At 40.5% G+C, this 288172-nt stretch overlaps 10 protein-coding genes, 2 long non-coding RNA genes and 1 pseudogene across 22 annotated transcripts; 8 read left to right on the forward strand and 5 right to left on the reverse strand.

The window, feature by feature from the left end:
- Positions 1 to 396: 396 nt before the first annotated feature.
- On the forward strand, positions 397 to 31518 carry LOC117261541 (RNA polymerase II elongation factor ELL2-like). Its single transcript, XM_033633950.2, has 12 exons — positions 397 to 574; positions 1123 to 1170; positions 16784 to 16911; positions 18086 to 18249; positions 21467 to 21711; positions 23467 to 23591; positions 23923 to 24037; positions 24329 to 24812; positions 26442 to 26493; positions 26988 to 27159; positions 27290 to 27334; positions 28617 to 31518. The coding sequence occupies exons 1-12, from the start codon at positions 437 to 439 to the stop codon at positions 28728 to 28730; spliced, it is 1830 nt and encodes a 609-aa protein (XP_033489841.1). The 5' UTR covers positions 397 to 436; the 3' UTR covers positions 28731 to 31518.
- A 4402-nt stretch (positions 31519 to 35920) lies between these two features.
- LOC117251199 (uncharacterized) lies at positions 35921 to 39500 on the forward strand. Of its 2 annotated transcripts, XM_033617266.2 has the most exons (7): positions 35921 to 36024; positions 37230 to 37352; positions 37439 to 37555; positions 37787 to 37843; positions 38109 to 38267; positions 38459 to 38572; positions 38717 to 39500. In XM_033617266.2, the coding sequence occupies exons 2-7, from the start codon at positions 37230 to 37232 to the stop codon at positions 38804 to 38806; spliced, it is 660 nt and encodes a 219-aa protein (XP_033473157.2). In that variant the 5' UTR covers positions 35921 to 36024; the 3' UTR covers positions 38807 to 39500. The 2 variants fall into 2 exon arrangements, with proteins under 2 accessions (XP_033473157.2, XP_078017133.1); XM_078161007.1 differs by lacking the exon at positions 35921 to 36024 and having other exon boundaries at positions 37101 to 37352.
- A 1704-nt stretch (positions 39501 to 41204) lies between these two features.
- Positions 41205 to 53919, forward strand: wdr93 (WD repeat domain 93). The gene is made up of 15 exons (XM_078161010.1): positions 41205 to 41285; positions 43592 to 43793; positions 44070 to 44134; positions 48477 to 48555; positions 48646 to 48731; positions 48902 to 48986; positions 49210 to 49366; positions 49657 to 49727; positions 50027 to 50113; positions 50274 to 50405; positions 50818 to 51028; positions 51119 to 51179; positions 51308 to 51464; positions 51642 to 51828; positions 51932 to 53919. The coding sequence occupies exons 2-15, from the start codon at positions 43742 to 43744 to the stop codon at positions 52005 to 52007; spliced, it is 1506 nt and encodes a 501-aa protein (XP_078017136.1). The 5' UTR covers positions 41205 to 41285; positions 43592 to 43741; the 3' UTR covers positions 52008 to 53919.
- A 661-nt stretch (positions 53920 to 54580) lies between these two features.
- On the reverse strand, positions 54581 to 60647 carry LOC117251572 (putative gonadotropin-releasing hormone II receptor). Its single transcript, XM_033618023.2, has 4 exons — positions 60448 to 60647; positions 57441 to 58044; positions 55707 to 55911; positions 54581 to 55405 (listed from the first exon to the last, which is right to left on the reverse strand). Exons 2-4 carry the CDS (start codon positions 57987 to 57989, stop codon positions 54882 to 54884), a joined length of 1278 nt encoding a protein of 425 aa, XP_033473914.1. The 5' UTR covers positions 57990 to 58044; positions 60448 to 60647; the 3' UTR covers positions 54581 to 54881.
- A 12280-nt stretch (positions 60648 to 72927) lies between these two features.
- sppl2a (signal peptide peptidase like 2A) lies at positions 72928 to 87618 on the forward strand. 4 transcript variants are annotated; one of them, XM_033626546.2, is made up of 17 exons: positions 72928 to 73134; positions 74271 to 74381; positions 74704 to 74886; positions 75261 to 75350; positions 75477 to 75610; positions 77337 to 77491; positions 77589 to 77685; positions 78101 to 78202; positions 79278 to 79359; positions 79723 to 79797; positions 80228 to 80284; positions 81472 to 81525; positions 82820 to 82919; positions 83537 to 83617; positions 83965 to 84125; positions 86420 to 86453; positions 87150 to 87618. In XM_033626546.2, exons 1-17 carry the CDS (start codon positions 73081 to 73083, stop codon positions 87188 to 87190), a joined length of 1611 nt encoding a protein of 536 aa, XP_033482437.1. In that variant the 5' UTR covers positions 72928 to 73080; the 3' UTR covers positions 87191 to 87618. The 4 variants fall into 4 exon arrangements, with proteins under 4 accessions (XP_033482437.1, XP_033482447.1, XP_033482456.1 ...); XM_033626556.2 differs by lacking the exon at positions 86420 to 86453; XM_033626565.2 differs by lacking the exon at positions 81472 to 81525.
- Positions 87619 to 90906: 3288 nt separating this feature from the next.
- Positions 90907 to 154820, forward strand: trpm7 (transient receptor potential cation channel, subfamily M, member 7). 6 transcript variants are annotated; one of them, XM_078161022.1, is made up of 41 exons: positions 100526 to 100686; positions 101655 to 101734; positions 105613 to 105651; positions 106903 to 107110; positions 110161 to 110374; positions 114233 to 114357; positions 114584 to 114755; positions 116349 to 116523; positions 119008 to 119131; positions 119481 to 119553; positions 121877 to 121977; positions 122422 to 122556; positions 122666 to 122719; positions 122933 to 123073; positions 124112 to 124246; positions 127072 to 127349; positions 127456 to 127684; positions 129647 to 129802; positions 130220 to 130363; positions 134985 to 135113; positions 135254 to 135505; positions 136929 to 137103; positions 138615 to 138747; positions 138882 to 139060; positions 139235 to 139367; positions 140022 to 140824; positions 141917 to 142011; positions 143123 to 143219; positions 143411 to 143487; positions 143624 to 143661; positions 143899 to 143927; positions 144497 to 144550; positions 145374 to 145418; positions 145662 to 145727; positions 148868 to 149151; positions 150664 to 150746; positions 151296 to 151501; positions 151734 to 151785; positions 152122 to 152228; positions 153814 to 153946; positions 154371 to 154820. In XM_078161022.1, exons 1-40 carry the CDS (start codon positions 100636 to 100638, stop codon positions 153924 to 153926), a joined length of 5784 nt encoding a protein of 1927 aa, XP_078017148.1. In that variant the 5' UTR covers positions 100526 to 100635; the 3' UTR covers positions 153927 to 153946; positions 154371 to 154820. The 6 variants fall into 6 exon arrangements, with proteins under 6 accessions (XP_033471094.1, XP_078017151.1, XP_078017148.1 ...); XM_078161023.1 differs by having other exon boundaries at positions 154374 to 154820; XM_033615203.2 differs by lacking the exon at positions 100526 to 100686 and adding an exon at positions 90907 to 91088 and having other exon boundaries at positions 153814 to 154820.
- A 1470-nt stretch (positions 154821 to 156290) lies between these two features.
- LOC117260514 (uncharacterized) lies at positions 156291 to 163720 on the forward strand. The gene is made up of 4 exons (XR_004501927.2): positions 156291 to 156429; positions 158641 to 158741; positions 158995 to 159071; positions 161209 to 163720. It is a non-coding gene; the product is annotated as an uncharacterized LOC117260514 (long non-coding RNA).
- A 955-nt stretch (positions 163721 to 164675) lies between these two features.
- Positions 164676 to 169165, forward strand: LOC117251328 (uncharacterized). The gene is made up of 4 exons (XR_004501222.2): positions 164676 to 164829; positions 165696 to 165793; positions 166853 to 166929; positions 167375 to 169165. It is a non-coding gene; the product is annotated as an uncharacterized LOC117251328 (long non-coding RNA).
- A 3659-nt stretch (positions 169166 to 172824) lies between these two features.
- On the reverse strand, positions 172825 to 177488 carry bcl2l10 (BCL2 like 10). The gene is made up of 3 exons (XM_033647543.2): positions 177329 to 177488; positions 175309 to 175773; positions 172825 to 173835 (listed from the first exon to the last, which is right to left on the reverse strand). Exons 1-3 carry the CDS (start codon positions 177359 to 177361, stop codon positions 173713 to 173715), a joined length of 621 nt encoding a protein of 206 aa, XP_033503434.1. The 5' UTR covers positions 177362 to 177488; the 3' UTR covers positions 172825 to 173712.
- Positions 177489 to 180456: 2968 nt separating this feature from the next.
- On the reverse strand, positions 180457 to 195063 carry gnb5b (guanine nucleotide binding protein (G protein), beta 5b). The gene is made up of 13 exons (XM_033642701.2): positions 194941 to 195063; positions 194027 to 194177; positions 190310 to 190421; positions 189156 to 189292; positions 188945 to 188986; positions 186893 to 186969; positions 186394 to 186526; positions 183166 to 183309; positions 182903 to 182994; positions 182342 to 182390; positions 181871 to 181967; positions 181455 to 181621; positions 180457 to 181010 (listed from the first exon to the last, which is right to left on the reverse strand). Exons 2-13 carry the CDS (start codon positions 194150 to 194152, stop codon positions 180999 to 181001), a joined length of 1188 nt encoding a protein of 395 aa, XP_033498592.1. The 5' UTR covers positions 194153 to 194177; positions 194941 to 195063; the 3' UTR covers positions 180457 to 180998.
- Positions 195064 to 200746: 5683 nt separating this feature from the next.
- Positions 200747 to 272618, reverse strand: myo5aa (myosin VAa). 2 transcript variants are annotated; one of them, XM_078161026.1, is made up of 40 exons: positions 272343 to 272618; positions 250809 to 250919; positions 246979 to 247150; positions 244921 to 245065; positions 242749 to 242905; positions 238557 to 238700; positions 233015 to 233096; positions 231733 to 231840; positions 231385 to 231491; positions 229673 to 229938; positions 229359 to 229440; positions 229096 to 229236; positions 227503 to 227628; positions 225757 to 225840; positions 221328 to 221483; positions 220357 to 220454; positions 220077 to 220163; positions 219372 to 219480; positions 218953 to 219164; positions 218555 to 218711; positions 218061 to 218300; positions 217713 to 217961; positions 216545 to 216638; positions 216274 to 216419; positions 215940 to 216053; positions 215657 to 215791; positions 214914 to 214970; positions 214488 to 214715; positions 211231 to 211331; positions 206932 to 207130; positions 205504 to 205569; positions 204969 to 205062; positions 204709 to 204858; positions 204282 to 204436; positions 204026 to 204115; positions 203264 to 203414; positions 202883 to 203165; positions 202613 to 202787; positions 202368 to 202448; positions 200747 to 201038 (listed from the first exon to the last, which is right to left on the reverse strand). In XM_078161026.1, exons 1-40 carry the CDS (start codon positions 272367 to 272369, stop codon positions 200886 to 200888), a joined length of 5532 nt encoding a protein of 1843 aa, XP_078017152.1. In that variant the 5' UTR covers positions 272370 to 272618; the 3' UTR covers positions 200747 to 200885. The 2 variants fall into 2 exon arrangements, with proteins under 2 accessions (XP_078017152.1, XP_078017153.1); XM_078161027.1 differs by lacking the exon at positions 205504 to 205569.
- A 3646-nt stretch (positions 272619 to 276264) lies between these two features.
- On the reverse strand, positions 276265 to 282026 carry arpp19a (cAMP-regulated phosphoprotein 19a). Its single transcript, XM_033632604.2, has 3 exons — positions 281838 to 282026; positions 280748 to 280870; positions 276265 to 277998 (listed from the first exon to the last, which is right to left on the reverse strand). Exons 1-3 carry the CDS (start codon positions 281892 to 281894, stop codon positions 277828 to 277830), a joined length of 351 nt encoding a protein of 116 aa, XP_033488495.1. The 5' UTR covers positions 281895 to 282026; the 3' UTR covers positions 276265 to 277827.
- A 2606-nt stretch (positions 282027 to 284632) lies between these two features.
- LOC144458943 (uncharacterized) lies at positions 284633 to 285393 on the forward strand (annotated as a pseudogene).
- Positions 285394 to 288172: the final 2779 nt, after the last annotated feature.

A 288172-nucleotide genomic window follows, 5' to 3' on the forward strand; every position in this document is an offset into this window, starting at 1 on the left:
ACTTTAAGCCTACAACAATGACAAAGGAAAATCTGAATGTTAAAAAAAATCCGTTATTCATTCCCATATAATTTTATGTCAAAGCCACAGGGAGCCACTGAGGAGGGTCTAAAGAGTCACATGCGGCTTTAGAGCTGCAGGTTGCCTACCCCTGCTTTACAGAAATCCTACAGGTGATTTGTCTTTTGACTTGATTTTGATTTTGTCTGGGACCAAATATGAAAATCCCATAAACAAATCATTTTAATAAGTAAGAATGAATTCTCCAGATATTTTATGTGCTATAATATTAAAAAGAGTACATACAGTGTAGACACAGAGCCTTGCAGCGCTCACAGAGCCCTCAGCTCTCCGCCCACACCGTGACGTTTCAGGGAGAGTGTTGAGCCGACAGAGGAAAGCAGCTTTAATTGCAGGGCAGAGAGAAAAGCCAGCGATGGCTTCGCTCAGGCAGGAGCACCACTACGGGCTCTCCTGTGGAAAAAATAACAAAAACAGCCCCAACAGGACCCTGTACCATGTCAAGCTCACGGACACGGCTATCAGAGCTCTGGAGGCTTACCAGAACCTCAAGGTACCCTTTCCTCGTGTGTTTGTGTGTGTGCGCGTGCGGATGGATTCACTCTTTTTAAAGTTGTAGGCTGGGCTGTTGTGTTTTCTAAATTGTTTCACTGTCCCGTGTTGTTAAATTACTTTTTTTTCTGTCGTATTTTATTCTTAAAATAACGTGTCTTTGTAGTATCATTAAAAGAAAATAAATGAGAGTGGCACAAACCAGTGTCCAGTCACCTCTGAATCACTTGGCTCCATCGCAGAGTCGCACGCACAGGCAGGACTGAGCCCTGTGGTTGTCGGGAAAGACGAGCCCGTCAGCTGTTTGCTGGGAAACCTTCCCTGTGCTTCAAAGTGAAGCACACACAGCCCGCAGTCTGCCAACTTATCTAACTGACAAGTAGCCGAGGTTCATAATTAGCTGCTGAGGAGACCATTAACAGCACGCAGGCATTATTGATTGTGTAACTTAAGTTTACATGTAAACACATTACAACATCAGTTTGTTTACTGGACTAGATTTTTCTGAATATGTTCAACTATGTAACAGTAGTCTTTCTCTCACTTCAGGTATCTTTACCAAGTGAACCCTCCATTTGTTTCAAGGGAAACCAAGGGGTAAGTTTTTAACTGTGTTTATAAGTATTTTATCCTGTTATAAATAAAATCAAGCAGATAAAACTTCCAAGTGATGTCTACATGCATAAACCAGCTTAGCTCAGCTGATTTTGTCAGTAAAGCAACATATCACTCTGACTTATAAGAGACAAGAATGTATGCAACATCACATCTTAAATTCTGCCACCTCAAAGGAGCTTTTGTTTGTCACACAACTCGCACGTCCCACCATACTGCAGCAGTGGGAGCGCTCAGATGGGAGCTTATAGTTGGACGTCTCCAGCAGATAGGAGGCATGCAGGTTACTGGGTCAGGCTGGTGACTGTGGAGAGGCTTTGTTAGGTCAGCAAGCGGCGCTGGGAAAAAGGACGGGAGGGAGGCAGGGAGGGAGGGAGAAGTTTGCACACACACTGTCAGAGTTAGTCTTTGGGAAAATATATGTTATTACTACATATGTGTGAATGTGTTTTCAGTGTGTGTGATACACGTAGACACTCGTGAATCAGTAATACTCTTGTGTTCTTGAAACAGAACCATAATCTGCAGTATGCAGCCTGAGCTATGTGTGTTTTGACTAAAGTTAGGAGCAGCTGTGTCCTTGGGGAATACTTCGCAATTGATTCTAATTGCACGGGCTGCTTGGAAAGAGTTGCAGCCCCCTTCCTGTCATGACAAGATGAGCTGAGCAGTAGAGGGCTGAGTACGGAGGCTTGTGAGGTTAACAGACTGGATTAAACCTGTAAGACTGTGCTCGGTGTTGGAGCGTGTGTTGCTCCTTCTTAGTCGGCACCGAGGTAGATCTTAACAGTTAGTTTTAACTGAAAGGTGGTTGTAACAGAAATCTTTTTTCTTTCCTTGAGGGGTTGAAGTCAAATTAATTTTTACTTCCTGCCCATCGTTACTTTTATGTGGTGGGTGGGGCTTTCTAATGAATTCAGGTAGTTTCTGTCGTCTCCAAAGTGGCTCCTGCACAGACTGACAGGATACCTCAGGGCTGTCTGCCCCAAGAGGCAGGTCTCTGCTCAGGGTCAAGTGTTGGAGGTCAGAGATCAGTCGGTCAGCTTTTTTCTGGCTCTGCAGATCCCAACTGCTAAGGCACGAGGCTTTGACAGGAATATGTGTGGCGTTAAATTAGAAGAAAAGCTGCAAATCTAATCCACAGCTTCACAGCTCACACACTAAACTGTGGGACTGAGTGTGTGCTAAGAAGTCGTCAGCCATAAAACTTGGCTGTATGACTGAATTCAGTCCATTTTTATCGGAGAAACTAACATACCTGTAAAACAAAGTGTTTTAAATGGACACACTTGCTTTGTCCTGCACCCCATGCAAAGTAAATGCCACCTGTTAGAATGAAAGAAAAGCCATTAAACTGATCACACTGATGATATGGTTGTATTTTCTCAACAAGGATTCATGCTAGTCAAATATAGCACAGTGCCATATTAAATACTGTCTCAAAACATGTTTGGAGACCAGAGCGAGGCCTTGGCCTGTTATCTGAGGTTTTACACCATAACAGTTCATCTTCGCACCGCTGCTGTCAGTGTCATAACTGAGGGATCGCAGGGAATTTCACACTGCTCCCTGTATGTGGCACCGAGAGCCAAAGTTATTAGCCAAATGAATGTTTAGAGGTAATTACAGGAGCTATAATGCTCCTGATTACAGCGTGAGGCATCATGACTTCAGTTTGCAGAAGCTTTCCCCGTCTGCCTGACTCAGACGCTCATGAATGTGTGTTTTTGTACGTGTGTAGCTTTGGCACACTTTTGCTGCAGTAATAGCGAGGCAGATGACATGAACTCTCTGCCCTGCTAATTTTCCTGTCCCATTCCCAGGTTGGAGACCCACTTTTTCTGTGTGTGTGTGTGTGTGTGTGTGTGTTACGAAAGAGAGAGCACACCTTGTATGCCACAGTGGTGTGTGTGTGGATTGCATGCTGTTCATGTATGCACGCATCTTAATGTATTAAATACTTGCATTTGTTTGCTATGATGCGGGTGTGGCTGTTTTTTTAACGTGTGTGTTTATGCTGTGCCCTGTGTGGCCTAAAGGCATGATTTATTCATGTCCCACCTCCCTTTTTCCTGTCCTGCCCCCTCTGCTCATTGTGCAGCAGTCTTTTGCTCGACCAGACCAGAGTGGATCCCCTGAGGACCCTCTGTGTGTGGTGTGTGTGTGTGTGTGTGTGTGTGTTTGTTTTTTGGTTTGCCTGTGTGTATGAAAGAGAGAGGGAATTTTTGGCACTTACTTTTCCATGAGTATCTGTGTAGGATTTTTCATCTGTGTGTGTGTGTGTGTGTGTGTGTGTTTACGCTGCCTGTGCTGAGATCCCCAGAGTCCCCCTCTGATTGTGTGTTGTCTCCTCTGATTTGAATAACAATGAATAGGGGAATGCAGGCTGTGTGTTGTCACCCTCTTTGGATCACCCAAATTGAATTGAGTACAGTCAGTCCTGATGTGTTGTGGCCTGCCTTCAGGGTTTGTTTGTACCCAACATGATAGAAACTTCCCTGCTGTGGATCTAATGCAGTGGAGACTCAAATGGAGAACACCACAAACATCCTCCATCATAAACATTAAGTTACTTACCTGTGACCAAAGTTTGATGTCAGACTTTTGACATCTTTAGGTTTTTAACACGGGAAACACTGATGTCTCTTTGATTGCAGCAGAGGCTGAATTATTCAAGACATAGGTATAAAAAACTGTCTAATTATATATAACTACAATGTAAATCAATGTAAAAATGCACTCTGAAGTCATACATAAATCATCTTGAAACTTTAAACTAAAAAAGTACTTAACCCATGGATGAAATGTAGGGCAATTAACAATTTAAGAATTTACTTTCACATTGCAAACAAGCTTTCACTTTCTTCAGTGTATTGAACATGCCATTTGTTATAAGTGTGTGTTGTTTTCTCATAGATCACGTTAATCACTGTGTGCCCATGAAGGGAGAAATTGTTGAGGGATTATGGTGTTTTAAACACTGGTGGTTATAGCTTGCTACTTTGTCTAAAAAGCCAAGAATGAAAATCTTGTGCATGGACTCGGATTACATATTTATTTAGCGAGCATGTGTGTGTGTGTGTGTGTGTGTGTGTGTGTGCAAGATGAAGACAAGCAGCCCTCTGAGATCCAGAGGCAGCGGCTCCAGAAAAATGCACTCTCTGTCCGATTAAGAAGCTTGGAGATATGGAGCACATCTTGGCTCGCTGAGGAACGTGTCCCGTCTAATTCCCTCATGTGAAAATCCACACCGTGAGCTAATGAGGCATAAAAGGGCACTTGTTTCTTTCCCCCCACACACGTGTGTCATGGTATGGCCCTGCAATGTGTGGAAGCATTCTGTGGAAGATCCCACCTAGCTTCGGAGAGGAGAAGGAGGGGCTTTTGTCAGACACAGTGACCCACAATTTGTTAAAGTTGACAGTTTGGCCCTCAGGCACCTGCCAGAGACATATCGTTCTTGGCATTGGAGGGAGAGACCTCGGGGGATGCTTGCGCCACAACATCCTTAATATCCTCCCTCCTCCTCCTTCATGCCCAACCTCCTCTCCCCCAAATACTGGAGCTTGCAGTTCTGGCAGCAGCTCTGTCCCTCTGTGAAATTGCAAATGAAAAGGAATGGAAGGCGATTACAGGCTTGGGCTTGATTACATGCACTGTCTCCCACTCAAGGCGGCCACATTAATCACTCAGTGCCAGCATGTGGAGCTCAGCTAGAGAGACGACACTGCGGAGCTTCAAGCATTGACTGATTGACTTTGGGATCGTAAACACACACGAAAACATGCAAAATCCATAGTTTGTCTCTTTGTATGTCCTTCTCTGCTGCCCCCCGTCCCTTGTTCCTCCACTCGGCCGGAGACACAGACGCACATTGTGTTTTGTATCTCTGCCCTCTATTGTGGAGGGGACTCTTCTTAAATGGCATGTGTCAACTTGTGGCCCTGGGAACAATTCATCTCTTTTGTTTGTAATGAGATGATGAGACATAGTGTTTAGTGAGGATGAGGGTGGCTGGCTGGCTAAGCGTGTGTGTGTGTGTGTGTGTGTGTGTGTGTGTGTGTGTGTGTCTTTTTGTGTCTCTAAGCCAGTGGCGGAGATGTTTGGCTGATAGCTAGACTTTGGCCTTTCTCCCTCCTCAGCCTTATGAGTGGCAGTAATGCTGATTACACCCTGGTGAGAGGAGCTGGAGCTGAGCCTGTCTTTGCTCACGCTGGATTAACACAGACACACACACACATGCACACACACACACACACACACAGTTTGCATTAGCACCAGGGCCCAGAGTGACTTGCCTCCTGCTGATAACAGACAGCGGTGGTGGCGACAGGTTTCACTCCCTCCTCCGTCTCCTCCTCCTCCTGCACCTCCTCCCTCTCCTCCTATCAACCAGAAAGGGGAAGCAGTGCCATGGCATCCCACTCTGGAGCCGAGGAGGCCAGAACAAAAGACGGCCTGTTTTCAGAAGGCCATTACTCAGGCTGCAGAGGATGTGGAAACAATAGCCTGCATGAGATCTACACCCAGACCCCACATTCAACCAAAAGCTAGCAGGAAACATAAGCCCTGCGCACCGACAGCAGTCTCTCACAGTTTTTGTTCAATCGACTTTATAGTTTGTTAAAGCCAGGAAAATGAGCCTCTCCCGTCCTGCGTCTTCAATGTGTGGAGACATTTATGACAGCCGAGAGTGAACTGTGGCTCATTAAGATAATGTCGCCACACATAGTGACAGTCTTGACTTGTGTCAAAATTTTAGCTGCTGATGGTTTTTCAGAAATGGCAGTATGGTTTTCTGTATTTGTCAAGTGGAAATTTCAAATCTGATGCAGGTCAATGGAATAGTCCTCAACCACTAAAAAGTCATAGGTTATCTCAACAGGCTTGTGTGTGCCATAAAACGTTAATATTAAAATGAGAAATGATAATTAAAAAAGAACCAGAAAAGAAACAGTGAACCAAAATATGTGAAGAGTTAAAAAATATAATATGAAGAGGTTTTTTTTTTTTTTCAAAAGTAATTGTACAGACTTCTGTTGATTATGACGTGGTAGTGTATGTACATTGAAAATACTAATTAGATTTAAACCATATTAAGGCAAAACCCCAGTTTTCAAAAGGTTTTCAAAACTGAAGTAAACAAAACCCAGTTAACAATTGCCAATTTAATCTGAGCTCTCCAAGCCCCCAGGAATGGTGCGGGGCTTTGAAGCCAATTTGATATAGTAGCCAAACAGTGGAATTACAATTTACAGGCCTGTCACATGACATTGGGCCCAAAAAGACTTTTTCCCTTAGACTTATATTATGAAAGAGATGACTGTAATCAGTGGATTTTTTTGAGTATTGCAACATCTGCGAAATGACAGGGATGTGATCCATTTGGTCAGATAACATTTAGAGAGCCTAGAAGAGCTGAACATTTAAATAATATTATCCGCATTCAAGTTAGCAGAGAGCTAAACCAGATGTTAGCCACTGGGCAGATGTCTGTAGTGCACTTGCTCTACTGACCCCATCATGTGGAAGAACGGAGCTTTATACTCGGAAGTCAAACTTTTTTGGCTCTCTGTGCTCAGTGGCACATGGAGCCATAAATGAACAGGACCCCACCTCCAACACTATATCCACTTCTCTTCACACATGCTGCTCTCAGCATCTCTGCACCATCATTGCAGCTGCGGAGATGACTGTAACAAACCTCAGCAGCTTCTAAACCAAAATCTTTGCAACCGGACGTGTTCCAATAGGAATATGATCCAAAATCAGAAAAAAAAACACATCGGCAACCAAGACTACCTGTTTCCCTGACTTTAGCATGCAGCTACATGTAGCAGTGTACTTGAAGCGAGGGAATGACTGTATTGGAGTATAGCGACACTTTCTACTGTGAAAAATCACCAGTAAAAGCTTCTAATCCAAAACCTTTGCAAGCGACAATGCTCCTGTAGGAATCGAGAAAAAATAAACAACATCAGCAGCCAAGATTACATGTTTCCCTGGTGTTAGCATGTGGCTACATGTAGCAGCGTAGGTTACGTCATGTAAACACTTGCAGTAGTTTGCCTGGAGCAGATGACCATGTATAGAAATCTGTCTACTTTGTAGCCAAAGTGAGAAAAAAGTTGGAAACAAAGTATTCTGAACAATCTGAAGCCTGAAGGTGTCACCCAGAGGGATTACTTCTGCATATGTGTACCCTAATTATTTGAAACTTTAGCCTTATTTTATATAAACATCCGACATTGTGACATTTGGAAAAACATAATAGGGCCCCTTTTGTTTTTATCTTCAAACTGATTCCATTATTGTGTTGGGTACATCTGTAGTGTCATGAAAGCCACAGAAATCTTTTTGAAATTCAAGTCTTGACATGATCAGACAAATACAAATGCATTCACCACACCACAGACACACACCCACAGTTGCAGAATTAAGTGTAAACACACAGTCACAGATATCAGTGCATACTAGTATTTCTGGTTTTTGCACAGAGGTGTCGTTAAGAACTGCAGGTTACGACTCACCAAACCTTAAACTGCTGCTGCTGCTATGCTGTCTTACATAAGCTGCTGGTGGGATGAAAAGTTTAAATTTCTTCACATTTGTTCCCATTTATATAAAATTGTTAATATTGCAAGATTATGACCAAAAATGTCAGCTAGTTTAGAGAGATATAGAAGTTCAGAAAATAGCAGCCTGTTTGTTATGGCAGTGTGATTTTGTTTTGTGTCCATTTTCCTCTGTGGACTGTGGATGGTGGCTAAACAGGCCTCCTCACAGGACTGTTTTATTAATTGACATCTCTCTCCTGCTAGTTTGGTTGCACCGGCACCACCAACATCTTTGTTTACAATAAGCCTTCAAACAATTTTCCTTTGCTCTTAAGGCTGATGTTGATGGAAATTCCGAAACTTTAAAGACATCTGTCAGACACACAGAAATAAGTAAACAGCTGTATTAAAGCAAAAAGTTGTGAAGCTCGCAGATGGAGAAAACAGATGGACACACAGGCATACGCCAAGAGTAACGCCTTTGAGAGAGATTGATGGCACAGAACAAAAATGGGAAAGGCTCAATATTTTCTGTTGACGAAGGCAAAGGAAGAAATATTGAAAAGACAGACCAACCAGGACGAGACTGTCCTAGCTGCATCAATTAGAATGAGAATGGGGAATGTGAGGAGTGACAGAGGCAGGTTCAGGGATAAGACTGGCCTGTCTGGGGGTGAATATGTGACGTTAGCAGGCACCAGGGGCCATGGTTTGGGTTAAAAGAATGTATTGTATGTTGAAACACTTGTCAGATTCAGGCTTCTCTAGGTTGGCCTCTTTGTCTTTTGGGTCACTGAGCATTACTGAGGTCATAAGTCATTCCCAAGTGTAGGGCAATTTTTATATGCATTTCCTGAGCATGGACCCATGCTACAAAGTGCCTTTGCTATTAACCATCATGGTAACTTTATTTATGCTTGTTTTGTTGCTCCAGTTTTCTTTTTGCTCCATTCAAGAATTGCAAAGATCAGAAGCAACCCACGGATTCCCTGAATATTTTACTTGAAAGGAAGACAATAAATATTTCATTATTCATGGTCAGTTGAATTCTTTAAGTGCCAAGTCCTTTTGTAAGAGCGCCTCTCTGTGTTTGAATTGCCATGTGTGCCTCTCAGGAGAATGCACCAGGCCTTGGTGCGGCCCCCAGCGGCTGGGAACAAGAGTGCTCGTTGTAGTTTGCACAGCAGGGGTCTTAAAGTCTGCCCGTGGAGGTCATCCAAGCAACCACCACTAGATTAATGCCAGCCAGTGCTCCTGGGTGCGATGCATGACTGGGCATTTGCAACAGCTGGAATCCTGTGACGGTACAATCCAATGAAAACAGGAGTCCATAAATTATTAATTATTGTTACTGTGGAGGAAGATTAAAGGATGATCTCACAGAGTGGCACGGGCTTTACATCAATAAAATGGATTTTGCCCTGATTAGCACAAAATTTCAGTTCAAAAATGATTTCAAACATTTAATTTTAACCTAGAAGTGCTTTACATCTGCAGCTCCTCCAGGCATCCTCAAACAGGGATGTGTGAACTCACAGGCTCTCAAGCTCTGACAGAAACTGATGCTGCTAAAAAAAAACTTTGTTGAATTTCTTACATTTTACTGATTGGCTCCCAAACTATGTTCCTGTGAAATGGCAAGTGCCCAGATTACTCAGCCCTACTTAACCTTTCTGCTGTCCCATTAATACCTCCCAGGAAATGCTAATCACACCTAAACTGAAAGTTGGATTTCACTGGAAGTGGAATTCAAAACAAGTAACAAGGCTCTCCACCATCTGTCTGGTATGTTTCAAGTAAGCCATGTAAGTACCATTTGCCAGGTGAACCTTTTTCATTTAGGAAATTGTACTTTCTCAGTAGAACAGCCAAATGGACTTCAGCCCTGCTTCTCTTCATGAGACGCTGTGTTCTTTCTGCAATGGAGATGAGAGCTGCAACTAATGATTAAGATCTCTTTAGGCAGGATAAAGGTGCTTTCAATTTGACCTCTTCAAATCGCTTGTATGACCAGCAGTCTAAAACCTAGAGACATTCAATTTAAAATCACTTAAAACAAGTTGGAGTGAGCAATGGTTTGACATTTGATAGTAAACCTACAATAAAAAATGTTTAGCTACCTTGGGACAGTGCAACAAACTGTAAACAGCTGACATATAGAATGGAACACTTTTGTCAAACAGTATACATCAAGCAATATTAGCATTTATATGGAGTCAGACTGAAGTTCGTCCAATGCATGTGAGTTCAATATTCACTCTCCTTTTCAGCTTTGTTTTTGGTCTCCACCATTTGTCTAGCAAATACTCCACTATGTTCACAAGCTAGTCGCTAATTTTGTCCGTGTATCTGTGTGCTGTTGAGCGTACAGTGGGTGTGTAAAACATTTTAGATGAAAACAACTGCCTGCTGCTGCTGAAAACATTGATTAGAGTAGTGACACTGAACTGCAAAAATCATCTGTAAGGGGCTATTCACATGTTGCATCTTTGGTGTGCACAAATTCATTGTTTTAAAATCAATTTTAGGGCTTATAAGGATTCGATTATCTCAAACCTCAGTTTGCACAGAGCTAAAACTCTTGGTTTTATAAAGTTCTGACAACCCGCTGTTTCTCTGTTTTCACAAGTTTTTCAAGTTTCCCAATCAGAGGGAGATAACTTAAACAGGTTTGTTGGTGTAAGATGGCTTGTATATATCACCATCTTTATTTGTATCACCACACTGGCTGTTGAAATAACACGGCTTTACACTTTATTGCTATTTAGTTAATGGGTATGTCTAAGTGGTCATTAAGTACTTTTATCATCTTGTAAAAAATGTTAACAAAACTGTCTCATGGTGAGAAATAATCCCTCTGCTGAGCTCTCCAGTGTGATCACAACATGTTTTCTGACCGCTGTCTCCTACAAACAATGAGACACCCAGTGTTAGCTCACAGGATTTAAGTGTTTATCATTGAAGAGATACCCACAGGCAGATAATACTCCCAAACCAGGCACATTGAAAGATAAGTTATGTGAAACTTGCTGGAAGAAAGCTGATCTATGTCATTCAGTGCTATCAGAGGTCAGTCTTATATAGTTTGTATAAATTCCTGTGGTGAAAGCGTGCGTGTTTAGACATGTGCATCAGGCTGATAAGAGAACAGCCAACGTCTGTGTTGCTTTGTTGCAACCTTGCATCAACACATCTGCGTCAACACATCTGATGTGACAGCACAGAAGCAGTGGGCTGCCCGGCTGAATGTGGGCTGCACAGTGTATGCACTAAATTTATAGTTCAGTTCACAACCTTTTAAAATGTTGGCCTCATATTGCCGTGTTCAGTGTACATTAAAGTGACCGCCTGTTTACTTGTTGATTTGCAAGTTAAACATGGAATCGAATTCATCATTAATCATGCAAATCTGGCCTACCCAAATTTGTAAAAAATCTTAATTGCCAGTTGGTGTAGATATTCAGCGTGCACACACATATAAACAAACCTGTAGAAAACATTGCGAAATCTGAATTACTGGCAAATACCCAGTTTTGTTATCATAAAAGTGTGTAGACCTGCCAGCTCTGACTGAAAATGCAGCTTGACTCATGCACATTATAATTTGAAAAAAATGTCAGTTAAATCAGATCTCATATAATTTTCCCATAAAAATACACCGTAATTACTTTAATAGCCCAAGATGAGAATTGTTTCCTGTAGGGGTGGTCTTAACACCAGGACACTGATACACTGGTAGAGATACAGTATGAGCCAGTGTTATAGTCAGGACCACCAGAAGTGAGACCAAGTCATGACCAAGACTTCAGTGTATCAAGACCAAGACTTTGAGGGGATGAGATCGAGTCAAGACCAGGATCATTCCCATCAAAACACCAAAAACAAGTTTAAAATTTCTTTTCATTCACCTCTGTTAATTCCATATATACACAAACCAGCCAAAACATTATTGAACAGCATAGATCTTCTCGTTACAGCACATTGTTCTGCCGGGAACCCTTTGGTCCTGTTAGTAATGTGGATGCCACTTGACACGCATCACCCACACAAACACTGTTGCAGTGACACCCCCAGCAGGACATTGCACCACACCACACTGTAAAAACTGTTTAGCAATGGCCTGAGTAACGTGACAAAGAGCTCAAGGCATCGACCTGGCCTCCAGGTTCTCCAGACCCAAATCTGAATCGAGCATTCCTGCGACAGGCTGGTACCCCCGATCCACAGTGGAGCTTCCTTGGGTCGAACTTGGCTCTGACATATCAAGGCAAGGACACAGGACTTCTGGGGGTGTCCTGTGGTGTCTGGCACTGGGTTGTTGGCGGCAGATCCTTTGAGACCTGACGGTTGTGAGGTGGGGTACCAGCACTTCCTACAGATGCTCAAACATGGTTGGGTGGAGTGTTTCAAGTAGCAGTCAAATGAATGCCAGGATCAAAGGTTTCCCAGGAGAACATTTCAGAATAATGAGATGATTGTTTTATTTATTATTGGTTATCAAATAACAACACAAATTATAGAAATTGTCATGAAAAATGACTCCATTTTATCCGCCTTGCTCTCAAACTTGCGTCAAAATGGGCAATTGGTTGGAGTTCTGCCCATATTCTTGAATGGCACCCAGCTAAACTCTTGTTTCTAGAATAATTGAAATGCTCGCTTGCACTTCAGCTCATATACTTTGTCTCTACCAGCTGCCATTTTCTCCCTAGTGTCTAATTGGTACTGTGCACGTGCAACTCTAAACAGACATGAGGAGGAAGCAAGATGGCTCACTCCTTAGCTACTTCCCTCATTAGCCCCGGGTAAAAATTATGTATTTCATTCTTTTATACCACTTGCCAGATCAGGCAATTGAGTGGCAAGATTTACCAGCCCTTCGTGGCATTTTACTTGCCCTGGGCAATGGGGCAGTCCTTATTGTTGAGTCCTAAAGTCAACTTTAGATCATGCGGCCCAGCGCCTGTAGATTCTGTGGAAGTCAGTATCACATGCACAGGTGGGAAAACCAGAGCAGAAACCGAGTGTTTTTTGAAAAACGAGGAGACCAGAGGGATACACGTGGAGAAAGTAGTGGAAATCCCTCATGATCCTAACACTTAAAGCTGCTCCCCACCCTGAAAAAGATGGCACAGCTGCCTGCAGCATGAAGAATGGGATTGCTGGGAAACTGCTGACCTCGCCGCCAGAGTTGGAAGGCAGTGAAGAATACTTGTGATGACAGTGTGTATCTCCTCTGCAGGGGGACCTTTCACTCTGAGATTTAACTAACTTTATTTACTGTAGCTCATGACTTGTCTCTCACTGTATCCATTTCTCCCTTCTGTGCCCCCCAAAAGCTCCTGTAGTGCCTCTGTAGTGCGGTGCTGCGAATTTCACATGAGCTAAATGAAAATACCAGTCAAGTTGTAAGGAAGTATTTCAGAATTCTGCTTTTACAAACGTGCAATTACATCTTTTTCAGTGGTCAAATCAGGGAAGATTCTGATCCTCATTTCTCCTCATCTGTTATTACATGTCTGCGTGTGTGTTCGTGTGTGCGTTTGTCTGCCCTGGAGGTTGCAGCCTTGGCTCTGATGCGCTCCACTGAGTCTGCCAGGAGATCTCATGGACGCCTCAGTGGAGCGGACTCTTAAAAACAGTTTACCCAAGGAGATTTATTTAAAGTTACAGAGCGGCACAAAGTCTCACTCTAGATCCTTTATGTGTGTGTGTGTGTGTGTGTGTGTGTGTGTGTGTGTGTGTGTATTACTCATACATGCGAGTCTGCGTTGAAGATGCGATAAAAACAAGATACGCAAGTAGTGGTTTGCTGTTAGTGTTTTCCAGAAACATATATGACATTTAATTGGATTGTTTATCCACAAATCATCCGTTGTAAACCAAGTGCTTTGTAGTCAAACAGCTGCACTACATGTTCATAAGTTTGAGTTATCTCCCAGATTTTCCCCAGTGACGATGATCAGGTCATGCATGTACTGTCTTCCAGTACTCTGATGGAAGACTCAGATGTGTTTCATCTGGATTCAATACACTTTTCCCAGTCTCTGAGGAGAAGCATTTATCAGACAGTACTGTCTTTGATGAACAAACAATAGGAGGATTTTATTTTTTATGTATCATACTTTTTAAATGACACAACATCATGAATTCTTCTGTGGATATTCAAGTTCCCTGAGTAGCAGGACGTGAATGTTTTTGGTGACAGCCTGACCTTTCGTCTGGTGTTAGCATTAGACCAAACTTCCCACTCAAGAAACCTCTAAATCTGAACCTCAGTTTGCCAAAATAAAGAGAGCACGTCCATACTCCCCAAATCATGAATCCTCTTGTGTCTGGAAACTCTATGAGCTGTGGGGCGGCAGTAGCTCAGTCCATAGGGACTTGGGTTGGGAACCGGAGGGTCGCCTGTTGGAGTCCCCGTCATATGGAGCGTGGACTGGTGGCTGGAGAGGTGCCAGTTCACCTCCTGGGCACTGCCGAGGTGCCCTTGAGCAAGGCACCGAACCCCTCAACCGCTCGGGGCGCCTCACCAAGGGCAGCCCACTCTGACATCTCTCCACTTTGTACATGTATAGGTCCTGTTTGTGCATGTGTGTGTCTTTCGGACCTGTGTGTAATTGACAAGCAAGAGTGAAAACATTGAATTTCCCCTCGGGGATTAATAAAGTAAATAAACTTAAACTTAACTTAACTATTTTTCCTGTGCCATTATCAGGCTAGAATATAAAACCAGCACGCAAGATATCTCATAAATTTATTACCAACACCGATCAAATGGGACCTTTAATACTTTTGCTTATTTTCTGTCATAACATTAAAAAGATGGATGTTCATGTTAAAGGTGACCAAAGTAATCCCTATGAACGAAACATTCAGGTTTCAGAAAGTTCCGAATAGTCGGTTTCAGGTGTTTGTTTGTATATTATCTATACTGGCCATATGTCATCAGATTATGACATGGTCACCTGCTTCCAGAACGCTACTGCAAGTGTACATTAAGTAACCTATACTGCTAAGTGAAGCTACATTATTATTCCTGCTGGAGCATGTCCAATTGTATTCACAAACTGTTATTGGTGATATTTAATGGGAGAAAGTGCCTCTATACAAAATCATTCCCTGGTTGCAAGTACACTGCTACATATAGCTACATGCTAACACCAGGAAAACATATGACCTTGGTTGCTGAAGTTGTAAATATCTGTCCGGTTTGTGATTATATTCCTGCTGAAAAATGTGAAAAGATCCGGTTGTGAAGATTTTGGTTTAGAAGCTTTTACTGGTGATATCTCACAACAGAAAGTGCCGCTATACTTTGTTACAGTCATTTCCCTGGCTGCACTTGTGGTGCAGAGACGCAGACAGCACCATGGATGTATAATGAGAACTGGATACAGCATTGGAGGAGGGCCCCAGATCATTCCCATTAAAGTTGCTCAGTGGCATATGAAGCCAAAAGAGTTCGACTTCGAATAGGTATAAATTTCCGGGGATGGGGCCCATAGAGGAAGTGCACCAGAGACTTTCAGTGGCTAACTTCGGGTTAAGCTCTCTGCTAACCGGAATAGGGATAAAATGATTTAAGTGTGTGGCTCTTCTAGACTTTCTAAATGTTATCCAACCAAATGGATCACATCCCTGTTATTTTGCAGAGGTTGCAACATTCCCCCCCAAAAAATCTACTGATTTACAGTTGTCTCTTTCACAGTGTAAGTCTATGGAAAAAAAGTCTTTTTTGGCTCTATGGCATCATGTGATGGGATGTTTGACTACTATGTCAAATTGGCTTTGAAGCCTGGTGCCATTCCTCGGGGCTTGGAGAGAGCAGATGCAGAGGACCCAGAAACTCTGACCAATCACAGCAGCCTAGGGTTTTTTTTTTTTTTTTTTTAAAGTTTCACTTAAAGACGTGCTAGCCGATCGCTTCAGACCGACAGTGAATACAAATTTATTCAGGCACAAGCGGACATTCAGGCATGTTTGGTGGTGAAGATTTTGCTTTTAAAGATTTTACTGGCGATTTTTCACAATGGATAGTGCTGCTATACTCCAGTACAGTCAGTCCTTAGGCTGCAATTGCAGTGCAGAGATGATGAGATGTGCAGTACCCAGAAACTCTGACCAATCAGAGCAGACTAGGCTTTTTCGGGAGGGTCTCAGACAAAGGGTGAATACAGGTGTTTCAGTGCACACAGTATGAGAAAAATAAAGTCGCACATGAGCGCATATAAGCATGTGTCTAGTAGAAACCCAAATTACAAGTATTAACCCTGAAAATGAGTATAATAGTTTCCCTTTAAATTTGTTAAGTACATTCGTGCTCCCAAGAGGATAAATCAGTTAAATTTCAACAGCTATGTAACCCTTTCTTTTTTATCACCTACGTATGTGTACATTTTTAGCCCCGCTACTGGTATGGCTCTAGAAGACTCTTAATTGTCAGTATGGTGTTTGTTCTGTTCAACAGTGCAGCCTCTGGTAGCAGGCTTTCAGACTTTCTGTGTCATTTTGGAGTAAACTATTTATGTAGGACCGTTTTAAGTATACTTGTCAGAGCCTGGTGTTTGCAATGGGCTGTTAAGTTGTGAAAAAAGAAACTTTACTGATTTATGTTGATTGCAAAAAACCCAAAGTTTGGATGGCCCTGTGTTCTTGGCTGCAACACATTTGGCAGCAGAGTTTGTCTCTGAAATTCTGCTGAGTAGATCATTTCTTTTCCCTACAAAAAGTTGACAGTTTGAAAGATAACAAAAGATGCATGAACTCAAGAGGTCTTATGAAAACACTGACAAGTTAAAATAACTAGCTGTTATCAGGTCTGTGAAACAATAAAACCATTATATTTGCTTGTGCTTACATACAGTGTATTCCAAATCTGTTTATGAAGACAAAAGCCTTTTAAAAACAGACAGGAAGACCTGGCATATGAGTGACTGAACTGTTTTCTGTGTCATTTGTTTGTCTATATGCCAGTCACCTATGTTTGTTGGACTGTATGTTTAAGTCAGATCTGACTGTGCTGTTTTTCTTTGTAGTACATCAAGATCCCAGCTCCCACACCAGAGTCACCCTCTGCTCTTCGCGTCTTCTCCTTCTACCTATCCAGCGACAGCAAAGACCAACCTCAAGCGAGCTTTGACTGCATCCATCAATATGTTTCAAGGTAGAGAGTCAATCAGCCGAAACCTCATATCTCTGCACACTGTATGTCCTTGGATTAATGCATTAAACTATTTTATTTTCTTTAAAAATTGCACTCTAAACCGTTTTGTTCCTGATTCACAATTCCATCTTATGCTCCAGGGAAAACCACCCAGAAATCTTTTTTTTCTTTTTCATATAGATCAGCAAAGGCAAATATGTAGTTTAAACAATCTAAGAAGTGTGCCTGAATTAGCTGAGGTTCCAGATCTGTCTGTCGCAACAACTTTAGATGCAATTGTTGGATGTGATAGAGTGGTTGTGGCTCATGTGACCCCAGATGATACCCTTTTGTCCCCTTCATAGGTCAGCAGTCAGCTCTCTGTGAGCCCTCGTGTCAGGGCATCGTGAGAAACAGTTAGCTCACTGCTTGCTGTACACAGGATGGGGCAGTTGTAATTTCCTGTATATTTCTGGGCTGACCCTCTCATTACCGAGACCTGTGATGCCTTGTTTACGGAGTGGATATGCTCGGAAACTAAGGGTTTTGCTCTGTTGCTGCCTCCTGCTGCCAGATGGCTAACTGTGGTCTGAGCTCAAACTCGCTGTGGCTCCAGTCAGCTGCTGGAGCCAAGACAAACAGCGCAACAGCATGAGGGCAAGATCCTGCTCTCTCCGCCCTTACATTTGTTTCGATATTTAGAGGAATAAGAGGAGAAATGAGCTGTGGTCACGTAAATAATTGTGTTGTGAAAATTAAAATTGGAGCAGGGAAAAGGCTCCTGTTTTATGAATGTGAAAAAAAAGGCATCACAGTAAATCTTTGATTTATTTACAGCCTTAATGCAGCCCAGGTTCATGTATTAAACTTTTTAACATTTGTCCAAGATGAACTTTGTTTTGCAAGTGTGCTGGCAGGAGCCACACTAATCCTGGTGGTTTTCCACAGGCTCTATCCTGCTTTGAACCAGGATATCTGGCTTTCTCACACGTAGCAGGCTGCAGAGCTATATCTAGCGTCTGACATAACATACAGTAACCATAGACCTGTCTGAGCCAGCTCCCACCACAAAGCCACTTTATGCCGCATGGCGTCTATGTTGGTATGCTGCTATAAGACAGCTTATAGGCCTGTGTCTTTACAGTGCTCACTGTACAGCCAGTGGTTTCAGTGGCCCTATGCTTTTGTTTTGCAGTGATGGCCGCGAACAGCTGGAAGGTCAAGGTGTCATCCAGGACAAGATCACAGTGTGTGCCACCGACGACTCCTACCAGATGACCCGTGAGAGGATGTCTCAGGTGGAGAAGGACAGCTGGAGCCGCTCCGCCATTGAGATCAAACCTGGAGCCACACATCCAAGTAAGAATAGACCAGAGGTCTCTGTGGAGCAAGAAAAGAGGGACAGAGGATGATGCATCTGCAGAGTTTCATGGCGAAAGACCAAACGGCTTAAAGCTTGGAGGGGGAACAGCAAATTGAATGTGATGGCATATAAAAACAGAAAATAGAAATATAATAGCACCAATAAAAGTAATAGAAATATTTACCTCACATGAAAAAAATATTGCCATATTCATTGCCTTAAGCTGAAAACCAGATATTTTCCTATTTTAATGTGTAATGAAACCAGATGTGTTGGCCATAATTCAGGTTATACAGAGCAGACTTAAAGCTAACTCTTGTCTCTTATGTTTATTATTTTATACCATTTTTTGGCTTTTGGTTGTCACTTTGTTGTCAAGTCCTATTCTGTCTTTCCTCTCACATCTGGCTTTGAAGAGTGCTGGACCAAATGAAAGTTTGGTGATGGTCAAAGTCAGCAGCTTCTGTCTTTAACCATCATTTCAGAGGTACAAGGCCAATTCAAAGATTCAAAGCTAGGTTCTTCCTGTTTGTTCTGTTCAAGAGTGTAGTTTCTTTGGAAGAAGTGATGGGGGTGTATCTCTAAAACTTGGCTTACGAAGATGAAATATTATCTCCACAAGGCTGTAAGTAGTTCATTTTCTTCAGCAACAGCTTAATTCTCCTGCAGCGTGGTGCCGCAAGCTTGTGCTGAAATGTCTCACTGTTGTTGCAAACAATGCTGCGGTCTCCAATGTTTAAATTTTGGCAGACACGCAGTTTGTGTGTGTGTTTTCTCAGATCTTGACCATCAATTACACTTTACAACACATTCATGTTATGAAAAGAGACTTTCTTTTTCTTTTTTTTTCTCCAACCTTTTTCGTTGTTATGCAATTTTGCTTCTTGGCATGATTTAGACCCCTGTGTCAGTGCTGGAGCTCTTGGGAAGCTGGAGCTCTTGGTGGTTTAGACCAAATTTAGACTGTGAGGATTGTGTAACATCAGACCTTAAGTTGAAGGTGACTAAGCAACATATATTCCTGTAGGGAAACATTTAATAACTGCAGTCTGCATTCCCATTTCAGCCCCAGGAGGTAGTTGTGAACACAGTGCATATTATCAGGCATGTCAAAGCCTATGGAGCATGCATCTGACACCCCGTGCATCCCATAATATATAACACATGACATAATTATTACATATTTCTGTGTATTTGTTTTTTTTTTCAGGATGAATGACTGCTGGTAGATTAAAATTATTATCACTTGGCAGGACATAATTTTGTGGTTGAAAGAAAAGCCCTCCCTTCCTGTACCTCTGCCCCACTCTGACCTTCAAAGCACAGATTAACCTGTAATGGGATTAGCACAGAGAGATAGCTTTCACTGCCCTGTCTGTCTGCAGCAGAGATGTAAGCAATGATCTATGGGGGGTTTACATCTGGCGACAAATAGCTGCAGGCCAACATGCACATGGGAGCCAGAGATAAAGGTTACTAGAGGGTATTTTAATGCATGTTGCCTCATTGGTCAACCAGCAGAACAGGTAGAAGTGGTGAGAGTTTTTAAAAATCTGGCTGCCTTGAACCTTGTCTGTCACATTTTTGCGGTTGTTCTACTATGTAAAAGTATGAAATGCCTTTTGTTTTAATGTTTGCATGGTACATTTCACTGAGGTCCTGTTGCAGATCTTCCTTCCTCCAGGCTCACAAATTAGTTCCAATGAGCTTAAGTCTCGCTAAATGTCAGGGAATTCCTAAAATTAGATTTCTTGTGACTGAGACCGATTTAAAGGCAACAAGTTATTTTTATTTATTTGCTAGGTACGATACAATTTAACACAGTTCCAACACAGGGTATAAGACTGATGTGTTGCACAGACTTGGATAGCCATTGCTAATTTTCAACTCTCGTCCCTAGTTGGGCTTTTACATGTTGGCCTACAGTGTTATTACAATAAACAGTTTTAAACATCATAAAACCACAACACACTGAAAAAAAAGAAGGCACAATGAAATACAAATACCACAATACACACACTATAATTTACATACCACTGTATATATACCATAACACATACATCATCAACATATACCACAATACACATACTAAAAGACACATACCACAGTACACCAATACACTTATACTAACACCCCTTAGAAAGATGTAAAATAAATTTCCTTATATTGTGTAAACTTTGGGGGAAATGTGATACAAATACAACTTAAAGGAGTAATGTGCAACATTCAGAGCACATCTATAGGCTAGCCTCTTTCCAGCTGGACAAAAAAAACCACTTACACCCACTAACATCTGGCTTTTGTATTTAATGGGAAAGCTTTACAAATGGCATTAACTCAAGGGACAAATAACTTTGCAGTAGTCACTGGTTTTTATCAGCTCCAGCTCCCATCGGCTCTGATGGGCAGTGATGGAAATAAGACACCCTGGTGGACGCACTAATTTTAACCCCTTTGCCTGCGTAATGCAATGACAAACTGCCAAAAAATACTGTCCATCTCCGTCCAAATAACGCTCGCACATTCTTTCTGGCCTGTCTGTGATGTCGAATGTAACACACCAGAAAGAAAATGCCACAAAATAAAAGGCATGTTTGTCTACTGCCGATCAGAAAAGAGTCTATCGCCTAATTTTAACAGATTTTCCTGCATTTAAAAACCCGCATAGACACGCTAATTTTGGTGGGAAAAGGAGTGTATGATTCAGAGTCTGGGGCGACATTGTCTGCATATGGTTCTCAACATGGAGGTGTCTGATCCAGCAGCTAGTAGCTAACTCCTTAAACAGCACTCACAATGGCAACAGTGCCAGCAGAGTTAACCTTGTTACCTGGCGGGGACTAGAGGGTGGGTGCTATGCTTCCACAGCAACGCCATCCTGATTTTAGCGGTAACCACTGTATGAGCACAGTGCAGAGAAGCAACAATTTGCTATCTAGTGGGACACACTCACAGGGACTCACCTGCACGTGATAGAACAGTCTGCCACAACAGAGAAAAGAGAAGCTTGGATTACAACGCACACAGAGGGAGCGTGACTTTACTCTCTGCTCAGGATGCCTTTACCCCACTATATCTTTACATAGCAAATAGTGGTTTGCTGTTATATTATTGTTCTGAACGTCACATACAGCTCCTTTAAGAATTCCAATGTATGACTGAGTATCACTTAGACATGAATCTTGTTCTCCTTATCTACTTCTGTGTCATAAGGTAAATGTGTGAAGTACCAAAAGAGGCCGGCTCCTCTGTCTGCGTCAGACAGCAGCTTCCATAAGCAGTTCACCAACAACCGGAGGAACGGCGGTATGTCCACACCGACCCAGAAGCCCTTGAGGGAGCGCATCATCCACCTCCTAGCTCTCAAGCCCTACAGGAAACCGGAGCTGCTGCTGTGGCTGGAAAGAGAAAGAGCAGGCCCCAAGGACAAGGCCGAGCTGGGTGCCATACTGGAGGAGGTATGCAGAAATAGTGCGTGTATGTGTGTGTGTGTGTGTGTGTGTGTGTATGTACACATATCACTTACATGTGTGCATAATTGGTTTGCACACAGAGGTTTTAAACATTTATATGACTTGTATAATCCTGAACACATCTAAAAAAAACATTGTGGACATTGTCACGTGTGTTTTTGCCTAAACACATTTGGCCTATACATTTACACACTCCCTACAAGTATCATGCATAGAAACGCTACAGTATTGCTACAGCCAGCTATTGTCACATCGTAAAATGCACCTAACACCATTAATAAACCCTTTCCACTCAACAGCAGAGCAAAAAAACCATTCGCTTGGCAGTGTTTAATATCATGTTTCTGAAATGTATGTGACCCAGACTGTGAACAATCGAGATCTACGTTTCAGCTTGCAAATACATAATTGTGTATTGAAAGAAACCAGGGGCCAGCTGTGCTTTAATTCAACCTGTGATCTAATTTAGAAACATTTACTTTATGTGAGTCTCCTGTATACATTTTTTTTGTTATTCCTAAATGATGTTTGTGTGTTTGTGCTGTCAGCACTGGTGTGCGTGTGTGTGCATGTGTGTGTATTTATTGCCCTTGTGCTTGTCGATGCCTGTGCATGCATGTGGTTTTTGTGTCCGTGCATGTGTGTAATTAGGTTGATGCTGTAATTGTCTCTGCAGAGATTGTGTTTGCACAGGGGCGGGCCACTCTGTCAGGAGGACCCAGAAAGACAGATGTCCTCTGAGAAAGTCAGTCTGATGAGATTAGAGAGGAGGTTAAAGCCTGAGACTCTCAGATGGGAACAAAATGGCAGAAAAAGGGTTTTGATTTTCAGGAATGTGGAAGTGCCGCTTTCAGCACGTTCAGGGCTCCAGTTAGGGACCGTGTTTGGTGGTACCTCTCACCGCTCTCATGTAGGGCTTTTCTATTGGCTCTTTTGGCCGCACAGAGTCAAATCATACCCCGTTGATATGCATTTCCATAACTCAAGCTCAAAATTGACCACTTCCAGAGTCGGGCCAAAGTGTGCCCGACTGCCTCCAAGCAGCTTGACATAATGATCGAATGGGCTTCATCATTATTAAGTGACGATACAGCAGCATGTTTAAATAGCCTCAGCTGCTGTTTTCAAACATTGCAGATACTTCATCAGTTTAAAATGCAATTGCACAGACCAATTGTAAACAGCACTAGGCAGAGTATTGCTTTTATACATCATCGACTCAAGACATGCAGCTCAACAGTTAAAGACACATCTTTCAGCAGATATCCCTGTGGTATGGAGATACAAATCCCTGTCGCGCTGGGCTGATGCACCGTGTCAAACCAAGTCATACCAAGTTAGCACACGTGCATGAAGAGGTGTTGTTTTCGTTCACAGCAGGCAGCTGTTCTCAGGGAAGAAGCTCTAATTTCCCTCTGTGCACCAACAGCAGACAGACACAGCAAATAGCTGGGGCCCAATACATTCCCTGTTAGGAAAAAAGTATTGTCTCTTTCTTGTTTATGTGTATGACTGGAATTTTAATTCTAGATGCTGATAAATCCCAGGACATTACTTTACATAATCGAACATCAAAGAAGCAGATTTTAATTTTTTGTGACTCCAGTGGAGTGTATTATTTCAGAGAAGATTACAGATTTCTTTAATATACGTTGGAGCTGTGTGCTCAGGTGTGATAAAAGTCAGACATTCAAGACTTTAATGGGTGAAAGTAACATCCTGTGCTATATTGTGTTTTAGGTGGCTAAAGTGAATCCCAAAGACAGCAGCTACCTGCTGAGGGATGACTTCTACAAGCACGTGCAGAGAGACTGGCCAGGCTACAGCGAGGAGGAGAGACAGCTCATCAGCAGGCTGCTGGCCAGGTGAGTCACAGGCACAAGCTAAACCTCAGCAAACTGATAATTACACCTGTTTCTCATTACACAGCCCATTTCACTTTGATTCAGTCTGTGTTTTTTGTTTTTTTATTGTCAGCAGAATACTAATTGGACATGAAAAATGTCTTTTTTACAGCCACAGTTGTTTCTCACAGCTCCCCGCTGTAATCTGTTTCATTATCATGCTCAGTTTTGTTAGTTCTCCTGTAGATCCACATAAACTTTGCTTGTTGAATGTCTGCAAATACCACATTGGTAATATTTTTGGTATATTTTGTCTTCAACTGCAAAGTCTCTTGTTGTTTCTGTTTAACAGGAAGTTGCAGCCACACATCAGCCACCAATCAAGGAATCTTCAAGCAAATGTGTCGATGCTGAAGACCTCAGACGATACAACACTACATCACAGTACAGCCAAAAATGCTGCAGTGGTAAATAGCTGTTATATTTTTCAGTACAATTTTAACATATGTGAAAGTGACCAATCTGTTTTTAACAATGCTTATGTGTAAATAAGTTTGTATTATATATTGTCTTTGGCTTGTTGGTTTTAGATGACAGCTGACAGGTGAAGTATAAAAGAAAAGGTTGTAAATGGTATTTTCTATGTAGACTAACAGTCAGAGTTTGACATCATATTGACAAGCTGTGTTGCAGATTGTTTATGGCTCTGTACAGAAATATAAAGGTTGATTTCTGTCTGTGTTTTCTTCCTTTCCCAGAAACGTCCCATGCCTTCTGACCCAGTGGACAGTCTTGCTGTTAAGAGACAAAAACTTGTGGACCAGAGGTTGCAGCAGCAGCCCGCAGTAAACGGACTCTTAAACAGTAAAGGGCACGACATTGCAGCTCCCACCCTCAACCCCAGTTTCCACACAAAGACTGAGTTTCAACGGACAAGTAACCACACTGGCAACCAAAATGGCTTACCAGGGGGCCACAGTGGCTTTCCTCTAATGCACAAACTGTCTAACACCTCTGACACATGCGTCTCAGAGAGCAGAGAGAAAGAACCCAAAGTAAGCAGCCACCAGCCACCGCAGGGTGACTCTGACTGCTCGTATCAGCAGCACACCAGCAGCCAGCACAGGAAGAAGAAATCTAAAAAGCACAAAGACAAGGAGCGGGAGTGGATCAAAGATAACAAGGGCAGTGAGTGGTTGGAGACGAGTCCTGATCTCAAGCAGAACCCAGACAAACTTGACAGTAAGACCTGTTTTTCTTTTTTACGTAGACTTTTCTTGTGACTGATTAAAGCATTTCTCTTATAATGTTTGATTACAACTTGAAACCAACACATTGATGAAGAGAAGTGTTGATAGAACCACATTTTTGTATATCAAGATAAACTTACTCCATTTTGACTTCCATGTGACAGTCAGACTCAGAGAAAGTTTGGACATATCACCCCAAATTCAACAATAACAGTGCTATTTATCAATCTAGATTGCTTTGCTGTGAGTTGCAGAATGTTGGAGATATATTTGTCTTCTCTCAAATGTAATGGAACGAGATGGCACTCAGCTTGTGGTGTTCAAAGTGCCAAAAAATACATTTAACAAACTCAACAGCAATGTCTTCTTCCAGAAATCATGACCTGGTTACTCAAGGTAATCCACAGACCTTGTGAGCAGTTTAATGTTGGAACTATTTTATTTTTACTGAACTACACCTGCCAACCGTATCTCCCAACATTTATTTATTTATTTATTTATCTTCCAACAAATCTTCACACCTTTTTTTCTCTTTTCCTCATCACAACCTGGCACTGCACAGTGTATAAGCCCCACGAATCTGAGACTCCAATGTTTCCGCCTGTACGACAATACAGTTACACAACACAGTGACATGCAAGAGAGCTGCTCACTCCTCGCCATCCTCAGTGAGTGAGACTGAGAGTGAAATACAGCATACAGAGTGCAAACAGAAAGAAATACTCAAGCAAATTTCAGACATTTTGGAAAGACGAATTGTTGAAATTTCTGTCAAGCACCTGTGTTGCACGGTGTGATGAATTCAATGAATGAAAACTGATGAGTTAATGCCAGAGGGCCAAATTATTCTTCATTCTTTCCTGGGAATTATTACAAGTGTTAAACACAAAACTTCTGTTGCAGTGAACTTATTTCTTTGTTATTTTCAATCTTTAGAAGTCACCAGAATTCAGGAAACAAAGTCTGAGTCGGAGTCAGAGTTTGCTTTGGTTTTGAAATCCTCCTTATTTTTGAGGTCTAAAGTGTTCAAGTACGCTCACACCAAAACTATCTGGATTGATATATAGCTGATAAGTTTAGATTTTTGGGGTGAACTGTCCCTTTTAATTGCTTCTCTGACTTTTTGCTTTATATATTGCGTCTATTATCAGGCAATGGCCCTGTCCCCAAAACACTGCTGAACTGTCGTTTCTGCTCCACACTTGCCTACAAAACAACAGGTTAATCACACGGACTTTGAGCTGATGACCGGTGGTGTGAGGTCTCTCTGAGCAGCTGTTTGTCTGACAGCCCACTGCTGCATTTATACAGTATTATCTCATAAGCGTGACTGTGCCTGCTCCCTTAAGCTCATTCTCTTGAGTCCTCAGTGTGTTATGTGGCTGATATACTCAACAACAGCCCGAGCAGTGCTTTGTGTCTCTAAGCTGACATGTCTCCTGATACCCACAAGCTCTCAGCTAGTCTGCACACAGCCGGGCACACACACACACTCTCACACTGCCTTTTCCAAATCAAAAACACATTGCTTAACATTTAGACAATGACAAAGTATCATGTAGATGAGTGTATTGACTCAGCTGGAGCTAATGTCATTTTCTTTATCCTGTGCTTATTCCAGATCCTGACATCACAAACGCTGTGGCCTCTGAAGAGAAGCCAGATTATGTGCTGTGAGTGTAAACATGTTTTAAAATCATTTTGTAGTGTTTGTTCCATGTGGTATCACTTGGCGTAGTTTCCTTTTAACACATTTGAGATATATTATGTGTTAAAATATGTGTGGAGAACAAACAGCGGGTGTAAACATCCACATCTAACAATTAACGATCCCATTTTAACTGCATGTTTGCAGTTTTTTTCTCCATCCACAAGAGGAATTCATTTCAGCTACCAGACTTACTGTGGTTGGTCTTGTTACAAAACAGTAGACAGACTTTTTTCTTTGTATTTACTGCTAGTACTTTCGTATAAAACCAGTTCTACTGTAGCAGCCAATAAAGGGTTTTCTCCGATGGTGAGGTACACCTGAATCTTTAGTGGTATCTGTATCCCTATGCTGCTCTCTTGTGCCCAAAAGAGGTACTGCACATAATGAAACGTTAGGAAAAAGCCTTTTGTAGAATACTATGAGGTATTTAAATTGTAATTGTGTGTCCCCTTTTAGCACATACGGCACCATCATGAGTTTGGAGCAGCGCGAGAGGTACCAGAAGGATTTCTGTGCAGAGTATGATGAATACAAAGACCTCCACTCACGGATCGCCACCATAACTCACATGTTTGTTCAGCTGGGATCCAAGATCAAAAGCTTGTCCCCCGGCACTCAAGAATATAAGGTACATACTACATACTACCAGATCTGATCTGATACAATAAATGCAAAGGTTTTGTTTTATACCATTAAAGTAACACTATGTGTACAGTGTATATCACACAATTTAATGATTTGTGTTTTGTACCATCTAGATAATGGAAGACCAAATACTAGAAAAGTACAACAAGTATAGAAAGGTAAGTTATTTTGTTGGATTGGCTTTGTCTCCTTAAATAAATCACACAGGAATCTTGTTTTATGCAATACAATACATGTTTAGAGACCTACATGTCATTAAAGGGAGACTTCGCCATTATTCAACCAGTTCTGTATCAAAACAATGTGGGTAGTATGTGTAAATGAACTGTGGAAAACTTCCCTCCATCTAACCAGTGCCTAGATATCCCTCCCCCTGCAAAACTCCGCAAGATGACACAAATTAATGCAAACCACGTCATGTGGTGGAGTTTTGCTGGCTCTCAGGCTGTTGATGGAACTACAGGCTGTACTTCAGCCTTTTCATGTTGCTCACCACACATGTTGCCACCAAGAGAATAGAAGCAGATCAAGAGACGGACCCGCCCCTCTCTCTGTTTCTCAAACTCAGACCAAAACCTGATCAAATTTAACTGTAATATGGCATTGTTTCTTGCCAGCAGGCTGCCATTGTTTGAAACAGATGAACTTGCATTATGTCACCCAGTGCAGTGCATTCTGCTACTTGTAGGTTTTCTCACTCTTTTTCTCTGTTTTCAATGATCATGTAGCACCAGTTTCAAAATTGTTTGTGCCTTTCCTGCATAGACAGCTTAGTTTTATTAAAAGGCCAGCATTCCAGCAGTGAAATACTTCTTTAAGCAGAAATCTTGAATGATTACTGGATGTAAATTGTTGATGCGCAAATGCCCCAAGGGTTTTCATCGCAGCCTGTTTTGTGGCTGCTGGCTGCAACGTTCTTACTCAGTACTGAACCAATTTCATAAATTGTTGTCCGTTTGTCACCTAGACTCAAAATCATCTATAAGTAGGGTCCAAGTTAAATTTACAGAAGTTACCCTTTAAAGTGGGCAACTCAATCAAACTATCAAATAATTAGCTATGCAGTCACGTTAGATATAAGATAATCACAACATTACTGACTTAATATGTGAAGTCAGAACTCTGGGATTAGCATTGTGTGGTGATGATAATGATCAGTACCAAGTGCAAACGGCAGAAAACTGTGGAGATATCGACTAAAAAGTCAGCAGTGAAGTGATGAGCATGCTTTATTTGAAGTGTTTCTGGAAGTAGACAAGCATGCAAGGAGATGTAGACCTTTTGCAATTGCCCTGCATATTATTCCATTTATTTCCACCTCTTTATTATTATATTTCTTATCCTTGGGTATTATCATCATTTGGCTGAGGAAAAAACTGTTTATTAGATGGTTGAGAATAGTGTGAAAACCTTTGTTAAACAGTGTCTTTCTCTCCACAGAAGTTCCCAGGCTACCGGGAAGAGAAGAAACGCTGCGAGTATCTCCATGAGAAACTGTCCTACATCAAACAGCTCATCATAGACTATGATGTCTCTCAGGCTTCTTCTTCATAGCATTGGCTCTCCCCTTTATCAGATTTTTTTTTTTTTTTTTTTTTTTTTTTTTTCAAATGGAGCCCCCTTCTTTGCATAAAAGGTGTCAAAGTGGTCCTACCTGAGATCAGAATTACAGATTCTGGATGACACTGCATACAACGGGGACTGCCTCTGCTGGGACCACAGATGATGCTGCAAGCACCAATAATATAAATCAGTAGCAGATTTCACTCTGGTGTTTGTAAGTCTATTTGTTTTTGAAGATTTTATTTCTTATGAGATATCTTGTTAATGTGAAAAATCCAAGGAAGAGGCAAAAAAAAAATCTTGGAAAGCGTCTGTGCACATCAAGTTGCCATGACAGACCAATAGTTTTTGCCAGCCTTGTTAAAACCAGTGTCAGCGTGAGTCATTTTGATGGGAATATGTAAAAGGTAGCAAATATGACTTTAACTTATTCTCTTTGTTTTTGACACTGGAGTCAGACATCGCTCCAGGCAGGTTTCCAATTTATTTTTTTATGAATTTAAAGATTTCAATATGCAGTGTACTTTTCAATTCCATATCAAAGTGGCCTCTTGATACATGATCGAAGTAGCCCAGTGCAAAAAAACTGAAATATTTAAAGTCATTTTATCTCAGATTCAGCCTTCATGTCTTATTATGTAAATGGTGTGAGATGATTCCACTTGTTCCCAGTGCAGTTTCCTTTAATGATTCAGGCATTTCTCTTTGCGTAAGACTAGTTTAAAGCAGTCGCTGTGAGATATTGAAACATGATTTTAAAAAGTGGAAACAAGTGAAATAATCTCATGCCTTGGTAAAAATGACTCAATTATATATAAAGTCATGTATTAAAATGAAGATGTGTTTGTAAGACAGTTGGTAAGGGGTCGTACTGTTGACCTGGATTCATCTGATAGCTTGTTTCATGAGTGGAGCATGTGGTCCACACTAAATTCAGATTCCTAAAACACTTGCCAACATTTTGAAAGCAGCTGATTCCAATGAGAGAAACTGGGGAATATTGAAATGGATCAACATGTTAAGATTGAGGTATATGTTTTCTCCCAAATGCACTTGTGTTTGAAGTATTTATTAACCACGCCACTTTGCTTTTGAGTCACTGGGAAAGGGACCAAAATGCTTGGCCTTGATAGCTGTTGCAATAATCTGGTGAGGAAGGACCATTTTCCTCCCCAGAGCCATTATTGACATTATGAATCAGGCACAAAGTCTAGTTTAAAGTATTCTAACTCACTGGGAAGAAGTGTCTCTGTCTCTCTGTTTTCTTCCTTTGAACTACTGATGTATTTATTTCGAGACTCCTTCCTGCGTCCTGTGTTGTTGGTCTCCTTGGCTCGAAGCGTCAGGTTTTGTTAGATCAAAGTGTTTGTTTATTCCAAGTAGCTAGGAGAGGTTGTGAGCAGATCAAAGGTTAGCATAGCATAATGTTACGTCTCCGTCTGACCCGATGGAGAATGAATGGGTTGCCCCGAAGTCCTCCAGATATTTATGCTGAAACCTGGAGGTTAGCGGCCACGTCAACCAACACTTGAGCTGTGTCTCAAATTGTTCACGTATGAAGAAGAAAGTCATGCTTGTTGGATTATTTACGAACTCAAGACAGCACTACAAAATGGGGGACAATGCTAAATTTGGAAATTTGTAGTGTACAGTGAAGGATTTCAGAGTCGTCCCCAGATATTTGGTCTTCAGGGAAATATGGAGCCATATTAGATTTTTTAAAAAGTGCACGTTTGCTATTTCGTAACCAGTTGTGGTACTATTTTAAGCGCTAGCCTGGAAGCTTTTATATCCTTCAGTTCCCAGTGAATAATCAGAGCCTATTCAGTTTTTTTGCACTAAACCCAGTCTGATTAAAGGGGGCGGCAGGCTAATCAAATGTCCATTCAGATTGTAATTGTTCTCCGTGGTTACAGTTTTTGTACTGAATGTTACCGCACAGTCACTGACGTAGAAGCCTTAAGATTACACTTTTATAGAACAAAAATCTTCAAACTGCCAATATCAGACAGGAGTTATGATCCACACACATCTGTTGTCTGCCTTATGTTACTGCTAGCTGTTACATTTAAACATGTCTTAGCTGTTTCACTGTTCATACGAATGCCAATGGTGGTTTTTACACACATATGAAATATTACTTTCTGGATGAAATGTTTGATAATGTAGTTAAAAATGTTGTTTAATGCACAGTTTGGTTGGCTCTGGAGGCGTAGCTTACTCATCAGTTGCATTTGTTATCTTTCCGGTACTCTATTTTTCATAATCATCGTTCAGATATGAGGTCAGGTATTTATCATTATACTGCGGCTGATGCTTCTGTTGACATCCCATCTGACTGTGAGCACATGGAGCAGTTTGATTGGAAGACAGTGGTTTCTGTTATGTCAAAAAGTCATTGTTAAATTCAATAATCACTTTCAGGTGAATGGTGTCGAATGGTTGATTAAAGACCATAATTATCTGTGGGTTATTGAGTATGATGAGAGAATCACTGGTCTTAAGGTCAGAACATTTCTTACAAAATCACTAAATGAATTTTATTTATCTGTGCAAGTTTTGCTTTTTGGACAGGTGCTGAATATTTACAAGGCACCAGTGTGTACTGCACAAGAGGTGTTTTTATGTTCATATCTGCTGAAGGGAAGGCCTCGTCTTATTCACAGAGGAGTCGGAGGAGAGGATGCATTATGAACTGCATTATACAAATGTATGCTTTCTCTTTCCTTTTGTGCAAAGTTCAAAAGAATAAAAACATCAAAGTGACTTTATGGTGTTACAAGAGCCTTGCTCTTTGAGTTTTCTGTGCAGGTAATCTGCATCATTTATTGATCATTATCATCATTCATGTTTTCTTTACAGCGTTGCTCAGCTGCAGTCGTCTGCAAACCTACGAGACTGTGATATTTGTCTGCATTCATTGGTGGATTTATTAATTTCATCACATGAAAGCCAAGCCCATGAGACCCCAAAAATACACAATAGAACATAAATTATGACATAAAACTTCACTTTGAAAACAAAATGGCACTATTTTCTAACAAGTCACCATTTTTAAAGGCTTTATAAACTGTAAATAATTACTTAAGTAAAGGCTGAGAAATGATTTACTCTTAGGCTATAAATCATGAATCATGGATTGCCAGTTTCTGAGGAAGACAACCACAATGTGATGAAGTATGAGAAACCCTGAAACACAATTTTTACAGGCTTTAAGTCATTACCCAACAGAATGAATAAGGCAAGGGCAAGAGAAACCTGGCAACCCAGAGTTTGTTCGTATGGAAAATGACAATAATACAAACACCAATACTTTTGGGGAAATAAACAAGGGGGAAAATACAAAGCGAAGTTAATGAATAATATTTTTTTTAAAAAAAAAGATAAATTTGAAATAAAATAAATATGAAAAATATGAAAAGCAAAACTAAGTAAGAAAGTAAATAAATAGGGGACGTTGCAAAAAGGTAAATTATGTCACAATTTATCAATTATCAATTAATGCCTACATTTGACTATAATATTATTTTTGGTACATTTATAGTTTTTTTACCGAGTCATTTATTTATTAATTTATCTGTTGTCAGTGTCCGTCGGGGATGTAAATATAGACAGTGCAGGCAGTGCGGCTGCACTGGGGCCTATGAGCTGGGAGGCCCATAGAGAGAATGGGCCCTCCAACAATGTGTTGGGTGAAGAATGGGCCCTTATGAGTGATGGCCACCTTGAAAATATGCCTGTGTTTAATTGTTTATTTAAAATTAAATAGTGTTGTTTGCTATGTATGCCCTTGAAAAGACAAACCCTTTTCCCTCATGTTTTTAGTTTTTTGTAAAATAGTCTATAACATCTATAACAAAATATTGTATAACTATAAATCAACAATTCTACAAATCAAACAAATAAAATTGCTAAATTAAATTAAAGATTTCTTGATTTCTTATTTTCCTTGGTATTTTTTATACAGATGTGCAGTGATGATTGCGGGGTAATATGTATGCTGATGATACCCAGTGTCAAGTCTCTGATCATGTGATGAGACGATATGTGCACATTAGCATGCACTGGGGCCCAACGTAACTACCTTATGCCACTGGTGTCCATCCTCCATGTTTACACACAGTTTCACTAACCATTAATAAAACCAATACTCTTTCTAAAAGGGCTACACAGTCAGAATGGTACCCTACCCATGCAAAATACTATTAGGCTGATCCTGTCTCCTTTCCTGTTTGAAAGATAATCCACTAAAGATGAATGAGCTTCAGAGCTTTTCAGTGTTTTTATTAAAACCACTGAGAGTTCATAAAAAACACCATCTTGTGCCATTTGTCACTATTGATTCTGCTGGGCTTTGAAGGCTCTAAGATGACCGAAAGAAGCCTCAGACTGTGCATATTGATCTTGCAAGACTATCCAAAGAAGCTGGGGTTTGACAGATATCAGAAGCCCTTGTCCGTGACATCATCCTACCATGACAAATTAGACTTAATCGATCATGTGAAAAAATAAATAACACCATGCAGAAAATGAAGAATTGATGTCACTGACATTCATTACCTTGTGTTCACAAGATAAAAAATATCAAAATATGGGACTGTAGTGTCTCCACAGCTTTGACTGCCTGACAGCTTCAAGAAAAGGAAAACGCTTTCGTGGTTACTGGTGATTTTAAATCACCAGATTATAGTCAGAAATGACAAAGGATATGTATAGTCAGATATTGATATGTCCCATATTGAAAAAAAAGTGAAATGAAAATACCAGAATACTGATTGATCCTCTATCCACTCTTTGTGCAATTGACCCTGCCTAAAAGAAAACTAATGAGGAATTAAACTTTAATCCAAAACTGATGTCTACATGCCTTTGGGGATTCCAGTGTAACTTCTGTAAGAGGAAAAGAAGCAGAGGACACATGCTGCTATAATACTAAGATGCATATTTACATGGACGTAATGATCACTGTCTTCTCACCTGTTCTTTGTAAGTACATGGTTATTAGTATGTCAACTCAAAGGTGATTGCCACTCTGCATAATGAGCATTTTTACTTTGGATACATGTGAGACTTTGTTGCCAATGTGTTTGTACTTGCACTTATTGCAAGTTTGAATGCAAAACTTTTACTTGTAATGTTGTAAGTGATACTGCTTAAGTAAGGGAATACTTCTTTCCCCACTGGGAGGAAAGAGATGTATGTAAATGACATGAGGGAAGAAAGGAAACACTAAATCTTAACTGTGTTTTTTGCTAAAAAAAAAATTCCCACACTCCTTTTTTTTCCCCCTCTCTGCCATTTTTACTCTGCTTTAAAATTCTACTTCATGGGTGGAGCAGAACAAAAGCACACAGCTGTGTCAGATCTGGAGGTCCAGGAAACCTTAACTTACAAAGTGACCCCATGTGAATGGAGCTAAGCCAGAACACATGCACAGGCACACAGAGCTCATCCTTCCTCACCCCTCCCAATGAGTGACGGAAAGTCCGGCTCTCTTTTAGGAGTTGACCATTTTGGACTGTTAAAGCAAGAGTTCCTCATGTCACTGGTTCTTTCTTTCTATAAGAAACCAGACGAGCTGGAGGCCACTTCAATTAAAGGTGTTTCTCGTGATCTCTTTTCTATCACTGGGTATTATTAATAGTTAATGATGCATTACATGCCACTTTAGGTTGTGTGTAAATGTAAGGGGACAGCTTTGATTGACACAAGTGCTGATTCACAGAGACTGCTCTCCCAAAAAAAACCAACAGCATCAGAAAGTTCAGCAAAGAATGGCACGTTTACCCATCAGTAAAAAAGGCATCTATTGGCTGTGAGAAGCGTAAGTTTTCATCCAGTGATCTGTTTACTCACATTTTGATCTGCATTTGAATAATAATGCAGTAGGATCAATACATTCTCACTTCGACTACGTCACATATTGACAATCGGTCATGGACTTTCCACGTCCAAATACGACGTGCAAGGTACCCTGGGTGTAGGAGCCATTATTTGTTTGCTTATTTTCAGCCTGTCTGTTTGTTTATTTTCAAGTTGTCACTGGGTGGCAGTGCAGATTAGGGTGGTGGTTTGGGTCCACCTCATGATGGGTGCAATTAGTACATAGGCTCAGGTGTACTGGGTGGCCATTTTATACACACACACATGTGATTGGGTTTAAGCAACAAAAGCACATGGTTAGGTTTAGGGAAAGAAGTGAACATCCTTCCGTCCCACCCTACTCAGACTTTTGCTGCCTTAGCTTTCGTTCTTGTCCCTTCCTTGTTCTTTAATGTTACGCCCTGATGCTGTCGGGCACTGTTAAACTATAATGGCACGATCGGCATGATCCATGACTGGCCGCGTGTCAAACCGATGTGAAAGGATGGCTTTTTTCGTCTCTGTCTGATGCCAGAAGTCACTGCCTAAACTCTGGATTTTCACGACTATGGAGTGAGACAGGGTTGGTAGCTTAGCTTAGAGAAAACTGAAGGGACTACGCAGTCATTGACTACAAACTTTTTAGCTGGAGTGAGCTGAGGGGCGGCATGGTGGTGTAGTGGTTAGCACTATCGCCTCACAGCAAGAGGGTTCCTGGCTCAATCCCAGGAGGGGGCCCTTCTGTGCAGAGGTTGCATGTTCTCCTCATGTCAACGTGGGTTTTCTCCAGATACTCCAGTTTGCTCCCACAGTCCAAAGACATGCAGGTTAATTGGTGACTCTACATTGTCCGTAGGTATGAATGTGAATGTGAATGGTTGTCTGTCTCTATGTGTCAGCCCTGTGATAGTCTGGCGACCTGTCCAGGGTGTACCCCGCAGTTCTTTCATTGTTGGAGTCTCAGGACTGAACCATGACTGTATCATGGTCTTCTTGGTGGCACTTAACCCTGCAAATATGATTTACCCAAGGGTTAACCTGGAGATTTGTAATTTTCACCTTCACACACTTCAATCATTTGCAGTGAATCACTCTGCCAGGCTAAATAGCTTCAAACAGTAAGGTTTTTTTATATAGCTATCATCACTTCAGTTATGTCCACCATCTCAATACATGTCAGTAAAGGAAGTTAATATACAATAGAAAATATAGAATAATAGATATAATAGAAAACAAAGACAGAATCACAATAATAAAATGTTGTACATCAGTTCAAGCTCATATGACAGAGTCCTGTGTGTGTTCAAAATGAACCGATCGTCCACTGATGCCCCATCAGGCTGCTCCAGATATGAGCCTGATGTGAGCGTTTACAGGAGCACACACAGACCCACAGCACTGACCACAGACAAGACGACACAAGGTATCTGACTCTCTTCTTGTTCTGTAACATTTATAATAGCTTTGTTTGGGATTTCACTCTTACATAAAACTCTTTAACACGTAAGCCTTCATTAATTAGTCGGTTCATAGCCATGTCGTATCACTTAACACTAAAACTTTTCAGTCTATGCAGAGTGGAGGACACACTGGATGTTTATCCTCCGAGATTTAAGTGTAGCCTAGTATCTTGTCAGTTTTGCTGTAAATATCAGGGTTTAACCGACAGGCTGAAGATATCTAAAACATATCTAAAACATTTTCCAGCCTAGACAACGTTAACTTTAGCTTGTTTAGCACTTTCTACATCTGTAACGTCAACCTTACAACATTTCTGCGGTATTTTGTCCTTGTTGTAAGATAAATGGGTATCTGCTGCTGTTATATTTCAACAACTTGTTATTTCTGAGTTTTGTTTTTTAAGTTAGAAATGACGGATATTTTGTTAACAGAGACCCTTTTACACGGCAGACATTTTGACATGCCATGGTAGGGAAAGCACAGCTGTGTTTAATAACATCAGTGGTGGCTGCATTCCACTTCGGGGAGGCGCTGACATTGTTCATGCTGGTTCGCTGGAACAACTCACTGGGACACTAAATGGAACCAAGCCATCATTAATGTTATCAGCTTCCCCTGTGCTCTTCCTGCTTTGACAATTAAAAGTGTCTGCTGTGGAAGAAGTCTATTAAATGACAACATATCTCATGAGTATGTCTCAATCATTGGCCTGCTGTCAGAGCTTCACTTCAGCTGCAGTCATTTTTTTTAAATTAATAACATGTGTGAGTACTTTTGTGATGTTGACACTGTTGTGTAGGCTATATATTGCACAAATGCATTGGCTTTGGCTTTTTTGTGGACTTTTTAAGCATAAAGACATGAAAACTGATTTTAAACTAAACATGCTGATGTATTTATGACATGTAAACTTAGTTTAGCCATATTGATTTAGGATTGAGAGCTAGTTTTGCAGGTCCAAATGAGAAATAAAAACAGAATCTGTCAATTTGCCAAGAAACATGCCTTTTCAGTTCTGCTTATGGATTCCTGATACTCAAACAATGTGACAAGAATCAAAACCAGGATTCAATATGAAACAGGACTGATCGGCAGACTCAGAATCAATACATTAATTGGACTTAACTCCCTCCAGTGTAACAGTTTTAACCTATTTCTGTCCACAAGATGTCTGCTGAGCTGTACTGTGCAAGTGAAATAGGCGAAAATAATGCAGGTCTTCAAGGCACCACGCTGGGGGGCAGCAAACCTTTACACCGCTTCATGAAGGGGCAACCCAAGATTACTGGTGTAAGACACACACACACTCCTACACACACACACACACGCACACCAGTGCTCAAATATCTATTTATCATGTACTTATTTTCTCTTAGATCGTCGTGCTGGTCTTGGGTTCGTCCCTCTTGATTGTTACCATCGCAATCAGGCCAGATGACTATTTTCAGTTTGTATCGACAGCCATGCAATCTGAACTCGTGCTGGGAGCAATGGTTGGTAACACAACAAGAGAGTTATTTATCAGCGGCTTGTGGATTCAATCAAGGAACCAAGGATAATTCAAATGTGTACAGGATTTGATTGAGGGATAGAAAGTCACTTTAATAGTTGAGCCCCAACACTAGGCTGTGTTTTTCTATCCTTTTCACTAACTACAAGCTAATGCAGCACCCTGGTACATTGAAGGGATACATAATAAAACTGTTATTTCCTCCTTCTCGTAGTTGATCGCATGTGGGATTCTGTATATTCTGACAGAGCACAACACAACCAAGAAAACCGTAAGTTATATTGTCATATTTTGAAGCAGTACTAAAAACATTTTATTAAGATGCCCTCTAGAAATGTTTTAAGATCATATACAAATCATGCTGGGAATAATAATTTGTGTCTGACATGTTTTTTCTTTCTTTTTACTGACTGATTAATCATGATGGCTGTTTGCAGGGCTCTCCAAGTTGTCCATATACCGTATGAACTTTTACCGACATTTGTAAGTCACTGTCTGCCTCTCCTTCATCTCTCTCTGTTGGTGTCCACATGCAGGTGACCATATCGTTGGCTCTGAGCATTGTGACCGTACTGGTGACATGCTTGACTCTCATGTACATGGTGCCCAGCATTATTGGCCACCACTTCTTCGGTGACGTTGAACTTGTTATGGACAATGTGACAGCGGCTGATTTACCTCAGGAATCATATCAGGTGATTATTATTTTTGCTGCAGTTATTTTCTTCACTTGCTAAAACCTACCCTAATTGGCATCCAGGTTTGGCATCACATCTCAAAATATATATGAATTTTCCAATGCCTGTTTTATTTAAAGTTAACCGTTTTTATCAAACCATCTTTGGCGGAGACATGGTCTTGTATATTTGTTTATGTGTTTCTCCAGGTCATGGGAATAACATTAGAACACATCATTCTGGTCTACGCAGTTGCAGCTGGACACATTGTCCTTGTAATGTCGTGTCTGGCTGGGGCTGCCCTGCGTTCTTCAACAAATAGGGTAAAAAAAAAACTTGACCTCTTTCATACACACTACAGACTAAGAGAGTGTCTCACAATATTTCATAAGCTTAAACAAAGTTGCAACATAAGCAAGGACCAGCTAAGTTAAGCACTGGGGTTGTCTTCTTTCTCTTCTCCTTAGACCGTTGTAGTGATGACTGCTACACCTGCTGAACCACCAGTTGAACAAAGAGCACAAGAGGAAGGCGTGAAGTGCGATACTGTAAATTGAGCAGAGAGAAGAAATATGAAGCATACAAGGACGTCCATGTATCTGGATGTGGGTACAACAGGATGCATCATTCCCAAACACAGACTATTTACAACCAGCATTTTTGGGTTGTTGAATACTATACAATACAGATAATATGTATGTATGTATTGCCTTGTAATATTTCTATGATATATTACTACTGCCGGTCTCACGTGAGCACTGTATTTCCCTCTCTTGAACACCAGGCTCAATTGGATGTTGGCGACGAATATGATAGGCAGTTAACTGCTACTTACTCTGCAGTCTGGCGTTGGCTGACCTGTCAGCACGTTGTATTTGCACCACAGGACAAAGGTCTGAGTAAAACCAGTGTTCCTCTGAGATAGTTTAAGAAAACTTGTGTGGGCTCAAAAACATCCAGATTAATCAAAGGCAGACTTAAACAGAGATAAGCTGACAGGTGCTGTTGTTACACTACCACGTTTGATAATGCACCCTGTAGTGAGGGCTCATAAGTTGTTTTATAAAAGATTTGTAGATTATTTACTTATACCTGATTGTGCTGTTACATACCATTAATAAGAAAAACTTTTGTTATCCTTCACCAGCATGGCATTATTTGCTTTGTATTTTTATCTGTAATTCACCAGTAAACGACTCTAATGGACGGTTTGTATTTACTTCTGAATTACATAAACAGTTTTTTTCAGCAGTTTGTCTACTTACCTTTGGAAAAGTGTTGCAAAACATCTGGACCAGAATCCAGTATAAGTGCAAAGTTATTGTTTGTTATATAAAACTTAATCACTAATCATTAATTACGTATTAACATTTATAACTCCAGATGAGTTACAAGCTTGTGCTTATATGAGTGAGAAATGTTGATTCTGTATTGAAACATATTCATTTTTAGAACTACAGGCATGTCGACTTAGTAGAAAGTGAGCATTTATTTTGTTTGGCATTTAGAAGTGCATTACTACCAAATGGAAACACACAAAGCCGTGTTAATCCTGAAACATTTAATGAGTGTTTTTTTATTCCGACAACAGAGTGGCAACATCTGAACATGAAGATGTAATGTTAACAACTCCAACCATAAACATGTCACCTCCTGTAACCTGTTCTCTGCTTTTACTATCTGAAGTGTTAAGCACAGAATCCTGTTGAGCACTGATCCTTTTCCACCTTCCTGTCCCTTTACAGAAGAAGTGTGGCATAAACAAGACTTGCACAGTTAACATTTAATAGCTAGACTGGGCTTTCCATTTTAGATATCCACAATGTCTTTGCAGATATCTAGAATAAATATTCTGGGTGTTTGTCGTAGAATTCGAACTAGGAGAGTCACCTACTTCAGATGCCTACAGTCCAGTTGTTACTGATACTATTTTTATTTCAGATATCTAACATGAAAAACCATTCCAGATATCCATAATGTAATTTTGAATATCCAAAATATATTCTGACTGGTGAAAGATGTCATAATGGATATCCACAGTTGGTATTAAGACTAGTAAATATTCAATTTCAGATACCTACAATTTGAATTATGACTAGGAACAATGCAATTTTTTATCCTGAACATCTGAAATGAAAATAAGGACTAGTAGCCCAGCAATCAGATTGAGGATATTGGAAATTGAAGTTTTTCCTATTAAGAATTTTACTGCAGCTATTACTGTTAATTGTGGGTGTTGTGGATATCTGAATTTAAAGGCCCAAGACACATGAATAGCAAAAAGTCATATTGACCAGGAAGAATTTAATTACAGATATCTGCAATGCCTATTCACTCTAGTTACCAAATGTTAAGTTGGCCACTTCTACTTTTTAAGGATTTAAAGATATCTTGAATTGAATTTTTATTAGAAGAAATACAGTTTTAGATATTCTGAAATACATTTTCTATGAGTGAGAGTGTCATTGTAGATATCTGAGGGCCTAATTGCTGTTCTGACTAATACAAACATATATATCTGTAGTTGCATTGTTCCTAGTCATTACTCTAATTGTAGATATCTATTATTGAATTTTTACTATAGTCATAATAACAACTGTGGAAACCCACAATGGCATTTTTGCTAGTCAGAATGTATTCTGGATGTTCAAAATTACATTATAGACTCTACACTGTACATGTCTGGGACAACATAATTTTGTAATATAAAGCTTCAGAGTGTAATAGCATACTTGGAAAACATCATGGAGTTTAACTGGGACGATGCACGCTCTGAGCAACAAAAGACAACACATCTTATATCAACATTACAATTTAAAGCTCATGAACGCACCGAAGTCAGATTAAACACTTCTCAGATGGAGAAACGTGACCTCCGAGGGACACGCGAATGCAACATCACTGAGTGCTCCGCAGAGGGGACTTAGCAACAGTTGTCATGACGACCGTGATACACTTAGCACCCTTGGGTCTAAGGCTGCTTCATAGGACAAATGAAGATAAGACAGCTGCTGTGAAATTAAATGACATTTCGAGGTGAGATATTTTTCAATTCACAGCTAACAAAAGGTCATTGTGAGTTCTCCTTGTTCACTGTGGGTGTAGTAGCTAATTAGCACTAGCTGTAACTTTATCTTGTGTTAGCACCTCTGCAGTGTTAGCGCTAGATTAGCTAACATGCTGTTTTAGCTAATAGCTAACATGTCTCCTCCTGAGACCCAGATATTAGCCTACATGTAACGTTATTTATAGTTATATACCGACATGGATTAATTACTTGTGTCTGTGTTACCCTACATTAGTGTAGGGTAAGTGTGAGTGTAGTATAAGTATGACTGTGTAGTTTTTTTGTATGCGAGCTGTATTTACAATAGTGCTGTGTAACTGAGTACTTTTGGTCAAGTAGAGACAGGCCTGCTGTACTCTTTGTAAAGTTCTGTACAGTTTTAACAGGAGTTACCTAGGTAAAGTTAATTCTGTTTCATGTTACTTATACTTAAACTACATTTCAGAGGCAACTGTTGCACCTTTCTCCCACTACATTCAGGTAACAACTACTATGCAGATTGTCTCTTTATAAAATATATGATCATCTTAGAAAATATGATGCATTTTCCAGATTAAACTATCCAGTAGCATATCAATCGTATCATATAGAATGAGCTCAGAAATAACACTACAATACCAGCTCCTACATATTAATGTATCAGTAATAATTCAATACACTCACTGGCCACTTTATTAGGACACCTTACCAGTACCAGGTTTGACCACCTTTTGCCTTCAGAATTATCTTAATTCTTTGTGGCATAGATTCAACAAGGTGCTGGAAACATTCCTCAGAGATTTTGGTCCATATTGACATGATAGCATCACACAGTTGCTGCAGATTTGTCAGCTGCACATCCATGATGTGAATCTCCCCTTCCACCACATCCCAAAGGTGCTCTATTGGATTGAGATCTGGTGACTGTGGAGGCCATTGGAGTACAGTGAACTTATTGTCACGTTCAAGAAACCAGTTTGAGATCATTTGAGCTTTGTGACATGGTGTGTTATCCTGCTGGAAGTAGCCATCAGAAGATGGGCACACTGTGGTCATAAAGGGATGGACACGGTCAGCAACAATACTCAGATAGGCTGTGGTGTTTAAACCATGTTCAGTTGAATTTAAGGGCCCCAAAGTGTGCCAAGAAAATATCCCCCACACCATTACACCGCCAGCAGCCTGAACCGCTGATACAAGGCAGGATGGATCCATGCTTTCATGTTGTTTACACCAAATCCTGACCCTATCATCTGAATGTTGCAGCAGAAATCAAGACTCGTCAGACCAGGCAACATTTTACCAATTTTCTATTGTCCAGTCTTGGTGAGCCTGTGTGAACTGTAGCCTCAGTTTCCTGTTGTTAGCTGACAGGAGTGGCACCTGGTGTGGTGTGGTCTTGTGCTGCTGTAGCCCATCTGCTCAGTTGTAACAAGTGGTTATTTGAGTTACTGTTGCCTTTCTATCATTTTTAACCAGTCTGGCCATTTTCAACAATCCATTTTCACCCAGAGAACTGCTGCTCACTTTGTCTTTTTCAGACCATCCTCTATAAGCAGGTTCAGCAGGTTGTCTTGACTGTGTCTACTGTCTACATGCCTAAATACATTGACTTGCTGCTGCATGATTGGTTGATTCGCTATTTCTGTTAACGAGCAGTTTAACAGGTGTATCTAATAAAGTCACTAGTGAGTGTAAGTATATGAGCATTTTAATTTGATACTTTAAAAAGTGTTTTGATGGTAATAGCTACTTCTGTCCATAGTATATATGCTGGGCATTTAATTGTGATGGGCTATTTTTACAATGTAAAATGTTGTTACTTTTTTCCATCAGCATGACAAAAACAAAAATGAAAAAAAAAAATTACAGAGAACAAAATACTTTGTATAATTTTTTTTATATATATAATTAATAGGCTATCCAAGTGCACATAAGAAAGTACCCCAGACTCAGATATGGCTGCAGCTTGCCAAACAGAGGCATCCAGACAGAAAACACCTACTTTGGAACTATCCGGTGAAACACAGGTACAGATGTGGAGTTTAAATTTATTAGGTTGTTTCTGGCTTCTGGGTTAAGCTTCACATACTTGACAAATCATCGGTCAAAACCCTGCATAAACTGTGTATTATATTGACCTCTAGCCCAATATCAAATATGTCCAGAGGGCTCTATGGGCAAACAAAGCCCTTGCTTTTTATTCTAGTAAAGAAAGTAAATAGGTTATTGAATAAAAAGATTCATGTTTTCCAAAAGAAATGTCAATGCTCATTTTTCATGACTTATCTGTCAGCTTCCAGAGAGCACCAACTGCCTGACGTGTTCAGATGATGACAGGTACCTCAGCCTAGGTCACTCCCACGGCTTGTCTGTGTGGTGTGCATCTTCTCTGATCTGCGCTGCAGAGTGGCTGCAGGACACACTGGAAATTACATCTATTCAAATGACCAGAATGGCTGAGACAGCCTATCTGCTCGGCACTGTTGATGATATGGGTGGGTAGCACGCCTCTCTCATACCTCTCCTGCATAAAGCATGTAGATAGTCGGATTTTCACAAATAAAATATGATATAGATTGACATTTATTTATACACTTGAAATGCTCTAGCTTGATTCTGAAGTCATGAATTATTACTGCACTGAACGGAGACAATAACACCTGTGATTCAGAGGAACGAAAGGTTAAAACTGGAGACCCCCAAGAAGTTTTCAGAAAGAGTTCAGAATGTATCGTAATACTGACATCAGCTGCTTTTATCTTTCACTGCAGGTGTTGCCAGAGTCTTTGCATATCACTGTCAAAGTATTTACCTCCTCAGTGTTATAAACATCATGGTACGTATTGTCAGTGTTATTTACATATGTATTTGCTGTGATATTTTGTTTATCCACTTCCATTTTTATGTATTTGTAGAAGAAAAAAATACAGGAGAAATCTTAATTTTGTCTTTCACCACAGAAAATACTTCATATTAAACATAAAAAGGAGACAAAAAAGGCACACCTAAACAAAACACATAAAGGCACTTTGAATATAATGAAAGTAAAAGTCATAACTGTGACAACAAAGCCCTTTAAAAGTCAAATAGAAATTTATATTAACAGTACTTCACTACAAGGGTTTAGCAAAATCTTCCCTCTCCAGAAATTTCATGAATGAACCCCAAGTCTTATCAAAACTGGTGTATTTCCCTTTTACTACATATATAGGTTTCTTCACAACCAGTATGGATGCACGATAACTTTTCTTTTAAACAGATACCAATAACCGATAACTTTCAGCTCCTAAAGGCCAATACCAATAACCGATAACACACACACATATACAGTGCATATATATATATATATATATATATATATATATATACAGTACAGGCCAAAAGTTTGGACACACCTTCTCATTCAATGTGTTTTCTTTATTTTCATGACTATTTACATTGTAGATTCTCACTGAAGGCATCAAAACTATGAATGAACACATGTGGAGTTATGTACTTAACAAAAAAAGGTGAAATAACTGAAAACATGTTTTATATTCTAGTTTCTTCAAAATAGCCACCCTTTGCTCTGATTACTGCTTTGCACACTCTTGGCATTCTCTCCATGAGCTTCAAGAGGTAGTCACCTGAAATGGTTTTCCAACAGTCTTGAAGGAGTTCCCAGAGGTGTTTAGCACTTGTTGGCCCCTTTGCCTTCACTCTGCGGTCCAGCTCACCCCAAACCACCTCGATTGGGTTCAGATCCGGTGACTGTGGAGGCCAGGTCATCTGCCGCAGCACTCCATCAGTCTCCTTCTTGGTCAAATAGCCCTTACACAGCCTGGAGGTGTGTTTGGGGTCATTGTCCTGTTGAAAAATAAATGATCGTCCAACTAAACGCAAACCGGATGGGATGGCATGTCGCTGCAGGATGCTGTGGTAGCCATGCTGGTTCAGTGTGCCTTCAATTTTGAATAAATCCCCAACAGTGTCACCAGCAAAACACCCCCACACCATCACACCTCCTCCTCCATGCTTCACAGTGGGAACCAGGCATGTGGAATCCATCCGTTCACCTTTTCTGCGTCTCACAAAGACACGGCGGTTGGAACCAAAGATCTCAAATTTGGACTCATCAGACCAAAGCACAGATTTCCACTGGTCTAATGTCCATTCCTTGTGTTTCTTGGCCCAAACAAATCTCTTCTGCTTGTTGCCTCTCCTTAGCAGTGGTTTCCTAGCAGCTATTCGACCATGAAGGCCTGATTCGCGCAGTCTCCTCTTAACAGTTGTTCTAGAGATGGGTCTGCTGCTAGAACTCTGTGTGGCATTCATCTGGTCTCTGATCTGAGCTGCTGTTAACTTGCCATTTCTGAGGCTGGTGACTCGGATGAACTTATCCTCAGAAGCAGAGGTGACTCTTGGTCTTCCTTTCCTGGGTCGGTCCTCATGTGTGCCAGTTTCGTTGTAGCGCTTGATGGTTTTTGCGACTCCACTTGGGGACACATTTAAAGTTTTTGCAATTTTCCGGACTGACTGACCTTCATTTCTTAAAGTAATGATGGCCACTGGTTTTTCTTTAGTTAGCTGATTGGTTCTTGCCATAATATGAATTTTAACAGTTGTCCAATAGGGCTGTCGGCTGTGTATTAACCTGACTTCTGCACAACACAACTGATGGTCCCAACCCCATTGGTAAAGCAAGAAATTCCACTAATTAACCCTGATAAGGCACACCTGTGAAGTGGAAACCATTTCAGGTGACTACCTCTTGAAGCTCATGGAGAGAATGCCAAGAGTGTGCAAAGCAGTAATCAGAGCAAAGGGTTGCTATTTTGAAGAAACTAGAATATAAAACATGTTTTCAGTTTTTTCACCTTTTTTTGTTAAGTACATAACTCCACATGTGTTCATTCATAGTTTTGATGCCTTCAGTGAGAATCTACAATGTAAATAGTCATGAAAATAAAGAAAACGCATTGAATGAGAAGGTGTGTCCAAACTTTTGGCCTGTACTGTATATATATATGTACCTAAGATCATGACATCAATAATATGAACAAAACCAAAACAGTTCTGACCCTTTAAATGAAGAGATATTTATTTTTTCCAATGAAAAACTATTGGCAAGCATCTCAAACATTTTCGAAAAGATATCAAACAAAAAAACTATTTGATATCTCAAATGAACATCAGTTTAAATAAGGTGCATTACTTACTGATATAAAAATAAAGGCCCCTTGAACTGATGCAAATACATGCATCGGGATTACAAACTGAAAAAGTTCATTACTGAAGTTCAAAAAAATAAATATATATAGAAAATGATTGCACTGAAAAAGTTAGACTTGTCTATGTAAACAAACTGAAAAAGTGCATTCCATAGTAAAAAATAAGTTTAAAGAATTTTGGCTTATGGTTCCATTCAAATGAATACATTTTCACTAAGGTAAATGAGGTTCAGTTGTTCTTTTATCTCATATTAGAAGAGAGAGAGAGAGCGCGCGTCTGTGTGTGTGTGTGAGAGATAGTGTTGTCATGGTACCAAAATTGGGACCCACGGTACAATACCAGTGACAGTATCACGGTTCTGAGTAGTATCACGATACCACAGCAAAAATGAGGCAGATTTGCCTTTTGTCATTTATAAAAAGATAAATCACTTTTCTATAATACATCAATGATATTTCAATGGAATAAATTACTTATTGACTTATTCATACTTCAAAAACAGCATGAATAAGTGATTAACATAGGGGGGATCAAAATAAAATAAATAAATAAAATAAAAATCAACCAGCCTCCCTCCTCCCCTGACAAGTAAAGAACAGTCCCTTCATAAGTAAACAGTCCCTAAAGTGCGGTGAGGTTTGTGGGCCGTTACCTGCCACAAAGAGAAATGTGAACGGCTCGTTTCTCTCCTCTGACACACCACATACCTGTGTGCCGCCATGGCTTGGCTGTTCAGGTACTTCTGGGCAGTCATGACGCCAACAAGAGGACATTATTGGACCTGGAGCCAGGCTTCTCCGTCGCCGGTAAGCCGTTATCTTGCTCTGCGGAGCACTATGGCATCTGTATTTGACAGGAATACATATTCTTGTCTGTGTCTGTGACCCCCGTTCGCCGTTATTGGACACTCACCCTCTTGCGACTGGACTTTGAACTTATCCCACAGTAGTGGTACCGTGAGGTACCGTAGTACTATACGGTACTCCAACATTATGGTATCATATGTACTGTGGAGTTTTAGTGCCGTGGTCTACCGTTGGTACCAGTATACCGTGCAACACTAGTGTGAGAGAGAATGTGCGCGTCTGTGTGTGTGTGTGTGTGTGTGTGATAGAGAGAGCGTGTGCGCGTCTGTGTGAAATTATGACCGAGTTAACGAGTTGTTTTCCGACATGAGGGGATATTCTTGAATTTTCCCAGTCAGAAAGAATTTTTCTGATTATGCCCACGTCACTTGAAGGCAGCATTCACTGCAGGCCATTCAGGTCTCATAGTGGGAGCAGGGCAGTGCCGTGCTGACAAAATTATATATGTTATCGGGGCTATTCGTCATGATATCGGATTTATCGGAATGACGTAATAATTTCCTGTTATCGGCCCAATAGTTATCATGCATCCCTAATAACCAGACATTGCAACAGTCCATCTAATCCAACTCTGCTTGCATGATCTGTTAATGGATTTCCATGATAGAGCAATTTTATGTTGAGTTTCAAGTACACAGAGTATAACCATCTTAGTATCACTTACAGCCCACTAGAAATGTGTGATGGTGTATTTTCTGCAGAGACTCTGCCCTCTACCTGTACTTATTTATTTTCTGTGTTGGGGACATTTGTGGGTGTGTGTCCCCACAGTGCTCAGGTGAGGTCTGGGCTTTATTAAAAGGTAGCAACCAGGTACCAGACCATAAGCAGCAGGCATGCAAGACACATGGCACCAAAAATACTGCAAATATAGTGAGGTGAAGTGCCAAATGAGAGTGTGGTTGTCTGTGGTTGGCTTTTACTTTTACTTTTATTTCCCTGGCGATCGGTTTACAAGCAGTAACCGACAATCCTGCCTTGAAGTATACCTTTAAATTTACAGTTTACTGGGAAGCTTTAAAAACAGTTTAATTGATGTAAATCCTTTTAGGAATAGACAAAATAAAAAATAACAGATTCAAAAACTCCTTTCAATATCAGAAAGATGTCAACAAAAGGAGCATTTGCTTGGCATTTGAACTGTCTGAAGGGGGAGAGTATGGAGCTGCATCAATCAGCTGTAAGTAAGAACTTTCTGTTTGAGCTGTTTTTATTGTAGGAGTTTGAAAACTTGACATTCAAATACTGAGTCACGTCACATCTTTGTCAGGTAACAGTGCCACTTGTCTCGAGGTCTATCACTTCCCCTCAGAAGCATGGCTGAAAGAGTTAGAGACGGCACGATCACATCAGCAGGTATTGTACTGAAATTTGATTGGCAGGCTGTGTACCCACTGGCTTTTGTGCATTCCTAGCTTTAAATGTCAGTTCAACTACTCAGATACTACTATATGTTATTGAATTACAACTTCAGTAGTTTTATTTTTAGGGGAAAAAAATGTAATTTATATGGTTATTATCGTCAGGATCAAGACTCATCTGAAGATGTGGGTGTGGAATGGTCACCAGTTGCACTTGTCTGTAAAATCAAGCCACCCAAAGTTCCAGCAGGTATATTTTTATCTACTGCAAGCATGTATCACAACAACTATGGTATAACTTTTCTATTTATTATATATTTATAATTTGTTGCTGTGTGTAAATGTAGGTGATGGTGTACATGCAGAGGTGTGTGTGTGTGTGTGTGTGTGTGTGTTAGTGATCATACACTGTATCTCTTTAAATGACTGAAGTGTTCAAACTGTTAACTGTTTGTGTAACTGCTGTTTTTCAGGGACAGTATTGGATGGTTCCCTCGAGGCTTTGCAGATCACAGACTTTTTTACACACTGTTTGGCTCTGGACATAGAAACCAGCAGCAGCTGTCAACAGAAGAAACAGTCTTTTGATACAGACGCAGGAAAAACAAAGGAAACAAATGAAAGCCCGAGGTACAGTTTACACAAACATAAGCAGAATTTGACAGCTGAGCTTCTATGATGATAGCTCTTTTGTAAATTTAATACATAAAATACATACAGGGTCTTTAACTGAAGTCTTTGCATGTAATATTTTTTAACCTTTGAAGTTTTTTTTATTTTTTTTTAATTTGGTCGTGTTGAGACCTCTCCCACTCCATCCCCACTTCTGACACCAAAATTGTGCCGCTAGTGATATAAAGCCTTGAATGTAAATGCTCAGCCCTCTTCCTGTCTCACATTAATTACGTGAAATCTTTCAGACGTTGCACCCAGCACTTTCTTCTGCCTTGTGGTCAGTTTCCTGGCGACACTATAGCAAAGTCTCAGCCAGGTTAGTAATGGAGGGGGATGGGGGCTTTGTTGAATGTGTGATCTTTTATGATTGGCCAGTGTTTCAGAGCACTTCCACTAAAAACATCTGTCAGTTTTCAGGATAAAGGATCAAAGGTGTGTTAATGAATAGTCTTACATGAGTAGCAAAGTGGGGAAAATGGTATGGCCAAGATAATTATTTCTTATGGATTACATCCCTCATAATTATTCAATCCCTTATTAAGGCATTTTCAAGCCTATAGTGGCAGAGCATGCCCCTATTAATGTCTTCTTTAATCTCTGACCTTTACTCAGCAGGATTGCCTGTTGCTGTGTGTGTGTGGTGGAGTGGCAGCCACAATCTTCTTCAGTATTTTCTGCAAAAAGCTCCAAAGAACAAACAAGGTGAGATACTTATTTGTTCAGAGATGAATCTGCTGGGTGCTCACATCTTTAAAATATGTTGCCTGTTGTTAACAGCTCACGTCTGCTGTGCTTCTTTCTTTATACTCGAGTTTGCACTGGGCACATGTTTCTGTTTTTGATCCTTCTCTTTGTGAAACAGATGTGGATCCCATGCCAGATGTATTATGGCCAAATTCAAAGGAAATCCTCTGCTCTGCTGTTAGTACATGCACCCGTTACATAGCTCTTGGGCTCAATAATGCTCTGGTATGTGTGTGGGACAGGCTATCTGGTAAGCAGCTCTTAGTGAAGTATCTCTGAAATGTGATCAAATCTGACCCTGGTTTAGTTTAGCTACGGCAGTACAGTTTATTAAATCTATCTTATTGAAAACTCTTGATGGTTACGTGGTAGAAAAAGCCACTTTTACACAATTTTGAGTTTTATCTGCAAACATCGTAGTCTTTAGTCTTTAGTATAGTATCTAGTTTCAGTGAATTCTAGTTTGTTTTGTCTTAGTGAGTTGTGATATATATATTTAGGATTTCCCTGAAAGAAGCTTCACTGAAAAGCAATAATGCCGAATCAGTTTGTGGACAGATACAACACACTCACAAGCTAACCGCATTTTTGCTTTTTAGATGTTTGTTACGCAAACAAGGCTATGGCACGTTGGGATCTAATTTTTCTTCTCTGTCCCTCAGGGTCTCCTCTGTCTGTTGTCTGTGTGACAGCAGCAACAGACAGCGCTTTCTTCAGGATGCAGTTTGTGGATTCCTGGCCTCGGACTGCTGATGATATCCAGACTTTTACCCCAGCAAAAGTCCATCTTTTGGTGTTGTATAAAAGTGGAGCAATTCATACAGTCACCACAGGACGAGGGGCACAAGCCTGCACAGAACAGCTCACTGGAAGGTTACCAGAGTTTTATATGTTTCCTTATTCAATGTGTGCTTCATACGGTGCAATCATGGAATCCACACATTATTATCTATATCTCTGCAGGCCTAAAGACAGCGGGGACCTTCCAACTGCCACTGCACCAGTGCCATTCCTGCAGAGTTTGGTAGAAACACTGAAGTTGCTAATAAAAAGTTTCAAGCTTATAATACAAAAGGGATTTCTATAGAACTTACAGTGTTGTAATTTCTGACTCTTTGGGTCCTACTGTCTTATTTTTCTTGCCTAAACTAGTCGCTTGTGGTGCAAAGAAATGGGAAAGTGTTGCTCCAGGATGTCATCAACAAAACCACTGTGTGCTTCTTGATTCCTCCCACAACTCATGTGACTGCCACTCCGTGCAATCCTGTTTATGCTCTGAACTCCAGACAGCAGACTCTGTTCATTCAAGGTAAACCCAAAGCCACATTTTTGTTTTGTTTTGTATTACACCATAGCAAAAGAAAATATTGATGAAGGTGATGAATATTGATGACTGGTGACATTTCAGAGGAGTAACCAAAAAAGCTGCAGAAACAAGGTTATATCAAATTTAAATACTCTCAGTAAAGGTGTTTGTTTTATGCAGGTGACCTGGACCCCAGCCGCAGTGCGTCTTCTACAGATGGAAACCAAAGTAAGCTTTTCATCTTCCGATTTGGAGAGCCTGGCATCATCAAGCAGTATATCCTTCCACTTCCAGACTCTCCACGAGAACAAAACACACAGAGCTGTGTCACTCTAGAGGAATCCTGCAATCTCTACCTCCAGCAAAGGTAGCAGTCTTTGTGTCCTCATGTAGCTGTAATCTGAAGAACAAAGCACAAACAGTTCATAGTTGAATGTCTTGTCATGTGTTTCCTGTGTTTTCATGTGAAGAGTGCTGACTATGGGTGAAAGGAACAAAGCCATAACAGAGACATGGAAGCAGCTACAGGAAACTGCGGTGATATAACAGCGGGGACACAGCAGAGCTGCAGCCAACTGAAGAACAGCAACAAATCTTTTTTACACAGAGGTACTATTGTATGTAGTGTTTGTGTGCATGTTCATTTCATGTCAGTTTGAAGCTTCTTTACTGCACTATTTTCCTCGATACACAATGCTCACTTACACAGATGTAATTTTTCCATATAAAATTGCTGCAATTAGTGCAGTGTAATATATCTGCTGTATTTTTGTTCCTTTTTCTCACAAAAGAATAAAGTAAGTGGGAAAAATTTACATAAATGCGTCTGAATCATCTTAAGACATTGTGTAGTGGTATTTTCTCCAGGGCTTTAAATAACAAGAGCTGTGCTCATTGCAACAAATGAGAGAATTCACTTTGAATAGTTTTGAATAAGCAGTAAATGCCTGCTGGTCCATTCCTTTAGGTAAATCTTGATAGGGTTTATGGTTTAGAATAAATGTTATTGTATGTTTTTGATTATTGGCAGTTGAGACAGTCTGCTTTTAAGACAAATCATACAGATTTGAGGCTCTTATCTGGAATTAGTCTTAGCACACAAAAATGGATGACATTTGTTCTTGTGCTGATATAGGCAAGAACATTATATCTGTAGTGCTGGAAGGCCGTCTCGTATATGAATTTTAAAAAGATGAGTGTATTCAGGCTGATTATGACTCGGCCGTATTTAGTCATGGCACGTTGACATTTTGTTGCCTTTGGGGTCTTCGGATGTTTCATTTGTCCTGTTTTTAATGTCAGAAGACGCAAAAAACAGGACAGGGTGCAGAGCTTTTACTCAGTTTGATTGAAATTTTAGAATCTGTCATGCAAGTCTTAAAAATACCCATTCGGACTGTGTATACTATGAAAGTTTAGGTTTAGTTTTGGTTTGAGTTTGGGCAGTAACAAAAGAAGAAGTATCTTATATTGTGCAGCTAAACAGCCTCATGCCACTGATACAGATTTTAATTTAATGGAAAGAAAAACAAGCGTTGTATTGAATTATTTGACCCCTCGACCCTCCTGAAACGTTAGCCTGAAATGTAGCATAATGTAAAGTGAAAATAGTGACTCAATTTAGGTTTTGAATGCAGACGCCTGCTTTTCAGGTTCATGCACACAGATGGAAAATGGATACTGGTGGGCAGCATTAGTAGCTGAGTGCTCTAGTTTTATGTGTGGCCACCCATCACATTCAAATTCAAAGGGTGCATAATCAACTACTCAGTATTGAGCACCAGAGTATCAGCGGACCAAATGAAAACAGGTGAGATGGGCTCACAGATTCAGGAGATCTCAGTCTATCAGAGTGCTTATTTTTCATCTATAACCAATCGGCATGTGTGGCTGTTGAATTATTCCTGATTTGCTCTCTGTATTATTTTATATTGGCAGCAAAACAATATGGGAATGCTTGTGACAAAATGTACTCATGTTCATTTCATTGAAAGCTTTCTGGATCATTTGTGTGGCATCTATCCTTTTGTTGTCATACAAAAATGTATCCACATTGTTGCATCTTTTGTGCTCAACCTTCGCCAGTCAAAGGAACTGGTACTGATACAGATTTTAATATGCACCTGGAAGCCTTATTTGAATTTCTAAAAAGCTTTACTGATGCCAAAGGGCCAAACGTCACGGAAAGCATAATGGAAGCACAGGTGCTCTGTTTATAGAGCCAGGCGTGCATTATGTTCAATATCAGATTTGACAGTAAAAACAATACAGCAATGGCCTATGAATTTTAATCATTGTCACTGTTTGCTGTTGCGGTTTGCGGGGACTTGAACAGGCGACCCACTGGTTCCCAACCCAAGTCCCTATGGACTGAGCTACTGCCGCTACTTTACTGCCACTTTGGGGTTGCATTTTTGATGTATGAAAGGCGCTATATAAATAAAGTTTGATTGATTGATTGATTGATTGATAAAATTATTATTACTTGTAGCCATGTTAGAAAATGACGTAAAAAATCTTGCGGCTAATGCCTGAAGGGTGAAATACACTACTGTGCTGGGAATAGATACTTAAAGATGCATAATTTATTTGTAAAACTTGCAAGAAGCACAAGTTGCTGCCATTTTCAGTGATGCAGATTTCCCTTTAGAGTTATATGTACAATAAATCTTGGTTAATAAATCATATTTATTAGAAAATTGCATGTTTTAATACACTACTTCTAAAATTATGCTTGTCTCCCACATTGAGGTTAGGTGAGTCACTGAACATGTACCTGTCTCAGTCTTTTTTTTCTCTGAACAAAAGAAGACAAATGCATCTTTATTCCCCACAGAGCTGAGGAGGATTATTTAAGTTATTAGCTATCTCTGCCACATATCAAGTTGTCACAATTAAAGGGTAGAAATGGCCTTTTCATTTCGCCTCCGTGACTCATCACTAATTAGCAGCAGCAGTCCCCTCAGGCATCCTGCTGCTACACATCACCACAGACATAGAAGTCTGTTTGCATAAGACATCTGCACAGACACTGCATGCCAGTGCTGTGCCACGTGAACGCATGCTTACAGTTTCAGCTATATTTTAGAATTATTACAATAGAAACTCCAGGTCCCAGTGAAAACATTTAATTCAAGATGAGCACAAGTTACAATGTACAGAGCACCAAACATTCCTTTATAACATAAGGTTGTTATGTTCTAGGTATTTATTTTACAAAACTTCCCCTCTTCAAGAAAATACAAAGTTCTGTGTTTTCCAACCAACAGCAGTTAGGATTTTTGGCCTTTGCGTTTTATACAGAGGCATGTTAGTCAAATTGACATAGAAATGTCAAGGAATTCTGGACCCCACACAAGACAGACACTGAATAAATTGAATTAGTAAAAACGGTCAGAGAGTCTCCATCACGTACTCTCCTCACATGATGCTCTCAGGGCTGGACTGGTTTGGATCTCTCTCTGTATCGTTGTCTGCTGTTAAAAAGCTGCTCCTTGGTGACATGGACTCTGCTTTGCTGTGGTTATCACCACACAGGATGAACCTCTCCTGGCTGGCACGGCTCAGCTCTCTTTTCATTGGCAAAGAATTGGCAGCACAAGTGAAAGATCCAGTTAAAACCGTGTTGTCCAGATCGGATGCCACAGTGGCATTGCAGTAAAACCTCCGCAGCCCCTTTCGGAAGTGAATGGTGAACAGGCCGTAGATGACTGGGTCCAGGCAGGCGTTGAGGAGCCCAAAGATGAACAGGATGTGGGTCAGTGAGTGGGAGACCTTCCCCTCCAGGTCGCTGGGGAAGAACCAGTACCACAGGCCCAGGAGGTAATATGGAGTCCAGCAGATAATGAAAGACGAGACGATCACAATACTCATTTTCAGCGTTCTCATCCGGGCTCTGGGGATGTTGTTCTTCGAACACCGCAAATGCACTTCATTGGAGCGCACTGGGAGAAGAGCAGATGACAGACACAAAACATAGTTCACGTTACATGGCTCAATACTGACTTTTAAAAGTGGTTACTATTGGTTGCCGAAACGGAATATATGGGGTGAACTGTCCTGTTGAAGCCCCACAGCCCTGTGTGGGTTAAAGAATAAAAAACATTAATCATCTACCAAACACAGCTCAGCTTTTATCAGTGTCCCTCCATGAATAAAAGGGTCAGTCAAACTGCAGCAGGGGTTATGTGAAATAAGAGCTCATCACTTTATTAAAGTGATCCACAGGGCTTCATCTGAACTCACAGTTGTCCTTTTTCAGTCGTTTGGAAATCTCACAGAAGATCCTGGTGTAGCAGGTGATCATGATGACCAGAGGCAGCAGGAACAGGCAGGAGAACGTGAACATGTTGTAGGCTGTTTCATGCCAGTGAGTGACAAAACTTCCACGTGTGGTGCACTGAGTGAAGTCCTCAGGATGGATGATGGTCACATTGTGGAACAGGAACAGCTGAGGATGGGAAAGACAATAATAAGATAGGCATGGAGATAACATCTATGACTATACTGCCATGTGTTTGGTGGTCGTATCATCATCCAGTGGTAACTCTCCACGCTCTGGTTGACCTCCTGTTATCCATAGAGACTGTCTCAGGACAAACACATTTTACCACTCACACACCATAATGCTGTTTAAACATGCAGATAGTTTTAGTTTTATGTGGCCAGGTTTGGAGATATCTGTCTCTGAGGTTGCTTGGGATTGTTAAGTTGTCGGCCTGTTTGTTGGCTGCACTACAAAATACAAACAAAAATATAGAATAAATATAGAATACACCTGTGCTTTCCTTACCATGGCAAGTCAAAACGTCTGCTGTGAAAAAGGTCTATACAGTAGGGGAAAGTGTGGTCAATTGGGACAAGAGGACAGTGGGGACAGTGCCTTCTTAGCAAGTTGGAAAACCACTATGCCTGTCCCATTCACCATGCTCATACCCAACCAAATCCTCTTCACTTTCAATCCCAGAGTGGAGATCTTCTAACTATTCCTCACATTTTACTCACAGTTTCGAAAACCACAGCATGTAAGTACAGTCTTGGGTCTTTTGTTATTTTTTATTGACAGTACTGTTTTAGTTGTGCCACATACAAAAAAACAAAATGTTGGAAAGCTGATTTTCTAGCACATCAGTTGACGCTAGTGTTGGCTGTCTGAATTTTGTCCTACCATATGGCACAGGAGTGTCTCTGCTCTTCCTGGAATGGTTGGGATAATATTGTGTCAAATTCCATATCTCAGTAATTTATAGTGTTTTCTGTTCTCAAAGCAATGTGTGAACAAGAGACATTGTAAAGCCTAGATCAAGGTGTCCCAACCAATCCTACAGTGGTTAGAGTCAGTTGGGACACCATGTTCTTTTCTACAAAATGCACTGCTTGTACACTTAGCAACACTGTGCCTGTCACGTTTGGGTTGGGATTTAAAAAACCTGATAACTGTTTAGCAGACACTGTTATTTTAAGTTAAGTTAGTTATTTTCACTACTGTTTAAAGTTATTTCATGGTAATACAAAAGTATCCCAACCGACCCCACTAATAATTTGGTCATTTCATGGGATTTGACGACAATAAACAGATTCTGTAACGTTTGGATGGACCTGTATGCTCACAGGATACCCTGTTCCACAGGCTGAGGACATGTCTCGATTGGTTTCACTTATCTGTCTAAATTTCCTCTTAATATTGTTCACATTAGTCCTCACCTGCACAACCTCTCTCATGGTGATGAATACATTTTCATGCTAGCAAAAACATGGTGAGGAACTCTTCTTGCTGATGGGATCATCATTTATTTCAGACTCAGGTTGGGAGGGCAGCTGGCAGCCACATATTTTATACTTTTTCCATTTGCAGTTTTACTTGAAAAGAAGTGGGTATTTTCCTCTGTGCAAGTTAACATAGCCACTTTGTGGACAGGACATGTGTAATGAAAACTGTTTATACCCTAAAACAATGACAACCAGTCCTGACCTTCTTACCTGAGGGACAGACAGCAGGACACTCATGCCCCATGCCACGGTCAGCATAACCCTGTTCCTCTTTCTGGCTTTACTGATAGCCAGAGGGTTGAGGATGGCTGACTGCCTATCCAGGCTGATCACCATGGTGACAAAGGCGCAGGAGTACATCGCCTGCAGCTTCAGAAACATCAGCAGCCTGCAGGCAAAGTCCCCCGCGAGCCACTGGACCGTGATGTTCCACACGGCGTCCACAGGCATCACGATGAAGGTCACCAGCAGATCGGCCACCGTCAGGTTAATTATCAGCACCCTGACGTGGGATTTGCGTTTCCCATCGCTGTGCGCCGCCCATAGCACAGCCAGGTTGCAAAAGGCCGATATGCCGCAGAGGATGCAGGTAATAATCACCCTGACTTTGGCTGCTGTGGTGAACGTGGGCAGCTGTGGGGCTTCATCCACCACTGTCCAGTTGGAGGAGGGCGGGGAGCAGTTGCAGCTGGCGTTAAGTTGGTGGTCTGTTGTCAGGTGATGCATGGTCTCTGTAGAGTCACACAGAGTGGCATTCATTTTCTGAGGCTCGCAGAGGAAGCAACATTCTGCTCATTCACCATGAAGATCAGTGCTGGGGATGAGATGATGGAGATGAATGAGTCAGGGGCCATTAAGTGGGTGAAGGTCATCCAAACACCTTTGTGTTACAGAATAAACACAAACAACTCATGAATGAACTGTAAGAGGTGTTCAGAGAGCACAGACCTCTGCCAAGGCCGGTAGTCCAGTCTTCTACAATATGCACATCTGCAGGCTCACCCACTACAAAACTATTAGAAATATGTAAAGGTTGTGCCTCACTGAAGCCTCATCACCTCAGCTGTGCATTTATGTACTTCTAAATTAAATATTTCACATACTTAACACATTATTATGCACATATTTACAAATATCAGATGTTTAGACTGAAATAAAAGCATGCAGGGCACCTTGTCATCAAAAACAGTTGTTATGAAAAACTGTTCACAAGGAAGACAATTTATTCATTCATTTGTGTAATAGAGAATAACTATTACACAAACCAGTATAATGTGTATATATAAATGTATTTATTAATACTAGTATTTAAATACATGGTGTTAAAACTGTACTTGAAGAATCCTGAAGAATATCAGGATTAGCCTGCCAATCAGAGCCAGAGTAGGGACAGTAATGACTTCGCCAGCCTAGGAAAATAATATTGCATCCCTGAGGCCAAATTTTTTTTTGCTCATTGCCTTCCTTGGTTGGTTTGTTTAGGTTTCAGCATGAGGGGTGAGACTGGTCAGGGTTAGGGTAAGAATATCGCAGTAAGCCAATCAGAGTAAGGCAAAATAGGGCAGGTTATGCCTTCGCCATCAAAAAATCAATGTCCCTGAGTGCTATGTAACGACTGCTCTCTGGATGACGTTTGAGTGAGTTGGTGTAGGCAACCCCAGAGGATTACTGGTACACATGAGTGTGGATTGTGATATGCAGTCATTGCATTTCTACAATATTGTCTATGTTGTATCATCCCTGAACTTTACAATCTACAGGATTTTAGGATGTATGGCAAGACCATGCCTTGTCTCACAATGCCAGCGAAAGTAAATGTAAATGTGATTCAGATCCACTACAAAATTGACCAAGTTCATGAAAATCGGGCCATTAGTTTATCTGTAATCTTGCTGACAAACAGACAAACAAACCAATAAGAATAAACACATCAAATAGAAAACAACCTCCTAGGCAGAGGTTATGACACATCTCTCTGATACATCTCATGAAGAGGAAGTAATATGCATATATAGACGTGTCATTCACATTGCAAATCAGTGAGGTGGAGCTATAATGCTCACAAACTGTGAGGAACATAATGTGAAAACAATGTATTTGGCGAATATTACATTGTACAAAACTCACAAGCCCATGTTTTCCTTGAGTGCATGTCGTCATACTAATATGCAGCTACAATTTACAAATGGTGTATGCTGTTGAGAATTACAACAACATAACAGGGGTGATAAAAAATATTTTATGGATTAATTCCAAGATGTAATAAATAAAGATTATTATTATATTATAACAACAATATTTGTTTCTCTATCAACAACAAATTGTTACCCAATAAACAGCATCAAGAAAAAAAATCTTAATGTGTTTCACTTGTGATTTTAAATGGATTTCATCCCGCTGGCTCTTCTTCAGTGTCCTGGTGCATTTACTAAGTGCCTGGCAGCCTCTGTGTTATCAGTGTGGTGTCCACACCTGCAGAGCAACACAGCTGCATCACTGACTGATGCAGACTGACACTGTGAAATACAAACACCACATCATGGACTGTGTGGACATGATTTAGAGTGATTCCTCCTATATTTTAAAGTCCATTGATTGAAAAATAATGTCTTGACATAATGTCAAATAATCATCATGTGAACGTATTGAGCGTGATGCATGATGCAAATCACTGGTCAATTAAGCAAAATTACGCACAAGCGCTGCGTGCACCTATCCAGCCTCGCTCTCTCTTCTCTTTGAGAAATTTCCTGTTTCGATTGAGGGGGAAATGAGCAAAGATTGATTTAAGAAATTAATGAACCCAACACTTTCGGTTCAATCAATATATTCTTAAACTCGTACAGACATTTAAATGTCACGTTATGGAGAGCTTGTGTCAGACAGACGGATCCTAACATGAATCATTAAAGACAGATCATATTACATATAGCTACAATTAAAAAAGTGTTACTTGTATTGATATCATCCACACAGAAAGAACTTACAGACACCCTCCAATTTTTAATGATTTGAAATACACCCTAATTCAATAAAATATGTTAGTGTCTGCAAAAAAGACAAGAAAATTTCAGTTCAGGTGTGAGGATATTGCGCACAGTTTTTTATAGCTCCAAATCACATCAAAAACGAAACTGTAATGCATCCTCAGTATCATGTTCCATCTCTGTGTGATCTCAAACTACAGGACGCTTAACACGCGAAGAAGCAAACTTACCTTCTTGTGCAGCGGAGAGGACTGTAGGTTCAGCCTTGTGCGCACCTCTGGGACCCCAAATATTTAAACATGACAGCAGCACAGAAGCCTCGTCTGTGTGAGTGCCCGTTTGTTCTACATCTAAAGGTTGCACAAGTTTTCAAAGCAGCTGGATTAGCCTACCGACACCTACCCCAGCTGCTCAGCTCTGATATCCTGTGCGTCCAGCCGCTCCACCTTTATCCATCATCAGTGCCGTGCAACAGAAACCCCAGGGTGGGGCCCCTTAACGCCACATTCACTGACATAGACTATCTATTAGAAAAGAAAATAATCAGTCTACGTGTGAGGATGAATAAACAAGCTGATGATAACTACAAGATAAAATAATAATAGGATGATAATAATAATGCAAGAAGTCATAAGTTGTAAGAGACCATACATATTTCCATAATTATAAAGATCACAGCTCAGACTGTGTCTGTGTGGTGTAACATCTTCCAGAAAAAGCTGCTACAGTGTTACAGAAGACATGATTCATGAGATATAGGGCACAGGCAGCTGAGACTCTACTGCTGGAAAATCAATATTCTCTTTGACCATGAGGAACATGTCTGCAACCAACAAGAAGACCCAAGTCTGTCTGCTGAATCTGAAGATTATAGAGACTGTGGTACTATAAGTTACAAAGAGCATAAAGCTAAGCAAAACAAATGTTAATATTTCAGAATTCCTAAAGGTGTCTTGATGTGAAGAAATTAAGTGTGTATGATATTGATTTATAAGGCATGACTCAGCATTTATTTATTTATCTATCTGTAGTTGACACAAAACAATATTTCAGTCACATTTTTAGTAATTAGCACACACACACTTTCCAAGCCAGCCCAACTTATAAAAAAAATATAATTTTAATTGGTTTGCTGTGTTTCTTATTCTTAAAAATGTGTCCAGTGTTGCTTGATATAGTGTAATAGCGTGTTATTTTTCCACTCTCCCTCAGCTCAATTCAATTCGATTCAATATAATTTTATTCATTCATTTATTTATTTCTTGTTCCAGAGAATACTTCAAATTACAGTAACACTAAGTACAGTAACCACAATTTTAACGATACACAACCACACAACCAGTGGGTTCCCTAAGTCAGGGTCACTTACTAGGCCAATTTTAGACAATAGAGTATTAAATATCTGGCAAAATATACAAATATGCCAGACAAAAGTGTTTTCAAGGAGCTAAAGCAAAACCAGTGCCCAATAGAGTAACAACAGGAGTAAGATAAGTTCAAGAGTTACTAAAAAATAAACTAAAATGATTTGAAAAAACAAACTGCTTGATAATGAATGTTATATTGAATATGAAATAACAATGAGAAGTAGTATTGCACATGATTGAGAAAATGATATTGCACTTTTGCTTCTGCTTCCTGTTTCCTGGGTGCCATCATGGATGGGGGTTAATGGAAGGTGATCAAGGGTTCTGTCAGCTCCATCTGCATCAGCAGGCACCAACATGGCTGCTTGATCGGACTTAGTCTTTGTTATAATTCCAATACTTGCAAACTAAACACAGGCCTACTCAATTTAGTTTATGGTGTATTGTTCACATTGTCAGAGAAAATTATGAAGTCCACTCATAAATCATTAAAAAAGTCTTTCCCTATATCCTGCTTAAATGTTGACTGTATAGGCTACAAATTTTACATATTCTGTGTTGACATATTTGAGGTCCCTCTTTTTATCAGGTTATATGAATACACTGTTGGAATAGCCTTTTCACATTGTCTCAATTTTGTGTTGAGAGTGTGTGCAAAATCGTGAACATAATACATCATTAATATACTATGTTTATTTTGGTTCACTATTACGTTGTGTCTTACCATTCCTCTTATCTCTGGCTTTTTATGGTCAGATTCCACACCTTGTATGGTAGCCTCGGCCACCAGTGTGTGAATGAGTGACTGTGACTCATAGTGTAAAAACCACATTGAGTGGTTGGATGACTAGAAAGGTGCTATACAAGGTCCAATTACCCCATTATATCTTGTTTGGTTTTGTCCACAAAAACCAAAGTGCAAAAATGTCTACTCACGGTTTTACAGGGGTTATTTGCTGGACTATGTCTTGGACTGGAGCAGTTGCAGGCAACCAGTTTAGACTCCAGGAGATTACTGGTCTTGGCCAAAAAATAGTCCGGACAATTGTTGTCACACTTTGGTTTTTGTACCGAATTAACAAATGAGATATAGCATGTTAAAGTAAGCTTTGGAGGTGCTGGTAGGTGGGATTTGGTGAGTTTGGACAGAGCCAGGTTGTCTGTTTCTCCCAGTTTCCAGTCTTTATGCTGTACTAAGCTAATCGGCTGGTTGCTGTACAAATATAACAGTGGTATGAATCTTCTTTATAACTTGAGGCAAGTAAGTTTATTTCCCAAAATGCTGAACTATTGCTTTAACAATGTCAAACTACAGACCAGAGCTCTGACTGGAAAAATCCTCAAATCTAGTCTTTCATGTGGTGACATGCTACTGTAGTTAACTTATTCATGGCGTAGACAGTAGAGGATCAGCCATGATGGCTAATGACCAAGTGCACCGCTGACTGATCACTGTCATAAAGTAAAATGCTCAGTTAGTGAACATTTTGAGCATGGTGTTTTATTTAAACCTCATATAAAATAAATTGAGACAGTAAAAAAGGAATTACCTTGAAGCATTTAAAATATGTCATGTTCACGTGGATCTTATGTATCATTACAAATGTGTTTCACAGGCAGAGATTTGTCCTCTGACAGCCATCTACTTTCTGTAATTAAATGGTTACAGGGACTCAGTAAATATATCAGAGTTCATCAAAGTGCTGGGCTCTGTTTCCATGGTAATGTGTCACTGAAAGTTAAATGCAGGGTCAAGCCAAGAAAGAGAGGTGGCAGGGATTAATTACTGTACATAGCACATTCCTCCTCCTTATACAGTCTCCTTTAAACACTGTAAATATACAAAAGGAGAAGAGTGACGGCCACAATCAGGCTGTAATTACACAACCAAACCACAAAAGTGTGTGTGAGAAACTGAAATAAAGTGAGGAATCTATGGCCTAGCAAAGGTGAGGTTATTGTTTGATGAATTTCTTAAAGTTATCAGTGTCAGGTTTTGTCTCTTATTCTTATCTTTCTTATTTAAATTCCATTCTACATCTCTGCTTTTAACTTGGAAGCTTCATTTATTCAAAGTAAGGGTAGCTGTTGTCGTTTGTGTGTGTGTGTGTGTGTGTGTGTGTGTGTGTGTGGACGGTGATTTGATTTGGATAAGTAACTGCTTATTTTCCCAAAGGCTGGGTGGTTTGTATGTTTACGTTGGATTTTTTTCTTATTTAAGTATAAAGTAAAACTGCCAGGTGAGGTCATCACTCTTTCCAATCAGTAACACATTTTTGTAGGACCCTGCAAGGACCTGCCACTGTTCTTTTGAAAGCGCAGAAATTGAACAATGATTTAATAAACTTCTGTAAAAACATTGTGAAATTGCAATCAGTGGGACCTGAGATATGCCCTCGATGATTTCATTTTGAGGGACAATTATCCACATTGTTCATGCAAACAAATGTGTTGTTATCACTGATTGGTTTTGTGCCATTGTGATTTTAATGTGCTGTTTGCAGCACTTGAGAAATTAGGACAAGAGACCTTTAAGATGCATGAATGTTATTTTTCTGCTTTCCACACCCCATATATCATCTCATGACCCCTCAAGAACTATCTTGTGACAGGTATTATACAACATGACAGTTTACTATATGTACCCTATGATTATACTGTTTTCTCAACCTTAAATGTTGCCTGAGTTATTGCATTTTTTTCGCAATTAGAGACTGTGTGATTTCAAGGTTTTCTGTATAAACACCAGGATGAGCCACTAAGAGTTATCCTTGGTTATCAGCATCAGTCAGTCGCGAACATTTTTTTTTTTTGTCATAAAGTAAAGTAAAGATGTTGGACGTGTGAAACCCTGGCAAACATCATTTTATTTCACATACCTTCTAACAGGCTATACAGGCAACATTTTTCACTACTTCATAAGAATGTGTGATCGTGGATTTAGTGTTTGTTGGCTTATGAGTTCATTAACTTATAATTTTGTTATTTTAATACTTGGTCCTCTTATTTTGTCTTTTATTTTGCAGAATTTATTTTCATTTCTACGTATTAATGTAATTTGTACACCTCTATATCTGATACGTACACTTGACTTCTAGTTATACTTCTATTTGTATGAACCCTTATGTAAACTACCTTATGAAATGTGCTGTATAAAGTATGACTACTAGTTTGTTTTTACCTGCTGATGTCCGTCTTGTACAAATTTACAATATGATCAGAAATTAAAAATTAAATCCAGTGACATTTTCTCAATGAAAGGGCAAAAAAACAACATTCAACATTTGGATAATAAGAAACTCTGACATTTCTAGACGTATAATGGGGGCGGCAGTAGCTCAGTCCATAGGGACTTGGGTTGGGAACCAGAGGGTCACCTGTTCAAGTCCCCGTCCGGACCAAAATATGGAGTGTGGACTGGTGGCTGGAGAGGTGCCACTTCACCTCCTGGGCACTGCCGAGGTGCCCCTGAGCAAGGCACCGAACCCCCCAACCACTCAGAGCGCCTGTCATGGGCAGCCCACTCTGACATCTCTCCACTTAGTGCATGTATAGGTCCAGTTTGTGCATGTGTGTGTTCGGACCTGTGTGTAATTGACAACAGAGTGAAAAATTGAATTTCCCCTCGGGGATTAATAAAATTAAAAAAATTAAAAAAAAAAAAAAATCTCCCACAATGGACTGACAACTCAGTATATGGTCCTCTTTGATGACCTTGTATGCTTGTTGCAGGATTTGTTTTGATGGGATGGATTAATTTCCCTTGTTCCAATTTAAAAAAGATATTTATGTGGTGTTAAATTCACCGCCAGGAAGGAAGGGAACATGCTGACCCAAAACATGTTGTTACTTGTCACACTGGTCTTCCTGCTTCATTCATCACAAGCCCTTGAAACGAAGTCGTGTCACACAACACGACTCTGTGTTCTCAGTTCACAATTGTGTTTATAAGCTTTAAAAAATACAGGAGAGCTGCTGCTGCTGCTGCTGTTGTTGCTGCTGCTGTTAAATGGTCATATGTCAGTTTGTTTTAGGATGTGATCATATTACCCAAATGCAGTTGTTGCTAATGGTAACATGACCATCACCGTATATACCCACATAACTATATTCCCCACAATCTACTGGCCAGCCACAATTCTGCACACAATTGAAAAACTAAATCCCTCACAGCAGAGCAGCTGTCCTTTTGTGTCATCATCCTAAATTCAGCATGTCTTTCATAATATACGACACAGACAGAGACAAAATGATGATAAAAGGATCACACTTTAGTGTCTCATTCAGTTTAACGTGACTGAAATGCGACAGACATCATTTCAAAGTACACATTCAAGCTTTTCAGTTAATTATTATTATGTCTATGTGGTGACTTGTTGTGCCTCTGTACCAGTGCACCACATTTTGGTGGTAATGAAATTCAGTCTCAAGTGGAAACAGCTTTCAGTCTCAAGAGCCTTGATGTTGGTTGATTGGGTACTGGAAAGTTTGTTTCCTCTTGCTCTGTGTCTGCTAATAAGCACACAAAGTTTGAGTGAGTTGTGTGAATCCGTTGAAAGTTGACTGTATGTGAATGGCTCAAATTTTTCTGCAATGCAATGTACACAAAAACGATTGGCAGATTACCTTGTATCATGACCAGCTTAGTTTTAGCCTCACATGTGTAGAGATGGATGGAGAGAGAATTTCCACAGTGTCTTAGAGTATTTAAAACCACTGTGGATTTATGATGAACCTTTAAAGTCATACATGTTACACAGATGCTGACACCATGTCCCCTTTTGGGAGTCTGGCCTCTTCACGGTCTGCATTTCAAGACTGACGTCATAATGGTTCAAGACGATAACCCCTTTGTAAATGTGCCAAGGTGTGCTTTACGTTCTTTTAATTTACAACTCTATCATCAATATACCAAAATCAGCTGAGTCCATGATCTTTGTCACTTTGCTTGATAATCACTTGACATTCAAACAGTTCTGATTTACTGCTGATACCTAATTTAAATTTTTTTAATACTACCATGCCCCTGAGGCTCCAACATAGTGGTGAACAGGCCTTTCTCACAGCAGACATTTTGGCTTGTTATCGTGGGAAAAGCACAGGTGTTACTAATAATGCTCGCTCTGCTCTATTCAAGTGTCCCAGTGAGAGTAACAATGAGAAAGCTTACAGGATACAAGGATCCAGAATTAAAAGCAGCTAAATGGAATTCAGCCATCATTAATGTCTTTATGTGCACCTGTGTTGTTCCTACTGTGACATGTCAGAATGTCTTTGGTGAAAAAGGCCTATTATCTGAGTTGACTCACAGGAAGCTCTGTTTCCTGTGAGCCTCTCGGTTTTTAATTACCTGTCAGAGATAAGATATGAATTAAGAACACAAACACAAAAATCATTTATTTGACCCTTTAATGTTGTTTATTCACTTTTACTTTTACTTATTCACTTTTACATTTTCCAAAATCTTTGAGGGAGTTCCGGGAGGTCGCCAAAAAAATGGTTTATAGTTTATTTTCATTATTTAATTCACTAGTGAGCCCAATGTGAGTAAGAGTCATAAGACTGACTATTCAATAAGTTTCACTTAATCCGTGGTTATCTCCTCAACTGTAGCTGAAAAATATAGAATTCTGGTCTAAATCATTTAACAACCAAATGGAGGTCCCTGAAGCAAAATCTCATCTGATCTGTGACCTCATCCATCCATCCATTTTCATCCTCTCTTCCGGGGCTGGGTCATGGGGGCAGCAGGCCAAGCAAAGCATCCCAGACGTTCCTCTCCCCAGCAATGCTTTCCAGCTCCTCCTGGGGGACTTCAAAGCATTCCCAGGCCAGATGAGATATGTAATCCCTCTTGGGTGTTCTGGGTCTGCCCCGGGGCCTCCTACCAGTTGGACGTACCTGGAAAACCTCTAATGAGAGGTGCCCATGAGGCATCCTGATCAGATGCCCAAACCACCTCAACAGAACCCTCTCAGCACGAAGGAGCCACAGCTCTACTCTGAGCTCCCTCTGGATGTCTGAGCTACCCACCCTATCTCTAAGGCTGAGCCCAGCCACCCCACGGAGGAAACTCATTTGGCTGTTTGTATCTGTGATGTCATTCTTTCAGTCTCTACCCAGAGCTCATGACCATAGGTCAGGGCTGGGACGTAGATGGACCAGTAAATCAAAAGCCTCCCCTTCCAGCTCAGCTCCCTCTTCTTCATGACAGTCCAGCACAGTGCCCACATCACTGCAGATGCCGCACCCAACCAGCGATCCATATCACGCTCCATTTTACCCTCACACGCGAACAAGACCCTAAGATATTTGAACTCCCTCTCTTGATCTCTGTGACCTCATCTGTATCAATTTAGGGGTCCTTAACATTAAAAAAGGTTGAGAACCACTGAAGCAGTATGTCATCTCTTCAACTGGAACCTTCATTATAGTCCCCTCAGCTTGAAATGTCTGTCCTTTCCTATTATGTGAAAAGCACACAGCAGAGAACGGTTGTGCCATTAGCCTAAAAGGAACATGTTGTTTTCTCTCAGCGGAGAGTTCGACATGAGGGAGAAAACTCTGGCAAGCTTCGATTCTTGGCAAGCAGGGGCATAATGTTCCCTGTGGGGGTAATAAGCATCTGGGGACTTCACCACTTGATTGTCACTGGTTACACTGCTTATACTAATATTTTTTTCTCTATGTGACACACTGAGAATTCAAGCACTTAAAGGAGACTGATCTTTTCTGTTTTCTTCTGTTATCACCACTCCATCATACCACAATCAGGAGCCTCATTTCAGGAGATTCAGGTGCCTCTGTGTTGACAACAATTGAAGAAATCATTAAAAACGTTCTCTCTCAACCTTTCATATATTCAGCATTTTACAGTGAGTCATGTCCAATAAATAGTCAGCCAAATCACATCCCATTTTGTTGTTCTTACATTTCTGTTTTCGTAGTGATTACACAAATAAGATTACAATTATTGAGCTTTACAGGTGCCGGTCGGTGGATTCAGATGCCTTTGGACTCGTCTGTCTTACTAGATGTAGACTGAGGGTATAAGCCTGGATTTTTCAGATGGCATTCTCCTCCCTTTCAGCAATCTGTGTGCTACAAAGATGATTGTGATTGGTTTAGAGAAATACAAACAACCCACAGTTTTTCCCCTCTATACCAGAATGATAGTAATTGCTTCCAGACTTTTCTCTAATGCTGACACAGTGCTGTGGAGATAAGTTCAGCAAGACAATACCTTTGGACAGAGTCAGGCTCTCTGTTTCCCCCTGTTTCTAGTCTTTGTGCTAAGCTAAGCTAAACTAGCTTAGATTAGATAAACTGAGCGGCTGCTGGCCACTATTCTCATCTAGTTTTCTCTGGGAAAGAAAGCGAATGAGCATATTATATGTTTTCACTGATGAAGTTTGTGTTTAATCAGAAGACTTTTCTCTCTGCTCAAGTTTGGTTTTAGTTTTTGTTTACTTGTTTTTGTGTGTGTGGATGTTTTCAAGTTGGTTCGGCAAGTGTTCTGTAGTATTATCTCTGTAGGTTATTTATATGGCTGGAGTACTTTAAATTTCAAGTTGCTTACAAGTCACACAGATGGGCTTTCACAGAATATCATTTTGGAAAAAATGCTAAAGGAATTAATATGATAACAGCAACATTTCTCTGTAACAACTGGTTGTCTTCAGTATAAATTTCAGGTGTTTGTTCTATCTGCTCATTATGTGAACAATTAGGCGAACAGAAGCATGGTGAATAATCTGTTCATCATTGCAACATATTTTTTTTCATTTTTCTGTAGAGGTTTTTTTTTTCTTTGACACTCTGAAACTGCACCCAGAGGGAATCAGCATAAATCAATCTGCCCCACATGGCACCCAAAGATTTCCGCTGGATGTGTGTGAGTGTATGTGTGATTTCTCTACAAATAGACTTGTGCAAATAGACAACATAAAATGCACTGTGATAAATTCCAGCAACATAGATATTCATGTTGTAGTTTCTTAAATCTGAAACAATGTACACTCAAAATGCATTGAAAGCGTCATGACTGTCATCATCTAGCAGCAGTTGTCATGCAGTTAGAGTGTGCCTTGACAGCTTTAGCAAGACAGCAGATTTGAAAGTGGCACATTTAAAGCAAAAAGCCCAGCAGCAGCAGCCGGGTGCTCAGGTCAGGGTCACACAAGGCGAGGCAGCTGCAGTGTTTATCTCAAGTCTTGATGCTGTGAAGCTCCGGGAGTGAGCCAGGAAGTCTCCATGTACGCTTGAAAATCCATTACCATATGGTTAGTTTTAGCTTCTTAATCATGCAGTGACGGCTGTTCAGATCACATTACAGATGGCGTATTGCTAATTAATTTGTATAATGGTGTGGGAGAATTGAAACAGACACAGGTAAGATTCAAATTATTCTGCACGTGCAAGTGGAATTGTAAATTTCTGCAGCCTACTGATATGGGAAATCTACTTTAAATATTGTTTTACACCTAGCCACATATACATACTCGTTGGCATGGTTACTGTGATAGCATGTTTACCCAAATAAACCTTACCATAACATACATCCTGACCCAAATGATGCTTCAAAAAAATCACCGCACTGATAGAAATGGTCTGTGTGTGTGTGTGTGTGTGTGTGTGTGTGTGTGTGTGTGTGTGTGTGTGTGTGCGTGCACATGCGAAACTGATGAATTTGAAATAACAGGTTCAACCGTTAAGATTACATCTTGGACGAGTGAGCAGACTGGCTATTAGCTAATTGGTACTGAGGAGAGTATGGGATGGAAACTAAGGGTAGATCACCATTTAAAGCATTTCCGCTTTTTCACCCATGGTCATGTTGAACTGAATGGGTGATTTGCAAGAGTCATACATTAACAGGCTACTCATGCAAAGCTAAAGAGGCAAAGGGCAGAATATGGAGTATTCAGTTAGAAATCATAAGCAGTGGCATGAGTGCACAGTGTGTGGAAAAACAAACCATTCAAATAATACTCAACACTGCAACCCCTCGAGTACCATCAAGTGATTCTTGATTCTGATGGCTTACTAAACGGGTCTACCAAGCACAGGCCCCAGGGCCTAAAGTTTTATGGTCCCATCCGGCCTTCATCTGCAAAATGTCACTCAAATTAAAACATACTGACCAGCAAGAGACTCAAATTGACTGCAAAGAGATGCAAAGGAACTGTGAAGACCCACAAAAATACCTAAAGAGATGCAAATGAACTTTAAACTGACCCAAAAGAACTACAAAAATGGGCAAAACCTCAACTAAGACACACAAAATGACTACAAACATACTTAAAACAGCCACAAAGAGACACAAAATGACTATGAAGGGAATCAAAACAACAACAAAAAAGACAAGATTACTTCAAAGAGACACAAAATGATCTGTTGTTTTCAGATTTGGCTTTGGGGCGGGACATTCAACTTTAAATGGTCATATTCTGTGTCTATTTTGAATACCCTCAGAACCCCAAAACTTGCAAGTGGGTGTTAAAGCCATGTTTTCTTTGAAAATCTCCAAAATCACACCATTAATCAAAGAAACTGTGAAATATGGTTATTTATGGTGGAGTGTTACGGCTGTGTATTTGTTCTGTGCTGCTGTCCCTTTTTCCCTCCCTTGTAGATCTGCTCAGTGCTGCTCAGGCAGCTGTATGGGGTGAACAAAACTCCAAACACTGACCCATAATGATCACATGAACACTATTAAAACAATCAAATCCATGGGATTTATTAGAATGGAAAACAAGTAGACAAGACAACAAAAATCCCACGGTGAGAGGCAGCAGGACCAGCAGTCCCTACACCAGAGCCTCTCCCCTCTGCTGCTGGCACAGGAGCTCTTAAGCACCTCCTCTATGTCAGGTAATGCAGCACACCTGAGCAGATCTACAAGGGAGGGAAAAAGGGAAAGCAGCACAGAACACATACACAGCCGTAACATGGAGGGAGGGTCATGCATTTTACCCCAGTCACTCAGGGAGGCTCAAAGAAATATATGTGAAGCTCTGGGGACTAGAGCTGGGCGATATAATGACTATGTAGTACGATCAATATACTTTCAAGCATAATATAGGCCAGATTTTGACAATACCTTTGATATCAATATAGGGTCAAGTTGCGTTACACAACACCAGTCCTCCAGAAAGTTATGCCAATGTGCATCTCTGCTCTCACATGCTCAGCTATGCACAGCTACTCTGTTTAATCTGTCTGTTAATTAGTCTACAGTGCCACATTGGACTACATGTTGCATGAACTATGCTAAATCAGTTTGTGAGATGAATTAAATTAGCGCAATAGCACATGTGCAACCCAGTGCTGCGCTGCATGTGTGGGAGACAGAGCAGCTTTATTGTGTCAGGTGAGCATTTGTTTGCTAGTTTGTGTGTGAGGTGGATCATAGCACACCGCTGTTCTTCTTGGTAGTTGTAGTCTATTGTGTGACACTGAGACAGCACCTGGATGAAGGCAACAGATGTGTGTTGTTTTTTTGTTTCTTTTTTAAATGCAGTAAGAGCACAGACATTTCATATACAAGACGTATATAATGCAGACAAAATGTCTCTTGTTCCTTCCCTCCCTCTGTTGATGCTGTGTGCATAAATAAGATTAATAGCCTAAATAAATAAAACTATTTGAATTATTTTCCAGTGCTGGATTCATTTGAAAGGCCAGGGAAAATGACTTTCTACTCCCCCCTCAAAAATTTTTACATGTGTTAAACTACAATAGATTTAGGCCTACTTGATACTTTATAGGCCTACTCATGCTATAGTTTTGCTTTTAAACCTCTGCAGCTCCAGTGCTATGTGCAAAGCATTAATATATAGGCCTTATATAAATTTTCATTTACATGTTGTGCAGCTGCGCATTTTCAAACAGGGAAACCAATTTCCTGACTTTGCATTTTATTTTAATCACAGTCTGTTTTTATAAAAGTGTTGTGACATCTCAGATGTGGCTTGCAAGATGTGGCATGTTGCCCATTGCTTAGGAAACACTGAAATACATATCATGTGTTGCCATTCATCCTGAAAATACAGAGATATGAATTTCTGTCCATATCGTCCAGCTTTACTGGGGACAGCCATGATATTAAAAAAACACCCCTGCTCTGAGAAGTAAATAACAGTCCCTTATATTGAGGCTGTGATACTTAAAGCCGGTTGTGCTAAAAAATATTAATTTAATTTTACATGTGAGTGTATGACTTGTGTTGCTGCTTTCACCTCTGTATTATTTTAAGTCGTTTAATGGAGAGTGTATCTGTTGCTGCTGTAGACGCTGTTGGGTGAAACAGAAACCAATGGGTCAGCGTGTCATGTGTCACGAGCCAATACAGGAAGTACCTGGCAGCTACTGGCAAGCTAAACAATAGCAATGAAGATACGAGTAACTTAGCGAATAAAAAAGTGTCTCCGTACCATATACAAGTCAATTAATGCGGATGCCACCGAACTACGTAAGAAAACGAATGTTACCAAAATGGAGAGAGCTGTCGGGATCATCATTTTGTCGCTCATTTTCTTGGCATCGCAGGTAAGTTGATGGACGATAGTAACAGAAACTAAACTGGGTATGCGTCAGCATCAAACGGGCCTGATAGTTGAACTTGTATCGTCGAAAAACAAGTCAGCTATCCCTGCTGTTGACTGTCCAAACTATATTCTTATGATGTAGTCAACACACTGTGCTAATATGTGTAGCAGAAGCGCCGTGTTGTCCGGTACACAACGAGACAAATGACTGCTGTCAGTGAGCTAGCGTTAGCTTCAGCGCTAGCATCAGCTAGTGTGGTTCAAGCTTGGAAAATGAATGTATGTGTTGAATTAATGTGAAATGTTGGGGAAGACGTTAACGTGGGGAACAGTTTCCAGAACTATAGTTAAATTACGCTGTTAAAATCTAATTTAGCTAATTTAACGTTACACAGAAGTGAAACTCGTGGGCAGGCTGAGGGTGATTTCCCTGACGTCCCTGAACGTCACCAACAAGGAAGTGTTTATATCAGGAATGAGGACAGATTTATTGATCACTGAGAAATTTAATGATCACAGTACAGTCTTTGGACAGTGTTTGGTTACCACTTGGGATACAAACTATCATGGGAAAAGAACTGATAAAGGAAAACAAAAGTCTTCTGCAAGCTTTAAATGACTTCAAGTCAGGCTGGTCTATATAACATTTCAGTTTGCATGGATTTGTTGTTTTAAAAGTGAAATGACAGCATATAAAGGAATATGTGGCAGTGTTAGGGCTGGATCTAACTTTACATAAAATATAGCCATGGAAACGATTATGAAACAATGTCTCAGAACACTACAATGTTTTAAATACATTAGATTTAACCCAGTATCAATTTAGAGCAATTTGTTTGACTCCTAAAATATAAGCATTATATATTTGAGACAAATCGTCTCATGTTGTGGACTTGTGGACATGAGTTGTAAGCAGGTTAACAATCAACAGGTTTTTTTTTTCTTTTTCACATATGGTTTAATTTGAATGATTTTTAGTGGTGCCGTTAATCTGCTGTTTTCTGTCCACTCCTTTGCCCAACACAGTGTCTTAGTTTGATTCATTAATTTCATCTTACATTGTTTGGTCCGGTTAAGATATTTTCTTCACTTTTGAGTTTATGTGGAGCTTAAGAGATTAATATTTCTTCCCAACAGATAAACTGCCAAGAGGCGATCTTGCACATCTCAAATGGAAGTACAGAAAAGGAGTACTGCATCGTCTACAACCATTCCTGGACCCCCCTGTCACAAACCCTTGATGCTGCTGTAAGTTTTTCAAACCTTTTTAGTTTCTGATTTGGACTTATTAGTATCAGAACAGTAAAGTACAAGTAACCCTGACTTTTATTGATATCTTAAGTCATTTGTTCTATTTTCTGTCTTTTTTTGTCTATTTTTAAATGTTTTTTTCTATGTTTCTGACATCAGGACAGAAATGGACGATGCCAATGTGTGCCATAGTTGAACTTAAAAATGTCACTTGATCCTGTATTTACAACCTGGTGGCTGCCTGGTTTACCACTCTGGTTAATGCAGAACTGCACTTTAACATTTGCAGTTTAATCACTTATTGTCTTCACTTTTCCAGTTGCAGTATCCACTGGTGAATCTGACATCCACTCTGCTGTGTAATAGCTCTGGGGTCAGTCCAGATGTGGTGAAGGACAAAGCAATCGTGGTGATGAGGGGGGACTGTGATTTCAGCCAGAAAGCTATGGTTGCTCAAAGCCTTGGAGCGACAACTTTGCTCATTGCTAGCACCAAATTATTGGTAGGACATTTACATCAATCTGTGTTTTGTTTGTAGACATACAGGGATGTGATTTGACATTTAACTGATCATGATAACAGTGTCAGGATTTCCTAATGTCACTTATAAGACACACATGCAGAAGTGATTCATAAAAAAGGGAAGTGATCCACCAGTGGTGCAGATGTGGGGACTTCCATCGAAATATATATTTTCCATGGAAAACAAATTTTCTTGTTTCCCGTCATCATGATCGGTTTCATGCATCATCTTTTCTATGCCTACTTGACAATATATTACACAATAAGTTACTCACTGAAGGCCAGATAAGACACTTCCTTAAGTCTTATCAACTGTATTTGTAAAAATCTCTTGTGTACTTCTTGTTTCTTCAGATCACGCCATCAGCCAATGACTCTGAATATGCAAAGGTCCATATTCCTCTGGCTCTTATGAGGCACAGGGACTTTCTTGAAGCAAAGCAGGTCAGCTGGTCTTTACTTTTTCTGCTGATACTGAATTTGGTCTTGCCACCCCTTTTATAAAGTTCATTTTGATGAAAGTCAAACTTGATGCAACATTAAATGTTTATGCTATTTGTTTGTCCTCAGGTGTTTGGTGAAGACATGCAGGTGAAGCTCTATGCTCCACCTCACTCAAAGATTGATGCAAGCATCGGAGTCATGCTGCTGATTGCCATCATCACGGTCGCCTTGGGCGGCTACTGGAGCGGGGCCTGTGAGAGGTGTGATATTACAGCATCAGCTTCACATACAGAGCAGTATCTGTTAGGGGTGTAACGGTACACAAAAATCTCGGTTCGGTATGTACCTCGGTACACAAGTCATGGTTCGGTTTTTTCGGTACAGTAATGAAAAAATAGACAACTATTAAATATCTTTTACTTATTGGTAACCTTAATAAAACATACCACCACAGCAGTTAACTCTTTTTACACAATTTTTGAATGAAACAAATATATATATAAAATCCTGCTTTTTCACATTGTTTGAATGAAAATAGAAATATAAAAGTGAAAAATAAAATCCTGCTGTTTTTTTAACACATTTTTTGAATGAAAAATATAAAAATAAATTTCTGCTTTAACAGTTTTACTCAATTAAAATAAAAAGTATAGTGCAGCTGGTCAGCTTTAAAGCCTGCTCAGATTCAGTTTTACTAGGAACTTACTTAGCTTTCCCACTTTGTTAAAGTGCAGTAAACAAAACATGCTTATATCTAAAGTGCAGCTTAAACAATTTTACTCAACTCCAATGGCGTTGATTATTTCTTTAGCGTGATGGTCAGGGAAACGCTCTCTCTTTTTAAATGACGACGATATCGTAGTTTGCACCAGATTGCTTTTTCTAGTTGTGCCGGTTAATGTTCAAACTCGGGTGGTGTCGCTTTAGATGCGTTAGCATGTTAGACGTGTTTCCAAGTACATACCGACCGCTGTTCTGCAGTGTTGGCACACTGCTTTTGTCTTGTCCACTTGTTTATTTCCATCTTCGTATTTTACCCTGAAACCAAAGTGTTCCCAAACGGAGGACTTAAGGTTTGCGGGTGGGTCTTCAGATTCGTCAGGCTCACTTGCCATGTTGTCAAAATGTGAGAATGCGCTGCACAAAGTGAAAGCGGAGATTTACGGTCGGACTCGGTCCGTCACTCAATTATGACCGTCGGGGAACTAGATATTTTAAATGGTTCGGCTCGCAAAAACGGAATTAAAATAAAACAAAATAAAATAAAATAATATCCTGCGCCCAATAATTCGGTACAGGGTCGTGCCGAACCGAAAGTTGCGTACCGAACGGTTCGACACAAATACATGTACCGTTACGGCCCTAGTATCTGTAAATTTTGATTAAATCAAACTAGAGAACATATTAGATTAATGTATAATTCCGGCGTAGCAGTCCCTCCAGGATTTTGCAGGGTTTTTTTGGGATTGTTGTGGCCTAAAATTTAACAGCAGCTTTTCTAAAAAAAAAAAAAAATTCTCAGACTGTTTTGCAGTAGAAAAGTGTTCCATCACAACATTGCATGCGGTGCAAAGCTGTTGACTTCAGCTTTCGGGCAGAATATTGGGGAATTTCCTTGCACGCTCATTAGCAGTAATTTTTTGTTGGTATATGCGAGTGTGTTATTGTCCACATGTCTGCATCTTTACCACCAGAAACATGAAGTGAGTTTGATGATGCGAGAGACTACAGTAGTTGCAATCGTGACATTGCAGCATTCTGAAGGGGCTGATTGTTAGAATATGTTTTTAACATACAGTTGATGGCATTGTCAACAAGCAATACATACAGTACTTAACCAAAGGTTATATTTATCGTGGTGCTATTATATCAGATTGCATTCAGTTGTACGGTCCACCCCCTGTTTTTTCCAAGAACCACCAGTTTTATAAACAATGAGCCTAAAATACATACAAAAATAGTTAAATGTTTTTCTGTTTGTGGCAGAGACCGGTTGAATGGTGGTGCGGCGGGGGGAGGAGGGGGAGAGAGCAAAGCAGACAGCGGAGAGCTCTCCCTGTACTCTCCTCTCAAAGTGGTCATCTTTGTTGCCCTGATGTGTGGGATGCTGGTCCTCATGTACTTCTTCTACAACATCCTTGGTGAGTGAGTGAGACAAAAAACAGGTCTTGTGTTCTCCAAAGTAGTAATTATATCTTGATTTATGTTAATGTGATTTGTGTTTCGTTTTCCCCCAAGTTTACGTCATCATTGCTATATTCTGCCTGGCGTCTGCCTCTGCACTGTTCAGCTGTCTAGATGCAGTGTTGGAAAAAATTGGTTGTGCCGCTGGGAGGTATGGGCATTACTCTTTCAAAAAAAGTTTACACACACACGCACACACATTCCACCATTGTTGGGCAAGTATATAAGCGATAATGGTGTTATTTAAGACCAGCAGACAGTGTTATTTCTTTACAAAAATTGGTAACATAGCAATAACAATGTCAGCCTGAACAGATGTGTGCCAATACTACCTGAAAACAGCTCAGTATATGTGAATATGTGTGAATGTTTTACCATTTTCTTGGTTTCTCCATAAATACTGTAACTTTTTCCCAGTCTAAACAAGACAGAGGTTGTGGTCACAGTGGGAGGATGTGAAACAGATCTGTTTGTGTTAACATGTCTGTCTCTGAATCACTCCCTACCAGACAAGCCTCAAGTGCCAAAAGTCTCTGTTTATTATTATTGTCTGTGTCTTTTTCTAGATTCTCTATCCGAAATTGCAACCTCTCAGTGAGGTCTCTCATTCTGGCTAGTGTGTGCATAGGCATTGCCGTGGTCTGGGGGGTCTACAGGAATGAAGACAGGTACTGTGAGGGCAAACAAGCACACAAAACACACAACCATAATCCTGTTTGTTTCACTCTCACACTCAGACATGGCTGCGCTCCCACCACAGGGTACTGTTTGGGTGGTGAAGCAGGAAAAGCTTATTGGTCAGAAAAATCTCTACTAAACACAGCAGCAGCAGTGTTTCAAACATTACATTACCCCAGCCAGTGTTATTTGTTAAAGCTTTGTATATTTAAAGCCAAATGTGAACTCGCCAGAAAGACTGCAGGGCTTTTTATTCCTGTCCATCACCATGGAAGCAGGTATGAAGGACATTATGTCTCAATGGTGACACATACTTTTGACTGCAGTAATAAACGTAGGAGCATGGTGCTGTGTGAATATTGATGAAAACATATTTTAAGATACAGAATAAATATGTCTTCTATGAAATTTGAAGGATGACTTATGTTTCGGTAAGCAAACATCTAAATTATATATTAATAATAAATGATAATGTAATCAGTGATGTTCAATGTGTTGTGTTAACAGGATTATTGCAACTCAAGTACCTTATGTGTGTCAGTGTTACTAGAATTTACACAATATGACAGCTTAGTCTGAGTTTGTGAATGTAAAAGTCAACAACATTATAAATTAAAGTTTCATGGTAAGTCATCAAACATATGGCTGCAAAATCAGTCGTCGTCCATTTATGTTGCTCTCGACTTTGTGTCATGAGTCATAGCAGAAATTATTTGTAATTGGGGTGCTGGTGGCTTGGTGGATAGAGCAGGCGCCCCATGTACAAGGCTCTTGCCGCAGCGGCCCGGGCTCGAGTCCAGCCTGTGGCCCTTTGCTGCATGTCATCCCCTTTCTCTCTCCCCCTTTCACACTTAGCTGTGCTGTCCATTAACGGCAAAAAAGGCCCCAAAAAATATCTTAAAAAAAAAAGAAAGAACGAAAGAAAGTATTTGTAATAGTGTGTAACTTCATGCGTTTCCCTTGTGTGCTGTATCCTTATATAGAGCTAGACTGCTCTTGTTGAAGTTAAAAATGCAAATGCTGAGGTTAAAACACAAGGTAAAAGAGCTTTTCATGTCCCTGTAGATGGATATGGATCTTGCAGGACCTCCTTGGCATTGCTTTCTGCCTCAACTTCATGAAGACCATTTCACTGTCCAACTTCAAGGTAACTCTTAACAGCCCTTCGTCTCTGAGAATCACACTCTCTTCTTTCATTATTCTATCTTTACTTACTCCAGGGGATGTTTTGTTTGTACTTTGTTAGGCATAATGACTACTTGTACTCTCAATTTTATACCTATTGAAATGTATTTTTATATTCATTGTCCTCTGCCAGTAGTATGTTACGCACTGTCCCATTGGCCGAGATCTTGTTATCTTTGCATCTGCAACAGACGACAGACTTCTACACATTTACCATCACAAGCAATGCATGCAATCCTGATAAAGCAGTGGAATGTTAAAATATATATTTCCCCAATTTTATCAGTGCTGGAATCAGTCTGTGATTTTCCTCATATTTGCACAGATCTGTGTGATTCTACTGAGCCTCCTGCTTGTGTATGACGTCTTCTTCGTTTTCATCACTCCTTTCTTCACCAAGGTACGAGTACATTTATTTATTTTGTCATTATTTGTTTTTTTTTCTCAGGCCTGGAATGGTAGGGTTTTTCGCATACTTAACTGCTACTGATTTACCCCATGATTCCCAAGCGCGGCACCGCTGCTGCTCACCGCTCCCTCAGGGGATGGGTCAAATGCGGAGAACAAATTTCACACACTCATGTGTGTGACAATCAGTGGGACTTGAACTTAAAGTGTGTTGGCACTGAGTTAACATTTTACCCATGTACACAAGCTTAATTTAAGTGAAGAAGTGATGATTTGCAAGGGAAACATGCACACGACTACATACAGATGCTAGTATCATGTGATATTTTTGCAGCGTTGGTGTTTCAGTGTGATGCATGATGGTTTTACAAATGGATAAGTAACATGATATGAATGCTCAGCATCTCTTTCTCTATCTACAGAATGGAGTCAGCATTATGGTGCAGGTTGCCCTGGGCCCAGATGCATCTGGAGAGAAGGTAAGTCTCACTGCATCACCTCCTACCTTGAAGGGGAACTCCACCAATTGTAAAAAATCTCAAAGTCCACATTAATTCTTTGATTAATTCATTTACTAGTTTGAATATCTAGATTTACAACAGAAATGAATGAATGCTTTATGTTTGTTCGCATCATTGTTAAAACATTTTTTGAAACCAGCTCAGGCACTTTGTACTGACCTAGAATTGTTTTTGAGTGCTGATTGCCCAAACTTGTTTGCTTAGGCCCCGTTTATACGACAACGATTTCAACTGAAAACGGTAAATTTTAGTTGCGTTTGGCTGATCGTTGACACGACAGCGGCGTTTTGGGTGCCTGAAAATGCAACGTTTTGAAAACGGGTTCCAGAGTGCAACTTTTTGGAAACGGCAGCGTCTCCGTTGTCATGTCAACTTGAAATATGCAGTTCCTCTGAAAACGGAGACTTTTCGCACATGCGTATTACGGTTCCAGTCACTAGGCATGCTGGCGGTCACAACAACAATGCTAAGCTCTGTTTGTGCTGCTCACCCTGTTGATTTGAAGTGAAGTGTAGATCTGTTACTGTAGCAAATCCACCTCGTCGTCCATCCAGATAAATTTATCTGTACATGCTTTCCCCAGTGTGTCTTCTTTGTTTTGGTATGTAATCACCGCGTTGTAGAGGAAGGCACTTCAGCGCAGGCACATGGCGTTATGCCGTGGTGTTGCTTTGCAAATTTACACTGCCACCCATCGGCCTGGCGTGCATACTACAGCGTTTCCAGTAGATTGTGCGGCTCCGTGTGAACGGGGATCGTTTCAATAACGTCTTCATATAAACGCAGAAGTTTTAAATGCAAAGGACAGACTTTTCCGTTTTTAGAGAAACCGTTGTCATCTAAACAGGGCCTTAATTGGGGGACTAAATACTGAAACATTGTTCTGTGAATAAATAAATTGGTGGAGTACATTTATGTTTAAGAAGAGCAGTGTGTAGGAGTTTGTGAATGTAGGAGTGCTGGAGCCTTATCACCTAAGTCCTGAACAACAAACTAAAAGCTGTGCTTGGTGGAATTCCCCTTCATGTTTGCGCTGGCTTTATTAACATCCTGGCTGATCTGCACTGCTTGTTGTTGATGCCCTACAGGGGAATGATAGACTGATTGACTAACTGTGCGTTGGGGTTGGGTGGGCTCTGTCGTAGACGCAAGGTAACATGGTGGAGGTCCCTGCTGAACCCCAGGCTCCCTCTGAGAAAGTAAGGCTTGACTTGTTAACCTCCCACTCCTTTTCTTAATGCTACAGCTTGAGGTGCGTGGGAAGGGATTGGGGTTGTAGATGTTTAGTCTGACGTAGATTCTCATTTGCAGAATTCCCCTTTTTATAAAGGCTTTCCAGCTATGTGATAAAAATCTGATGAGGAAAGTATCAACCAGATACTCCCACACTGACTATTAAAATGTGGTTAACAGGAGAGATTAAAGAAAGCAAGCAAGTAATAAAAATGCCGTACTTAAGCGGTGACTCAAACGCATTCTTTCAGCCAAATTTAAAAAAATAAATAAATTATATACCGTATGTAGATATAATAAAGTTCTGGATCAATTGTGTTTCATTTTCTCTATTGTGGTCAGCCGCCATATGAAAGCAAGGTACTTGCAGGATACACATATGCTTTTACTGAAACCCCACGCAAAAGGGAAATGTGATGCAAGGGAAAGAAACACCCATGCAGACTCTCATGACGGTCAGGTGATGTGTGCTGATAAGTTACTTGAGTTTGTATTTTGAACTCAGTATTTCTACTCAGGCTGAATCCGTTTAGGAGCAGTGTTCCCATGTTGTTTGTGATTTAATATTCAGGGGGATCAGTTTTTTGTTTGTTTATAGAAAACTTTCTGTACTTATATTTCATCTGAGTAAAACATAGTTTTAGTGTGACCAATGTCAGTGTTTTTGCTCCTCAGTTAGAGGTACCCGGAGGTTTCAGTGAGGAATGTTAAGCCATTAGTGAATAGCTGAAGCAGGGTCTCTCCCAGGATTCCTCCTGGATTTTCTTTTTTCCTGGGAAATGTTACACGAGCAGCATTCCTGTGTACTCACAGCAAAATTGTATTTAGCAGGTTATTGTGTAAAAAGTTCCCATTATATGTTTGTGTGAATTTCTGGAAACAGCAGGTTGTTAATGTCTTGGAGGTTACTTTAAACAAAAAGGTATGTGTTTGCTAACACTTAGCCACTTAAATGAAATCAAAGCAAACGGTCTCAGGTGAAGTTCAAAAACATTCAAAGTAAACTGTTAATTTCCAACACCTGTGGCAAAAAAATTCAAATTAAAATCTGTTGGCATCATATTAATTATATGAACATCAAGACAGAGCATTATGTCAAATTGGGAAAGCCAACAGAAATTAAGTGAATGTAAACAGATGGAGTTAGTACAATACAATGTACAGCGTGCTGTATTAGGTTACATACAGCGTAATAATTCTGCTGTCACACTTGATATCATTGTAAACATATAACGTCATTTTAATGTTTTATTTTCTCAGCTGCCAGTGGTGATGCGTGTCCCGCGGTTCTCAGCTTGGGCTCAGAACCTGTGTGGAATGCAGTTCTCCATTCTGGGTTATGGAGACATTATTGTTCCAGGTGAGGTTAAAGTGTCGCTGTCAGTGTTTAAACTGTTCCTGGTGCATATTTTAAATACAGAAAACAATGGCTGCTGATTACCAGTCAGTTTAGCTACATTATATCAACTCATAGAAACCATAGAGGAAAAGAGGGAAAACCTAAACACATGATGTGCACTGTTCAGTACTTACTTATTTAGTTAAAAAAAAACACACTCCTCTACTTTTCATGGTTGTGGAGTTATTAGTCAGAACATTGTAGGAGGTGGTGGATGCAAGCACAATAGTTGCTCTGTACATTTAACAAACTGTTGTCTGTATCTTAATGACACTCATCCTATCCCACCCTTGTATGACAATATGATATTGCTACACAAAAATATTGCTGTATCAATTTTTCTCCCGCTGCTAATAGAGAAAAATGCAGTCTGGATAAGGTGTGTTATTGAAGTTACTTGCTCGTCTGAATGTCATATGTGTTGCTTTCTTGTTGCTTTAAAAGTACCAAAACCAGCTACATTTAAAAAGCAGAAATACAAATGTCAGCTCTGCCTCTGAGCTAAGAAAGAATAAATAAAGACAAGCATTTGCAGTGTGATGTTTTACTCAACCTCTGCATCCTCATTGGTCCAACAGGTCTCTTGGTGGCCTACTGCAGCAGATTTGATGTTTGGATCAACAGCAGCAAGAAGATTTACTTTGTCTGCTGCTGCATAGGTACATCACAACTCAAATACAATTATGTTATTCATATGTTGTAATTGTAAAGTAACTGAAATTAATCAAAACTAAATATACATCTTATCCCATTTAATGTTAATAGATGTGTAATAGATATGCATATGTCAGAAGATAAATTGTGAGTCTTTTTATACTTAAATGCTGACATGTTTTTGTTTACCACTAGGTGTCTCTAGTCTTTTCTTTTCCCATATTAAGCAGTTTGCTGATAGATTTTCAGTAGATACAAGATGTGATTGTATCTTTGTGTAGTGCAAGTTTTAGGTTTACCTTTTCTGTCTCCCTCTGTGTTTGTTTTTGTCCGTCTCTCCCTCTCCCTGTAGCCTACCTGCTGGGAATGATAGTGACATTTGCTGTGATGCTGCTGACAGGGATGGGCCAGCCCGCCCTACTCTACCTGGTGCCCTTCACCCTGATAACCTCCGCCATAGTGGCTGGGTGCAGGGGAGAGATGAGGCAGTTCTGGAAAGGAACTACCTATGAGGTGAGAGTTCAAAGCACATTAGTGGTACTTCCTGTTGGAGCTTTCCACATTCAGACAGGTTCAGTGTGTTTCTGAGGAACTTCACCGCTCATGTATCTGTGACATAAGATTTTTTTTACCACCAGTTCATGAAGACAAAGTCAACACAGCACTTTTGTAAAGACTGAAGTGCACAGCAAGGCTTACTGCCAAGATGTATGCTCACAATATTTACTAATACGAACAAGGCTTGTGTGCTTCAGTGCCGAGCTGCCTGTGCATAACATAATAAAAGAAGCATCTTACCTGTTCAGCCATGTCCTCGTCAGCCCCGAGGATTTGCTTCCTCATTATTGCAGCCTGTCTGCAGAGCAAGTTTTTTCTTGGTCTGCCATTGTTTTAAACAAAACAGTAAAGAAAAATTTGCCCTTACAAATGCAGCTACATTGTTTGCATCGTTTCCAGTTTGCTGAGCAACTTCCTTTGTCATGCAAGTAAACTTAAAGGAAGCCGGTCGCACCCGACCACCTGTGGCTCTTGCAAGATAAGTTAGTCCACTTACTGAATGGCAGCCTCAAGGGAAATGATCCTAGGCAGTTTTTACCCTGTTCCTTTTAGTGTTTCTTTGCCTGATGTTGAAAATCATGTGAACTAAGTTTTGACTGTGAGTGGTAGTTTGTGTTAATGTTTAAATCTTAGATGCTGCTGCCTTTATTAACTGCATGGTCCACAGCATGAATCAGATATTTATAATCTTATGAGTCAATATAAGAAGAAGTGAAAAATAGAATCTGCAGTTTTTAATTTAGTGATTTTTCTGTTGTTAGGCCTTAGGTTGTGTTTCAAACCTCTTTTGAATCTAACCTTCATTTTACATCACTCGGCTCTCTGCAGTAAGAGGCACTGAGTAAACACTACAGTATGACTACACTGTCATTGCAGGCGTGCTCTTCAGAAATCGCTATTATTCACCCAGTTGTAGTATAGTGACTGACTCCATTCCAGGATGTTCTGTCTTTCAAGAACTCAATGCACAGCAATGAAAGACAGCTGTTATTTACACACTTAGTAGCCTGACATGTGACAGTGTGTGTTACACCCAGTCATTACTATTTGGTGGCATCTCCCACAGTGAGCTAAGGACAGGTTGTGTTATCTGTATTTAAATGCGTCTCAGCTCATATCCAAATATACTGATAAGCCAAACATTAAAACCACTGGCTGGTTAGGTGAATAACATTGATCATCTTGTTACAATGCAATGTTCTCCTGGGAAGCCTTTGGTCCTGGCATTCATGTGGATGCCACTTGACCCACACCACCTATCCAAAGACCATTGCAGAACAAATACATCTTCCCATGGCAACGGCACTCCCTGATTACAGTGGCCTCACCAGCAGGACAATGCACCATGTCACAGTGCGAAACCTCCTCAGGAATGGCCTGGGGAAAGTTACGAAGAGCTCGAGGCGTCAAGCTGGCCTCCACATTCCCCACATCCCAGTCTGATCAAGCATCTGTGAGACATGTCGGTACCACAAAGGTACCCCAGATTGGACTTGGCTCTAACCTGTTGAGGCAGCGACACAGGATCTCAGGGAGGGTGTCTTGTTGTGTCTGGCACCAGGGTGTTGGCGGAGGATCCTTTGAGTGCTGTGGGTCGCGAGGTGAGGTAATAGCACGTCACACAGATGCTCGATCAGATTGGGATCTGGGGAATTTCGAGGCCAGGTCAACGCCCTTCGTATCATTCCCTAGGCCATTCGTGAGCAGTTTTTGCGGTGTGACATGGTGCGTTTTCCTGCTGCAGGGGCCACTGCCATTGGGGAGTGGTGTTGCCATGAGAGGAGTGTGCTTGGTCTGCAACGGTGTTTAGGTGGGTGGAGCACATGAGATGGCATCCACATAAATGTCAGGACTCAAGGTTTCCCAGCAGAACATTGCATTATAACAAAATAATCAATGTTTTGCCAATATTTTGGCTGGTCGGTGTACATAGGTATGTGCATAAGGTTGCATTTAGGATATGGGCCCGATTCACATCCACAACTGGCATGAATTGAATCAAAGGCTGCCTGGAAGTTATGAAATTGACCTACTAACTGTGGTATGTTTGTAGTTAATATACAAAAAAATCCAAAAGTACCTTGCCGGTCCTTATATTTGTCACCCTGAGGTCCTAGTTTCATTGAGGAGTTCTGAGAGAAGGTTGGATGGATGTGTATGGATGTGTGAATATGGTTGTCTTTGTATGTAAGAGACAAAAAAAGGTGTAGGAAAGAGATACACTTCTGACCTGGCTTCATCTTCACCAGGTCTTGGACTCATCCAGGGAACCTTTGTTGTCAGGTGTGCTTCCCTCCAACCCAGATCTCTCCCCTGCATCCCTCCTGCCATGCCATGTTATAGTGTTGCTTACTGCAGTGCCTTATCTTTTCTTGCCAGCTTCTTTTGGACCCCTTCTTTTGACATTTTAACCCCAGATTTCCAGGGTCAATGTGATATTCAAAGAAACAATAGATGTTCTATCTTTTAAAAGACAAAAGAACTTGGAGGACCTGTTTGGACAGTACAGTGTTTTGCATTAACTGACCACTAGGTGTCTCTAGTTGATTGAAAATAATCTATGTCCGATGAGCTTGTCAGTCACACTCCTTGTGTTAAATTCAAGGCCCTGGAATACCATTAACTTCATCTCTTTATTTTTCTGCAGTTTGTTTTATCATTCTCTTTCTCCATTCATCCGTCTTTTCCAACCAGCAGGAATTAATACTTGCATCATTCCATCCTTCATGCAGTCACCAACATGTTCATGTTGCCCTCTGCATGTTGTTGCTTGCAGTAATTGGGATTGGGATGCATTATATCTGTGGTTTGGTGGTATATGGAGAAGGTACCGCTTGTCTGCTGTTGTATATGCAGTACGCATTACAAATTAAAATCCCATCTAAGTGACTGTCTTTCTTTGTCTACCATTTGGTATTTGTTGAACCAAAACATGAAATTAAAAAAATGATTAACTTTTTTCTTTCCTCTTTTCTTTAGAGGGAAGAACTGACTGTTCCGTAGAAGGAGAAAGATGCTGACTTACAATGTTGAAAATGGACCCTACTGCTGGATGCATTTTTTTTTAAATATGACAGTTGCAAAGCAAGGGAAATCATGTAATTGAAGAGATTCTTAAAACAGTATGGGTTCATTTGACTGCTGCGAATAGTTAGAAGGCTAATAAATATTGTGTAGGCTTGTTTAGTGCCTGAGAGGTCAGTTAGGTACATGTTCAGAAAACTGTAATGACTTTGCCTTTGTGATGATTGCATACAACAAAATAATGAGAAAGCACTTTATAATATTCAGCTTGACAAGTTGTTGCATCAGGGGTGGGCTGGGTTTTAAATTACTCATAGCCACAATATGATATACTTTTGATAACTGTTTTTGGGGGTTTCTGTGTAACCTGTTTGTATGACGTGATTTCTTTCATTGCCTTATATTAAAATTATCTTATATTTAATGTTCTTGGATATGTATTACATTCCTTGTTGAAGCTTCAGGGAATAACATCCTCCTGTAGATAAACCACGCATCTCTAGTCAAGCAGTAACTCAGTGTTCTGTTTGGGGGGAAAAAATCAATACAGCTTTTATTAAGTGTATGAACTGAGAGGAAAGACAAGTTTTTTTAAAGGACTTATTGGGGCTTTTATGTTCGGTGAGGTAGCCAGGGGCCAGACAGTGCCAAGCATCAATCAATAAGCTCTTAAAATTAATTCTGCAGCAAAGGAGACTGTGAATGTGAAGAGGAGGAGACAGCTGGCATGATGCCATCTCTGAGAGAGTTAAGAATCATGAAGCAGTCATATGCAGGGTGTCACATCAATGTTTGTGTCTTATAGACTTTAAATAAATGTGATGTGGAATGTAAATTGGTAAAATGCCTTTATCATCCTGAGGAGCACAACCCTACAACCAGCACTCATAAATATCTGACCTCTAAAGTCTTTGACATATACAGTCCCTATTAGTGGGTTTATAATGCACATACTATGCTTGTATTTTTAAATCTTGTTTCAGGCACTCGGTGGCTTTACTGATGGTTAATAAATTTGCTACTGCCATATGAACCAGTAAGAATACACTCATAATAAGGTTAAAGAATGTTGCTAGGTGCTTAGCTGGTTATCTGTTTGATAATAATGCAGTTATAAATGTGGGTAAACATTAATAAATGTTCATGGGTTGCTCAGTTTCTAACAAATCCCCAAATCTGTAGGTATAAATGTTAATAAGCCGTTAATAAAGCATGTGCATAATAATCCACTCTGTAAATGTAAAATTTGATATGTTTTACATGTAATTTGGTCTAGGTGCTCTGCAAATGTACTATCAGGGAGTAGGAGTTCATACTGTAGGAGGGTTCTTTATGATGAAGTCATAAAGACAGAAAATGTGGTTGAGGATTAACAGTGAAACTGTCAAAAATCCCTGTGGGTGCACAGGGACTTTTCACAATATGGTAACTCCACACCCTGAAAATAATTGGAGTCCAACGTTAGTGTCTTTAAGAGGCCATGAGACACTTTTTTTGAAAGCTGGTGCAAAGGTAGCACTGGGAAACTAGACAACACCAGGCATCCAGTAATAATGCATCAACCATGTGGACATTGCTTGGTGGAAAAGATACTGAATGAGGGTCCAAAATTAGGCTACACCTTCCTTGGCAAGGGAACAACTATTATGGCCTTTTTTAAAAGGGTCCCTTGAAAACTTACCTAAAGATATCTGAATGAAAATGATTTCTATGGGGACCCACAAATCTCCCCTAAACTTGAGAAGGCCTGTTCCCAGTAAATGCCATGTTCCTTACAATCAACGTTCTCCCTTTTTAAGGAAAATGACACCTATTTGAAGAACAATGAATCACATTACATACATAGATAGATAACACATTAAAACAGGAGTGTTGTGGTACTCAAAAAATGTTAACTGCACAGATGTCAGTCCATGTATATAATAATAATAAATTTATTTGTAAAGCACTTTCAATCAGTGCTGTACATCATTAAAAACAGAAAGGCTACTAAAAACAGTCTACAATAAATAAAACACAATAAAACAATGACAGACAACAATAAATGGACAAATCAAGACTTATACACAACAGTGAACAAATGGGTCTTTAGCTTTGCTTTAAATACATCAACTGAACATGCCTGCCTAATACCAATAGATTGTTCCACAAGGTTGGTGCACGAAATAAAAAAGAACGCTCACCAATCGTCTTTCTGCAGACCTTGGGGACACTTAGAAGATGAGTCCCCTGGGAGCGCAAGTCACGTGTCGGCGTGTATGGTTTAACCAGGTCTGACAAGTACTGTGGTGCAATGGCATTCACAATTCTATATGTGAGCAACAGCACTTTAAAGTCTGATCTAACCTCTGCGGGAAGCCAGTGGAGCGAGGCCAACACATGAGTAACATGCTCATAGAACATGAGATGCTGCGTTCTGTACCATCTGAAGACCTCAAACACTCTTCTTTGGCAAACCTGACAGAAGGGCAGTGCAATAATCTAGCTGTGACATAACAAAAGCATGAATAAGGATCTCAGCATCATTTAATGAAAGGTTAGGTCGAATCTTAGTAATGTTTGTTAGGTGAAAAAAGGCCACTCTGGCCACCTCCTTTATATCAGATAATTAGTAACCGCTTATCCTCTTGGGGGCTGCGGGGGGCTGGAGCCTATTCCAGCTGACATTGGGCGAGCGGCAGGGTACATTCTGGACAGGTCACCAGACTATTGCAGGGCTGACACATAGAGACAGACAACCATTCACATTCACAATTTAGAGTCACCAATTAATCTATCCCCAACCTGCATGTCTTTGGACTGTGGGAGGAAGCAGGAGTACCCGGAGAAAACCCATGCTGACATGAGGAGAACATGCAAACTCCACACAGATTGACAGATTCCTGGGATTGATCCAGGAACACTCTTAATGTGAAGTGACAATGCTAACCACTACACCACTGTGCCGCCATAATTAATAATGTTAACTACAAAATAAGAAGGGGCCACCCTAGTTTAGTGATTAGCGCATCTGTAATCCATGTGGAAGGTCCAGGGCTTGAATCCCGCTGGGGTATACGTCAACAAAGGCATGTGGCCGCTGGGTTCCCATCGCCGAATCAACCCAGATCAGATTAATCTGAGCCAAGTCCTCAATGTGGACGCACCTCAAGCCTGTCATAGCCAGGAGGTTCCAGACATAAAAGGAGATTCAACTGTAAAATAAGAAACTAAAGTACAGCAATGTGTGATTCCTGAACTCTCCATATTGACATAGTTTAGCCTATTGCTTCAACATCATCATCAAACTCCTGAAATTCAGTTATGGTTTTGGTTTTGGTGCGCCACCCCAAGATTTTCAGTGGCCCCCTCTGGCCACAAAAAGTGTGGGGGCGCCACTGCTTATAAATAGCTTCTGACTAATTTGTAAAGCATTAGCAAGCCTTTATGATTTATGAACTATGAAGGTACTGAGGAAAGGGTGCCTTATTAAAGAGAATAATTTTTTATGGGGTATTTTAGGGCAATTCAGAGTCTTTTAATGACTGTGTGAGCACCATTAACAGTCAGCCATGCTAAATAAGTGCGACAGGACGTGGGAAGTTAGAATAATGTATGGTTTTGTTGGCTGTTGGTTCAGTATAGTTTGTGTAGGAACTAAAACAAAGCGCACATGTGGCCGCTGGCTCCGCCTCAGCCATGTGACAGTGTGCTGGCTGAGTCAGCCGGCTCGTCATGCAGCGTCAGTCTGGAGTCGCACAATTATGAAAAAGCAACCTTCCGTTGGAGCTGCAGCCGAAGCGGATCTCTCCAACGTCCACCGGGCTTTCCTTCCAAGGCTAACCGAGAGCACCGCCGATAGATGGATAAAAGCCACGACACAGCTCTTCCTGAGTCTCAACGGTGAAGAGAATGGTATGTGACCCTATCTCAGTAGTCATCTGTCGTCCTCTGGGTTTAATAGTGTTGTCAAATTGGCGCTGAGGATCGTCGTGACTGATCGGAGGTTTTGAGTGGCAGGTCCCCCCATGCATGCTGCCTCCTGCCTGTCAGGTACCCAGTCGAGACCCCGATGGCATTTGCTGTGTTTGCCGACTGCCTGGCTTCACTGCTAACACACTGTGACACACACGTAATGAGTAAAGTGTACACGGTGACACACCGTCTAGCGAGAAAACCCCCAAATCACACACGGGCGTAACGTTAGCAGGCTAAATAGCTAGCTCGCTAGCGCTAAATGCTAGGTACTTAACCTAAGCTAACTAGCTGCGGTAGCTGGCTGATGTTAGCAGCGGTTTCTGTGCCGTGAGACAACACAGACAGAGCCTCTCTCTTCACCAGACAAAGACAGATAAAAGAGTGCTCTTCACAGCAGCTGGCACTTGTTTGAGACACATTTCTAGCAGCTGTCTCAGATGTCGGACAAGACACGCTGTCATTGCCAGTAACAAGTCAATGCCACCTTGAGTGGCTGCCAAGTCCGGTGAATGCCTTTAGTCCTACAGCGCCGGGGAAAGTTAAGTGATGTTGAAACAGTGCATTTATTATCACAGACCTTTGTTAGACCTCTGTGCGCCCACTCACGGCTGTGGGCTGTCTGGAGACAGTTACATGATGTAGGCCTGCTGCAGACATTGCTGAAGACAACACTGGTATTTGTGGAGTTGTAACTTTTCCTCTTCCTCCTCGGGACGAGCTCGGCCTCCTCTTCTCACAAGGATTTCCTGTCTAGCCCTCTCTGGTCTATTAGCTCAGAGTCAATGGAGAGAGTGGAGGACGTGTAGCCAAGGTTGTGAGTCATTATTGACCATACAGTGTTACTTTTACATAGTGTGCAGAGCTGGGTAACACTGACAATATCTACTGTCATAACACAGCCAGTGCTTAGATATCAACACTGTGATGATGGTTCATATGAGGTGTGAGTGACCTGTATGATCCTGTGTCAGGGTACTGCTATTTTAGATTATGGCACTGATAATGTAGTACATTTCTTTTAGAAAATAAGTAGTGAGAAGACCTGTCAAATAACAGTTAATCATCACTGGATGCAAAAATCATACTATCTCTGTCTTAACAGTTGTGCTCATTAGTGTACAGCATTTCCTACAATGGCCTCATACAACCTGAGATATTAAAGTGAGAGTTATCAAGGTATAAAGAGAGTCTCTGACAGTAGACACATTTTGAAAGTTATATTACCTGACCATATTTTAGATGTGATTATTGGCAGTCCAAACAGGTCATTAATGATGTGGATGTGATGCTACGGCTGCAACTAACAATTATTTTTATTAGCGACTGATTAGCTCATTATTTTCTCGATCAATCGATTCGTCAATACAATAACAAAAATAGGGATACATGCCTATGTGATTTCCCAGAGCCTGACTTGATGTCTTCAGATAGTCTGTTTAATCCAACCAGCTATCCAAAAATCCAAAGCTGTGCAAATTTCAAAGAAAAGCATTGGATTGTCACGTTTAAGAACCATAAAACCAGAAAATGTTTGAGCTTTTTGCTTAAAAATGTACTAAAACGACTACGATTATGTACAGGCGGCAAGTGTGGTGTGGTGGTTAGCACTGTCGCCTCACAGCAAAAGGTTTCCTGGTTTGATCCCAGGAGGGAGCTCTTCTGTGCAGAGTTTGCATGTTCTTCTCATGTCAGCGTGGGTTTTCTCTGGGTACTCCAGCTTCCTCCCATGGTCCAAACACATGCAGGTTAACTGGTGACTCTAAATTGTCCGTAGGTGTGAATGTGAGTGTGAATGGTTGTCTGTCTCTATGTGTCAGCCTTAATCGATTAATCGACTCATCGATGCAGCTCTAGTGATGGCCATGGAGCTGCACATATTTGTTGTTCATTGAACTCATATTGAACAGTCACATGCATTTGCCAGAAGTTGTCCTATGTTGATGACGTCACAGTATGGTATGATATAGCATGTCCTTTATTCGATGAGACGCCGGCGCAGCAGGTGCCTGTCCTTTGCCTCAGTGTAAAAATGTCTTATTTCCCACAGTGCTGACCTGAGCCGGTCACATGCCCCAGCTTACTTGGGAGACACTCCTGTGCTACTGCTCTGAGCAGTGTGATAGTCTGATAGCAGCGCTGATAAATGTTGATCAACCAATGTCAGTCTGGTTCATCAGAGTAGTCGGCGTGATTTGATCTATATCGCCAATCTGTAATACAGCTTTATGATTGCAGGTCACAGTGTCTTACATAACCATGGATCGTTGAACTGGTCATCAGCTTTAGCGCTCTGTGAGCTGGTCGAAAATGGTCTTGCATCACTTTGTTGTGCTCCAGAATAGCTTCTAGCACAACTAGTGTGTGTGACTGTTTGTGTGTGTATTGTGTTAGAGTGCTTGCGTGTTTCAGCCTGCAGAGTGACCGTGACATGCTTCTCTGAGCGGGGTTATCTCACGCGCTAATCCATTTGCACCACACACACAAGCCCATTTGAAGATGGCTGATAAAGTTTTTCCAGCAGCCCTGGATTGGGGTTTCAAAAAAAAAAATTGGTCACAGAGTCTCAGTTTGTTGATTTTATGAATGGAGTGCTCCCCTGCAGATCTTATCCAGCTGATCCCCCCCCCACCACAAACACACACACACACACACACACACACACACACACACACACACACATACTGCTTCCCCTCACTGTGCAGAGCTGTAGCTCCTGGTCGGACACGCAGCTGACTTGCATGCGCTCACCCAAAGAGCACTGGAGGGAATACCAGCTTAGTATATCTCTTGTGTTGCAGTTATTGTGTAATATGTGTAGGAGAAGTATGCTATTTTATTTAGTTCCTCTCTTTGTTATTGGTCAGGAACTTGGCACTGTTCCTGTCTACTATCCTGAGACTGATTTAACCCTGGTTTTCATAGGCTAACATAACCATGAGCACCAGATGCTGACATGAATAGCCATCACATGCTTAACATTACTAGGTTATACATCTGCTTGGAGGCAGGACTCAGGGTGGCATGCCAGCATGGTGTCAGCTCATGCTGTGTAGTGTTTCAGAGCTATGTCCAGGGGGCACAAGGGTGAGAGCTGAAGAGCTGTCACACTTTGGTCTCATGACTGTAGGAACTGACTTAACAACCTTCCAGGAATCTTATCTGGAGGTTAAAATGGGAAAACAGGAATATGTTGTTTGTATGTACATTCAGTGTTTATTAATTTAGTATATACATAGAAATGGATATAATTAAGAATGTAGTAGTATATTTGACAGAAAAATAGTGTTAATTATACTTTTCTGATTGTATTATCATTTGGTTGTTTTGTCTGTAAGTGTCTTATCTGTTGGCTAAAGGGAATCCTTAATCCTAAACACCTAACATGTGGCAAGGATTGCAAATTGATGAGGTGTTTCTGTGTTAAAATGTCTCATAGTGTGATACATATTCTATTTTAATGAAGCCAATACAAAGGCCTATTTTGATTCGGCCTTGGCTCTGTCAGAAAGATTTACTTGTACTAGTTGTGTTGGCTCGAGCTGCAAACTTGAGGTTTGGATATAAGCCAGGTCACCAAAATCAGGCCTTGAGATCTGACTTGGACTTTCATGTTGTGAGGCATATTGTGACTTTTTATTTGAATTATTATGATTAAATTTATGATGGTCCTCCTGACATTGTGTCCTTAGAGGCACATGAGACCACTTAAAAACTTGTACTGGGCTCTCCTGACCTTTGTGTTTGAATGTCAAGTATGCAAAATAAACTAGGAACACTCATTCATTTCTTTTTCGTAGCATGAATTTATAGCACAGCCTCTTTATCAAATAAAGGTTCCATTAAAGCACAGCTTCGGCCATTGGAAAACATTTGAGAAACAGGAAAATGTTCAAATCTGGTAAAACTACTGCACTGTTATGAATGTGTAATGTGCCATTATACAGACACATGACATGAAAGACTTAAGATTTCCAAAGGAAAACTTAGTTTGAGACTTGCTCTGGCAGAAGAAAGACTTGACTTTGGATTGGTTAGATGACTTGAGAAACAGGTCTGATATCAGCACATTTGTTGGCACTCTTTGCTTTTGTGATTGTAGGGCTGCACCTATCGATTATCTGCCTCTTACTTTCTCGATTAATCGTTTGGTCCATAAAAGGAGAGAAAATAATGAACCCTTTCATCACAGTTTCCTACTTGTTTTGTCCAACCAACATTTGAAAACCCCAAATATTCAATTTACTGTTATTTAAACCTAAAAAAGAAATCATATAAAAAGAAACCATCAGATATTCACAAAAACAAAACAAACAAACAAATAAAACTAAAGAATTCTCTGCATTTTTGCTTAAAAATCACTTAAATGAATAAATTGTTGCAGATTAATTTTCTGTCTGTTGGCTTATTGATAAATCTACTAATCGTTCCAGATCTACCAAAGCTGAACGATTACTCAAATATTAATCTAGATCACGATTTTGGCCTCCGGCAGTTAAATTAAACATGATTAACTGCAATATTGATGTTTAAAATGCATGCACTGCTTATAGTAAACTCAGCTGTATATTAAATAAAGCGCTTCCCAAACTAACAGCCATTACACCTGTCATGCTGCTGTGCTCACACATCCCGCAGTGACAGACTGTGAAAACTTTCCTGAATGTTGCAGCTTCAGTCTAGACTAGAGGATGATACGAAGTGGATTTTCACTCCTGTCTGATCCCACTCCCACAAAGAAACTCCTGTCTGGTCCCAATCCCATGACAGAACCCAATCCCAAAAGAATGACTCCCATCGCATCCCATTCCTATGTTGTTTTTTCAATAATAAAGACGATAGCATTTATTCATTTTAGAGCTGCATATTTATATATAAAAAGTAGTGACCAACAGGATTTCCGAAACTGTGTCAGCCTCTTGTCCAAAGTAGACAAGAAGAGTAATATAAAACAGACAGCAGCTAGGAAATGAAAAGGCAAAATGAAAATCAAGTGTCTGGAGCAGAGAGTGAAGAGCTAGTCCCTTGAAAAGGATCTTCATCCGATGTTCGGAAGTATTTTGGATTTAGACCGAATAAGACAAGCAAAGCAACACAACTTGGTCAATCACCCAATAAAACACCATAAACTGCAGTACAATGACGGCTAAGAATGATAACGTCGCTAATGTTACCTCACTGAATCCCCGTCCTTGTCCAGCATCAACTCAGGCATCCATAACAGCAACACTGCACTGAACGCCACTGTATCCATCCAGCTCCCAGAGATGGACTGAAATAACCGATGCAGTTACACGCCATTTGCCTAACGATGTGTGTCCAATAAACACTCATTTTTTAAATGTAGCTTCAAGAGATGCACTGAATTCAGGTGAAGAAGAATCTTATTTTAAGTCTTATTTTGATGCAAAGATTTGTACATTATCATCCATTAAATAATCAAGATGAATAATTGTGATTTCAGTATTGATCAGAATAACTGTGATTATCATATCATTATCATATCACTGTGATGTGACTTGATGCAAAGAGAAACAGCGGTGAGGAATTAAGGTTATGGCGTGGAAAAAAACTCACGACAGGAGCCTCAGCTCACTGTACCGTGGAGGATGCCCTAGTTCTGCGCCCATGCTTACAGCCATAGACCAGTGCTTCAATTGTAATCATTGTTGTACCAGGATGGTGAGGCAGTTGGGTTAATTTGCTGCTCAGCGTAATTTAATTTTTCTGGTAACTCTGAACCTTATCTCTTCAAACCCAAATCTTCTGTCTGTCTTCTATTACAAAGAGTTGCAAACTTCTTGAAGCCAGTCACACCTTGATAGCAAATTCTCAAAGTACACAGCGGAGAAGTAAAACAGCTTTTGCTGGTTCTCTGAGAAAGTCTCTTCTCTTTGACTACCGCTCACACTGAAGTGCTGACCCCAGATCCTCCGCTCTTTCTAAATGGGTACTAGAATTGCCAAGCCAGATGTTATCTCAGCCCCTATTACGTCACGCAGGGCCAGAGGAATGATGGGTCGACCAGCCAGCCTCGTTACATTGTTGGGAAAAAGAAGAAGGAGGGGGAAGGAAGAGCTCAGTTGGCAAGGTTTCTGAGTTCACAGTGTGTGTGTGTGTGTGTGTGTGTGTGTGTGTGTGTGTCTTTGTGACTTTGTGTGTGTGTGTGTGTGTGTGTGTTGGATGACAGTAGGAAGATAAAGGAACAGTATGTGGTCAGATTTGTCTTTCTACATTCGAACATATTCACTACCATGTCCGTTTTTGGTGCAGATGAACGTGATCACACACACACACACACACACACACACACACACAGTTGCCCATAAACAAAACTCTCAGCAGCCTACATTGTCGAACCCAGAGGGATGGAAAGGTGCTGGCTTATATTTCCTACAGGAACAAAGTAATCATAAAAGCTGGAGCTCCAAGAGGAAGAGGGAGGGAGTGAGGAAGCAGGAGAGTGAGAGTGTGTTCATGTGGTTTTGGCAGTGGCTCTGAAGTGTTCGAGTCTTTTGTTGCCTGACATTCTCAGGTACCATGGTTACAGGTTAGCAGAGCACAGTCCGGCTTCATCTGCCTCATTAACACTTTGTTAGCTCGAGATGCCGCCAGCGTTGTTGTGGAAAGCATTCTTCCACAGCACAGCGCAGTCACTGATCAGGTCAGTACGGGGGCACTGAAGAGTCAGTGACTTGCGGTATACAATTACAGGGCAGGGTGTAATAATAACATCACATCAACAGCATGACTCACAAATGGTAGGCAGGCCACACAGTTAAATTAATGACCACATATTAACAGATGGAGAGTTCTTGAGATTGACAGCTACATTTGATGAAGGTCAGCAAACATTAATAATAGTGCTGCTGTCAGCATTTGCTAATTGGCACACCAAAATCCAATGTACCAATTACCATTATTAACTGAAGCTCTGATTGTACGGCTGTGACACGAGCTGCGCGGTAATTACATGCTCTATACTAGTAAAGTTAATACTATATAAAAATCTTCATACTCTATTGTTGACTATAGTCACAGCACACTGTACAAGAAATGTGTAATATACCATTTTTGGTATTTACAGGGAATTATGTACACTAGGTGTGTTGCTGGATACTATATATTTCAAATACAGAAACTTAAAGGAATAGTTTTTGTGAAATGCACTTTTTCATTGTCTTGCAGAGAGATGAGAGGATTAATACCAATTATATGTTTGTCTGTTAAATATGAGGCTGGAGCCAGGAGGTTAGTTGAGCTTAACATAAAGACTAGAAACAGGTGGAGTCATCTAGCCTAGCTCTATTTAAAGGTTTTAGAGCTTTACAGGTGCTGGGAGGAGGATTTTTGTCACCTTTGGGCGAGCCAGGCAGGTTTTCCCGTTTTCAGTCTTTATGTTAACCTTAGCAAACATCTCCTGGCTCCAGCGTCATGTTTTAGAGACATACTGTATGCAAGAGTGATCCCCTCCTGTAACTCTTAATAAGAAAGCAAGTAAGCATATTTTCCAAATATTTTGAACTATTCTAAAGATTTTCTAAAGATTTGATTTTGTTGAGAACCTTTGTATTACTTTCATAGCTGCTCTTTCATGACGATACTCTGTATTCAGTACTTTCATAACCTTCCAAGTCCATTCACTTTTATTTTTCCCTCTAAATAAGTGGTTTCGATGATGTAACTTAAGTGCAGGTTTGTCTACACTGTGGTTAATTCTGGGTTCAGGGGCAAGGTTCAGCCAAAACATAAATACATAGTGAAAGAGGTGATAATTCCCTCTGTCAAGATAATAGTTCACACCTACAAAAACATCACACTCATCAGATCATTTGTAATGATTCATTTAAACCTTTAGGACATACTGTGTTAACCGCAAGCGAGAATTCGAAAAATGAATTGTAGATACAAAATCGGCACTATACATGCAAAATGGACTTTAATGAGAGAGAAAAACCTTGATGCCAATGTCAGCAATGTAGTTGTAGGTCTAAACAGTGTTTAAAATGCCAAATTAAGTTGAAATGAAACCATAAAGAGAATACTTCACCCACAAAATGATCATTTATGTATCAGTTACTCACCTTGTATTATGCTGAATTTATAAAGAAAACCGTTTTTCTCACATGCCTCCAAAGTGAACGAAGAATCCAAAAGCTGAGAAAATTCTTGAAGAATTGAAGTAAAGAGGACTTGGTTTAACAACAGCAAAAGTTTATCAAAACATCTGTTCACAAACTCTCACAAACTCTTGCAGCATGATCCAAGTCTAATTATCCAGTTGCATGCCGAGTATTTACCAAACCCATCCATTTTTGCTAAAACCTACCTATTTAAAACACCTCTTTATACGACTTGTTGTGCGCCTGCTCACCGGAACAAACAAGCAGAGTTCAAACGCACATGGTTGCCCAGGCACGCTACTTGTATGACAAATAGTTTTAAATAGTAAGGTTTTAGCAGGAAATGCATGTGTTTGGGAGGTACTGAGCATACGACTAGATAAATAAAACTTGTTTTGATATAGTCTTGCTGTTGATAAGCGTGGCCCCCTTTACTCTTATTCATCAAGAATTTTCTCAGTTTTTGGATTCTTTGTTCAACTTGGAGGCATGTGAGAAAAACAAAGTATTCTTCACAATTTCAACTCAAAATGGGGTGAGTAATTGATATACAAATGATGATTTTGTGGGTGAAGTATTCCTTTAACATGTGTTTGATGTTGCCATCACTCAGCTCATAAATGATCTCCAGTAGTGCTGTGAGAAGAGAAAGATTAATCTGTCATGGTTGCTCTGTGTGGACACGCCCACTATATAAGTTTTCCATACAGGACGTTCAGTGTGAACATCAAAACCACTGTCTTGTGTAAATATGTGAACCTGTGTTTTAGGTTCAGTGTTACTATAGTCCAATAAAGGTTAGATAAATTTAAAAGTACCCAGGATTAACATTAGTTTGCTGCCCTCAGTTTGATCTGGATTACGTTTGTTTTAATGCTGCTCTTTTGAAAATGAGCTTCAAGATAAGTGCGGACCTTGTGTGTGTTGTTGGGAGTGGTTTTGTGTGTGCTGCATGAATCACAGTTGGTGGTGTGTCCTCAGTAGACAACTAGGTATATATCACTGAGGCCTCTGCCCATCCACTAATCCTCTCCCACACCCCCGCCTCCCTCGCCTCTTTCTCCCCAGCCTAAGTATAATATCTAGTTGGTCTCAGACACATTCATCTGCCCCCTGAGTGGCTCCTTACAGATTAACCGTGGATGGAGTTTGGAAGCTGCAACCTCTTACTGATCACTCAGCTTTTAACTCAGGCCGGATCTGTATGGTTACGGCATCGCTGTAGACTTTGAGACCTGGATGGAAACTTGTTCTGAGAGACGGAAACGGAGAGAAGTATAGTGATTTTGTTGCTGATGATCCAGCGCTCACGGGAGGCTGTGGTGACTGTGGTTTGTCAAGGAGATGCATGAAGGAGCCTTGGCATGTTCCTGTACAAAGCCCTTAAACACAGAGATGAAGAGGAGTACATCCAGGTACATACTCAGCGGCTCGGTGTCACTGGTCAAGTGGCGGGATGACCTGTTTGTTTAGACGTTTCTGTAAAACCGCCATTTGTTGTAGGCAGTATAGAACCTGAGGCACTATGGATGGGACTTTGGCACCAGAGATAAGTGACTTTAGGGAGAGATAAAATGATTGATTGAAATTTGGACATGGAACTGTTGCTTTATGCTGTGTCACTTCTGTAGCTACGCGGTCTGTATTTAACTAAACAGTCACATTGACCGACAGCATTTCCATCCCTGGTTGTTGTAATACTATTGTTTGAGTTTCAGGAGTAGTTGAAACGCTTTGGTGTGAAGCAGGTGACGGTGCTTGCAGGTTTCCTGCTTTGTGCCGGGAAGGATTAATGGTGCTAATCGCTCTGAGCTGCACTGGGGGAACAATAAGGCATGAGGCATTTAATTGAAAATTCCTGCAACATAAATCCTTGTTTTAAAGGAATAGTGATACAGACTGAGATTATTTTATTGTACTTTATAACAGGCACCTGTAGCTGGCGTGCCTCCTGAATCATACTTGTCCTAATTTTACGAAGTAAATTTGTATTTTTTTATTTATTAAAACATCTAATCCCTTTGATTTCCAGTGACTAAATCCTGGATTAAGGGGTTACAAGCCCCCTTTTAGGATGTTCCGTCATTTTCGGGGAAAATTGACTTAACTGAAGTAAAAGAGACAGCTTACCACTTTTGATTTATCCACGTGTTCTGTTTCCTTGTCTTTGTGAAAATACAATGGATATAATGTCAGCCCTGTTTGTACAAGCACTCAATAAATTGCTACACAGAGGAGCATTGTTTTCAGCATCCACAGGGGACCATTTTCTCGGCAGCTTGACTTTTTAGAATTCAAATATAATAAAGCCGTAAACACAAATGAGGAACATCAGCTGACGTCCATTGCTCACAATATGCAACTGTCTCTCTTTTGTTTGCAGTCCCAGAAACCCTGGATAGAAAGCACTTTCACCAAGCGGGAATGTGTGTACATACTTCCAGTGTCAAAGGACCCCCACAGGTATGTGCTTAGTCGTCCTGTAGTGTGCCTTGTGGTGATAGCCATGGAAACAGTGTAATTGCATGGTGTGTGTTAAAGTAGGCCCAAACCCTAACCACTACTCTCCAAAGACTAAATGAGTCTGTTTCCACATAATTTTGATGTTTATGTCTGTCACTATTATTACAGCGTTAAGTGAGGGGGAAGACCAGTGATGAACCTGTGTATCATTGCTTCTTAGGGATATTTATTTTAGTTTTTAGAAATGGATAATTCGTTCAATAGTTTTAATTGTTTGTTGTTCCATGAAATTGTCATGAAAAATTATGCATTGATTTAAGACTGTGAATGACAATGTTTTTGTAACAACAGTACAGATTCAATGTACATAGTGTGCTAACAGTTTCTAATTATGTCAAACATACTATTAATGTAGAAAAAAAATAAGGATTTTACATTACATTATAAGTATTTTAATGTGGTTTAATGTTTCAAATCTATGCTGTTCGTCAGACTTCTCAAAAGGCTTGAAATGTTACACTGCATTAAAATCCATCTAAATGGGAGCCGCTTGGTGTGTGGACGTATTTGTTTTCTACTTTGCCAGATGTTTCTTTGGTCCAGCACCCACTCCATTGGAATGTGGAATACGCATGTCTTTTTTTAACTGTTTTTATAACATACTGTTTATTCCATAGGACAGTAAAGAGGGCAAATTACAAAGTGAAAAAAGGAAAACTATTGGCTACCCCTTCAGTGGGGAATGCTGATCCTTATAGTACTGTTAAAAGGGCTAGGATTTTTATTATAAATGCTTTGAAATTAGGATGTGTGATATAATGTCACATCAGATAATACATGACAAAAAACTCAAGGCAGTCAAGGCACACTGAGCACCGCCAAACAAAATGATTAGTAAGAATTAGGTATTAGATATGATATCTGCTGATATTACAAAGTCTTCCACAATACATTTTCAATTCAATACAATTCAGGGGCCTTTGATTGATGTGATACAATATCATGTGCCCATTTTCGGTTACAGAATAAACTGCCTCCCCTTTTTTTGCTTTTGGACATAAAAGATAAAAACAACACATATGTAATAAAAAAAATTATAACGGCTTGTGCGCAGTAAAATTTACGTTAAATTGACTCCACTAATACACAAAACAGCACATGGGATAAGTTAACCTTCAGGGCTTTCTGCCAGAGTGACCTTTCTGGCAGAATTATTTTCATTCTAACCCAAATTTGGTAATTATTAAGGTCACTGGCCAATGCAGTCCATAAAGGCTTGAATTGGATGCCAAACTTTCACAAATGACAATGACTTTTTGTTTAAGTAATAATTCCACTCTCCCAAGTATAGTACACTATTCAGGTCCCTAAGCTACACTTCAACAGTGGGCACAGACTCCACTACTGCAGTAAAGCTGTATTTGCTTAAACCACACATAATGAAGCTGCTTGTAATTAGTATTTCGTGTTTAGTGTTATTTAATGTGGCACCCAAACACAGACAGAAATTCAAATATATTCTTCCAAAATGGCTGAATTTCTGGGCATAATCAAAGAAAGTAAAACAAAATGTTCTCATATGTGTTACGTTTATTACAGGTTTAGTAGGAGATACCTCATGGTATCTCATGTAATCTTGATTTTGTATAATCAAGTCTATGGATAACCTTGAAGTGGATTAATATGTGTCTAACATTTGTAGAGGATTTATTAGTATTGCTAAGACACCCCCTCCGGTACTCCCCTAGGATTATTTGTGCTGATAGTATCTGTCTTTGCCATTGTAATATAATAAAAGGAGGTCATGGATCCGTTAACTGATTACTGATCTTTTCAAATTTGTGGAGGTGCCTTCTAGTGAAACCCCTGATTTGTAGATATCTGAAGAAGTCAGTGAAAGAAGGTCATACTTCTGTTTAATTTGAGTAAATGACCATAAATTGTTGTCAAAATCCGCTATATTGACTAAACCTCTCTGTTTCCACTGACTGAAAACCCTGTCCTGGAGCTCAAGTAGAAATGCATGGTTATTACGTATTGGGCTGTCTAAGTTGGAAATATCTTTAAGTATGGTTTGATGTGTTTCCATATTTTAAGTATGTTGAACATGGTTGTATTTCCATTGTATAAATAATCTATTTTGGATGGGCTGTTGAACAGTGCACTCAGTGACATCCCTTTACATGAGGCAAATTTATTCTGGGGTCTCATTGTCCTTATCAGAGAGTGTTTCTCTCCACCAAGCCACATTATAAAGACTTATTACCCAATATTACCTTCTAAAGTTGGGGATACCAAACCCTTCCTCTATCTTTAACTTAGCCAAGTGTCTCTGTCTTACACAAGCTTTTAAAAGTTTTGGTATGGGATTGATTAGAATAATTAGAAAATTCGTAAAAGATCTGCCATCTTGATCACAGTAATCCTCCCGGCCATGGATAGAGGCAACATCCTCCAGAGTTCAGTATTATTTTTAAGTCCAGCCACTCTTTTATTCCAGTTTGTCTGTAGCAGTATTTACAGTTTTCTCGTAATAATGAGCCCAAAGTATTTACCAGGACTGAAGGCTATTTTGAAATGTATTGAGTCTTAAAAAAGGATTTTTTTGTGTTGGTAGAAAGAGGCACTAATTCACTTTATGGTAAATCCAGAGAATGCACTTAAATTTCCAGCAAGTTTAGTGAAGTTGCAATTGATGTCTCCCATTCAGCTATATATATAAGTACATCATCAGCATACGGCGAGATGCGTTGGGGTCGTACTTTAATAGTGATGGAGATTATCTCAGTGTTTTGCCTTACACTGGTGGCAAGTCATTACATAGCTGTTGCAAATAAATAAGTGGACAGGGGACATCCCACAGTAGCCCCACTGTGTAACACAGAAGGAGCTGACAGTGTCCCTGATTGGTAAAAGGATCGATTTTCTTTTTAATTTGCTGTTAGTCTGCTAATTTAGGAAGTTTGGATTTCATCATCTGGATGACTCATTCGATTTCCTTAAATCCAGATCCCACTTTAATCGTCATTTATTTCCTTGTGTACTGTTATTTGAAAAGTAAAACTAAAGATGATTTACTGTGTGTAATGTGAAGTGGGACTTTCCTGTAGACTTACTGGAATCTTACAAAGCAGTGTTAAAATTGTATGGAAGACTTCTTACTGGTCTGGCATGCAGCCCACTCATTCAAAATGTACCATGTGTGCATGAGAAGCACACACAAGCTAACTCAATTAAAGGTACAGCAGCTGGTATTGAAGTCATAGAAATAGGCAAAGACAAAAGAACCTTTTTGTTTGGAAGGTTCTTGGTTTTTTAATAAGTACTTTCTCACAGTTATGTGTATTTACTGTTTAACCTCCTTCTTTGTGTGTCAACCATTCCTGTTTTTAGTTACATTTTGAAGAAGTTGCCTTCCTTCCTCTCTTCTTGTACACGCACAGTGATACTAGGTTACTCTTTTCTTTGTTTTTTTTTTTTTTTACATCAATTATTTGCCACTGGATTTCCTCTGCTAACTAAAGTACGTGCTGCTGCTGGAAGATGATTCGGAGGTGTTAGGGAACATAGGCCCTCTTAACACTGCGCCAGCGGCCTGCATGTGACTGTGATCAAAGTGAGAGTCCCCTTGGCAGGTTTCACAATGCTCTCTTGGTTAAAGGCCAATCTAACTGGGCTGCCTGCCCAGCTGACAGATAACCTTCCTTAATGTCCTCAAACTTTGACTACAGAGAGCTTCCTTCTCACCAGGAGAGATCAGAACGTTATAACATTGTAACTGCTTTTGTATCTTTGCAAATGTACTGCAAATCTTGGTGGTTCATATTTATTTGAATTTAAAATGTTGACTAAGTACATTGATGTCAAATTCCTTCCAGATGCCTTCCAGGATGCCAGATTTGCCAACAGCTAGTCCGGTAAGTATTTGTTTGGTCTGTGTTTCCCTCATTCTTTGTTACCTGATGGGATTAGCCTAAAGGGATCCAGTTACTTTAAAAGGCCTGCAGGGAAATTCTTTTACAGTGTAATTCCACTGAACAGCAGCTCAGAAAACAATTAACCTTCAGGCTTTGTGTGTCAGGATGCACATCCTCACCTGAGGTTTAAAGGAGGCCTGAAAACAAAGACAGTTTAGTGTGGTCATTAATTGTAATAATACTAAATTGATGAGGCGAATGATGAAAGTGAATGGATGTTGGATGTTTCAGATGTTGATGTTGAGTCCCCAACCTTTCTATTCACACGTCACATATGCAGTTTACAGTGATAATACAAAAAAAATTACCATTTGAATTTTTTAGTAATTACAAACAAAAACTAGATTCGTATTTTAAGCCTGAAATAACATTTATGAGCACATTGTGTCAGATATAGCTATGTTATTGTTAATTTGAGAAGTTGCTTGAAAATGTCGTCGGCAAAAAGTCATTTTTGTCAATTTCGCTAGGTATTATGTCCCTGCTTTTGAATACCTGTTTCTTAGCGATTATGCATATTTGATAATTTAAAGGTCCAGTGTGTAGGATTTAGGGGATATATTGGCAGAAATGGAATATGATATATTAAGTATTTTTTCTTTAGTGTATAATTACCTGATAATAACAATTGTCATGTTTTGTTATCTGAGAATGAGCTGTTTATATTTAAGTAGGGAGCAAGTCCTCTTCCACGGAGACAGCCATGTTGCACTGCCATGTTTCAACAGTACCAAAGAATGGACAGAGCAAACACTGGCTCCAGATAGGGCCATTCACGTTTTTGAGTTTGCCACCGTCGTTGGCAGATCCTCTGCGGCGAAGGAACTGATTTTCTTTGTTTGTTTGTTTTTAGTCAAACTGCTTTATTCTGTGTTTTTATGGGTAAGTCAACACGTGCATTTGCTTTAGAGAGGAAGAGACCTCTGCAGATAATTCAGCTCCCAGTAAAAACCTCCAGAACAATGAATGCTGAAGAGAATCTTACCGGGAGAACTTTGAGCTGGTTGCAGTCTGCAGTCCTCACTACTAAATGCCACTAAATTTCCCTAAATCTTTCTCACTGGAGCTTTACATGTGCTGTTGTTAATATTCTGTTTTATCCCCTCTGTTCTGCAACATTACAGCCAAGGTGTGTCGAGCTGAAAAAGTATATTATTGTATCAATTAAAAGTGATTCTGTTGACCCTCAAGGTGCTGCTGTGGGCGGCTGGTGCGCCAGCATGTTGGCTTTACAGCCAGCTTGGCCACGAAGTACTCGGATGTGAAGTTGGGTGAAAATGCCAACCTGTCCATGCCCGAGCTGGAGGAGTGGTCGGTGGAAAAACACACAGAGGCGAGCCCCACTGACGCCTATGGTGTCATCAATTTCCAGGGAGGGTCTCACTCGTACAGAGCCAAGGTAAGAGGGCAAATTCTTTTCTGCTGGAGGACACGTTCATGTCAAAAGACAGCTTGGGAGTCTTTCAACTTTCATAACTGTGATATGGATCATAGAAAAAATGTTCTTACACAGTATTTAAGGTGTTTTCTTCAATGTAGATGTGTGTGGACTCGCTGCGAACATTTACTTATATACACTGAACAAAAATATAAATGCAACACTTTTGTTTTTGCTCCCATTTTTCATGAGCTGAACTCAAAGATCTAAAACATTTTCTATATACACAAAAGACCATTTCTCACAAATATTGTTCACAAATCTGTCTAAATCTATGTTAGTGAGCACTTCTCCTTTGCCGAGATAATCCATCCCATCTCACAGGTGTGGCATATCAAGATGCTGATTAGACAGCATGATTATTGCACAGGTGTGCCTTAGGCTGGCCACAATAAAAGGCCACTCTGAAATGTGCAGTTTTGCTTTATTGGGCGGGTTTGGGGGGGTCAGAAAACCAGTCAGTATCTGGTGTGACCACCATTTGCCTCACGCAGTGCAACACATCTCCTTCGCATAGAGTTGATCAGGTTGTTGATTGTGGCCTGTGGAATGTTGGTCCACTTCTCTTCAATGGCTGTGCGAAGTTGTTGGATATTGGCAGGAACTGGAACACGCTGTCGTATACGCCGATCCAGAGCATCCCAAACATGCTCAATGGGTGACATGTCCGGTGAGTATGCTGGCCATGCAAGAACTGGGATGTTTTCAGCTTCCAGAAATTGTGTACAGATCCTTGCAACATGGGGCCGTGCATTATCATGCTGCAACATGAGGTGATGGTCTTGGATGAATGGCACAACAATGGGCCTCAGGATCTCGTCACGGTATCTCTGTGCATTCAAAATGCCATCAATAAAATGCACCTGTGTTCGTTGTCCATAACATACGCCTGCCCATACCATAACGCCACCGCCACCATGGGCCACTTGATCTGTAATGTTGACATCAGCAAACCGCTCACCCACATGATGCCACACACACTGTCTGCCATCTGTCCTGAACAGTGAAAACCGGGATTCATCCGTGAAGAGAACACCTCTCCAACGTGCCAGACGCCATCAAATGTGAGCATTTGCCCACTCAAGTCGGTTACGACAACGAACTGCAGTCAGGTCGAGACCCCGATGAGGACAATGAGCATGCAAATGAGTTTCCCTGAGACGGTTTCTGACAGTTTGTGCAGAAATTCTTTGGTTATGCAAACCGATTGTTGCAGCAGCTGTCCGGGTGGCTGGTCTCAGACGATCTTGGAGGTGAACATGCTGAATGTGGAGAGAGGAGGAGAAGAAGAAGAAGAAGAAGAAGAAGACTTTATTGTCATTGTGCATTGCACAACGAAATTACGTGTAGTACCCTCGGCAAGATAACAACACAATAAAAGGACAGACAGTATATAAATATAAATATAAAAAGACGTCAGTAAACAATAAAGTGCGTGAGAGATATAGCAGCAGTATAAAAACTTCGATAAAAGAGGCAGCAGGCAGTGTAAAAACAGCAGCAAGGTGAGGTAAAGTGCAACGGTGCAGTTCAAAGTGCAAAGGTCAGTTCCTCAGTTTGGGGCTGGTGTGTATGTGAGTGCAGGGGGGTTGATGGAGGCCACAGCCCTGGGGAAAAACCTGTTCCTCAGTCTATTTGTCCTTGCTTTGAGGGCCCTGTACCTCCGTCCTGAGGGCAGGGGAGAAAACAGTCTGTGACCCGGGTGGGTGGGATCTGTGGGAATGCTGCTGGACTTCCTCTGGAGGCGGCCAGCGTGCACCGAGTCCAGGTCTGGGAGAGGACTTCCCACAATCCTCTGGGCTGTTCTTACCACCCGGGCTGGTGTGGTTACACATGGTCTGCAGTTGTGAGGCCGGTTGGATGTACTGCCAAATTGTCTGAAACGCCTTTGGAGACGCTTATGGTAGAGAAATGAACATTCAGTTCACGGGCAACAGCTCTGGCGGACATTCCTGCAGCCAGCATGCCAATTGCACGCTCCCTCAAAACTTGCGACATCTGTGGCATTGTGCTGTGTGATAAAACTGAACATTTTAGAGTGGCCTTTTATTGTGGCCAGCCTAAGGCACACCTGTGCAATAATCATGCTGTCTAATCAGCATCTTGATATGCCACACCTGTGAGGTGGGATGGATTATCTCGGCAAAGGAGAAGTGCTCACTAACACAGATTTAGACAGATTTGTGAACAATATTTGTGAGAAATGGTCTTTTGTGTGTATAGAAAATGTTTTAGATCTTTGAGTTCAGCTCATGAAAAATGGGAGCAAAAACAAAAGTGTTGCGTTTATATTTTTATTCAGTGTACATGTAACCCTGTGTACTAATGTAATCGGCTTTATTTCTGAAATTACCAAAGATAGTGTTAGTATGCCAATGTTAACTAACAGCCTCGAAAATAAAAAAAGTACAATGAAAGGATCATGGGTAAAATTACCCAGGACCCATAATTAGTCTTTATTCATTATTATTAATTATAAAAAGCAAGTGATTTTATGATCAGTCGATAAATCAATTAGTAACAGGGTTCCCCTGGTCTTGGAAAACCTGGAGGAGTCATTGGATTTCTAAATCTAATATTCCAGACCTGGAAAAGTCATGGTATAAGTACAGTCCTTGCAGGTTTTGAAAAAAAAATCATGAAATTTTGTTGTGTTTCATGGAATTAATAATAATTTTCTGCAGCTTTTGTGGTAATTTAGCACTAATATTTGTCCATGTGGTGTTTTGTTTACAAAATGCAATAATTATAATACAGTAATTAATAATTGGAGTACAGCGTACCATACAGTTCTGTCCATATACTTAAACGTTGTGAATAGTAATGTAAATTTTATCATGGGTCCTTGAAAAGTTATGGAGAAGTTAGAATTTTTTCCAAGAATGTGTAGGAACCCTGTAGTAATTTTTCAACCAAACATTTCTTGGTTTCAGCCTCTCAGATGTGATGTGGTGTTTCTTTATGTGCTCATGTTAACATGCTTTTCCTGTGTTTGTGCAAAACTTGGGCAGTATGTGCGTTTGTCCCACGACTCACGGCCAGAGAGCATCCTGCGGCTGATGCTGAAGGAGTGGCATATGGAGCTTCCTAAGATCCTCATCTCTGTCCATGGAGGAGTTCAGAACTTTGAGCTGCACCCACGCATCAAGCAGGTTGTGGGCAAGGGTCTCATCAAGGCTGCAGTCACCACCGGGGCCTGGATCCTCACCGGAGGGGTCAACACAGGTTTGTAGTCAGAAAAATGATAAACAAACAAGACAGGGAAACATGTTCAGGTCATGAGAAAATAATACAGCGGGCATGGGAATGTTAAACTGCCCTCTGAGTGTGATAAAGAATTGGTATTATTGTTATTGAATGGATATGGCAGCTAAATAACTTTTACTTTCCACCGCTGTTCCATTACATAGTCCCTAAATGAACACTCATGCACATTCACTTTGTACTCAGACCTGCAGGAGCACACAGCAACCATCAGTGTGTGATGCGCTGATGTAGCAGAAGTTGTAATACCGGGCTCTAAGCGTGTCATTTGGCTGTGTGTCGTGGCCAAGGTGTGTCTGCAGCCACAGCGCAACGTTAAGATGGTGTGGTCTGATCATAGTGTTTAAATCATTACTCACAGGGTCATTTACCCAGACCAGTGATTACTTTTAATGCCCCTGGCACCCTGACCAGTTGGGATGGTCTCCTGCATCACAAATTACTGCTGAATCCATGAGATCCATTAGCAGAGGATTGTGGTTCACAAACAACCCCAGGACTAATGTACTTGTTGTGGACTTGCCCCATATGCGGCATTTTGGTCACAGAAGCTCGGGTGTCTCGGCTGTTTCTTTTCACATGCATGTTTAATGGCATCTATGGTGTCGAGTTGACTTTTACTGTTCATAAATTTATGCAGAAATATATATGGTAAGGAGAAGTTTAAGTGAGATATGGCCAAGGATACCAAGTCACTAATGGAGGCAGTAGAGGCAGTATTTCACCGTCAGTGTACATCTACTATGAGTGCTTGTTTTTGTCACTGACAGGCTCAGATTGTTATTCTGACTGAGAACATCATAGAAAGGATCCCCAGAGATAGATGAGTAAAATTCTTTTTGTTTAACCAGAGAGTAGAGGTGGGGGACTTGAGTCTCGTAACTTTCCTTGAGTCAGACTTAAGTCGCAAATGTGAGGACTTGAGACTTGCTTGACTAACAGTGATAAAAGACTTGTCTTGACTTTGACTTGGTATTCACAACTTGAGACTTGGACTTCAAACAGGTGACTTGAAATTACTTGAATTGTTTTTTATTAAATATTTGCATTTTTCTAGATATTGAAAACATGGGTGACTTGTAGTGCAATGCGTGCAAACCTGGCAACCTACTACACATAGACCAATGCACAAGAAACCTATCATGGAGGGGGCTAGTCCAAAAATAATAAAATTTGGATTCAAAGGTTAGGCTGTTGATGTGAGTAGTTGTTACACCCGCAAACGTAATAACAGCCCACAAACGTAATAAACCACAAACGTAATACAAATCTGCAGCTTTGAATGTAATAATCCCGCAAATGTAATAAATTTCCCACAAACGTAATAGCAGCTGCCTACTACAAACGTAACACACAATTTTCCGCAAATGTAATAACTATTACATTTGCAGGAAATTATTACATATGTGGGAAGGTGAAAATCTAAACTGTAATAACTTCCCACAAATGTAATATGAGACTGAATAATGATCTTTGTGGTTGTTGTTCTTTGTTTGCTTACTTATACACCTGCCAATAGTGATGCGTGTGTTGACAAGCAACCCGCAGGTCGGGTGGGGCGGGTCAGAAAGTGACAGAGCAGCGTTCTGAGTAAGTTAGAAATAACTTACAGAAACACACACACACACACACACACACACACACACACTGGTCATTCCTTATCAGTTCACAGAATTACTCTGTGGTAGCAAATATGTCGTTTAATTGGATTTATTTTATTTTCTTCTGCCTCTTGTTAATACGGATTTCTCTGCAGCATCTGGCCTACAGCGGGATGGGTTGGCTCTCATAGGGGGTCAGGTGCAGGTTGTAAGGTTTTAAAAACCATGGTTTACAATAACTTAATTCTCCTCCACTCAAAAATGTGTTTTCTTCTTGTTCCTACAGATGAATGTTTGAGCCTCACTGTGCAGAATGATGTATGTGCAGAGCTTGACACTCGAAGGCTGTTTTCACATTTATCTGATGAAAATGCTCATAGGATTTTAAAGGGATAGTTCGGGTTTTTGGACATGAAGTTGCGTGTAACGCTGACCATCTGTAGCTCTGATGTGACGGTGTCACTACTGTCAACGAGCCTCCTGCTCTGAGAAATGGCCCGTAGCTTACCGGAGAAAAAGTTGTTCTTAAGATATAAGGGGGACACGTAACCAAAAGGTTTTAAGCTACAAAAAAGTATGCATGTGTTTTGTTAGACTATTTCAATAATTTTAAAACATCCCCGCATTACGTCAGACCTTGCTATCAACTGGGACTATTTTCTGGCCAGTATCACTCCGCCATGCAGGCCCGCAAGACAGCACGCCAACAGAAATCAATCAGACACGCACCGTACAGGTGCGCAGGATAGCAACGGCTAACGCAAACTTCATCGGCTGTTTCCAACAGAGAACCAGTGGGCTATATACCTACTACTACAGCGCAAACACCACCTCAGGCTCACAACACACCCTCGTCAGCTGCTGTAGGTAAACAGAGGAATACCAAAATGGTGCGAAGTTGTGATTTCCCCAGCTGTGGGAATAAAAACATCGCCGGCTCCCAATTCCATCGGTTTCCTGTTACAGATGTAACCCGTAGGCGTAGACGTGAATGTGTCTTCATGCTAACTTAGAAGCTTATTAAATCATCAGAATTTGGTATGACTTGACTTGGGACTTGCTTCACCTGAGTAATGACTGGACTTGTCTTGCTTGAATAATTACAGAGACTCGATGACTTGATTTATTCCTCACAGATTAATTCGAGACTTGGCTTGAGACTTGAAGGTTAAGACTTTAGACTTGCCTGTGACCTGCACGTGTGACTTGCCCCCACCTCTGCCAGAAAGCCTCAAAATCACTATCACCAAAGTCACCATTTAACAAAACAGTAATTTTCTCATTGTAAAAGACACTTAATTCAAAAACAGTCTAAAAGGACATAACAAAACCCACAAAAACTGTCTTGGTTTCCAGTTTTCCAGCTATCACCACCTCTGATTTGGTTGAAGTTAACCCTTAATTAAGTCAGGAAAATTTAAGTCAAAGAAAACTTTATTTCCATTTGCAGTATTATATTTGGCAGTATGGCTCTGTTCTGGGGCCTCTCTGCCTTTTCTCAGGCCTGCGCAGAAAGCCTCTTCCATTCACCTACGTGGAAAGCCAAAGGCGGACCGAGAACACCTCTCCGCCCTTCTGCATGTCTACATGGAAAGCTTAAGGTGGAGAGAGCACACCTCTCCACCCTGCCACGTGCAAATGAGGAAAGCCTGAGGCAGGGAGAGCAGCAGCAAAGACCCACGGGAACAGAACAGAGCAAGCTTCAATGACAAACAGAAATGACATTAATAAGTCAGATACAACAAAGAAAGAAGGAGCTGGGGTGGAGGCGGGTTGCAAAGCAGCGTGCAGAGGAAGCAGCAACAGTAGGCAGGCTAAACCAGTTTAAATAGGTTGCCCTGGATGAGATTTGCCAGTTGGTTGCATAGAAAGGAATCATGTGATCTATCAGCTGACTCCCTTCAATCAGTAAGCTGCTCCATCAGTTGACTGGGCAGTTTGAGATCAGCTGATGTAGCTGGGATGTGAGCTGAGTTTGGCATCGTGTCCTGCCTGAACTGATGCTATGCCCAGTTTCACCAAGTTATGTGAAAATATGCTGGCTATACGTGCTGTTTGCCCTGCTGCTTCTCTGATGCCCAACCTCTCTCTAGGTCCTCCTCCAACGTTTAAAAAAAGTATTGAAGTTACTGAAGTTACCCTCTAAGTAGCCATAAAAACTCGCTCCTGTCCAGAAATAATGAAAGTTTATTGATTGTTTTATGTATCCCTACTAAAGGTGTGGCGAAGCATGTGGGAGACGCTCTTAAAGAACACTGTTCAAGATCATCAAAGAAAATTTGCACTATCGGGATCGCACCCTGGGGAGTCATTGAAAACAGAAACGATCTCATTGGCAGAGACGTAAGATGCAATTTTTATAATCTCATTTGTTTAAGATTATCTCATGATACTTTGGCAATGAGTGCTAAGACACCAGATAACCTCCATCTGTGTAATGTTGATGATAGCATTGATTTTGTCATAGTTTGGATTGTTTTGTTAATGTACGGAATTAATTTTTCTTTTTCTTTTCCCCTCACGCTCCTATCCTCTTCCCTTTCACTGCCTCCTCATGTCCGCACTGCAGATCATCGCTCCGTATCAGACACTGCTGAACCCTCTCAGCAAACTAAACGTTCTCAACAATCTGCATTCCCATTTCCTCCTGGTGGACGATGGGACAGTGGGCAAATACGGCGCTGAGGTCAAACTGCGGCGAGACCTGGAGAAGAACATCAACCTTCAAAGAATACACGCACGTAAGAAGACTGAAACTTCAGTCCAACAGTTTCTGTGGCTTGGATTCTTGAGAAATGAGATTATACAGGGTCACAGGGGTTAGATCTGGAAACTCAGTCTGGTGCTCTTCTTCTGAGATAAGCGGTGACATTGCTTGTGTGAAGTGCCTCCCACAGACTGGCACATAAATCTTGTGTGTCGACGTGTTTCATTTTGGCTACACATGCATCACTCAGCGGACAAAGACAATTCATTTTTATTACCATGTATTGTTTATCAGTAATATGCACATTCTAGTGTGCCTCTGTAGGTCACTTGAATTAAAATACCTGGTTTTCCGTATCTTTTAAGATAAAACTGTGATGTAACCCAAAACTGTAATGTTCCACTAAGCTCATCATGTCTGTCTGTGAACTGGTAGAATATAAACACACAGCATAACAATTTTTTTTCAGCCTTTTTCAAAAGGAATGGTTTCAAGGAAGGGGCATAAAAGTACCACCAAATTACTCCAAACAGCCAAAGCAATGTAGTTAACTAATTTCTTCCTTTTTGACATTTTGTGCAGGCTGTTAAGTGTTACTGGATAAATTAGGACTTGTTCAAAGAAGCTGACATGATTTTCTTCCTGAAGACAAAAATAAATCTGCGTATTTTCTGTATGAAGGAAGTTAAATTTGCCCGGGCATGATTTCCTTTATTCACAGTAAGAAGTCATACATTACATTTTGTGGTAAAATAAATTCTTTATTACTGACGTTTTAATTGATATCAGTTAATAAGTTGTATAGCTCTTTCATCAGTGAAGTATTGTATGAGCTGGATTGAATTTACATCAGAAAGTGCAGCCAGTACAACTTCAAACAGACCACAGGGAAACAACCAAAGCATTGAGTGGTTATTTGGCATCATAAATTCCTATGGTAGACAATTATCAGTACAGTACATACCCTTCAGAGGGAACTTAACTCCAGAGTGTCATCAAGTCTGTTTGTATTTACCAGTTGGAAACAAGTTGATAACAGTGAGCTGAGTATTATCATCTTAACCTCTCACAAACTGTCACTGGGGTGGAGCTGTGTTATGTGAATGGCTTTGGAGCTGAAAGCAGGCAAAGCAAATTTTATTTATATAGCACATTTCATACCCAAAGGCAACCTGGAAAGTGCTTTCCAGATTACACAGGTAAAAGCACAAGAAACAAAGGATAAAAGCAATAAAACAATAAAGGCAAAAGCACACAGAATAAAAACAAAATAACTAAAACATGTTTGATTTAAAAGAAAATTAACCACAAAGTAAAAGGAGTCCACATTGTGTCAAGTCTTGGCTCAAGTGGCAATTTGTTTCATCTTTGAGCTGCATAGAAGCTGAAGGCAGCGTCACATGTTAAGTTTTGACTCTGGGAGCAACCAGTAGAGGTCTGCAGGTTCGAACTGGGTCAGGAGATCTTGGACCCAAACCGCTCAGTGATTAATGGCCAAGCAATACAATTTTGGAGTCAATTCTGTGAGAAACTGCTGGGGTAACATGTTGAGCCTGTTTGTCCTTATTTTCCTGAAGGGAAAAATGTAACCTAATTGTGAGCACACACTCTGTCTTCTTTGTTGTAGGAATTGGTCAAGGTGTTCCTGTTGTGGCTCTGATCTTTGAGGGGGGTCCCAATGTCATCCTGACCGTGCTGGAGTACCTGCAGGAGAGCCCTCCTGTCCCAGTGGTGGTGTGTGAGGGGACCGGCCGTGCTGCTGACATCCTGGCCTACATCCACAAGCAGACAGAGGAGGGAGGGTAGGACACACACACACACACACACACACACACACACACACACACACACACACACACACACAGATGACAGGGATGGGTGGGGGAGAGACAATGATAGCTGTGGTTGGAGTGCCAAAGCTAAATCTTTCCAAATACTGTTGCCTCCAGGGAATTAAAGAAAATCAAGGTTACAAAGATCTAAATATTTAGATTTGTGGTTAAAAAAAGTTGTTAAAATTGGAGGATCAGTAAAAAAAAAAAATTGTCAGCATGATGCAGTTAGTGCTGAATTACTGTGTTGCAGACAGTGATGTTCCTCCTTCCCTTTTTTTTTTTTTTTTTTTTCCCTCGCAATTGCTTTGATGGCAGCGTCGTTGGTGGCTCTCATCTATTTCTGTCTCAGAAGCATTTGTAACAGCCCAGCCACAGCCCGGTCTGTTATACCAGAGCTAAAAATAGCTGAACCTGTGACAGAGCGCAGTTAAAAGTAATCTGCTGACAGGCTTAATCAACAAAAGAAATTTGCACGCACTTCCGAGAAAGGTTGTGAGGCATTCGCACACGACCAACATTTCGTGTCTTCAGTGTAAATTTGTCAGTAAACTCAAACTACTCATTTGATCTCTGGTTTGTTGAGTTTGGACTGTGATCCAGTTTAACTACCTGTTTCTGTGCTGCTCCTACTGGAAATGTATCTTTTTGTTAGCTGACATGCAAAAAATAATGAACCCATCCCAGCTACGTTTGTACAAAAAAGTCAGGATTCACGACATGCACAGATCCAAAGCAGATATGTTAATGTTTATCCGTCCCTCAGAAGGTTAATTAAAGGAAATGGCCACTTTAGATTGAAAATACAGACAGTACTTACTGACCCTCATGCCGACAAGAAGTCCAGTGTAGTTTTTTTAATCCACAAAACTAGTTCGGGGTATCGGAAGATAACAGCTAGGCGGAATAACAGTTACACTTGAAGTGCATGGAACCCACATTTTGAAAATGTAACTTTTATAGCATCATTTCTCGACGTGGTCAGTTAGCTGTGCTGTGTTTACACGGCAACTCACGTGAGACTAGCTGATGGCTAGTGGTGGTGCTAGATCTCGAGTCTCGCGCGAGTTGCCATGTGAACACAGCACAGCTAACTGACCACGTCAAGAAATGATGCTATAAAAGTGGAGTAAATTACATCTTTTCAAGTCAGTTTTGCACGCCTCGGCTTCAGGGCATTTGGATTACGATGGACGAGCCGTTCTGATGTTTTTGAAATGTATTAGCGGAGTTTTATTACAGCTGGCTCAAGCAAACACTTTTTACAAGCAATGTATTTGAGGTGTCTTATTAATTATATGACTGAGGAAAAAAAGACAATTATTAATAGCCTGTGCCACATTGTAACAGGGATAGTCAGTTGTTTCTTTAATGTGGATCCCGGGATGTTAAATGTTTATCTACAGGTTTGTTTGTTTGTGTACTAGAGTAGCAGATCCACATGACCTGGTTAAGCTACGTTTGAGACTGAGAACATCACCACAAATACTGATATACTGAATATTCTTTAAGACTATTTGATTCTGCTGGCAAAATAATGTTCACGCAAATGTAGAACTCCTCCTGTTTTTGAAGGATCTAAGTCAGTGGTTCCCAACTGATGGGTTGCGGTCCAAAAGTGGGTCCCAGGTCCATTCTGAATGGACCACAAGTGACTTGTAAAAATGTCAAGTTTGTAAAAAAAACACATTTTATTTTGAAGTACAGTGAGTTCCTGCTGTAGAGTGAGAGATTAAGAGACAGCTATTTGACAGAGACAAAACTAGCTCAACGACATAGCCAAACACAAATTTTCCTAATGACTTAGGAGAAATCTGGACCCTGTGGCTGGACCAGTTGGGAAGCACTGATCAAAGTTATCCCTTCTCACACACTTAAGAAGACACTTTTGTAAGACAGCTTGTCCTTTTCAAAATTAATTTTATTTTCCTCACATTTCACTGATATAAACATTATAGTGAGTGTACAGGATGGTGTTCAGGCACACATGTAGATGAGCATGGAGCGGAGATCATGAGTGCAGACTGCTGTTTGTAACGGCATTTATAAATGCCAGCTGGTGACATACACTTGTATTAAAACATGAATTTTGTTTTTTAGTGATATGTTTGCCATGGACAGCACTTGGCAGTTTGGCAGCACTCTCTCAGTGCACTGTGCTGATTACGATACAGCACCACAACATCAGCATCATGCTGCAATTGCAGTAACAAATGACAGAAATCCACTAAATGCTACGCTTGTTAGAAAGAAGTGTTTTCCACGAAGACACCAGTCAGAGTTTTGTCAAGAGATGGAGGTGGCACGAAATTTGTCAGAGGCAGCCGCCTGGTAATTCTCCTTGCACGAAAAACCGTGGCGCTGGCATCGAACCTGTATTTTAAGTGTTTTACAGCTGTGTGGGTTTGAGCAGTGTCACCAGTGTAACCATGTTCTACTGTAATTCTTCTACAGTCGTCTTCCTGATGGAGTGGAGACTGACATCATTGCAACCATCAAGAAAACATTCAACTTCAGCCAGAGCGATGCCATCCATCTCTTTCAGACTCTGATGGAGTGCATGAAGAGCAAAGAATTGGTACATTCATGCTACTTCAAATTTTTAACTGCACTATATACACTTTTTGTTATTCATGTTAAGTATTTATTTATTTTTATTCCCATTTCAACGAGTGCAGCAGTAAAATAAACTTGCAAAGATCAGTCACTAAATGAAATTTCTGGAAACCAAACCAAGCTTCTGGTGAAGAGAAAATAAATCAGCTTTCAGCTAAATGAGCCATTTGAAGCTCTGCCACAGAGACAACTGTGATGATCTACTGTTAGTTTTTATAAAGTGATATATCACATATCACAAACTCTTGAAACATCTGGATCATGTCTGTGGGAACATGTTGATAAGCACTATCTTGTTTCTTGAAAAACAGATCACTGTGTTTCACATCAGCTCTGAGGAGACCCAGGACATTGACGTAGCCATTCTGAGGGCTTTACTCCAAGGTTAGTCCATGACTTCTCTCTGAACCTTTTTTTCCCCCCACACAACTTCTTTAATAAAGGAACTGAGTCACAAAAGTCACATAAAGTTGACTCAGACTATTCATACGCTGAGGTTGTTGGCATTGGGAAATAAAGATTTCAGGACTTTGCAGTGTTTTCATACTGATACAGATATGCTTTGAGAACAGTGTTCCCCCGTGTGCACCCTTCTCTTTGTGTTGCTGAGGAGATCATGTTGCCCACATTCACAGGGCCTCTTTATTCCAGCACTGTCAGTCACTGAGCTGCATATCTCAGTCTTACTCCTTTTCTTTTTTTGCAGTCTGTTAGAGAAAGAGAAAGTTGGACATTCACCCAAGTTACTCTGTTTTCATAACGCTGTTAAAAAATATCAATAGTAATGCAGATGAAATAAAAAGAAGAAATATCCCTCTTATTGATTTTTTAAAACTCTTGCCAGCTGTTGTATGAACGCAGCCATTTCTCGTTTCAAGCGTGGAGCAAATATTCACCTGAAAAAGGGGTGTTGAAGTGAATGTAGGTGGGTGCAGCACCTCTGATAATTCAAGTTTATTCAGACAAAAGCAAGGAATTTGTGAGCGACTTCAGCTGATCAATAGTCTGGAGAAACCGGTTCAGACATTCAAAAGACAAACAGACTGCGACTGAAAATGCCGCTCTGGTAAATATTTGTCTACCTGAGGTGCAGTCATCCTGGTGAAACAGTAACTCATCCTCAAAAGGACCCTGGAGTACAAAAGCTCTCAGGCCTCTTGAAGAATATCGAGTGCTACTTAAGATCATTCTCTCTCTCTCAGTACGATTCGATCACTTAGATGGCTGGATATTAAATGTGGAGTGTGAAGGAGTTAACGAAATGCCATCGCTGTTATTAAAGGAGAACTTCATTTACTCACCCTGTGTTATGTTGAGTTAATGAAGAAAACTATGTTTCTCGCATGCCTCCAAAGTGAACAAAGAATCCAAGAACTGAGAAATTCTTGATGAATTGAAGTCAAAGGGGTCTGCGTTTAAAAACGCCAAAACTATATCAGAACATTCAGAATCAGAGGCCATCACGTGACCTATATAGTGGCATAGCAGGTGAAACAAAAAGACAATAACGAAAAAATAACGAGTGACATGAGATAAGATATCCAGGAAAAAAAAAAAGTTAAATATATACACACCTATCACAAGATTTTTATCTATGTTTGTATATACAGAACAACCAGTTGTCTCTCCCAATAATAAAACATTCCTTTACATACTCTCGCACAACTCCTGCAGTATAATCCAAGTCTTGTTTATCCAGTCTTATGCTCAGTACTTCCCAAAGACACTGCCCTCTCTGGTTTGAAACCGAACTAAAAGTGAAACTTATCTTTGCTCTATTTAAAGCCAGACTCCATTGACAAAAACAGTAATTTTACCTCACTGAACACAGGAGCTGCTGGTCTACAACTGCTTTGATCGTTAGTGTGTTTGTGTTGTTTGGGTTATTGTCTGACTTTGGTGTTTCTGAGCCAAGCCTTTAAAACACAACACAAACTTAAGTGATCGAGGAAGTGGTAGGCCAGCAGCTTCCGTGTTCAGTGAGGTAAAATTACTGTTTTTGTCAATGGAGTCTGGCTTTGAGGAGAGTGTGCTGAGCATACGGCTGCATAAGTGAGACTTTAATTACACTGCACAAGTTGTGTGAGAGCTTGTGAACTGATGTTTGGATATAAATTTGCTGTTGTGATACACAGAGCTCAATACATCAAGAATTTTCTCTTTGGATTCTTCGTTCACTGTTGAGGCGTGCAAAAAAAAAAAAAAAAAACCCAAAGTTTTCTGTATGAATTCAATGTAAGAGGAGGAGTAACTGATACACACAAATGGTTATTTGAGGGTAAAGTATTTCTTTAAAAGCCAAATGCATCCTGTCTTGTGTTGATTAGTGAGCAGACAGACCAGGTTATATGGAGTTCAGCCTATTGATTTTAGTCCAATCAGTTTCCACCGAGATTCCTGTTTGACATCCACACGATCAATTCTGTGTACAGTGATTATGATCATTTGATTCAGATGGCTCCTAGAGGACAATAAAGCAGATTAGTGTGGAAGAGAGCAGGATATTGAACAGGGATTCACTTTGTAGTCTAATCTGCGTTGCCGTATTAGTGTGTAATTGACTGTATTACTGCCCTGGCCCTGCTCTACTAACCCCCTCTAATCCTGCTAGTTGGCTAACAGGAAATACACAGTTAATAAGGCTTTACTTGCCTGGGAATTAATATCTGTGTATGTGTTTACACGTGGCTGTACCTGTGTATTTCAGGCACAAACGAGTCTGCCTTCGACCAGCTGGTCCTGACTCTGGCCTGGGACCGGGTCGACATTGCCAAGAATCATGTGTTTGTGTACGGACAGCAGCTCCTGGTACGTATGCGTGTTTGTTTGTCTGTGCGTATGTGTATGTGTATTTGTGTGTTTGAGCCACAACTCAGGGATGTTTGTTTAGCTCCAAACCTTTGGACTTGCCCAAAGTGACCCCAGAATTTCTGCTAACCACAATCTGCAGCCTGAGTAGCCGGGGGGACTGGATACGGGCAGGCTGCCATGGACTGCTTGTCTTGACTGTAACATGAACCATATCAGTTGTCTTCATAAGCTGCCCTCGCTGCTTGTGTTTATTTTGAAACTTTGGGGAATCCTGGCTTTGCATGGATATGATGACGGATGATATTTATTTGTTTATATTTCTTGTGTTGGTTTTCTTTTTTGGTAAAGTGGACATATTTTTGGTTTTCTCCCTCATTGTATTTATTTTATAAATAATCACTTGGTTTATAACAGCATGTTTTTCTTTGTTTATATGTTTAGGTGAGCTCTTTGGAGCAAGCAATGCTGGATGCACTCGTGATGGACAGGGTGGATTTTGTCAAGCTGCTCATTGAAAATGGCGTGAGCATGCATCGTTTCCTGACAATCAGTCGGCTGGAGGAGCTCTACAACACGGTAACATTATGAAACACACACCAGCCACCAAACAACAGATGAGCTGTGTGTAAAGAATATATCTGCATGCTTTTAGTGTTGTAAAGCTTTTTTCTATCTTCTCTTTTAGAAACAACCTCCCAACAACCCAGGTCTCCTCCACCTGGTTAGAGATGTTAAACAGGTAGAGTGCGTCTATTTTATATGTAAGGGATAATGTATAATGAGCCGGTGAATACTGGGAAAATAACTCCCGACAGGGGAATAGAACCCCGACACGCAGCGGAGGGGTTTTATTCCCCTGAAGGGAGTTATTTTCCCAAGTAATAACAGTAGATATTAACCTCAGTGTTTTCACTCTCATTCACCACTTTGTTTTTTCTGTGCCTTCCTGCAGAGTCATCTGCCTCCCAACTATAAGATCACTTTGATTGATGTAGGCCTGGTTATTGAGTACCTGATGGGCGGGACTTACAGGTGCAACTACACCAGGAAACGCTTCCGAATCATTTACAACAATCTCCATGGAAACAATAGGGTGAGTTCAAACTGTAGTGTCTTTTTTGCAATTTCCCAAACTTGTTTTATGGTGTCGATATTTGAAACTTCTACTTGTGTTTTAACTTTATTTAAAGGGCTGGTGCGTAAGTTTTATGGCGACATAGTGGTGTCTAGTGGTGAGCATTGCAGATTGCAACCAGCCTGAACTTGTCTTGGTTAGAATTCCTTCAGTGTTCATTGTTCAAGAGGTTTTTACCAGGAGATGAATCATCTCCTGAGGTCTCTTCCTCATTAATTACAGGTTACAAATAAATGTTTCTCCTGTGCTTATTGGCATATCAGAGATTCCCCTCTCTGTGCTCACCCTTTTTCTCTGATAGCTTAAGATCCAGACATTAGGGAGGTTTATACTGGGAGCCACATTATCCCCATTATGCCTCTCCAAAGCAAACGGACCTGGGGTCTCATTTCTAAAACAATGCGTAGGATCCATACTAAAAATGTACGCATGAACAAAAGCCAAAGATGGTGTGCACCAAAAAATGTTTGACGGTTTCTACAATCAGGCTTCCCCATCACCATCTGCTTTGCCAATTCTCCAAAATGTTCATAAACATGGGTCAAAGTTCCTCACATTAAGTCTGTGGCGTATGCCTCTTTCAGGCCTTGTTGTGTGCGTATGCAGTGTTTACAAATGAGACCCCTGGGGATTTTAAACTGGTAAAAAGACTGAATAAAGTAGTTTCATGTCAAAAAAAATCTGTGTTTTTCCAATGCTTTCATCGCAAAGAGGCTGCTCACTGCAATGATGATCATGAATAAAGAACACATACCAATTATATCATATTCCATTTCTGTCAATATATCCCCCTGAGTCCCACACACTGGACATCTAAACTGGTATGCTGGTGCGCTGGAGTTAAAATCTTGGATAGTGTGTGGATGTGTTAAGAAAAAAGATCTATAGTAACATTTCATGCATTGTACTGCATAAACTGTTTTTATATGGACTGTGAACTGTGGTGAAAATAAGTGGAAGTCAACTAATCTGAAAATGTTTTAATGTCCTAAGCAGAGGTCGGGTCGCCACACAGCAGGTCCTGGTTCTCATCTGAGGAAAAGTCACGAGTCCTTTAGCATGCAGGCTGACAAGAAGGAGAAGACGAGGCACAACCACTTCATCAAAACTGCACAGCCATACAAACCCAAGGTAAACATTCAATAAAAGGGGAAAGTCTTTCTTTGGACTGGGGCATGCCTTAAAATAAAAAGTTCTAGAGATAAAGATCTGTCTCTGCTAGGGCCGTAACGGTACATGTATTTGTGTCGAACCGTTCGGTACACGACTTTCGGTTCGGCACGACCCTGTACCGAATTATTGGGCGCAGGATATTATTTTATTTTATTTTGTTTTATTTTAATTCCGTTTTTGCGAGCCGAACCATTTAAAATATCTAGTTCCCCGACGGACATACAAAACCCAAAACCAGTGAAGTTGGCACGTTATGTAAATCGTAGATAAAAACAGAATACAATGATTTGCAAATCCTTTTCAACTTATATTCAATTGAATACACTGCAAAGACAAGATGTTTAATGTTCAAACTGAGAAACTTTGTTTTTTTTTGCAAATAATCATTAACTTAGAATTTAAAGGCAGCAACACATTGCAAAAAAGTTGGCACAGGGGCCTTTTTACCACTGTGTTACATCGCCTTTCCTTTTAACGACACTCAGTAAACGTTTGGGAACTGAGGAGACCAATTTTTGAAGCTTTTCAGGTGGAACTCTTTCCCATTCTTGCTTGATGTACAGCTTAAGTTGTTCAACAGTCCGGGGTCTCCGTTGTCGTATTTTACGCTTCATAATGCGCCACACATTTTCAATGGGAGACAGGTCTGGACTACAGGCAGGCCAGTCTAGTACCCGCACTCTTTTACTATGGAGCCATGCTGTTGTAACACGTGCAGAATGTGGCTTGGCATTGTCTTGCTGAAATAAGCAGGGGCGTCCATGAAAAAGACGTTGCTTGGATGGCAACATATGTTGCTCCAAAACCTGTATGTACCTTTCAGCATTAATGGTGCCTTCACATATGTGTAAGTTGCCCATGCCTTGGGCACTAATACACCCCCATACCATCACAGATGCTGGCTTTTGAACTTTGCGCCTATAACAGTCCGGATGGTTCTTTTCCTCTTTGGTCCGGAGGACACGACGTCCACAGTTTCCAAAAACAATTTGAAATGTGGACTCGTCAGACCACAGAACACTTTTCCACTTTGCATCAGTCCATCTTAGATGAGCTCGGGCCCAGCGAAGCCGGCGGCGTTTCTGGGTGCTGTTGATGAATGGCTTTCGCTTTGCATTATAGAGTATTAACTTGCACTTGCAGATGTAGCGACAAACTGTAGTTACTGACAGTGGTTTTCTGAAGTGTTCCTGAGCCCATGTGGTGATGTCCTTTACACACTGATGTCGGTTTTTGATGCAGTACCGCCTGAGGGATCGAAGGTCACGGGCATTCAATGTTGGTTTTCGGCCTTGTCGCTTACGTGCAGTGATTTCTCCAGATTCTCTGAACCTTTTGACGATATTACGGACCGTAGATGATGAAATCCCTAAATTTCTTGCAATAGCTCGTTGAGGAATGTTGTTCTTAAACTGTTCGACAATCAGCTCACGCATTTGTTCACTAAGTGGTGACCCTCGCCCCATCCTTGTTTGTGAATGACTGAGCATTTCAGGGAAGCTGCTTTTATACCCAATCATGGCACCCACCTGTTCCCAATTAGCCCGTTCACCTGTGGGATGTTCCAAATAAGTGTTTGATGAGCATTCCTCAACTTTCTCAGTCTTTTTTGCCACTTGTGCCAGCTTTTTTGAAACATGTTGCAGGCATCAAATTCCAAATGAGCTAATATTTGCAAAAAATTACAAAGTTTACCTGTTCGAACATTAAGTAACTTGTCTTTGCAGTGTATTCAATTGAATATAGGTTGAAAAGGATTTGCAAATCATTGTATTCTGTTTTTATTTACGGTTTACACAACGTGCCAACTTCACTGGTTTTGGGTTTTGTAATTGAGTGACGGACCGAGTCCCGTAAATCTCCGCTTTCACTTTGTGCAGCGCATTCTCGCATTTTGACAACATGGCAAGTGAGCCTGACGAACCTGAAGACCCACCCGCAAACCTTAAGTCCTCCGTTTGGGAACACTTTGTTTCAGGGTAAAATACGAAGATGGAAATAAACAAGTTGACAAGACAAAAGCAGTGTGCCGACACTGCAGAACAGCAGTCGGGTATGTACTTGGAAACACGTCTAACATGCTAACGCATCTAAAGCGACACCACCCGAGTTTGAACGTTAACCGGCACGACTAGAAAAAGCAATATGGTGCAAACTACGATATCGTCGTCGTTTAAAAAGAGAGAGCGTTTCCCTGACCATCACGCTAAAGAAATAACCAACGCCATTGGAGTTGAGTAAAATTGTTTAAGCTGCACTTGAGATATAAGCATGTTTTGTTTACTGCACTTTAACAAAGTGGGAAAGCTAAGTAAGTTCCTAGTAAAACTGAATCTGAATCTGAATCTCTACTTTTTATTTTAATTGAGTAAAACTGTTTAAACAGAAATTTATTTTTATATTTTTCATTCAAAAAATGTGTTAAAAAAACAGCAGGATTTTATTTTTCACTTTTATATTTCTATTTTCATTCAAACAATGTGAAAAAGCAGGATTTTATATATATATTTGTTTCATTCAAAAATTGTGTAAAAAGAGTTAACTTCTGTGGTGGTATGTTTTAATAAGGTTACCAATAAGTAAAAGATATTTAATAGTTGTCTATTTTTTTCATTACTGTACCACAAAAAAAACGAACCGTGACTTGTGTACCGAGGTACATACCAAACCGAGATTTTTGTGCACCGTTACACCCCTAGTCTCTGCATCTAAAGAGCCACTGTTACATGGGGGAAAAGTCTGTCTGCCTCTACCTTCTCACTGCTCCTTCCCTCTCTTCCTAGCTTGAGTCTTCCACTGAGCAGAATAAAAAAAGAATCAAAGAAGAGATCGTGGACATAGACGACCCAGAGACGCGGCGGTTTCCCTACCCTTTCAACGAGCTGCTGGTGTGGGCTGTGCTGATGAAGAGGCAGAAAATGTCACTCTTCTTTTGGCAGCACGGTGAGGAGAACATGGCAAAGGCACTGGTGGCCTGCAAGCTTTGCCGATCAATGGGCTACGAGGCCAAGAAGAGCGATGTGGTGGACGACACCTCAGAGGAGCTTAAGGAATATTCAAAGTAAGTTTTCCCGTGGCTTTAAATCATGTCAGATCGCTAAAAGATTCTCACAATTCTCGACAGAAGTTAGAGTATGACATAAACAAACTATGCTGGTTTCTTTCAGTGAGTTTGGGACGTTGGCAGTGGATCTGCTGGAGGAGTCGTTCAGGCAGGATGAGACCATGGCCATGAAGCTGCTCACCTACGAGCTGAAGAACTGGAGCAACTCCACCTGTTTGAAGCTGGCTGTCTCCTCCCACCTCCGGCCCTTTGTGGCTCATACCTGTACCCAGCTGCTGCTGTCAGACATGTGGATGGGACGACTGAACATGCGCAAGAACTCCTGGTACAAGGTTCATGTTCCATCTAGATTTTTATTTTTTGTTACAAATGGAAACCCAAGTTGCTGGAAGCAGGGCTTTGCTTTTTCAGTGGCTGCTGAGGTTCAACATTGTGAGTTATTAGTCTGTGTACAGCTTGATATAAATATTAAACCATCCTGTAGTGGTTTAATATTTGTGTTTGAAGATTTGTCAACAGGTGCAGTGTTCCTGGGGCTTGAACAAAGGTCTGCTCTCATATCTAATCCCAGTATCAGTTCAAGTACTCAGAGGTGTTAAGTGCCACTGTGTTGGATGATTCATGATGATACAGGGAATAAATGGCTTAGTAACACTCTTGTTTATTTCAGTTGTAGACCGTGATTGCCAATTTGGCGATAATTACGTTATTGACCTGATGAGGACAGAGTGACCGAGGTCATGTCCATATATTGTATGATACTGACCTTGTGTTCACATGCATGTTCGTTTATACTAGAATGTCACCAACATTTTCTTCAACTTGATGCCACTTCTCTACCATTATAATTAATAGTATTATATGGTAACTATTATATTATTATATATTTGAAATGTATTGCTCTTTAAAAGGGTGCATTTGCATTATTATGACATTATATCATCATTATATCAGTGGCATAAAATGGTCTTAAAGGCCCAGTGTGTGGGAGGCAGGGCGATATATTGGCAGAAATGGAATATAACATCAAAAGTATGTTTTGTTTAGTGTATAATCTCCTGAAAATAAGAATCCATGTGTTTTCCTTACCTTTAGAATGAGCAGTTTACATCTATAAAGGGAGCGGGTTGTTGTTTATAGAGATTGCCATGTTCACCACCATGTTTCTACAGTAGCCCAGAGCGGACAAACCAAACACTGGCTCTAGATAGGACCATTAGTGGTCCTATCTAGAGAGTGGTTAGAGTGTTGGAGAAACACTGATTTATAACGTTAAACTGCTTTATTCAGTGTTTTTACCGGTTTAAATCACAAGTCAAGTCAAGGAGGAGACCTCTGCAGATAATTCAGCTCCCAGTAAAAAACCTCCTGAGCAATGATCATGGAAGGAAAACTAGCCGGGAGAAGTTTCAGCAGGTTGCAATAATAATAATAATACTAATAATAATAATAATAATAATGATGCATTTTATTTGTTAGGGCACCTTTCAAGCCACTCAAGGTCGCCTTACAGCAAAGATAAAAAAAGGCATACATCAAACAAGAAACACAGCATACAAAACATCATACAAATACATTAAAATAGAGGGGAAGACAGTAAGACAGTGTAAGAACAGTGCATTTGATCAGATGGAATGGGCAAGTCTGAACAGATGTGTTTTGAGTTCGGATTTGAACAGACTGACAGATGTGGTGTTGCGGAGGTCAGGGGGGAGTGAATGTGCAATGTGCAATCGTCACCAATATATGCCACTAAATCCCCCTAAATCTTACACACTGAGCCTTTGAAATGATAATATTATAATTTATTGTAATTATTTCTGGGGCAAGATATCATTCACCAAAACTAGCCATTGTGACAGGACCACTCAGGTGACCTCCATGTCTAAGCATTTTCTGAATTGTAGGTCAAAACCCATTCATAAAACCTGAGGAACTATCTGCACTTCAAAAGCAGTACTTTGGTTTCAAATGTAATTTCCATTACAAAAGACGCTGTAATTTTTTTGTCAATTATTTGTAAACATCAGAAGTAGTGGTAGAAGAGTAATTATGCTACTAAAGAAAGCATTGTTTGTACATGTCTGAATCTCAGTTTTCACAGCAGTGTTGGACCTGTGTTATAATGTTTCATCACTGCTGCTATCAAGACAGAAAATATTTAATTTAATGAAAACAGGTTAGATGTGCACTCGGGCAACAAAACACTTGGGATTCATCAGTGTGTTTAATTCAAAGGATTTTGTCGACAAATATAGAAGCATCCACCCACATGAGTGTGTATTTGTCCCCAGGTGATTCTGAGTATCTTGGTGCCTCCTGCCATCCTCCTGCTGGAGTACAAATCCAAGGCTGAGATGGCTCACATACCTCAGAGTCAGGACGACCACCAGATGACAATGGAGGACAGCGAACACAACTTCCAGAACATTGCTGAGGACATCCAAATGGTTGTTTTACTCACTCCTTCTGTCTTTTTTGTATTTTTATCCATTGCTTTTTTTACTTTTAATTTAAAAACTGAAAATATATGGTATCTTCATGGCGTCAAAGCAGTTTGGCAGTGCCACAATGACATAAATTATTGAACATCATGTCTAAATTCAAGTTCAGAGTTAAGGTAGTGTTAAAGGGTTAATGAGCTGTGAACAGGTTGTGAGTGTGTTATGTAAGACGACAGATATTCACAGCAAAAGTTTGTTGATAAGTACTTTTTTGCACTTTTGGCCTTAAGTTCCTTTCTTTGTTTCCTCTTACTCATTTCATTTATTTGCTTTCTTTCTTTACTCCATGTTCTCTCTATCTCATTCTGTCTCTACATTGTGGCCTGCTGTTGTCTAATTTGGGCCTCTTTAACCTCTCCGCAGGATGTGTTCAAGGAGGCCAGATCCCACGACCACGTGGAGGCAAAGAGCGACATGGAGACACACATTCGCTCCAGGAAGCTGCCCTTAACCAGGAAAATTTATGCCTTCTACCACGCTCCCATTGTCAAGTTCTGGGCCAACACGGTATGGAGATTACTAAAGAGAACGCACACACATACAGTCATCTACACATCCATCCCACCATCTGTTTTGTGGTTTTTCATCTGGGCAGGATTCAGGGTGACAGGAGAAGATGTTGCCACCCAGTAGCAGTAGTTTAACACAGATTGTTTTTGCTTTGGAAGAAAGAGAATCGGCCTGATCTCCACTTTGCTTCAGGCGTAGTAGAAATGCAAACAGGAATGCACTAAAGGGATTTCATTCTCAAACTATGTTCCTTTGTGCCAAAGTGCCTGAGACAATCTAGTCAAAAGGGGCTGTTAGAGATATGGCCATGGGGGATGCTCAGAATAAACTGAGAGATTTGCTTAAAGGGACAGTTCACGTCAAATCAAAAAAATATATTTTTCCTCTTACCATCTCCCAACCATATCACTGTGCAGAAGGAAGTGTGCATCTACTGCTAGCTCACCTAGCACCACTGAGCTAACTGTCACACTGTCACGAGCACAAGCCTCTCGTCCACGAGTAGATGCATGCTTCCTTCTGCCCACTGATACAGTTGGTAGGTGTAGTTTGGTAGAAAGAAAATAGTTCCTACATGAAACTGCTAACAACAAGGTCTGTGGATTATCTTGAGTAACCAGGTCATGATTTCTTCTTTCTGCTGAGTTTTACAAATGCATTGTTTCAGTCTCATCTAGTTCCATTATATTTGACAGAAGGCAGACATCTCTACGGCTGATATCTCCAGCACTTGGCAATCCATGAATACCACATATTGGAGAAGGGGACAAGGTGCAACCTTATCAGACACCCACACAGAAAGTGGACAGATATTACCACAGCACCACCCACAGGAAGACTCAGTAACTCAGGGAACATAATGATACATCACTTTGTTGTTGACCATTGATAGAATCTAATACAGTTCAATGCAATTGAAGCCACTGCTTTGTCTGCGCTTCATTACACCCTTGTGGAAGTGGGAGGCAAATGAGGAACTACTTCTTTCACGCTACACCGAAACTCCTCCTGACTGGCTTTGTGGTGTGAGGAGAAATCTGAGATTGATAGCAGAAGGTTCTGCATGTGTTATGTCGTTACACATAAATGAACAGTATGAAATTTTCGCCACTAGGGGTCTCAGAAATGTTACATATTATACCTTTATCTTTAAAACACTCATTTATGGACCACAGACAATCAAGAAAGAGACAGCAGTAGCAGTACTAGCTTGTCCTAACACATTTTCTTGAACTCACACTTACAACTGTCACATTCACGTTCCTGCACGGGATTATCGCTCATCTTTTCTCACTTTTTCTTCTTCTAATGTTTATTTATATACACAAGCCCAAGGCTGGTTCTCAGGGACCCAGGAGTTGTCACTGAGGGTTTTATTTGCAGAGACAGTGTTGTTTTTCAGGTTGTTCAAGACTGAGAGGTGCTGATACCATCACTGAAACTGCTAGTCTATGTAATGTAGCCTGTGCTCAAGCTTATCTACATCAGCCGTACCTGCTTTTCAGCACATCAGCGCAGCCCACAACAAGAGCCTGCCCGTCAGATGGGATGTGTTAATGGCTGATTTTCCAAGTGTTGACACCTCGCATGTCAAGGTTCAGCAGTTTTTCTAATCCAAGTTGTACCAGGAAGTGGGCGTGCCTTTACCTGCCTATATGGACAAATTTTCCCACAGTCTTCCTGTGTTTCTGGGTCAAACTTCAGGAGGGAGGTCATGTATCATTGAGAGACCATCATGTGGCTTGTATTTGTTTTTATAAAGTAAAGAAAAAAAAGAAAACACAAGTTTTTATTTGAACAAAGCCACTTTGAGGTGTGCGTAGTACCTAAATTACGTTACCTCAGCCTTGTTCAGATTAAAATACTCATCAGTTTGCCCCACAAAAGAAGAGGCGAATAAATAAGGGTTTACTTTTGTAATCTCTCACCTTATTCATTTGTTATGCAAATGGAATATTATGCTATTAATGTTTAAAAGATATAATGAGTCAGTTAAAGAAAGGCTAAGAGACATGCAGCCATGCCAGAGGCTCTGTGAGGCCATAATTTGCTTTGAGTTAATGTTTTGCTTTGCTGTAAAATGCTATCGTGCTGCTGTTAAGCAGGTTTGATGTTTACTGTGTTCACCGTCTTAGTTTAGCATGTTAGCATGTTATTTAGCTCAAGACATAAAGTGCAGCTGAAGGCGGGAATGTCATAGTTTTGCAAGGATTTGGTCTAAAAAAGTGAAATTTGACCTGATGATGTATTAAAGTTTATCCTTAGAGGGGTGTGAATGTCTGTGCTCAAGGTCATGGCACTTCATCCAGTAGTTGTCAGGATATTAATTTTTGGCCAGTGGAGGGCAGAAGAACCTCACGGAAGAGGTTATGACTAATGCCGCATTCGTTTGGCAATCCAGACCGGTCATTCCTTGTCGGATTTATATGATTGTATGACACGTATGATCTGAAAGCGTTTCATTGCAACAGTCCGGAAAACATGGCGGCGCGCCATAAGTTTGTTTTTGTTTGCATGGTTGCTGAGCAACAGAGACTTTGCTGGTTCAAAGGACTTTAGGCTACAACGGGCTTGCACTGACTTTTTTTCATTGCAAAGTACTTGTATGATTTTTACAACACAAACGCTTAATTAAACAGCATATACGAGGACAAATTGAGGACAAATAACTTTGTTTACCATTCACAATGTGCACAGCCATCTTCGTCGTGACGTCAATTCTACCGACTCGGTCTACCTGGACCTTGCTCGAGTTTGATGATGAGACCTCCGGGTAGAACGGGTGTTCTTTTGTACCTTTCCGGATCGGAAACCGTATCAATCCCGGTTACCAATAGAATGCAGCATAACATGAGGTTGATAAAAGTGATAACAGTCCAATGAATTACACACAGTAGATTTATTAAACGCTGCTATCAGAATACATATTGTTACAGCTTTCAATCAATTAAATTGCAAGTTGGATAAAAATTCCCATCTCTATTTCTTATATAATGCCCTGAACCACTTGCCCCTCCGGAGAGCACAGACTTCGTTGGGAACTGCAATTTTCACTTGAGACGGGGAAGATGAAATTTCTCCTGCTCTCTCACACAGTCCTTATCCACATAGCTAACCACCAGCTGAGCTCTGAGGGTTCAGAGGTTCAGAGGCCTCAGTCAAAATGGCAGGCTATTTGCTCCTGACTCAAAGTGCCATGATGAGGTTCAGCCCCTTCAGAGGGCCTCAGCTGACCTCATCTCAAAATATCTCAGAGAGAGGAAGTCCCTCTCTGGTGCTGTCCGAATTTAGAGGCTCCCGGCCAATTATCATCTGCGTCCAACATATCTTATTGTACAGTATATCTATAGGTCCTACATTTATGACACACACAGTAAAAACAACTACAAGGAACTTACATTTTGTGTTGATTTTGGCAGCCCCTGTGGGCAAATCGTAGTGTTTTCATGAACACTAATGCCTTGTGTCATAAAGATCTTGATCTGGATAGAGCGTGCATTTGTTTTGGAAGCGAGGGAAAGAAAATTGTTACTAAAATTGTGAATTGTGAAAAGTGTATTTATTTGTAGCTATGTAAGATTAAAAACTGTCATATGATGATGGTAAAACAAAGTAAACTTTGTCTTAGCCACCAATGTAAATTCTTTATTGATATAAAACCACATCTTTTAATTTGTTTCCTAAATAAAATGGACATATTACATACCTGTCTGGGAGGAAGAATTCAGGATCAGCTTTTGTATTCTTTCAAATCCCATAGATCTCTTCATCTGCTGAATGGCTAACCAAGGTTGAGACAAGTTTTTACGGTTGCTCTATCACTGTCCCTGGCTTTTTTTTTTTTTTAAACAAGCAATTTTTATTGATAATTCAATAAAGATGTACAGAGTATAACAAAAACAGAGCCAGTAAGGACAAAAAGATAAGACCACCCACCCATCAACCCAGGAACAAACCAAGAAAGTCAGACCAGTCAAAGGAAATCCAGTAGACAAGAAAGAAAAAAGAAAAATTGAAAATAAATAAAAAATAAAAAGGAATACAAAAATATTTATATGTATATAAAAATAAAAAAAGGGAAAAGGATGACAAATTAGTTAACTTGCATGACATAAGTAGGGTATATAGCATGTTTTATTACAATTTTCCAGCTTCCATATTTGCCACAAAAGTTAAAAATGGTCACCATGTGGGAAGCTTTTAGCTTTTTTTTGTTCTTCGTTCTGTTGTGTTCTTTCTCTTTTTGCTAATCATGCTCTAGTCTCAGCCATAACCACAAAATGTGATGGAAATTTTTAAATTCCCTTAAGAAAAATCTTCCTTTTAACTGGCTAATGTGCTCACTGCGTTACTTAACCTGGTAAATGTAAACATAGGCTCTTTCTGATTGCATCTGTAAGTAGTTCCATCTGATTTTGCTGGTAATCCGACCTGGGTTCAGGCATGAGCGATAACTATATAGACATCAGTCTTACATTAAGATTGTTTCATAACCAGTTAAAAAGACTGCTTTATAGAAGAGACACAGCATCCCCATCATTCTTGTGAGAATTGGTGCTTTACTTACATTGGAAGAAGTGTTTTATATAATCATTACTATGTGTGTCTCCATCGTCAGCTCTTCTACCTGAGCTTCTTGATGTTCTACTCGTATGTGGTCCTGGTGAAAATGCCCAATTGGCCTTCTCCTCAGGAGTGGGTTGTCATTCTCTACATATTCACCTCAGCCATTGAGAAAATCCGAGAGGTATGTGCAATAGAAGTGTTTAGGGACATGTAAACTATCATGTAAACCTCACCACTGACTTCTTAACAGTTCTCTGCACAATTATTATTTCACATTTTATTCTCCTTCTTCTTCTAACCTCCATCTCTCTTTTTTTCCAGATGTTTATGTCTGAAGCAGGCAAAATAAGCCAGAAGATAAAGGTGTGGTTTAGTGACTATTTTAATGTGTCCGACTTTCTGGCCATTGTGACCTTCTTTATCGGCTTTGGCCTGAGATTGGCCGGAGGTGAAGCATTCGTCCCCGGGAGGACGGTGTATTGTCTCAATATCATCTTCTGGTACGTGCGACTCCTGGATATTCTGGCTGTTAACCAGCAGGCTGGACCGTACGTCATGATGATCGCTAAAATGGTGAGTTCTTGTGAGAGTGAGAAGTCACGGGACAGATGTGAACATTTTTGTACACACTGTTGAAGCTGTTGTTACTTTTCTGAAGGTGCTCTCAGATTTACAATGAAACAGGGATAATAATTTATTTATGCATGCAATACTTTGTTGATGTAACCAAAATTGAAATGTAATGAGCCGACAACACTTCATACACAGCAAGAAATTATATTAAAATTTTTAAGTGATTTATTATATGTACATGACAATATTACACACACCTTTTAAATATCATATCTGATTTAGCAAATAGTCTGAACAAACTGTTGAGTTGTTATTTTTTGTGCATTCACAAATTACTTATCTAAATATTTGTTTTTATTTTATTAATTTGAACATTCATATTTAAACAGCGTAAATCATCTTCATGCTGTTACAGGTATTGTAACCTGTTTGATATCCTGAGCAGCCCTATCAGCTTTAGAACAGACTCTCCATTGGTCCCGCTATTATTTTGTGCATTTATTGTGTGCTCCATGTCGTAGTTTTACCAGAGTATTTATAAACCTTAAGCTTACCTTCAACACAATATTGGATGAAATGATTGGTTAATTTAATTTTCCTTATTTTAATTTGATGGCCAATTCTTTAAAATATACTTATTTGCTTTCTTGAAAGTTGCGCTAAATATGAAGCTGGTTATCACCTGGCATTTAGCTTAGCTTAGCTTAGCATGAAGACTGGATACAGTGGGAAACAGCTACCCTGGGTGTGTCTCTTCACCAGCATCTGGACATTTTACCGAATTACACAATATATTGTTTGTTTAATCCACACATAAACAAAAGTGCAAAACTGACACGTCTTAGTTTTTAGGGAGTTACATGTGGGACTGTTTTGTGACAGAGCCATGTTAGCAAATCCTTCTGTTTCCAGTCTTGATGCTAATCTAAGCTAACCAGCTGCTAACTGTAGCTTTTTTATTTGTAGAGGTGTTAGAGTTCCATTGATCTTCTCATCCAGTTCACACCAAGAAAGCAAAAAAGTGTATAAGTTTCCATCATGTACACAGTCATAGCTGTGAAGTAGTCATGAACCTTTCAACATTACTGTGTCTGCTCTGGGAATTTCTAAAACGACATAAGGATTTTTTACCCAGCAGCTATTATAAATAATTGCTTTGAAACAGGCAACGCAAATCAAAGAATAAAAAAGAATGGCCATGTTCTTAATTTTCCTTATTTAACAAACTATTACATGAACTGTGAAGGGACTTTTTAAATGTTTCTTTTTATCAAAGTAAAGAAGTGCTGATCTGGATCCCCACAGTAGACACATGTGCAGTAAAGAAACTCTATGAATGTACTTTATAGGTACAGTATTATTTTAGATAGCAATAATACCATGAGTCATATCTGTGATTCAGTGTGTGTGACATGTCTTGCAGGTGGCCAACATGTTTTATATTGTGGTAATAATGGCTATAGTCCTGCTGAGCTATGGCGTACCTAGGAAAGCCATTCTGTACCCAGACGAGGAGCCCAGCTGGACGCTGGCCAAAGACGTGGTCTTTCAGCCGTACTGGATGATGTACGGGGAAGTGTATGCCTATGAAATCGATGGTAAGGACGATGAGGATGGTAGGGGAGATTACGAGGGTAAGAACAGTTTTATTCGAAGCTTCTCACCACAGCATGACAGCTGATTGTCACTCCAATCAAGCACTGGAAATCAACCCCACAACGACCTAATCATCGTTCCCCCTCACAGACTCTTTCACACAACATGTTTCACACGCAGAACAAGCCAACACGATCTATTTGGGGAGGGCAGGGCTTTTTGCTTCACCACAGCGTCGACTGCCTCGACAACGATTAAGTGGTCGTCACTTGAGTTGGGCGCATTTGAAGCTTAGGTGAAACGAAACACCCGGCTGTGCTCCACGACCTGAGTTGGCATCCCAAGGTTTCACACACCGTTGAAATTTATCACTGTCATTACAACCTGGAAATGTTTAATAGTCAGACGTCAGTATCACAGTGTAAGTTTGTGGAGTTGTTCTGGTGAAAAGAAAAGAAGGAATAACAGAGAATGAAAAGGTCAAGGTTACTTTTTGAACATTTAGAATATTCCTCTGAACAAATCCTGGTTGTGTGAGGAGCCAAAGTTTTGCACCTGTTAATGTGTCGGCTTTTTGTTTTACATTGTTACAGTTAATACATTAATGAAGATATAGGGACGATGCTACCAACAGCTGTTTCCACAGTTTCATCATCACAAGGAATACATGAACTAAAAAAATCTAAATAGGATTTTAGTAAAGGAGCAGTGTGTAAGATTCAGGGGGAATTAGTGGCATCTGCAGCAGATTGCAACCAACTGAGACGTTTCTGGGTTAGATTTCCTTCAGTCGATTGTTCATTGTTCAGGAGGATTTTTCCGGAAATTATCCTCAGAGGTCTCTTCCTCTCCAAAACAAACAGACGAGGTGATTAAAACACTGAATAAAACAGTTTGACGTTACAAACCAGTGTTTATCTGACGTTGTTTGGCATGTAGGAGACGAGCTGCTAGCCCAGCACCTGCTAACGTGCGCTCACCTTTTTTCTCTGATAACTCAAGATCCAGACATTCAGGTGGTTTTTATCAGGAGCCAAATTATCCGCAGAGGTCTCTTGCTCTCCAAAACAAACAGACCTGTTGGTTTAAACCAGTAAAAACACTGAATAAAGCGGTTTTACCGATACTCGTCGTGAGGCTGCTAACTGTGGTGGCTGACAAGAAAGCATGAAAACATGAATGGCCCTTTCTAGAGCCAGTGTTTGTTTTGTCTGTCCTGGGCTACTGTGGAAATATGGTGGTTCAACATGGCGTTCTCTGTGGATCAGGACCCGCTCCATATGTAGATATAAACGGCTACTTCTGAAGTCACACAAACATGACGATTCTTATTTCCAGGTGATTATACACAAAAGAAAACATATTAAATTCCATTTCCGCCAGTATATCTCCCTAAATCCTACACACTGGACCTTTAAAACCAATAATATTTTAATGCCATTTAAAGGCAGTTTTGTCCATCTCTTTTGTCTGTGAGGTCTGTGCATATCCTAAAAGGTCTTCCTCTTCACAGTGTGTGCCAATAACAGTGATCAACAAGTTAAGCACCTGTGTACAGCAGGAGTATGGCTGACTCCCCTCCTACAAGCAGTCTACCTCTTTGTACAGTATATACTAATGGTCAACCTCCTCATCGCCTTCTTCAAGTAAGTGCGCCGCATGTCAGTGCTAAATCCAGAATAATGTGAATACTGCTGAGCCTTGGTCATGTGTTAAATCTTCAGATATATTCTCCACAACAGCATTGTCCTTAGTGCCATTTCCATACTCTGTTTTCTAGCAATGTGTATCTGCAAGTGAAGTCCATTTCTAATCTGGTGTGGAAGTACCAGCGCTACCACTTCATTATGGCCTACCATGAGAAGCCTGTCCTCCCTCCCCCCTTCATCCTCCTCTGCCATATCTACTCCCTCTTCTGTATGTGTCGAAAGAGGAAGAAGGAGCATACCTATGGACCAAGTACGGCTACACTACCATCGTTGTCTTCCAGAAAATGAATGTCTCTTAAATGTTTATTATTGCAAAAGGAGGCCTTTTACACAAACATCTGGGATTTAAAAGCTTTCTGTGTTCAAAAGAAAACTATATACTGTGCATTAGGGTCATTTGTAACAGTAGGCGTCTTTCTTTCAGAGTTGTTTCTCACGGAGGAAGACCAAAAGAAGCTTCATGATTTTGAGGAGCAGTGTGTGGAGACATACTTTCATGAAAAGGATGATCAGTTTCACTCGGGGAGTGAGGAGCGCATACGTCTTACCTCAGAAAGGTAGGACTGTTACTGGCCTTCTTAAAAGTGCCCTGTGGAGATTTCTTGTGGATAATGTTTACAGTCAGTTAGTACATTTCCATCCACTGTTTCCTGCGTTTGAGGCTGACTGGAACACTTAAATAATCATCTTGATGCACCCTCTTCTGCAGTAGAATAATGGCACCTGAGTGGAGAATTGGTGCCACCTGCTGCTTATCTCAATGAACCAACATATCTCAATATTTGTATATTTTCAGATTTTCTGAAAATTCAGTTAATATTTGCACTACATTTGGATGGAAACCCAACTAGTGTTACTCAGCAAAATGCATTTTGTTTATCCTTGAGGCATGCATGTGCATCCTCATGCAAGTGCCTGAGACAAACAAACAGGGACCACTCATAACAGTGTGCTCCATAGCGCTATTAGAGGTTATTATTAAATTAAATCAACTCCCTAAATGACTAGAAATGAGAAAAAAATGACAATTTCAAATGAGTTGGTGAACACACCATGCTAGAGCCTTGGTCATGTATTATAAATGAAGAAATAATTCCTTTAAATTCTAATTAAGCGGAATAATAACATTTTTATATTTTCATTTAACCTTAATAACAGTAGGTAACACTAGCAACCTGTGGGTAACTGAGTCTACTGTTTGTCATTTCCAGGGTTGAGACCATGTGTATGCAGCTCAGGGAGGTTGGGAACAAGGTCAACTTTATAAAACGCTCTTTGCACACATTGGACTCCCAGATCGGCCACCTGCAGGACCTCTCAGCTCTGACTGTGGACACTCTGAAGACCCTCACTGCTCAGAGGGCGTCAGAGGCCAGCAAGGTCCACAATCAGATCACTCGAGAGCTCAGCCTCTCCAAGAACGTGGTCCCCAGCATCGCCCCTGTGCCAACAGACACTGGCCCCCACTCCAAATCCTCTGTGATAGGCAAGCGCAGTGTGGGGGCCTACTTTGGCTCCTCTTTTCCCCAGGCAGGAGCCAACATCGCAGATTCTCTTTTTGGGATTGGTGTAGCGGGAGGGGCTGGGACGGAAGGTAGCCGGAGAGTCGGGCCCAGCCCTGGAGCAGGACTGGGGCTGGACCCCAACTTGAACCCAGCATTGAGTCCAGAGAGGAGGGGGTTGTTTGGGCTCGGGCACCTTGCTGCAGAGGCTGGCTCCTCAGGCAGTGTCGGCTCCAGTGCCTTTGTCCAAAGTGCTGTGGCCATTTCCCCTCCGGAGCTGCGTCTCCGAGGCCACTCTCTCACCCGTAGTAAGCTGACCCGTCCACAAGAGCCCGGCCTTTCCGACTCCCCATCCAGCCTGCCTAATGTGCCCTCCCCCGGGGCTGAGTTCCACATCAGCAGCACCCCCTCTCAGCCCAGTGGCTCCAGCCACCCAGAACTGGCCCTCGCAGGGCTTTACCAGCAGCCCCTCCAGCCTGACAGCACCACTGTAGAGTTTGGGGCATTTGTGGGTAAGTATGAGACCAAGGGTGAATCTGGTGTTGATGAGGAGATAAAAGAGGAGGATGAAAACTGTGTGTGTGTGTATCCTACTGTTGTTGTTATCTCTAAGACTTCGGGCTCTGCTCGGCCTGCCTGCTTGCCTGCTTGCACTGCGAAGCCTGAGAACACAGAGGGGTCAGGAAGCGGGGAGAGAGGGAGAGACAGGAAGGTGGGTTTGGGGTATGTGAATGAGGCATTTTGCGATGACGATGGCAGATCAGGCTCTCTGAGTAGACCAAATACTGAGGTCCCACTGGCTCCTGAAGCTGAATCATCAGCGAGTGACACCCTCGGAAATAACAGCCTGCCACGTTGTGCCCCTGTTGTGGCACTGAGGAGACCCCACAGACGAAGGAGAAGGGCATGGAATATATCGGGACCACCTGCCCCTCCAGCGTCCTGCTATGAGGGTCAGAGTGGGTCAGAAGTCCCGCTTGACAAGAGGAGCACGGCAAGAGAGACAAACACAACGAGAGGTTTGAGTTTCAGTCTGAGCTTAAGTTTAGGACTGCGTCTGCGGGGTGCTCGGGCCTGTCCATCTCCAGATCAGGATCCCAGTAGACCTTTTGCTTGTGCCTTTTCCTTTCTGTGCTGTGTCTGACCCTCTTGTCTGACTGGTTTACTCTCTGTACCTGGGTGGTTCTGAGGTTTTTTATTCATCTATAAAATGACTGGAGCATGAATGATTGGTTGAGTGTTTGAGGTTTTCAGTACTAATTATAATTGACTAGGGATTTGTTCGGCAGGTGGAGGTGATGAGTTTCTCATAAGAATCAAATGTTTGACCTGTGATTATTTTTACCACTGCGATGATGATCATGTCACCAGTGTGTCTTGTTCTGAATGTGATTGCCTTTCATTTCACAATGGGATCAGTAAACAAATCTGTCAAATTGTTCTAGCAAATAATTCATCCAGATTGTTTTGTGGGATTTTATAACATGAGGCAAACATGAATCACTAGGAAAAAAGAAAAGTGTATTATTTATTTTGATAATGTGACTGACTAACTGGCAGTCTAAATTGTCACAATGTTGCTCACAATACTTTCTTGGTTTCAGGGCATAAAGACAGTCTGGACCTCCAGCACTCTACACCCAAAGAGACCTCCACCTCCAGCAGACAGCAAAGCCCGGTCACACAGGCCAGATCACAGGTGTGTATGTGTGGTAGCATGGACCCTTTTTCTTTTATCCATGTGGATTGTATTGACACTGAAAATGGTAGCTGTCAGACACTCGTTTTAAAGGTCCTCCAAGTTGATTTTTTAATGTTGAAGTAAAAACTTTGTCTCCTTTGTAATCTGACCTCACCTTTTCACCTTTCAGTAATTAGCAGAGGTGGTAATACCAACTTAAACCAAACCTCAGTTCGATGTGGACTGTATTTGCAAAACATTTTGTCCAATTGGTAATTATCAAACTCTGGTGTCTGACTCAGCAACTGACTCTGACTGATGGGGCTGATCGCGCTTGACCCAGCTTGCAAAAATGACAAGATTTTCTTTTCTCTCGACGCTGAAACATGATGCTCTGATTGATTACTGTCAATGTATGATGTGATTGATTAATCCATCACCTGTTGAGCTCAATCAGAGAGACCCTGATGCATCTCATCTCATATTTAATGTAGTTAGTAGATGGTGGTTTCAGTCGCCTCACTCATTAAATGTGTGATCTTTATTATGTGATGTGGTGCCACTGCTTGTTGCCTGACATTAGAGCTGGCTGGGCAATATATTGATATTACATCATAGATTTCGGATATCATAATATTATAAGTGTTGTCTTGTCCTGGTCTTAAAGGCTGCATTACAGTAAAGCAATGTAATTTTCTGAACTTACCGAACTGTCTTAGCTGTTCTATTATTTGGCTTTACTAACTTAGTCATTATATCCATGTTATTGACCATTATTTATCATATTATCGACTGTTTTACTGGAATTGCATTATAAGGCAACAGCTTGGGTCCATGGTTACCTCCTGTCAGCTGATGTAATTCACATACACTGCAAACACAACAACAGGAAATACAAAAGGACCCATTCAGATTGTTAATAAGTTTGAAATGGTCCGTGAAATGCTAAGGGAAACCATGAAGGGGTGTGTCTCACAATAGTTTAGCTTTATAATCTTTTCTGTTGCACTCATACTTAATGATTTAACCTGATAAGATTAAACTTTATGATATTCACCATTAATCAGTATTTCAGAATAATGTTTATCTTCTCTGACCATTTTGTGTGTCTCTCTCCCTGTTTCCACAGGCTCAGCCTGAAGGTCACGGTCTCATCAGAGCAGTTAACTCCTACGCTGGCTTCACAGAGTTTGACAGAAACCCAGCTTTCCTCCATCCTGACTCCAGTAAGATCACAAAAATAACACAAAGAAAATATCTGCTGAGGAACATTGTTTTAGATATATGTGATCATTTCAATTATCTGCGGTCTAAAAATCGACAGCTGCTTCTGTTCACTGTGTCTGAAAATAGTCTGTCAGTTTTCAGTGATCCTGCCAACACATGATGGTTGTGATTGTTCAATGTGTTTCTGTAGCTCTGACTAAGAAGGACAGGAGCAGAGTGTCAGCTGAGGACATCCTCATCCACGAGGACCCCAGAGCTGCAGTACTGGTAAGTGTGTCTGTGTACGTACTTTCATGAGTACAAAGTATAAAACTAACAAAGCAACAATGCTATATAGTTTAACTCCTGTTAACTTCATGAATGCTGGATTTTGTTAGTGTTTAACTATTTGTTTCTCCACCAGGAAAGAGTTCAGGTCAAATCAGCCCAAGCCAGCAGCCTGTAAGTGTCCTCCCATACACAACGAGATGTATACACAAACACACACACGCACACACACAGGCCACAAACCCACTTCCTCTTTACTTTATTTGTGTAAGTCAAATTACTTCATGCCTGGTGATTTCTGATGCATATGTTTTTTTCACTTATTCAAAACCTATACTCACTGATGCTCACTTTATTCACACCACCACCGCCAACTAATGTCCCTCTGTTGTCTCTCTTGCTCCCTGTCAGACGAGCCCCTGGGGAAGATGCACCAAATAGTAAGACATGTAGTTTTTCACTGTAGTTCCTCCATCTCACATGGTTTAGTTGCGCCAGACTCGTTCTGTCTGGATCAGCTGGTCCAGCAGCATTTAGCCTGCATTCACACCAAATCAGGCATTGTGGTGAAAACACCAGTCCTCCTATTCATTTGAATGTGCGTAGTGCTTTAGGGTGTAGCGGTGGGGCCATCGAGTATGTGTGTGATACAGTCCATACTATAACAGGCAAGAGCTGCACAATTAATTGAATTATTATTGAAATAGCAATACATGCAATTTCCAGATTGCACAAGCTGATATTTTTTGATAAAGGTAAAATGTGTCACCACATATTACTATGAAATGAAGCATTGTGGGGGATATTAAAACTACATTTGTAATATTGACATCTCTATACTATATATTGCATTAGATTATCTTTTAGCTGACACAGAAAGCCTGTTTTGTAAGTAATTTGAAATTTTGTGTATGGGAGATCTTAGATAAAGTGAACTCTGCTGTTCAACCACATATGTTTACTCATGTTTCTGGATGAAAGCTTCACTGTGCTTCTCCTGTGGTTACAGCCGCAGTTTCTCTCTACGCGCCACGACATACCCACCTCGGAGCCAGAAAGGACTGTGAGTAACCCACACCGACTGACGAAACAGTACAACCGACTCAGAACCATGTAGCAGGGTTTTTACGGTTAAAAGTTTGTCTATTAATCAATTAGTTGGTCAGGAATAAAAGGAGGCAGCAAGTATTGTGATAATTAATAAGTTAAAATGCCAAACGTTTGCCAGATCCAGCTTCTCTAAGGATTTTCTGCTTTTCTCAGTTTTATAAAAATGTAAATTAAATATTTTTAGCTTTAGGATTGTTGGTTTGACAAAATAAGACATTTGAAGACATCACCTTTGGCTCTATTAAAAAGTGAAGGGCAGTTTTTCATGACTTCTTGACGTTGAATGAACCAGGAAGTTAATCAAGAAATCAAGCTGATAAGATGAGTCGATGAGTCTTAATGAAAATAGTCACTAGTTGCAGCCTCACTCCCACAGTATTTTGGACTGTTTCCTAATTAAAACAGATAAACTGGTGAAAATAAGATGGACTGAGTAACATGATATTTACAGAGATAATTATGGTCTATTTTACTTGAGTGTTGTACTTGTTTTTTTACTATTTATGATAAAAAAGGAAGTTTAAAATACACGGAAATACAAATCCATTTTGTGCCATTTGTAAACAGAAATGACTTGCAGGAAGTAGAACTGTTGCATCAATTTGAGCTGTTGTGGAGTCATACAGAGACACCTACTGGTGGATGCTGGAACAGCTCAGTGTGTTTTTCCATTGAATTAATGTGCCTTTATGATTGTACAATGCTCACCACTGGCTTGTTAATTAGATAGCATAATTCTGTAAAAATATTAACATATGTCTTTTTTTCCTCCACAGCTATTGGCTCACCTTTCAAGCCCATGGAAAGCTACCAGTACTCAGGTGAGACAAGGAGAAGAAGTTGTATCATGATGCTGTCATATATTATGTTACTTTACAAAATAAATGATTGTAGATTTTGTTATATTGAAACATTGCATTTAATTTAGAGTGCTGTCCGTGGGTGAAAATGATCTTTCACTGAGAGCAATGCATAATCCTACAAAGTATTTTCACCTCAGTTCACTCTGCACTTGCCTAAACCTGTTTGTGTTTTTATGTGTGTCTGTACTTTTCCTCCTGCAGCTGTGGAGCGCAACAACTTGATGAGGCTGTCGCAGAGTATCCCCTTCACCCCTGTGCCCCCTAGAGGTAAGTCTGCATCACTGTGCATTCCCAGGTGTGTCAGGTTGGGTGAAAACACCACAGACACTTCTGAGAAAAGACTGTAGGCAGTTGGAGAATGAGGAAGTTTGGAGGCAGATCCGAGATGTGTTGTCTTCGTTTGTTTGGCCCTGCCACACCTGCAGCTGTTTGCTCATTACCAGCTTTGGTGTGACTGTGAAGCAAAGTGTAGGTGCAGTCTTCTGGGTGCATGTTGTATTTATATGGAATTGTTTTGGCTGCACAATTAAGTCACACCTCCCTGCTGAAGAGGAAGTACCTGTTTGAGTAATGTGGTTGTCACATTGCTGTTGCTGTTGTTGTTTCTGTGGATGTCTTGTCTTGCAGTTTGTGCAGTTTCTAGGTATTTCATCATAGTGGGGGTGTAATATATGTGTTGCAACAAACACATCGTACAGTTCCAGTATGTTTCAGAATTGGGAAACAAAAAGGCGGCAGCTACTAGTATATTATTATAGTGTTATTTTAATACAATTATGATTTAGTCTAAAGACTCCTGTCATGTAGTGTGAAAGAGTTTCTTTGTAGACAACTTGTGAAAAAAAAACATAAATCTACACTGCCTTATAAAGACGACAAGTTGTAACTTTAGTTACAGTGAAGGTAACAAAAAAAGGACTGGAAGTTTGAAGGCTCTTAGCCAAACTGAAATAGATATACAAGTTGTTAAATCTCAATTTTATGCCTTCGTAGACTGACTAATAATATTTTCCCTCAACATAAAACTTAATAACACATTTAGACACTGTGTGTTTGGATCTAAAAGGCACAGGGACAACATGGTATCTACATTATTTTAGCATTTCTCGTCCATTTGAACCAATGAGCTAGTTTCGTAAATTAATCTTAAATACATTTTAATATGTCATTGAAACGTAGCGAGCTTAACCTTAATATGAATTCCACTGGAGTCCGAGACGGCAGCTAACCTGGGTTAGTTACCTTTTTAGAAAGACTACTTTATCTGGTGTTAGCCTACCTTTTCTTAATTTATTATGATTAGATTTAGTTACTTACTTATGTGGTAAACCAAACTATATTATTAGGATTTTTAGAACATCAAAATAGCAAAATTTCAATTGCAGGAAACAGGGTGAAAATGATGGTAAGTAAAGAGGAGGAGATTTAGTAAAGAAAATATGTTCAGTAGTTAATGGTAATCATTGTTTTTATCCCATTTGAATTATGTCAGTAATTACACATGATGTTTGTCAATTTAAAAGAGTGCAAGTCAAGAAAGTTGCAGTTTGTCTTTAAACTCTTTAAGTATGACAGTAAAAATACAGAATAAGAAACACTACAACACCCAAAAGTGGCATAACTGACATCATAGCTTTCTGTCTCACTGAAGCTACAATGCCTGTGTGTTTTGACCAGCACAGCATCTTGCTCGTTTTTTAGCTTCCTGGCTGATGAAAAGACCAGGAGTAGCTGGATAAAACACATCAGTTAAGATTACGTTACATTTGTGCATGGAATAGTTAAGTTACCCAGCTGTTGGTGTTGGTAACGTAAGTTGTGCGAGACAAGAGATGTACCTCAGTGGGCAGTTTGACGCACAACAAATGGTACAGTGACAACCTTTAAAAAGTATCCTTGATATTGACAAACGTGATATTTGTAATTCATGGTGCAATTCAAACAATATCAGAAAAATTATTTGTCTCATGCCACAATTTTTTTGTGTGTGTTTAAACACATTTTTCTGGTATTCATTTTTGATATAGTAAACGGACGCAACTAGTTCAGATTCAGGTCTTCACTCAGTTCTAACTTAAGGTGTAGTTACAGTGTTTTGGCTTTGTAGTTCAGTACAGACAATGTGCCAAAACACAGACATAACCGAACAAAGTAAATACTGGGAGTAGCTACAGTACTTCTCCAAAAAACATGTCGGCATCCTTCAATAGTGATCTTACAGCTGCTGAGGAACTGCAGTTGTTTTGCAATCAGAGACTAGGCCTGGTTTTCATTAGCTGTTGTTTTTCATATCACCAGTACTGTAGAGACACGCCCAGAACAAACTGTCTCCATGTCAGGTAGTGGATATTGGCACGGTGACAGTGCACTGGAACAACGAAAACCTGTCAGTGTCGTGGCACATCTTGTAATTGCATTGCCCCGTGTTTAAATCCAGCCTGGAGATATTTTCTTTGTATGTCGTCTCCCTCACTCTTCCTGCCCTCACATTTTATCTCTGATTCTCTGCTGTATGCAAATAATACCAAAATCGTGTTGGTCGAAACTTGTCAAGTGAGCTGCATATCCCAAATGCCAAAAACACTAATCCATTAATGGAAACCCAATTACAAAAGCCAAAACAGGAAGTGAGCGTCAGTGGAGGTTGCATCCAGACTGCATTATTTAACTTTCAAAGCATTTTGGGTATGCCGTTTGTTCGACACATCTTGGCCACCGTACTGTTTGGCCAAAAAATAAAGCCTTTTGAGATCTCTTTACAAGGGAGACCTGGCCAAGACAATAGCATAAACAATACTCAGAAGTAAACAGAAGATATACATTGCATTTATAATATATTTAAAATCTGGCAGAGACTAATAGTTTCAGTTTCTTTTATGAAGGCAGTCTGTTTGCTTCTCGAACTGCATCTGCAGTCAAATCTCTGTGCGATCAAAGTGCAAATGTACAGTGGGAGTTTCCCCAGAATTGCTTTATAATTACACATTGATATTACCAATGATACTTACCAATGACTCAGCCTACAGAAGGTCAGAGAGCACCAACCAGCCCTGGAGTAAAGCATACAATGATGAATAAGGGCTTTACAGTCTCTAACATATTTCAAAGATGGCCAGGAGTGTTCGTGTTGGTCTTTGTCTGCTGGATGTGCGAGTAGGATGTTTGACAGTAACACTTGATCAACAGATTTCATCCACAGGGAGTCAAAAAGAGTTCAAAACAAACCCACTGTAACATTGATATTTTATCTGTGTCACTGTGTTTCTTGTTCTGACACAAAAAGAAAATGGATGAGAGGGAGACAGAGGTCTGCAAACAGGGATATAACATTAAGCCAGTAAATCTGATCAAACCAACGCTGTGTTTGTCAGTGTGTGTAACTCTCACCTGCTGTTCTGTTCCCTCAGGGGAGCCAGTGACTGTGTACCGTCTGGAGGAGAGCTCGCCCAACACTATCAACAACAGCATGTCTTCCTGGGCCCAGCGGGGCCTCTGTGCTAAAATAGAGTTTCTCAGCAAAGAGGAGATGGGCGGAGGACTCCGGCGGGCCCTCAAGGTGCTCTGCACTTGGTCAGAGTACGACATCCTGAAACCAGGACATCTGTATATAGTCAAATCCTTCCTCCCTGAGGTGGTCGAAACCTGGCAGAGCATCTACAAGGAGGACACTGTGCTGCACCTTTGTCTCAGGGTAGGGAGCGCAGACACACACACTGTAGACCCCACTTCCTGTAAGATTTTATCCATTTTCCTCACACTGGTGGGGCTGGGCTTCACAGACACTGTCTGAGATGTAAATGTATAAGTTACAGTTTGATGTGTTGATGTGGTTTGAACTCTTTTCTCTGCAGCTTTTTGAAAGCATGATGTGTTAGACAACCAGGGTCTGCTTTGTCGAGATGCCAAATTGTCGTATCTTCTCAAAAAACATAGAAGTCCTTGCTTTTAGCTAAAAAGACATATCACTGCAGGCAAAGCAAATATCATAAACCTTATAAACCTGGAAAACTGCGGCTATGACAGAAACATTTGAGCCATATTTTTTTCAATATGTCTATTCATTCAGTTTAAACCTGGCATTTCTGCACAGTTGCAGATACAGATTTGGCTACACTGCTAATATAATAAACCACTGTTATAATCCCAGTGGTGGGTGCGTAGGATTGTTTCCGCCTCATGTGATCCAAACATTTCCAATAACTCCAAAGCATTTTAGGGTGCTGTCAGACCTACAGTTGTCTTGCTTTGGTCTAATTTTGTTACAAAGTTGCATAATTGCCTAGAGTTGCATTTACAAGCGGACCAGATAAAATGCCTTGCTAGAGAAAGCTGCTCTTGATTGGTCAGAATCCAGGAAGTAAACAAAACGTTGGAGAAGAGTACGCTTGCAAGATAAATGTAACACTTTCTAATGTCACAATGGAGGGACAACTACATGGGCTGATTTTAGTGCTGGTCATTGTGTAGTTTGAAAACGAGGCGCAGCTCCAACTAGAAAGCAAGGTTTTGATGCATTGGATGTGCTGAATGTGCATATTAAGGCAGTACAGGAGGAGGCGCACATTAATAATCCTCCAGGACTGTAACATGCTTATGCTTGTAACCCAAACAATGTGTAATGCGACCGCAGTTGGTTTGGATCGAGGCTGGAACACATTCTCACCACAAAGGAACCGTGCCAGAGTTCGTTTGTAACCGGACCGAGACCACCTCTTCAAGAAGGTCTCGGTCCAGTTGTTTTGGTGCACACCCGAGTGTGATTGCTGTGTTCACACCTGCCCAAATGACCTGCAAAGAAACTTGAGCTGGATTGAGGCGGACCAAACAGGGCAGGTGTGAAAGCACCCTTTAAGTCCAAAAGTCAAATTTAATCAAAAAAGACAGATGTGATTATTGCCAAAATTCACACCATACTTTTGTCTAACAAAATATTCTAATTCTAACAGCACCATAAATTACATTCATTCATTAAAGAAAGCTAATTCAGTAAAAAAAAAGCCTGACTCATTTAAACCTATGAATCACTTTATACAAATTAAGGATTTTGTTCAGGGATTTTTATGGTGATGATGATGGTGATAAAATACGACGATAGACATTCAAAATGTCATTTGAAAACTTCAGGAGAAGCTTTGCATGTAGAAAACAGAAAGACATTGCATAGAGCCCTAATGATAAGCTCTGTTTCTCTGTGTCACTGCAGGAAATTCAACAACAACGAGCTGCTCAGAAGCTGACATTTGCCTTTAACCAAATCAGGCCGAAGACTATTCCTTATTCACCGAGGTAAGCGCACGCGCTGAAGCATTGGCAGAACTCGGACACAGAAACCCCATTCACACACACGCCCATCTTTAAACTGTTATATTTTCATTTCTTAATCACGTTTAGATGCTCTGTACAACCAAGTCACAGATTTTGCTTAGCTCATTGTGGTTTGGCAAGGCCATGTGATTTACATGAACACGAACCCTTCCTGCACCCAACCTGATGAACTTGCTTGTCAGTCACTGCATTGTTGCCATTGTTCTTTGATTCCAACTGTTTCCAGCTAACTGGCAGCTGGCTGTAGCCTCACAGTATACTGCACAGACAGACATGCCAGAAAACAAACAAGCGAATTTCAGACTATTGATTTAAATCATCAAGACTTTTGTAAACATATGACATTATCTGATTAAGGTTTGTTTTCAGATTTATAATCCATATTTCACAGTTCTGAATGCATGATAAGCAGAGTCACTTTAGATGCAGTGCAGTTATTGAAGACAGAATTCTTTCTTCACAGTTAAAGCCTCAAATTAAATTAACAAAGGAGACTCTCTGTGTGTTCAGGTTTCTGGAGGTGTTTTTGCTCTACTGTCACTCTGCTGGACAGTGGTTTGCAATCGAAGAGTGCATTACTGGGGAGTTCAGGAAATTCAACAACAACAACGGAGATGAGATCGTCCCCACCAACCTCCTGGAGGAAACCATGCTGGCCTTCAGCCACTGGACGTATGAGTACACCCGCGGAGAGCTGCTGGTGCTCGACCTGCAGGGTAAAAACTCTCAACACTCGAATACCACCACACCAACACTGGCATACCACCACGCTAGATCTCTAAGTGGCACTTTGTTACAAGGATTAAACATTTATTATTCGTGAAGACGGGACATGTAGTTTCTCTGTTTACTGTATGTGACAAATGTGTTTAAATTAATGTTCTTTCTCTGTTGACTACCAGTGCAGAGTTAATATCATAATAATGAAGCGTGTGTGTGTGTGTGTAGGGGTTGGGGAGATTCTGACAGATCCATCAGTTATTAAGAGCGGTGAAAAGGGGTAAGTGAGCTCTCTGAATTTCTCCTTTATTCACCTTTTGAATCATTTTTTCATCATTAGTTTCTTGTCGCTCAGTATTGTAAAGCTGAAGCTGAAGATTTGCTGCCTTTATTTTTCTTATGTGATCATAAACTGAATATCTTTGGGTTTTGACTGTTGCTCGGTTTAAAAAAAAAAAAAAAAAAAGCATTGTAACAAGAACTTGAAGACATTGTGATGGACATTTTTCATAATTTTCTGACATTTTATACTGTAGACCAAACTATTATTTTGATTAAATGTCAACTTTACCAGCCGCTTTTCTAGTAATTGTGCACCACTGTGTGACTCTTGCAGATCCTATGATATGATATTTGGACCTGCCAACCTGGGGGACGATGCTATCAGGAACTTCCGAGCAAAACACCACTGCAACTCCTGCTGTCGGAAACTCAAACTTCCAGGTGAGGGATATTGACTGGTTGCTGTTCAGCTACCTTATTCTTAAACTAAATTACATCACAAATGTGCTTGAAATTGTCACGCTTCAACGCAGGCTTGGGTGATTTAAAGATCCCCTCCAGACGTGTTTTAAAGTCCAGTGTTTGGAGTTGGTTTGTCACTCCACGGAAAAGTGTGGTTTTACCCACCTAGCCAAGTTTGAATGACTAGAAAAATCACCAAGCATATAAAATTAGGTTTAAAAATTGTGATAAAATGAGCAGTCTTCTCTGCTCTGAAATACTGGGGGCGTGTCCGCTGAAGGTTACTTTTGCCTGTGCAATATGGCCGCAACCAGCCAAAGCAGCGTTCTGAGTAAGTTATTAGTAACTTACAGAAACATTGCGTGCAATAGTCCACCTACCACCCTCTGTTTCTCTCTCTGTCTCAAACACTTGTGACACAGCGCTCAGTCGTTGTCTCTGTCCGTCCTTAGTCCTTATAGTAGCGCTACTATAATGCAGGCTTAGGGTTATTGGTTGATTATTTCATGTTTTTGACGGTTTGCTCTCATATCAGGTAGGGTGGGTGCAGGTATTGATAATAGCTGATAGATAGATAGATAGCTGTGGTAAGTGAGTGTTGTAACGATTGAGCAGGAGCTAATGCTAAAGGCTCTAGTGTTTATACAGTCAGTATAGGGGAGGGGTTATTGTAAGGATGGCTCCAGTTTGTCATCCAGCCATGATCTCAAGCCCGCCCAAAATGTCCTGAACACAAAAATGGTGAAAAACAATTTAATGGTGTATCTTTACAATTCACTACTACACTATAGAATTCCCAGTCTTTTCACATTTTCAGTAACATGTATGATGTGTTCAGAAAGAAATGTCACAAAAACACAAAAAAGGTCCATCTTAAGCGATACTTCGATGAGTTTCACAACAGTGTGGGTAGTATGTGTAAGTGACCTATGTTTAACTTCCTTTCATCTCGCCAGCGCCCAGAGATGAGCAGGGATGATGCAAAATGTGTCATCCAACAGATTTACGCTGGCTCATAGGGTTTTGCTTGAACTACAGTTTATACTTCCTCATTTTTTAAATTCTATTGCCACCACCGACACAAAGAGTGTAGGAGCAGATTGAGAGAGACCCGCCCCCAAGAACAAAGTCTGATCAAACCGTAAAACTAGGCTGTGCTGATCAAATATAAAACAAGATTCTGTTACTGTATTGCCTATGGCTCAACTAAATGGTCTTCAGAAACATATTTTAGTAGACCGTTTAGATATAATTCGAGAGATTGGGAGCAGGAAGTGGGCGCCAATGTTTTTCCTGTATTGTGAAAAACAGCATCTGAAAAAAACTGATTCTGTTACCGGGATTCTGTTACTGAGTTGCCTATTGTTTATATGTGTTCAGAAACATATTTTAGTGTAGCGTTTAACTGTAGTTTAAGAACGTTTTAGTGTACCAGACAAAATTGTTCTGAATTGATCTAAATCACACTCACAGATGGGTTACAGACACATATCTAAGATAACATAACATGGTCTCTGATCTGTTGCAACATCTTCTTTTCTCACATACCTCCCTTTTCTTCCAGATCTAAAGCGGAACGATTACACACCAGATAAGGTGACGTTCCCACAGGAAGACCCTCCCAACCCAGGGGGCGGCGTCAAAGAGTCCCGCCAATCAATGAGGCTGATGCTGTGATCGTTTCAAAGCGAGAGACAGTGAGTGAATGATCATGCAGCGACACCTGTTCTATTTGATTTCAGTCAAAGCCAAGGAGCAGAGAGGCGCACCCAATCAACTGGAAGAATCACACCTGCGTTTCCACGGAAACCAGTGCATGCAGACTGTCATGTTTTTGTTGATCCCGCCAAAATGCTGTGTCGAAGACTATTCAACCATCTTAACCTTTTTGTTTTTTTAGTACATCAATGAGGAAAAGAAGTTTTAAACATATTTTGTACAAGTTTATGAAGATATATATATATATATATATATATATATATATATGAATATATGAACTGGATATATATCGACAGGTACATTATCATTGCAGAGGGATTATTATTTATTATGACGTTTGAGAAGTTGCCTTGTTTTAACAAAAAAAAGAACAAATCTAAGTGCATTGTACATCTGTTACAGCAGCTTCAGAGAGGACAGCCTGCTGAGATTCAGTCACTGCGACGCCGCAGTTTGCCACCAGATCCTTTTTATAAATGTACAAAGACTTGTATCACAACCTTTTGTCTCTTAGTTAATGAACAGATATACATGAATTTGAAAATCTTGTAAAATATGGGCAGATTGCAATGCAACTTTTACAGAACAATGTATGTAATTTTATTGTATTGAAAGTATGTCCACCAAAATATTGCTGATAGTTTTTATTGTTACAAAGGTACTATTGCTATATCTTTGTCATCAACTATTGTATGAGCAAATTACAATCTAGTGTATCTTATAGATACTGTATCTGGCATGAGCTGAACAGATTAAAATATTTTATTCAGGGGAACTGACAGACTTAAGGGTATTATTACTGTATACATTTTGTACTGGACATCATTTTAAACAAATAAAATGTTAAAAAGATTCAGCAACATCGCTCATGTCTTAAATGAATGTGTTTCAATGGATTGATAATGTTCACATTCAACTCCCTGCAACTTTTAAGAAGTGAGCATCAGCCATGTCTGAAAGATTTTATTCCAAAGTTCTGATATTCAGTATAAATTAATAATGAAACAATATATCTTTTTTTGTTACTATTAAGCACACAAACCAAACTTTACTGGGACCCAAATGTGAGTATTCTATGCTTTTCCTTTTTATTTATGATTGTAAAAGAGACATATTTTGGACTTGGATTGTTGGTTGTGTATATCTAATCATTTGATTACGTTACTTTTATTTTCTAAAATTTTAGAAACCAAAAAATTATTCAAGAAATTCATTGTTATTTTCACCCCTTATTATTTTCACTGAGGTATGTGTATACCAAACTTTTTCACAAGGGGTGACTAGAATGTGGGGGGGGGGGGGGGGGGGGCTGGGGCTAGAGCCTATCCCAGCTGACATTGGGTGAGAGGCAGGGTACACCCTGGACAGGTCGCCAGACTATCACAGGGCTGACACATAGAGAAAGACAACCATTCACACTCACATTCACACCTACGGACAATTTAGAGTCACCAATTAACCTGCATGTCTTTGGACTGTGGGAGGAAGCTGGAGAACCCGGAGAAAACCCTCGCTGACACAGGGAGAACATGCAAACTCTGCACAGAAGGACCAGGAACATTTTGCTGTTAGGCAACAGTGCTAACCACCACACCACCGTGCCGCCCTAAAATGAAAATGTAAATTCAAAATGTTGCCATCCCATCAAACCCACTGTTGGTAGAGCAGTGAAATCCTGCAGATAAATACGGATGGTAGATTCCTCAATGTATGCCTGCAGCATGAAACAATGAGCCTGGTGTTTAAACCTGGTGGCCTGATGTCGAAGAGCAGCTGCTGATATTTGAATCCACACACAATAACCTGTTTATCTGCCTCAGACCAAACTGATAGGCTGCTCACCTGTGAGATAGGGGTTAGGGTTAGCTGAGGACACTAAGCTGGCATTTGTGCAGTCACTTTTCCCTCTTATAAATAAAGTGTATCTATACACAACACAAACTGGTCCACATGTGCATTGCAGGGGTTTTTCATCGCTGCAACCATTCCTGCTGTCTATGCAGTCTGTGGAGAGGTCTCTTACTAATGTAGGCGATTTGGGGACAAGATGCACAGTCTTTGTCCTGTGTGAAAAGTGTATAAAGCTCAGCTGAAGCTAATATAAGGCTTCAGCAGTCAGAGTTTGTCCTCCACTTCCATTGGAATAGCACTATTAGTTAGGACTCTCTTACAGCCAGTATGAACAGGAAGAACTATCCAGATATGCTGCAGGAGAGAAATACACTGTACATATTGGTACACCTGTAATTATCTAAAACATACTGGTGGCCTGCTATGACCCATACACCAGACAGACTGGTTTACCCTCCCACTGGGTGTGGTTTGACTTTATATTACTCCATCATGACTCAGCAGCATCACATACAGCACATCCTCGGACCTAAGGTTTACAGCTCCACTTTAACGACAGTCCAGCAGTCTTACACAACATGAGTGGAAGAACAGTCTTGGTTGAATATTGGTAAGTTTATAACTTTATATTGTGCTGCTAAATCTTATAGTTAGGACCGACTGTAATAAACTAATCAACGTTTTGAGGTAAATTTTTAATGTCACATTAGGGTGTGGTCCTGGTACAAGTGGCAGAAGAGTTTAATTAAGCACCTTTAGGGTTTACATATCACTACATGAGGCGGTAACGCAGCACATAATTTAACTAATGATCCGAAGCAGCGCGACGCGAGGGCAAAGCAGAAGTAATCCGAGTAGACTTTCGTTAATCTAAATTGGCCATAAACGCGGAACTACTTCTCTCTTCACTGACTCTGGCGTCAAGTACGGCTTATTTTGACTCTTATAGAAATACTTTTTGAGTGTAAGAGTTTGTAACGCCGTTTCCACCGAGCAGTCCGGTCCGGTTCAGGTCGGTACGCTTATTTCCGTTTACACTGTAAAAAATGTTTGGGGTACCAACGGAACCGTGTACCGTTTCCAATTCTAGTCACCTCTCAGTTGCGCACAGACTCGGTACTAAAGCCCCGTTTCTACCAAATACTTTGAGTAGGCTTTGGAAACGAAAGTTACCCTCCTCCAGACATGTTGTCAACACCCTGGCGTTTCCAGACAGTGCTCTTAACTGTGAGCGGAGTTGTGGTGACTCACTCTCAAAGTCAAGGCTCCTTCCTTGGTAGTATGAGTCCTTCCTTCCCTCCTACAGAGGCAAGGCAAGAGTCCTTCCTAGCAGTCAGCGAACACACATTTGAAACAGGTTAACAAGTGTCCCCAGGTGTGCGTCATCAACCCTCAGCTGACTGAGAGAGGTTCAGGGTACTGTGATGATTTTGGTTGTTTTTCCACCATTTTCTCCTCTGCTTGAGAAACTCTTAAGCCTCTTAAAAGTCCTCCCAACAGTTTGTCACCTTAGGAGCTCTGTTAAGGTCTAAGTTCCTCTGTGAATACCTTTTATCTTTACCAGGATCTAGTCTTAACTTTAAGGGAGTTTCATCACTAGGAGCGACTCTTAGCACCAGGACGCTTTGTGAATGCGGCCCCAGAGATACAAAACACAAAGACAACAAACAAAACCAAAAAAAGGCACAAAATAGATTAAATTAAGCGTAACCATTATAATAAGGCTGAATAAGGAATTCAAAATATTTACTCATTACCAGTTAATCTATAGTAATCTATATAAGTCTTTTGCACATTTGGAGTTAATTAATTAATTAAGTCTTTTGCACATTTGGAGTTAATTAATTAATTAATGTAATCAACTTTACACCGAGTAAGGGACTCGGTGTAAAGTTGAATTTTAATTTTAGTAGCCAATAAAGATGGGTGGGGTTTAAATAAATTTAGCTCTGTGAATAAAAAAGTTGGCTTGATCACCAGGTTCAATTTGTTATCTGTTAATGACACACCAAAAAGAATACTCCAATGATCTAAAGCAGGCATTGTTGAGGTTTTCTACTTAACTACTCTCTAAAGTGTTTTCAGAATAACTGTATGAGAGCATGAAATTCGGATACTGTTGATTGGTCAATACACGCTGACATTTTCCGAACAAAACAGAACAAGCTAGTCTCTCTCCATGGGATATTTAAAAATAGCCGGTTTGTGCATTGAGTCCTTCTCAGGCAAGCTCAGGTGTTAATGTTGCCGTAGCCCACAGGAATGTGCTCCACCCCTCTTTTTTTTTCTCCAAATGAGGATTAGAATATATGCAGTTGACATAACCTAATCGAAATCATTACATATAAACGCTTAAAGATCCACTCATTACTAAAAATGTATGTCATATGAAAACTCATTTTCAAAGATGTCGCAATGACCTTTAAGGTGTGCTGATTGATTCACGTCATCAGCTCATGCATTGAGTAACATTACAAGTTAACGTTCTACCTTAAAAGTTGCCGGCAGTCGGCCCGGTGAATTATTTCTTGCTCAGTCTCGGTTGCTGCCAGAGGCAGCAAAACATCCTTTCATTTTATAGTCACAGTTTACTAATAAAGCTCTCCACGATATGAACAGTGGTTACATGAGCCTCAAAACCAGCCACAACTCGGCCCTGAGCAGAGTGACCGTCTACTATTGACCAATCAACAGACTGCAGTGTTCACAGCTCCACCTTTCATGTCAATCAATCATCAATCAATTTTATTTACAAAACCCAATATCACAATGTGACAATAATGAGGTCTATTGTGTGTCTCATTCGGGTTGTTTTGTATAGTGGCACAGGATGAGGTTATCGCCCGCGCTTCCAGAAGCTTGCCAATGCCATCCGGGCAGAGGTTAACGATGTGGACGTGGTGGGACGAGAGGGGGGGGGCGGTAAGCTGCTTTGTCTTATATGTCAATATCCTTCAAACGTTACTGCACCTGTTTTTGTTCCCAGGTTTCATTGTGTTGACAGGAGTAACTTTGCCTTTTAGCCATGACATACTGTTTCAAGTCTCCTTTATATAAACCTGTTCGACTGGTTGTCGTGCCAAAGCAGATAATGTGTGTACATAATGAATCATATTATACTGAACTGACACGGATGCATTTCCATTTTACACTGTCTCATTTTTCACCCTTACAGGTGCCTTTGAGGTGTCACTGAATGGTGAGGAGGTCCACTCCAAGCTCAAGAAGGGAAGGTTTCCTGATAATGACGAGGTTAGTATGTTTGTGAGATAGATATATTTGTAAAAAGTGACATCTTATTTACAATGTGACATAAAAAAATATGTGATTAACTTACTTTTAAGGGACTGCTGATAATTTTCTTATGAATACACATTTTTAAACATACTGTTTTAATTCTCTTCAGTGATATTTTCTTTAATTGTTAATTAACTATTGAAATATACCTGAGGGTTAGGGTCATACAAAGATTTGTATCTCAAACAACATTAAAAAAAAATGTCTAGAAAACTATTTTATTAAAGCATTCAGCCAATACTTTACACTACACATTTCACCCGACTATGTTCTTCACAGTAGTGCGTAATAATAAGCTGTTGTGGTTTGGGCTTCACACCCACATGCAGTACGTTAGACTCCTAAGAATGTGGGTGTGTTAGCCCATATACCTATGAACTAAATTAAGTATGTCATGTTTGAAGCCATACATAGTTAAAGTTATTCTGTGCAGGATTCTTCCTAAAAAACATTGGCCCTAATTTATCAATCTAATGTACAAACCAGCACAGATCCGAGGGCAGAAATCGTCTTACGACAGGGTTCGTGTGTGATTCATTCTTATCTCGCAGATCACAGCGTGTCATAGGAATGAAAGCTGATAAATGTGGCGGCTGAAAACAATCATCATTTACAAATCCCGCCCCAATATAGTCTGGGTTTAGAGGCCTCGACCCTTGAGTTTACAATATGGAGAGACATAATACAGCGAAGAAGAGATACTTCTCTAAGCTGGAAATGCAAATGCTGACGTATTAGGTCCAGTTTAACCAACTGGTTCCATTTGGCAGCCTGAAAAGTGACATTAAAGGAAGTCAGAAAAACACAGTATGGAACATTTAATTTATACATCTATAATAAGTACCAACCTAAAGCCTACATTATGATATACTACATTATATTGGTATTGTTATAATAGCCTTTTAATATAAAAGCTTACAAATCAGGAGTGTGTGACCACACATGTCAGGTCTGCCTTCATTTCAGGCTTAAGGTGGCTTAAGAGACACACATGCACCTCCAGTAAAAATGTAATAACCCATAGGCTAATAGTATTTGAAGAATTACATTGTTGTAGGGTTGTTGACTTTTTTCATTGGTGTTCTAATGATAAATGATCTAAACATGCTTAGGTTGGTCAGAAGTAAAAAAAAAAAAAAAAAAAAACTTAATAAATGCTGAGCTTTGCATGGAAACGACCGTACACTAAGTTTTCTGTTGTATGTTCGTTTCATAAATAAGGGCCAATGTCGTGACTCATACGAAAGTAATCCCTCTGAATCAAAACTTATTATCCATGAAAAGTGTGTGGCAGTGTATTTATCTGCAGAGACCCCCCTCTACCTGTATTATCTTCTTATTTTGCTGTGTTCAGGGACAACGTTCAGGTGAGGTCAGGACAAATTAAAAAAGTAGGTGCCAGACCATAAGCAGCAAGCATCCAAGAGGAAGATACAGCACTAAATATATACAAATATAGCATACAAGAGTGCATTTGGGGTCGGCTTTCACTTTTGCTGGCGATATTGTTTAAAAATGGTAACCGACAATTCCTGCGTAGTATACCTATAACTTAGTTTCTGTTTCAGTATTACATAGTTAGTCATTCAGGCACAAAAATACAGGGGGAAAACCAGGATTTTTTTTTTTTTTTTCCTGTGACATTTCTGGTTACTGACATCATGGGACACACATGAACAGAGAGAACAGAGTGTACATTATATTTGAAATAAATGAAAAACAATTTTATTCCATTTTCCACAATAAACAAGTCTACGGCCCTGCTAGCAGCGTTGTGAGGCTGTAAGGCACAGCTGAGCTTTGAGCCAAATACTATTGCCAGCATGCTCATAGTGATAATGTTAACATGCCGATGTGTAGCTGGCTTAGTGTTTACCATATTCACCATCTTAATTTACAATGTAAGATTACTAACATTTACCAAAATCCCCAGAGCTACACTGCTAACGGCTTCACAAAAGGTCAGCTGGGATAGGCTCCAGCACCTCCGCGACCCCCAATGGGATAAGTGCTTACAGAAAATGAATGAATGAATAAATGAGAAAAGTAAATTGTACTAACTTCAAAAATGTTTTGTGTTTCATGTGATCAGGTGGTCAAGGCTTTGAAGAAGAGACTTGGCTAAGAAAAACATCTGCAAAGGCCTCCAAGCATGAGAGGATGGAGGTCAAAACACCAGCTGTATTCACACTACAAGAACAATGGTTTGATCTTTATGGCTCAGACTACATTCTGTCACGGCTCTCTATCTAGTTTTCAATGAAGAAAAATATGACATTAAAACATTTTTAAAATTCTAATTTAACCTAAATTGAAACCCTCAAGTGTCACCGTCAGCCACGAGAAGAAGATCAGACCATTAATCTTCACTGTGAATACAGACAAAGACCAGAAGATGACGAGAGTAACTCTGAGGAGCCAGGCGCTGATCTGCACTTCTGTTTATGAATGGACTCACTAAAAGCCATGTAGTGTGTTCATGATGCAAGCCTAGAAGCTTTTCAGCCGGCTGGAGCCTGAGGAACTGCTCTCGTCATGTCCGTCTGCCGTTTACTCAAACATAAAACCTATCTACAGCTGCATTTACTCAGGAATAGAAAATCAGAAAATGTAACTCTGTTATATATTTCATATTTCTCTGTTTAGATAACTCCAAATGTTTTCAGTCTGTGACATCACAGGGCACAAATTAAAGGAACAGTTTGACATTTCTGGAAATAGGCTTTTTGGCTTTCATGCCAAGAGTTAGCTAGATGAGACGATCGATACCACTCTCATGTTTATACGATGAATATGAAGCTACCACCAGCAGCCTGTTAGCTTATCTTAGCATGAAGACTGGAAGCTGGGAGACACAGTCAGCCTGGCTCCGTCCTGTCAACACAATCTGCCAACCAGCACCTCTAAAGCTCACTGATTGACATGTGATGTCTGGTTTGTTTAATCTGTACAAAAACCAGAGTGTTTAAGTCACAAGTTGCTGCTGACAGGAGGTTATGGGCCGGACTCTTTCTTGGCTTGGACCAGTAACCACCTTGAGTCGTGCTACCGGTCCACGCCATGAAATAGTCCGGCTCCTAACCCCTCTGTAAAATGGCAAATGTCATCTGTGCACTGTGGTTTTTGTACAGATCAAACAAGATATACAGCAGCATGTGAATCAGTTAGCTTTAGAGGTTGTGGTCGGCGGGTTTTTGTTACCTTTGGACAGAGCCAGGCTGGCTGTCCCCCCTGTTTCCAGTCTGTATGCTAAGCTAAGCTAACCAGCTGGTGGTAGCTGTATATTTACCGCACAGACATGAGAGTGATATCGATCTTCTTAATTTACTCTGCAAGACAGCAAAATAAACGTATTTCCGAAGATGTTGAACTATTCTTTACATTTAAGGTGGTCAAACATAAAGTGTGCCACTATTTTCCTCCCTGATTTGGAGACAAACAAAGATTTTTCAAATGTTATTAAAGCCTCACACACAGTGCATTTACTGTATGGACGACAACCCCATTCAGATATCAATGCCTTATTGGCTTTCATGCCAAGAGTTACTGTAGCTAGATGAGACGATCAATACCACTCTCATGTTTATACGATGAATATGAAGCTACCACCAGCAGCCTGTTAGCTTATCTTAGCATGAAGACTGGAAGCTGGGAGACACAGTCAGCCTGGCTCCGTCCTGTCAACACAATCTGCCGACCAGCACCTCTAAAGCTCACTGATTGACATGTGATGTCTGGTTTGTTTAATCTGTACAAAAACCAGAGTGTTTAAGTCACAAGTTGCTGCTGACAGGAGGTTATGGGCCGGACTCTTTCTTGGCTTGGACCAGTAACCTTCTGGAGTCGTGCTACTGGTCCACGCCATGAAATAGTCCGGCTCCTAACCCCTCTGTAAAATGGCAAATGTCATCTGTGCACTGTGGTTTTTGTACAGATCAAACAAGATATACAGCAGCATGTGAATCAGTGAGCTTTAGAGGTTGTGGTCGGCGGGTTTTTGTTACCTTTGGACAGAGCCAGGCTGGCTGTTCCCCCTGTTTCCAGTCTGTATGCTAAGCTAAGCTAACCAGCTGGTGGTAGCTGTATATTTACCGCACAGACATGAGAGTGGTATCGATCTTCTTAATTTACTCTGCAAGACAGCAAAATAAACGTATTTCCAAAGATGTTGAACAATCCTTTACATTTAGGGTGGTCAAACATAAAGTGTGCCACTATTTTCCTCTCTGATTTGGAGACAAACAAAAAGATTTTTCAAATGTTATTAAAGCCTCACACACAGTGCATTTACTGTATGGACGACCACCCCATTCAGATATCAATACCTGTATTTCTAGAACTGCATTCATACTCTAAAATACTTCATAGACACAGACTCATTAAATTCTAACATATCAGATCGATTTTAAATCCACATCTGCCACATATGCTCTGCTTTCTCAAACAAATGCATGCACTATAGCCTTATTATATCATGAGATCTTTCATTTGACTTTGGAAATACCTTTGAGCTTTTCAACAACTCACGCCACTGTTATATCGTTGTGTCACCTGTAATCATCAAGACACACAAATGCAATAAAATATCACTGATAAAACAACAATGATTTTGACACTGCTTATTTAATGGTGCTGAGTTATACTGAAAAAGAAGGCTACGCAAGTCTGTATTCAAATTGCTGTGTGTGTGTGTGTGTGGTGATTGGTGCCAGCTGAGGACACTGAGCTGGTGTTTGTACTGTCACTTTTTTTCCTCTGAGCCTTTAAGTATAGGTTTGTATTTTTCAAGTGTATCTTAACACAACATTAACTGGTCCTTATGTGCATTGAAAGCGTTTCTCGTCGCTGTAACCATTCCTCCTGTCTCTGCCGTCCATGAAGAGATCACTGACTAACGTAGGTGACTGGGGGACAAGATGCACAGTCTTTGTCCTGTGTAAAAAAAATGTATAAAGCTCAGCTGAAGCTAATATGAGGCTTCAGCAGTCACAGTTGGACAAATAGATTTATTTTGGTGCGAAAGACAATTTTGTCCTTCATCTGCATTGGAACAGCATCACTAGTTAGGACTCTCTTACGGCCAGTATGATCAGGAGGATCCAGTAACTCTTGTGACATACTCAGGGTTCCCATGGTCATGGAAAACCTGGAAAAGTCATGAAATTTCACAATGATATTTTCCATGTGTTGACCTGTTTTGTGTAATGAAATTGTTACAGTAATCTTTCATGGACGACCCTCCACCTAATATAACATAAGGTCAAATTTATTTTCTGTAGCTGCTGATGCATCATTGCTCTAATATGCGTTGATGTCACGTCTCCTCAGCTTCTCCCAGAGTTCCCTGTCTCTCTTCATGTATGCCAGCTTGCTCAGATTGTGTTTGACTAGTTTGAATTTGCTACGTCTGAAAAACACCTGGCAAGTGGGGCAAGAAAAACATAAATGCATTATGGGTTCTTGAAAAGTCATGGAAAAGTTTTGACATTTTGAAAGTGTAATTATCCTAAATAATACTGGTGGCAGCAGGTATGATGTATACACTAGACAGACTGGATTACCCTCCCATTGGGTGTGGTTCACCTTATAATAGTCCAAGATTCACAGCTCTGCATTACATACAGCTCATCTTCGGACTCTGCATCAACTACAGTGCATACAGCTGCACACAGACCTGTTGCAGAAACATGACCAGAATCATCGTTGAATATAGGTGAGTTTACAACTTTATATTGTGCTGCTAAGTCTTGTAGTTAGGATAATAATAAAGTAATTAAGGTTGGCAGGTAGATTCATGTTTAATTTCAAATTAGGGTGTAGTCCAGGAACACCTGGTTGAAAATACATTATGTGCATTACATGTCAGAAGGCTGCTTGATGCGTCAGATTTTATTTTCCATTTTAACTAACATTAATTTCAAGAAGAAGAAGCTCAAGGACAAAGTAAATATATATTTGGGTAGACTCCTACTATGCAGGGTTGTTAGTTATTTTTTGTAAACATGCAGGCCAGTGAAGGTGAAAGAAAAAACCAACCCCAGATTCTCTTTCGTTTGGCGTTTCGCCTCACTATGTTTGTGTTTTTTCGGTGCTGTTATTCTTAGATGCCTGCTGAGAGTCTAGCAGCTGGTCTCTACTGTTATATAAAACTCCAACTTCACCTGAGCACCGCAGGGGAACACACCCATCAGTGTCCTGAACACAACAAAATAAGACAAGTACCTACAGGCAGAGTGCAGAGTGTGCAGATAGACACACCAACACAACCTTCTAGTGGGTCATTAGTGATGATTAAGAGGAATTATTCCTGTATGAGCCTGGCTGAGTATGTACAAGGTTGTGGAAAATCCTCCATAGTAGCCAGTAGCAGTAGAAGCAGTAGAATTATTATATAACTGGACGTAATGTTACGTATGTAGGCTGCATATTTTACTTCATGTAGGTTATTAATGCAGAAATAGCCTGTTTCTTTCTGCATTGAACTCCAGCTTCAAATTCTGCATATTTTGACCTGTGCGGAAAACTTTTATGAGAATGAGAGTTTCTATGTGGTAGTATTATGGTTGTTATTTGTTACAGTGGATGATGAACCTCTGCGGGGCACTTCCGGAAGCTTGCCAGTGTCGTCCCAACCCTGGTCCATGGTGTGACGGTCGAGGGACACAGAGGGAGGCCGAGTAAGCTGCTCTGTCTTTCTACACTCATGCAGCACTGTATGGAGGCCAACTCTGGCCACTAAGTTAAAAAAAAAAAGACTTTCAGTATAAAAAAAAAGAAAAAAAAAATAGAATTAGACCCCGCGGTTGTTTGCCTCTGAGCTCCTGTCAAGTTGCAATTATAGTTTACATCCATGTGTGTGAAAACCATGGCTGCTTCACACACATCTCCCACCTGCAGCACAGAGGATCTATTCAATGTAATAATTATTTAATAATTCAGTATCAGACCAAATGTCTCCTCCTCTGTTCCTGAGTTATGATGTTGAGTAATGGCCAGAAAAGTGTTTTATGCAGAATATTATGATGCCACTGTGAAGTTGACCTTTGGCCTTTTGGATATAAAATGTCATCACTTCATCATTATATCCTCTTAGACATTTGTGTGAATTGTCGTCATAATTAGTGTATGAATTCTTCAGTTTTGGCCACACATATTGTTTTGTGAGGTCACAGTGACTTTGACCTTTGACCACCAAATTCTGATCAGTTTGTTTTTTAGTCCAAGTGGATGTTTGTGCCAAATTTGAAGTAATTCTCTAAGGAGTTTTTGATATATCGCATTCACAAGAATAAGACAGAGAAGGTTACAGTAGCCTTGACCTTTTACCTTTGACCACCAACATCTGATCAGTACATTATTGAGTCCAATGGGATGTTTTTGCCAAATTTGAAGAAATTCCCTCTGGGTGTTCTTGATATACCCTGCTCATAAGAACGAGTTAGGCTATTTGTTGTGCCAAATATGTCCCCAGAAATATGTTTGAGTGTTTATATGTCAGAATCTTTCAAAGCGTGCTGTGAAATATGCCTGTGTTTGTTCTCAGGTTTCATTGTGGTGACAGGAGTTCAGTGTCCTTATTTAGCCTTCCAGCAGTGACATACTGTTCCCAGTTTCTCAGATAAACCGGTTTTGACTGGTTGTGGTGCCAAAGCAGATAATGTGTGTGCATAATGAACTACATTATATATTGATTTGACATGGATGCATTTTAATTTTCTCATTTTCCACCCCCACAGATAGCTTTGAGGTGTCAGTGAACGGTCATTTGATCTACTCCAGGTTTAAGACGGGACTGTTTCCAAAATCTCAGACGGTCAGTGTGTTAGTGAGATGGGTATCTACTATTTGTAAAAAGTGACATTGTATTTACAGTATGACATTAAAAAAAGTTCAAATTCATTTTAAGTAACTGTTGGTAAATGACTTATGAAAACATATTTTTAGACTGACAACATTTTTGTTAACTGTTCAAATCATAACGTAGGGTTAGGGTCATAATAACATTTGTATCTCAAGTAACATTTGTTTTTTTCTTCATCTAGAAAACAGCCAATACTTTACATGACATGTTACACCCGTCTGTGTTCTTCACAGTAGTGTGTAATAGTACTGTAATAGCGTGTAATAGCACATAAGGACCAGTAGTGTATAGAACTGTTGAGATATTTCAGTTTGGACCAAAGTGGAGGACTGTCAGGACATTACAGGAAAAGTAAACTGTCCTAACTTTAAAAATGTTTTGTGTTTCATGTGACCAGGTGGCGGAGAGGGTGCAGAAGATAATTGACAAAGAAAAAACATCTGCAAAGGGCTCTAAGCATTAGAAGATGGAGGTCAAAACACCAGCTGTATTCACACTGCAAGAACAATGGTTTGATCTTTATGTTCTCCCACAGCTCTCTATCTGAATACAAAAGTGAATTCAGCAATTAAAGTATGACATTAAAACATTTTTAAAATTCTAATTTAACCTAATTGAAACCCTCAAGTGTCACCGTCAGCCATGAGAAGACGATCAGACCATTAATCTTCACTGTGAATACAGACAAAGACCAGAAGATGACGAGAGTAACTCTGAGGAGCCAGGCGCTGATCTGCACTTCTGTTTATGAATGGACTCACTAAAAGCCATGCAGTGTGTTCATGATGCAAGCCTAGAAGCTTTTCAGCCGGCTGGAGCCTGAGGAACTGCTCTCGTCATGTCCGTCTGCCGTTTACTCAAACATAAAACCTATCTACAGCTGCATTTACTCAGGAATAGAAAATCAGAAAATGTAACTCTGTTATATATTTCATATTTCTCTGTTTAGATAACTCCAAATGTTTTCAGTCTGTGACATCACAGGGCACAAATTAAAGGAACAGTTTGACATTTCTGGAAATAGGCTTTTTGGCTTTCATGCCAAGAGTTAGCTAGATGAGACGATCGATACCACTCTCATGTTTATACGATGAATATGAAGCTACCACCAGCAGCCTGTTAGCTTATCTTAGCATGAAGACTGGAAGCTGGGAGACACAGTCAGCCTGGCTCCGTCCTGTCAACACAATCTGCCGACCAGCACCTCTAAAGCTCACTGATTGACATGTGATGTCTGGTTTGTTTAATCTGTACAAAAACCAGAGTGTTTAAGTCACAAGTTGCTGCTGACAGGAGGTTATGGGCCGGACTCTTTCTTGGCTTGGACCAGTAACCTTCTGGAGTCGTGCTACTGGTCCACGCCATGAAATAGTCCGGCTCCTAACCCCTCTGTAAAATGGCAAATGTCATCTGTGCACTGTGGTTTTTGTACAGATCAAACAAGATATACAGCAGCATGTGAATCAGTGAGCTTTAGAGGTTGTGGTCGGCGGGTTTTTGTTACCTTTGGACAGAGCCAGGCTGGCTGTTCCCCCTGTTTCCAGTCTGTATGCTAAGCTAAGCTAACCAGCTGGTGGTAGTTGTATATTTACCGCACAGACATGAGAGTGGTATCGATCTTCTTAATTTACTCTGCAAGACAGCAAAATAAACGTTTTTCCAAAGATGTTGAACTATTCTTTACATTTAAGGTGGTCAAACATAAAGTGTGCCACTATTTTCCTCTCTGATTTGGAGACAAACAAAAAGATTTTTCAAATGTTATTAAAGCCTCACACACAGTGCATTTACTGTATGGACGACCACCCCATTCAGATATCAATACCTGTATTTTTAGATCTGCATCCATACTCTAAAATACTTCATGGACACAGACTCATTACATTCTAACATATCAGATCGATTTTAAATCCACACCTGCCACATATGCTCTGCTTTCTCAAACATGTGCATGCACTATTACCTGCTGTCTGCTACTGCTGTCTCTGTTACTATTGTAGCATGCATTTAGCAGTTCAGATAAACATTAGATCAATGACAAATGCTCCATATGAGATCTTCAGTTCACCATTGGAAATACATCTGAACCTTCCAGAACAATTTACACATTAAAGCAATAGACTATCACCTGTAATCTGTTCCATCAAAACACTTGAAATGCAATAAAATATCACTGGTAAAACAACAATGATTTTCACAGTGCTGAGTTATTCTGGAAAAGAAGGCTACGCAAGTATGTAGTCAAATTTCTGTGTGTGTGGTGATCAGTGATCTCAACAGAGATCAGCAAGATTTCCTGAACTGTTCCCGCTCACGTGTCCCTTTGTTTCCAGTAGATAAAATCAAATCATATCTGGGGAATCACTGTGGGATGTAAATATATAGCTGCCTGTTTTAACTATTTCCTGTAATGCTGGTTTGATTAATGCACCTAAAACAATTCATATTTTATATTCTCATCATAGCTTTCTGCAAAGTAACAATAGGTGTTGAAATTGTAGTACTTTCTGTTACCTATGATCTACATATCAGCCAGCAGAGGGACTCACAGGAAGTGAAATTACAGCAACTAGTAACTTAAGTTATTAAATAATTTTAGTGGGGTAAAATGTACAATATTTCCTCCTGATGTGTATTTTATTTATTAACTTGTTTACTATTTGACAAATGCATAAGACATTGCTTCATATGTTAAATATAAAGTAGATGCAATGCACACAGGTTTCTAGCCTAGACGTAGAAAGTTGCATGGGATCAAAATAATCCTCAAGTAAAGTAAAAGTACATCAGATTGTACTTAAGTACAGTACTTGAGTATGTGTACTTAGTTACATTCCAGCAGAGGCCAGCAAAGGGACACACGGTAAGTGAAATTACTGGGATCAATGGACCAAGTGTATTAGAATGTCTTTAGCCCACAGATTGAATAATCCATTCATTATAATTACTCTAAAACATAATTATCTACATTTGATGATTTGTTTATAAAATAAAATTTTCTCTTACCCAAGAGGAGAGCAAAAATAAGAAAACACTGGTGAACACTGGGGATAAGAACAAACTGTGGATATGAACAAAGCATATGAGAAAATCTGTTCATATTATCTGCACCAGCTGTCTGTCTGTTGTTGCTGTGTTGGTCAGCCCTGAGGTCACAGACTTTAACATGTTCCTCATTACCCTTATGGGGTCATCCCCCGTCCTGTCCGTTGCCCAAAGCTTATTGCTTCCTATTGAAAACATACATATTCACTGATGTATAGTTTCCTTTATTCTTTTCTAAGATTAACCAGCTTCCAAAAACAGCTGGGCGCTGCCGTTTTAAGCGATTGTTACTTAGACAGGAGCAAATATTTGTGTATCTGTTGGGGGCAGTTTTCATAATAAAAGTCATCAATGGACAGCACAGAGAAATAAATTATATCAGGCTTTGTTACACAGACAATACTAGGTACCAGGATCAGTTCACTGTTGCTTTAGTTTTTCATAGGATTTGTTGACAGTTAAAAAAAAAGAACAATACCACCAGACTTGTCTTTTAAAGGGACAGATATTAATCAGCTTATGGAATGAAACAAAAAAAGCACACAAACTGCAGCTCTAAACTTTGGCTTTTTAAGCTGACTAGATTGATTTTAAAATCACTTACAGAGGGCTGCAGTCTGTGTAATCTCTGCAGCATATAATCCATAATATAAACAAGATAATGATAATAACAAGAGATCTGTCTGCTGTTTGTGACACTCTGTGGGGGTTTCACTGGGAGAGTAAAAACTATCAACAGGAAACACAGATCACCACATCAGAGGCTGTCGTGGTTCTGTTTCTCACAAACAATGTGCACTATGCTGTGTGTTGTGACCGTAATGGAGACAATACTCAATGTGGGAGAGTGTACATACAGTGCGTGTATATACTGGGGGAAATGATCAGTTTCAGTGCTCATAATGAATGGAAAGACCAACACATGGGCTCATTGTGTGCTGTGTGTGCGTGTGTGAGACATCAGAGAGATGCAGGCACAATGACCTCATTGCAGTGTCAAGTTTATGACTTAATCTCTTCTGTTAAACAAATCTTATCTTTTTTTAAGGCTTCCAAAGAGCTTCTTTAAGACAAAGTCTATAAGTCTTGTGATTATTATCTGCTAAAAACAGCTATATATAAAATACACTCTTAATGTCATTATGTATTCTTGTACACTATGTATCCCTGGTGTGTTTATAAATATCCTACAGTTGTTGCTAAAGCCACAGCAGGGGTACATTTTGGACAATCCTTTTTATTGATATTTACAGTGAATATTTTGTTGCTCTATCCACATTTAGGTCAGGGGTGTCAAACATACAGCCAGTGGGCCAGAACCGGCTCGCCAAAGGGTCCAGTCCTGTCCACTAGATGACTAGGCTGAGAGGTGCAAGGTTTTAGGAGCAAGTTAAACAGTGAGTAGCTGCTTCAGAGGCCTCTCCACCCTGATCAGAATATACCTCTATGGAAAAACAACACTTAATACTTAAAGATATTAAACATTGTGCAAAATATTGTCAATCTGCAGCTTCAGTACTAAACAATCTTTATCAAAATTCTATCTTAAAACGATATTGGTGGAACCCTGTCGCTAAAAAAATTGTGACTGAGACATACTGAAATTGTACTTGTTTTCCTTAAGACATCTCATCTGTACTATGAAAAGATGAATGTCAACAAGATGGACCGGTGCTTGTGTACAGGAATACAAAGGGGAAAAGTCAGAGCTGTTATTATTTATAGGTTATGTTGCGATGGTTTTTTTTTTGGTCTGACCCACTTGAGATCAAGTCGGGCTGTGTGTGGCTCATGAACTAAAATTAGTTTGACACCCTTGATTTGGATGAGTGAAAGCTGATTCTTGAACAAGCCAGTTTTAGAGGTAACTAGAGGTTATCTTATATTCCATAACATTATCTGGCTGTGCAACAGTAGTGACAGAAGTTTTGGAGAATTTAACTTAGTTAAAACAATACCTGTGTTTTTATATTTTAAGTTGAGTACAAGTCTAGAAGTACTGGAAGCTAAATGTACATAAATATGAAAGTACTGGTACATTAGGTGATTCTTACAGACATAAACATTCTTAATGGGACCTTTTCCTATTTTCTGTTGCATTGTTTGTTGACAGGAAGTAAGCAGGGACTAAAGCTGTTGTCCTAGCACAGAATAGCAATAACAATCTTTATTGTAGTTTTATTACTACGGATGTATTACTGTGCAAGCAGCACTTAAACATTATGGCTTGTCTAAGTAAAGCTAATTTAAAATACACTTCTGAAAAGTTAAATCTGTGACAGTGCATCATATATTTAGTATGAAAAGTCTTGATCTTCAAAGTAGCTGTAACTAAATGTTGTTGGGTTGAAACAGCAATATTTTGAAGCTTCTTTAAGTGCAGGGTACATATGTATATCGGCAATCCAGTGTAGTACAATTAATTCAAAACTGTGTTAAAGTACAACATTTGAATAAATTAACAGTCCGCAAAATTAAAAGTACCCTGATGAGCAAACTGATAACGTATGATGAGGCAAATTTCAGCCATCGGATGTTTCGTGCATGCAGTCCCTGTTGCGTAACTTGAGCACTGTGATGGTGAGAGTAGCACAGAGGCAGACAGCAGAACATATTTTATTTATGACAATATGTCTGCATATGAAAGGAGGGAGGATCATTTACTATCCATATTCCCCTTATCACTCCTCACAGGCTGCCTACACAGTCAGGGGGAAAAGCTGTAAAAGGTGACATCACCATGCTGGTTCATACTGAAAGTTAAAACCGACTTCACCGCACTCAATCACAAGAATCACAAACTCCATGATCGCTTCATTTTTATTATAAAAAACAGTGAAATAAATAGACAAACACAATGTAAAAATATAATGTTTAAGAGATCTGTTGGGGGGAGAAATGACATAGCAACGGTTTGTTCAAATAGCAATATGTTTGAAATCAGATTGGTCCCTGGTTTGGTAGATTGATATAAGAAACATTTCACAACATATCATAGCACCGTTGTGTTGTCATGAGCGCCGCATCCAGCTCTGCTGACCCATGTAAATCACAGACATTTCACATGAATGCAGGACAGACTTGAAAACAAGAAAACAACTGAATTAGCCGTGGATCAGTTAGAAAAAAAGGGCCACTGTTTACAGTTTCATTTCTTATAAATATAATATATTAATTTATACATTGTACACTAGAATGGCTCTATACCACATACACAACTCAGGTAAACACATGAATAAAAAGGCAGCTGACAATTTTCAAATCAAAACCAAAAGCGGTGGGGAAATTGAAATGAAGTCTTTTAGCTGCACCTCTGAAAATACAAAACTTTGAGCAAGACCATTCTGTGCAGAAACCTGTGCTTTAGTAATTAAACTGTCTAAGATATGCAGGCTGATGTCACTTACTCCAAAATCTACGAAGGCATTGAGATCATTTTTACAATCTTAAGGAGTAGGTGACAAAATGTCAGTATTACTGTGTGTGTGTGTGTGTGTGTGTGTGTGTGTGTGTGTGTGTGTGAGGGGGGTCTGAGTATGTGCAAACATTCAGTTGATGACTTGAGATTACAACCCTGAATTCACTACAGATTAGATTTGCAGCATCGATGTTAGAATTCAAATGTCTACTTAATTGTGCCAAACGAAATGAGAACATGAATGAGGATGTGTTAAGGATGTAGATGGCTAGCTAGCGCACCAGGAGAAAGGTGAGTCCAGCGAGGCCAACGCCAGCAGCAGCAAACAGCGCTGTCTTCATGGATGAATCCTGATTCACCTCTCTGGCACTGCGGGAGAACTTACAGAATCCCTCCTATGGGAGACATAAACAAACAGGAAATGGTTAGAAAATGTTTGTTTACTAGCAAGAGAGAATATTTATCTGCTACTTTCAGTTTTTCTGCATATACTGTAGGTTTTACACAACAAAAAGAGAAAGTATTAGCTGCCAAAATGCCTTCCAACTAACAGTGGCTCAGCTGACACCTGCTGGCAATTATATGATATATTTTGGAAAATCTGTCACAGTTGCTGACAGCCTTGTGTTTCTCCACAAACACAGGAAAATATTTCCACAGAGTGCCGCTGATATCAGCAACTTTTCAAATATCCAGACAGCACAGCAGTTCTTCAAGTAAGAAAAATAATGTCAAAGTGTCAACCCGAAGTTATATAAAAATGTGCCAGTTTCTATAGAGACGATACAGAATATATTCAGTTTGGTTATGTTGGTTATGAACTCATTCTAGCTTCTTCTGCTCCATTAGCAAGAAAATAAAAACTGGGTAAGCCAGATGCTGTTCAGCCCCTTCAGCAGATGTATGTTTCTTCATCATGTTTTCAAACCGACGCCACACATTCGACCAGTGTGTGCACCTGCTCGCAGCACCAGGTGTTTTGCTTCTTTGCAGCTGCTTGTTTTTACAGTCATAGCAGGCTTACTTTCAATACGGCTGAAGCCAAATTCAACACACAGAAGCTTTGACTGTTACTACAAAGTCCATCTGGCTGAGCTGGTTATGTGTCTGTTGAAACCAGCTGCCAGCTGAATAAAGGAGGGAGGGAGGGGTGTGTGTGTGTGTGTGTGTGTGTGTGTGTGTGTGTGTGTTTACGTGGGTGTTTGGGCGAGGGCTAGGGCAAGCCCATTCATAAAAGGAGACCTTCAACTGTAGTTGTGTTCAGTTTGGTGAGGCTTCTGGGAACTTAGACTACCCAGAGTCTATCATAACTATCCCTTGATGTTTTCTCCACTTAAATATGAAGCCGGCTTGAAATGATCTTTGTACTTTTGATTTCCAGTGGCTAAACAAGAATACAGGCCGAAACTGCCTGACAACACAGCTTTTGTTTAACCATTACAAAATTGATGATCTGAAGCCCAACACTGATCATGGCACTGAATTTACACTGCTGAGGGTTGCCTTGTTGTAGACAATCTGGCCTATTGCTACTCTACAATTCACATAATCACAGCAGCCACATGAGATGTCTGAACGCTCGTCTCATCGTTTACACATAGATCTGAATATAAAGCAGAGCAGGAAGCAAACATGATCCTATCAAACTAGGTGGTTTCCAGCACCAAAAGTTTAAAAGCAGCACTTTCGCTCTTAGGTCTTATGGGATTTTTTTGATTTTTTTTTTTTTAACAGTTCCGTTTTAAGCTGGCTCACTGCCCTAGATACAACCAAAATACCTCTCTAATCTACAATGTTTGTGTTGACTCAGCTCTGCAGTATTGCCTGTAAGAGTCAATCAGTGTAGGAGCACACATGTTATGACCTACCCATCCTTCATTCTCCAGCATCCAGTCTTTCTTCTCCTCTCCCAGGTAATCAGCTATGGTCTCTGCCAGTCCCCTGCAGTTTCCAGGCTCCTGTCCCAGTTCCTGCCCCTGCCTAGGGTCCAGCCCAGGCTTCACGCCCTTCTGCTCCAGCAGCTGTCTGGCCAGCACCCCGCTAAAGGTGAAAAGGGAAACAACCCTCCCCCAGTTCAAGTGTCCATCTCCCACCAGCTCCTCCATCACCTTCCTGAGGCTGGAGCAGGGGTCCGGCCCGCACTGCCTCAGGAAGGTCTGGGCGAGGGAGTGGAAGCGAGCCTGGTGCTGCGTCTCCATGTCCTGCGCCAGGCGCCTCATGGCAGCGGCTGACTCGCTGGGAGGTGGAGGTGCTGGCTGTGGGCTTGTGCAGCACAGGGACAGGTAGTCCTCTGCCAGAGCCAGGGTCTCTTTCCACAGCCCGCACGACATTTTCTAAAAGGGGAAAAAAGACAGTTCACTTAATTTAATAATGTAAGGGTGCCTGCTGACATGTGAGGATCAAGTCATTGTACTGGTTTGTTGATGTGACTGGAACAAAGAGTAACCAGTTCAGGGGTGTGACTTACAATTAATTACATTATGAATTTATCTGCCAATTGCACACTCAATTAGTCACTCTTAATCACCAGATACTGATATTATCACAATATTCAAGCCATTTAAATGTTTTGCAGAGTATTGTGATAACAGATATTGCTATATATTGCCATTTATTGCATTTTTCACCCACAAATTATGTCCCTAAAGGAGAACATTATCAACATCTGTTTTTATCTAAAGTTTTCAGTCTACTCTTCTCACTTCAGTCATTTATAATTGCAGCAAAATTAGTTGATAAGGCTGGAAAAGCAAGTGATTTTCATTATTCTAGTATGCTTCCAAAAGTTTAATTTGTATTTTCAATAGTAACACTTTATATAATACAAAAATCTATACTTGGCACTCATGTATTGATACAATATTGCCACACAAAATATCTCCTCCACTTTTTAGTAGGTCTATACACCTCATGACAACTGTGAAAATGCTCATCATGATTTTTTAGGGCCCAAGATGTCATCTTCAAACTCCTTTTGTTTGTCAAACAACCCTTTAAAGCGTAAAAATATTACATTTAAATTATGTTTATTTTCACACAAAGAGGTTTTACTCAACCGTTTGATTTTATGCCAATTGAGCAATCAGTATATCAGCAGTTACAGCTTCACACCAATTAGCTGTTACCACCAATTAACTTAGCATATCATGCCATTAAAGACATTACACACAAGCTCTGCACAGTTAATAGTTAGCATTAGCTTCCATTTAGAAATAACCAGTGGCTTTATTCTCATATTACCACTGGTAGTGTTTTATGCTTTGTAAAACAAAAAGGTGGAAATAATTATAATGTATCGTGAGCTTCTGAGCCCAATTTCCTGCTATAACTTAAAATTTCAGCCAGCTTTCAAAATCATCTTGACGTGTTAACGTTATGTTAGCTAACGTCAGTGTTGAAGAAAGCTAATGGCTGCGCTAGCACCAGCGTTAACTACGGAAAAGACTCGGCTGGTGTGAACGTTAGCTGTCGGTTAATGCGAGCCGGATGATGCTGGAGACTAAATACAGCTGCATTAACTTAATTGCCTTTCAACCCGGTGTAAATAACACTGTAATGTGAGCGTCGCATAGCGTCAATTAAGCGTGTGTTACAGGGTTTAGCCGGTGAACTTGCCGTTGGTTAACGTTAGCCGGCCCCTGCTACCTCTCCTCCGCTAACTAACGTTCCCCGTTGATCTGTCACCAGAGCAATGGAGGACACAAAGGACCACATTCACACAGGCTACGATGAGCTAGCTCAACTATGAGAGCCACATCAGCGCCTTCAGCGCCGTTTTGTGACATTATACAAACACCTCTGCGTGGTACGAGTTTCACACTTCCAACAGTCCACACGTATAAGCAGGTAAAACAGTGTTTTCCGTGTGTAAAAGAGACAAAAGCTTACCCTCCCAGCGATATCAGACTGCTCTCTGCACATACGGACGGCGGAAGGAGAACCTCTCTACACTCACAGCTTCCCTTCAGCTGGCTGGTGCTGCTGCACTGTGGTCGTCTATGTGACTCCGCCTCCGGCGGGTTACTGATACATATCTGCTCCACGCAAAAAACCCCGCAAAAGTCCCATCAACACACTCTGATGGACCCCTCACCTCTCCCACACACCTCGCCCACTGAAAAGTGAAAAACAAATTAAGGCGTTATCTTTGACATCATCATCAGGTATGACGGAAAAGCCAAAGGGGCTGGAATTAATATTTATAGTGAAGCCTAACTAAGTTCTTGAAAGGAACTGTCTTGTGAGGATTAAATACATTCAGTGGTTAATAAGGGTCTCATATATAGTTGAGATGAAAGCTTTACCTGTATCTATTTACCTGTATCTGTCAGGTGTCAGTACAACTCTAAAATCATAGTCTTTTAATGTAAATAAAAGCAACTGCAAGGCCTCATAGGGAATAATCAAAGAAACATTAATCGACTGATCAATAAACAGAAAAGTAATATGGAAAGTATAGGTCTACTTGACAACTGAGTCACTGTTGAGGTAATTTTTTAAGAAAAAGCTCCCCAAAATTCTGGAGCATCTTGAAAATGTCAGTTTTCTATCTCTGACATTTTATAGGCCAAGCAATTAATTGAATACTCAAGAACATGATCTGTAATTTTAGTTTCCCTTCTGATTTATTAGCATTATTGTATCATTATTATTATGTGCCTCTATTATTATTTACTCTACTTTTCTTTTCTTTTCTTCTCTTTAAACCCAACCATGAAGTGCAAGTAGATTATGTGAGCTGAATGTGGATGTGGGGAGTGGGCAGATGGGGGGCATTTGTTGTTTAAGATGACAGTGTACATTTTAATATGTGGTCCTGAATTTTGAAAACAAAACATTAGTTAAGCAAAATAAACAATAATGAAAATAGTTATTATCATGAGGCCCTGCGGCAAAGGATACATGTTACAAGCACTGTGAGCTAGAGATGGAGCAACCTTTATCATTATCCTTGAACTGTGACTACATGGCACAGTTTTTGAATGACACTGGTTGATTTCTTTACAGAAATATGATTTCGTAACACAAAGTCATGAGTCACAGGAGACAAAGCAGCCTGAGATGATGTAAAAGAAAGATATTAGGTGATCATAGGCGAAGGCCCAGGGGCCCAAAGTGTCAGAGGGCCCTAGCCTTCGTCTGCAAAATGTCGCTCGTATTACTGTAACATATACCAACCAGGAAAACCCACAAACAGATGCATAATGACTACAACAGGATGCAAAACAACAACATATAAATAGACAGTCTGTGTTTCATGCTCCTGTGCAGCAGAGGTGGGGCCTTTTGCATATCTGTGCCCAGGGGTCCATTGTTTCATTATGCACCCATGGTTGATTTTCATTACAGCAAAAGTTAGTGAAATGCTCTCACACATAACATGTTTATTTAAATTCATAGATGATGTCATCTTCATTTGACCTATCTAAGCTAATTAAAGGTGTCAGCTGGTGCAGGCAGGTTTCACCTCTGCTTTGAAAAGGCTCAGGGGAGCTTGTATTTTTACAATTTGGTTTCATTCATCACTGAACAGTCTCACTTCTCTCACACTCTGTGTCATATCGCAATTTGTAAACTACACACACGCACAGACAGACCGGTTCAGTGATCAGTATGAGGAAGTGAGAAAAGCGGCAGTCAAAGCAAATGCTTCAGGTAGTTTGGTGCATCTGGTGATATTTTTGGGTACTTCCTCTGCGTGGTAATACCCCTCTGTCCTCTCATCCCTCAGTGCATTTTCTCTTCCTGTCTTTCACCGTCCTCTCTCTTTACTTTGGTGTTTCCCACTGGGTGTTTCCCACAGTGGCATCCAAAAAACATTTAATCCAAGTTGTCATTAAAATATAAAGAAAAACAGAAAGACAACACAAGATGACAAAGAGAACTGCACTCTACAAATCCCCAGATGGTGTATGATTCATGAGATGAGCTGCCGGGAAACATAATTTCGATTGTCTAATACTGAAATTTCAGTGGGTTTCAAGGCAGCTCAGGTGGTTTTTATTTCACAGTGAAAGGAGCAAAGATGCTGCAGCTCTTTTGTTACTCATAACATGTTTGCAATTACTGGCAGGTCAGTTTTGGTTTTAATGGCTTTCACTACCTTTGTGTAATGATATAAAAATAGTTCATATATATTCTCAGCACTCAAGGGATGTTGTGTGATATGTAAAGTGATGATGTGGATGAGGCAGGATGACCTTTGGCCATTGTTTTAAAAAGTAAAGATGTGTAAGATGGAGATACCGTCTGATCAATAATGCTTTGAGGACACATGTCAACAAAACAGTCATGAAAACACACACATACAGTACAGTCTCCAGCGTAGGGGTGTAAAATGACATCAAGTGCTGTTATATCGGGGTAACTGTGGGCCTGCCACAACTTTTACACCTGCTATTTTTTTAAATAATAAGTGACATGAATAAAAGTTCATGCTGACTTGATGTTCACTGTGATAAGTCACATAAATCAATTGGATTTTGAAAGTCTGCTAATACATTTGCATATCATTCAGAGTTGTTATTCTTGACTTCACATACAAAGGACAGCCAGACGTTCCTGTTGCAATCATGATGCAGTGCAACGCCCCCTGGTAGCACATAGTGAAAACATAGAGGCATTATCCAGAAGTGTAGTTTCCCGGGAGCCCAGTTTAGTTTAGTGATTTCAGGATAACTGTTTTTCTTGGGATATCTTATCAAGAAAGTTGTCTTTAAACACACACACAGAACGGTCTGTGAAAAATACTAACAGAAGACCATGATGACAGAATCATCAGGTCGCAGGATATTTACATTTCTCCCCTCCACAGAATGCAAATTTGAGCCACTGGGGTTGAATCTAGGTCAGCTGCAATGCCAGGAGGCAGCAGTTGGATACAGCTTGTGTGGCACAATAAGTTAAATCAACACATTTTGTTTAAGCAGAGACATGTCGGGTCACATGTATCTGTTTTGGCTCCACCTGAATATGAGGCTGTCAGAAGAGAAAACAAAAGTACGACAAACAAAAGATACTTAAACTCTTCTTTTATTTTTCTCACAAGAAATAAATCTAAGCTAAGGTATTGAAATAAGAAAAATCTGTGGCTACATTAAAACAGTCTTCCTTTGGACGATCATGACAATATCTATGGCATAGATAGCGCCACAGTGACAACATTACAGTATGTAGACCTACAGAATGATTCTGGACGGGTTTGGTTCTCAGGAAAGGTAACAGTGAACCCATGTACATCATTTACAAGACTATCATTGACAGAGAAAACACATGTGGCTCTTTACACTCACAATTATTTCCCACTAAATTAGCAATAATCTCATGATTATACAGTCAGTCATCACGCTAACAATAACAAAGATTAGGAATTCAAACTTGACTGTCTCTTCAGTGAATACCCACTCTACAGTTATGACACAATGATACAGTCTCATTCAGCAGAGACATTGTAGGTTTCTGAGCCTCACATGAAGGTTTGTATGCACACACTCCTGCAGTAGTGTTGGTTTCATAATGCTGGTGCTGTCATCACTGGACCACAACTGTGACATCAGCTCTAGGACCAAATCTGCACGAGAGAAGGGTGAAAAATAATTTTAATCACAAGTTCAACATACAACACCCCTTTTTGTCTTAAAAAGCAAATGTAAGAAAATAAATGTATTATCTTAAAATTAGGATGTGGTTAGCCACATTTTGGTGACCAGATCTTGACTGACACTTGACTCTCAAATCTGACTCCTCATCCAGTCACAGGTAAGAAGCCCAACCTAACTCATTAACAGTTATCAGATCAATGTAGTCCAATCATATATACTGGGTTTAACTGATAAGTGATAATCCTAACCCTATTCACAGAAAAGATCAGATCATAATTCATGTTAATATTTTTTTAAAAAAAACCTTAAGTCTTCAAATAAATTAATTAAACACAGCTGTTGTGATTTCATGTGTGAAAAAAAATAATAATAGAGATGGCAAAGTCATGTTGTGCAGGGAAATTCCTTCTCACCCGTAAGGTGTTGTCCCAAGAAGCTGAGCAGAGTGCTGTGCCATCAGGTGAAACCCTGACTCTGCTGATGCGGTTCTCATGGCCAAACAGAACCGAGATGCGAGTTCCCTTCAAGACGTCCCACACGTTGATGGTGTAATCATTATAACCAGTGAAAAGCAGGCGACCTGTGGGCGTGAAGGGAAGATGGAGAGAGAGCACAGGAGGAAGTGGGTAATTTGGAATAAGAGGAAGTAGAGACAGACAAAGGATTAGGTGAAATTATGAGACAGAGAACATATTTTCCCTTCAATCATTAAAAATAGCTTTATTCATATGACATTACTTTTAGGAACTGCTAACTTTCCAAGTAGATGCTGATGAGTACTGCATATTCAACAAAATATCAGTGGTTGAGTGCTTTACAAACTCCTTACCACTTAGAGAGAAGTCCAGAGTGGAAGCACCAAATATAATGCTGTCCTTCTGGTAGACAGCTACCTCACGGTCAGCTCGCAGATCATAGAAACGGCACTGAGGGACACCAATAAACATGCAACAGCACAGACACAAATAGGACACACAATGATAATTTGACATCAGTAGTCTCAGACCACAGTAGGAAATATTACAGTATATCATGGCAGTTTCTAGCTTGTTGGCACACATCATTGATATTATGTATTTGTTTGTGTTGTTTCTATAGCCTACCAGTGCCACAGTGCCCCCGTGTCACTGAGGTCAGTGAGTTCACCACATCATCAAAGTGATTCAGAGTGAGTCCAATAAATCAATTGACTCTCTACACGCGCACTGAGGATGTCAATTTAACTATCTTGCACAGGACACATATTGACATGACCAGCAGACACCCAACAACAAACTGATAAGCAGGTCATATGACTCACTGTGGCATCGTCTGAGGCAGAAGCAAATGCATCTCCACTGGGGTAGTACCTAAACACACAAGGGTAGAATGAGAGGTGCTGAACAAATGAAAATTCTATACATGAAAGAAACTTGAGTGAGTGATTCTGCTGCTTGAGCTGCATTGCAAAGCTGATACTTGATGTTACTGTAATACAGAAGATGAGCTAATTTCCTCAGTGTAAAAAATGAAACCAAAACGTCGCCAAGGCTGAATTATGTTCTCTTTATTTTTACATATTTTGGATAACATAACTCATTAGTTGGTCCCAAACTGCACAATCATTTCCTACAAATGTAGATTTAAAAGTTATTTTAGACCAGATTCAGATTCATTTTATTATTTAAAATGATAATGTGTGTGGACACGTGTAGGTTTAATGCCTTTGTTCATTGTGCATTTTGATGAAGGTGGAATTATATCATTTAGGTCTCCATCTGTAACAGCAGTAGCATGAGTATGAGGATGTCATCTAATCTCCCACTTTACTGAAAAGAGAGGCACTGTGAGACTTTTGTTTTCATCCAACAGCTGGACTCACTTTACACAGTTGATGTCGGACTCGTGGCTCTCAAAAGACTGAATGTTCTGTCCAGAGCGCATGTCCCACACGTTGGCCTTCCTATCACAGCCCTGATAACACACACACACAAATGCACACACACACACATTAGAGAAGGGAAACGTTACTTTGCTGTAAAAATCCAGTTTCTTCAAAATGCCCCTGTTTCATGAAAACTCTAAACCCAAAGAGGAACACGAGTTTCAGGGTTTACACTACGTCTTTCTCTCTGCCTCTCTCACCCCAGACACAAAAGTGTTTCCAGTCTCAGACGGGGCGAGGTCCAGGGACAGGACATCAGCTGTGTGACCATGGAAACTCTGCAGAAGCTGCCCGCTCTCCACATCCCACAAGGCACATGTGCCGTCTCCGCTGGAGGTCAGGATCTAACAGACGGATACACAAGAGCACCCACATACATGCACACATGAGCATGGGCACAGACATATGTTCAAAAACCACAAAACAATCAACAGTATAAAAAAAACCATGAAACTAGCCACGTATGTTTGGTATGTTTTATAGCATTTCTGTAGACTTCATCTCATCACAGACTTTGTTCTCTCTTAAAAAACACTGTAGTGTGATTTACTGAAGGAACTGTGGATAAATGCCTACGGCTTAAAAACCATACAATACAACAATACACTGTATGAAGCAAAGGAGAAGTGCCTTAACAGAGAAATTTCGATGGGTTAAGATGAACCAACTCTGTAGTCTCTTGGAAAGTCCACGATGATTAGGCTAAACTAGGCTGAGTCAGCTTTAATATGGCACTGCTGCTGGTCATAGAAAGAAAAAATATGGACAGGAAGGTGATATTAAAAACTGGATTCAAATTATTACAGAGGAATTGTTAACAAATGTACTGTCGGTACTTATATGTTGGTTACCTTACACATGACTTCAGCCACAGGCTTTACTTTCATTTCTCAATTTACGTCAAACCGAGAAGCGAAACAGAAAAAAAACAAACGGAAATGACTGAACTTGTGGAATAATATTTGGAGGGAAAGTCTGAGGTTAGTGCCATTCATGTGATCACACTGACCTGACTTGTGTCTTAAAGAAGACAGAACATCCACTTTCTAAAGTCTGTGTTAATAATGTGGACAAGATGGATGGAGAAAAGCTGCAGAGCTCTGTTCTGTCATTTCAGTCATACTGAAACACTGCTGTACTCAACAGTACACTACATATGCATTCACAGCACACACACACACACACACACACACACACACACACACACACACACACAATACATGACAAAACCCAAAGGTCAGCACCTCCTCACTGACAGAAAACTCTCACTGTGCATCATGTACCCACACACAAACAAGCACACAAAATGCCAAAATGTCAGCGATTCCTCTGACGAAAAACAGATTATGGGCACTTAGAGACACATGCAGACATCAGAGATCCCTGCTGGCTGGTGGATTAGAGAGCTCCTGCTGGATGACCTCAGGCACAAAAACACACCACATCCTGCCTGCACTGAAGGCTAGCTCCTGTTTCAACATGAATGCAATTATCAGTAAGCCACAATTACTGACACACACACACACACACACACACACAAACACACTCACACAGATGGGAACCTCACTGATCTCACAGAGAGCCTTTGCATCAGTCTGATTCTGCTCAACACCACCTGCATGTTACCATATATTAAATACTTGCAGGGGGTTAATTAAATTACCCAGTGATCCCACATGTAAATGCCTTAATTGAGGAAGCCTTGTGACTCAGTCAGTGCAAGAGCAGATCTTAATATATCAAAACTCACCAGCCAAGAGCTGGTGCGCTCCTTAAATGTTACTTTCAGTTGGACACACACACAGATATACGACATGTCAACCTAACTTTCCTGTTAGCAGTCTTTTAAGGCTGCTGGGACCAGTCTTTCAAAAACATGAATGGCCAACACACTTTCTGAACCCTCAATGTAGTCCATGGCTTTGTGCTCCAAGCTCTATTTTAATGGCACAGTATAAAGGCTGTGAACGTTACAGTGTGCTCATGTGTCTTTGTGTGTGTGTGAGATGCAGTATGAGAGAGAAAGTCGATGCGTGTCTATGTGTTAAATGTTCAGCTCTCAGGTCAGTGTGCTCCACTCTTTCCTAGATAAAGGCCACTCAGTGTCTATTAATACACCCAGGATAGAGGACCATCACACCCCCTCCACCCCAACCCACCCCCAGACTCTTTTCTGCCCCCTCCTAAGCCCTGCCATCCATCTCCCTGTCCCCTGTCATTGTGCTCCTCTGCCTCGCTGAGAGCCAGAGCGGAGTAAATTATTAAAGCCATATATCTCAGGCAGTTTCCCTCATGTTCTCCTTTTGAGTCTGTCCCATACCTTCCCTCTGTCCTGTTGGATGATGCTGACTCTTCAACCTTAGATATAGATATATAGAGATATAACAAATTAACAATCCTAAAAAATAGTATTTGAAATACAAATATAAAACATTATATCAATTTTAGATTATTTAATGGCATTTAATTTTCATTGGATGATAAACTGCACAGAATCAAGAAAAAAATAATGAGGAGACGATTCCTTGATCTAGGGTTATGGTTCTCACTTCAGGTGTGCAAGATCTTGGGTTCAAATCCCAGATGAGCGTTTTCCTATCAAAATGCTATGTCGGTCTTGCTAGTTAACGTTAACAGGACAGTGAATCGGGGTTTATACTCCTGCATTGACTTGACACTGTACCTATGGTGTAGCCTGAAATGAAGCGACGCAAACTTTCATTTCATTTTTGGAAATTGAAAACCATTTACTTCAGTGGAAACAAAACATTTACTTCATTTATTTAATTAATTCCTCACAAAATAGCATTTTATTTCCTCTGTGTGACCTATCCTGGTTTCATATAAGCAAATGAAACTTCGCTAGCCCCTGGTTAATTTATTCAAAATGTCCTAGGCTTAATAAAGTTAGAATGCTATCTTATTGAATTTAGCAAAAGACAGAACCTCATGAGCTGACTTTTGTTTAATTTTGTTACTGTTACACTGTCACATGTTTTATGTGTTTTAGGTGTGTTAGTTAAACCAATCTAACTTTACAGCACTTGACAGAAACTCAACACAATGGTATAGAAACCCCACAGCAACCCAGCGTTTTGGATTCTTCGTTCACCGTGGAGGCATGCGAGAAAAACAAAGTCTTCTTCACAAATTCAACATAACACGGGGTGAATAATTGATATACAAGTGGTCATTTTGTGGGTGAAGTATTTCTTTAACATGATGTTGGTGGTTTCACGGCTGAAGCCTGTTGATTGTGGAAAATGCATGTCATCGTACAACGTGGCAAATATAAAGAATGTTTTCAGAATCCGTGTTTTTTTCAGTCCAAGATGAAAAATGTGTTTCAATGATAACAGATCATAAAAGTTCCATCTATAAAATGGTCTTTTTTCAAGTTACTCACAAGGCATTGAACTGGTGCTCACCTGCATGTCGGAGGAGGTGAAGGTGCATCCTGATACATAGTTGGTGTGCATAGCAACGGACTTCTTCTTTGCAGCCAAGTTCTCGTTTTTGTCCAGAGACAGGGGGAACACTGAGCACTTGTTATCCAATCCACTTTAGAGGGAGATTAAAACATTTTATCTTAAATGATGGGTCACTCACTATTTAACATAAAATAACAGATAATTATTACACGGGGTTTGGGGTATGGATGACACCTAACTGATCCAGGCTGACAAAGACATGAAGACTTAGTAAAGGGAATGAACATGTCTGCCATTATGTGTTAGATTCAGTACATTGAATTAAACATATTCCCAGTAGGATCTAATTTAGTGCCACTGAGCATTAGTAGCAGCAGTCACCAAACACACACATTTACAGACAACTGACCAAATATATCATCTCACTTTTTGATTACTGGAAAGAGTAGCAGTTCATTAAGTCTGGGAAATAAAAAGACAAATTCTGTGTACTCACCCACATGCCACAGCACAACCTGAGGGAGCATAAGCACACGCCATGACCCACGTACACGGCAGGGATACTCCATGTTCCTGTAACACACACACATACAAATACATGTAAAAGGGAGAAGACATGAAAACAGTGTTCATGGTAATTTGTTAAATAAGAATAAACCAACTAGTCTCTTACACACATGTGCACACATAGACAGCTGCAGTAAACCTGTACTAATAGGGATTATGTTTGGTGTGGTTCTGTCTGCTCCATCAAGAGGCATGATGGTCAGACCAGACTGCCATTTAAGTGCACTCACACCACACACACTCATTACAGGGGACAGATGGATAGATAATCTTTAAATGCATATTTCCGTGTGATCGTTGCGTCCTCTCTCTCAGAGGAGTATGACAGTGAAGGACGTACCCCCCCACACCCACCTACTCAACACCAGTACTAATGGTGAGGAGAGCAGGAGCACCTGAGCATCCGAAGGAAATAACAAACACTTAGCCTTTCATAATAATGTGGGGAAGTGGGTAAGGTTAAACTGAGCAGCCAAGCTACTGGCAATAAAAGTTCCACCTATTTTCTTTTTCCAAAGACAGTTTTTTCAACCTTTTGATCTATGATGATGGCATTAGGGGAAGACAGAATCTAAAATATAAGACTGTGTATATGCAAAATGTTAGAGACTCAGCCAATCTGTAGTTAGAAACATCCAACTAAGCTCAAACTCCTGTTGTCCACGCAGCCATGTACACAGCTCTGTAGAAGATGTGTATGCCTTTCTGTTTTTGTGTTTTTTTCTGGTGTGTCAAATTTAACATCACAGGTGCGCTGGAAAACAGCTTATTAAACAGTAGAAAGTGAATGGAGGCCAGTGAAAATGTTATGGACGTTTCTTCTTTTTTATATGTTATCCTACTTATTCAGTTCTTTCAAACTTGGTGCAAATTAATTTTGACAATGTTTGAGTGCTGCTTAGATGGCGTGCCAGAAAAGGGGCGAAAATTAGCGTGTCCACCCAGGTGTTGCATTTCCATCACTGCCAATTGGACCTGGAGCCAATAAATGCCTGTGATTACTGCAGGGTCATTTGTCCCAGAAGTGAATGTTGATTGTCACCTTTTCGATTTATGAAAAAGCCAGATGTTAGGGGGTGTTTGTGTTTTTTTGTGCTGTGTGAAAGGGGCTAAAATTACCACTTGTGTATCATTTAGTCACCCTGTGTTAGGTTGAATTCTTGAAGAAATCTTTGCTTCTGTCACATGCCTCCACAGTGAACGACGAATACAAAAAGGGGAAAATTCTTGATTAACTGCAGTAAAATGGAGAATGCATAACAGCAAAACTATATCACATCTGTTGAAAAAGTCTCACACAGCTTGTGCACTACAGTACACATCTCATTTATGAGTCATATGCTCAATAAGCTAGTACTTGAAACGCTACATTTTTACTAAAATGTTACTTTTTAAAGCATTTGTACATATGGCCAGCGTGCCTGGGCAAACGTATGTGTTTGAACTCTGCTCATGCATTCCCTTGAGCAGAGTTCAAACGCACACACTTGTCTCTCATTCTTGCGTGGGACTGTTTATGCAGAATTTTAAATAGTAATGTTTTAGCCAAAATGCATGTGTTTGAGAAGTACTGAGCATACAACGATGGTCAACACGGCCCCCTATAACTTCAATTCATCAAGACTTTTCTCCTTTTTTTGAAATCTTAATTCATCGTGGAGGCATGCAAGAAAAACAGTTTCCTTCACGAATTCAAGGTAACACGGGGGGAGTAATTGATATACAAATGATCGTTTTACAGGTGATGTATACCTTTAACAAAGGATGCCGATAGTATCATTAAATTATTAAATATGTTTGTACATTTCTAAATTGAGTATTGATGTCACAGTTAAAACTTTCGAATAAAAATTATGGTCATGAAAATACTTCCCCAGCGATGGCACAGGCAACCCCTGAATTTATGGTAATTTCTTACTCAAAAGAATTCAAACGTTCTATAACATACACACAAAAGCACCACACAGACGTCTCTACTCACCTTATTAAGAGTGAATGCATCCCAGACAATCACTTTGCCATCCTGGAGTACAAAAACAAAATCAGCATCACATAAAAAAACAAACAAGGGCCAAATATTTTAGGGTTACATAGCATAAAATGAACATTGTCTCTTATTAGATAATACTATACCACATTTAATATACATCTGTGTGTGTGTCAGTGTGTGTGTGTGCATGTGAACAGTGTACCTGTGAAGAGCTGACGAGACGACGTTTGTCTTTACACCAGTCCATACACAGCACTTTGTTCCCGTGACCCTTCAGCACACGTCTGGTCTTTATGGATAGAGCACCCACCGCCTCGATCTTCTCAGCCACCTGGTTCACTACATTACACAAACACACACACACACACACACACACGCACACATATTAGAGAAGAAAAATATTGTTAAACACACACAACCAATTCAGTTGGTTTTGTAAGGTTTACAAGAACTTTTGACTGTCGGCAGTGGTGAAAGAACTACTCGGATCATTTATTTATTTATTATTTATTTTATTATTTTAATGTAAAAACAAATAAAAATACTTCGTTCTAAATGTTACCTCAGTAACAACAGAATACGTAAAATGCAAATGCAGCAGAATGGTGCCTCTCTGTGTTATACAGTTTCACACATGCAAGATACATTTAATATTCCTCCCTAGTCAAATTGAAGCTGATTTTTAACTAACTGGGCAGGTTAAGCTAAATAGATAGATAAACTCAATGACAGAAATTCTCCTATGACAAGGCTCAACAATACATATTATTATCATTCAAAACACATTTAAAACAAATATTAAAAAAAGGACTGCTAAAACAGCAACTGATAAAAGCAGGTTAAAGTGTGGTGTCTGTTTTAGATTGTTCAGGGAGGTTACTGCAGAGGGAATGAAGGATTTCTTGTAGATGTTTTTCAGGGCCACTGGGACAAGTCATTATATTTAATGGGTTTTGTATGTAAAAATATTCTGCAAATAACAATTGTCACTGTAACTGCATGTCAGTTAAATACAGTGTAGAAAGTACAACATTTCACTCTGAAATGTACAGTGAATGTATGAAGTGGCAGAAAATGGAAATAGTTACTTGAGTAAATGTACTTAGTTACACATCCCATCACTGACTGGAGGCAGTGTGACTCACAGAGGAGATGCAGTCTCATCCTGAACAGGCACAAAAAGTGAGCTGACTGTGCTAAAGTCTGCTTCATGGAAACTTCCCCTCACACTCTCACACAGTTACAGTAGTTGTTATAAACAAAACGTTAGGCTACATGCTGAAGAGACGAGTTAACGAGCTGCCACTTGTGTTAAACAGTTGTTGTTTAGTTGTTTGTGTCCCTTATGTCACTTACACTCTATGTCGTTGAGCTTCTTCCGCTCCTCCTCCAGCTTCTTCTTCAGACTCTCGCTCTCGTTCTTCAGTGAGGCCAAGCTCTCCCCGCCCTGCAGCCCCTGGCAGGCCATCTTAACACCAAAACAACAACAACAACAAAGACAAACACTCAGGAGAGAGCGAAAGAGGAAGAGAAACGGGGAGATTTAGGGAGCGGGACGGTTGTTCAGCGGTTAGACGTTAGAGGTGGTCCTCGAGCGCGACAATGATGCTGCGCCGCGCGTGTCACACAGCTCGCGCCCTGCTTCAGCCCCCTCCTCCTCCATCCTCCTCATTCACATACATTTAAACAGGCACCACCGGCATTATGACGCTGACACTGGTGCAGCTTTTAGTCTTCTATGTTCTCATAGTTCAGTATTTTTTAAGAGTTTAAAGTTGTTGACATAACAACAAATATTCGTAACTATTTCTGACCCTGCAGCTATTTATAATATTGCCTATTAAAGTTACACACTGGTTTCTCCCTTAAAGGAACAGTGTGTAAGATTTAGGGGGATTTAGGATTTAGTGACATCTAGTGGTGAGGAGAGCCTGGTCTCACTCCGAAGTCATTGAAATGAAGTCACACTAAAGGTGCTGACACACCAAACTGACATCAAAGAACTAGCAGCGACGAAAGCCAACTGTTGCGTCGTCTACGCCGCCTCACGTCGCCCTGTGTTAGTTGAATTTGAACACACTACACAGACTACATCTGACGGCCAAGTAGCACGTACGTTCTGCGCCTGCATGAGAGAGAGCGGAGTGAGAGAGTGGTACATCCTGTCAGCCGAGGTGTTTCCTATCTGTGCAGCCGAGCACCGCAGCACCTCCGGACTATTACATCCAGACGGTCCTGGTGTTTCCTCCGCAGGCTCCACTTCACCCAGCTGCCCAATAAACCCGCTGCTTCTTCCCACTTTAACCTGAATAACAAACCAGGGCTCGGTGCTCCGGTTGGATCCAAACGAAGAGCCAGGGCTAGCTGGGAGGCTAGCAGAGGCCAACTGGCTGTGCTTCCCTCCGGTCATGCTGCGGCTAACGCTCCGCTAGCCGCTCCCAGCTAGCTCCAGTTTGTTATTCAGGTTAAAGAGGGAAGAAGCAGCAGATCTGTTGGGCAGCTGAGTGAAGTGGAGCCTGAGAGGAAGCACCGGTTAGCCTTGGTTTCACTACAGGCAGATTCACTTGCTACAGGGGTGAGGAAATAAAACCTGAATGGCCAGTCAGAGTGATCTCTCTCACCGACATGCTCCGCCGCCGATTCAACATGCTCAATCGGCCGAAAAGCCACCAACGCTGAAGTGCTGATGGTGTGGGACACACAGTAAAAACTAGGCCGACAGACACTCACCGACGGCCCGACTTTGGTCGACGGCCGACCGTCGGCTTGGTGTGTCAGGGCCATAAGGCAGTGACTTTGGGTGTCAGAAACCAACAAATTAAAGGGGTCCTTAAACGTCGGCATGATACGCAAGTAAAATGCGGTGGGACAAGGACAAAAGTTAAGGCAGCGAAAGTCTGGGGTGGGTGGGAGCGGTGGTGGATGGGTCCAACAAACACAGACTTTCACCTGAGAGAGTGGTGTTTGTGTCCCATAAGATAAGATCTAAAGCCAAGCCCTGTTCTTTTTCCTAAACCTAACCACGTGCTTCTGTTGCCTAAACCCAAACATGTGTGTTTGTTGTTGAATAAAAAAAAAGAGACTGTATGTAAACGCTGAATTTCCTGTGAAAACAGGAGTGTATTTTGAAAGACGATGCTTATAACAGGCAGAACTTGACACGTCGTCCCAGAATGTCAACAACCAACGCACCCAGGGTACCTTGGATGTCATATGTGGACGTGGAAATTCCATGACCGAATATCAATATGTGACAAAGTTGGAGTGAGAATGTGTTGGTGAGGTTTACAGATTACAACCAGCTGAAACTTCTCCTGGTTAGAATCTCTTCAATGTTTGCTGTTCAGGAGGTTTTTACCTGGAGCCGAATTCTCCACGGAGGTCTCTTCCTCTCCATTACAAACAGACTAGTTTATTAAAACCAGTAGAAACACTGAATAAAGCAATTTCATGTTACAAATTATTGTTTCCTTCCTTCAGGAGTTTTTTTACTGACAGCTGAATCACCCACAGAGGTCTCTTTCTCTCCGAAACAAACAGAACCAGTAGTTTAAACTTGTGAAAACACTGAATAAAGCAGTTAAATCTTAATAAAAATTCTGCATTTTTCCAATATTCTTGTTGTGAGGGGGCTGCTAACTACGGTTGCTGATGCAAAAACGTGACCCTATCTAGAGCCAGTGTTTTGTTTGTCCGTTCTGGGCTACTGTAGAAACATGGTGGTGCAACATGGTGATCTCCATGGACAAGGACCTGCTCCCTATGTAGATGTAAACAGCTTATTCTAAGGTAACAAAAACTCAATTGTTATTTTTAGGATATTATACACTAAAGAAAACATACTCATAATGTTACATCCCATTTCTGCCAATATATCCCCTAAATCCTGCACATTGGACCTTAAGTTCTGCTGCAGTTGAGAGCTCCACCACTGCTGAACCAGTCTTCAGCTTAATTAATTACTCACCAGGTTCTGGTGTAGCATTACACACTAAAGCTGGGATCCTGTGTTACCTTAACATTGTGTAAAACATTTTTAAAAAGCCAATGTGGTTAATATTTAATAATAATATTCATCATCAGTAATGGCTTTGTATCATTAACGAGTTGCCCTTTTACACAAGTGAATGTTTTTAAGGCAATATTGTGTCTGCAATTAAAACCATGAATGAATACACAAATACGTGTTGAACCAAGCATTTTGAAATTCCTTTTCACCTAACAAATTAAAGCATATTTAAATGTGATCAGCTCATTTTCTCAAGGGATCATTCATTAAGGCAATGTGAGAGAGTTGATTTAAGGTTTCAGATGTCTTCACATGATGAGTATTTTTAATAATAATCACTATTTTACTTTAATTTAATTGTACTTTACTTGCAGAAAGGTTTCAGTATCTCCCCTCAGAGACACTTAAATGCTCGAATCAAATTCTTTTAGTTACTAGTGTCGAGTGAGTTGCCACAGATCAGGAGGAAGCTCAGTGGCTTGCATCGCTCTCCACAAGGTCTTCACAACTTCCTTTGTGTGTGTGTGTGTGTGTGTGTGTGTGTTTGAGATACATTTACACAGTTGCATGTCAAAAGGTGCTGCTGAGCAGTGTACCCTCTCTTAAACAGATGTAGCACAAAGTGTTGGTGAGATCCTTGTCAAACTAAAAATACCCTTCATATGCAGAGGCTTGGCAGCTGCCTCACAGATTGCTGTCATCATCAGATGCTGTATGTTCATAGATAAACACAACAGGAGAGCCTGTAACTTCAGGGCCACAAGGTGACAGTATGAGAAAAATAAAGTGTTTCTGAACATTGAAGCATGTAAACATGTTATAATAGAACTCTAAACTACAAGTGTGAACCTTTAAGAAAGCACAATATGGGACCTTTAATGAGTTTGTAGTGATTCAGTCTCTCTCTTTTGCTTTAAGTAGATAATAAACTTGTAAGTTCCACACTACATTCATTTAAACTAAAAGTATATGAAAAACGTTTCAGATAGTGCAAACATTACCACAGTTTGCAATGAAATTATGAGGCAGCTGTGTGGTGATGACAAACTGAAAGCAAAACGTACCACTTCCACACAGAAGGAGCAGTAGTTGATGGCCTCTGTCTTGATGTAGATGTTCATGAGGGGACTGGCTTTCCCACAGCTGTCGCAGGGGCCAAAAGTGGCCGCCACAAACGTCTGGTCACACATGGCTGCAGATGCTCACCAACACGCCCTGTGGAGAACACAGACACAAACATAAAGAGTCATTCAATCAGCTCGACTACAGGTCGGAGATACTTTGGTTTATTTGATTTGTGTACTGGGCTGACTACTTGGCCTGTGTGTGTTTCTGTGTGTGTATGTGTGTGTGTGTGTGTGTGTGTGGGCCAGGAGATAAGTAGTTGGTAATCTACTGCAGACTGATCCTTCTCTGAGCGCCAGAGGAAAGGAGTGCAGCACGGCTATTCTGGGAACTAAACACATCCAGGACACACACTGGAGTGTAACACAGTGCAAATCAAATTACACTTTAATACGAGCTTTCACATCACAGATCCTCATTTCATCCCTGCTGTACATGCACTGTAAAAATCCAGAAATTCAAACCTTTACGAGAAATTGAAGTTCATTGTTGTTACATTATAACTGGTATTATACAGTGTACAAAATGTATATATGATACAATAAAATGTGATATTATGATGTTATATTAGCCATTTGGACGCCCAAAACTCAGTTCATCATAAGCGAACTTGTCACTACTGTTAAAAGTAATCATATTTTTTGTACAACATGTACAGAACATTCCTGAGCAGAAACTGGACAGATTACCCACTGCCAAACTGCATCCAGACTAATTTATAACAAGTTATAAAGTCTACAATCTCTAGTCACATCTCAACAACAGACTCCACAGGTTGAACCCACAGGCTAACACAAAAACACTAACATCAGTTTGTAAAAACATAGCAGCCGTACAAATGATGAAGTCTCACCTCACAAGAGAATGTTTTCCCCTCTGTACAGCAGGTACTTGTCCCTGGAGAACTAAGTTGAGTTTTTCCAGTGAAGAGGATTGTCAGAGAGGGAACAGTAAGCTTCTTAGTGAAGTGTTTAAGCTGCGACTCTGCTCTCTGCATTACCTGTGCGGCCTGGAGAAGTTACTTTCACAGTCTAATCCAGCGCACATTATAGAGTTAATATTTTTTAAAATCACTTTTTTAAATGCATGCAGTGTAGCCAAACCCAACCCTTTTCCCACTGAATTTTAGATATTCATATTTTAAATATTATTATATTATAATAATTTTTATTTATTTTATGTCATTATTCCTGATATATTAATTTTAAATATTATAGCCCTTACACTGTATTTATTTGGATAAATCTTTTGAAAGCCATATTTACTGTTATTACGTTTTAAAATATATATAATCTGTCATGTGTAAATTGTTAAGGATTGTTTATTTAAAATTCCACATTGCCAAGAATAAGTCTGACAAAGAAGTGCTATTCCCTTAATTATATTTTGTATAAACACAGTCAATATATATTGAATATATTGACTTAATCCCTTTGTTTTACTCATGTTGTATTGTTTATTATTCTTCACAATTGAATTTCATTCATTTTGCCTGTAATAAAAAAAATGTTAGGATGTTGAATCTAATGTAGTTGTAAAAGTACAATATTCTCTTCTGTGATGTGGTGAAGGACCAAAGATTTTAAAAAGGATGAAACGAAACGTTTTAAAAAATCTTGTACAAATTTACTGAGTGAGTTTAACCTGTCAGCTACTGGGTTCTCCTGTAATGGCGCCCTCTTGTGGACACGAGCCAGAACTACATGCAGAGCTGAAATTAAAACATGAGTACAGTATTTTTACCTCTAATTTTAAACTTAGAATTTAAATTTATTTATCCAATATATCAACCCCACTCGTTTTGATTTAATTTCATGTATTTAATTTTATGTGTATGTTTGTCTCGCCTCGTTGTCCTCCGCTTATACGGGTCGGGTCTTTGCTGAGGCTGCTGCCCCCGCGACCCGGGTGTATGTTTGTATTTTTTTTTAAAGACATAATTACTGATATTAACTTTTAAGATAAATGTTTAACCTGTCTGTTCATTTCGAAAAGCCATATTTACTGGTATTAGTTCTATTCCAAATTGCCAAGAATAAAAGTCTGGTGAAGAAATACTAAATCCTTTAATTATATATATATATATACATATATATATATATATATATATTTGCATAACACACAGTCAATTTGAAATATATTTTAAATAATATCTGGTTAATTTTACTATTATTTTAAAGGTAACGTGATTGAAATTCATGCTCTACCTACTGAGCTTTTGGGCGCCCCTATACAGTCCATTAAAATAAATAAATAAAGCAAGCTTCCAAGACAGGATTGAAAAAAAAAAAAAGCAAATATAGCGAGGTGAAACGCCAAAGAAGAGTGAATCGCGGGTTGGCTTTGACTTTGATTTGTGAGTGTGTTTACAGCACTAACCCAAAGTTGCTGCACAGCTTACCTTTAAGAATGAAAAAACAATCTCCCAGAGACAATCCAACAGTGCTGAATTCTTTTATTTTACTTTTACAGATTTGACAATTTATTCCAAGTTTCTTAGTTTCTTAACGGTGAACACATTCACTAAGCACAGCTACCAGAAACTACAAACAGTCCAGTTTGTCAAATGTACACATGGGTCAGAGAGGAAACATTTGGTACTGGCGTCAGCATGTTCACACCAGTACCACAACAGCTGAGGGTGATGATATATCTTCTGTTTTGAACAATTTCTTTAAATGGCACAATCAACGCTAGTGCTGATAAGAACAATGGTCATTTATAATGTCTACGTCGTATCATACAACCAACTCTCTCCTTAATGTAAAAACGCAGAGTGAAGGAATGACACTTTCTCCTGTGTGAGAGCCCAAGAGAAGCCCAGGGGAACAAGACGCAGCGGCTCTGCTCAACAATACCAACCATTAATGAACGTTTTCTCCTTTAAAACTAGGCCAGCCTTCACACTCTCCATCCATCAGTGTGAGAAGGCTGCTGCTGCTGAATCCATGAAAGTTATCGGTCTTCTTATTTGTGTCTTGCATTAATTGATAGTTTTAATAAAACAGCGAGAAAAATCACTGAGTGAGGCGCCCCACACACACAGGGAATGTGGTGGAGGAAGTTTGATGGGCTGCAGTTCAGTAAAAAGGGGGCAGAAGCTAAAGGGAAGAAGTGTTTCTCATCCATCTATCTTTCATCTGACTTCCTCAGAAATGTCTAAAAAGTGCATTTGGACTGATGGCTAACAGTGCAACCCATCTGTGACACCAACTGCAAGACAAAAGGACACCTTACCAAATTAAAAATAATTACATTTAACAATTTATATTCATTTTACAGTGGGAAAAAAAAAATACTACGCTGACAGAACAAAACAATGCCACAATGTCGATCATGTGTTTCAGTCATTCAGATGATTCAGATAAGGCTTTGTCCAACAATGTGCAGCTAGATCATGATACACTTCATTAACAATTTGAAACATTCATATGGTTAATTATATTCCTTCATTTACCGTCCTTCTCGCCGTCACAGATATGTACTCTTTACATAAACCATAAACTACCTATGAATCCAAACGATATAACAAAAGGCAGGTTGATTAACGTGTGGTCCCGATGAGAGCTTATGGATACAGAATTATTCTCAAACACAGGTGCAACACAAAACAACTTCACATATTAACTTCTCTTTACTCCATTTACAATTTGCTTTTGTCTGTCGCTTGTTTCTGTCAGAGTGAGAGCGGCCTGCTTCATATGGCATTTCATGAGATAAAAACATTTTGATTTCACATACTGCATCTTTACTGGAGCCTCTGACATCATTTCCCCGACTCTCAGTACTGCAAAAACACTCTGATCTATGCTTCCTGGGTTGGTTGGTTTTGGACGAAACAAAACATTAAATAAAAAAAGGGTACTGAATCCAGTCTTGGTGACCATTCATAATCTCCTATTTAAATAAGCACCTTAAAAAAACGCTGTGAAAGTGAAATATCTTTGTGAAAGGGTAAGGTTGTTCGGCAAAAATAAGGTTCACATGAGGGTCAGAGGCAAATCTGGTTGACCGATAATACTAATGGCACAAAAGTAAACGGGCAAAAGTGCTAAACATGAGGCAGCGAGGACGACGTTAACACAGACATCTTGAAACAACACGGGCAGATTCCCTGACGCTTGTCCCACGACTCTTGGCTACACCTAGGTTTCTTGGTACAAACAAAAATAGCATGCTGGTTCATTTCTGGTTACTGGTAATGCTGGTAAAGCCAAGCCCATGCAGGTTAGATGAGGGCATCAGCATCAGCATCAGCAGCAGCAGCAGCAGCAGCAGCAGCAGCGGAGCATGCTGTACAGTTATCATACCACACTGTAGCCAGACTGACTGAATAACAGGTGTGCTGCAGAATCACCCTCAGCCTTTGAAAGCAAGTACCAAATATGTCCGCATGTCTGATCCCAAACTAGCCGTGCACCAAACAGAAAAGACAAAAATATCTTTCATGTCAGTAGCCGTAAAGTTAAACCTGTGGTGCAAGTGAGATGTGGAAACAATCACTAACAGCTCCACATATTCTGTTGTTTTTGGTAATAAAGGCCCATGTTGTGCTTTCTTGGCCACTAAACAGGAAGGCATAGGGTGGACATGTGGGAGAGGAATCGTCCCCAAAGCTGCAGTTAGGCCCTGTCTCCACCAAAGTGTTTTTCCCCCTCAAGCTGAAAATGTCAGGTGCTACTAAGGAAATGCTGGGAGCGCTTGAGAGTGCTTTGGAGGCACAGCATTTTTTGGCTGAGACACTTTGGTTCTGTGTGGTTGCTAAGATTCTGAATATGTGCGGAAGTAGAAACGCCAGTGCAAGGTAGAGTATTCACTCTGTATAAAGGGAGGGCTGAAACATATATATTTCTCCTCCATTGTTGTTGTTCGGCACTTGCACATGTAAGATGTGACCGATGGTCTTTGTGGTATTTGTCCCTCTGCAACTGTGGGTAAAAAGTGACAGTAATGAGCGCAGCATTTTATCCAAAGTTAAACATTTTCCAACTTTCAGCACTCAGAAATAAACTAAACATGCAGCTCTTAGTGCAGAATAGATGCTCAACGCTTTGTCACATTTCTGGTGTTTGTAGCCTAGCATCAATACACGGCACTCCCATTGTAAGAATTTCAAATATACATTGGTCTCAGGAAAAAACACTTCTGTGGACACAGTGCCTTAGTGTGGGATTAAAGCAGAAAGCACTGTTGTAAAGCTGGACAGATTTGACACAAACTCTCCCAAAACCAACTTCAGAGTAACTTTTTCTATCCATTCTGCTCAGTGGTTCATGGCTTCACGATATACATCACCTTGATACTTTAGAAAATAAACAATACTGAAATAAATAGTTCCACATTGATCATAGTAAAACAGTTTCAAAGCTCTGACTAGAGCTGTGACCAGAGAAGACGAGCCGAGAGAGGAAACTGCCAAGGAGTATAAACTCCTGATGATACAGCAGTAAGCAGAGAGTTATGTTGTGTGTGTGATTAAATCTTTATGCCAGTGTTTGTTGTGACGCTCAGCTCTGGTCACAGCTGTAAACAATATAGATCGCAGCAGGTCAAACCCTTGACAGAGCTTAAACCTCACACCTTCTAAATCTCTCCTCAGTTAAACCCGTGCTACACTTCATCTGCCAGAAATGCAGGATAAACACAATAAAGCTCGTTAAGTTAAGACGTGACCTAACAAATAATCATCTGCGCCAGCTCTCCTTTAACTAGACTACATCATTTACCTGATATCGACATAAATAGCCTAAGACTCCTTACAAAGCTGTTTATCCTGGGAAATGATGGTCCCATCCTTCATATGTCAGACACATTTTTCTGCAGGGAGAAAGCTTCTACTCTAAAAAGGGAAGGTGGGGACGGAGGTGAATGCAATAAATAAAATACATGATATATATTATTCATATTTATATATGTATAAATAATATAGTACAGACAATGATTTCTGTCTTGGCTTGACTGTGTTCAGAGAGTAAAATGACGACATACAGAACAAAGCCTGGTCCAGGTGGAGAGAGCTAACGTTAGCGCGGTATCACTCAGCTGGCTTCGTACTGGGACTCAGAGACCTAACATACCAAGACTACGACTTATCGAGTTGTTCCTCTGTATGAGGCCTCGACACCTCCTTTTGGGCCCGCTCCCGTGTATAGGTACATACATTCTCACCGGAGAACGAGACGATGACAAGAACTATCTTAACAGCTAGTTGGGACACAGAGGAGGGGGCCGGGGTAAACAGGGTCAAGACCACTAAGACAGACCCCGGTATCGAAGGAGATTGGAGGCGTTGATCTGGTCCTGTGGCTTCTCTAAGAGGCAGGCGTTTATACAAGCAGTGGATGGACGAGGGCGCTTTACAGCCAGATTTAAACCAGCGGCGGCGACTGTATGTGTCGTGTATTATTGTGCATTTTGTAAGAGAGAAAGTGCACGTGAGTGTAGGCGTGCATGTGTGTGTTCAGAGGATGTAAGTATTGTACAGATGCATGTTGAAAGTTCAGCATGTGGTGGGATTTGTGTGTTCAATTTTGCATTTAAGAGAACTGGAAACCATGTTTTGAAGCTCTTTGCGCCTTCTCAGACAATTTTTTAGACATAATTGCTCAAATTGTGTGAATACAAATCCTAATTTTGGAGTGTTTGTGACGCTCTAAATATTTTTATTTCTCTTGTGATGGTTGTATATGGCTAAAAGTCTTTTTGGGCCAGTGAGTGTCATGTGACTTGCAATTCCAACTGTGGCCACTATGTCAGAATTGCAGCAGGGCTCAGAGCTGTCCTGTGGGGGGCCTCAGTTTAGACACGGGTAAGGAAAGCAAGGTTGAGCGAGCCTGGGATCTGGATGGTTTCCAGGGCGAGGGAGGAAGGGTTGAATGGGAAGGTAACCGGGTAAATCATCTTCGTGTCCATCAGTAACTGGGGACTCTCACACCGGTCTCGCAAACGAGTCTGAAAGGAAAAACAAGAAATGGAAAGAATTAATATGCAGTCAAACTTCATTTGCAGAAAAGAAAATCAATTTTAGAAGACAGTCAACACCTAGTAAGGTTTCAGTTTTTTAAAGGACTGTACCTGTGCTTTTGAACATTTAAGTGCTTTGCTGATAGATTTTTTCCCATCAACCAGACAGTCACTGTTTTGCCTTTCATTTAAGTTAAAATGTGTGTAATTTTCTACATTCAATCTGATGGCATAAACTGTTGTTTGGAAACCGGTATGTGCTTGGTAGGTAGAAAAGTACATTGGTACAAAATCTTATTCTTTTTTTCTACCTTCTGTCGACCTGATTGGACTGTTTGGACCTTGATTAAAAACATACAATATATAAAACACTATGATCTGTTAAGAAAATGGTGGTAAGTGTAGAAAAGGTTCATCAATGTTGTAGCAAGTGGCTCAAGACATGCAAATAAATGGCTACAGCATTAAAAATGAACAGTCTTGCTCCAGTGGCACACTGCCTATGTGAGCAGTGCATGACAGTTACCTCGCTGAATTGCTGCAGCTTGCATGCATGCAGTGTTCACAAATGATAGCGTTGCTGCTGCGGCGCTGCTGCAGTAAATACTGTATTTCCACCATTAAAACTTGGTACTCCACTCATTTATGGGGCTGTGCAAGTCACTGCTTTGTCAACAACATGTTTCTAGAAATATTTCACAATAAAAAGCCTTGTGTTAATGAATGAAGCTATTCTGTCATCAGAAACGTTGTCAGATAGCTTTTATTTTAAAACGCAAACAGGTAAGGTTGAGTTAAAAAGAAATATTGATACTGTTTCATGACGGATATAGACATTAAAAATGCAGTGAAAGCTTGTGTGATGTCAATCTGATCATTAAAAGACTAGTTTTACTGTCTATTTCTGCTGAAAACCATGTGCATCACACAGAAAAATAGGTGACACTCCTATTTTCTATATGTTCTGCAGCTGAGCAGCAGCCACACCGCGTCTGAGCAGCGCTGCTCACGCGGGAAGTGTGGCTGCTCTGACCTGTTGACTCGGACATTGGAAAAAAAAAAAAAAAATAAAAAAATGACGTTCTGCCACACACTGCTCATGCATCATGTGACCTGGGCGTTAAAGTGCTGTCAATTTGCCAACTGGAGGTTGAAGTCACTCACTATCAAATTTAAATTACCAGCACTTGATTCTATTTGTGCTATAGTTTGGAAAGTGTTTTCAGGTGGCTTTCCAGGAGCATTCATTTCCTTTATGTTAATATTGTAGATACATAAAAAGTATGTCCAGTGATGTATTCATTTGGAGTACATTACCTGTATGGTTCGTATGAATGCAACCGACACTCTCTCCTCAAACTCGTTGACTGGAGTGTAGAGGTTCAGGACCTTCACAATCTGAAAGAGACATAACACAGAAACATTCTTTTAACATTGAACACATCTCACCCACAGTGGCTGGTTCTTCTTAGATTTAAATCAGACTGTGGTTGGATGCAAATGAATTAAAAAGCTGGTCTGGTTTCTTTGAATGTGGTGTCATGAATGACAGGAAAGTTTACCTGAGCAGTGGTGAGGGCCTGGCACATGGAGCAGATGGCCTCAGCGTCCTCGTCAGTCTTTTTCTTCACCTGCAGCAGCTGAGCGGCCTGGATCAGAGGCTCCAGAGTTTCCTTGGCTCCACATATCATCAGACCTTTGTCTCTGAGCCACTCCTCCAGCTGGCTCACATTGTACCTGCACACACACACAAACAAACATCACAAGTTAAAGTGGTTACAACAAAAACACAGGCTAAAAATACAAGAAGCAAACCAGCCACACTCTCCTACCTGATCTGCATGCCTTTGCTCCAGGAGCACATGTCCTTGCGTAGCAGCAGGTTGTTGAGGGTGACGGCTCCGATGATGTAGAACTGCTGCTTCACCACCTGCTTGATGAGCTCGGGATCGGTGCCGTGCTGGCACATGGTGGAGTGGAAGGCGCTGAGCTGCCGCAGGATGGAGTCCAGGGTGTAGGTGCCCTCGTCAGCGATACTGGACGTCCGCTTACGGAGACCTGTGGGCTTCACCCCCGACACGCCCTGGATGGTCTCGTGTTCCAGCATGCCAGAGACTGCAGGGAGGACACACACGTTTATTAAGTACTTGTATCATGAACATAAGTAAACACAAACAACACTCAGCAGCATGAGCTTGTATGAACGCACACACCTATCATGGGCTGGAGGATGTTCTCCATGCATTTGATCAGCTGCTGGTAGATCTGGATGGCCAGGTCACTGATCACCTGCCTGTACTCTGCCAGGTCGAAGTTGGACAGACAGTGTTCATTCTGCCTCGACGTGTTGTGCTTCATGAAGGCCTGAGACACACGGACACACGAAGATACAAGTTAAAAAAATTAAAAACAAAATAATTTGTACACGTGGAAGGACAGGAAATATTTGTCTATTTATCTGTCAGTTTATATTTTGGAGTTATTGTGGGCTTTCTGTTTATCATTCTGGCTTTGGAGGCCTGATGTCTTATTTGCTTCCATTTCTGCAGTATTAGTTGGTCTAGCTCTGTTAATCATTTTCTTGTAAATAAATGTCATTGATTGTTACACTTAAAAGTGTTTCAGCAGCGTTTCTTGTCATTTTGGGTCCCCTAGACATTAAGTTAATGTTGTAGCAATCCCCAGCAACTCTATTAAAACTTTAAAACTTTCAGCACTATTACTCTAACACCATAAGCAATCAAAACAATATTGATTTATTTATTTTACAAACAATTCTAATAACAATCTCCAGTTAATTAGATCTTTTACATTTTCTGCCCAAAGGTCGGCAGATTTTTTCCAAGAAGAAACAAAAACACAAAGACCAATAACTGAACTGCCTCATAAGTCAGGAAGGACAAATCCTATTTTTTGAATCTGCACATATCTGAGTGAGACGGTTTCTGTGCTTGTGTGCGATGTGTCAGTCTCACCTCGTCTCCGCTGTATTGTTTCAGACAGTGTAAGAAGCGACAGGTGTTAGCCAGCCAGAAGGAGACCGTCTCAAAGTCGTCTCCTCGTTTCTGACAGGAAGAGGAAAAACAGACTGTAGTCAGTAAACCAGTTGGTTACAGTCACACTCGAACTCTATCAAACTCCACGAGGAAAACATCCCGAAAATTACTGAAAAAGCAGCATATAAAGGGTCGTTGAGTCAAATTACAAAAAAATCACACATAGTCTACATACCTTTAGGATCTTCTTAATACTGTTGATGGTTGACGTGAGCAGGGTGCGGACCTTCTGGTCATCGTTGACGTAGTCTGCATGTCTTAGACACATAAACAGGATGTAGGCTGGCAGACCTGGGATCAGATTCACAGCTACACCGCGAGGCTTCAGCTCTGGAGAGACAAGAGGAAGAATGAGTTCAGTGACTCCTTGAGGAGAACATTAAGAGAGAAGTTTCTGCTGTCATACAAAGCTATATTTACTACAGGTGGTTTTAGATTTCAGACTGTTAATGAAGTGTTCATTTTAACATCACCTACATTCTGGTTTATTTTAAATATATTTTACAAAAGATCCCTCAATAACCTCTTTAAAGTTTTTAGATTTTTTATGACTATTTGTTATCTAATTTTCCACCTGCTGTTACTTTCTCTTTAGTTCTTACCAAGGATCAGGTTCTTGACCAGTTTGAGCTCATCCTCCTTCTTATACTCCAGCATCCCTTGGAAATCTTTCTCCCTGCGGGGAATGTTGACAGGGTGTATCGGCTCGTCCACCATCTGTCCTGGAGACGTCTGTCCCTCCGTTTGACCCGCTGGGAGAAACACACAAGACATGACAGTCAGGCAACATCCTGTACTGTAGCACCCAAAGACATATAGTACAGACTCTGCGGCCTCTGCTGATTGATGATTCTTCCCGTACCTCCCATCTCTCCGATCCTCTTGGAGTAAACCTTCAGCTGCTTCTTGAGCTTGCGGATAGTTCGGTCCTGCTTCTCCAGCTGCTCCATTAGATCCTGATACAGGCCGAGGGTCGGAGTGATAGAAAGAGAAAGAAAAGAGAAAGACAAGAAAGAATCGTGAGGACAAATGGAAAGTCTGCTTCACACTGTCACACTCCGGTGGTAAAAAGAAACACTGCAGAGCTTTTGTAAATCAGTTGTTGGCCAAGTCTTGCAAACAAACAAACAATCAAACAAACAAACAAACAACAGGAGATCAAGACGCGAGCTGCTGTGCAGATTGTTTTTTCAGAGGAAGAGAAGTTTTAGGACTCGTTGGCTGTTAGAAACGAGAAAAAGGTGCAGAGCTGCTCCGCTGTGAGTTAGAAGACGCTGCTTTGGAGAGTTAGAGTGACACTCAGCGCTGCTTCATTCAAAACACAAAACCTCAGTTAGTTCTAACACATGCAAACACACATGCATGCCCACACACACACACGCTCTGTCTCTACATACAACCATCCGTCGTAAAATGATGACTCGAGTCTCTCGTGATGCCGTGGGGTCTTCAGCCAGGAGCTCCTGTCAGGTGACACCATCCACACAGAAATGAGTGTGTGTGTGTGTGTGTGACACTGTTTCAGGTTTTTGTACACACGGCCCGAGTGGTAATGAAACCACTGACCCAAAACGCTTGTGTATAAAAAAGCACCAACGTGTGTATGTGTGTGTTGTTGATGTAGAGCAGATTCTAGTTTGACGGCAGCAGAGTGATTTATTACCAGTCTTTATTTCTCATTCAGAAATGATGTGCTTTGGAAGCTCTGCAGAAAAACACAGCACCTCCCTTAAACCTGAAATAAGTCATTGTCATTAATATGTGATCTTCTTATTCGCCACCTGTATGAAGGACGATCATAAATAGTGATCCTGCCATATCTACACAGTCAGAGATGGTGCCCATGTCTTCACGCTCTTCAGAAATGATGATCAATTTATTGGGTCACACTGTCCTGACTGACAACGCCAGTTAAATACATCATACATTTGCATTCACGTTATTTTGTTGTTCTGACTTTTCGCTCTGCTAAACAGCTCGATATAAACAACAACAAGATGTGATGATGCAAAGCATCACTTTCTTTGCTGCAGCTGGGAGGCCATAACATGTGTAACAGATTTACAGATTTCACCTTTAAAGTAACAGTTTGACATTTTGGGAAATACAGTTACTCGCTTTCTTGTGGAGAGTTAGACGATAAAATCAATAACCACTTTTATGTCTGCACAGTAAATATGGTCTAGCAAAACTGAGCAGTTAAAAGGCAACCAGCAAAATGCCAGGAAATTTACCGCTCCCTGCCAACACAAAAGCTGCTTTCTGAATTACAAACTTTTTCCTTTTTACTTTTAGTAGGTACTGCAGCTACTCTTCAAAAGTATGTACTGTTGCATGCAGTATGCACACTGCTGGTGCTACTACTACTACGTCATAACATTGCGCCCTGAACTTTCACTCTCTTGTCCATACATCTGTCTCAATGGAGAAAATGTGATTCCCGAGCTCACCAGAGCACGTATATTGTAACTTGAAATGTCAATGTTATAAACTAAAAGCTTACATTTAACGACCTGAATGTAAAATGTATGTTTAGGTGGAGAAAAACAAAAAGGATAAAGGCTTCACAAACATTTAGCTGATTCCTACTTTGATACCTCGTTACTTGTTGTAAAATTAACATTTCATTTCTAAGCCTCAATCTTGTAATATCTTGTCTTGCTGTTGTGTGTGTGATGTTTAAATGTGCTGAAACTCTTCTTAATGTGCACCCTACATAAACCGGGGTTAAACTTGAAGTTACCACTCTTCCTCAGCCTGTGTGTATCTGTGTGTGTGTGTGTGTGTGTGTGTGTGTGTGTGTGTGTGTGTGTGTTGCAGCGTACCAGGTTCTCGTTGGTGAGTCGGGTAATCTCGTGTTGCAGACTGGCTTCGATTCGGGCCTCTGGGGGCAGCTGGAGGTTTTGGGCCAAAAGCTGCTGCTGACGGTTATTCTCCTCCTTGACATTTTGCAGCTCGCCACGCAACGACTCCACCTCGTTATCGTAACTTCTCCTCTGAGTCTGCAGCTGGTGCTCCAGTAACCTGTGATGGGGGGATCAGACCAGATTGGGAGGAAGAAAGAAGGCGGTGTGCCAAAGAGGGCAGACAGGAGATGAAAGGATGAGGTGTGCGGCAGGTGAGAGGGAATAAATGGGAGGAAGAGAGAAAAAGAAATCAGCATTATAGTGTGTACAGAAAGAACAAAAAACAGTAAGAGAACAAACACGTTCACCAGCGTGGTGACGCAGGACAGCAGCATGCTGTGCAGACACTGCCAGCAGCCCAGAGCCCAGCCTCCCTGAACACTTTCCTTAATTCTGCCTGCTCATTAAGTCGAACTCACTCTGTGGTCAGAGGTCAGGCTCAGCAACGGAGCAGGTAGAACTGATACAGGTTCAGCTTCTTACTGAGAGGGAGGTAGGACCTGCCTACCAAACTGTACATGGATCTCTTCACACTAGTTTGGTAACTTCACACTCAGTCAGTTATATGAGTTAGGTGGCAATTAATTCACCAATATTTAGCAAGACTTCCACCTAATATGACCAAAGCAGCAAGAAAGTTTAATTCTCTAATAAATGGTGTAATTTGAAGAGACATCAGCAAGAAAACCAGTTGACAAATTTGGCATTGAAGGTCCTGAGTGCTCAGACTGAAATCAAATAGTTTTTGTGAACAAGGAGGTTGTTTTTCAATATCAGGAACAAAGAAGTTTGTCTCACTGTGGCTAAACTCCTTGTTCATCAGTAAGTCAGCTGTACATATATTACAGCATGAAAGCATAATGCTGTGTTCACACTGAATCAGGTAGACGGCAGACAGCACAGGGAAAAACAAACAGCCTGACGGAATAACAGGACTGTTTGTGTGACGATATGTTGTGATGTGATGCCGTACTGTTTAAAAATAATAGAATAAAATATATGAAAAAAAATAATTTTGTGTTTATCATTTTATGTATTTTCCCAGGTATTGTCCAGATCGCCCCTGTTTTCACCTTGTGTTAGGGAGCTGCGTAACATCAGCTGTATATTCTGTCGTGGAGGATGGCAAACATTTTAAATATTTTAACTTTGAATAGGAATGCCGTCTACTGTTACCTGCGCTGGTATTCTCTACCAGCCTTACCTAATTTTCCGTCCTGCTCTCATCAACTAAAATGACATTCGGTTTTCCATCTACCGTGTCCCTGATTCCATGAGGACGCAGCATAATACATTGCGAACACTCTTTGAAGCGAGCTCTGCAGTGAATATTAAAATAATATGTTTGTAACACTTACTTAACGGACTGTCATAAGTGAGCAACACAAGGTTAGTGACAGGATGAAGACAAGTTCTGCTGCACTATGTTACACAGACAATCAAACCAAAACCTTGTATAAATTACTATAACTCATGCAACATCTGTGGGAGTTTTTAAATCCTTTTTAAGAGCACACAATCCTGTGTGTGACAAAAAAAGGAATACATTTTCTGTTGAGCCAAAAATATTGAAAGTACACAATTAGGCTACATGATTCGCTAACTCTATAGCACAACACCAAACTTAATCACTGTCATCTACCGTCGTAAAGCCCATCTGATGAGTGCCAGGGCAATATTTAACATAAAGAAGGTTTATGTCTGTTAAAGAGAGAGGAACGTGTTAGTCCTAATTTTAAAATCTATGTTTTTCTGTTTTGAATTTGGCAGCAATTCAGCTCATAAATTCTTATTAGTCTAGAGGAGTGTCACAACAACCAAATCACAAGCAGTCTTAAATGTCCGAAAACTGGACAGAATTCACAGAAAGATAGATGTGAGAGAAAACTTGGTAAAGACTGGTAGAGAGAAAGAAAAGAGGCGAATGAAGAAAAACAGCAGCACACATCCTTTCCTCTGAAAAGACAAACGTATCATGCTCAAAAATGACACTGGTGTTTAAAACACAGTTACACCTGATGGTTTCCTTTAAGCCCTGATTAACCAGCCACAGCTCTCCATCCTCATTCAGCTTATGGAAGTCTGGAGCGGCAGATCTGACCGACACACAACACAAAAGGAACATGAACAACACAATAACAAAAAGAAAATGCGGAATGGTTGGGCAGGGGAGAGGTGTGCAAGACAACAAGAATATGCCTATCTATCTACATGTGTGCACATAAAAACAGTGTCCAGTTTGAAGCTATATTATCTGGAGTTTGAGACTTCTGTCTGTCTTTTGGTTGCTCTTAATTCATTTGGTTTAACTATGCAAGTGTAAACTGTTTTTACAATTAGGATTCATACTGTGATCTAAATCTATCTGTAATTTAATTACTTCCAAAACTGAAACAGTGCTGTTTAATTATGCTAATACCATGTGACTCATATTTTCTGCTTCACTGCACTGCTGACTGTGAGAGTGGGGGTGTCTGTTGTCTTAGTGTAGCCTGGTGTGCACTAAATATTCTTCACTTGCGTCAGTGTGTGAACAAAGAAGGTCACAAGCAGCACAGGGAGTAACATGGGAGTAACAGAGGGATGACAGCAGTGATGCACAGGGCAACTTTTTGGGCAACTCAGATGAGCAACAGTGTGAAGAGTTCCCTCAACACTGTTACTTTAATTAAATTGGGAAAAACGTTGTTGTTTAGAAACAGAGAAGACGTCCGCTGTTAGCTACCTGCTGTGTATTATATCAAGTGTGTATTCACTCTGACATCATGATAGCGCATGTGTGCAGCATTTTGAGACCGATGACATGAAATAATTAAAAATGGAGCAAACACTTTGACAACATGATGGGTCCTTGCAAAAATATTTCTGTGTAGAGACATTTACTTCCTTGAAAGTGCACTGTGCATCTCTGCTTCAACAAACAAAGAAAATAAGTGGGCATTCATGCAGGGTTTATGCTGAAGTCATTCCATGAAGCTGAGACGGGAGGCCTCCTACGACAGCATCCAACTATCACTGCTGAACAGTCACTGTGTGAGGAAGTCGTGTTGCATATCTATGTGTTAATAACCTACAGCTGAAGAACATATGAGCCTCTCTAGCTCAGACATTTTACATGCTTTCATGCTGCACATGTTGTAAACACCGCACTGTAGATATGTAGCTCTGTAGCATCTCCACAAACAGATCGGAGCTGTTGAAGCCACTGAAAACATCCTTGTGTCTTTGTTTTGAGGAAAAACAGAAACTCTTTTCAGTTTAAAAGACGCTGCTCTTGTTCATGCTGAACATTAAATCCCATGCAGTCCTATGAGTCCGAAACTCCAAAGCCAAACACACATTCCTTGACTTCAAACACTGCTGAAAGCAGTCTGTTAGAGCATGAGTAAAACCTGAACTGTAGCTAGAGCTGCTACATTACTCGACATGCTGTTAGGCCAGAAAACGCCACACAAAGCTACCAAAGCTGTCATCATCGACTCTATGACGTAGAGTCAGCTGTTTCAGCTTGGGTAATATCAATCATTTGTGACATTAATCAACCCGGTTTAGCATCAGCGTGGCCATGCATGCTCTGTCCCATGATGCATAGGCCACGTCTCACTGGTTACCTCAGCCTACTCAGGAGATCATTGACTTCCAACGGCTTACGCATGAACCTAGGAGATCTGCACAGGACAAGGCAGTGTTCACAAAGACATACACACATTTCTTACACAAACATCATGGTAATATTAATGGAACAAGACAGATCGGTTCCTACACATTGTCCATTTCACAATCCCTGACTTTTCCAGGCTTGTATTTCCAGACTTCTCAGTGGATTTTTCAGACCATATTTGAAACTACAGAAGGCCGCTGTAGCTGTACCCCTGATGGGGACTGCTCATTGTTCCGGCTGCCTATTTTTCTGAAGCTCTATTAGTCCAAAAACTGTACCACTAAACCGAAAGCCCATTTGTATAGCAGCCTGTTATCCTGAAAACAAACGCCTGTTGTTCTGAGGGGCTGTTTCTTAAACACAGGGGTGTCCAAACTTTTTTAAGTAGGGGCTGAATATCATAATGTGAAAATACCTGGGGGCCAGCTGCTTCTTACATACTATGAGTTATTAAAAAAAACAATCACAAACAAATTAGACAAACACACATGCTCTTGTGATGGAAAATTCTGGTATTTAAACATATTAAACCTATAATGTGTTGTATAAGGTTATACCTGTTGGTGTCTTTGAGGCCTATGTAAGCTTGTTTGAGTTCATCAGCGTCCTTCAGTTTGGACACGTCCTCAGCGAAGACAGAAGGCTCAGTCATGGTCTCCTAGAGAAAGGTGAACAAGAAAAGAGGGATAAAGGGGAGTTAACACCACATTTAAAAGAATATACTGGTTGCTACAACTGTATGAACCACTTTCGTACAGTCTAGGGGTGTGAATAAAGACAAGCGAGTCAATGGTGTCATGATTGTGAGTTCACACTGCTGTGGGCAGTCAGCAACTCAGCATGTGTGCTGTTGACTCCCTGCCAGCATCACTGTAGCTGCTGGCTGCAGCTGTCCTTTCACTCACTGACAATCATCAGCCAGTTGGAGCCTCATGCTGAAACTGTGACAAGCCATCAAGCAGCCGTCTATCTACAGGGAACGTCACTTCACAGAGGTGGTGTCTTTTTCTAGCTTGCAAGAGACAAGAGGTGCTGAGCACCAGCTGATAAGTAACAGGAGTTTAAGGTCATTTGTGATCAAAATGTCTGAGCAGGGTTCATGAGACTGCTGTGTGACAGTTTGATATGAAGACTGGGCTCATTTATTAACTTGAAAGCTTGACAATAGACACCAGAATATCTGTGTGGCTGCAGTATAATGCAGCAGACAATCTGTCGCAAAGTTTATTTCTTCAGTGGGTTCCTCAACAACATAAATAATTCAACACCAAAGCCCAGCACTGTACATTAGCCCCATGATCACGCAGTGCTTTAGAGCTGCACCATTAATTGAGCATTCAAATAAATTCAAACATTATGTTCTGAATTTAAATGTTGTGCTCTGAATGCACATTTATCAAACTGAGTGCAGTCAATTACATCTGCATTTTGAAAAAAGGAGAACTAAACTTAAGTACACCTAATTTCAAAATGATTGTCATGTTATCAAAAATCTGTGCTGCAATTTCAAATTCAACATGCTGAGGGTTTTCAGGTACCTCCATCCTGAGTTTGTAAATGTATTACAGTGTTTACAAGGATAAATGCAAACTGGCTGCTGTTAAATGGCCACTGAGCAGCACTCTGACTTTTACTGACAAACAGTCCTTAAACGCATCCACACAGACAAAGGAGGAGACAGATGAGACAATTAAAATAGAGAGGACAGTTTGTAAAGCCTTTCTAAGGAATACGACAACCCCAAATGATCAATCACTCATCCTGTGTTACGTTAAATTTGTGAAGAAAACTTTTGTTTTTCCTTGCATGCACAGTGAACAAAGAATCCAAAAACAGAAAAAATTCTTCATGAATTGAAGTAACATTGGGAAGTACCGAGCATACAACAGAATAAAGGAGACTTGGATTATATTGCTATATTATTGTTGTGTGAGAATTTGTAAACAGATGTTTTGTATAGTTTTGACTTCAATTCATCAAGAATTTCTTTCTCTATTTTTGGATTCTTTGTTCACCATTGAGCAAGCGAGAAGAACATTTTCTTCACGAATTCTGAGTGAGTCATTGATAAACAGATGGATGGTCTTGGAGTGAGGTATTCCTCTGAAGTAAGAATGCTGATCTTGTATTTCCTTCTGTGGTTAAAGGTCAATGCTGCGCTCACATGCTTTTTAAGTCTGGGTTCCACATTTGACCATAATTTGGTCTCCTGTTGTGCTTCTAGTGCACGCTGCTGTCATACTTCAGAGGGAAAATTCACCCTTGAATGTTCTCATGCTGTTACTTATCTTTAATTTGATATTCAAAGACTTCCAGGAGTCTTGTTGTAACCACTTTCCCTCAGCCTGCTCTCTTTACTTAAACTGAGTTAATGGTTTTCCACATTCCCCAGAGAACTTGAATTGAAGAAAGCAATGCAATTATTCTTTTATTTTTGGGTACTGGAACTAAAACATTAAGCTAACTGTTGAGGTTATGAAATTTTTTTCTTTCTCTAAACTCTCTTTGTAACCCTCTAATTGTTCTGGAACCAAGTAGGAACTATATTTCAGCAGCTGCTAGGGAAAAATAAGAAAAACCTCCAACAGAAATACAGCTGTTTTGAGCATCTAAGGGTATATTTTAAACTATCCTAACATTTTTTCTACCAGTGGTGATGAGAGCTGCACTTGTTCCCAATGAACACGGAGCAAACTGAGCGGTCCTCATGTTTACTGTCACCGAGATTACATATACAACTGACTGCTGGATCAGATTTCTTACCTAGGGAGGTTTTACATGCAGGACAAACTGTGAAAAAAAAGTGTCAAACACTCATGCATGATGCAGGTTTTTTTTTAACTGTACCTTCTCATCCTGTGGGAAAGCATGGATGGAGGAGAGAAGGTGGAGACAGGAGTTAGACACACTGATGGTGCAGTGAAAAAAAATAGCTACATACAGTGTGAACAACAATGGGAGTTAACTATAATTTTGATCGAAATCAATGACCAGCTTGAGTTCAAATGTCAATCAAGTAATGTTTAAGTCATCTTCTGTCATTAAGATGCAAATTTTTCATTGAAAATTTTCAACAAATTTTTGATACAGTTTAAAGGTCCAGTGTGTAAGGTTTAGGGAGATTTAGTGGCATCTAGCGGTGAGGTTTGCAGACTGCAACCAGCTGAAAATTCCAGCTAAAAATGAATGAATTAAAACCATTTTCAAGTTACAAATGACCAAAATCTGTCTTTTTCCAGCTTGTTGCCGATGGGAATTTATTTATAGTGGTCGACACAAAAACACTAATAGCCCCATCTAGAGCCAGTGTTTGGTTTGTCTGTTTTGGGCTACTGTAAAAACTTTGCAGCACAACATGGTGACGGCTCATTCTGCAAACACGATTCTTGTTTTCAGGTCATTATACTAGGATGAGTATATTTATTAGATTATATTATATTCCATTTGTGCCAATATATCCTCTTAAATCCTACATACTGGAACTCTATAAGTTAAAAAGGGAGTCTTAGATTTCAGGGTGTTTTTCAAGGTGGAAATCTGAGATTAGGATCACAGGCAAAATAAAGTCATCTTTAGGCTTTCAAAGATTTGCCCCGATCCCTTTGTCTTTTTTTGGGATATTGTGCTAACAAACAGACAAACAGAGAAGCAGACACGGGTGAAAACATAATACACAAATGTAAGATGGTGGATGCAAACAAACAGGGTACCATCCACCTAAATCTCGCTTCAATTTGTGAAACAACAACAACAGTGGTCGATGTACTTTCCTTCTAGGAACACTGACAAAACAGACAGTGGAATGTTCCTCTACCTTGTGGTGCATGGCTTCCTTCTGACTGACCAGCTGGGAGCGCAGGATCAGCACCTCCTCCTTGCGGACCTCCAGCTCTTCGCAGGAGGAGTTGAGCTGCTCCAAGAGCACCTTGTAAGCAGGGGAGCCCGGGGCCCCGGCGTTTGTAGCTGCGTTACCCAGCAGGCTTTGCCTAATCTCCGCCAGGTTATGTTTCAGCTTCTTGTTTTCTGACTCCAGCTCCTGACGCTGAAAAAGTGAAAAAAGAAATCAGTGTCAGGGGGTCATAGTTAAAGACACGAGTGGCTAATGAGGCTTTCTGAAGCTATGGCATGAATTACTGTAATAAGAGAAGTTATCTGGCTTTGGGTCAAGTTATTCTCTGGAAACAGTGAGAGAGCATGTGCTAGTGTTACATTTCTATTTTACTCTTATCTGGTAACTTACTTTCAGGGACTCATACTCCAGCTCTGCCCCACGAGCCTTTTTAAACTCTGCGTCATCCTGAAACCAAAAGAAAACGTGGCGATGAATAAGGCTGAATAAGAACATGGTTTGATTAGAGAAAAGGTGAGTCAAACACACACAGTAACAGCTCTAACTGTTAGCATCACACAGCTAATGTTATCAAACGCTTAGTGACAGGTTTAACAACAGAGTCGCGCTGTGTCAATGTGAGATTGCTGGGATGGTTTAATGGCTTGCTGTTGGATGCTGGCCCCCACTGCTGTGTTAGCTCATGCTAACCAGTCAGAGACAGCAGGAGGGAGCGCACCACTATCTTGTATAGATTCTAATTCTGTGGGAAACACTGACAACACTGGCTCCCAATCTGAGATTGCATCACAACTATTTTTGCAATTTCAACTTTTTCAATTTCATTGAAACACAAGGTCTTTAAACATCATCCAGCAACCCCATTAAATCAGGCATTTCAGGCCGTTACAATCCTAAAAACCTTCCCGCGAAATCCTGGAGATAAACCTTAATACATAACTTTTAGTCTAATATTACCCAGATATTCATTACTAGTAATACCAAGTAATTATCTGGTTATTACTTTGGTAATTACATGATATTACTTATTACCTCTTCATTACCTCACTATTACTGTGTTGTACTGTAAAGTGCTACCAAATGTTTCATCATTTGTTGATAAAGTGTTATGTGTCAGAGTGTGGGGTCAGTACCCTGGCTCTAGCCCGCTGGAACTGGTCCTCTTTGTTTTCCAGCTCGTTGCGCAGCGACTGCTTTTCTTGCTCCAGTTCTGTGAGACGTTTCTGCAGCTTGAGGGTCAACGAGGTGTCGATTCCTCGTGTGACATCCTGCACGACAAAGAACTGTTAGGACAGAGCTTAAGCCCTGTGAAAAGTACTTATATAGCAATGTTTAGATTAAAAGGTCATTTTAACAGATTTTGCAACAGTAGAAACCACGTCTCTGCATTTTTCCTTTTATTAAATGAATTCTTACTTCTGCGGCACGGGAACCTTCTTCCAATTCGGCGTACTCTGAGTTGCAGGTGTACTCTGATTCGTTGCTGCTGTGGGTGGAATCTGTTCTCCTGTGGCCAGGCTTGGAGACGTTCTACAGATGAGAGAAAATAAGCCTTTAAACTTTAAAAATGACAGACTCAAGCTCTCCTTGCTGCACCTTCAGATGATAAGTTCAGCTCAGTGTTGAATATTACTAACCAGCAAATCTTAATTTTAACAAGTTGAGTGAAACTAAAATGGTGTCTAATTATGTTCATAAGTAAGGTAAAACTCTCATAAGTATTGACTGTGTGTATCCATGTGTTCCTCACCGAGGAAACCATCTCTTCTTTGAGGTCGTCGTATTTCTCCTCGAGGCGAAGGTGTTCTGTCAGGAGATTCTGGTAGCGAGATCGCTCCTCGTTCAGATCTGTTTCTAGCTGCTGAGTCTCCTCTGCTATAGCACGGGCCATTTTCTCTGATGGGACAAAAGATGCAGAAGGAGAAGTCAAAAGAAAGAAGGAAACATAATGTATGTTTAAGGAGACAATAATATACTTCTGCATGACTAGATGGATGATTTATGTGGAGATGTTTGTGTACCTGTCATCTGCTGACTCTGTTCCTGAATCAACCTGTTCAAGTCGTCCTTCTCCTTCTTCAGCGAGCCATTCTGATCCTTCAGCTCCGAGACCATCTACACAAACACACACAAACATTACATGTTGTGTACAGCAGGTGACTGTCAGCATCTTTAATGTGAAATTCTCAGTGCAGTGCTCCACAACTAAATGTGACTGATCCATTTAATTTGCACTTCTATCATCTAACATGTTACTTGAACTCCTAACTCTCAAAACCAGCGCTTCTTATTTAGACAAATCTCCAGGATTATTTGAAGAGAAAAGCCAAAATACTGCTGGTAAAAACAAAGAATACACACACACACACACACACACACACACAAACACAGTTCAGTACCTCACTATCACACTACTCTATCTCCTGTGCTCACCTGACCCAAAGCAACACTGCCCCCTGAGCCCACCACGTGCCCTTCTCACACTGGTTCGCTCTGGCTCCTGAATCGGGGAAAAACTGTTTTCCTCTGGTGCCAATATCCATATTTACACAATGTGCATTTTGTGATATACATACTTCCAGGGAACTATGGGAGGAGCAATTTCTGTTGAACTTGGTTTTAAACTAATAATGGGATTTTTGACAGCCACAGTCTCACTAAGAGGTAGAGGGAAGACAGAGGAGGTTTTAAAGGGACAGTTCACCTGAAAATCAAACATGTATATTTTTCCTCTTACTTGTAGTGCTATTTATCAATCTGGATTGTTTTGGTGTGAGTTGCCGGGAGATATCTGCTGTAGAGATGTCTGCCCTCTCTCCAATATAATGGAACTAGATGGCACTCGGCAACTCACACCAGAACAATCTAGACTAATAGACAGCACTACAGGTACAATAAAAAGTATGTATTTTTGATTTTGGGGTGAACTGTCCCTGTAAAGAGAGTAAAATATCCACTTGTTTTTTTAATTCCGCTTCTGCAAAAACGTTCCTTGAAATTCAAAACCTCCAATTTACTAAAATTGTTCAAATACAGAACCGACATCTAAGGAGACATCTCCAATCCACAACAAGAACTAGGACGAAGACAAAAACATCTACTGTAGTAAAGAAGACAACACTACTATATGTGCACCATGCAGAGGGAGATGGAGGATCAGGACAACTGCAGGTTAAGTGGACATCTTACTTTCTCCATTTCGTCCCTGTAGGTTTGCGCCCAGTCTTCGATGGTCTTCTTCTCCTTCTGTGTGGAGCTCAGCTCCTTCCTCAGCTTCTCCAGCTCCTCCAGCAGCGATGTCACCTGGCTGCCTTTGTTCTTGGCATCCTCCTCCACCCCACGCAGCCGATTCAGCTCGCCACGCATCCGCTCGTTCTCTGCTGTGTATGAAGTCTCCAGACCGTTTAGCTTCTCGTGCATTGACCTGTTGTCCTTGGTCTGGAGGAACAGGACAAAGAAAAGTCAAACACACAAATTACAAGTAAGAATCAATACAAGAGGACTGAAAACAAAAATGGAGAAAACAGGGCAACTCACCTGCTCGTCGATTTTCCTCTGCAGCTGCATGATCTTGTTCTCCATGCCTTTGTTGAGCTTCTTGAAGTGCTCCACTGAGCGAGCCTCGATCTTCAGCTTCTTCAGCTCGCGTCTGGCCCTCATCCTGCGGATGCAGCACTGCAGGTAGACGATGGAGACGAGGCAGCGCTTGTACCAGCACCGAGCCAACCAGCCACGAACGCGCTTCTGAATGATCACCACCTTGTGCTCCCGCAGTAACTACAGACACACACACACACAATAAAGCAGAGGAAGAGAGAGATGAGAGCATGTGGGTATAAATATCTTCAGATTTTACTACAAGCTGAAAATTTCTTTCTGCAATATTTTCACTCAGTGTGTTTCTTCCCCATAAGTGACAGACAACGGTATTTTTTTATTGCTAGATCTTAAGCTGGATCTCAGGACTTAATAACAGAGGGAAATGTTAGGATGAATTATATATTTGGAGCATTTTGTGATGTGTGTCTTACCGCCTGGTACTTCTGCCGGGCCATGTAAGCTCTGAGGATCGTCTGCATGACCAGGGCAGCAGCCTGCTTCTGCCTGTAGCGTTTCCTCTCCACGTACATCCTCTGGTACTTCTGGATGATGGTGGCCGCCTGCGTGCGACGCATGAACTTGGCCAAGCTGAGGAGACCCAAGATACACATGTCTCAACTTACATGTATTTAACATTCTAATATAACTTTTGACCTTGCTTATTTCAGCCTTTGACTTTTTAACAGCAGTAATACTCAAACTAAATTGTTTTAACCAACACTGTCTTACAGAACAAACACAGTTTATCAAAGGGAGTCAAATGTCTTTGCATGTGATTGTTCTGGTTGAATGGCCAAAGAGAGGTGAATATCAGGTTTAGCTCACTCACCAGCGAGCCTGGTATCCTCTGGTGAACCTCTGGATGGTGATGGCAGCGCTGCGCTTGCGCAGATACTTCTTGCGTGCTAGCCAGCAGCGGATGGTTTTCTGGATGCGAATGCAGGCAGCTCGCAACTTCTCTGCTCTCAACTTCTCCAGGTACGCGACCTGGCCAGCCCTGAAGAAGATCTTGGTCTTACCAAACTGGTATTTATCGTGGTCCTGAGGGGAGACAGGAGCAGAGATCAGGAGTAAGACAGTGATTAGATGGACAAAAAGGGACAGATGCACTGTGTGGAACCTTCACTAGTGGGTTTGCACAGAGGGGGAAAGGGGCAAAACAACTTGAGTCCATTCAAGATCTTTATGCATCAGGCAATGGAAAGCTGTCATTTTTCAAGAAAAAAAAAACAGGAAACGTAGTCCGACCTGCACCAGCATCTCCAGAACATTTCTGCAAGTCAGCTTCTTGTCAGGTAACACGTCTTTCTGCTTCATCAGCACTCTGTAACGGCTGAAGAACTCCTGGTACGTCCATCTGAGACACACACACAGAAAAACAGTTAGAGGACTGCCATGACCTAAACATCAGATACTTTACTGTTTGTTAAAGCATGTTCATTTTTACCAAAGTAAATGTGCAAACAGGGGGAAACAGGTTTGCTTTGTTTGGCTTAAAAGAAATACTCACTGACACATAATGCAGTGAATGTTTGTGGTGTCAGGTTGTAAAAAACATTCTGATATGTTCCTGTGAGGTAACTCATCCTGACTAAAATCCTAAATTAACACTTTTTCTATTCCTTTCTTTACATGATGCTCCAAAAAATCTTGTATAAACAATGTTATATGCGTCTCCAATGCGAGGAGGAGACCAGACAAAACAATATCCTCTACAGGGATAAAACTAATCAGCTGAGCAAATTGGCTAATGATAGATAATAAAGACACAGATCAAATCGATTCTGCACTGAGCTGGCTGCATTGTTGTAAGGATGTATTCACACATAATGTATGCATAGCAGGTTCTTAACTACAGGGTCAAATTTCATTTGCCTTGTGCTTAGAAACTTAAAAAAAACTTCAAGGAGACAACAAGAGAGCAGTAGCAGTGTTGCAGGGATGCATCAGTACCTGGACGGGAATCCAGCAGCAGAGATGCGGATGGTTTCCAGGACACCGCAGGCTCTGAGCTGCTGCACTGCACGTTTAGGATCAAATCTGCCAACAAAAAAGAACCAAAATCAATATGGCTGCCATAAAGTACACCTGAGCTAAGATGGTGGTCTAGAGAATATGAATACCTTTAGAGTGCATAAAAACATAAAAACAATTGTACCATACTCCCCCAGAATAACAATATAGTTGAAATATGCTGAAGAGTTTTTCATAAACAGAGAAGAGGACGACTCACGAGAAGGCCAACTTGAAGTCATTGGGTTTGATGCAACGAACGTAGTGTGGAGTGGTTGCGTTCAAAGTCTCCATCAGCATTTGCAGAGAGTTACGAAACTATACGGGAGCACAATCATCATCATCATCATCATTTCTTTTGTAGTGTAAAATGCAAAAAACAAACCAACAAAAATAATTAATAATTAAATAGAGATAATGTACTTTGATTCTATAGAGAATTAGAAATAATTGATATCCCTTATAACTCACAACAAAATTAAAGGTAACTTTGGTATTTTTTCAGTCTGGACCCTATTTTCCAACGTTTTAGTGTCTAAGTGACTAATGGGAACAACAATTTTTTAAAATTGATGCTGCAGGTGGCAGCAGTGAAACAGGCTGCAAAATAACCACTCAGGGCAACAGCAAACTGTCAGCGTACGTCAAATGAAAGTGTTTCTTTTTGCCGGTGACAGGCTCCGATTGTAATTATAGTGTCTGACAACATTATGGACAGGACAGAGAAATGAAACATTTCTTTTGCTTAATCCTGTTTGTTACTGTCTTCCTGCAGCAATTCACCTCACAAGACTTCAGAATAAGACTTCTCCTTGTGACTCTGTTAGACACAATAACAAACAGACCGCATCAAGCAAAATGTAAAGACGAAATATTTTATTTATAACAATAATCTAAGCCAGTCAGTGTCAAAAACAAGCACTTTTAGTGGACGTACAGTGACGGTTCGCTATCGGCCCTGGAGATTACATTGCAGCCTTTGCTCAATACACAATTTCAAAAATTGCTGTCCCATTAGCCACTTGAACATAAAATAAACAATACATGTTCAATGTGATCTGATATCTACCAAAATACACCGGATCTGATCTCATTAGATTGGACTGAGCCCCTGTGTTAACACCTACACTGATCATGCAGGTATGTAACTGCATCAGTCCACAGAACAAAACACTGGAGAGAGATATTAACCTGGCAGCCGACAGTCTTCTTGTGCTCCTTGCTGCTCTTATCTCGACCCTTGTCAGGTTTGATGCTGAGGCGGGTCCGGCCTCCAGTGCCGGGGACCTGACCAGTGGGGCTGGTGGCTTTCTCCTCATCCTGGAACAGCTCCACCAGCAGGTCAAACTGGGAACAGCAGCCCATTTACAGTCACCAATAGAGCAGCTAATGGCAGCATTAGACACTGCAGGTAATATTGATTTACTGAGTAATAAGCTAACCACAAAGCATTTTGCTCTGTGTGTGTGCTGCTAAATTAAGCTTCAGTGCAACTCCAATGCATATTTATGGGATCTAACAGTCTCTTCTTACAGTACATGGCATGCATATGGATTTCTCTTACCTAGTGCACACAGCCTCACGAAGCATGGCAGCTTTCATTTGAGCATTTGCCACAAGCCTTTATAGACTGACTTTAGTGTTGAAAACCACAATGTTGATGACTTCATTTTTAAATTTCTAAAGTAAACAAGTAATCTAATCTAGTTATCAAGTGTAGAGAGAGTTTGACATGACAATTCATCTCAATATTTTCACACAAAGACAGCTGACAAGCTGCTGGATAGTTTAGATGAGTGAGTAGATGTCGCTTGATTTTGTTGATTAGCGTTTGTTAAACTCATACACAGTCGGAGAGCTGTTAAAATGTTTTAAAAAGCCAATAAGAATAATGAAGGGTTATGTTTTCATATATGGCTTTATGCAGTGGCCATATATGACTGCATGGCATTATTCTGCCATGGTGATATGACATAGTAGCATAAATGATGCACACACTTATCAGTCATGTTCCATATAACACTAAGGTTATATGAGGAGGATGCTGTGTTATGTGCAGTTTCAGGTCCTCCTGCTGTGCTCACAGCGTTGCCATGCTGCTTCTCTCGCCAGCGTCATTAAGCAGGATAATCTGGACAGCCACGGCCACAAAGGCTTTACGTGCTGCTCGCTCTCTGCATCACTCTGGGAACATAAAAAAAAATCCTCCTTCCTTTGTCCCTTGTTTGTCTGTCCAATCCCCTTTTCTCTTCCCAGAGTGCTCCCCATGCAGCAAACAAAGGCACACACACACACACACACAAACACACACACACACACACACTCAACTTCAATCTCCTCAGTGCATTAGAGTGATAATAACTCAGTGCTAGAGGGAAACAGGGAAGGAGGAAAGAGAAAGAAAAAGGAGCTGAAGGAAGAGCTACAGGCAGACCAGCGTTGTGAGAACGCCTCTGTTTACCTTCTGCTGGCAGGGAAGGGTTGTCATGATGAGGACAGAACCAAACATACATGGACAACATATGGAGACACAGTGACAAAAGAAACACAATGACATTAAAAGGAAAAGAAACCCACAGCTCAAGTTCAAAATCATCATCAACCCCATCAAACACTGTAAAACACATCTGTGATTCAAACTGAAAAGCTGAAAACAAACAAACAAACAAAAAACAAACAAACAGGCAGACTGATGATGAGGCTGAAACAGATGGGATGATGATTTCTTTCCTTGAACACTTTGGGATGCATTTCCACTGTGCTCCGAGTCTGCATGAAGTATAGAATATGTCTGTAGTAAGAGGACGGCCACACAATGGAAGTCTGCTGTAACCTGGGTTGTAATGCATCATTGGAAACCTCAGCATCAGGCATTTCTCGAATGCACTGTATCGATTTGACTTGAAAGCAGACGTTGGTATGAATGCATGAGTCCTCTGGGTCTGGCAGGTCCCAGTGCAGTTTTGAGCAATGCAGGTACTGTGGAGGCATCACAAGGCTGGAATAATTAACTGCAGTTCTTGTTTTATTAAACCCAGGTTTACTTTTCATGGTTTCTGGCCAGTTGCTAAGATCTGGGATTTAAGTCACACTGCTAAAAATATGTGGCAAGATACATGAGTGGTGACTTATTTGGGTGAGAAAATAAGGCGGTAGGTAAAATGTAAAGATTCATCACAGTTTACTGACTTCCTGTTTCAACTTTGTCTCACTGTACTGTAAGTTTTCCTGTGCAATGAAAGATTGTTATCAACATTTTCAGGTGTGCTCACTTTGGGTTTAGTTGAAGCTGTTTAGAAACTCTAATTTGGCTAACTGTTTGTGTACACTCTGTATGATTGTCTCTCTGCATGTTTCTTGCCCCAGTTCGTTGCAATGATGTTGCCCTGTTCCCAGATTTCAGCAATTACTTTGGCGAGAACAATTTGATCAATGCTGCCAAGGCTACAAAAACAAAACCCAAGTTGTAATAAACCAGAATTTTCCTCCAACTGTTTCCACAGCTGAAAGGCTATCAACAGCCTGGCTTCAGAAAACTACATCATCTCCATCTTGGTCTGCATTTCATTCACTGAGATGGTATCTAGTGTGCCTTTCTGAGGAGGGGCGCTTCACTTTAAAATCTTTCTCTGTTTATCAATGGGCAATCAGAACCGCCTCCATGCCTTCTTGCGTGAATGTTCTACCTCTCGTTTTGTATTTGGCATGTTAATGTGTTACATGGTGATGCAATGACAACTGTTAGCTGCTAGATGTATACAAAATGGTTTCCCTATCATTCTCTGATTGTTGAGGGAGCGTTTAAGACAAGTGCTGTGTCCAAAATAGCTCACTATGTATACACTACATACTCATTATGTGTGCTAAAGTTTGACACACTATTGTTTGAATTAACAGTAGTATGTATGTTTGCGTATGCACTGAGCTGTAATTACCATGTCACTTCCTGAGAGCCTCCTTGCAGGTTGGAGACGTGTAACCATGGTAACCTGGGCTAAAGTCAGCTCAAACAGCAATTTAAAAATAATTAAAAATATATATTTTACACCTAGCAAAGTGACATCTTATAGTCACACTTATGCTGAAGCGTACTGACATCACAGAGCTGTCTTGGTGGCTGTACACCACTGTGTGCTATGAACGCTGTCATTACCACATTGCATTGTGGGATATTTTTACAGGCACAGGGTCCAGTGTTTGCATACTGTATTATTTCACCAGAAACAGTGAGTATTTTGCATACTATTGGTCTCATACTAAGGTATTGGACGTCTCCCATACTGTTTTAGCTTACTACATGACATGTTAGTGCGAAACTTTGGATGTAGCCAGCGTGGTGTGGTTGTGAAGGTTGAGTACCAGATGAGTAAATTACAGGTTAATAATATGTATCCTAGTGGTTTAGGTGACATTTTAGAAATGTGCTTCTCATGGTATGATCAAACAATCAGCCACACACACACACACACACACACACACACACGCTCTCACACACACAAATGATGGGATAAGCTTGGCATAGAAGTAAAACTAAAGTTAATTAGACTAAATCTCATTAAGACCGTATTACCATTTAATCCCACTTGTTTAAATCTCAGACTTCCATGGCAACATTCAGACTATACATCCATGAGTGTGTCTGAGTGTGTGTGCCTGTGTATGTTTAGTGATTGTGTTAGAGGTTAGCGCAGACAGCATTTCAACCCTTACCCAATTCTGCTCTGGTTGAAGTCTATAAGAAAACAGCCGATGGTCACTTTGAGCATTTTGGACAAACACACTTCATCGTAGCCTCTGTGTGTGTGTGTGTGTGTGTGTGTGTGTGTGTGTGCGAGCCAAACCAGCCGTGAGGATTTAAAGGCTTAGGCCCCTTTTGACCCAGCTGGGTTTTACACACCAATCCTGAACTAGGACTAAAACACATGCACACACACAACACGTGATGTTAGTTCAGACATGATCTGGACAATTTAGGCGTCATAGAACGTGCGCCTGTATGTTTGTCTATGTAGAGGGTGGTTTTCCTGTTTTTCCCAAAATGAAACAATGAGCATTTCAAAAACTGTGAAATCAACCCTTGACTAGTTAGTGATAGAAAAACAGGATAGTTGTTTCATCCCTGTTTGACAGAACTTGTAAATGTTTCTGTAAAATTCTATTTGTGTACACACTGTGCTGCTGCATACGCTGCGCCACAATTATATTCATCCTTTGTAGGTCATGTTTAGCCAATGACCTCACTGTCTGTATGTGTTTAGCTTTGTCTGTTATGTGTAAATAAAATCTAAACCTCTCTGACCATAAATCTCCTATGTTGAGCGTTTGTCATCACTTCTGGCACCAACATTACCTCCACATGGCCAGAGGAGGGCGCTGCTTCCCCGAGCCTTCATGTGGGACTTCTGGTCATTAAACAATAGTCTATTTTTCCACACAGGCCAGGTGCACCAGCTCCCCATGAGCTGCAGGCTTCTTGGCTTTGATCTCAGTAGAAGCATCATAGCGTTTTGAGTTGTTTCACTGATGTGTTCAAATGTCTCATAAATCTTGTCAAGATCTGCTTTTGACTGATCACATCTTGATTATACACGTAATGTACATGTGTGTCCACACTCCTCACCTTGCTGGCCTTAAGCACATGGATCTGTTCCTCGTTCACTGTGTCCTTGTTCTTCTCCAGGAAACCATCACACTGGTACTCCACCTGCTCGACAGCAGCAGAGCACAGTTTGCGTTAGAATCACTGTCAGGACATTTAGCTGGGCTTTATCCAGGTCTTTCATTTCTAATCAAAACTATGGTTTACCTATTCTCCCTGGCAATTTTTATTCCTAATCACATTTCTGCAGGTGTCAGCAAATAAATAAACAACAAACAAATAATCAGACCCAAAGAAGCATGTTCAGTCACACTTTCCTCATGTTTAAGATACATTTATAGTAAATGTTTCTATCTCTCACTTTTACGTCAAATTAAAGTGGCTCAGTAGCTCATACGCAGACACGAACTCCTGATACAAGTTTCTTTAAATACATCATCATCAGTCTTTGCAAATGTCTGGTCAGAAATATCTCCCAGGATCCCATTTTAATATCAGTGAACCGCATGGGAAAGCCCGCATTAGTCCTTGGCCATGTTTATCTGTAACCTTATAGTGAGGATCTAAAAACAGGCATGAAAAATAACGCTGTGTCATTCAGCACCTCACTACAGGACTATTACACTAATGTGGATTACACCCCTCAGAAACACACTCACCCTCAACATTTCATTGCAGGACTGCTTTTTTCTTTGAAAACAATGTTAACAATAAGAAAAAAAGTCATCCATCCTTGAGCCATCCTAAAAATAACTCCAGCACTGCAGCAGCCACTGCAGCCAATCTGTCCCTAACTGTTGTCTGCTGAGCACAGCTTCTGCTAAGGCCACTTAACTTCAATTCTTTCATGGCACCAAATGAACTGTTTTTATACTTTCGAGTTACTGAGAAATGCCTTGTCATTCAGTGCCAAATTTTGATACCTGAGGAGTAAATCTCAGCAGCACCAGTGAGCCAATAAGCACGCAGCATGCTTGTACCAAGATCTAATAATGCTGGTGATTGGCTGTCTAATGTTGCACATCGTAGAGACATGCAGGATAAACGCTACGTTACGCCCAGAGACGGGGCTCACATGTGTGTGTGTTGTTGTATTTTGAGAGGCTTGACTATAGTGTGTGTTGCACAAGTGTATTAATCAAAGGTGTGGCTCCATTTTATCAGGTTTGATGACTGCGGGCAATGTGATATATGCAAAAAGGACATTGTTGCTGACACCGGTAACACAACAAATTTGATGAAACACTTGAACGTGCACTGAATAAATTTACGAGCAGAAAGTTGCTCTGTGTTCAACTGCAAGAAGAAGAAGGGATTGCAGCCATCTTCCTCTCAGCATTCACGGCTGCGTCAATCACAGAGCCTCATTTAAAATCAACACCAACAGACTCACCTCATGGCACAATGATGACTGGGATTTTAGCAGGAAATTTTTAAAAAGCATAACAATTTGAGCTGGCAATTTAGCGTGCCAAGATGCCACCAAAACCAAATGTCTGTGGTGTCTGGTGGCATTTAACGAAACCAAATGCTTCCACTCACATTAAAGGTAGTGAATAATGTACAAAAGAAAATATATCAAATAAAGAAATCTATTGGTATCAGTATCACTTTAAAAGGTACTGGTATTGTAATTTCTTAAATGACACCAAGCCCTACTAAATGAGGAATAAAAGTTGGATGTCAAACTTACAAAGTAATGAATTTAACTCTCATTCGATGACAAACACTGTGTGCATATGAAGCAAACACATCGGTCAGGCCCACCTTGTCAGCAAAATGTTGGATGATGAAGGCGCGGTTGGACATGCGGGGCTTCTCAAACAGGGAGCAGGTCTTTAGATGGGTGTTGTAGAGTTTCTGAGCCCACGAATCATCCGAACCTTTTGGCATCTGGTGTGGAAAGGGAGAAGACACAGTGTCAACTATCAGTGAGAAAACATGTATGTAACCATCTGCTTATAAATACACTGAGAGAGACAAGCAACTGAACATTTCAAGTAATTTAAGGTATTGTAGAGTTATTAGATTAGTTTGCATTACATCTTACAAGTGTGTTTTTTTTCCTGGTTGCACAGCGCATGTCGGGGTGGGAATTTCTAGGTACTTTTTGATTTGATTAAGATTCAGAGGGATACGATGTGTTTATAATATGAATGTTAATGCATTAAAATTTTTGATTTCTTAATTTCTTGATTTTTGAAGATTTATTTTTTTCTCACTGTGCTCCTTTTTAAACATAGGGTACATAACATAAAACAATCAGCCATCCACACAGGATCTAAAAAGGACAGATTATAGAGATCAGGGTGGAGCACACAGAGTAGAGGCAACGAACATTAAAAGTTTTGATGTCAGATGTGTCTTCATCTGACTCTGATGAAGTTGCCTCTGGCATTGAAAAGTTCGTTGCCTCTACTCTGTGTGCTCGAATATATTTTGGACCTAATCTCTGAAGTCTTTTCTGGTATGAGATTGACTCTAAGAGCACCGGACAGGCCTGCCATTCCTTGTAAGGCGGTCAAAGCGTGCTAAGCTGTGGAAGTGTGTAGACTGTATAGATATGAGTCTTGCCTTTACTTCAGATAATTCTGATATTTTATATACATTCAACCAAAGATCAGCCCAACATGACTATGAGCTGTGTGAAGCATCAAGAACATAATAAAACATGCGATCCAACTGTGAATACAACTGAAAAAAGCCTTGTTTCCTACTGTGCATGGTAGAAAGTGGTCATAGTTTCAAACAGGGTTTGAGAGTTCCTGTGGGTGAACTCTGATGTGAACTGTGAGTGTAGGTGTTGGAGACTCGGGTCTAGTGTGTGGTGGGAGGCTCTGACAGGTCCACTGTCAAAAAATGTAAAGCAGAACGTGGGTGTGAATGGATGGATGGTTCTCACTGAGAGGTTCAACCACAACCCACAGGTCTCTGCTCAGTGTGCAGCACGGACTGACTTTACTTCTGCTGCTTGTTTACATTCATGAGAAAGTTTTTATTCCACCAACAGTGTTCATAAGTCATCAAGTCTTATGTAATTTCTATTCCTAGCTCGTGTGCCACTGCAGACTCTCGTTAAAAGACAGATGAAAGATTAGAGCACTTATGATGAAGTCCATTGATTTCTGTCTCGCAAACAAATGTGCACTTTTAGGAAGAGCGCTTGAAAAGATCAGCATCAATGTTCAGCTACATCAAATAAAACAAAACTGTGACAAAGGAGAAAAATCTCATTCAATTTGTCATGTGTTGAAAACAATTCTCTCCGCATCTGAAGTGCCTTTAAATGATGGTGAATTACTGGAATAACTAAATGTAACAAACTATTTTTTTTGTTTTTGTGGACTAGTTAAAAAGTACCTTGCACTCCTCATCCAACAGGTCCAGGATGCCCATCTTGGCTTCTATGAGGTTGATGCACGGCTGATTGTCATAGAAGTCAATGAGAGTCCAGGGGATCTGCTCCCTCATGTACTCCTCCTGTTCCAGCTTGAACACATGCTGCACACACAAACACAAACACAGGGATTAAGCTGCATACTTGCATAAAACCAATTAAAAAAAACACTATTTTGTATCTGTAAATTTGATTTTCAATAAAAAAAAAAAATCATGCTGCCCACCATGTTGAACTGTTGCTGGAGTTTCTCATTAGCATAGTTGATACAGAACTGCTCAAAGCTGTTGATCTCAAATGTCTCAAACCTTAAGAGGAAGAACAGACAAGTCAGGCAGCTGGATAACATCAATTACAAGACAAACTACTTAAGTCAAATTATCAAATAAAAATTTAAGCAAACAATATCTGTTGCCCTTGTTTAACATATTTTCCATTGCTAAGAAAGCCAGTGCAAATTGCGTCACTACTGTGTTGAGCCATGGTGTACATGATAACTGTTACAATAGGTTAGATTGGCTAGTTACTGCACACACGTACCCGTATATGTCGAGGACCCCAATGAAGGAGTGCTGTTTGATATTGGTGATTAGTGCTTTGTTAACATGCTCCACAATCCAGTTGAAGAGCTTAGCGTAAATATGTTTGGACAGAGCATCACGGGCGTTGGTGGCCTGCAGGCGGGGGAGGGTCTTGATGTACGTCTCTGTGGCCGTCTTCAGCTTCCTGTGGCACAGCCACTGAGCCATGTCCTGGTAGGTCACGCCTACCAACTCGCAGAATGCTGTTAGGTGGCGATTGTTGGGCTACAGGGAAAGAGTAGAGATTAAATCATCACTAGGGTCCAGGTGTTCAAAAACAGAATAATACAGACTTTTCAAGAATACAAAATCTGAATGACAAGTGCTCTTAATTGGACTACATATCAAAATGTAGGCTACTAGCTATGTGAAGAACAGGTAGAACATCCAGTATTAAAGTTTTTTTGTTTTTTTTTGGAAGAGAGAAAATAGCATGGGAATCCAATTAGTAGAAACTACTTTTAGCTGTGTCATTGTAATTAAAGAAGTATTTCATTGCTGGAAAGATGTTTTTTCTTGATAAAACTTTGCTATCTATGCTGTAAAAAGACGCAAATACTTCTGAAATTGGTGCTTCATGACCAGAGAAAATAAAGGAAAAGGATGGTGGCATTTGCTTTTGCTTAAGAGGTACAAAACCCACAACTACCAGAATGCACTGTGATAAATTAAAGTTCAAATTAGATAATTTTTGTTTGATATTGACAGCTTTTTTAAATTTCTTTTGCTTCACTGAACTGAAAGGCTTATTTGGTAGCTACTGTCTACTTTATCTACATTATCATACTGGTAAAACAAATCAAGTGCACAATATAAATGTAGAATGTAAATGTGTATATATATATACACATTTGACCAATTTAAAAGTTTTATTACCCTCTGTTCCTGAAATCCACCCTTCTGCTGGGATCAGGATAATCCTTATTTTTTCTGGATCAAAGGTATCCCTATCATAGTAAAAAGTTTGGAACAATACACTCGCTTTGATCCAGATCAAAACCAAGACTGGATTATGTGATTTAACTCCATTTCAGAATCCTTTCTTTTTTAAAAACGCGAAATTAAAAAAAAAATTTTTGATCCAACCTAATAACCAAAATCCAATCAGATTACTTCGGAACATCTAAGCCCAGGAGACACTCAGCAAGATGTCAGCTAAGAAAAGCCTGAACTCACTGCCTGAGGAGATATGGCTGGCTAGCACAAAAACTTTTTTTTTTTAAATCATTGCTTAAAACATAAATTTGTGAGAAAGCTTTCTATTTTAATGCCTGATTTGTACTTTTGTGTTTTATTTCCTTTTGTTCTATTTTTGCCTCTGTACACACTATTTTTCTCAGCTCTTAACATTGTATTGTTATTGTCTTACTTTCATGCACTTTGTGAAGCACTTTGTAACCTTGTTTAGATAAGTGCTTGACAAATAAAATTATTATTATTATATATTATAAAATGCAGGTTGATGGTAAACAAGTTGTGCTAATAAGCAGCCCTGACTTACAGTATCACCTCCTCACTTGATATTCCTTGGCTCTAACTGGCCCTACATAATATTTATTTTTAGATTCCTGTCTAATACAGACTATCACATAACTACAGATAAAAAGTTGTTAATATCATGCAATCTGTTTCAACTGACAATCAGTACTGCAGTATAAAAACAATCCTCACAGGAATGGCACTGCTGTCTGCATCTCTGTCCTTTATCTCCACGTTTCCCAGATGAAGAATAGCAGCCAAAACCTGGAACAACCCCATCTGATAGGACTCATTAATACCTGTGGAGGGAAAACACACACGTACATATTAGCGAGTTGTGACCCCATTGTTAACCCCTACTATACCATGCCTGTCCTTATCCTTTGTGTCTATCCCCAAATTCAAAGGGCTGGAGAGATATGACAAAATGTTTATTCTAGTTCTCTTCAACATAAATTAGACTGCTGGCTTACAATGTATACATTTTCAAGACACAGTTGAATGTGCATTTATTTAAATATGTGAGGGTGTGCATGTTACCGAGCAATGTGAAGGCATTGCGAGTGGTGGACAGCTCCTTGGTGTCGTCCACACCATCGATAACTGGGCTGCGGCCCTGCTTGGTGTACAAGAAGTCATTTGCACTGCCTGAGTGGAGAAACAGAGAGGGGGAATACATTAAGAAAAAGTGCAGTATGTGCAGTTTAACTCTGAGCAACTTGGGTACAACTGTGCTATCACAGCATCCTCCTTCATGACGCAGAGCTGCACTGGAAATTAACATAAGGAAAAATGAAGCTGTAACATTTATTTAAGAAAACATAATGTTTCTCATTAGCCAGGCGGAGCTGTGTGTTAAAATCATACACTGTGACATCAGTGCACCAGATCACCATTTTGCATATGGCTCAGGGTTCTTAGAAAAAAAGTAAAATCAAGAACACTTCTGTGTAAGAATGATGTTAGCTAAACTTTCCCACAATCAGTGTCTTTATACACACTTTACACTGAATTAAGGCATGGCCTGTTGCCTGGCAACGAGAGGCACTGACGCGACTGTGACAACAACCCCATTTACTGAGCCAGGAAGTCAGCAGGAGAGGAAAAGACAGCAGCTGTGTGTGTGTGTGTGTGTGTGTGTGTGTGTGTGTGAGTGTGTGTGTGAGAGAGAGAGAGAGAGAGAGAGAGAGAGCACAACCAACTGAGTGGCTGCAAGTGACAGTGCCAGCAGTGTGTGTGTATGTGTCCCATGACTAGGATGAGCAGGTGCAGGTCCACAGTGGGAGCGCTCTGTATGAGAGCCTGTTCAACCACTGAGTCAATGAGTGTGATACGTCTAAACCTATATATATAATCTGATAATCTGGCAGCGCTCTTCAGACACCTCACTGTGGTTTATCAAGGTTTTTTTGGGAAATATTTTTATATTGATTCTATTCTGGGCCGGATCAGTTTCAGTGGATGTTGTTGTTAAAAGCAGTTCTCATTTACTGCAGATTAAACTTCACTTATTTTTTGTTTGGCTGAGTCAATGATCGATTTTCAGTGTTTTCAGTTTTCCTGCTGTGAGAAGCCACTTCAGCTCAACACAATACAAGCAGTTACTCTGTGTTCACTGATGATTCAGAACGGCTGTCACTTATGTAAGTGCTCTAGGTCAGATGATATACTGTATGTGTCTGGTTTTTAAACATGAAAATGATGAGATGATCCTGCCGGGCCAGGGAATCAGCTGATTTCTAGGTACTGTTTTTGTAATTGCTCATGACTCAACTGTGGAGCTCTGTGTGTATGTGTGCGCGCACAGGTGTGTGAGACTTACTCAGCTTTAGAGTCTTGAACTCAGGCAGATGGGATGATGCGCAGAGCTGATAGAAGATATGATAATTCCTTTCCTCGTCAGCCTGGAAGAAAGCATGACATCATATAATGTAAGGTGGTGAACAACTTTCCCTCCATACATGCCACATGCCCAGACTGCTTACACATAGCGCATTAATCACTGCCGTCAGGATGCGTCTGGCGAGCGGAGCCATCCATTAGTCAGTTTCATTCTAATTTAATCAAAAAGATGTGAAATGAAATGGGTTTTCCTTCACTAGGTTCATGTGCAGAGGTCTCTTCCTCTTTATGTGAGACCAGACACTGGTGGCTAGTTATGGGTGGGAGGGCTCACAGTTCATCATAGGAGGAACGTTTATTAATAGTTGCTCACTTTGAAATATTGTTAGCATTCAAATCTTTGCTATGTTCCTGTTAGGATCAGGTTTCAGTGGGAATAGCCCTCTAATGTTTACCTAATCCCCATCCAGTGGTTTAGGCCTCATCCACATGTACACACGTAAATTTAAAGCTAGCCTTTTTTATGTGTTTTGGCCTTTTGTCCACTGCGTTTAAAGACACTGGAAATTGACCTTCTGTAAAACTCTTTCCAGGCTTAAGATTTTTTCTTTCAATGTTGACGTCACAGTATGCAGCGTTATCTCCTTTGTGAGGTGTCACAACTAAGTCGACATTTCATGGTTTGGAGGATGTGGTTAAAATACCACTGGCTCTAACCTTGGTAGCAGGACTTACATGTTTAAACACAAATGTGTACTGAGGCACAGAGGCGCAAGAATGTGCTGTGGAGGTCACTGCTCCAGCCAGTCTTCCTATAATAGCATTTTTTTCAGACTTCTGATTGGCTGACATCTTCTTTTTCTATGCTTGGTTTTAAGGTAAGGGTTATATCAACACCTGACACTGATAGCACTTCAATTGTCGTTTTGCGTTGTCATGTTTTTTAAACAGTGCATGTGTGGACAGGATTTATTTCGAGAATGAAGAAGTGAAAAACCCTGTTTTCAAATATACCCATGTACATGTAAACTAGGCATTAGTCCAATGAGGGTGGGGCCAGGAGGGGTTTAGAAAGCCACTTAGCCATTGACTGGAAGAGCTGCAACTTGCTGTGAGGCGGCATTATTTTAGTTTTTTTCAGGTTATTTGTTAAATCGCAACCCTCCACCCCACCTGCACCAGACTGTCACTCCTGACTAGACCACTCCCCCCAAAACTATAAAACCCCACCCTTCAGGCCTGTGACACTCCTTTTCCCTCCAAACATGCCAGGCAGGACACAAAGAGGACCAATGTGAGTGGTATATGGACTTTTCACGTTTAATATTTTAATGTGTTGATCCTGTGTGTATTATTGGAAGTTAAAAGATTGTTTTGTGTTTATTGTTCTAAGATTCCTGAGTTTAAACTGTTGCTTAGAAGAAAAAAGAGTAATGACAGTGGATGCATTAATGACACAAGTTCAATGATAACCTAATTTACTAATATTATTTGTTATCATTATTATTTAACACTATGCAGAGCTGTAATGTATTCTGTTAATGTTTCTTTTTATTGAAATAATCCACTTTAGAACTGTTCACCTACCATGTCTACAATAAAGTGTTCAAATGGCTCCCTGGATCCTGTGTTTAAATGTGCACCCCAACATCAGATGTTCTGTGAGCCAACATCAGCGTAATTATAAAGTTTTTTCCCTCCTTGTTAACTTTCCCGGGGGTTTTGTTCTTCTCTGTTTCATTGTGATTTTTGCTTAATTAAACCACTGACTTCTGCCTCCTGTGCCATTCTTCAAGTGCCAGGCAGCCGCACTAAAATCCCTCATTTATGTAGAGTTACTACCGGTAATGCTACAGAGGGAAATGCATGATACATTGCATGAATGGATCTACACATTCTACACTTTTTTACCTACATTCATGCAAGGAAAATCACATTTCTAATGTATAATCAGATGTGCTTTATGACTATACAGTCTGACAGTTTAACATCTGGACACTCGACTGGAGCAGTTGGTGATTAAGTGCACTGCTCAAGGTCATGTCAACAGATATTACTGAGTCAGATGAGATTATTACATGTTTATGTTCTACACTCACATTTCCCCAGATGTACAGGAAATCACACACAAGATGTGGCCACCTGTGCATATATTCTCATACCCAGGAAAAGATATTACCTGACAGATCATACAGTAAATGGGCATAAATAACACAACTGGCAAATCACTGTATACAGACAGAGGTGTGGAGCTACAGATTCATTTCTAGTTAAAATAAATAACTGTAATGTTAAAAGAACATCAACAGTGTGCTGGAAAAAAAACTGTTACCTGTGTCCTACACTGGTGCTACTACAGCCACACCCATACACAGACACACACAAACACACCTATAATTGGGTGGTACTGCAGCCAAGCATGTGAGAAATGTGAGGAGGAAAGTGATCACTTCTTCAACCAACATCCTCATTCCGCAACAGTGCTTCCTAAGACAGCAGTGTGTGTGTGTGTGCAGTGCACGCATGTGTGTGTGCTCATGCACTCATGCGTAAATGTGTGTGCAGAGTTAAAATATGCTTCTTTATCTAGACACTGCCCTACTGGCTCCACCAGTAAGCAAACACACCCACTGAATATACAATAAAGTTATATATGAAAAAAGGTAAGTACACTTTATCTAGATGAAACTTGGATGCAACCCACTGAGTATGAACTTATAAGATCATTAGAGGTTTGACGTTCTTACGCTTGTTAAACATGTGCACTGATTTGGTTTCTCTGAGACTTTGTGGGGGCTGTAAAGAGAGAGAATAGTATCTAGGAAGGATTAAGACAGAAAAATGGCACAGATCTTTGACACTGAGGAGAGAGAGAATGTGAAGGAAAGGAAAGGAGTGCTGTGCTGTTATCCAACGTGACAGATGGATTGTTTACTTTGTTTCCTCCCACTTGTCTTTGTGAAGAAGGAAGTTATTGCAGCATACCTCTTCTGCCCTAAAGGACATCAGGGGCAGACTGACTCTTAGTGCAGGTTGAGTCTGATGAGCAGACTGCATGTGTGTGTGAGTCTGGTTGACCGCACCTCTTCATACTTGTGAGGATTTCAAGCATAGAAGGAAGAACACTGAATACTTGAAAGTGGGAACATTTTAAATGTTTTGACCCGGGTTAGCAGCATTGTTGGATTGTTAGTAAGATAAATAACTGTAGGTTTGTTCACACTGTGGTTTAACACCTTCCCATTAGTCAGCCAGAACTGAGGTCCATTTTTATGGGCTCTTGACACTTTTAATGAGAGTTGCTAGACAGACAAACAGTTGCGCACAGTTTTCAATTCATGCCTCAGTGAAAGGTTTTAAAGGTTTAAGTCGTCTCCATGGTAACCAAAGACACCCTGCTTTTTTTATGGTCCGATTTTATTTCTCTCCTGTTTAGTGAAGGGTAAACCGCACAGAAAGCTGTTTAAACCAAACAAATATCCCGCTGTGTATGTGTTTTCAACTTATTAACTATATATTCATTGACTGATCAGCTCCCAGTCTGTGAGCGGCAGATTACCCTCACTCACTATGGTCAGGAATAAAATCAATGAATAATAATAAAAAAAAAAGATTTCCCCCAATGGTGCTGAAATTGAAAATATTTTGTTTCAGTAAATGTCTGCTGTCAACCTGGTGAAGGCAGTTGGGCCGGCTGTTGACCTCTCAGCTCTGCAGGAGCTGCTGCTGACAGACAGCTGCTTCTGTGGAGAGAGACGCTGGTGCAGTTTGAAGCTGGTGTGGATTGAAGTGAATCTCCATGGCAACAATAATAACACTACCAATCACACTGTGCGACAATATATGGGGCGGCAGTAGCTCGGTCCATAGGGACTTGGGTTGGGAACCGGAGGGTGGCCTGTTCGAGTCCACGTCCGGACCAAAATATGGAGCATGGACTGGTGGCTGGAGAGGGGCCAGTTCACCTGGGCACTGCCGAGGTGCCCTTGAGCAAGGCACCGAACCCCCCAACCGCTCGGGGCGCCTCACCAAGGGCAGCCCCCTCACTCTGACATCTCTCCACTTTGTGCATGTATAGGTCCTGTTTGTGCATGTGTGTGTCTTTCGGACCAGTGTGTAATAAAGTAACTTAACTTAAACTTATATTACATTGTTTGCAGCATAACAAAATTCTCCAGAGTTGCAACATGAAAAAACAAGTATCAAGTGACACTTTATTCCTATCAAAAATACATCGTTTCTGTCGAGCACCACTCATCAAAAGTGTCGAGCACCCATAAATCAGGTTTTTGAGACAAGGAATGCAGGGAGAGAGAAGAAGGTATGACATGCAAGAAAAATGTCTTCAGCTGGAATCGAAGATGTTGCATTTACATGGTATGTATCTTAACTACTGGGCCACCATATGACCTCTGCGATTGGTGACATGGTACATGAGAAGTTGGACATTGAAAATAAGTATCCCATATAGTGAGACATCACACTCAAACTCATCAGATAACTTGAGTTATGTGTGTGTTTTCCTGCATATCCCCTGCTTGTTGTCCAGCTGCTGTCCATGTCTGCATACATGTTTGTGTATAGGGTGTGTAGCACGAAAGTCATGTGTAAGCCAATCGAAGCCAATTAGCTACTGAGTCATGGCCTCAGAGTGCTTATATGTGTGCAGGTCGTGTCATTTATAATTACAAATTTCGGAAAAAATCTGTCTTTTTAATGTGAGGATTCAATAGAAGGGCAGACCGTCAAACACACATAACCCCATAATGCAAATGTAATTCCACCATAATTTACAGCTAGCTTCATTGTAACGTTTCAAGCTGTTATCTGACTCCAGATAAATAAGATCCCAGGTGGGCTTTCGCAGTAATGGTTCAAACTAGGCAGTAAGCTATAACTCACAGATCCTGGCTACAATACAATGATTCTGATGCCAGCCAACAAACCCCTGAATATGTTACATTACAGCTGTAGTACATGGTATTAATACATTAGTGCTGATAGGCTTTGAGGAATTCTTAGCAAAAACGCCTCAAATGTCAAGAAGACGAGCTCAAGTAGACTGGTTATGATGACAAATACAATAACAAATCACAGATAATACTTGAGGAAATTCTCTTTTGCTTGTAAGCCTGCGAGATGCCAGAGGGTGAGGTGAGCTTAATAACAAAGTGTATTCACCATGCTCGAGGACCCTCCAGCAAGAATGTAATTCACTGTCAGGAAGGAACTGAGTTAAGATGACTGAAAGACCCAACAATGCCACCATGACTTTAGCCTATGCTTTGAAAAAACAGCCAAACTAAAGCTTAATGTTGTATGTCAAGTCTATTCAAGAGTGGAGTTAAAAATAAAGTGCAAAACTGAACCAAGGTTAACTTTGTGCACGGACCTGTGATGGCTGAGGCAGGGGTAGTAGACTGTAATGACTAAAGGAATGAATGCGAGTCAATTAAATATCCACACGAGCACAAACAAAGCACCTCGTGTGTGCCTCCATTCAAAATTAAGTGTGCTCTCACCTGAAACACCACTCGTGATTTCTCCAGCAGATAAGTTCTCATGTTGGCGCCGATGATTCGGTAGCGGTTGTCGAAGCCGATCTCGATGTATTTCCCAAAACGACTGCTGTTGTCGTTTCGGGTGGTCTTTGCATTTCCAATGGCCTGAGAGACAAAAAGATAAAACAGGTTACGATGATGGTGTTTAAATAGGTATTAGGTTTAAATAGGTACACCATTTGGACTGCAATGTGTGTACAAACGGCAGCTCCAATTGAGAGACCACTGCTCACTCAGGAGACCATAAGGGAATCATTCCATTGGCGCAGCTGGTGATGCGTCATCTTTTGTCAGGGAGTATCTTTGGCTTAGCTTAGCTTAGCTTAGCACAAAGACTGGAAACAGGGGGAAACAACTAGCCTGGCTCTCCAATGTACAACACACCTGATCCTAAAATGAGTGCACCAGAACCTCACATAATGTAGCTTACAAGCTGAAATAGACAATTTGGGGTTGGTCCAAACTTTACAAATCAGTAGGATGTTTTAAAGGACTTCTGTCCTCCCACAGACAAGCGCTGGATGTGTCGATGGGCAAATCCTGCTGAGCTACAATACATCAGCAAATAAATCAACTTAAGTCAGCAGGCTTAGCTCAATATACAGGGTTGATCAATAACCCCACTAAGAATTGCCGGTAGAGGAATGGGGCTTCATACAAACACACACACACCCCCCAGCTATACAATCAGCCGACTTGAACTGAGTTAAATCGTGTGTGAACACAGAGGCTTCTTGCTGAATTAAGGTCAAACACACAGTCTTTCACCGCAGACAAGGAGTCTTTCAGCAGAGCAGGTATTCCAATCTCTGCCTGCATCAGCCAAACACATATAAACACCACGCACAAACACTCTCCCTCTGTCACGCACACACAGGTTTTGTAATATTGAAAAGGCTGATGCAACCATCTACTCTGCATCTAGGCTTAGAGGCTGAGATGACATCACTGCGACGAAAGAAAGCTTTCTATTCATTCTGTCAGCTTGTCTCTGATTGGCTCAAGGTGAAAGTAGTGGCTAGGAGGACAAGAGTGATGTTAGTAGAGAGGTTGGATAGGACGGAGAGGGTGGGGGATGGCAGGAGATGGAGGAGAGAAGGGGGTAGTGGCATATGGGCACAGGGGAGCTCTCCAACCCCTCCTATCCTCATGACTCTACAGGAGGAAATACAAAACACACACACATGGTTGAGGATAAGACCTGTGTTATAACAGCGGAGAGCAGCTCAAGGCCAGAAAGACAGAGTGTGGTGGAGAGACTGAAGGAAAGGGAGTAAGTAAATGCCAGTGGAGAAAAAAAGCACAAGAGTGAGACAAGAGGAGAAGGACAAACGGCATGACATTCAGCCCAAATCATTTGCAAATCAACTAAGCTTGTGAATATACTGTGGAGCAACTGGGCCAAGGAAAGGACACACAAACTGCCAGGAAATATGATGCAAGAATTTCACTTTGAAGACAAATTCACAGCTAAGGAACAGAGCTTTTCTCAGTCCTTTCCACCCACAACACATCTGATGTTAAGTGTTTTGACTTGTAATTTTAAGTACACGGTTTGTTTAAACTGGGGCGCCGAAAAGGGGGGGAAAAGGAGAAGGATTCTAGGGGCCTATGATTAAGAGGGGCCTAATAAAATTATAATACTGACAAAATAATATGACACTAAGTTATTAACTAACTTATAATCACAAATATATTTTATTTACAATGTACTGGTAACAATAACTTTATTTGTTTTGGAAACATTAACACCCCCCCTCTCTATTTACGTAAAATGGTTCAGTCCAACTGGATCAGCTGCACTGCGCCGGTAATTTGTCACAGACAGCGGGTAAGGAGGGGGAGACGGCAATATGCCTCAAAAATCAGGTAGCCAAAAACGGAAAGAAAGGAAGCTAAGAGAGGAGAAAGAAGCAAAGGGTCGACAGTATATCACCCAGTATTTCAAAAAGCAAAGTGGGCTTGTTAGTGGTTCATGTGGTGGAAAGTTATGGAAAATTAACTTTGTCCATGGTCTATAAGCTCAAATGTCAGATAAGAACAAAAAACAATACACACAAAAGATATAAAAGATGAATCTATTATTATGGAAAAGATTAATTAAAATAAATGAAATAAAAATCGTTCTGAACTTTTTTGTTTTGTTAAAATTCAGCTATCGCTGAAACAGAAGAATTGCAGTAGGAACAGAGGAGAAAATTTGTGATGTGTGTGAAATCAGAAGATTAAATAGATTAACGACCATATAGCCTCATATATGTATTTTTTCACCCCAAATCCAATGCCACCACCTGTGAGTCTACAGTTTTGGAGATAAATTAGACCAACAAGAGGGAGACAGTGAGCAGTAGGGGATTGTTAGTGAAAATCACATTTTCTTTTGTTAGTTTTGGTCAAATCACTGAAAGCAAACAAAATGGTGGGAGGCCACCTGAAACGGTGACTATGATGCTATTACAATAGTTAGGCTACATTATAGGAAATACTACATAATTTATGTATGTCACGTACACTCTACAGAGCCAGGTCCAGGATCCTCTTCAAGTTTTTCAGGGTGGAATGTGGAAGTGGAGGAAGAGATTGTTCTTTTCTCACAAATATGGGAATCATAGTCAAAAATACCATCAAAATGCTTGTTTTATGTAAAATAGCATAAAAAAATTTTGACGGCCTCACCGCCGGCTGTGTATAGGGCCCAGTAAAAATTCTTTTCATGGGGCCCAAAATCCCTGGCGGCGCTCCTGTGTTCAAAGCTGCATCAAGTGATTTCAGAGATTCAATGAGTGGAAAATCTATGAGTAATTCAAGATGGTGATTTTAAGTCTTCAGAGTTATTTTAGAAAAAATGCTGTCAAAAGGTTTGAAACATATTCATCATTTTATGATAAAAAAAAAATTCTAGGTTTGCATTGAATCTAGACTTTGGTGCCAGTTCTAACGAGGTAAATGGGGTGGACACAGTGAATCACACTATAACCCATCATATCTTTGTTGTTTCACCTTTGACTGAAACATTGTTCCACCAGATTAAGACACACATTACATGATGACTTTTGTTATCTAAATGCGTGCATTCATTTTCTTTGTTATTAGTCAATATCATGGCTCTGCCCAGCAGCTGCATCTTAAGCCCCTGCTGGATCCAAGATAGGTAAGGCTACCTGCTGTTGGCAGGTAGTATTGTAGGCTACATTTATTTGATTATCAGTTACTGACTAACTTTCAAACAGCTAATGATATTTACTAATGTTGAGGAGGGCTAACGTTAGCCAGCTCCACAATGTTTTCTAATATTATCATGAGGGGGCACTTATTGCCAAATTATTATAAATCTGGAATTTTGTCACTTACTGGTACTTGTTACTTTGTTTGTCAATGAACTACGTTAGCATTTGCACTTTGTTTAGCTAACGTTAGCCAGCTGGCAACCTACATTAATTGGGAGATAAAACTATTAATGGCAGTAAGAAATAATCCTTGCAAAGGTGTACAAGAAACAGACAGGGAGCTGAGATGTTGGTGAGTGATAGCAAATGTTACAGCCTCTCTACCTAAATCATTGTTAAGACGTGTGTGTTCTAGTTAATAGTATAAACTAACGTTGAATGACTATCACTAGTATGCATGTAAATCACTGAGGCAAACTGCAAGGCATTGTAACATATGGTCAAGTCCTAGTCTGGTGGATATTTTCATCTTGAGTCCAGCCAGAATAATAATTGGAGCCATTAATAACTTGATCTAGAAATGATTGTGGTGTGGTCAGTGATAACAGGTCGATCCAGCTCCATTTGGTCTGGATCGTGATATAGACTTGAGCAAACAGGAGCTTGAGCTGAGCTATATGCAGCTGACAGACAGACTCATGATCTGTTTGGACCAATAACAAAAAAACACACACACATGCTTTTAGATAAAAAAAAATTGGTGGAAGGGTTTTTTCAGTCAAAGCTGAAACAACAAAGATATGATGGATTATAGTGTGACTTGCTGTGCCCACCCCATTGACTACAATAGAAGTGGCACCACACTGTGGCCCGCTGTCACTGACGTCATGTCATTTCCTTCTTTTATAGTGTCCTTGAGCGTCAGTAAGAAACAGCTTCTCTTTAAGATAAAACTAGAAGTGATCTAAGGTCTTTCCAGTCCTCACCTCCATGATGGGGTTGGAAGCCAAGACTTTCTGCTCGACGTTGGCCTCGCTGGTGGAGCCGCTGACCGTAGCAAAGTATCTCATGGCGTATTTGGCTGATACTGTCTTTCCTGCTCCGGACTCCCCGCTCACAATGATCGACTGGTTCCTCTCATCCCTGACAGTTCAAACAAACAAACAAACAAAAAAAAAAAACAACTTTAGGAAACTCTGTATAGCACAGGTTAGTGTACTCGTAAAGAATTGAGGCCATGTAGAAAATTGTTGCCAGTCATGAGAAGTTAAGTGTTGGCTCTAATGGGCATAAGAGGGGTTTTAGTGTTACTTTAGTCAATGATGTTGAGAGTAAGGCTAAAAGTTAATGGTAACGGTTAATGGTTAATGGGAACCATGTTTTTTTTTTTTTGTTTTGTTTTTTTAACTGGTCCAGTACTGAGAAGGAGTACAGTTGCTGGCAGCCACAAAACAGTCTGTAATGTAACCACTTTGCACCCTCAATTTAAATCCACTTAAAGTGCTTGTTTTTGCCCCACAGAGATGACCTTGTTGTTAATGAGTAAGATCCTTTTCGTTTAACCACAAACAGACACAAAATTTCTATCACCAAAGCAACCAGACTCAATTTAAATAAACACACCTAGTTTGAAGTCGATAAAAACACAACAACTCACAAAAACCACCTGTGTTCATCTTTCAAATGTTCCAATTATAACCGGCTCTGGATTGGTTAAAATAAACCCTTAATTTAACAGATGTGAAAATATGCCAGCTCTAGACATACTAAAATTAATGTTTATTTAAATAGTCTGGTGGGTTTGTTGAAAGCGACTTCAAGGTGTTTCTGGTTAAACAAAAAGGATCTTTCTCTTTAACAAAAATGTCTATCAAGCAAAACTAGTACTTTTAGTGGATGTATATTGATGATGCACACTGCGGCAAGTTGTTAGACTGCAGTCTATTTGGTAGCTGTTGGCTGAAGCCCTCACGCTCAATACTGGACCAATATAAAAAATTGTTGTTCCCATAAGTCACTTTACACACAAACATGGCAAAATACCAGAGTTGCCCTTTAAGGGTGGTGACTGTGATGTGTACTGATTATGTGAAGTTTAATATTTAGAGAGTGACACAAACAATGCCCAAGTTAGTTCTTGGGCAGATAGAAAGTGTCAGATGCTGTCATCACCAAACATATTCAGTGCCTGCAGACAGAGCAGGTGTTAACACACCTTTTTAAGCCCTTTACGAAGTTACAATATTTGGTTAAATTTCCTCTCCCAGGTCTTCTTTGATTTTTTTGTGTCTTAGACTTTACAATTTTGGGAGGTTTTCCTTGTCTTCCTTGAGACCCTGGTCTGTGTGGGCGGTGTGAACTGTTGATGTTATGAGCATTTGATGCCTGTTGAGACCCTGTATGTCAAACTGGCCTATGTAAAGAAACTTTAGTCATGTTTCACAACAACAACTTGGGCTGAGTGTTTACCAGTGGCGTCACATGTGATGCCACGCATCAACAGTCCCTGACTCCGACTGGCTGGAACACAGATTACTAACTCAAATGATTCATCTCAGTATAGAAAGTATTACGGATTGCATACTTTTTATTTTAAACATTGAGTCATATGATGAGCAAAAAATATTAAAAAAAATAAAATATTACCTTCTCCTTAAGTCATTTATACTGGCTCCCTGACAGAAGGTGACTGCCTTTGCAGTTAAAGCACCCAGACTTTGAGAGAATCTTTTGCACACTGAGATTCAACAGGCTACATCTGTAACATCTTGAGATTATGAATAGAATCAATTGTGCAGCGTCATATTGGACATACTGAGAGGGTTACTGCTGACTACTGCCAGCTTCAACTAAAGCTGCCCTGCAGTAGTGAAGCAATGACGGTGGGAGATCTGAGTGCTAATTAAATTTGGTGTACAGTACTGTTAGTACACACGTGTAGGTTGATGATATAAACTCCCAGAGAGTGGCTTAAGAGATCTACTAGTTGGCTCCTGCAGAGAAAAGCAATATTAAAAGAGCAAAGAAGACAGAGGGAGACGGTGAGACCACCATGAGCCTATTTCTGGCTGAGCTTTGACCTACAAACCCAGAAGAGAGAGGGGGCTGTGCAACAAGGAGACTAAAGTCGAGGCTACTCAGGTAACACACACACAAACCTAGCCATCTGTTTATAAGCCTCCTCTGCCACAGCGAAGATATGTGGGTCCATGTCTCCCATGTTCTGACCGCTGTAGGCATTGATGATGTCCGTTCCGTAGATTGGCAGCGTCTCATACGGGTTGATGGCCACCAGAACGATTCCTATGACACAGAACATAAAGGGAAAGTATGAGCTCACCCGCAGCTGAATTGGACCACATTGAACAGGTAATACACTGAGATGCCTCTTTCCAAACTAGGAAGGTAGGTGTTGTACTTCATATACAGTAACCTATATACTGCATATTGTTCATTATCACATTTGAAGGTGTTGGAGCTCACACTGTTCTCAATAACTTAAACAGAGAGGAGGAACTTGCATGTATCCAGAAAGCAGATTTTATCACATATACATCAGGGGTGGGAATCTCTACGCACCTCACCATTCAATTCATATTCAGCAAGCTACAATGCCATAATAGAAATGATTATCAATGCATCTTGATGCATCAGTGTTTTTGATTTCTACACGATTTATTTTTTCCCACTGTGTGACTACTTGCTACTTTTAAATCATAGTGTGTATATATAATGATCCATAATTAACAGATTGATTGACTTGCATACAGTGTGGCTCTTATCCAGGTTCCTTTTCCAAGCCAAAGTGCTTCCATATGCTACAGCTTCTAAGCCAGGAGGTGCAAGTTTGGTTGCATCCACCTATGGTTGCTCACGTTCAGCCATTCTCCACAAAACTTAGTAAGTAGCCCATCTTAAAACATAAACATGATGCACATGTTTACATCCATTATGTTTCACTATCCAGTTGGTTCAGTTGTGAGGTACATAAAGCCTGGTCTAACAAAATTGTTACAGGTGGACATAATGTTTTCCTAATTTTCCTTATTTCGTATTTGTAGCAAATACGAAACTTTAAAATATAGTACCAGTGGAGATTCGGGGGTCTCAAGAGCAAAGTGACTATGACTCAAAAAAAAAAAAAAAAAAAGATTAAAACTAAATGAAACATATGTCATACTGCATATTTATGCTCTTGAATGAAGGCTTGCTTTTTAGTTTTATCAATGAGTGTAGATCATGGATGTATAGAAAGAAATGGATACAGCATTGAAGGTGGGACCCCGTTCATTCTTACTAAAGCTGCTCAGTGGTGCAAGAAGCCTATAAAGTTGAACTGTCACATATAAAATCAAATGGATGATCGGAACTGCTTCCGCACTGTGTGGCTTACAGACGTCTCCTGACCAAGTTGGCTACTTCCAGTTTAGCGCTCCGCTAACTTGAGTGGGGATAAAATGATTCAATCGTATGTCTCTTCTAGACTTTCCAAAAGTTATCAGACTGAATGGTTTAAATCCTAATTGTGAAACGAGTCATTTCACCAGGGTTGTGACGCTCGCAAAAATGTATCCATTAATTTGCAGACATCACTTTTACATCTAAGTCAATAGGAAAAGTCTTTTTAGGCCGCAGGGCACTACGTGTTGGATGTAATTCCAACAGTTTGGCCGCTACAAAAATTGGCTTCAAAGCACGGTTCACTTCCTGGGGGCCTGGTGTAGACACAGTTGATACTAAAGCATACATCATTTTAAGTGTTGAATGGAGACAATAAACAATGCTTGATTTATAGTATGAATGCAACAAAGGTTATTGAAGGTCGCAGACATCATATCAGTGCTTAACTAATAAACTGTCAGACCATCCAGTTTCAGACATTACTCTGCTGATTAGCATGCCATAATGAGTGCAAAAAGATGAATGGGGTTTCTGTTGTTTTCAATGACTGAGCCATAAACACAATAGAAATCAATGCCAACCTCATGTGTTAAGTGTGTTGGAAAATTTTACAGATTGATAGTGAAATGTTTTCATGTTGTTTGATCAAACAGACATGTACAATATGAATACCTCTTTCACCTCTTGACTCAATCTCTGTATTTTTTCCTTATATTACCATTCATTACACCTTAGGTTGTTTGAAAGTATGAATTTATTCTGAAACACTGACAACATACATCAGAGCTTCATTAGACGGTTAATGTGCCACCTACCGCAGTAAGTGTAGATGAGCTTGGAGTCGATGAAGCGGACTTTGAGGTTGTGCAGCACGGCCGGCTCGTGGAGGTAGCTAAGTGCTGTGAGGTCATTCTCGCCCACCAAGATGTCGGGGTTTCGCAGGTAAGGCAGGTTCTTCGTCTTGGGGTCCAGTTTGTGTTCAATGTTCTGAAGATGACCAGGAGAACAGAGCAAAGAGAAAGTTAAAACAGAGTGTGCTGAATCGAACAAAGAACACAACACATTACGAGGAATTCATACATTTAAAAGAAAAGATGGTGAACCAGTCCAAATCTGGCCATAACCTGTGTTCATATCCTCTTACTTATTGTACATATTAAGATGATACTCTTTCCAGTTGTAATGTGTCATTATTCGTACTCATGTCTTCCACAGACCAGGTATTACATTAACTCACATTAAGCAGCTCAGTGCAAGAGCTGAGATTAAAATGTGTCTGAGGTGTCCTGACTTGTTTTTACTGCCAGCCGATAAGATGTAAGTACTTTCTGTGGCCATGGTCAAAATTCAACACGACTGTCGTGTTGATTTTCTCAAAACAAGTATCAGTTATCCTCACTATGCTAACAGAATACGTCCTATGTTTGTACTCACCAAATGAAGAGAGAGAAACATGCCTTTGTTTATTGCTTGAGCCAAAAGTGACAAGTATTTGGTTAAATCAAGTACTGTGATAAAATACATTGAGATTTCGTCAAGATGAACATCTGTGAGCTCCTTTACACTTTTGGCTGTTGCAGTTTTAAAGGTCTGGCTGCTTGCGGCTGACTAATAATCAATAACCACTTCCAATAAAAGTATTCATACAGTATTTCATGCATGTTCTCAAAAATGTCATGAGACAGGCTACTGATTTGGCACGGCTCTGGAGCAAAACCACCAGTCATTCAAAGCTGTATTGTATTAATGTTGTTTTCAGTTTGGTGCCTCTCTCTGCATGGAAACATTTGACTTTTGTTTTTTATTTCCCTTTTAAATGGATCATGTTCTTTTTCTGAAACTTGTTTGGTTTAATTCAGTTACAGAAAGTCTTTCTGCAAACAACATCAAGAATAAATTAGATTATTGTACTGCTTGTCTGACTAATTGAGAGCATTATTTTTCAAGAGCAGCCAACAACACAGAGGGCACTCCGAGAGGTCATGACTCCATCAAGGCTGCACAATCATCTAAACTAAGCACAAAAAGTAAGGAAATTTGTGTTTGGTAGATTATTTCTTTGTTGTAACAATGCCTCTTGGCAATAAATCTTATACCATTGGAAAGCCTGTTTATTTCCCTTTTAAATGGTGCCACATTTGTAAGAAACATGCATTTGTGGGATGAGCAGCAGAGCTGAGTATGTGGGTTGCGCCCATGAAAAATCTGCCAAATCTTCTCTGCCATGCCAAACAGCTTTTTTTTTTTGCTGTTGACTCTCGTTTGGTGTTGTTTGGTGGATTGGATGATTGAAGTCTGAAGACAAAAGACATATTGGCAATTTAACAATATATCCATTTAAGAAACAGGAGCATCAGTAGAGTGTAGAAGAACCATACACAGCCACAACAGCCTGGCACCTCCTCCTCATGCTGGTCAGCAGCCTGGTCACACACTGCTGTGGGATGGCATCCCATTCTTGAACCAGCATTTGTCGCGAGTCATCCAACGTGGTTGTGTTGGTCACTATGGCAGGAACAGCACACCCAAGCTGATCCTACAAGTGTTCAATAGGGTTGAGGTCAGGACTGCTGGCTGGCCATTCCATCCTCTCCACTCCCAAATTCTGGAGGTAGTCTCTCGTAAACCCTGCTCTGTGGGGGCGAGCGTTGTTATCTTGGAGGATAGAGTTCAGTCCCAGACTGTGGAGATATGGGATTGCCACTAGTTGCAGAATTTAATCTCGATATCTCTCTGCATTGAGACTGCCTCCAATGATGACAAGCCTTGTTTTTCCAGTGAGGGATCAACATGTGGGGCCCCACACCATCACACTGCCTCCACCAAAAGATGTTACTCTATCAGTGCAGCAATCAGCAAAGCATTTTGCGCATCTTCTCCACACTTTGACCCTATGATCCAACTGCCGTAGGCAGAATCTGGACTCATCTCTGAACATAATGTTCCTCCCCATTGTCAGTAGTACCTGACAATCAGGTACCTGATTGCTGACAATCAGGTACCTGATTGTCAGCAATCAGGTATCTGACCTGATTGTCAGCACCTGGGGGTACCAGAAGCTCAAAACAAGAGTCAAGAGCAACAGCAAAAAAAAAAGCTGTTTGGCATTGGCAGAGAAGATATGGCAAATTTCATGGGCGCAACCCACATACTCAGCTCTGCTGCTCATCCCACAAATTCATTTTCCTTACAAATGTGGCACCATTTGAAAGGGAAATAAACAGGCTTTCCAATGTTCTAAGATTTATTGCCCACAGCTCTGCAAGTAAAATTACTGTTTTTGTCAGAGGAGTCTGGCTTTAAAGGGATAGTTCGGGTTTTTGGACATGAAGTTGTGTGAAACGCTGACCATCTGTAGCTCTGATGCTCTACTGTCAACGAGCCCCCTGCTCTGAGAAATGGCCCATAGCTTACCGGAGAAAAAGTAGTTCTGAAGATGTACGGGGGACACGTAACCAAAAGGTTTTAAGCTACAAAAAAGTATGCATGTGTTTTGTTAGACTATTTCAATAATTTTAAAACATCCCCGCATTACAGTATCACTCTGCCGTGCAGGCCCGCAAGACAGCACGCCAACAGAAATCAATTAGACAGTTCATCACCACGCCGTGCAGGTGGGCAGGATAGCAACGGCTAACGAAAACTTCATTGGCTGTTTCCAACAGAGAACCAGTAGGCTATTATTAGTGAGGCGGAGTGATACTGGCCTGAAAATAGCCCCAATTGATAGCAAGGTCTGATGTAATGCGGGGATGTTTTAAAATTATTGAAATAGTCTAACAAAACACATGCATACTTTTTTGTAGCTTAAAACCTTTTGGTTACGTGTCCCCCGTACATCTTCAGAACTACTTTTTCTCCGGTAAGCTACGGGCCATTTCTCAGAGCAGGAGGCTCGTTGACAGTAGTGACACTGTCACATCAGAGCTACAGATGGTCAGCGTTTCACACAACTTCATGTCCAAAAACCCGAACTATCCCTTTAAAGAGAGTATAGATAGGTTTAACTTCTAGTTCAGTTCCCTGACAGAAAGGGACGTGTCTGGATAAATGGGACTCGGATTATACTGCACGAGCTGTGTGAGAGTTTGAAAACAGATGTTTTGACATTGTTTTGCTGTTGTTTTACGTGGCCACATGACTTCAATTCATCAAGAATTTTCAGATTTGGGTTTTTTGTTCACCGTGGAGGCACATGAGAATAACAAAGCATCCTTCACAAATATGATGTAACATGCAAAGAGTAACTGATACACACATAATCATTTGAGGATTGAAATATTCCTTTCAACAGCCAGAACCACAAACATACAGTAACCGCCTTGATGTTGCCAGTTACATTTACATATGATTAAGAGCAATATGGCAAATGGTCTTCGCATTCTTTCATTAACAGGAGTGCTGTTGCCTGGAAGCTGTTTGTATTCCTAGATGAGGATTTGAATTTACTGCTATACATTTAAAATGCTCCTTGGGGGCATCTTTGTGAGCAGGTCTCATTTGTGGAAAGAGCTAATGGTAAAACCAATAACCACTAATGAGACCCAGCAGCACTTTGAAGTGTCTTTGAGGCAGAGAGAGAGAAACAGAGGATGCAACAAGAAGAGCTGAGAAAAGAAAAATATGAACCTCTATTCATCCTCACCTTTCCATCCTCCAGCATAAGCTGCAGGGAGGCGTCCCCATTTTTGTAGTCCTTGGTCAGCTCAGCAGACTTCCACACTTCCTCTGCATCGGGGATCCACACCCGAGCACACTGAGACAGGGAGACAGAAAAAAGAAAGAAAAGTTAAATAAAGACGCAGGGCTGCCTCCTGAAAGTCAGAGATTCAAATCTTCAATCAGAGCCCCCTCAGTTGACTGAGATTCCTTTAAGCATTTTTTTTTCTCTTGTCAGTCAGTGTGCAGTGTACATCTAGAAATGTCTTGCTCCCCAGATTTAGCTGCAGAGAGAGCTCTCCCTCCTTCATGCTGCCCTTTGGTACAGGCAGCTGCGGACACAGAGTCAGCTGCCCACAGGAAGAGAGACTTCACCCGGTCATGCTTTGAGATAACATTATCTTCTGCCTTCTGCTTAGAAGTGGGGAATTTATAGCTCACAGCTACTTAATACAATACAGACATTAGCTTTATATGATATCTAAAATGTTGTTGCACATTTCCAAACTGTTGTTAGCATAGTTAGCTTGCTAGTTTACTGTATTATGTAAGTGTCACTGTCACATTGAACATTTCACTGAACCCTGTTAAACTCTATATGGGGAAAAAATGAATGAATATTCGAATATTTGTACTCCACAGCCAAATCCAATTCAGCTAGCATAATTATTAGTCGGGTACAGCCCTATAAAGACGTGTCATAGCACTTGAGGAATACAAATTATGTCAAGAGTCAGAGTTGCTGACATTTTATATTACCATTCAAAACATATATTTTCAAGACTTTGATGCCTTCTATTCATTTTGGCTCTGTATATACACTGACAACATTATGATATCTTTTGAAATTGCCTCATTTTTAACTTATTTAAAAAAAATCAGAAGAGTCCCTGTGTAATAAACCCACTTTACCCTGTTTTTCATGTAGGCTGGTGTAGCGCTGGGCGATTCAGAGAAAATCACATTTTTGACCAAATACCTCCACATCTATAATGTGACAATATTGTAGGATTGACTATTGGTGCCTTTACAAAATATTTACACAATGAGGTTTTTGATAGATAATCATCAGTAATATGGATATAAAGAACAGCTAAAACAGTCTGGTAAGTTCGTATTGTCCTGCCCTAGGCTGAAGAAATGTTATTTTGTAGATATTAGTGATAGTGACTCATGTTTGTGCCACCTCAGTTAAACTAAAACCTTTTAAAAAATGGATGACTGTCAAGTCTACTTCCTTTCTACTGATTGTTAAAGCAGTATGACCTCAGAGAAAACACTGGGTTCTATGTTTTCACAGTCATGAGCACATGGCTCGTAATGGCAAGTTAAGTGTGGGAAACCACTGCTGAACAAAAAGAGGCTCATAACCACTGAGGAATGCAGTTGTGGATATCGTGCGGTCAAAATTTAAAATTCACATACACGTACCCACAGAGCCAAGTTCAATATTAAACTGTTTCAGGCCTTACAGACTTGTGACTGGAGGCAATCAGCTGATCACAGACATGTGGAAACACAGTGATGAACACTGGCAGTCACATGGCTGAGGAATCCAGCTCACAAATGTAGGCACATGCGCGCGCGCGCACACACACACACACACACACACACACACACACACACAGAAGCTGAACTCCTAATGGTGAAGGAGTTTGCTGGTTGACTGTGCAGTGACTGGAGAATTGAGAAAACCACAAAACCTTAAAAACCCAGACAGACGAGACCCTGCAGTGTGTGGATGTGTGTCTGCGGGCTGCGGGAATGAAGACAGAAATCAGTGGTCAAACAACACAGAGGTTGTTTATCTTACTGTGCATTTGATATTACATAAAGGGGAAAGATGAGAGGAAATTAAGTTAAGATGTTCAAACAACAGATTATGGTGGGGTTTGTATTCCAGTAGCGTTTCATCCACTTTAAGAGGACCAATCACGCTCATTGTCAGGTTCATACGTTGACCAAACGTGAGTTGAACCGAAAGGTCATTGGTCAGCAAGATTTCATTGGTCACAAAAAAACCCCAACAACACAAAAACAAAACAGAAAAAAAAAAAAAACAAACGCAAAACTCTATTAGGAGCTGTGCCTTGTCAAAATAAATCAAAACCTATATGACTTAACCATGTGGGAATTTAATTTGTAAGGACAGGCACAGGAAGTGGCCACGCTCAGCAGTCAGACAGGAGTCACGTTAATTTACAGGGCTGGTACCTGCGGTTATTACACAGGCGAGTTATTACCATAACAGGCAGGAAATCCAAAGTGTGGGATCATTTTGAAAAGGTGAAGGACGAACCCAAGGTGATATGTAAACTCATCTTCATTCGTCGACTACAAACATGACGTATCATCTTAAACATGTAAGTAGCTACATGCCCATTAGCCACTGTAGCAATGTAGCAAAGTGTTAACAATGTCACTGATACTATTCTTTGTCAGACCATTAACTCAAACCATTGTGTTGCCCTGCCAAAAATTATAATTTAATTATTAAATTAATATCGCAAAAATGCGGGTGACTAGTCAACCAAACTAGAGAAATTCTTAGTTGGGGGCAGCCCCATATGTTGACATGCTTTAATGTTCAAAAAACACTTTATTTTCCTCATACTGTGATGAATTAACTCTCTGATGGAGATGCTTCATTTGAGCACCTGTCTCTTTAAAACCCCCTCCCGAAAAAGCTCAGTCTGCTGTGATTGGTCATGTTTCCGGGCCTTCCACATTTTGGTGTCTCTGCAGCGACACTGCAGCAGAGGAGTAACTGTAACAGAGTATAGCGGCACTTTGTACCATGATAAATAACCAATAATTGCTTATTTTCACAGCCAGACACGTTCAAGTAGAAATATGATCTGAAACTGGGGAGAAATGACCAACATCATCAGCCAAGATGGCGTATTTTTTTAACTTTCTAGCATGTAGGTGCAGATGAACATATGAAGAAATCTGTCTCCAGCTAACATTGGAAACAGAGTATTCAGGACAGTCTGAAGCCAGAGACTTTTGCTCACAGAGATTACTTTTACATCCGTTTATCTCATTATTTGAAACTTTGGCCACGTTTAGTACCCACATATGACATTGTGACATTATGTATGTGACAGAAAATAAGGAAAAGATGCCCCTTAACCTGATATTCATGTGTTGCTCTCAAAACAATCAGATCAGATCTGATAAAATATATTCCTCCTCATCTTTTTGCCCTGGTTAAAGCATTATTCAGGACAGAGTAGAGAGACTTAAAAACAAACCCACATTCACACACATACCGCCACAAATCACCACAGGATTTAGACACTAAAACCTTTAAGTGTTGTAATCTCAACATGAGTGAGGATTTTCACTTTGCTGAGACTCTCTGACTCTTTAAATACAAGAGAATTACAAACACACAGTGAACTACTAATAGAGGAGTGAGTCAATGACACTTTTGATACTTTCAGAGGACTTGGGGGAGTCTTTCTGGAAATCCATCCAATCCAAAACATCAATTTCATGGCTTTGCTGCATAAACTGCTGACAGCGGTTTTAAAGATGTGAGAGTGAAAGAGCTCACTGTAGAAGGGCACAGTGAGGGAGAATCTGGTTAATTTGGTCTGCTGCTTCACCACCGATCATCTGAATCATGACATCATGGTCACACAAACCCTCGCCCTCCCTCTCTCTGTCTGCCTCTTGCTCTTTGTATTAGGAAGAGCAGTGGTGTGAAATGACAGCCAAGCCTCTCCAAGAATGACAGAGTTTAATGAAATTAAGTGTTTTCCATACTGATACCCCAATATTACTTTTTTAAACTTAGCATCATCAAAAGAATGTATCATGTATTTGTCAGAGACATTCAGTGTCTGACTTACACAGAGACTTACTGAATGTGTTCAAAGGCGTTATACAAGTGTTTAAAACTCCACCCCCACAAAGCCCCCAGGTTGTCCCATTTTTGTCCTTTCTTTAATCCTGTTCTCTCTCCACCCCTGCAGGAACACCAATCTGTGAGATCAGTGTGGTTAGGTAGTGTGCCATGTGGTTAAGGTTTGCTGTTGAGTGACAGTTAAAAAAGAAGCAATAGGTCTACAATCTATTCAAGTCTGAGGCCAAGGTTAATAAAAACAAAACAACCAAAATCTGAAAAACTGAAAAATAAATGAAGAAATAAGGAACAACTGAGGTCAGAAAAGTCAGACAAGCTTTACTAAAAGAAACAACACTGGTTCTGTTTAGCTGGGTGCAGCAGTGTTTATTAGATAGTTTCTGGATGTCTGGCAGTAAAGCATCAAGAAGACAACAGCCAAGGACTACAGTATGTGATGAAAGGATATATTCACGACGTTGACTTTCATGAACAAGGTGACACTAGTTGATGCTCCCCTCTTTATGAAAAAGAGAGAGGTAGAGAGTGAGGATGACAAGATTATCAAGATGCTGCTGCACTGCCAGGTATGTGTCCATTTTTCACCCTCTGGGTATAAAAAAAGGTTTTAAGTTACACATATATATGGGCGGACTCCTTTGAGTGACAGGCCGTCTGCTGATAGTGTCCTCGGCTTCTCAGTCACATCCACAGCACCAGCCTCTTGCTCAGTTATGGCCACTTCTGGCTCCAAAACACCAAGATGGCAATGACCATAATGCCAAACTCGAGGCTTCAAAACAGGAGTCCACAAACTGATGGGTGACGTCATGGTAGCTACGTCTATTATTTTTACAGTCTGTAATAATAATAATAATAATAATAATACATTTTATTTAAAAGCGCCTTTCTCAACACTCAAGGACACTTACAGAGCATTAAAAACACAATTAAAATCACAATTAAAATAAATAAAAATAACAGACAAGAGTGACACAAAGTAAAAATGGATGTGGGCAATAGTAGAGTAGTAGTAGTAGTAGTAGTAGTAGTAGTAGTAGTAGAGACCATGGTGCTCACCTAATGTTAGTCTTGATTTGATGAGGAAAGTTATGTTAGTTACTTTTGGGTAGTATATAGACTTGCAGATTTAATGTAAACAAAGGAACTAACGATAATTCATGTCATCTTAAAAATATGTCAGCAACCAACCCATCAGTCCTTTTCCAAATATTTTAAACATTACGACAGAAGTAAGGACAAAGCAAACCTGGCTGACACTGTTGATCTGACATAAGGCTAAGTCCTCTTCATGTAGCTATATGTTAGCTAGCTAGTTAGCTACTGTTTTGCTAAGATTAACTAACTTAAGATGTGACTATGTATGTGTCTGTCAAGACTGTGACAGTCCTCTAGCCTCATCTTTTAACCATCTTAAAAATTAGGTTTTCTTTTCAACATAGATGAGCCTAGCACATAGCATAATTAAGTATAACAGGATACAAGGAAAGTTGACCGAGGTTCTGCCTTATTCCAAACTTGCTCAACTGTTATTGGAGCAGACAGTGAAAAAGGGGCGGGACTTAGGAAGGGTCAACTGTGACAATATACAGTATATACTGACATTTTACAGTTAAAAAATGAACTTGGTAGTGCCCTGTTGGACTGTGTAATGACTATACTCTTTCTAAATCACCTGCTGGCACATATCCTGATACGAATGTATCTGCAATGAGCTAATACCAGCTGATAAATCGTCCGGTATTAGCTAATTTTTCTGTCAAGCTCTACTGTGTGCATGTGGTTCTCAGAAAGAGAGATGAGTGCTGTGTTGAGTCAAATCAAGAAAAAGAAAAGCATACACTGAGACAGACGGAGAGAGAGACACAGAGTATGTGTCCATATGTGTGTGCTGAATCAAACAGCAGCTAAAAGGGAGACACATTCACAACCAGTCTGACCAAACCACACATCACAGCCTCACATCTGTTTGATACAAACACTCACAACTGAGATACCTGTGAGCTCAAACATCCCTCTTACTCCTAGTTAGAGCCTTCTTTTGTCCCCCCCACGTATAATGTTTAAAGGAAAAACAAATGAATCAACATTAAAATTCAAGACAATTTCTGCAATAAGCTGTTTAACGTGCCAATAAAGAACTTGCAACAGCAATGTCGATTGGCTCTTTAACACTGACATATTTATTGGCACAATCATCTCATTGAACAGTCTATATACCTTCTGTGACAACGCTCTGAAATGTTGGTGGTGCAACATCTGCCTGCCAGAACTGACAAATTTATCAGAGCTGCTGTCACTTTCAGCTGTGGACAACCATTCACGCTCACATTCATACTTACGGACAATTTAGAGTCACCAATTAACCTGCATGTCTGTGGACTGTGGAAGAAAAAAAGAGTACCCGGAGAAACCACACAGTGCCACGGGGAGAACATGCAAACTCGGCACAGAAGGGCTCCCCCACCCCGGGGTTTGAATCAGGAACCCTCTTTCTGTGAGGTGACAATGCTAACCACTGTGCTACCACGCCACATGTTTTAAAACTCTGGGCCTCTGAATTTTAATATTTTTCACAGGCCATGCAATGCTGTCAGAGAATAAGCAATATGTTGCTGTGAGCTTTGATTGAGGAAACAAAATATTGTTTTATATGAATTCTAAGTTAAAGAAGTAAATCATGATTAACTGATTGTTAATGTTACCAGTGATCGATCGAGAAGAGTGCTTACAATATGCAAACCTAACTGACACTAAACAAAATAAAAAAATTGCACATTATTATACTACTCAGGAAATCCATTTTGTTGCTCCCAGTTTTCATTTATTATTCGTGGCCTTTTAAACCACCTTTAGGCCACTGTTTTTAATCACTACGATCTCCTGCTGTGAAGCCAACATTGTTCAAACAAGCAAATATTTATTTCAAATCGTAGTGGGTTTCCCGAAGCTTCTCAAGATATGAAATACGTCTGCTACACTTTTGGAAAATGGACCTTAAAGCTATTTATAGGAGAAACAAAATGGGGGAAGCGGTGTTAAATGCAGAATTATAGACAGATATAACCTCTTTGACTGCCTCTCTCTATTGCTCTTCCCATTCTACCATTTTTTTTTAGTTGTTTCACCTTTTTGGTCTCCAAAGGATACTGTCCCAGCAGCCAGCCTCCTAGCAACGGAGAGAGAGGACGAGAGGTAGAGAGACGTGGAGGGAAAGAGGGAGGAGAGGAGGAGGACTGAGGCTAAAAATAGCATCAGTGAGTTTTGAGCAGCATCACACCTCACAGAGACATCACTGTGCTACTGAGAACACTTCCTGATCCTCATAATCATCCGCTCACACGCACATACACGCAGACACCTGTTTCACTCCTCAGTAGGTGTCAAGCTTGATTATCCTGAATAACGCTGCCAGTCTGTACATTTCTTATCTTTCTCTTTCCTGTTAGACCAAAACACACACTTACAAGTATGTGTACCTGAGTGTGGGACGGAAAGACAGACAGCAATATAATGTAGCGGCTGAGGCTATGAATCATATTTATAGACCAACAAATTCCCCTGGGTTCAGGAAACAGAGGAGAGATGAAGGATGAAACTCAACCACACACACACACACACACACACACACACACACACACACATTTACATGATTCAAGGACATAATCCTCCACAATGAAACACAAGCTGGGAAAGAGGAGCATCTAAAAGCCGGAGAGAAATGTGATGAGTCAGAGCGCAGCCTCTCTGTCTGCCTTACAGAGGGACGGATGATAGTCAGGCTGGTGAGTTATGGGCGGCAGACGAAGATGAAGAGGAGAGAGGATGACAAAAAAGGACCACAGACGTCAGAGCATCTCTGATGTCATAAATCACGTGACTAAACTGCCTCTGCGTTGAGCTCGTCCCACATACAGAATGCCACTTGCATGAGTGTACACACGCTATCTACGAACTTAAGCTGCTAACTTGTGTTTATAGCTCTGTAATTCTGGGGTAAAATCTGTACCTCGGGGCACTGGGTGCGGTCACACTGATGTGAGGGTCACATGCCCTCTGTGTAATAAATTATGCTTTTAAATGTACAAAATGCAAGACGGGTTCGGAGCTTAAAACAAGACAAGTAGAAAATGTCAGCTGTATTGTGTTCAACGCATTAGAATTAGAATACGAACAATACAACACCTTCCTCCATCTGCACCCTGTCTGCAACAGATGCTCTCATCTGAAATGGATGGTGACAAGTTCAATGTATTCAGTGTGATCCTGCATCCAGATTCAGATTCAGATTCAGAAAACTTTGTCTGTCATAACAGAAAATCTTCTTTGACGTGGCTCCACATACAAGACAAGACAATACAGAAACAATCGCACAACACAGATTCTGAAAGCATATGATTACACAGTTGGTAACTTTTATGAAAATAACTTTTTCCTTTATTTGCTGAAACTGTCACCATATTCACACATTATTACATGAGACAGTCTGTGAAAAAATCACGTTTCTCCTCCTCCTCCCACTGCCTCTAATGGCATTTGCTAGAATCTACTGTGCCTGTTGGAATAAAACAATCAGAGCCAAGAAGTCTCTTACACAGCTGTCAGTCTGGTGAAATATAACGTTCACCGCTCGTGAGCTGCTCGTTAACTGGTCGGTCAAACTGTTAAACTGGGCGGTGCTGATCAAATATGAATCAGGATTCTGGTACCGCATGGCCAATTTCTCACCTCAAATGTTTCCAGAAAAATATTTTAGTGCACTGTTTAGCTGTAAAATGAGAATGTTTGCTCTGAGTGGTGGGCGGTGCTCCGTTTCAGCTCGACAGTTTCCAACATGGCGGCTGGGCCACAAATTTTTAGTTCATGAGCAGTGATTGACAAGTGCGTTAGAGGCTCCTCAGCTCTGATTGCTGGTTTTCATTAATTTCTGGTAATGCCGTTAGAAACACTATGAAGAGGCGGAAGAACATAGATTATGTCTCATGTACCAGGGCTGTAAAGGGCAACACATATGTTGCATGTGCTATGCAAACATCGCTCTGCACAATGAAAGACATTACTGCTGCAGCACCCGTGCTATACAGCTTTGCACTGCATGTGTGAGAGACAGAGATGTTTGCTTGTTTAAGATGAGTGTTTGCGTGTGAGGTGAATTGATTGCACACAAACAATCTCTATTCTACTTGGTAGTAGTTAATTTACTGTGTGACGATGAGAAGGCGCCTGGGCATCAGATTTCTTTTACAAAAATGCAGCAGCGCTGTGACAATACCACAGCCTGTATAAAATCATGGACGTGGCTATCATGATATCACTAGGGGTTTAACGGTACACAAAAATCTCGGTTCGGTATGTACCTCGGTACACAAGTCACGGTTCGGTTTTTTTTCGGTACAGTAATGAAAAAAATAGACAACTATTAAATATCTTTTAGTTATTGGTAACCTTATTAAAACATACCACCACAGCAGTTAACTCTTTTTACACAATTTTTGAATGAAACAAATATATATAAAATCCTGTTTTTTCACATTGTTTGAATGAAAATAGAAATATAAAAGTGAAAAATAAAATCCTGCTTTTTTTTAACACATTTTTTGAATGAAAAATATAAATATAAATTTCTGCTTTAACAGTTTTACTCAGTTAAAATAAAAAGTATAGTGCAGCTGGTCAGCTTTAAAGCCTGCTCAGATTCAGTTTTACTAGGAACTTACTTAGCTTTCCCACTTTGTTAAAGTGCAGTAAACAAAACATGCTTATATCTAAAGTGCAGCTTAAACAATTTTACTCAACCAATGGCGTTGATTATTTCTTTAGCGTGATGGTCAGGGAAACACTCTTTTTAAACGATATCGTAGTTTGCACCAGATTGTTTTTTTCTAGTCGTGCCATAACTTTCAAACTCGGGTGGTGTCGCTTTAGATGCGTTAGCATGTTAGACGTGTTTCCAAGTACATACCCGACCGCTGTTCTGCAGTGTTGGCACACTGCTTTTGTCTTGTCCACTAGTTTATTTCCATATTCGTATTTTACCCTGAAACCAAAGTGTTCCCAAACGGAGGACTTAAGGTTTGCGGGTGGGTCTTCAGATTCGTCAGGCTCACTTGCCATGTTGTCAAAATGCGAGAATGCGCAGCACAAAGTGAAAGCGGAGATTTACGGTCGGACTCGGTCCGTCACTCAATTATGACCGTTGGGGAACTAGATATTTTAAATGGTTTGGCTCGCAAAAACGGAATTAAAATAAAACAAAATAAAATAATATCCTGCGCCCAATAATTCGGTACAGGGTTGTGCTGAACCGAAAGTTGCGTACCGAACGGTTCGACACAAATACATGTACCGTTACAGCCCTAGATATCACCCATTGATTTGCGGACTCCTGTTTTAAAGCCTGGAGTTCGGGAATTTCGGCTGTCACCATTGTTTGTTTTTTTGGAGCCACAACTGACAAAATTTGGACAAGAGGTTAGAGCTGTGGTGGAGTGAGGGGAGGTTCTGACTAAGGGGCTGTACACATGCTGTGTTTTTTGCACCCTTAAAGTCACTGTTTTTAATGTAGACAGTAGGCACGCTCAAATGCCAGAGCAACACCAACTTGGCGCGCATGTATTCCAAGCGCCTATCTTTCAGGGTACGACAGCTACGCCCTGAGATAAACAGAGTTCAACTTTTAGAACACAACACAGCAGCGCGCACCACAGGTTATGTGACGGGGAATAACCAATCATAGCCGTCAGACATCTTTCCCTTTTTCTGTAAATATCAGCCTGTGATAAATATATGGAGAAGGTGATCATTGAAGTGCAGGGCTACCAGAGATTTACATCTGTGCCGTGGACAAGAGGCCTATTCACAAACAGCGCCTGGAAGAAGATCAGCTCTACACTCAGGTTTTCAGGTAAATAGGCTGTGACACGGTGCTTGTTAAGGTTACCTCAGACGCAAACTGCTGCCATGCTCTTGAAAGCTGGCATAAGATACAAGACAAGAGTAGCACCACTGCTCCTTACCTCGCTTTTTCTAGGCGGTTAAAGATACAGCGGCGACTGTAGTGAACTCTTGCATATAGCCTGTCACTCAAGTGGCCCATCCATTAATCTGCATAACTTTAAGCCTTAATAAAATGTAAACAGATGAGTGATATAATAATTCAACCCCCACACAGTTGTGAAAACGTCATAAAATTGAAATTAGCTATAGAGAACAAAACTGCGTTTTGCATCAGGCTGTAAACATGTTTATGTCTGCTGTAAAGCAGGGCATTTTAACATGGAGATCTATGGGGACTGACTTGCTTCTGAAACAAGGCTCAAGTGGTCATTCAAAGAACTGCAGCTTTTGGCACTTCTGTGATGGTTTCATTTTTCAGCCCTAGAGGCTGCCACTTGGCTGATACAGACATTTCACACACCAGACCTACTGTAACTTTATTTAACTTGGACCTGACGATGAACATTCAAACTGTGTTGGACCTGTTCATGAGTTTGCCATCACTGTGTTTGTCACAGGTCTGTCTGCAGTATAGTTTAAACACTTTGCTGATAAACCAGAGAATTTTACAGTAACACTGGGCTTCATGATCAAAGTCTCTCTCTTTCCACAAATACTGTAGCTGTGTACTACACATTTAGCCTGAAACCTGCAAGATTATTACACAATTACTTTTTAATACCAGTCTGAATAAAAAGCAATGCATACCATAGTATCTCCCAGATATGATACCAGTTCTCCAGTAATAAGTCATTTCCACACAGTGTACTATTTACCAATTCACTACAGTAAAGATCATATTGGAGGACAACAATTATTTATCACCATCAGTGTTCTCGTGTCAGTGTGCTGGTTTTCTGACACACCAATTATTTAATGACACATTTTCTTTTATATCGAATAATTAACTAGTCCACACTTTCCCTCACAGCGACGGACAGCAGGTCGCTTCACAGTAGGGTAAGGCTGCTCTTGAAGGTACAAAGCTGGGCTGATGCTAATCCTGGTTTAACTGAGACAAAGGATCAGGACCTGATCAAGCTAATGCAACACCGGCTAATCTTATTCAAGTCAACTACACCGAGATTTAATTACATTCACATATGGCTACAGGTTGCCGCTGTGCTGCTAACAGGATGACAAAGCTTCTACTTGTCTCCTTGAACCATGGCAGAAACACATGTATGATTGTGTTCACATTAATAGACACTTGATTAAACCGATTTCATCTAATATTAATCTCTTAATATAAAGAAAGGTGACCAGTCATGCTGTTTTTAACATTTAAGCTAGCAAATTTCTGCAGATCAGGTGTAAATGTAGCCTCCCTTTGCTCTTGACTCTACTGCAACACCTCTGCAAGGATATCAGGGAAGGACTGAGGTTTGGAGGTCACAGAGATTGGGGCATTGGGAGAGTGTGTGTGCAGTTTACGTGCAAGTACTGTATGTGTGTGTGAGTGTGTGCCTGTGTGATATAGGGCTATAACTACAGGGCGGGGCATCCATGACAAGTGTTTACAAATCTGCACAAAGTCAACAGCAGATTAGACGGACTTCACCTTGCTAACACTGAGCTCTGAGCTTTCACTCTGGCCTGCTGTGACTCCTCTGAACCCTCCCACTGTTTTCTCCTGCTTACATTCACACCACCAGGGCCTTTAGGTTACACTTGACACTGCAAGCCTTGGTGCTCAATTTGGAGTCATCGCCCAGAGTTTTCTAGTGTGAACTTTTCATGGTACTAAGCTAACCGGCAAAGGAACAATAACAAAACATTACAGGCAGCATGCTGTTGTACAGTAACAAACAGGAGGCCACTGGAGTAAGTGTTCATGGTTTCATTTAGAAATTGACATACAGTGAAAGCCAGCAAATTCTTGAGCACATGACAACGAGGACGAGGAGAAAGATAGCCAAATTCTTGAAAATGGCTCTTTGTAGAGCAATGGCTGCTACGTCTGTACGGAGATGTGTGTGGATGCTGAGTCAGAGCCTGAGTGGTAGGATCGTGGCGTCAATGGCTTCACTGAAACACATTTCATCCAAAATGTCCGGATGTGATGAGCGACTTCCGTTGACATCCTGAAACTGCTTCTATGTTTGAATTTACAGTGACTTCTGTCAGAATTGTGAGAAATGTTGGTCTAGAATGACGCAAAAATGTCGTATGAATTCCGATGTGACGGTTCAGACTGAGGTCGGTGATTTAGGTGATTTATCTGAGTCACATATGAGCAAAAGAGTCAGATTTGGACCACTTTTGCTTGCAGTCTGAACATAAATAAATGCCTATCAGACCACTAACATTAAAATAAATAAATTTTAATCTGCTAATTCTGCTCTGTTTTTAAAAAGTAACTATTCTTAGTGAAATAATCTAGGGCAATAATAAGGGCAAATAAAGTAGAAAATAGATTAAAACGTGAAAGCATTGTTACAGCACAGTCAGGCAGAGACTACCTAGACAGCTGCAGTGGTATGCGAAAAGTGTTTTGCCCACATATTCTCAGTAAAGCCGTCAATGGAGTCCCAGACTGCAGAGGCCTCGTCACATGATGCCACTCATGTGAGAATCTGCTGTTTTTCTGCTCAGCTGGGCAGACCCAGCATGACGCCAAGATACAAAGACCTCAGTGCTGGTGGAGAGTTTGGTTGGGGAAGAAACTGTGCTAGTCTCACTACACCCGATGGTGTTCCCTGACTAGGATCTTGGCACAACTAGCATGCCAAAGTCCGGTGATTGCCAAAGATCAGGGTCTCTTACTAAGAAGCTGTGACGATGCCCAGTATTTAATCTCATTAGTTTGGTCAGCGCTGACTCTTGGAGTAGTGTAGCTCACTTCTGTGTGTTAAGTCAGGGTAGGAGAGTCAGTGCACAATTGCGCTTTTGTCTTATGTTTCTACCAGACAATGAGCCTGAATAGTCTCGTTCAACTCATCAGGAAACAATCAATAAAACGAGACATGCTAAGCGAAGCAGCTCTTCAGAGACACTACTTTCTTGGTTTTCTAAAAATGTCCTCTGTTTGCTGCTACGTATCACATGCTACAGCAAACAGATATCTGTGGAAAAAGTATCTATATTACCTGTGGGTGTAAAGGATACGAACACACTGCCTGAATATCATTGAAATGAAGAACATGTTGCTTCTCTGTCAAGTCAACTAGATTGTGTTCTAGCCTGGTGAGTCAGATATGCAGCCCTGTATCTAGAACGATTGGGACAAACTGTCCAGTGGTTACACTTTGATCTGAAACAAAGTTTTAGCTGTTATTCAGACACCAAAACGCAGCTCAGGCTAAAATCTGATTTGTTATGACTGCCCTGCTGATTTCACTGATATAACTATTTTCTACAGAACAAGGGTGTGTCAGGAGTGGGGCTCCATGTTGCACATTAAAGAGGCAATATTCCAAATTCGAGACAAGAGCTTACAGATCACTTATCAAAGACCCACATTCAGCTAAACCAAGAGAGCAGTGTCTCTTTCAACAGATCAGATGGTTTAATTTAATTTCAAGTCCATCTTCTTTAAGAATTTCACAAGATCTTTTTTGGTAAGAAATCTACGTAGTCACTGAATGAAGGGGTGAGATAAAGAAGCAAAAACTTACTTCGACGAACATATACTCCAACTCCCGGTTCATCTTGTCTCTTCATCAAGTTTCTAGCTCATGCTGTGAGTCTGCTGGTTTTCTGGATGCCTCCAGCCACACGCACCACAAGACCAGACGCTAGCTGATGGTGAATAAAACCTTCCCAGTGTGTCTGCAAACACAAGCAGCGTTCACCGACATCCCCCAAAGTTCCTTGCCCTGTGACAGATAACAGGCCATCCCTGCTGTCTATCAAACATCCCAGCTTCCTTTCTCGATCACATGAGTTGGGAGGCAGACAGAATCTCAGAGGGAGAAAACAGGACTTTACCACAAACCACTGACATGACAAATAACAACTGTCTGACAGACCAACAGTCAACCTATATGCTGGATTAAAAGTGTCCTCTTAATGTAGAAGAGCACATTTAATTAGCATCCAAATATTAATCTAAATTGTAGTTTCTGAACTGAAGACATTTAATTTACCTAAGGACATAGGCTGAATACGAAAACAGACTGTTGACACAAGATGCTAAAGGTTTGTTCCTCAAATCACAAGAAATAATTGCTGCCTCATCACACTGAACATAATTGTCAGAATTACTATATAGCCCCCTGTCTGCATCTTCTCGTCGTGTGTTTTTCTGTGTTGGACAGGACTGCAATGACTACATGCCAGGGCATATATAACATGACTGCACAATTACTTTAACCAGGTTATCTCAGTAATCTAATGCACATGCTCTCAAATAGAGCTGGGGAGAAAAAAATAAACCACTGGCATGAGATCATGTAAAATTTCGCCGCCTAATGCAGTGAGGTAAACACCTATACAGCACACAAAGCGTGACTGTCCTGTTCCATGACATATTTATATAAACTACTATGGTGTAATATGAAACGTATACAGATATCAAACAAATGTAAGTCATTTGTTGTACTACGAGAAATGTGGATGTCTGTAACAAATGTCACAGCACTTGATCCAAAGGTTGCTGAAATATGTCACTTAAAACCACAACTTTATAGTGGCATCATAGACTGTCTATGAAAATGGACAAGAAGTCTCCACTTCCTCTGACTATAGAAAAATGAAGCCAAAATATCCAGGATACGGTGGCTGCCATCTTGCATTGGTGATGTCATTTGGAGCCAGAGTCTGCGCAGTAGGGATCTCTGTAGTATAGAGTTCCCACCGTCCCACCCATCACCAGCAGTGTCATTGATAGCGAGCACATCGATTGTTACACCCAGCTGTCAATCATGACATCAGACCCCCTTTTTATAGCATCAAATAACTACTTGAAAGTCAAGACATCACCAAAGTCAGTAGGACTCATCCTCTGGGCACTATTAATACCTGTACCAAATTCCCAGCACTCCATCTGGTTTGTTTAGATATTTCAGTCTTGATCAAAGCAGTGGACTGACCGACTGACTAACTTGCTACCCTTAGAGCAGTCAGGGCTAAAAATTAGGAGTGGTGTAAATTAAATGTACACCTAAGCACAGAAAACCACTGCTGCACTGCTCTAGAAACATCAAGCATGCTGTGCTTTTAGAAACACCCCAACAAGTGATGTAACCAGCAGGTGTTTTCCTTTCCATCAGCTGTTCATGACAACACTCACTCCCTCACATCACTGAGTGGCGTGTGGCCATATGTACAACATGCTCCAAAGTTTCACTCCACCACTGTTTTCTGACCAATATAATTCAGTCCTGAATTTACCCTGAAGGCTCCCATCCCTGTATCGCCTGTACCTCTTTTGGGATCCAGTTGGTCAGACAGGAAGCTATCACCAACACTGCAACACACTTTGTTCAGATTCTGATGCAGAGGTGTTTCTTTCCTATGCCAACAGCATTTCAAGTTTGGTTGAGCCTTTTTCCAGTCTGACAAATGAATGATGGCACATGTGTACCATTAGTGTGTGTGTGTCGGTGGTTGTGTGTATACATGAGTTAAAGATGTAAAAACTCTGCACAGTTTATAAGATTGTATATCACATGGTTTCCTGATCAGTGGCCCAAAGATCCTGATGTAATGAAGGTAATTCTCTTCAAATATAATCACATCATTTAGAAGTACATGTGCTATGATAGAGTCATGCTCATGGGCAATAAATCATTATAGTATTAATGTATGTTGACTTAACCTATAGTTCCCACTCCTACTTTCTCCAGTGTCTCCTCAAGTAATAGGCGAATAATATAAAAGCTTTCTGGCACTCTCTTTTAAAGGGTGGGTCTATCATTTTTTTGTTTCTTTTTTAAGGTTTTTATATCATTCTGTAGTTTCCCAGTAGTGTTCCTAACTAGCATGGAGCTAAGCAATGTGCTGCTGTGGACAACATGTTAGTTTGGGTCGGAGAGTGACACAATAACACAAACCAGCTAAACAAGTGAGACAGTGGTAGATAAGCAACTCCCATGTTCTGCTACGTAAAATAACTGTATTTGTCTGAAGAGTCCGGTGGCTTTGAAGAGAGCGATATGACAGCTTCATTTCACATCTGAGAGGGCTGTCTGACATCGAGGTAAAGCAGTGGGGATATTCTAAATATAGTGTCCACTTTTAGTGGTATTTATTCATTAAGTAGTCCTTTAAATGTGGCTAGAATATGCTTTGCTGTTGCCCCGCTTCACAGCAGTACACTGCTTAACTTCCCTGTCAGTATACCTGCCTGCTTCTCTAAAATGGGAGCATGTTGATGCACTGACTATGGATAAGCACTTCATACAACCCCACTTTAAAAAATCCAAACTAGCCCTTTCAGTCATTATTATTACCAGTGCTTTAACCGTCCGCCACTTTATGAGCTGAGTAGGCATGTCTTTTGAAAAACCCAGATAACGACACAGATAGGGTCAACTTTTAAATAAAAGATCAGGAAGGCTCAGTTTTCCATAAACAGACTACTTCTTGTGTGTCCTGTGTCTTACCGTGGCTGACCAGAGGGCAACAAAACAAAACCATAATCCTGAATGTGGTGAGCATTGTTTATTACTGCACTGCACTCACTGTAGCTCTTGCTGCTCATTGACAGCCAGCCACAGGCCTAGCTACAGTAAACTCACTGATACAGACAAATCAAGGCCGTCTGAACTGCCATCCCAGGCAATGCGTCCTTCTACAGCTCTGTATCTTCTACACGTTAAGCTTGTTGTGAAAAAGAAAATCTGCAGAGACAATAGCTTTCTTCTCAATTTAGTATCATAAATCAATGCTGAATCTAGTAATGCTAAAAATAAGGCACATGCACTAGGTGTGTTACAGCACAACACTACTGCAAATGCAGTATGTATTTTTGAAACTCTAGGGTGTGCGTTGAATAGCCTTTCCATCTCTGAGTCATGTAATGGAGTGTCGCCTCACTTTCATTTCCATGAGAATATCCTCCCTCTCTTCCACCTCTGCCTGTAGTCACACAGCACCGTTTCATTCACATCCACCACCTCTTGGTGGCTTTCATCCTGATTTGTTTTACTTACTTTACGTGGCTCACGCAGATAAAATAGACTGAATTAAGTCTAATTTAAATAAATGCAATTAATGCTTACAATTGCACCTTCTTCCCTCTAAAACCAATAAAGTCCGCCTTCACCTCTGAATCACCTCTACTGGCAGTCAGGTCAGTCAGGAGCCAAATGTGGATTGGAACAGAATCTGATGCGGAGTGTGTATTTGTAAATGTGTGTGTATGCGTATTAGTGTGTATGTGTGCATGTTAACCAAGCAGATCCAACCTGCTCAATAGGCTTCTATAAGGCTGACTCATACGCACAAAGAACAGAGTGTTTTCCACCCCTGTGTTGGAAAAGTAAATCACAGAGAGGGGTCTGACATCAGCAGCAGACTTCTAAAACAGACTGTACTATTCAAAGCAGAAACTAATTTTGTGTTTTCCTGGCCACGCTGACAAGTTTCACCTTACTCCTTTGCAATTAAAACCATTTAACAACCAAGAAGATTCTTATGAACCAAGACAGCCAAATTGATGGATACTAGCTACAAGCCAAATCCTGCTGAGAAAGGAAACAAATTGAGCTGTTTAGATCAGAAGCTACTTGTATTTTGTTAGACTGGTTGTAATTTCTCACCTAGGTGCTATTTAACCAGACCCATCACATATTAATCACTTTTGCTGAAAGAGAGTGAAAGCAGGGAGCAACCCTTATTTGTCCTAAATTTACCATACAATCTGACATAAAACTGCATGCTAGACCAACATGTTTTAGACTGTTTTCACTGATACCACTATCACTACTACGAAGACACATTATTAACTGTAGCAAAAATCTAACTTGTTTGCTGGGAGGAGATCCTGAAAATTAGAAGGCATCTGGCAGGACACTCAACATAAAAAAGGCAAATTTTTGTCAGGATCCCCATTAGCAGTGCCCTAAAGCACAGCTAGTCTTCCAGGGGTTCACATGTTTGATCTATGACATGTCAGAAAATTGTAAAACACATATTTTTTTTTTTTTTTTCCTAAAAAAAAAATCAAATTTGGTCAGACCAACAATCCAACTTCAAAGATAATTTAAAAGCATACTGTTGGTTACTGTTTGGACACAGTATTATTGACATTGAATGTCAAAATTAAAGCCAACACCAGACTAGTGTTTTGGCTCGCAATGTTTGCATTTTATCGGTGCTGTGTTTTCAATTTTTGTAGCTTCCTCTTGGCTGCGTGCTTCTCATGGTCTGGCACATGGTCCCTACCTTTTTATAAAGTGCCGACCTCACCTGCATGGTGTGACCAGGAATGTCCTGAAAACAGGAAAGTAAGACGAAAAGAACGAAATACAGGCAGAGGGCAGGGTCTATGCAGATAAATACACCATCACGTACTTCTAGTGGATCAGCAGGGCTGCAACTAACGCTTCTTTTTATCGCAAAACAATCTCTTGAATATTTTATCTATGAATCAATTAGTTGTTTAGTATATAAAATGTCAGAAAATGGTGAAAAATGTTAATCAGTGTTTCCCAAAGCCAAATATGACGTCCTCAAATGTCTTGTTTTGTCCACAACCCAAAAGTATGCAGTTTATTGTCAAAAAGGAATGCATAAACCAGAAAATATTCACATTTAAGAAACTGGGATTTGAGAATTTTTATCTTTTTTTCTTAAAAAATACTCAAACCAATTGATTAACTATCAAATTAGTTGGGGATTAATGTAATAGTTGATAACTAATCAACTAGAAAAGCACTCAGAGCGCAGACCTCCGCCAAGCAGCTCGGATTTCCCACTTTTTTCCCACTTTTTGAGTTATTTTGCAGACAAACAAACAGACAAACAGACCAACGCTGGCGAAAACATAACCTCCTTGGCGGAGGTAATTAATCCATTAATTGTTGCAGCTCTATGGGTGATAAACAGTGAGGAGGGGGATTATACTTGATTTGTATGAGTCCATTCATTGTTTTTTTTTAAGAAAATCCTTTCATAGTATGCCTTTAAATTACTTATTAAGATCAGAAGAATTATCACTGATTAAGATGAGAAAATCAGCAAATATTCACATTTAGGGAACCAGAGCAGACTGGAACCAGTGAATATTTGCTTTGCTTTTAAACATGGCTTGTTTCTGGTCAATTTTCTGTCGATCAAAAAATAGATTTATCAGATTATTTAAGCACTAAATATTTGCCTCTCTCCTTTAATATCAGAGGTCAGGATCAGCACCCCAAGGAGCTGGCAGGGACTCAAACATTTCAGCAGAGAGTCCATTTGCTGACACAGGGTTCAAATCTGTGTCATCTGGTTCAAACACATTGTCTTTGACCACTTGTCTAAGCTTGTCTCACACACTTAAGACAACAGAGGCCTGAACACACTCCTATCAACACCAGAGGTCCGACTGAAAGTAAAGAGGTTCAAATTACAAGTACACTACAGTGCTGCTGTTAAGTGGAGATATAAAAAGGCATTTCAATAGCGATTGTCGTCACAACACACACACACACACACACACACACACACAGTCACGTTTCCTCATCACCACCACAACCTTATTCAAGCTGAACACACCAGCTGTCAAAGTAGGGGGATGGGTGACTCATCTCCTTCTCCCTCACACACACACACACACACACACACACACACACACACACACACACAATTTCCTATCTTATTTAACATTTGCAATCACAGAAATGCAGCAGCAGCACTTGTGACCTTGTGAGTCCTCCTCATCAGCAGCAGTGTCATGTTCTCCTCACTGAGCATCTGAGGCTACAGAGCTACAGAGAGGCTGCAGGGCCTCTGCTAGTCTAAACACCCTGGATGCTAAAGGATGCTACAGGGTGCTACAGGGTGCTACATTGTCCGGATGCGGCGAGCATCGCAGCAGTACTGGTACCCAACCTGCAGTACTCGGCTCGCACACAAGAGAGCCGGGTCACAGGCTTGACAAACAGCCAATATTAAAACATAAAATAAATTAAACACTAACATGAGACCATGTACAGGTTTGAGCTAGCGCCAAATGGTTTAAAATGAAAACCAGAGCCTCCATGATGGCTGGCACCGCCTTTGCATCATCCCAGCCCCCTAGCCTCTAGTGGGGGATGATGGTGTACAATATAAAGGCCCGGGAGGACAACATATCTTGTTTAGGGTGGACAGACAAGGTGATACATGACAAAATAATATTGATAAAGCTAATTTTGTCTTCGATGTAAAGGACAGCAGGGACACAGGCTGCCGCATCCGTTAACGTTGCTTTCTGTCAGCTGCACCCATTACAGCCTGAACTGACATCTATATTTAAACAACTAAAAACACTGCGTGTCAGAACAGCCTATTTTATGTGATTTTGAATATAATTTTCATTCATTTAAACCCACAAACCAGCCTGATTTTAAAAAAGCCACGGTTTATCGTGACGAAAATCAAACTGTCAGCATGTTTATCCGGAGAGCATCTTTAAAATCTGGAGCCATTTAGCATTAAGCTAACCTCTGCGACTGTAACATTTATTCAGCTAACATGCTAGCACCTAGCTATACACATATAAATATACACTTGTTTTACCTTTGTGTACAGCTCCGACGCTGCCATGACGGTCACACGCTATGTCCTTTCTCCAGTGAGGGCTAAAACTCCGGCAGGTCTCGGCGCTGCTGCATGGGAGGGTGTGTGTGTGTGTGTGTGTGTGTGTGTGTGTGTGTGTAAGTGTTCATGTAGCGGAGGGAGAAATCCTTTGTTGCTGCTCCAGGGGACTCAAGGGGAAGATGTGCCTCTTATCGCCATGATAACCTGGAGAGCTTGAGGCTGCTGCTGAGGTTTCGGTGTCTCACTTTGCATTCTGGGTACGATGGATGAAATGATTCAGCCAAACGGAGAGGGCTGCTGCCGCGTGGGAAACTGCGCCCCCTAGTGCTCGCGAGGTGGTAATACACCAACAAAACATGTTCCTACGCCAAATCATGTAGTTCCTAGAAAAATAGTCCAGTCAATGTGTGGTTTGACCTGGGGAAAACTGCAATATTAATCATTCAAAGTTTTTTTGTGATCTCTTGGGACAACCAGATAACATATTAAAAGTATACCATTATACACCGATCAGCCAAAACATTAAAACCACTGACAGGTGAAGTGAATAACTTTGATTATTTTGTTCCAATGCATTGTTCTGCTGGGGGGGGGGGCACTGCCACTGGGGTGTACTGCTGCCATGAGAGGGGGTACATGGTCTGCAACGGTGTTTGAGTGGGTGGAACATGTCAGGTGGTATCCACATGAATGCCAGAACCAAAGGTTTCCCAACAGAACAATGCATTGGAACAAAATAATCAAAGTTATTCACTTCACCTGTCAGTGGTTTTAATGTTTTGGCTGATTGGTGTATACTTAAAGGATCAAGGTAAAGTCAGGTTTTAAATTTGGGGCCATCGTGTCACAGCTTCACACAAAGAAGTGCATATCTCTGCTCCTGAACATGATATTTATATATAATCTATATCTAAATATTATTTTTTTAGGATGTTTCTTTTTTCTGTTTTTATACATATAACCATCAGATATGACCTGTTCTGCAAGTAGGGGTTACCTTTACCCCAAAATGACCTTTTTTTAATCCAAACAAAGTCAGCAAAATTAGGCTATAAAGCATATTATCATTTAATTTTATGCATATACAAATTTGTTGGTCCATGAAAACCATGATGCATATCAACACTGAGACTGAGACCTTAAATGAGACCAAACTTTAAACATGCCATGGCTTTTTCTGTCTTTAGTTTAACTGTTGGTGCCATTGAAGGTTGATATATGTGACGAAGCTGCCACTTGGGAAGGGTTATTATGTTGAAATATCATCTAGAGATGAAGAGTTTTTTACAATACCAAACTAGAATTTGCCACTTTACGTAGTACCAAGATTACAACCTATTCCCCATAATGTTTTTGACCCTACCAAATAGATGTTTCCACTATTGCCCTGTATGCGTTTCCTGTCCCATCCCATCAAAGATGTATAGGATGTCTTTTTCTGGCACATCATCATGAGGCACAGCATTTCATATTGCTTTTGCCATTTATTTAGATTGAAATAAATTGTTTTAAGTGAATGAAAAAATAAGATGATGACAACAAGAGTAAAAATGCTAATAGAATAGGTTAACAGAATAGTGTAGAAAAGTTGCTGGTAGAACCAGTCAGCTCACACACACAGTACCTCCATGTCAACCTAACCCTTCACCTCCCCTGCACTACAGTCCCCTACGTAACTCGCAAACTTACCATGAATGATGCCGTTATAGATACTAAATATAGACGGAAGAATTTATAGCCAGTTGAGATGCAGTGACACCAATAGGAGAGTGTGGCACAAACTGCAAGTGAAAAATTTGGCCAAAAAATGGTTGTTGGGTCGTAGTACCCCAAACACAGGTACAATACATCAGAATGTTCTCTTTAAACAGGATTTAATGAAAAGATTGGCCCCAAAAACTTTGGAAAAGACACCAGATATACTGAAGATGTGTACACACATAGACCCTCCAATATTAACATAATTTTACCCAGACCATGTAACTGTAAAATGTTGAAACTTTGCTTTTGACCTTGAAAAAGAACATGTTCCAATAAATCTATGACGGTATACTTTTAATATATGATGCAGGAGAGTATAAGGACCAATAAAAACTATGAAACATTACTATTGCAAATTCCCCCAGCTTGGGCCCATTTTTGTGTTAGATTTACTGGACTATTTAGCAACATGGCTTTAATATGTATCACATAGTGATAACTTCAACTACATAACCATAAGTTAGTGCGCAACTCAGACAAAACCAAATGGATGCTGTTCACCAAGGCTACACACACTGAGTGTTTTAATTTTCATTCCAAATGGCAAAACAACATATACTCTCACAACACTTATTGTCCAGCCAGATATCAGTGTGTTTAAGCATCATATTGACACTCTGATTACCAAACTGAGAACAATGCTTGGCTTTCTGTGCAGAAATAAGATTTGTTTCCATTTTCTACATAGAAATATAATTGTAGAATCAATATTTTAAACTGTTTTGGATTATGGGGATGTCATATAAGGAAAAGTTGCCACCTTTCAATTGAAATCACACAATGCTTTCTACCACTCAGCCCCAAGGTTCATAAGAGGTGATCCTTACAGCACTCACCACTGGCATCTTTACCTAAAGGTCAGCTGGTCACATTTAGCTGTGAAGTGGGATCAGCATTTTATTCATCTTTAAAGCTTTGATATAGATAATTCCACCCTTAAACTCTGACCTCACATAACATGTTACTTGCACACAGAATAGGTTGTTGCTCCACATTTCCTTCATCAGAACTGAACTAGGAACAGTCATTTTCCTGTAGTGCATCTAACACATAGAATAAACTGCAAAATACCGTACATTTGGACACTGTCAGTGTTATTATCCTACATTTAACCTTTACCTATTATATGGTTGTTGGTTGTTTTGTAAGATTTTATTTCTATTTCAACTGGTTTGCATATTGATTATCTGTTTATTTTAACTTATTTTAGGTTTGCCTCATGATTGTTTTTATGTCTTGTTTTGCACAGAACCATTGAAAATGAGGGTCTCCCTCAGCTGATTTCCCGAGTCTTAAATAAAGGTTTGCATAAATGAATGAATAATGTAAATTGTACCTACACTGTGTTTTATGTGGCTGTTTTTCACAGCTGCAGACTCCACCCTCTATAAAATAAATGATTATGAAAAGCCTTCAGAATCATCAATTAATTTTTATTTAATTTAGGTACGTCATGTAAGTAATTAATAATATATTGTAAGAATATAATATCCCACACATATGAATGTTTTTGTCCATTTTGCAGTTTTATTGAATATGTGAAAATGCTGCGATAGCAGTATTTTGTGTACAAGGAATTTATGTTCTTTATTCATATGTGTATGATTTAAAAATAAAAAAAGAATGTGGAAAAAAAAATCACCACCTTTCACTTGGCAAAGTTTTTTACAATCATTTAAGCAAGGGTAGCCCTAACTACGGCATGAATCACAGAAGAAGTTATTTCTTTTGGAAAAGTAAAAAGTGAATGTAATATGTAGGAACATCTTGCAGTATGATGCAACTAAAATGTCCTTGGAAAAAAAAGATTATGTTACATTTTTGATGAGCCTGTCGAAAGAGATTCAACAGTAATTTCTAACATTTCATTCTGATCTAAATTTATAAGTGCTCAAGTCTTTAAGTGTCACTGGCTGCGCTGCTGGATTCCCTCTGATTGGAGTTTTTATGCACCCTTCTGTTGATAGCTACAGTAGTGCATTATTGGTGGCCCTGATACTGGTTAATTAACCACATAATGGAATAAAAATTATTTTTAAGGTCAAATGTATGCATTGTTTACACAACTAAATGCACCTTAAACATATGTCATAAACATCAAAAAGACAAAATAACACACACATGATGCGGCAACCAAACATTTGTGCAAAACTATTTTATTTACAAAACAAAATGGCACAAAGTGACAGCAGGGCAGCCATATACATGCACAGCTCAGACAGATGTTGTGCTAGCTTAGATTTACCACATCGCAGGTAAATTTCATCCAGTCAGTAATGACCCTGGGAAAGCACTACACAGGGCCAAGGACATTTTTTCAAATAAAAGTACTTTGACTTATGAGTATAGAAGGTTTTTCCCAAGTCTGAACATGATTCATAACACTATTTGTTCCCAGTGCCAAGACCTGCTCCCAGTACTTTTTTTTTAACCATAAATTTAGTCTACTAACGGCATACAGGACACAAAGACTGGTCCCTACTGACAGAAATGTAGCTTTTAGGTCCCATACACTCCCCTACATCGTCTTTCAGTATGGTCACATTCATGACAACTTGTAACTGTAAACTTTGACCCGAGTGTTTTGACCCATCATCTGAGGCTGACATGGAGGGCACACCACAAATACAGCGCCAACGTTCAACATTACATTTTAAACGGAAGCAACATGTCTTCCTTTCACTCTCAAGTTTCAAGATGTCTTGAATGCATCATCTACATGCCATCCAGTGCTTGTACGCTGCACCTGAGCTTTTCAGCATGTGTAAATGTCTGTGTTCAGTGCACCTTGATGAATAAAAATGGAGCTCAGCGAGGTTTGCCTTTGGGAGCCCTGCGTCACACATGCAGTTCCACATCACACTCTGGCCTTTGCTGTGTGGTTCTTTAGTACAGCTTCCTCCCATGGTTCAACAATCAAAGTGTTAACAAAACTGAGCTTGGCCTCTGGATTACTATATTCAGTAAATCACAAGCATATTGACAATATAATTTAGAATAAGGACATACAGTGAATGATACAAATCTGATGTAAAACGCTCTAAAAAGCTGACATCTGCCCCTGTGCCAAACAAAAGGAAATATATATATATGTATATACACACACACGCGCGCATGCGCACACACGCGCGCACACACACACACACACACTTCCAAACTGAGATCCTGATGCCCATACTAAAGCTCCCCAAACAAACAAGATGCAGCTTCTGCTGCTCGCTCCCATCTTTAGCCAGTAAACACAGCGGTATCAGTCATCTATCAGTCGCACACAGACGTCACTACCCGCTCACACTCACACTTGGATGTCTTTCAGTGTATCTTACATGGAAGTAAAGAGAAAATAAAAAGGAACATGAAAAAGTAAAAGGACAATGACAGCAGGGCAGTCAGTTTGGAAGAGTAGCGAGGGAAAACAACAAGGATAGGAGGCAGTAAAGGCAGGGCTAGATGAAACAAAAATAAACAGGATTTGACGGTATCAGCTAGCCAGTTTGCTGGGTGCCAGGTGTGGGTTCCTGCTGGGTGGGGTCCAGGCTGGTGGGGAGGGGGCAGAGGCAGGGGACAGGTACTGTGACCGGTGGAGCAGAGGAAGGAGATAGATACTGTAAGGGGCGGGAGAGGTAATGTTACAGCTTTGAGACATGGGAGGAAAGGGTTAGGGCTGGGAGGTGCTGCGGCGGCTGTCGAGGCTGTGCGTGCATCAGCCTGCCAGTTTACTGGCCACCAGAGAAGGTTTCCTCTGGGGCAGGTCTTGGGGGGTGGGGATGTGGTCTCCTGTGATCTCCGTCTTCTCTGGGGCAGCTGTCGGCAACTGCTTGTTCTTGATCTTGGCTTTAGCCATGTTGTAGTCACCAGAGTCAAAGTACTTTTGCTGTAGAGAGACATTAAGATTTAAATTTGTGTGTGATCTATAAAAAATGAACACATTAACTTCATTGCAAAGAGAAAATAAGGCATTGTCAGTATGCAACATGTACATCAAAGAACACTTCTACTTTGCACATGTGTTACAGTGGATGATTTGCACTGTTTTCTGTTAAAACACTGAATGTAAACAGGGCTTTTGCTTACAGGAAAACTCCACAGGGCAGCTCTTCGATAAAGTATTTAAGCTTGTTTGGCAGGCAAGATAAATATATTTAGGACTGTAACTAAACATAATTTCTTTATTAGGTCTTCTTTATCAATTGTTTTTATGATTCAGAAAATAATTTAAACTGTAACTTGTCTCAACTTTTGTCAAATGTCTGCCACGGGTTATAACCTGAAGGTATTAAACTTATGATTTTTAAAAACTAGAAAAGCCTGTAATCATCAAATGTTTGATTTGATATGTTTGTTTAACTTGATATACAACTTAATATTTTGTGAATCAAAAAATTAATCAATGACTCAACTTAGCAGTCTAAAGTGTAAAGACATAAAATAGTGCTGCACTTTATCGATCAATCAATTTATGGATTATTAAAGATTGATTATTAAGTCTATCAAAATGGTAAATAATGAAATACATTTTCAAAAATTAAGTCAAGTTCGCCCCACAAGTGATTGCTAGAACCTACGTGATGAACTCAAATCGCCTGTTTTCCTTGGCCAGCAGTGTATGAATTACAGTGTTATCAAAACAGAGGGAAGCAGCTAATCCTCACATTTGAGAGGCTGCATACCAGCAAGTCATCACTGGTATATTTGCTTGATAGATTAACTGTTGTTTATCATGATAATCCAATGATGTCTGTCTATGTATAATGATTCCAGCACTACAGTAATATACTGTATGTATAGTACAGTATATGGAGACACTTATTATATGTGTTGTTGCCATTTTAAACACCTTGCTGAAACTAACACAGTCGAGTAAAACATCACTGCAATAAATTCTGCCTTCATGAAGGTTATAATGTTCAGGCACCTTTAAAACTGTTGAGGTGTTGACTGCAGTTTGGGATGTCCCTAATTTGCACTGTGCTACACTGAGAGGTGTAAAAAGTTTTGTTTGTTCTCAATGATAAATGGCATGGTATGGGAAACTCTAAAGAAGGAGCTTTGGGGTTAAAAATTAATTTCTCAAGCTTAGTTTAGGCACCATATAAACTTGAACTGAGGGTTAGTGTAGCGTTATCAACAAAAAGAATGACAGTGGGTTTAGGGAGTGTACCTGAGGGGTATTCCAGGTAGGATGTTCAACAAACCCTGAGTCTAACCCTGAACTCTGAGTTGATTTACCCTGAGATGGGAAACTCTGAGTTACCAGTTCCAGAACAGCTGATTTGAGTTAGTTCAGTCAACTCTGAGTATACTCACTCTGAGTTAAGCCGACAATAAAAAGCCATCATCAATGGAGCTCCAACTCCACGATTCACCATGGCAACAGGTAAATAAAAGACAGCGCCTCCATTTTAATCCAGTGGATGTAGAGATATTAATGCATGTGTAGCGGACGGTGCACGTTTATCTTTAAAAGAAGAGCCTGAGTCAGAGCGAGGAAAGTGTAAATAAGGTAACCATAAAGTTAATAAAAAAGTTTTATTCAGTGTTGTCCGTTTATTCATCATTTATCAGACTTACATAATTCTTAATGAAGATAAAGTGGTGGAATCTGACTGTGTATCAGGCTGTAGATACATTACATTATATTAATAATATATAATAATATATTTGTTCAGATTTAATCTGATGGGGAAAAAACACAGGAGGCAGCAACTGAAAAATAGGAAGATTTAAAACATATAGGCTAGGCTAATAGATCAAAGCCATAAAGACATGACTGTAAACTCACAGTCTGACCCAGTAATAATATGTTTGGTGATTTGCACTTGAAAAGACGTTGAGGTTAAAATACAGTAGATTTTAAAATGTTGGACATCTATTTGTATCTTGACTCAACAGCATTCAGTGACTTTATTTCAGCTACAAATGTAGTAAATTTAAAGACACTGAAATGCTGCACCATTGCTCACTCAGAAATATTAACATATAATCCCCAATATTAGGCTATAGGAATTATGTTCCATCAGTGCGACCAATGACATCAGTGATAGAGATCATTAGTCATTGATACTACATGTCTAAAGCTTCATAGCGATTTTTAAAATTTAAATAATTAGACCTACACATTATGTGCAATAAACATTTCGGAGCTGCTCTAACAGACTGACAGTCTGATCCTTGTGCACAGTGTTATAAAAAATAATAAATATAAAAAGGACAGAGGTTTGATTCTGAGCTGAGGATGAATTCTCGCTGTGTAACATATGAATGTTAAGACAAAGACCGATGTCCAAAGAAATGATTGATGTGCATAAATTCAGTAACTTAAGACAGTCCTGAGTAACAAACTAATATCCAGCAGGATTTAGGTAGTTCTCCGCTAATTAATGCGCTTCGATACAAGCTTTGACACGAACTGAATGAATGAGGAAAAGAAACAGCATGTAAGAGGGAGGAGACAGAGAAAAACTCAGGGTTTATTGAAGAAAACCTGTCAGCAAGCAGGTTATGTTCACAGAGTCTGTTACCATGGTGACTGACTCAGAGTTTCAGTTAACATAACCCACTTTCTGGAATACCCCCCTGGTGAACTATGAATGTTTTGCAGACAAACACAAGAGATTACTCACCCCCTTGGTGAGGCGTTTGCGAAGCAGGTCAGACCCCCCAGGTTTATTTCCTAACTGTGGGTACCTGGCTTTCAGTTTAGCCTCCTCCGCCTTCTCAGGACTGATCACCTTCTCCTGGACCTCCTGAAAACAAGCAGAAGCATTAGGCTTCAAAACAAGGGGAAGGAGGTTACTCAACAACCACATGCATCACAACAAGAGAGAATATGAACTAGGTGCCTCAGGGCTTCAACTGAAACATGTCAGCTGATGGCAATGCAGTACAGAACACAGTCATACGTTTACACAAACCCAACATTAATGCAACACATGCAACACTAGTTAAGTCTAATAAAGCCGGTTATAACAATATCAGCACGGAAGTACTTAAATATTAACCTGCCTGGGATAGTGTTAATCCATGTTGGTTTTATAGGGCTCTGCAGTCCATATCAACATCAAGCTAATTGGAAATATTGGCTAATGTTATGTCGACAGCAACACCCTCTCAGAGTACACACTATAGAACTAACGTTACTCGGTTGAGTGTGTTGGAGTACCGTTTAGGATTAACCGCAAAATGTGCTGTTAAATAACCGTCAGTTTGATACTTGCTAACAGCTGGGGCGATTAGCTAGGTAGCAAGCTAGCTGCACGGGAAATCGCGGTAGCCACAGTAGATGAAAGGATAACGTTACTATAACTGACGTTAGGCTTCAAACCGGAGTACAGCAATCTGTTGGGTTGTGCTAAGCTAACGTTAGCACCTAAGATAAGGGTTACCCATTTTCCAGTGTGAATGTCATGACAGTTAGCTTGGCGAGTAGCGAGCTGCTAGCATTAGCTGGTAGCACCTCTAACATTCACACCAACCACCCGAAACATTTACTAGAAACTGAAACGGCAAGCCAGCTAGCCGATAACAATATGTCGTTATGAAATTTGAGAAATAATATTAACTATTCCACCCAGGGCTTTGTAGGTGGTTTCGGCTGATATGTCAACAATGACGAGCGCGGGGCGAAGCAGCTAAGCTATAAAACGTAGCTAGCATTAGCTGCAACAAAGTCAGCGGTGATGTTGCTAAGCTGCTAACCCGCCGCACAGTTACCTTCTCCTCCATGGGTGTCTCCTCGGCTGCCTGCGTCTCTTCGTTCTCCCCCGACATTTCTGTAATATCGTGATCTCAGACAAGAGATTGCTCACTAGTTGAACAAGTGATCCACAATTCCCCTGCTCTGACTTTCCGTTCCCATACAAGTCCTACACAGGCGAGCGCGCACTCCCACACAAGAAATACTACGTCACATGCGGAGACACCATGCGCGCACACATTCGGGCACTCCTGCCGCGCACCCGCACATAGTGCTGGGATCGGATTTACATTGCGTAACATACCGATCAGCTGTTAGACCCATGTGCTGCAGAGCTGGCTCTAGCCACTTTGATGCCTTAGGCGGGATTAGGGTTCGACGCCCCCCCCCCCCCCCCCCTCTCTAGTTTAACATATTTTTTTGAAGGGGGATTAGCTATTCTAGCTTTAATATGTCGTGTAGACAACTTGAATAAATAATAAATATTGATAGTTGCACTATACTTTGATTATATTTTGAGGTTGGCCATATTTCCTCTGTAAATTGTATTTGTCATCAAATATATTTTAGTGTGCTACTTTTACCATAATAATAGAAGTATGTAAGACAGATTTTAATAATAGATACTGTTGGTATTCTTGAGTAGACTCCTTTTAAAAAAGTCAAATATGTGGCAATATTGCATTCAAATGAAAATTGGGATCTGTGTGCAAGCTACAGTTCCCATTGTTTTCTGTTGCTATGGAGGTTTATAAATGTTTAAAGGCTTGGCCAACTTACTGACATTGTAGAAATAGACTTTCATAGCCCCTATGTGTGGACAAATGGACAAAAACACTCCAGATGTACAGGCCAGGATGAGTTGCATGTGTAAGTGATGTGAATATTGTGATAAGAGTATTTGTGAATATTTGATAGAATTATACCAAAAATGTTTCTGGGTTTGGCCATATTTACATTAGAAACATGACTGCAGCAGTAACATACAATTACAGAACTCATTTGATTCAGGCTGTGTCTCACTGGAGGTCGTGAGGTAGTGAGGTGATGTGCTGAACCCAGCCGTGCTGCTACTTGTTGCCTGACTTGTAGCTGTATTCAAACATACAGTACATCCTTACTGTTACGCCACTGCTGTCTGTTGTGTCTTTCTACTTCATATAAAGTAGGCACTGTACAAATAAACTTTATTTCATTTGACCTATATTTACTGTAATTAGTAACAAGGTTAAACTGGAACATTCAATAGTAATAATAATGACATTATAATAATAATATTAATAACAACAACAAAAATAATGATAAAATTGAGAACATAGCAGTGTATCAGAGACCACAAATAATTGGCTAAACTTACATTCTTCAGCGAGTGGAGGAGATGACAGAGAAGGCCCCTCTGCAGCAGCTTCTCAGGGCTTCTAGTTCAAATATTTTCTCAGTGCATCTGGACAGACGTAGAGTAGATTTACCTCTTACTGTACAGTACAAGCAAAACATGCTGCTGCAGCAGACAGACGACTACTTGCACTAGTTATGTGTTCAACATAACATAAATTATTATCTAGTTGTGATTATGCATTACTAAAATTAAAGAGATTGCACTACAATTATATAAGAAACAATAAATTGTGAAGACAGTAAAGCCTAGCATTTAAAGTCTTGTGTGGGATTTTTTTTATTTTGACTTCTCTGGCTTCAGTTCTTGGCAGGTTAGGGCTTTGTGATGGTATGTCTGGGGGTCACTAGTTTTTAGGTGATTGTAAAATTTAATTGCTCTTTTTTGTATTTTCAATATGAGGCGGAATTGGCCGAGTTCTGCTCTACATGTGTTGTTTGGTGTCTTTCTCTGGACGTGCATGATGTTCTTATAGAACTCTGTGTGGAAAGAGTCTATTATTGTTTTGTCCCATTTTTCAAATTCATGATTTAATTTTGGTCCCCAAATTTCACTGCCATAGAGAATTATCAGTTCTTATACAAATTGGAAAATTTCTGGCCAGATTTTAATTGGAATGTCCAGTTTAATATTTCTTCTAATTGCATAGAAAGCTCTTCTTGCTTTGTCTCTCAGATCTTTCACAGCCAAGTTGCAGCTCACAATCAAGATTGAAGTAATTTCACTTGGTGAGTGAAATATTGATAATACTGTTTCACTGTAGATGTGAGGTAGGTGTGGGTCCTCCAGGTCTCCTCTGAGAGGGTGCCCAGCTACTATGAAAAGTCGTGAAAAAAAATTCCCAAAGTGGGTGTCTTTGCTATTATGTTTTCATTCATGTTTTTACTCGTGCATTTAGAGCTGCAACTAAGGGTTATTTTCACAGTTGATTAATCTGTCTATTATTTTCTTTTTCCGATTAATTGGTTTATTGTTTGGTCCATATAGTGGCAGAAAAAGTTTAAAAATGCTGATCAGTGTTTCCCAAAGTCAAAGATGGCGTCCTCAAATGTTTTGTTTTGTCCACAACTCAAAGATATTCAGTTTACTGACATAAAGAAGTAAAGAAACCAGGGAATATTCACATTTAAGAATATGAGAGCAGAGATTGTTTATATTTTTTTCTCAAAAATGACCCAAACCGAATAATCAATTATCAAAATAGTTGGCGATTAATTTAATAATCGATTAGTCTTAGTCATCGATTAAGTGATTAATTGTTGCAGCTCTATTATAGCATTATTATGTTTCAACACACATATTTATAACAAAGGCAGTTAAGAAGTTTAATTGAACTATATCAGTGCCATCACCTTCATCTGACCAGATGTTACATGTTTAGGGCTGGAAGCTGATGACAAAGAGGGAGCCGAACCCATGGAAGAGGAAGAGGAGATGCCTGCCACAAACGCACCACCTCACAATGAATGCTTCACTAAAGACCAGACTTTGTTCCTCATCGATTTGATGAGGAACAAGCTAGAAGAAGATGGAGGTGAGCTGCCCAAAACATTGAGAGAATTGAATGCCAGGGTGAAGGCGGGCAAGGGATCAAAAAAACTCATGTGGAAGGAGATGGCTGCCAAGCTGACAAACCACTTTAAAGTAGTTTTTGACCCAGACAGAGTGGCCCGGAAATGGGGAACGCTTGAGGAAGTGTACAAGAAAATTAAAGATAACGCACCACAGGCAAGGGTGCACTGCGCTTTCAATTTTACAACGAGATGGAGCAACTTCTGGGAGGGCACCATGATATTGAGTTTCCAGTGGTGAGAACTTCTGATGGCTTGGAAATGAGGAGACCCGATGCACTTCTCACTGACCGACAGCAGCCTTCTGCCAGTCTTTCCTCGGGGTCAGCCAGTCTTTCCTTGGGCCCAACTCCATGTTGTCCCCGTTGCCAAGAGGAAAGTAGCCTCTTGGGATTTCTTTGTGAATCTGAGGCTGCATCCCAGCGCAGACACGAGGAGATGCTCAACCACATGAAAGCTTCCCAGTAGTCCTTTGAGGCCATGATGAAAAGTTACCTGGAGAAGAATTAGTTATCCAAAGAAGAACGTTAAAAGAAGAATGTTAAATTGTCTGCATGCCATTATATTTGATATTATTATATCACTTTTATTTCATTTTTTTAATATCATTTTATTTGTATGCACTTAAGCGCTTTATTTTTCCAAAGTCAATTTCAAAGTTAAGCACAGTTAAACACTTAATGTTTACAAATGACAGTGCACAGACCCCACAGATGTGTGTGAAGATCATCCACAGGGCTGCCCAAGACAGGGTGATGAAAATGAACAGACTGCACTACAACTATTAGATGGTGATGGCAACTAGACATGTTTTGTTTTTGCTTTGAATCTGTCAATGAATAGTTTTACTGGTATGTTCTCTTTTAATCTCACAATAAGCCATCAACTTTATGTGAAAAACATCCAACATGTTGTGCATCTTAAATATTCATGCATTCATTGCATTAATGACCAGTAGAAGTTCCACTTTTGTTGAAGTTTGACAATTTTATTTAACAAATGTAAAAGCACATGTACTGTCATTTGTAAACATTAAGTGTTTAACTGTGCTTAACTTTGAAATTGACTTTGGAAAAATAAAGCGCTTAAGTGCATACAAATAAAATGATATTTATCTGATAGCTCTCGAAAAGAGTTTTGGTTGCCTATATACCAAAGAAACATGGCAAGCTGGTGAAGGGGAACCTCTGGTCGGCCTCCAACATGAAGGGTCTGGATGTACTGGTTGAGCTTCAGCAGCAGAAAATCAGATTGCGCCCAGGTCACCCGAAGATGCCGGTGAAATGTATGCTCATCCATCTGCATAAGTATTTCCCATTCTGTACCCGTCTTTAAAATAGACTTTCTGATGGATGGTTGTGACAGCAGCAAAGCATACCTGTAAAGCAACAGAAAGTAAGACGTTTATTTATTTATTTAGGCTATTTATTTTACAACCTAGATGTTGAGGCAAGGGGGAAGTTACGGAAAAGGGAATATAGTTCTGCGCGTACAGCAAGACAGGCCAGTTGACACCTGCACGGCTCGCTTTTACTTGTTGATGCGTATAAGGTCAATGAGGCATTCAGGATTCCCCTCGCTGGTGCGTTCAGGACTGTGTGTTGCAGAAGAGCGAAGTTATTTAAGTCATACTTACAGCATATGACATTTCGCTTTCTCTCTCTCCCTCAAGTAGCTCATATACTTCCCCAGCAGTAATTTTTGATGCTTGAAAAGCACCCAGACAAACACCACCTGGCCGGCCATGTTTTCCGAGCTTGCGCAATGAAATGCATTTACCTCGGAAGTCGGAACTTCCGACCCGGATCTTTCCGAATACAATCGAACGCAGCATTACTCATTAGCGTAGCCAACCTAAGCAAGCTTTTTCGGTAACCCTGTAGTAGATTAAGGTTTTTGTTCAGTAGGAGGATTTTGTTTAATTGTACTAATTTCAATTTGGAAAACTAGCTTAGCTCTGAAGAAGCACAGACATTTTGAAAGAAGCACAGGCAGGGGCGTCATGCAACCCCAAAATGTGAGGGGGCACAGTGGATTGGGTTCGTGCGCTATGCGCGCGCACAAATTTTTGGGGGGAATGCCCTCAAATCACTTATTTTGGGCCCCTGCTGCACAACGCCTTGAGGTTGGATAGGGCCCAAACTCAAAGCCGACCCCCCCGTCCAGACACACACACACACACACACACACACACACACACACACACACACACACACTTAACGCATCTACACCTTGCCATGTAAACTATTTTGTGTAAGGAGGAAAGGAGTTTTTCTCAAACAAACCCTAGCAGCTAGGAAAATATTGCAAACATAGCTAAGCTTATTGTATTGCATAAAATATTTGGCTACACACTAACGTTAATACACACAAACGTGAACTCAGGCCGGGTCCCACTACTGACAGCAAAACGTAACGTGACGTAGATAACGTTAGCCAATGTTATTGGCAATGGCGTGCCAAGGCAATAAAAAAGGACGGTTACATGCTGTCATTCCGACATCCCACCATTCCGACATAACACTGTTCCGACATAATGCCATTCCGACATACCCCTATTCCGACATGCAAACGTCCCACCATTCCGACAAGGCTTTCCATATAAGGAAATGTGCGTTACTCAACAGGTGACTCCCTTCTTTCTGTTAATGCATTTTTCATGTTTTAAGACATGTGTACAAATGTGATACAGTCTGTGAAAGCTTAATTAATAAACACAAAGTCTCGGCATCCGAAGGAGGAGATGCCTTGAACGGGAAGCAGGACATGGTGGTTTTCAATCACACACTCCGACGCCGCTTGTTGCAACTTTTCAGTTTTTATCCAGGAAAAAAGGCTTACAAACATGGACCAAAACGGCTCTATAATACACATAAATACGCTCAAAATTGGTGTTTTACGCATGCCTCTGTGCGTCTGGCACACGCGTCTTGGGGCTCTCCCACGTTGGTTTGTGGATGAAAGCTGCATGTTCAGCTCCCCTTACATGTAAAAAAAATCTGTACATGACATTTTGGTCTGCGAAATCCACAGACAAGACGCCTGTTGTCCATGCTCGCAATCATTATGCATGGATCTTTCACACCGCCACTATCCACGCAGATTTCCAAAAGTATAAACATCCACGGCAGTAGCGGCGCCAGGATTTTGATTGTGGGTGGGCCTCCAGAACTGTAACTGGAGCGCTGTCATTGATAGGCTATCTGTAATTGCAATTATTATTGTTGCATATGCTGCCAGCGTGCATAAAGACGCATGGGCTCTGTGGAGAGCTCCGCTCCAGCTGGCTGCTGTGACAGGTCACTGACACTGTATTTCTGCTTACACTCAGTGATCCCTGTGATTCAGACATGAATCTAACATGTTTCAGACTCGCCCGAGTTAC

The sequence above is a fragment of the Epinephelus lanceolatus genome, chromosome 2 (assembly GCF_041903045.1).
Source record: "Epinephelus lanceolatus isolate andai-2023 chromosome 2, ASM4190304v1, whole genome shotgun sequence".
Taxonomy (NCBI): Eukaryota; Metazoa; Chordata; class Actinopteri; order Perciformes; family Serranidae; genus Epinephelus; species Epinephelus lanceolatus.

What these genes read in the sequence shown, in the direction of transcription:
- LOC117261541 (XM_033633950.2), top strand. Translation starts at nt 437, where the DNA reads ATGGCTTCGCTCAGGCAGGAGCACCACTACGGGCTCTCCTGTGGAAAA. An exon ending in ACCTGGAGCCACACATCCAA is followed by an intron (nt 18,250 to 21,466) that starts GTAAGAATAGAC and finishes CTGTGTCATAAG; the next exon opens with GTAAATGTGTGAAGTACCAA. An exon ending in GAGAAGCCAGATTATGTGCT is followed by an intron (nt 26,494 to 26,987) that starts GTGAGTGTAAAC and finishes GTCCCCTTTTAG; the next exon opens with CACATACGGCACCATCATGA.
- LOC117251199 (XM_033617266.2), top strand. Translation starts at nt 37,230, where the DNA reads ATGTCTGCTGAGCTGTACTGTGCAAGTGAAATAGGCGAAAATAATGCA. An exon ending in TACCTCAGGAATCATATCAG is followed by an intron (nt 38,268 to 38,458) that starts GTGATTATTATT and finishes GTGTTTCTCCAG; the next exon opens with GTCATGGGAATAACATTAGA. An exon ending in TGCGTTCTTCAACAAATAGG is followed by an intron (nt 38,573 to 38,716) that starts GTAAAAAAAAAA and finishes TCTTCTCCTTAG; the next exon opens with ACCGTTGTAGTGATGACTGC.
- wdr93 (XM_078161010.1), top strand. Translation starts at nt 43,742, where the DNA reads ATGACCAGAATGGCTGAGACAGCCTATCTGCTCGGCACTGTTGATGAT. An exon ending in GCCACCCAAAGTTCCAGCAG is followed by an intron (nt 48,987 to 49,209) that starts GTATATTTTTAT and finishes GCTGTTTTTCAG; the next exon opens with GGACAGTATTGGATGGTTCC. An exon ending in AATCTCTACCTCCAGCAAAG is followed by an intron (nt 51,829 to 51,931) that starts GTAGCAGTCTTT and finishes TTTCATGTGAAG; the next exon opens with AGTGCTGACTATGGGTGAAA.
- LOC117251572 (XM_033618023.2), bottom strand. Translation starts at nt 57,989, where the DNA reads ATGAATGCCACTCTGTGTGACTCTACAGAGACCATGCATCACCTGACA. An exon ending in TCCTGCTGTCTGTCCCTCAG is followed by an intron (nt 55,912 to 57,440) that starts GTAAGAAGGTCA and finishes TCCCATCCTCAG; the next exon opens with CTGTTCCTGTTCCACAATGT. An exon ending in ACGACTGAAAAAGGACAACT is followed by an intron (nt 55,406 to 55,706) that starts GTGAGTTCAGAT and finishes CTCTTCTCCCAG; the next exon opens with TGCGCTCCAATGAAGTGCAT.
- sppl2a (XM_033626546.2), top strand. Translation starts at nt 73,081, where the DNA reads ATGGAGAGAGCTGTCGGGATCATCATTTTGTCGCTCATTTTCTTGGCA. An exon ending in ATTGGTTGTGCCGCTGGGAG is followed by an intron (nt 77,686 to 78,100) that starts GTATGGGCATTA and finishes GTCTTTTTCTAG; the next exon opens with ATTCTCTATCCGAAATTGCA. An exon ending in CAGGGAACCTTTGTTGTCAG is followed by an intron (nt 86,454 to 87,149) that starts GTGTGCTTCCCT and finishes TCTTTTCTTTAG; the next exon opens with AGGGAAGAACTGACTGTTCC.
- trpm7 (XM_078161022.1), top strand. Translation starts at nt 100,636, where the DNA reads ATGTTCCTGTACAAAGCCCTTAAACACAGAGATGAAGAGGAGTACATC. An exon ending in AAGCAGACAGAGGAGGGAGG is followed by an intron (nt 116,524 to 119,007) that starts GTAGGACACACA and finishes ATTCTTCTACAG; the next exon opens with TCGTCTTCCTGATGGAGTGG. An exon ending in GGAGCATACCTATGGACCAA is followed by an intron (nt 139,061 to 139,234) that starts GTACGGCTACAC and finishes TCTTTCTTTCAG; the next exon opens with AGTTGTTTCTCACGGAGGAA.
- bcl2l10 (XM_033647543.2), bottom strand. Translation starts at nt 177,361, where the DNA reads ATGTGCAGAGAGCAGTCTGATATCGCTGGGAGG. An exon ending in AGTCTGATATCGCTGGGAGG is followed by an intron (nt 175,774 to 177,328) that starts GTAAGCTTTTGT and finishes TTCCCCTTTTAG; the next exon opens with AAAATGTCGTGCGGGCTGTG. An exon ending in TGCTGGAGAATGAAGGATGG is followed by an intron (nt 173,836 to 175,308) that starts GTAGGTCATAAC and finishes TGTCTCCCATAG; the next exon opens with GAGGGATTCTGTAAGTTCTC.
- gnb5b (XM_033642701.2), bottom strand. Translation starts at nt 194,152, where the DNA reads ATGTGTGACCAGACGTTTGTGGCGGCCACTTTTGGCCCCTGCGACAGC. An exon ending in GCTCCTTCTGTGTGGAAGTG is followed by an intron (nt 190,422 to 194,026) that starts GTACGTTTTGCT and finishes TTTGGTGTTAAG; the next exon opens with ATGGCCTGCCAGGGGCTGCA. An exon ending in ATGCATTCACTCTTAATAAG is followed by an intron (nt 186,970 to 188,944) that starts GTGAGTAGAGAC and finishes TGTGTGTTACAG; the next exon opens with GAACATGGAGTATCCCTGCC.
- myo5aa (XM_078161026.1), bottom strand. Translation starts at nt 272,369, where the DNA reads ATGGCAGCGTCGGAGCTGTACACAAAG. An exon ending in GCTCATCTACACTTACTGCG is followed by an intron (nt 245,066 to 246,978) that starts GTAGGTGGCACA and finishes TCTGTGTCATAG; the next exon opens with GAATCGTTCTGGTGGCCATC. An exon ending in GCTGCTGGATTCCCGTCCAG is followed by an intron (nt 219,481 to 220,076) that starts GTACTGATGCAT and finishes TGTGTGTCTCAG; the next exon opens with ATGGACGTACCAGGAGTTCT.
- arpp19a (XM_033632604.2), bottom strand. Translation starts at nt 281,894, where the DNA reads ATGTCGGGGGAGAACGAAGAGACGCAGGCAGCCGAGGAGACACCCATG. An exon ending in AGACACCCATGGAGGAGAAG is followed by an intron (nt 280,871 to 281,837) that starts GTAACTGTGCGG and finishes GCTTGTTTTCAG; the next exon opens with GAGGTCCAGGAGAAGGTGAT. An exon ending in GCAAACGCCTCACCAAGGGG is followed by an intron (nt 277,999 to 280,747) that starts GTGAGTAATCTC and finishes GTCTCTCTACAG; the next exon opens with CAAAAGTACTTTGACTCTGG.